Source organism: Channa argus, chromosome 16 (assembly GCF_033026475.1).
Source record: "Channa argus isolate prfri chromosome 16, Channa argus male v1.0, whole genome shotgun sequence".
NCBI classification, from domain to species: Eukaryota; Metazoa; Chordata; class Actinopteri; order Anabantiformes; family Channidae; genus Channa; species Channa argus.
In genome coordinates this window covers 9,056,400-9,306,093 of record NC_090212.1, presented here as the reverse complement: position 1 = coordinate 9,306,093, position 249,694 = coordinate 9,056,400, and the positions used below count along the sequence as shown (strand labels likewise).

At 39.6% G+C, this 249,694-nt stretch overlaps 16 protein-coding genes and 1 long non-coding RNA gene across 42 annotated transcripts; 9 read left to right on the top strand and 8 right to left on the bottom strand.

The window, feature by feature from the left end:
- Positions 1 to 6,935: 6,935 nt before the first annotated feature.
- On the bottom strand, positions 6,936 to 23,981 carry LOC137101419 (RAS guanyl-releasing protein 1-like). Of its 7 annotated transcripts, XM_067479837.1 has the most exons (17): positions 23,734 to 23,977; positions 22,935 to 23,110; positions 17,233 to 17,338; positions 15,655 to 15,717; positions 15,430 to 15,561; positions 14,656 to 14,809; positions 14,309 to 14,482; positions 13,389 to 13,505; positions 13,010 to 13,285; positions 12,509 to 12,589; positions 11,503 to 11,607; positions 11,227 to 11,336; positions 10,625 to 10,769; positions 10,430 to 10,466; positions 9,893 to 10,012; positions 8,705 to 9,030; positions 6,936 to 8,610 (listed from the first exon to the last, which is right to left on the bottom strand). In XM_067479837.1, exons 1-17 carry the CDS (start codon positions 23,868 to 23,870, stop codon positions 8,476 to 8,478), a joined length of 2,394 nt encoding a protein of 797 aa, XP_067335938.1. In that variant the 5' UTR covers positions 23,871 to 23,977; the 3' UTR covers positions 6,936 to 8,475. The 7 variants fall into 7 exon arrangements, with proteins under 7 accessions (XP_067335938.1, XP_067335940.1, XP_067335941.1 ...); XM_067479839.1 differs by lacking the exon at positions 9,893 to 10,012 and having other exon boundaries at positions 23,734 to 23,979; XM_067479840.1 differs by lacking the exon at positions 22,935 to 23,110 and having other exon boundaries at positions 23,734 to 23,875.
- A 2,143-nt stretch (positions 23,982 to 26,124) lies between these two features.
- Positions 26,125 to 30,600, top strand: exd1 (exonuclease 3'-5' domain containing 1). The gene is made up of 11 exons (XM_067479897.1): positions 26,125 to 26,583; positions 26,800 to 26,868; positions 26,965 to 26,998; positions 27,077 to 27,153; positions 27,290 to 27,360; positions 27,501 to 27,587; positions 27,703 to 27,807; positions 27,893 to 27,973; positions 28,081 to 28,224; positions 28,307 to 28,498; positions 29,412 to 30,600. Exons 1-11 carry the CDS (start codon positions 26,454 to 26,456, stop codon positions 30,141 to 30,143), a joined length of 1,722 nt encoding a protein of 573 aa, XP_067335998.1. The 5' UTR covers positions 26,125 to 26,453; the 3' UTR covers positions 30,144 to 30,600.
- Positions 30,601 to 50,307: 19,707 nt separating this feature from the next.
- LOC137101713 (delta-like protein 4) lies at positions 50,308 to 57,161 on the top strand. Its single transcript, XM_067480455.1, has 11 exons — positions 50,308 to 50,844; positions 50,929 to 51,180; positions 51,727 to 51,784; positions 52,312 to 52,575; positions 53,269 to 53,329; positions 53,695 to 53,825; positions 53,952 to 54,121; positions 54,379 to 54,598; positions 54,701 to 55,430; positions 55,528 to 55,636; positions 55,744 to 57,161. The coding sequence occupies exons 1-11, from the start codon at positions 50,791 to 50,793 to the stop codon at positions 55,747 to 55,749; spliced, it is 2,055 nt and encodes a 684-aa protein (XP_067336556.1). The 5' UTR covers positions 50,308 to 50,790; the 3' UTR covers positions 55,750 to 57,161.
- An 872-nt stretch (positions 57,162 to 58,033) lies between these two features.
- Positions 58,034 to 60,280, top strand: LOC137101928 (glutathione-specific gamma-glutamylcyclotransferase 1-like). Its single transcript, XM_067480912.1, has 3 exons — positions 58,034 to 58,400; positions 58,604 to 58,639; positions 59,037 to 60,280. The coding sequence occupies exons 1-3, from the start codon at positions 58,230 to 58,232 to the stop codon at positions 59,454 to 59,456; spliced, it is 627 nt and encodes a 208-aa protein (XP_067337013.1). The 5' UTR covers positions 58,034 to 58,229; the 3' UTR covers positions 59,457 to 60,280.
- Positions 60,281 to 70,839: 10,559 nt separating this feature from the next.
- LOC137101565 (rho-related GTP-binding protein RhoV-like) lies at positions 70,840 to 71,868 on the top strand. The gene is made up of 3 exons (XM_067480142.1): positions 70,840 to 71,030; positions 71,113 to 71,171; positions 71,255 to 71,868. Exons 1-3 carry the CDS (start codon positions 70,865 to 70,867, stop codon positions 71,702 to 71,704), a joined length of 675 nt encoding a protein of 224 aa, XP_067336243.1. The 5' UTR covers positions 70,840 to 70,864; the 3' UTR covers positions 71,705 to 71,868.
- Positions 71,869 to 72,859: 991 nt separating this feature from the next.
- Positions 72,860 to 80,975, top strand: LOC137101589 (zinc finger FYVE domain-containing protein 1-like). 3 transcript variants are annotated; one of them, XM_067480200.1, is made up of 12 exons: positions 72,860 to 74,098; positions 74,198 to 74,280; positions 74,383 to 74,887; positions 75,665 to 75,879; positions 75,985 to 76,091; positions 76,197 to 76,305; positions 76,400 to 76,497; positions 76,660 to 76,777; positions 76,909 to 77,079; positions 77,295 to 77,475; positions 77,598 to 77,699; positions 79,348 to 80,975. In XM_067480200.1, the coding sequence occupies exons 1-12, from the start codon at positions 73,786 to 73,788 to the stop codon at positions 79,578 to 79,580; spliced, it is 2,235 nt and encodes a 744-aa protein (XP_067336301.1). In that variant the 5' UTR covers positions 72,860 to 73,785; the 3' UTR covers positions 79,581 to 80,975. The 3 variants fall into 3 exon arrangements, with proteins under 3 accessions (XP_067336301.1, XP_067336300.1, XP_067336299.1); XM_067480199.1 differs by having other exon boundaries at positions 72,860 to 74,280; positions 77,601 to 77,699; XM_067480198.1 differs by having other exon boundaries at positions 72,860 to 74,280.
- A 1,420-nt stretch (positions 80,976 to 82,395) lies between these two features.
- LOC137101591 (zinc finger protein DPF3-like) lies at positions 82,396 to 99,403 on the top strand. 5 transcript variants are annotated; one of them, XM_067480211.1, is made up of 12 exons: positions 82,406 to 82,464; positions 85,644 to 85,712; positions 88,521 to 88,681; positions 89,283 to 89,390; positions 91,603 to 91,730; positions 92,287 to 92,382; positions 92,955 to 93,015; positions 93,536 to 93,577; positions 94,116 to 94,256; positions 94,673 to 94,786; positions 94,894 to 95,708; positions 97,530 to 99,403. In XM_067480211.1, exons 1-11 carry the CDS (start codon positions 82,433 to 82,435, stop codon positions 95,052 to 95,054), a joined length of 1,113 nt encoding a protein of 370 aa, XP_067336312.1. In that variant the 5' UTR covers positions 82,406 to 82,432; the 3' UTR covers positions 95,055 to 95,708; positions 97,530 to 99,403. The 5 variants fall into 5 exon arrangements, with proteins under 5 accessions (XP_067336314.1, XP_067336312.1, XP_067336310.1 ...); XM_067480213.1 differs by lacking the exon at positions 85,644 to 85,712 and having other exon boundaries at positions 82,396 to 82,464; XM_067480209.1 differs by having other exon boundaries at positions 82,444 to 82,464; positions 85,644 to 88,681.
- Positions 99,404 to 100,321: 918 nt separating this feature from the next.
- LOC137101590 (regulator of G-protein signaling 6-like) lies at positions 100,322 to 138,810 on the bottom strand. Of its 6 annotated transcripts, none has more exons than XM_067480201.1 (18): positions 138,286 to 138,808; positions 136,307 to 136,391; positions 136,108 to 136,203; positions 112,226 to 112,325; positions 111,515 to 111,565; positions 111,307 to 111,413; positions 110,210 to 110,261; positions 109,676 to 109,740; positions 108,388 to 108,464; positions 107,451 to 107,532; positions 107,066 to 107,140; positions 106,478 to 106,579; positions 106,158 to 106,330; positions 105,732 to 105,857; positions 104,738 to 104,924; positions 103,515 to 103,604; positions 102,539 to 102,598; positions 100,322 to 102,268 (listed from the first exon to the last, which is right to left on the bottom strand). In XM_067480201.1, the coding sequence occupies exons 3-18, from the start codon at positions 136,189 to 136,191 to the stop codon at positions 102,218 to 102,220; spliced, it is 1,482 nt and encodes a 493-aa protein (XP_067336302.1). In that variant the 5' UTR covers positions 136,192 to 136,203; positions 136,307 to 136,391; positions 138,286 to 138,808; the 3' UTR covers positions 100,322 to 102,217. The 6 variants fall into 6 exon arrangements, with proteins under 6 accessions (XP_067336302.1, XP_067336304.1, XP_067336305.1 ...); XM_067480203.1 differs by lacking the exon at positions 136,307 to 136,391 and having other exon boundaries at positions 138,286 to 138,370; positions 138,472 to 138,808; XM_067480204.1 differs by lacking the exon at positions 136,307 to 136,391 and having other exon boundaries at positions 138,286 to 138,370; positions 138,500 to 138,808.
- Positions 112,930 to 114,638, top strand: LOC137101699 (uncharacterized). The gene is made up of 3 exons (XR_010911099.1): positions 112,930 to 113,069; positions 113,591 to 113,677; positions 113,985 to 114,638. It is a non-coding gene; the product is annotated as an uncharacterized lncRNA (long non-coding RNA).
- A 3,493-nt stretch (positions 138,811 to 142,303) lies between the features above and the next one.
- Positions 142,304 to 176,190, bottom strand: LOC137101587 (signal-induced proliferation-associated 1-like protein 1). Of its 2 annotated transcripts, XM_067480196.1 has the most exons (21): positions 175,886 to 176,189; positions 157,263 to 158,970; positions 157,011 to 157,141; positions 155,910 to 156,098; positions 155,592 to 155,766; positions 155,037 to 155,140; positions 154,625 to 154,782; positions 151,530 to 152,109; positions 150,124 to 150,398; positions 149,753 to 150,010; positions 149,484 to 149,627; positions 149,232 to 149,383; positions 149,062 to 149,144; positions 148,479 to 148,897; positions 147,441 to 147,650; positions 146,416 to 146,578; positions 145,490 to 145,691; positions 145,046 to 145,195; positions 144,761 to 144,878; positions 144,407 to 144,485; positions 142,304 to 144,181 (listed from the first exon to the last, which is right to left on the bottom strand). In XM_067480196.1, the coding sequence occupies exons 2-21, from the start codon at positions 158,746 to 158,748 to the stop codon at positions 144,038 to 144,040; spliced, it is 5,220 nt and encodes a 1,739-aa protein (XP_067336297.1). In that variant the 5' UTR covers positions 158,749 to 158,970; positions 175,886 to 176,189; the 3' UTR covers positions 142,304 to 144,037. The 2 variants fall into 2 exon arrangements, with proteins under 2 accessions (XP_067336297.1, XP_067336298.1); XM_067480197.1 differs by lacking the exons at positions 142,304 to 144,181; positions 144,407 to 144,485; positions 144,761 to 144,878; positions 145,046 to 145,195 and having other exon boundaries at positions 145,551 to 145,691; positions 146,400 to 146,578; positions 175,886 to 176,190.
- Positions 176,191 to 177,405: 1,215 nt separating this feature from the next.
- Positions 177,406 to 179,010, bottom strand: gpx2 (glutathione peroxidase 2). Its single transcript, XM_067479794.1, has 2 exons — positions 178,763 to 179,010; positions 177,406 to 178,172 (listed from the first exon to the last, which is right to left on the bottom strand). The coding sequence occupies exons 1-2, from the start codon at positions 178,982 to 178,984 to the stop codon at positions 177,819 to 177,821; spliced, it is 576 nt and encodes a 191-aa protein (XP_067335895.1). The 5' UTR covers positions 178,985 to 179,010; the 3' UTR covers positions 177,406 to 177,818.
- A 566-nt stretch (positions 179,011 to 179,576) lies between these two features.
- LOC137101921 (ras-related protein Rab-15-like) lies at positions 179,577 to 184,162 on the bottom strand. Its single transcript, XM_067480908.1, has 7 exons — positions 183,792 to 184,162; positions 181,601 to 181,661; positions 181,440 to 181,500; positions 181,276 to 181,353; positions 180,997 to 181,086; positions 180,649 to 180,714; positions 179,577 to 180,531 (listed from the first exon to the last, which is right to left on the bottom strand). Exons 1-7 carry the CDS (start codon positions 183,913 to 183,915, stop codon positions 180,373 to 180,375), a joined length of 639 nt encoding a protein of 212 aa, XP_067337009.1. The 5' UTR covers positions 183,916 to 184,162; the 3' UTR covers positions 179,577 to 180,372.
- A 506-nt stretch (positions 184,163 to 184,668) lies between these two features.
- On the bottom strand, positions 184,669 to 188,413 carry LOC137101001 (protein max-like). 3 transcript variants are annotated; one of them, XM_067478786.1, is made up of 4 exons: positions 188,216 to 188,413; positions 186,478 to 186,585; positions 186,040 to 186,163; positions 184,669 to 185,932 (listed from the first exon to the last, which is right to left on the bottom strand). In XM_067478786.1, the coding sequence occupies exons 1-4, from the start codon at positions 188,249 to 188,251 to the stop codon at positions 185,748 to 185,750; spliced, it is 453 nt and encodes a 150-aa protein (XP_067334887.1). In that variant the 5' UTR covers positions 188,252 to 188,413; the 3' UTR covers positions 184,669 to 185,747. The 3 variants fall into 3 exon arrangements, with proteins under 3 accessions (XP_067334887.1, XP_067334886.1, XP_067334888.1); XM_067478785.1 differs by having other exon boundaries at positions 186,040 to 186,178; positions 188,216 to 188,412; XM_067478787.1 differs by lacking the exons at positions 186,478 to 186,585; positions 188,216 to 188,413 and adding an exon at positions 186,244 to 186,471.
- Positions 188,414 to 190,101: 1,688 nt separating this feature from the next.
- LOC137101000 (hepatic sodium/bile acid cotransporter-like) lies at positions 190,102 to 198,822 on the top strand. The gene is made up of 6 exons (XM_067478784.1): positions 190,102 to 190,168; positions 192,756 to 193,189; positions 193,361 to 193,565; positions 193,906 to 194,084; positions 198,097 to 198,296; positions 198,459 to 198,822. Exons 2-6 carry the CDS (start codon positions 192,801 to 192,803, stop codon positions 198,530 to 198,532), a joined length of 1,047 nt encoding a protein of 348 aa, XP_067334885.1. The 5' UTR covers positions 190,102 to 190,168; positions 192,756 to 192,800; the 3' UTR covers positions 198,533 to 198,822.
- A 110-nt stretch (positions 198,823 to 198,932) lies between these two features.
- On the bottom strand, positions 198,933 to 206,282 carry LOC137100997 (sushi domain-containing protein 4-like). Of its 3 annotated transcripts, XM_067478778.1 has the most exons (12): positions 206,142 to 206,281; positions 205,690 to 205,711; positions 205,457 to 205,601; positions 204,208 to 204,399; positions 203,847 to 204,038; positions 203,013 to 203,204; positions 202,109 to 202,303; positions 201,714 to 201,905; positions 201,081 to 201,275; positions 200,867 to 200,999; positions 200,352 to 200,746; positions 198,933 to 200,262 (listed from the first exon to the last, which is right to left on the bottom strand). In XM_067478778.1, exons 3-12 carry the CDS (start codon positions 205,578 to 205,580, stop codon positions 200,237 to 200,239), a joined length of 1,836 nt encoding a protein of 611 aa, XP_067334879.1. In that variant the 5' UTR covers positions 205,581 to 205,601; positions 205,690 to 205,711; positions 206,142 to 206,281; the 3' UTR covers positions 198,933 to 200,236. The 3 variants fall into 3 exon arrangements, with proteins under 3 accessions (XP_067334879.1, XP_067334878.1, XP_067334880.1); XM_067478777.1 differs by lacking the exon at positions 205,690 to 205,711 and having other exon boundaries at positions 206,142 to 206,282; XM_067478779.1 differs by lacking the exons at positions 205,457 to 205,601; positions 205,690 to 205,711 and having other exon boundaries at positions 206,142 to 206,278.
- A 284-nt stretch (positions 206,283 to 206,566) lies between these two features.
- Positions 206,567 to 235,111, top strand: fsip1 (fibrous sheath interacting protein 1). 4 transcript variants are annotated; one of them, XM_067478781.1, is made up of 10 exons: positions 206,567 to 206,728; positions 206,884 to 206,941; positions 207,066 to 207,205; positions 207,315 to 207,396; positions 207,473 to 207,556; positions 208,207 to 208,340; positions 208,538 to 208,657; positions 210,397 to 210,558; positions 223,412 to 223,564; positions 233,039 to 235,111. In XM_067478781.1, the coding sequence occupies exons 1-10, from the start codon at positions 206,567 to 206,569 to the stop codon at positions 233,144 to 233,146; spliced, it is 1,203 nt and encodes a 400-aa protein (XP_067334882.1). In that variant the 3' UTR covers positions 233,147 to 235,111. The 4 variants fall into 4 exon arrangements, with proteins under 4 accessions (XP_067334882.1, XP_067334883.1, XP_067334881.1 ...); XM_067478782.1 differs by having other exon boundaries at positions 207,036 to 207,205; positions 208,249 to 208,340; XM_067478780.1 differs by having other exon boundaries at positions 207,036 to 207,205; positions 233,039 to 234,992.
- Positions 235,112 to 235,166: 55 nt separating this feature from the next.
- Positions 235,167 to 244,038, bottom strand: LOC137100996 (thrombospondin-1-like). Its single transcript, XM_067478776.1, has 22 exons — positions 243,861 to 244,038; positions 243,675 to 243,759; positions 242,822 to 243,381; positions 242,625 to 242,703; positions 242,380 to 242,469; positions 242,163 to 242,272; positions 241,693 to 241,818; positions 241,143 to 241,239; positions 240,867 to 241,040; positions 240,602 to 240,778; positions 240,338 to 240,511; positions 239,969 to 240,249; positions 239,643 to 239,861; positions 239,439 to 239,546; positions 238,914 to 239,073; positions 238,695 to 238,813; positions 238,036 to 238,270; positions 237,678 to 237,905; positions 237,326 to 237,597; positions 237,118 to 237,215; positions 236,883 to 237,022; positions 235,167 to 236,787 (listed from the first exon to the last, which is right to left on the bottom strand). The coding sequence occupies exons 2-22, from the start codon at positions 243,736 to 243,738 to the stop codon at positions 236,780 to 236,782; spliced, it is 3,519 nt and encodes a 1,172-aa protein (XP_067334877.1). The 5' UTR covers positions 243,739 to 243,759; positions 243,861 to 244,038; the 3' UTR covers positions 235,167 to 236,779.
- Between the last annotated feature and the right edge of the window lie 5,656 nt (positions 244,039 to 249,694).

The window sequence follows — 249,694 nt, the reverse complement described above, 5'->3', positions numbered from 1 at the left end:
CTAATATCCTTTGTTAACAGATGCTAGAAATTTGTAGTCAGTCCTTATGGTTACTTGGCAAAATAAGAGATATATGATCAGATTTTCTACTAAAAATTAATGAAATGATATGTTATATAAGAACATAAAGAGTCTGCTTCCATGCTTGAAGCTCTGTGAAAATCATGAATGTCTGTATAAATTTTATGCCAAGCATTGTTAAAAAATTTGGATATAAGTGGAAATTATGGAAAATCAACTTTATTATGGTCGTGTTTTATAATAATTAGGTTTCACCTTCTGAGGACCTTCAACATCTGTGCAAAGACTGATGTATAAAAAAATGGAGCTAAATGATATTGCATTTAATCTTTATACAAAATGCTGCTATTAATAAGTGATTTGTACTATCCACATAAAATGCCCTGGTACTGCATGTCCTATAAAAAGATAATCATGAGTTAAACATTATGTAACTCAAATCAACATGACAATTACACTAGCTTCCTCCCACAATGTGTGTGTGTCGTGGACTATATAAGGGATGATAGTTTCTTAAAATAGGTTGACAAAGTGACACCTAAGGTAACCATAGTTACCAAGTATGTGGTAGAGGAAGGAGAGGAGGAGAGAGGGTGAACATGTAGAAAAAACATTTGGGTTATCTGGGTGAGGGCAGCTATTTCACTAGACATACTTTCACTATTATATTTGAGCATGTTTTTATATTTTCTAGAAATGTGTGTGTGCACAGGTCTATTCGAACCAATAACGTACACATTAATACATCAGAGGGTGCCACTATTAAAATTAGAGCTACTAAATGGCTCATTATCATGTACTGTAAAGGTTTTGTTTCTGTAGCCTCACTGCACTGTTGCACTGGCAAACAGGAAATCACAGTGTATTGTGTATTTGTTTTTAATTTTGATCCAGTAAACTTGGTAATTTTGTAACATTCTGGGGGCAAATTAATTGCAGAAGCAATTGAATGTTACATTTTGGTTTAGGTGGTTTTCCATGTGTGTTTTCACTCATCTAAAAAAACTTTTCAAATGGTAAAATGCTTTCAACAAAATCTAGATTTTTAGAAGAGATGATGACAAAAGATGACATTGTTTAGTAGTTGGTTAGAAAACAATAAAAATTAAAGAGTAATTTAAAAGATATACTTATACAGCAGATATAATTTGTGTATTTTTAATGAAACTATGCAGTATTGCAAACGTTTTTCAAATTACACTGTGGCAGTTACATTGTGACCTTATATTGCTCATTATTTCTGTTGGTTCTTTTTTTCCTGTCCACTTCCAGCTTCAGTTTATATTTCCAGAACTCATGCAAGAAATTGCAAGACTGCTCAGATTGCTCACGTCCAAAGTAACACATGCTAAATATAGTTTTATGTAGCTCACTGCTAAAATCTCAACAAGCAAAACCAAAAATGGACCACAGATGGGAATCTACAAGAGGGGAGAAGTGCACTTATAGCCCTGTGTACCTGCATGCATCAAAATACTTTCAACTTCTGTGTCGACATGGGCTGTCCCTGAGCTTGTGGAGAATATTACATCACTCACTGATTCCTCTGGGACGTGAGAGTTTGAGGTTTTCTGACATGCCAGGAGAGAGGATCCCAGGTGATGCGATGTATAAATGAGGAGCTGTGCCTGAGCTGTCTGCTCTCATTATCTGTGGGTCTCTACAGCTCATGCAATTGACAAGGCATGGAGAAGGTCAGAAGTCAGTCGTATTTCTAGACTTTGCGGGTCAATTGAAAGATTAGACCTTGCGAGTGGCTCCCTGACGCCTGCAGCCATTACCTCGCTGCAGTAATTTCATGTGCAGTGCAAGTCTTTGTATTTTCTGTTTAATAAATCTACTCTGGTTTTAAACATCAGAAAAGAAAAGTGGGCAATTTTTTACTTCTCATTATCTTTTTCTGAAGGAAGTGGCTACAATGCTAATGGTCATTCTCCAGGGATGCGTGCAGGGAGGAAAGCGTCACATCACATTAATCTGAACAGTTGGCTGCTCCCTGTGTGTTGGCTGCTCACAGATGGTGCAGACTTTAGTTGGATGTGCTTAACTTCTCTGAAGTTGACCCAAATTAACTTGTGCTCACAACACTGCTGACTCCAGTGATGAGCAAGGTGATGATTACAATGTAAGGTGTGGTTGGTGTGGTGTGGGTCTTTTAAAGCAGCCACAACACTGACAGTGTCCGTTCAAAAAAGTTTCTTTATTAACCTGGTAAATATTCATTAGGTTGCTTTCCTCTTGGAGCACTGTAGACATTACACCTGAATGGGTACAGCGCATGCCACTAATCCAGTGACCCCATTTTTAGTCCAGCTGGGGGACTATGTTGTTACGACATCCTCTCTCTGTCTCCACGTATTGCCTGTCCGCCTTTTTACTGTCAACGATGAAACAAAGATTTAAAATGCTCAGAAATTATTGGGTTGACCTTCAAGGCGTGGACAGTAAATAAAAAGCTGAAGCCAGGAAACAGGTAGCTTAGCTCAGCTTAACGCAAAGACTGAAAAGGGAGAAACAGTAGTTCTGTCTATGTGTGAAGGTAAAATGTCACTTTGTGGTTTTACAGACGGTGATGTGGAAGAATCTTCCTTAGCAGCAGAAGTGACGGTTGAACCACAGCTTGTAACTTTATATTTCAACTGTTGTCAGAATTAAACAAACAATTTACAGTCACAGTTACAGTGAGTCAGCTTTGACTTTTTATCCTGTTTCACGCATTAATGCTAACCTAAGCTAGCATCTTCTAGTTTAAAAAGATAACCCCAGCATGTTGAACTGCTCCTTTAACTGGTTCGTACACATTTGTCCTGAGCCCCTTATCATTTCACACAAATAGTTTGAAGTGAGTTGGAGGGGAGCGCTTCATTCATGTATTTCATCTGGAGAATTTAATTTGCTGTCAGCACCCACTAAATGCATAGACAAGTTTTTGTCTGTTTGTCTTTCCAAAGACACATTATGATAAAATCAGCTGGTTTTAAATAGAAAACATGTCTCATTACAATCGGTTTCTTTTATCATGCAGTGACTGCACAGTTTCAGCCTCTCCTTTTCCTTTCTTCTCCTTTGGGTCTGACCTTCAAAGAGAAAGCAGAAGAGACAGGGTGACGGAATGATAGAATCATCTCTACTTCTGACCTTTAAGTGATGTATTGCCACTGAGCAGTAAGTGATACGAATGGTTTTGCTGTGTTATGATGTTCCAGGTGCATATGCCACTGTAACCTCAAGGCATTTGAGGTAGACATGGCTATACTTCAGGACATGTCAATATACATGTGAATCACTGGAGAGAGCAGCAAGGGTGAACATTAGCAACTGGTAGAGTATTAAACAACCTACTGGTCCTCATTAAAGTCCTGTGGCTATTTTAGCCAGCTTAGAAGGAGAAGTGTGGGTATGAGTAAATCCACCATCTCTAACTCTCTCTGTCTTGTTTTATCGTGGCAGAAAACAATTTACCATAAAGAACATTTTTAATATCAGCAATTGTGTTTGAAAATGTGTGGGTTTGAAATTTAACCTTGATTTGGTTTGACTGAAGCAATGACACACCCTGTGCTAAGTTGAATATCACAAACAATGAGGTTTCTGCCTCACACTGTTAAATCAAAAGCCTAGAAATATTGGCCCAGTTCAAACTATAGGGCCTAACTGGGGAATTAACTCAACAGGGAGACCTAAACTGATTATGATATACAGCTCATCAGCATTGTGTATCCTTTCTATAATAATTTAGTAGTAAATGTAATTTGTATTTTCACTGCATTCAGCAGACAGGCAGTAGTTGATGCACACCAGTGCCATCACACTGGGCATGTTTTAATCTGAAAATGAAAAACTAAACATTGCTCCACTTATTAAATATTCCCTCACATTTTTTTATTATCTGTCTACTTCAGTGAAATCCACAATGAATCTGCTCGTGCTGGAACGCACATATTAGAACAAACTATGATTGTTTGGGAACACGGCTCAAATGTACTGTCTACATGCTGGTGTGCATATGCAAATGATGTGCAGCAGCTGTAAAGGTCTTGCCTTGAGGAAAACAATAACGCCCTGCAAATATAAGCAGAATATGAGAAGAGAATTAATTTAAAGTTAATATTCTCAGTGTTATTGTACATCCTGTATGACTTGGCAATAAATGTAATAGAGAGCAAGCTTGTAAATACTTGCTTTGTGACACAGAGTCACATAGACCATATTAAAACAACTCTTATACACAGTGCATCACAGATATACAGTTCACCATCATGTTATTAGCTGACTTGGTTCTATGGGGAAACCTGTTTGGTTGTGACTCATCTTAACATCTACAGCATGGTTTGAAATGAAATTAGAACATCATGACCAACAGAGGATCAATCCTCCTCATATTTCATTTTCAAAGAGGTACTTGTAAAACAAACAGCATTTTTATTAGTATCGGCTATACTTTGCATAAGACTGTGAGCTGGGGCATCTATAATAAAACATTACATTTTCTATTTCAAATTGATTGTTTTACTCAATATGCATAGAAAAAACAACAAACTGTCCACCCACATCATGGCAAGATTTGATATCAAATGTTTCCCACTGCTCTGTGGAATGAGTCGGAGAAGTTTGGAGGGTTCGGATATAGACCAGCTCAGATGAGTGCTTGGTTTCCTCTCACCTTTATAAGGAATTCTCAGTGGGGGGGAAACCCACTCACCTCCTCCTACTTCCTCCTCTATTCATCTATATCTGCTCCTTTTCTGCAGCCGTGCTCTGCTTCACTTTCCTTGATCTTGATCTTGTGTTGTTTCAGAGGGTTGTGCTGATTGTCGAAGGCACCCTGGCTGCCCCGCCACTGCAGCATCTGCTCTTCTCTCAACTGCCCCCCCCATTTTGCTTTTCTTTTTTTCCCAGCCTCCTTCCTTTTCTCATCAATAAAGCTCTCTCTTCCTCTCTTGGAGTCTGTTTTTTTGCAGTATTTGTTCTGTTAGATAGCATATAGCGTTCAGCTCTTGGCACAGGAAAGACACTTTACACCAAACATCATGCTGCAAATTGGCATCTTTATAATATCCAACTTCTTGCCACATTTAACATCAGACAACACACAGACAAGACATTCTAACAATCTGTTCTTCAGCAAGACTCGAATGTGGTCCAATACACAGCATTTAGAGCTGCTTTCCCCTTTTTCTGCCATTACTGAAGTTGGCTACACCTGCAGGAAAAAACATAGATTGGAACCTAACATTATCCTAACACAATTCTCACCACCTATTTCATTATGTGTAATAGCATGTACTCTAAAAAGCAGCATTAACAAACAATACCCTAAATAAAGAATGTGCTTTTGGCTTATACATGAACCATGCTGTTAAGGGTTGTTAAGAGTGTTGTTTCTTGTCTTCAGCCAAAATGTATGTACAGTACATGCCTGTGCCAAACATAATGTGGAGGCAATGGGGGAGTATGTTTGTATGCCAACAAGAAGCTACAGGATTTAGTTTGAATTATGAAGGCAAAATAACATAATTGTTAGAGGCACAGCTGAGAATTATGTGTCTATTGGTTGGCAAAACACCTGAACAGCCCTTTTCTCGTTACACCCCTTCGCTATCATTAAGGTTAATTAAAAAATTCACTATATCTTCACCTCCAGAATATTTTGGCTAAATGAGCATCTCCCCCTCTCTCTCTCTTTTCCCTCCTTGCTTTCACTACTGTTTCTGTTTTTGCTCTTCCACAGGGGTCCTTTGGCCATCATTAGAACTTAATGAACTCAGTTTAATAATCAAGGGAATTAGTGGAGTTGAGCGCGGCTGTGGCCTTGCTATATCCTGCAGGCATTGTGGTAGTCTTTGAAATTTAAGCAGCGCTTCTGTGTGTGTGTGTGTGTGTTAAATGTGTTGTGTTCTTTGCATCCCCCCACACTCTGGTTTCAGGGGGACATAATGGGATGTTCCACATCTTCACCTAATTAGTTTCGGAGTGTGTTCATTAGACTTAGCAGATTTAGTTAACTTATGGGTATCTCACAATGGCCCAATTCACCCAAGTACACTGATGTCTAGGTGATAAATCATCTCTGTCTGCCTGTGGTAATAAGACTGACTTTGGTAGTGTCATACTCGTAACACGTGGATTTCAGATGTTACCTACACCTAAACATGTCTTACACTCGGCCTTAGGCTTAAATACATCACAATTAATTATGCTTACACTCTCTGTTGGGATAATGCGTGTATGTATTTATATTTCTGATGACTACCCTAACATGGTGGGGTAAATGCATTTGTCTTCTCAAGCTTGTATTACAGTCTTGATGGAAAATGAAGGCTTTGCTGGGATGTTGTTCCTCAAGTTTAACACATTCTTTAACACTTTCTCTCAGCCAGCCATGATATTGAAATTATTCAGTGTGCATAAAGCCGGAGTTGTAGTGCTACTCCTCTGCAGGAGAGCATCACATTAAAATAGAAGGCTAGACATGCAAGCTCCTGCTACACCTCAGAGACATGCCTTTTTTCACTATAGGTCTCTGTTCACTGGCCAGCCAATGTAAAGCAACAAGTCATTATGGCTTTAATAAATCAAGACACACAACACAATTTGAGTCTTTGTTTGAGTTATGTATGGATTAAGAAATTGAGAAATATTCATACTGAGTTAAAATCACTTGCTGATTGCAGTATGGCTCAAAGAAATCTGTGGTCTTGGTCTCTTCTTCTCCATCAGGAGACAATTGCCCACTCATTATTATGAGGCTAGTGTTAGCTTTGGAGCTGGACTCCAAATTACCAGCAGATCCCTAGGAAAAAGGTAGATAGGGACAGTCTCCAGACAATAGGTTGTAAGTATCATATTTTAAAAGTTTATATTTGGCAAATCCATGATTCCACTGGTTTTTAGTAACTTAACAAAACATACACTGTAGACGCATAATTTTATTTGTTAAAAGCAGATATATTTTGCTTTTCTCAGTTCCAGGCTTTTTTTAAAACTAAAAGACAAGTTATCTGATTGAAACTAACATCACAATATTAGTGGAAATTATCTGATTGTTCTCCAATTTGACTGAAATCTTACTTTTCAACAAACAGACATATAATTACAAGAACAAGAACAACATAATAAAGCCTCTGTGAATCTAAAACACTAGTAAGAAGCCACAAATTAAAAAAAAAACTATGAAGCTTTAGTGACCCCCAGTGGTCAAATAGAGTAACGCAACAGTGTAGTAGTAAGAGAAGACATGAAGTTAGTTGGTGTGAGAAAAGAGGATGGAGAGGATAGGGTTAGATGGAGGCAGATAATTCACTGTGGCGACCCCTGAAAGGGAACAGCTGAAAGAAAAGGAAGAAGAAGAAGAAGAGGACATTGTTTATTGCAACAATAAAAGAACAATACTGAGAGCAGATGCACCTTAACATAACATTGGCACGGTGTCTACTTTTTATTTACATTACACACATCACAAATACATCTATTTTGACTCCTGTTCACAGTACAACACTTCTACATTGGCCCACACTACCTTTAAATGACATGTTTGCACAATAAAAATAGAAAGTCTTAACATAATGCAAAACACAGAAGCATTAATAATTTACTGAAAGTACCAATATGCTGTACAAATCTCACTCTTTATATTAACTTTTTAGTGTTTCAGACAAATATTAGCAGGTGCACTGCAATCATTGTGTGCATTGTTGTGAACAGGTTCAGTGAGAACAGAGCAACAACACTACTGTAAATCCTCCTATGTTCATTCTGCTGATACTATCAGTGAGCTTTTTGTTATTAATAACAATAAGGAGCCCATCACAAACGTCTTGTTCTTAAAAACTGTGTTGCTGCACATATTGTATTGCAGCCTTGTATATTATGTGTAACATAAATATGTAACTTCATTCATTGATCAAGAATTGATCTAGCACACAGTTATATTTGCACTCTAAAATTCTGCACTCCTTCATTCAAACTTTTTATGTTCACATATGTGTAATAGGAAACTCCATATCAACTGCAACTACTCGTAATGGTGTAATACATAAAGTGAGTAATGCATACTAAGATAATTTTGCTGTAAAATTTTAATTGCACTTAAAACATTTTCAATATACTTCTACAGTCATTTTAGCATCTTTACGCTGTAAAGTAATTGTGATGTATTTTTGGTATATTATATAGACTGTACTATGTACTGTAACTGATTTTCCTTAGCTTCATTACTGGTGACATACAGTACTGATTGGATTTTTATGGTCGGTGGTGTTTTATTAGCACAAAAACACCTCCACTCCCTATGTGCATTTTATCTACTTTATATCATCTGATGCTGGGTAGCCTGAGTCTCAATATTTTGACAAATGACTGTTCATTGCCACTCAGTTAACATCTAGATCTATATGTGCTACCATGTGGGGGCAGCAGCAGTCTCCCTGGAGGAGGTTCAGTATACGTATTAGTCTAGGAGGAGGAGTCCTCCTCCACAGGGTGGAGAGCATGCCTCTTCAGCAGTGTTTTTAGTATCTCCACCTCGCGCTCTGTCTCCTTCAGCTTCCTACGTAGTGTCTCATTGACTTTCTCCAGTCTCTCATTCTCCTGAGAAAGACACCAAAGATTTGTATGATGTGCATTCAAGTATAGTATCAGTAATACAAGTGAGGGGAAAAGGGAAGTAGGTTATGAAACTTACTAATTGCAGAGATTCGTGGGTGGGTTTGCCCTCTTCCTCTGGTTCTTTAGGCTTTTGCACAACTGAGGCTCTGTTTTCCCACTTGGCACAGTATCTCTGTTTTCTCTGGGGCACTGGGCTGGGACATGAGGTGAGGGTGGGTGTTACTGGGACTAAAAGAGAAGGCTGAAATCGGACAGCCTCTGGGGATGAAGAAGAAAGCTGTGGTCCCTCTGTCTGGGTGCCACTATGGACCCTATGGGGCCGCAGATGGAACGGGACTGGGGAATCTGGGCTCCGGTCTTTGCTGTCATCTGGTGGATATGGGAAAGGACATTCTTCTAAACCTGTAAATAAGACAAACAGAAGATGCTAACTGTTAATCATGATGCACTTGACTTTCCACTTGACGTGACTTGTCTTTTCACTTAACTTTATGCTGAATTTTAGCACGACAGTGTATGATTGAAAGAGGTATAGACTCACAAGGATTTAAACAATGACTACAATACAGAAGATTCAGATAAGCATGTGATAAACCACAAACCAAATGACATAAAGCACTTGTGACTAACTAGCTGATCAAGTCTTTGCATGTTAATGGTATTTGTCTAAGTACCGCTGGATTTATGAAATATTGAATTGTCTAGTTTAGTTCTGGACAAAAAGAAGAGCTGTGTAGCTTTTGTTACTAATTTTTCTAAAGCTAAAACTCCTAAGAATCTTAAAGAGGCTGTGGTAATGGATGCCCGGTGTTTCTTAGGTTAAGCTGAGAAAATCCATATTAAGTAAAACTGAAAGTGCTTCTGATCTGAATATAGTAGCGTCATTGCAGTAGGTGGGGAGCTTCAGTCTTACTGTAAGTGAAACAGTTCCCACTGACAGCTGGAGGGAAATCACCCAGACAATTGACCATGTGCTTTGTTTTAGCTGCTGCAACATTACATGGAATCATGTAAATTCTGACTTTTACACTTTTCTATACAGTATGACTGGCAAGGTTACAATAAATAAGATCTTTGCCACCAGGTGGCATATTTTATACGAGTTTAGGTGCATTTCATTGTCAGCATACTTTTCTTGAGTGTTAATTTGTGGGAACGACTGTTTAGAGCACAAATTGTTGTCATTGTGTAATTATGTATATAAGTCTGTGTGTATGAATGTGAATACTTAAGCTGGTAATGAACCTCAAAACCCTTTACCCACCCTCTGAGGTGGTGACAGGTGTGGAACTCGGCGTTGGACTGTCATTGGTCACTTTGGTGTTCTTCTTGCACTCAAATGCCACCTGATCTTTGCACAGCTTGTGGCAGTTCATCCCGCAGTCTGAGCAGGCCAAAAGAATGCACAACATGTCACAGCAGGAACTGACATCGGTGTAACTTCAGCAAACTGACTTCTCTTTGAACCGTATCTGTTTTGCAAATGCAACTCTCGAACCTTTGCATGCTTACTGTCAGCCAAACAAATACTTCTCAGATCTTTGGAAGGACGGGGGAGGGGAAAAACTGTGGCTCTGACTGCAAAATATTTTTTTTCATGTGTTGCACAGTTGGGCTCGCAATATGCAACTCAGAAAACCACACTACACCTTCCTAAGATAACTTCATTTTACCTGCTCCCCACAAGACAGTTTGTAACTCTCCACAGCATAAAACAACAAAGTAGCATAATATAATACTGACATTTAGCCAAATATTGTTATGCCAAAGTTTTAAGATGAAGAGAGACTGCATTAATTACCTTTGCATTTGTAGCCTTGCTTGATGACACCCCACAACTGTTAAGGGAATATGGGAAAAATGTACGTCTCAACAAGCAAAAGTAAAAGCCAAATTAAATATCATTAAGACATTTGTAGAAGGTAACATTGCTGTAAAGCAGGAAAAATGCAGCAAAGCAATGTTACTTTATGTTTTAGTTTGAGTGTTGACTTACAAATCCTGAGCAGTTGTCACAGAAGGTGGGTTTCATGTAAGTTGTCTCCTGGAAGTTGTGCACGAACCCAAGACCCAGTTTAGAGCAGATGACACTTGCTCGCATGAAATAGGCTGTGATCTCATCTCTGCTGACAAGGCCTTGCCTGAACAATCCGACACATATGTAGAATGAGACATTAGATAATAGAGCAAACAGAGCTGTAAATGATACGCTACTAAAAGAACATTTTAACAGAAATTTTCACACTTGGAATATCTGAAATATTTATATTTATCCACTTGTGTGCTCATCTGACACATGTTAAACACATATGCAGTATTGGGAGTGTGTAATGTAAAAACTAAATAAATTACGGTGGTTTGCAAGTTTTCAGTCTACTTTGGGAAACACGTTACTCTGTGGGTTGTGAACATCATGTTTCATTTAGAATGCATGAAATATAAAAGAGTATCTATTTAGTGGTAGGGGGTTATGGTTAGTTCTGCAGCTATTTCATGTTTCCTGTTGCTACACTCTTCACTACAAATACCACTTTTGCTTCCTCCCCTCTGTAGTCACAAATAAGCACGGAACAAATACATGACCTGCTAAACACTCACTTCTCTTTGTCCATGACACAGAAGGAAAAAGGAAAGCTAGCAGCGATTTTCTCAAAGTCCCCATGAGAAATGAAGCCATTCTCATCATGATCATAGTTCTTAAACACGGACTGTGAAAGACAAGAAGCAAACACCATTGTTGCTAGACTGTTGGTGAACAATAGGCTGTCAAAATGGCTGCATGCAAAAGAATGGGCCGAATACACGAAGAGGGTTATATAAGAGCATTATTGAGTAGTTTATGGGGATGTAACAGTTTGAACCGGAAGCACTTACATCCACCATTCTCTGCACATGTTTGCTGATGGTTCGGGGGTCAGGCTTAGGAGACACACCTGAAGCCCAGTCCACAACCACTGGAGGTCTAGAAGGAGTGGCTGGCTAATAAAAGAAGTGGTTAGTCATTACAAACTAGTCTGGGCAAGGAAGATAAACATAGATATCATGCGATTTTGTCTGTATAAGCCTGTTACGGTAGATAAGCTTCTGAAACAAAAGCCAAATTCTCCACTGGCTAGGACTTTAGTAAACAACTAGTATAAGTACTTTTTTCTAATATTATTTAGTAAAAATATGCTTTACACATTTTTTTTTAATGAGAGGTGTCGTCAAAGGCTTATTGCCTCATTCCTCAACGATTTATACCTGGAGGTCTGGGTGGAGCAGGCCAGGGAGATGGTGTTCTGGGCAGAGTGGATTGAATAATTATATGTCTCATGCTACTGCTAGGCAGAGGGCAGGGCCAGAAAGGGGGGGCAAGGAATGACATTGGCATTCACATTCAAAATCTGATTAGCAACCTCAAGTGGTACCAGAGTGAGAAGGTTAGAGCTACCTGCTTTAAAATATTCAACTCACCAAATTTGAAGCAGAAATATGTCATTCCCGTTATAAATAAATAAAAAGTTATGATTATATACATTTAAGCTGGTTTCATATATTAACAACAACAACAAAAAATCTAGATCTGCCCCTGCCTTTAGCTTGAGAATTGAACTCAATGTTTTACCAAAATGTCAAATAACTCTGTTTACTCTGTAAACTATTTTAGTTAGACTCTTGGCTTGTTAAAAAGCTAGATGCTTCCCCTTGGTTCCTGCCCGCCATAAACTAACTTTAAACGGCTGCTTCTGATCTAGTGTACTGACATAAGAGCCAATCTTCAAATCAACTACTCCACAACAAAACAAATGAGCATATCTCTCAAAATGTCAAACTACTGCCTTAAAGATAGCTGGTAAAGGGGTGTTAATGTAAAAGTGTCTCCATTTCCATCACTCACAGGGGCTCTACAGTTCTTGGGCTCCCTGGTATAGGACAGCTCATAGATCTCATCCTCGGTGTAGTAAAGGTCCAAGGACAGCTGAGGGGAGATAGAGTCCACATGTCAGCACAAGGGTTGTAAACAGAAAGAGAAAAAGCTCTGTGTACCACTAGATTTCTCTTTGAAACATGTTTTGATGAGGGGAAATTTCGGTCACAGGGTAACTATTCTCTCTTCGTGGGCATTCTGTTGATGAAGTACGATTAAAGCACACAAACTGCACACGCATAAGACAACAATACAGCAATCTGAACTCACTCTCATTCACACTCAGTTTGTCACCCACACACTCATAGATCATAGACTCTCATCGCACCCACGCGAGCGCAGACAATCCTCATGCTGAAACATGCTCATTTGCATCTGCGTTTGTGTCCAATACAATGCAGTGAATCACATGAATCTAAATAATGACTTAAAAACATTCTGAATACAAAGCTGCACTGAAAGGTGTAGTACCGTCAACAAATGGACCAGATCCTTGTTAGCATCCAGCCTGGGTGGGATCTGCTGAAGCTGGATCAGTTCATTAATGTGGTTGTAGAGTGCCTGGAGCTTCTGGACATTGACCTTGTTTTCCTCCACATAGTCTGACATGGCCTCATTAACTGAAATCAAGTCTTTCAGGTGGACGCCCAGGATAGGGATTTTAAAACCTGTGCACCTGTGGTAAGCTTGTCTATAGTTGTCATAGTTTCTGCAGGAGGACAGCAAGTCTGTCATCTCATTCAGCACCTGGTGAATGAATAGAGTTTTTTTTTTTTTTTTGTAATGACTAATGTGAGAATGTTTTGCTTCTAAAAAAAATTTGATTCCTGTGTGGTTAATAAGCTTTTACCTTGGTGGCCTCGCTGGGTACATGTGAGGTGGTGTCTTTCAGTCTGGAGATCGAGCTGTGACAAAGGCCTCCTACCACAGCCATTAGTGTATTGTAGTTGTGCATAAGATGTAGACTCTGGGGGACACACACATATCAGTTCATCTGTACTGCACACATACAAACAGCTGCACACAATTAAACTTGTTCCAGGTAGCACTGATTATATAATTCACAACACTGCCGTTACATAAGCCACTTGTATTGTTGGCTTTTTCTTCCTTTGCTCTGATATCTCACTCCTTTTTGAAAGTGCTTTTCCCTCTCTTTTTAGTTCCCTAATACGTGCTGTCACTGGAGCACTATGGTGTGAAATTCGTTTCCACACCCGTGGGTTTTGAGGTTGATAGCAGCGAGCAGCAGCAGACTGGTGCATTAGTGTTACAGTGCAAGAGGTCTTCCAGAGTACAAGCCTGCCTAACGGCTCCCTGAAGCCAGTGCATCAAATCTCAGCAGGCTGCATGCAGTTTCATGTTGGAGTGACTTTAACAAGCAAGGTCTGTCGAGCAACTACAATCACCAGTCATTTGTCTTTTATCCACTTCCCCAAACCCCTCAGCAAGTGTAGGTGTGTTCCACTTCACGACTACATTAGCTTGCATTCAGTTAATATTTTCCTTTTGGTAAAATCTTTGGATATGCTAAAAGCCTGCAGCAGAGCTTCTGAGAATCATTACTAGCTCTCGGTGAATATACATTGTGCCTTGGAAATTATATAGCATTGCTCTGAGTGCGGCAATAGATTGCCATCAGTTAGATAAGGTGTGTGAACAATAGCACGTAGAAGCAAGCCAAGAGAAAATGTTTCAAATGCAGTTCCCTTTTTTTGATCAACCATGAGCAAATACTGTAAGAGTAGCAGTCACTGATTTAGCTTCTACCTGTGCCACATGGATGAACTTGGTGAAAACCTCAGCTCTCAGTTGAGCAGTTGGCCGGCTTAGCACCATCAGCTGAACCCACTGGGAAATACCATTACACAGGGCGATGGAACGCTCCATCACGGGGATGTCCTTCATACAGCAGCTTCGAATGTAATTCTGATAGTCTACAAACTGGTAGAGATAGCAGAGAGAGGAGCATCAACTACTGCACGGAAACTGCAAGACATTTCCCGTGGGGAGGAAATACTAAATGGTTTTTGGTTCACAAAGAAGTATGCCAAATAAACAAATCATCACTGTGCAACCTGCACAATGTTTTTTGTGTCACGAGCAGGCATACTCACTGATATCCTGCAAAAGGACTTGAACTCCAGATAAGTGAGATGCTCAGCCAGCTCAATGGGCTCCAAGTGATCAAAAAGAAGAGAGACCTTCCTCTTTTTACTGCTGTTAGCTTTGATCTTCTGGCTGGCCTTCCATGACCATTCCCGTTCGTTTCTAGAACAAACCATGGAAAATAACATGACCACGCCAGAAAATATAAAAATACAATAGTAAGACAAAGATTTTTCATCGGATGTCAGGATGCATCTATAAATTGCAGATTGGATTGAGCTGTAATAATGAATTAACAATTTGTTGTTGTTTTTAGCATAATTCCAAGTTCTGTTAAATCCGTTTTAAAACGAAACTTGACACGGTCCAACTTTTGAATTATGAATTATGGCTGTGGATTTATAGACCACCTTTTATGGTAAATTGAATGTTTTTGGATGGATCAACTTGAGTTTAGGGAAATTAAGACAGACGCCTGGCATTTTATTGCCAATCAAGAACCCCAGTTAGAATATTTGACATTGTCAAATTGTATTGTATGTCAGGTGTGACATACAACTTAAATTTTGTACATATAATACACAGATACATTGAAATATACATACTGCACATGGGATCTAACTTTGAAGCTACTTTAACAGCCTCTGAGTTATACTGCCCATACTTCGAAGTCAGTATTCTTGATCGTGACTGATTTTAGTAGTTTCTGTGAGTTAACAAACAACTCAGAGTCATGTAGGCCTAATGTCTCAGATGCCAGCTGATCAGAGATTAACACTTACATCCATTTGGTCTCTAGAAGAGAGCAAAGATGCTCCTGTCCCTGCTCGCTGATCAGCTCCCGGAACTGGTCCAAGCTGTCTGACAAGTTGTGGTGCAACCGGAACATCATCCAGAATTCCTGGATCCAATGCCTGGTGGTCAGAAACAGTAAAGCGGGTCTCCCACAAAACAAAACATACTTTACCTCTTATTTACAATTAATCTAATTCGACTTTTAAACTGACCTGATGACGTAGCATATCCTTTGGCACTCTGTTGGCTGCTCATTGTCCAGCGCAGTTTTGAATGTAAAGACTTCAGTTAAGAAATTAAATATTGCTGACTGATCAATATTATTACCTGAAGTGTGGTTATTGTTGTCTGAAAGCCGAAGGTTGGATTCAGAGTCAGCAGCATTGCGAGTTCGGCAACACTTTTGTTCAGGTAAAAAAAAGAAATCTAGGGTAAATGTGATGATCTTCGACACAGGTGCAGTCTGTTATGAGTAAATAATGAAGTAAATAATGAGCATATGCTGTACAGTTATTTTTCCTATAAACAACTCATTAATAAAAAGCCACAGCAACTAAACTAAAAGGCAAACAGAAGTGACATTTGGTAATGTGGGAGGAGGCGACTGCATGAAGCAAAGCTCTGATGAGCATCACTTAATGAATCATTCTGGCAAACAGAAGAAAGAGAATAACAAAATGTAGAAAGAAAATAGACAATCAGTGTTGGTTACTGTGCATTGTTCAGGGGCAGGATTCTAAACAATGTCATCAAACCTTCGAATCATAATTTATTATCTTGGTCACCCTGCCGTCCATTTTGCAAATGCTGACCACAAATATGCTGGCCGGTGAGCATATATACTTCACACAAATACTAACACACTTCCCTATTATTCGAAACAGTTTTTATAAATATATTGACACTATATCTCTCAACTGGCAGAAATCAGCTTGAAGCAATGCACATAATATGGCTAATTGCGTCATGGGAGCAGAAGAACTACCCACGCAATCCCAAGGCCAGACTGTAATGAAGGCGGTTAACGGCCCCTTGTCTCTTCCCTGATCCTAACCCACACATTGAATTCATTTGATGCATCCTTTTGGGTCTTCGCCTCAAATGAGAGGGTTAAAAATAGCAGAGGGGCCATTTAGCATGGCCCACTCTGATGTGAGTTTTTGTAAGCATGGAACTCTTCAAGGAACGTAGGGTCTGTGTTTATATATAGTCGAAGAGGGCTTGTATGTGAAATAGACAGAGGTAACTAACACCTTAAACCCCAAGACTGCACACTGGTTCAAGTAAGCTCCTCTGACAGGCTTTGTGACGCCACTGCTGTTTCCTGAATGGCAGCATAGGTGACAGGCCCTCCTCTCAAGACACTGCCAAAAAGGGTTTTTTTAAGGTCTGAAGTTGGTAAAATGAAAAAGACTGTCAAATATTTTGAAAAAGACCAAATATACAATGGTAATGGGCCTGTTATTGAATCCAGAGTGATAGAAATTTACACAGTGACACTAAAAATGATTAAATGACAGAAATTTAAATGTTCTACAGTAACTGACAGCAGGAGTAAACACGAGCTGCCACTTTCCTATCAGATTTTACAGTGACAGTTATGGGCTGCCTTGTAAGCCAAGTATGAGCTTGATTGCCTGTTGCTGTTGACAACCAAACGAAGTAGCACACAGAGAGCCAGTGATCTGATCCTATGTTACATTTGCTCAAAATTGGCCAATGCATTGTTTGAACCATCTGGCTGTGTTGTGAGAGTGGTTATATCTTTATGGTGGGTTGTTGAAGGATATAGAGCGATGAGTCTGTCCAGCAGATCACTGGAGGAGATGAGGAGACGGTGCATGGTCAGGGTGATGTTCAACAGGTGGCTGCTCCTACATACACAACCATCCGAGTCTGCAAGACAAAATGACTTGACTGTACCATCGCTGGAACAAAGTGGAGTGGTATTACAATACAACATGTCATCCCGTCATAAAAAACCTTTCTCTTACAAGCCACGGGTTTTTCCCATGTTTTACTAAACCAGAATCACATCTTGCATTTGAAACATCATTTTTTTTAAAGAGGGGCTTTGATGTAGGCTATGTCCATTATCCATTACAGGGCTGACTAGGGAAAAACTAGATTAATGTGTGTGCCATGTTTTGTCTGCATGGCCTTCCAGCAAAACAAGACTTTAAACGCAAGGCTTCATATTGAATGAAATGAAATTATCTATCAAATATCACTGAGCTTTGAAATTAGACACTGTATAGGCACCATGATAAGCCACAACATTAATACCACCTGGTGGTTTTGATCTGGTTAAAAAATGGTCATAAAACTATTGAGTGAAAAACCTGTCAGCACACAAGGCTGTTAAAATCAGCTTCACATTTACGAACACTGATCTTTCACCCTTGTTTTCTATTAATTGTTGTTTTTTTTTTATAATTACCATAATCATTTTTGTTTAAAACATTGCTTTCTTGTACCATTGCACTTGTTGTTTACGTAAAATTTTTACTTGAGTAGAAGATTTGAAGTGGTACATGTAGTGGAGATGTTTTTTAGTTCACTACTTACACTTTTACTTGAGAACTGACTTTGTGTACATCTGCACACAGTGTATCACTTTCATTTCTGATCAGCCTATATCAACTATACTCATATTTGCAATGTTTTATTGCACATATTTCAATAACTTTAATTACTTCTTTTCTGACTACTACTACTTTTCAAAAAAAAAAACACTATATTTTGTAGATGGCTCGAGTAACTAAAGAATGAAAAAATTTGATTTCAAATAGTGTTTTTGTCCATGTTGCATAAGACTGAGACAAAGTAAAAAAAATGCATAACTGTGTAAACCTCTAAGTATTTATCTGAAAAAAACCACACAGATATTTCCTTCTGTGGACAACAGAGAGTTAGTTAATCTGGTGAAATACCAGCTAATGCACACACTATACTTTCTCAAACCTGGTTTATGAAGATTTTCCTTTTCCTCTGATTGTATGAACCTCTGCGGCTTGGTTGTCTCACTACCTTCTCGTTTCCTTTCTCCTCACATATATCTCACTTCCTCCCTTTGTGACCAAACCACTGCTCCTTATCTCGGTTGTCTGATTTTATGGTACATGACATCTTTTGACCCACAAATAAAAGGAAACTTTTTGTCAACCACTTTAAAACATACCTTATATTTGTAAAAACAAATATAGAAGGACATGCCAATGCCATATCTCCCCTATAGCAAATTTCCTGCCCATTTTTTAAAATAACACACACACATATCTTCTGTCACACATGAATTAGTGGTTGGCATAAAGAGGAAGCACATTTAATTCCAACTTTGAAACTATTACTTGTATAACATGTGATAATTTGGGCTATTTACTGTATCTTCCTCTGACAATCTCAATAAAATCAACACAGGGTTTTGGACGTTTGAAGAACATTCGCAAATTGTAAAGTTGAGTGTTGTTTCCCTTTAAGCTTCACCAGTATCTTGACACCATCAAGGACATCAGGCGTCTGAGGACCCACTTTTACACCATATCACCTTGGAAATACCTTGGACACCATGGCAACATGTTTTCTAATCTTTGTTATCTGTAAGCAACTCACCACTCCAGTCGCAGCTGACTAATCCAGCTCTCACATCCTGCATGGGGTGTGTTTCTGTTTGTAACACACAGAGCCACTACCAGCTAAACCCAGTTAATGTCGATGACCTCATAACTCGAGTCAATAAGAGAATAAAAGAGACAAGTGAAACATTGTCTCATACTCAGAATAGCATGGCTGGTAAAGCAGGAAAGCTTTGATGTGTATGTATACAGGCAAAAGCGAGTTCTTTTTCTGGATATCTGTGGTACATAAGCTATACATTACTTCTGCTTTATTTAAATTATGCATTTTCGCAGTCCTTCTACTTCCCTATTTGCTAACAATCGAGTGTGGATCAGTCAAAACAAGACCTATGGCAAGTGCATAACAGGAAGCCATGACTCCCTATCAGGTAAACAATTGCTCCATCCGTTTTTTCACAACTTTCAAACCACTAAGCCTCCCTGTGCAGGGTTAATTGCAGGAGGAAATCCCCGTGAATGACTTGGAAATTAGAAAAGCTGCACGATATGATGATGAACACAAGAGAGGGCATGTTATCTTAGACATTCATCAGCCACGCCAAACCTGTTACTTTTCCTTGTTTTGACAGAGGCCCAGACTGCATGGCCTCTTTGTTTTAAATGACTTTAAGTCAGATGTAAGATAATGGTTATCTCTCTCTACTCTGTGAAAACATCTCCAACTTTGTAACACTCTTTAATTCATATATTAAAGCAATACTTCACAGGCAGGGTACAGCACTTTTGTATTTTTTGCTACATGATTGCATTAATGAATAATAGAGAGAGATACCTTCAAGCCGTGGATACATTGTAGAACAGGTAAGATATAAAGGATAGCTGAAAGTAATGAATGACACTAAAACATTTGTTGACATTTGGCCTATAAACAGTTTGAATATTTAGCTATACAGTGTGTAACAGCTAAAAAGGATTGATTCTGTTAACTTAAAGCCACAGTATGTCACATTTTTACATTTTTCAAATCACTTAATGTGGAGAGGTAGGGCTTGGTGAGATGGAACAACAATGTAACACAACAGTTTGTTTTATATGGTTGACATCAATAATTATAAAGTAATCAAATAATCAAACTTGCTTAAAGATGCTGACAAACCCATCTGAACTAAAGGAGATCGTTACTGTTGGAGAACTAGCAATACCCAATTATCTCCTCCTTGAGACCAAGGCAGATACAAAAGCATTTCAGACGTGTTTTATGTCACCTCTTTTTTCATCACCTGGTGCATTTAGTAAAGCGTAATTTTCAAAGACAACTGTTTTCTGGTTTTACTTTTCCTGCCCTCTGTAGAAAATCTGGTAAAAAAAAAAAAAAAACATCTCTGATTTCTTTCTGCTGTGCCTACATTAAAATTGTGTCCAGTAAATTTCTGTCAGTCACCCTGGTGAAGGCAGTTGTCGAGCTGCTGTCTCTTTGTCCTAGTGACAGACAGACACAAAGACTGTCACTCTGATGACGGAGGACACTGAATGGAGGCTGGAGTCTTTGTGAACTGAATGGTACAGTATGTTGCCTCATACAGCTCGTACCTCAGTTTAAGTACAAACTTTCAATTACATTTTCGCTTTATGTTTGCAGTAGTGGAACAACTTCAATGTGTTTCCACCAGTGTGAGATGCCGATTTTAATGGCCCTACAGTATCCAAACACATGAGTCCGCAACTATAGTCAATATCAGATATAACATATTTTTATCATGGGGAGGAATTAAGTGATGATACTTATGACATATTACACATATGGCTTATGACAACATAATATGGCACAGCCCAAGGGAGAGGTGCTAACAGAAAGGTCTTTGACCCACTGTTGAGAAATTTCCGCTTAATATTTTAGAGTGAGGCTCGCCCTTCTAACCTTCAGAGAAAGACCAATTATTCCTACTTAAACGGAAAATTTTGAAGCATTAACTGTAATTTCATAAAACTATTACCTGGGTGAATGTGGTAGAAAAAGAAGAGGGACTGCTGGGCAGAGCAGAGTAGACTGAATTTGAGTCATTTGCTACTGTAGCCTGAATCCCAAATGTTGCATATTGCATCTTAAACGTAATCGATAAATCCACAGATTCATCTATTAAATCTACAGATACAACCCACAGGGGCATCTTTTCTAAAAGCACATGTATGGAAGCCGATCATCTAACAGTAATGATTAAATGGTTAAAACTGCCACAACTACTACTAGTGGTACTGCAGTCAGTTTTTGCATTTGTACTAACACAAGCATTGGCTGTTTAGTTGTTTAAAAAAAGATAGCAACAGCCACTTTTATATCATTAATATTTAAATAATGTCTAGTATTTTTATTTTATTTTATTTTTTTATTTTTATTTTTTTCCTTTCAGCTTATCGAATGAGTTCAGCCACAACGGATCATTGTCCGCAAGTTGATTTAATGAACACATTTGAAACGTGTAGCACTGATGAAGGTGTAGCTTATCTGATGCAATTGTTGCAAATCTGACATAAAAAGGTCGGGAAACACTACAGGAAACTCACTATATCTTTAGATATCATTTAATGACCAATTGTAAACATTTAATCTGGTTCCATTTTCTCAAATACATGAATAAAAATATATTGCGACCATTATAAAAACACCTAGCTAAAAGTGAATTACTGTAGGGCAACACTAGGCATGTTCGGAGTGTGCTGTACATCCTGTGTAGAGACTGATGATGTCAGTGACAGTTATCGATCCACATCTCACAGTGCTTTGCATTTCAAAGGCTGGTCAGCATCTGAGAACTGCTGTTGGGGGGAATGACCTTTTGGCTCAGCCAGGCTTGAAGCTGCCATCAGGTAATCCTTCAAATAGCTCTTACGTGCACTCTCACATTTGAAAAGGTGGCAGGGCCCGTGGGCTTTAGTTGTTTAGCTGTGATGTGGGCTAGGAGGAGCAGGACTGGACTCCATTTACTAGAAAACCACAGTCATAACACACTGAACGGATAGATACAGTAAACAGTATCTTGGACATGTGTGAACAGGTCTCATATTTTGCAATTTGACAGTCAATTTACTTTTTCAAGGCAAGTGTTCAGAGCACTGTTCGACACTACTGTAGGGTTCCTTAACTCATTTAATTAATTCAGTTTCCTTAGTGTTTCTGAAATGAGCAGCAGGCTGTTGTTAGTGTCTGACTGCAGATAGATGTAGTTATAAGATGTCATTTTATGTTCAGCCCATTGTAACACCTCTCCGTTGCTCTTGCTCCATTTGTGTAACCAGGCAACAGCAATTTGAAAGCTTGTCTCTTCAGAGACGCAATCACCATAACTCTAAGAGCACTCCAGACAACTTGATGAAGCCAATGATCTTTGCTTGATTGATCCAACGACGGCCTACTCAATCACTGCTGTTTTTTAGCAATTTAAAAAGCACTCTATTAATCTTGTATCCAGCGAAACACAAATCTTAATCCGCTAATTGACAAATACACCCTACAACCGCAAGAACACATACAAACAATAATAAAGGTTGTTTCACCAAGCTTATTAAAATCTTGCAAAGCAAACTAACAATATCAGTCAACAATATGTGTATTTAAATTCTTAGAATAAACAATACTACCAAAATACAAACAACTGCAGCCATTTTAGGATAGTACGTTTGCTTTCAAATGCAAACTCCCCTTTTGTGTAGAGGCTAGTCAAAACTTGTTAAAGATTTACAAGTGCCAGCAAAAGCTGTGAGGAAAACGGAGACTTCTGAGTAAGTATATGTCCACACATAGTGTTGTTTCACATTGTTTGGATTTGTAATCTTACTGCTGTGGTTGTTTGTTTTTCAGAAATGCAGAACAGCAGTGTTCCCCCTATAGTGCAAAGGCAGCCAACCAAAGGACTCACCAAAGGACTGCAGACAGGCCTGGATGAGCTCCTCCCAGCTTGCCCCCTTTGTGAGGTGTCCCAGCAACATCATGGATTTACCTGGGGTGGTCTGGGCTTGGCTGGGTTTGTGGAACCTGTGAGGCCGGACTGGAGGGGAAACTCTAGACCTGGAGATGTATCCTGCAGTCACCCTCCTTGAGAAACCGCAACACAAGAATATTGAGGGGGAGGAGGAACACAAGGGCTTGCTGTTATAAAAGTGTTTGTCTGTATGTGTGTGAGGATGTGTAATACACAGCACATGTGTTTCAAATCATACCTCTTACAAGACCATAGATTGTTGTTCATATGAAATTATTTATTATGACTTTACAATATATATATGTATATCTTTAGAGCTACTTTAGAATTTATAACTCCCCGCTGGATTTTGATATTCATTGTTCTCATTTCCTTCCTATAACTTGGGGAAATACTGGTTGTATATAATAGTCCAGTTCAAACTCGTAAACAAGAAAGAATTTGTTCTAAAGCATTGTGAGCATATCGCGTCGAAAAAAAGTATAAAAACACCCGATGTCTAAAACCTTGTTGACCTATGGCGCATTGTAGCATAAAACCACTAGACACCATCGATTCAGTTTTTACCAATCGGCAAATAAGAGCAAAAAAAATCACACTTGTTCATCTACAACACGATGCAGACAAACTCAGTTTTGTGAAATATTGACGTTAGTGTTGAATAAGAACTAAATATTTTCACCATAACCGCACCTGAAACTTCTCGGTAAAACAATGAAAACATTATGGCACTTACGCTTCGTCCTTTCCCTTTTCGTCCGATGTTATACTTTCGTTTTGATTGTTGCCTTTTGATTGACATCCCATGGCAAGGTACTGGGCGACGAGCGGCTGAACTAGACTGTCCATCTGTGTTCTCCTCGGTGGGAGCATTTCATCCTTCTGCTCGGCTCAGTGCGCCTCAGAGGTCTCAGCATTGTGCTGACTCGTCAATGAACGTTACACAATTAAGATTCCCCCAGCTTGTCTGCGAGTGGGCGGCCGTGCTGCTGGGCTTGTCACTCATGCAGGTTGGGCTCTGCCCTTCACCACTGGTTACTACTTGCGTCAAAAGTCGTGTTGTCACAGGTCTATAATTTATTCAAAGAATCGTTTTTTGGTCGTTCTAATATCTTCTAAGGGCAAGATCCAACAAAATTAGAGGCAGTCAATAAATGTTACAATATTCTTACTCATTATAAAATGTAAAGTAGACTAATCATCATAGATTTTAGTGTCCACAGCCTTATCAAATAATTAATCAAAAGACTCAATTGATTCACATGAAACCAGGGCACAGGTCTTTTAGGGGACCTACATTTTGGAAAATCTCTGGGATGTGATTCCTCTTGGAAACGTTTGTTTGCTCAGTCTGCAGGACAGGAAAGGGTGTGATTTCCCTATAGAGATAACATGCTGTAGCATCCCTTAAAGTACATAGTGGATGTTGAATAAGGGTACCACAGGCTACTGTAGGTGGTCCAGAGGAGATGTTTCCTGAGTGGTAAGTCTTATCACACTCACCCAGATGGACGACTCTGTGATAGTCTGTATAATGTTGAACACATGCCAACAAATACATTAGTTAACATTTGATTCATTGAACACCCAGAGAACATGAAAGATATTCCTTTATTTAATAAACTATTAATAATCAGCAGGACAAATTTAGTTTGATAAATACAGTTAAATGACACAGTCACACCAGAGTTTTTAAATACATTTCTAAAGAAACTAAAATCTTTTTGTTAAGTGGAGTTCCTTTAATAATCACAGTACCTAAAGGGGAATTATTATTCATTTTTAGTCACAAGTGCATGTAGACTATGCTATAATGAGCAATGTGAAAAACCCAACAACTGATATAAAACCCAGCTTTCCACTGACCATAAAAACCCAGCTTAAGTAAAATAGAATAAACTAGCTCTGAGGATTTGGGTTCTTTCTTTTTGATACACACCAGGGCAAAGAAGACAGGAAAACACACTGTTAAAAATCTGAGACACTCCCTTCTCTTCTATTCTGTCTGATTAGATACCTGCCTGTGTGTTGTCCACAAATGAACTGTAGTTTGAGTTTGTGGGTTTTTACAGGAAGTGAAGTCATGAGAACATGTGCATTAGCAGCTGGTTACGGATGATAAGATTTCTGTATGTATTTATTACTCGTATCCCTTTCTGCCCCTTTTATACCAGTCAGTGATGCATTAAGCCTGCCCCCATGTGGCTAAAAGCTCATTTAATCTGATTTCATCAGTGGTTCCTAAAAACTAAGCTCAGTATTTCCAGAAATGCACCGTTTAAATAAAAATGTCCACAATTGTATGAATTTACAAGAAATTAGAAAAGCAGCACGCACAAAATTAGTATCATTTGGGGCTTTGGGGTCTTAATGGGACCATTACCTCCTTATGTATCTCCAAAGAACTTTATCTGTCAACTAATAAAATGCTGATAAATGAAAGGTGAGTTTTTAAAAAAAGCACATGTATTTTTACTTGAGGGGAACTGCCACTGATATTATATAAGAATTGGGTGGAACCAATATTTCTACATCTTGTGATGATTATGCACTCTGACTTTGTACAAAGTTAGATGTGATTACTTGAATACATGAAAAAGTAAGTTCAGTTTTAAGATACTAGTTCAGGCCATCAGATTATCATCCCACAGTGGCTGCTCAGGCGTAGCCCTGTGGTCAGATATTGCAAAAAAAGTACAGTGTGCAGCAAGCATTCTACACAGCTGCTGCAGCCAGCATCATGGCAATTCATATTTTTTTTCAGTGCACATGCAACATTTTACAGTTGTTCTCATGTATTTGAGAACAACTGTAAATGTGGCAATATTATTTTATTTTCAATGCCAACAGATGTAGTATCTTTAAATTCTGTGGCCAAATTGCACCTTTCAGGGACTGTACTGTAAGCTAGTACAGTGCTCTGACACTTACAAATACAGACGCTGTTGGACAATAGTGACATGTACTTATATGGACATTGGTGGGATTTTCAAGACGTCAGTTCAGGTTAAAAGAGAAACAGACTCGGACAGGCTCAAAAAAAAAAAAAAAAAAGCATTTAGTTGAATATTTGAACTGTGGTCACCCCCTGGTGGATATTTAATATACCTCGCAGCATTCTGGTCAGATAAGAGTCACTGTGTGCTATATGAAAATAAATAGCATCGTCACACTAAAGATTACGGATACATGTGAAAGTAGCCAATATGTATAAAAGTCTGTATATTTTACAAATAGACGTGTGTCATAATGCCAGGATCTAAGAGCTTGAAAGTAAAATTAACGTAGAGCTTTTGAACGGAACGTTATAGGAGTTGGTCAATGCTAAGCTTGCCAGCGCGCGCTCATGACAACTAGCGAAAATAGCCTTACTTGTCTTTATCTAGTCCTTGTTGTGGCTGACTGCTCCGTCATCTCTTTTCATTAGCTCAAAACAAGGCTTTCACGGCTTTTAAGATGGTGGTGGACGACATTCACTTCATGAATATCTTCATTGGAAAACGCATCAAAGTCACTCTCCGGAGCTCATCCTACATTGGTGTCGTCAAGCGTATAAATCCAAACAGAACGTTGGTTTTGGCGGACGGTAGATCATTTTCATTGTGCAGTTTGTGTAGCTAATGTCATAAGCGTTAGTCATTAAATTAAAATACATATTTTATTTTATGTTATTGCTTATGTAACGTTAGGACAAAACATTTAACTGTTAACGCAAGCTAGTTGAAAGCGTCAACGCTGCTAGCTTAACTCTAGCTGAAGCGAATTTCACTGATTTTTTTATTTTTTTTATTTTTTTTTCCAGTTGTTAGTGGCAGTTATGGCTGCAAATATCCTGGCTCAAAAATGTTCTTTGGGCATGAGATTCTAAATGGTGAGTGAATAGTTTAGACTAAGCTGCATATTTAAAAACTGTTTTGTCATGAGAGTTTTGATGCCTGACATGACTTTTTGTATAATTACCAAACAGTGGAATTTTTCAATGAAGCAAACACTGACCGTGGGTAAGTAAGCAAAGATGTGACAACATGCTGTGTGCGCTCGGCCTTTTCTATAAGTGTAACTCTGCTTATCTTGCACAGACATATTCATGACCTCAGAGGTGAAGTCCAGCTGAATGTGCAAAGCTTTCAGCCATACAGACAGACAGTCACACTGGGTTAGTGTAACAACTCATAGTAGGCCTTCTTCTCAGTTTGCCATTGATTCCAGTAAAGTTGTTTAAAAGAACAATAGTTATATAATGTGTGGCTTTTGCGAGAGAAGTTTCACGTTTGAGAGGATCCTTTTTCTAGATGATGAAGATGAAGATGAATACATCAACTTTCTAGTTATTGATGAGTTTAATGAAAAGTTTGGACCTGCTGTAAGTTTGTTTACATTTCTTACCCGCCATTTAAATTACTTAAAATGCATATTTTGCAGTAAGTATGCAGACAAATAAAGTCATTGGTGCTGTGTGTGCTATGACTTTCTGACTCTAACGTCAAAAGTTTATTCCTTCAGTTGATGCACATCAAGAAGCAACATGTGATTGGAGTCGGAGCTGACGGAGTTGAGATGATTAAGCAAGGAAGACTGTCTTGGTTACAGGTAAGAATTCCTGAAACACACAAATAAGTTAAAGTCATTTCTTTCTTCTGACACCCCATCTTGCTTCTTCCCTTTCTGTATTCTTCAAAACAATACTAATATTTAATTTTTGTAGATTGCCACTAAAAGCAAGATATACCTATTTGATATCCTCATACTTGGAGCACGGGCATTTAAGAATGGTCTCTCTATAATTCTGGAAAATAAGAACATATTAAAGGTAAACAGTGAGGACAGATAAGTCATTCTTAACCATAATGGTGATTATTTTCATAATGTCTATTTTGAATTTACATCTGTTGCAGGTCCTTCATGACTGCAGAGACATTGCTGGATGTCTGTTTGCTCACTTTGGAGTAAAGATGAGCAATGTCTTTGACACGCAAGTAATTATATAAACAGTGGCCAACATATTTCAAATGTCAGCATGAATTGTGCGAAATGCCTCTATGGTTTTCATGTTTATATTCTGCTCTTTCCGCATGTGTTAAAGGTGGCAGATGTCATGTGTTTCTATTCAGAAACGGGAGGGTTTTTTCCTGACAGAGTCAGTACTCTCCAGGAGGTAGTGAGTTTCCATTTAAAGGTGCCTTCCTCCCAGCTCTTATCCCTTCAGGTGAAATCACAGCTTGCCAAGGTACGAGACACACACCCGCCTAAAGCTTATCATCTTGTTGTGCCTGTGGATGTGCTGTAATCACAAGTGTGTGTTTTTATAGGAAGAAATGGAAATGTTTTACAAGCGTCCATGTCCTGTGCCGCTGCTGAAAGTTATGGCTCTGTCAGTGATTCATCTGCTGCCTCTCAGACTGATGCTGATGGACAAACTCATGACTGACTACATGGCACTGGTGGATTCATACCTCAACAGCAGCCACTACAGACCTGATGAAGTGGAGCATATAAACATGGTCAGTAAAAACTGACAATTTTTAAGAGGCTATATCTCAATTAATTTCAGTTGTTTTTTTTTTTTGTTTATGTTGTTGTTGTTTTTATTCTAGGAATTTACTGAAATAGCTTTCAATAAATTAGTAACAAACACTGCTTGTTTTTCTAGCAATGGGCATTTATGTAGTACCTCTTTGTCTTTTCTGTGTGAAACTGTTTGTTTTAGCTCCTGCCTCTTTAATGCCATCACCACCTTAAATTGGGGGTGTAGATCTGTTTATGAAATGATGATGGGAAATTCAAACGACATAGTCCACTAAGCAGACAAAGACTGGAGATTTTGTTCTTATATACGTTCACCTCACGTTTAAAAATTTTTCATGTTTAATATGGACACCTATTGTCAGTTAAGTTATAACTAAAAATACAGAAAAGCATCCACAAAGTGACAGATAAATTTCCTGGTTTTATAGCTAATACCATTATATAGCAAATGTGTATGTAGGTTAAGTGGAGCCAGCATTAGTGGCAAAATCAGCATGGCTGATTTAATAGCATTTAGCTGTTTATAATAACATTTAAAAGCTTTTCCAGCCTTTTCCTATGAAATGAAAACAGCATTTGTGCACTGACCTCTGCATTGTTGCAGGTATTGGAATGAATTTAATGAATTATTAACTAGGATGTCCTGTTGGAATATGAGTTTAAAGGTTAATTAGACACCAAAACACCTAACAGGAGTTTATTATACTGTAAGTGCAAAGGGTCCAAATTTAGGAAAAAGTGATAAAGATTTTCCCTCCTTAGGTATACAACAGAAATATACACATTCACGTTACAAAGGAATTTGCTGGTTGATGCCTAATACTACACCCTTTGTTATACAATACACAGTAGTTCAGCAGTATTCCATCTACCTGTTTACATTCACAGGACAGCATGTTGGAGTTGCCCAGAGAGTTGAGGCAGCTTGAACAAATGCATTGTGAGCGGCAGCAGTGGGCTATTGACCACTATCCCATCACAGAGAAGGGTCTGCTGGCTCGCTTCAACCCCCGAAATCAGTCTCAATCCCAGACCTCACCTGCAGCAAAGGAGCAGAGCCATACGAATACCCAGAGTCGGACTCAAGCAGACTCAGTCCAGACTGTAGCTGTGGAATCACTTTACTTAACACAGATGGACTGTAAACAACCGCTTATGAGCCAGTTCAAGTCCAGCGATGTCTCATCTGAGCAGTCTGCAGATGACCATGCTTCTCACGTCCTCCCCACTCAGGCTCCAGTCCAAGGCACTGTTTCAGATTTAAGGAAAGAAATGTCCTCTGTCAATAACCTGTCTGTAGGTGAAGGCAGAGGACACAAAATGAACATAAAAGGAAGAGGAAGGCCCTTTGGTAGAGAGCAGCCAACCCTCTCTTCCTTACCAGCCATAGGAAGAGGCGTTCTACAAATACCAACGCATATCACCCAGGAGAGTGCTAGGATGGAGACCACTCCTTCATGCCCCAGCTTCACATGCTCACAGGTTGTGATGGAGCAGCCTGCCAGCAGTGTCAATGACCTCCCCAAGGATTCTTCAAGCTTGAGAGTAGACTGTTTTGCACAGACTCCCCAGTCCACATTATCTTTCCTGAGGCAGTCATTTAGATCTCTAAGATTTTAAGTCTTACAAAGCCATGTTATGACTTGCGTTCCAAAATGTGCTTTTCTGTTTTTTGTGATATCTTAGAATGACCAGTAGATGGCAGTAAATGTTCTGTTTAGTTCTATGATTAGTTTGATACCAGGACAAAATCATTTATGTTTGAAATAGGACAATAATAAAGATTTAGTTTGTACATTGCATGCAACCTTATATAAAGCTATTTGTATTGTTTAACAAAACATTTACACCAAAATTATTCACATTCTTCTTGATCTGCATTGTTTTAAAGCTGTGAATTCTCTGTTTAAAGAGTGGTAATTGCACTTTTAACAGCATATTGCCCAACATGCTGATTATTTTTAACACTGAATGTGTTCTGATACTACATCTCAGTGTCTCAAAGGGCCAAGAAATAATAGCTTTCACTGGTGGAACCGAAACTACAACCATAAAGAGCACCACATGGCCAATAAACATTAATAAGCTTGGTGTGATTAATTGCCTGTAAAGTCCAGCTACTGTGTTGCACTTAATTCATTGTGAAAAGCAGACTCAGGATGGATCTTCTGTTAATTGTGCAATAGCTAATAGCTGATACGTCTTTGATTACTGGTGACCAAAAAAACCCTGAACGAAAACAAGCACCAGCTGAACTGGTGTCATCGGTTCAGATGTTCATGTTCACAAGTGTTCAGCACCTGCCATGTCCTACAAAAGCAGATCTTATCCATGTAATTTGCTGCTTGAGGTACCATGCAGGCTTTGTTGTAAGTCATTGCTTTTCCATTTTTGCCTGGATCAACAGAGGTCAGTGCCTGGGATTAAAACAAAGCATGGACACAACAGCAGGGCAATGCTGCAGCCAGCAGCTCAAATGGGCCCCTCCATATTAATCACATTTTATTGCTTTGGTTATCTACGTGCAGAGGCTCTTTTCCCTTTCCAGAGCTTTCTAATTGAAAGCATGAAATAGATAAAGTCAGCTTTTAATTAACTGGGAGGAAGGCTGGCACAAAGCCTTACATCTCTCTTAGCAACCAGCTCTACTTAGCTTCTTCTAAACACAAGCAGGGTGGATCCTAACCATATGCCTCCTTTAACCCTTTGAAATGCAGTTGTGGCGTAGTCTGTTTGTGGGAGAGTTCAGCAGGAAACAAAAGGGTTAATACGTCTTAAAGCTTATTTATTTTATCTCCTAGCTGCTCACTTTTTTGTGGTCATTACACAAAACAGTGCTATATGGGTACAGGATAGAAGCATGTTTTATATATCTGCGTCACTCAACGCTGAAATTGTTGAGGTAGGCTGTTGTGTTGGGGGTTCGGGTCTCTGTGGGGCCATGGAGGACAGGCTCCTGTCATTGACAACCAGATTAAGGCTCTTATTTTAGAGGACCTTGCATTTCCTCTCCGTCACAATAATGCCTTATGTGCAACACTTCCTGTTTCTCAGGCCCAGGAGGAAGGAACAGGGCGCTTGTCACACGGTAGTCACCGCTTCCTCCCTCCCCCATTGCACCCTCCCCTTGCACCAAAACTTCAGACAGTGCTGTGTCCTTCAGAGGGGAAAGATGACTGCACCTTCAGCATCACTGCAGGATGTTGCTGCGCTGTTTTTAGCCTCAAGTCGGAAAGGTAGAGCACAGACATAAACACAAACTTTAGGATGTCCAGCTGTGTTGATTTAGTATGTCAAAATGGAGGTTCAAATGTGTAAGACCAATTAATGTTTTGACTAAGCAGTGGGAGCCAGGAGGCTTGCAGTTTGTTCAAGGTGTATTTTAACTTGCACAGAAACAATAATTTGCATCAAAAATGTAAACACAAAGTTTGCTTAATTACAAAAAATAATTGGGGTGGGGGGGCGGAGCTGCTGGCTAGTGGCTCAATGGGTAGACCATCAAGTTTGGATGCAGAAGGCTGCAGGCTCGAATCTCACCCCACCATGTGTGCCCCGCTACCAAGAGCCACCCTGGTGGGCGTCCCAACCCTGAACAAAATAAGAGGATTGTGGCAGGAAGGACATCCGGCGTAAAAACTGCCAAATCAACGTGCAGAACACGTTGATCTGTTTAGAAATTCATCATTCAACTACATATCAGTGGGCAGCAGAGCCACTCAGACATGTGCCAGACTGTATTATTGATCACCTGGGTTTGTGCTACTCTTGTGACAGAACCCGAAACACTACTGGGTCTCCTTTACCCCACCTCCTTCTTAACTTTCATACTGTCATCCTGCATGGGCTTCATTTACAACAACAATAACATAAAAAGGTGTTCAATGCTCCTAGCCCTCCCCCCAACTGACAAATGCAAGGCTACAGATCAATTCAGAATTAATGGACCAATGTTAATTATTAAGAATGGATGGAGACTATCAACAAAAAAAACACTCCCTTTAAATTGCACCTTGTTAGAGCTGTCATGTCATTAGCTGGTTTTCACTCCTAAGCACATCATTGAAATTCATTGTTGAGTTTGGATAATGAGCACACTGAGATCACGCTCTACATCCTTATGAATGCTGAATGCAGGGGAAAGAACGGTTTGGACCACTGGACTGTCAATAATCAGATTGTTTGTGAGTTATAATTGTGTACTTGGGATCATGTCTTGATGCATAAACATTGTCAGTTAATTAATCTGGGAGTTGTTTTAGTCTTAGGTGGCAGACTTGTCCAGAAGTGACTTCTTTGATTAGCTTGTTGAAAGAACCTGATCATTTGGTCTTACCTGAAGAGTGCCAAGAGTCAGCATTTTACAATTGTGGCACAACACATTAGATGCATGTCAAAAAATGTATCTCAATTTCATTATTCATGTAACCACATGTATTCCTTTTGTATTTAAGGGGAGGTGGAATATAATTAGCTATCAGGTTCCACTGTGACACTGCACTATATCCCTGCAGCCAATCTTCCATCTGTTAGGAAAAACCTATTGTTGAATACTGTTGACTGGCCCACCACTCCTCCCCCCCCCCCCCTTTCTTTCTCTCACATTACAAAACAACTCTCTTTCACTGATGAATATTTAACATGAGAAAGGCTGACCTATCCAGATGGCCTTTCAAGTACAGAAAAAAATTCGAACTAAAAACTGCATCAATATTTTAGCCGGCCTTACTAACAGTATGTACAGTAGGGAAACCCTACTCAGGAAAATCCCTCATATTTGGACATTCACTCAAACACATGGAGGCATGTATGTGTCTCTATGAACTGCTGTGCCATGTTTACTCAGGCAGCATGGAGCACTGGGACATTAAGGACCTCTCCAAAGGAGCCAGACATATTGTGACTTTTTGTTGGGACAGATGATGTCAGATGTGAGGATGAGCACCGGATGATGGAGCAGATGACAGTGTGTGTAATGCAGAGAGAAATGTGTTAGGAATGCCAGTCTTCGGCTGGTCTGACGGTGCATGTGTTAGTATAATGAAAAAAACTGCTAAGTCAGTTTGATCCACACTATGCATCTCAACTATCAGGAAGTTATGGCATAAACTTTTGCGCAGATTATCATGGTTCCCACAAGATGATTATTATGATGCATGTTTTTTCCTTAGATTTTCTTAAAATTCTTTAAGTTGGGTTTTGACTGAAATATTTAGAAAATGTATGAAAAGATTATCATTAAATTGCACCTAATTAATATCATTAATTAGTCCCTAATTTTCTTATCTGTCTATATAGTGTGTCATATTTTTACATCTGTATAAATACAAAATAGGTAAATGATATTTGCAAAAAAGCCAGAAAATACTTGGGGAGAGAGAAATTCTAATAGCTGCAATGGTCCAATCCTGGAGTCAAAGCAATTTACATTTCAGCTATAGTACAGATTTTTTAGTCACCATCTACTCTAGACAAAAAGTGTTTTCACATGAGAAAAGCATCTGAAAGCTTCTGAGCATTTGGCCATCACTTAACAAATCACCGAGTAAATGGCCAGTCCACAATCCCTACGGCTGAGGGACTACACTTTCATTCACGGGAGATAATGACAATATAAGCAGGATGTTAATGATTTTTGCAGTTAACACAGACATGTGTCAGTGACAAGCATGCAAAATTACAAGGCACCTACTGTGCTTCCATTCTCCAGGAATAATTTAGTTTTTACTGTAATTTTGAAACAGGTGAGGATTTAGGTTATTATGGTTATAATATATTTGGCCATATTCTGCTCATGTAGCTGTTCTTGATATTTTCTAAGCATAAATGGCTATAAAAAAACTGAAACGTTTAAGTAATATTCAGATAATGTATGATCGAGAAATGTCACTCTGATCAAACAGAAAGGTGTTCATTCACTAGAGTTTGTGGTTATTAGAGTTATTAGAATACTGGGAGGCCCCTCAGCTGCAAATGGCTTTGATTAAAAAGATGGGAGATTATCTTTTGGCCGGTTTGTGATAATTAAAGCCTGCATTGTTTAAGGTGTGCGTGTGACCGCATGGATGAGGGGTAGTTGTATCCACAGGGAGGGCCTGGAAGAAGATGGGGAGGAGAGGGCTCCCTGTGGCTGGCTGAATTAGTGCCCGCTGGTTTAGCCTGGCAGCTGCTCTCTGCGCTTGGCATGCTGACAGCCTGGCACTGTAGCGTTGTGTTGTCAGGGCCAACCAGCAGACCGTTAGGGAGGTGGCATCGCCAAGCCCACTAAACACAAACTCTTTCACCATAGCAGGCTTTGTCTTCAAACCGCCTTGCCATACTCGTGTTATTTGTTATGGCAATATCATTGGATTAGTTTGAGATTAAGTTGGGTAATTAAAAAGGGCAAATTACACTCATATCATCAAGGAAAATGTAAATGCCACACTAAGCCGGTTATGACATTTAACTCTAATGAAAAATGTGACCAATGTGCCTTGCCCATGATTGGCTGAGGTATAGTTAAATTCTTTGTCAAAACAAAAGAACTCAACAAAAGAACTAACTGGCAAATAAAAAACAAAGATTTGCCATCTGTTTTAACACCTGCTTTAAACTGCAAGAAATGAAAACCAGCCTGCCAATACGCCTTTTTTTGAATCCAAACATCGTGGCGTGACAAAGGAGAAAATCATCTATACTTTTCAAACCACAGTAATAAACTGTATTGAAAAAGATCTTAAATCTGAAGTGGCTTGCTTCTAAAATCTGCCATGGTGATATACTGTATGAAGTTAATTCTACAGTGCGACATTGAAAGTGTCATGACATATCAGCTGCACACCACCAAAGGCGTTTATTGAGTTTTGACCACCACTTCGTAATAGAGGGTATCACTACAGGGATTTGGGAAGATTTCAGGCCTTGGTGGACCTGCCAGGGCTGACTAGGCCTGTCTTGGCCCAGATGCAGCAGCTTCTGTCCAGGCATGGCACGGGGATATCTTTGGGGCCCAAGCACACCAGCTGCTATCTCCGTGTCACAGACAGCTGTATCTGAATATTCATAGAAAGTGCAGATTAATGTGTTTGTTTGGCCCCAGATCCTGTGCTGTTAAACAGGCCAAAGTGTGAAACTGCCCAGTAAAGTAGTAGTTTAATTGAAATATGTGTACCACAGCATGAATGGAAATGAACAGAGACAAGTGATAAATCTAACTTCTGCCTCAGAGGAATGAACCTCATATTGAGATTCAGGATTGGTCATAGCCAACATAATTCCCATTATGTAGAGTCCAGAAATTGATTTTAGCTGTTGCGGTATGCTAGTATATTAAATGTGTTAATAGTCTGGCCATTTTTTGTTGGGCTGTGGTAGAAGCAAAGAGTGCTGCCCAACTGTTTTTTAACCAGTTGCTACTCCTTTGGCTGCAACGCCTCAGTCCAACTTCTCCTTTGATCGACTTCATTCATCTTGGGCCAGTAAGGCATGAAGCAAAGATGCTCTAACTCACGTGTTCACATTTAAGGCAATTCCCTCCCTCCCCCAATGGCTTTCTCTGAGATGCATTTTGGAGGGAGTTTCAGTTGGTGTTTGGTCAAATAATCTGCTGGCTAACAGCAATAGAACTGGTGAATGTGTATTAGTGAGTGGTTTTTAGACTGGATTTCTATAAAATGAGCAGATGGTCCTTACATCCTGGCCTGAATAAGTGGAGTGAACCAGTGGGCACACAGAGGGAGATTTGTGGGTAAACTGTTTTACCTCCCATCTCTTTGTGTTGTATTGGGGAAAGCAAAATGGTTGCTAACTGCTGATGGACAATGGGTCAGCCCTAATGACAGCAAAGTGTTTTGGTGCTGCTGGTATAATGAGGATGGAGTGGGGAAGCTAATTATTGCAACCATCTGAAGGTGTCTGAGCCAGATGAGCCAGTGTTTTATTTCCTTTACAATACAATGCATTCAATGTTATTGCACAGTATTTTCAAATTTACCAAAACTGTACCATATTTAAATCAAAAGTAGAGAAAACTGTGTGAGCACAGATGTGCATGTTATGCAAACCGAAACAATTAGTTGTATCTTATCTGTATCACTACAATAAGCATACTACTGTATATTAATGTGGATCCCTATTTGTTGGATGTCTTAAAAAGACATCAGAGACTACTTCACCAATCGTGGATTGTTTTCTGTGTTGTCCAAAAAAAACCTTTTTTGTTTTCATTCTGTGACATATTACATATTTCCACTGTAATCACTTAATAGCTCTTATAATCAGCTCAGCTTTGTTTTCTGGATATAATTGACTACTGGTTGATTACAGAGTGGGTCATAACCATAGATACGCAGCAGCAAACACTCACTTCATCAACAAGAAGCTTGCAATGATTGCTCTAGCAGTGCCTATGCAGAGTCAAGCTGGACGGTGGTAATTGTCTTTGCAGAGTTGGTACAACACATAAAGAACACAATTATTTAAAGGGTAGACCTAATTTTAGATCTTTAATACAATGAACGTTTTTTACTAACTTTAATGCCCCAAGAAAATCTCCAAAAACAGGCAATTGTCTTGAAATGTGCCAGTAAATGTATCATTTTTCGCTGTGTGATAAGAGCAAGACATCAATAGCACAGGACAAAAATTAGCAAGGCAGTAAAAAAAATTTTTGCATGGAATTATAGAACTAGTTGAATTTAATGTGCTCCATGAGAAGTTAATACTTTGTAGACTCTAGAGGTCACTTTTTTTGTCGTCTCTGATACATAGAAAAATACTTTATATTTTGTAAATAAAGATAACAACCACATGCTGTTTCATCTTTTGAAATTTATGGATGCAGAGTGTGGGTGTAACAGAGCTCACAGATCCCTAAAAGGAGACATTTTTGCAGAGGCTTACACTTTCCCATCAAGCATGTGCCTTTGCTCTCTGTGGCAGCAGGGCCAGAGCACTTTCCCGTCATTACAAGGGCTCCAGAGGAAAACAGTGGCAAAATAATTCCCAGATTTTACTGTGATCTGAAGAAAGATGGATGACATGAGGTGGGAGACTGGCTGCAGGTAGATTGGTTAACGGTTAAGAAAAGCGGCATGTGGGGAAAAAAGGACACAGTGGTAGTGGGTCACAGTGATGTGATGCCCATGCTGCAAAAACACAACATAACAACTGAAAAACCGCAGCGATGTTCGAGGAACAAATGGATAAGAACACAGAGGCACACACGCACTGTATTTTAAAATTACTGAACATATTTACCTCTGAGATTATCGGTCATGTATCAGTCGCATGCATTATTGTCAGGTTGTCATCCAGAGGCTGCAATTAGAACAATGACCATTGTAATGTCTCACAACGACAAACCCCTGCAATTCTACTAGTTACACTGGGGGATGACACCCATATGAGGGGAAATGGGTGTAGATTAGGAAGGAAAATGACACAGTTTCCGAATTTAATTGTGTCACAGACAAAATGAAAGCACCTTACTGGGTTTGAGTAAGTTTCATGCTAGCAGCTTTGATGGCATGACATCAATACATTTAGTGTTTCACAGGGCCATTTTCTGACTTTTTTGTGTTTTCACGATAAATAAAAAGATAAAGTAATGGAGGGTATCAATCTATGGATGTAAAAGAAGTCACGCAGTTTAGATGATCGCAGAATCTTCACTTAACACTCAAAATCCTCGATTCATGAAACTCAGCAGGCAATGAGGGTCCTCCAGCAAAATTCCCACACTGTCCACAGGAGAGCCTTATTGTCTAAGGAGGAGCCATATTGTCTACAGAGGGTCCCATTCTCTTTTGTGCCCTGATAGGTTTACCAGCAACAGCATGGACTAAGAAGCCACACTCTCCCATAGGACAAACAGGAACCAGACTGAATGTGTCTGGGATGCTTATCTCTTTCTCACATGACCGTCTGTGCTTTGCAAATTAAATGACACTAATGCCATTTTGACAAGCCTTAAACTGAGCAAAGGGGTGTAGCAAAAAAAGCAAAAAATAAAAATAAAAAATAGAAGAAAAGTTTGTCATTAATATTATTATTATCGTGCTTTTCAAAGATATTAAAATCCACATTACAGCATTTCTCACTAGTTCACTAACATGTTATATCTTGTTTGTAATCTGTAAAGAATCCAGGTTACAGAGTCAACAGGCAAAATGTTTCTCCCTTTCCAGGCTTTTTGCTAAAGCCAAAAATAATCTACTGTTGGCTTTACTGTCATTTCACAACACACAGATGTACGATGGACTAAAACGTTTGTAGTGTCTACAGTTTAACAGAAAGCATATATTAGTAATTCTACACATTTACATAATATATCAAACCTGTTAAAACTGTAGAGCACACAGCCAGGCTCTCTCTGTGTCCCCTTTTTCTAGCAATAAAGCTGAACCGCACAAAAGTATCACCTCTTTCTGGATTTTGTATCTAGTGTGCTTCTAATATCTGTCCAGATCTGGGGCATACAAGACATCCACCTTATACACTTGGGGTGCCTAAAGAGGACTGAGTTGAATCAGCTGCCCTGTTCTACCTAAATCTGTTTGTCTAACAGACAAAAGGAAAAATCCCAGGGCAAAAAGGAGTCAATTCATGTTTTTTAAGATTCCTGTGTTGTCCAGCATCACACAAAACATCAACATGCTGTCATCTTGCCATCTTTCTCTGCAGAATGGTAGGTACCATGGTAACAGCTTTTAAAGGAGATTGATGTTGGGATAAAATAGGCCTGATAGGAGGGAGCAGAGGATAAGGGACATTCCAGTTTTCATAGTGAGAGCTGGGTTTGTCTAGACAACCTCTGTACTTTGTGGAAAATCAATATGTGGAGTTAGACAACTCGAGGTCAACATCACAGTTCTTAAGTTATTTTATAGCTTCTTTGGGTACTTTTTTTCCCAGCTGGCAACGGTGAGTGATAAAGATGAAACTAAAGAGATGAGTTTTTAATAATATGCATTGTTGGCTCCTAGCCAAACAGGGCAACTCTCACCAAAGATTTTGTGTTAAGTACCAAAAAAACAGCAGTGGTGGCCAAAGTAGACTAGAAAAGAGCCAAAAAAAACTGGATCCAAAATACGGTATGTCAATTGCGCTCATGATGAGCGTTAATGTGTAGTATTTTTTTCTGTCCCTGAGGCTTATTATTTGCTTATAAGGAAATCAAGAGATGCAGAGCTAAACAAATGCACACTCATTATAAATGAGGCTGCAGTATTTGCTGCTGTAGAAAACTGGAAACACTCCTGTGACACAGTGTGACATAATTTAAAGCAAACATGCTTAGCTTTGCATAAACAATCAAAGCTGGAGAACAATCCGCTCTCCTATAAGGGAGGAACTTCCTTCTGATTTCCCCTACACTTGCAGGAAAAACGTTATTTTACATTGGGGGAATTTGTTTTCGTATTGAATCACAGTCATTTTTCTTGTTACTGATGACTGCCAGGATCCCTTTCCCTCTCCCTCCAACATTTCCTTATCAAAGCAATTTTGCAAAACAGTTACATACAGTATTTGGCATTATATCAAAAGCCGTGTGAGGTTCTGCATGACTTATCTCAAGGTTGTGTGCTTAACTTAGTTGGTTCCCAGCATAGTTCAGCCTGGCATGAGGTAGCAGTGAGTGACCCAGCTGCAAACAGGGCCTCATGTGTAAGCCTCCCCTGCTGTCCAAAAGGGGATGACTTCAAGCAAAGTTTGGGGTGAGAGGTTCCCATGTCACTGCCAAGGCCATAATGATGTTGTGGGCATACTTTATAGCATTTTTTTCCTGCTCCTCAGACATGCCTCTTGACTCTTCGGAGACCTTTAATTTCTGGTCCCACTGTGCTCACTGTCAATGTCTGACTGCCAGAGGGTCATTTTCAACCATGAGAATATTGGTTGTGACAGTGTGATTCCCAAATGGGATGGTAGAGCGTAGATCACGACAAAAATTGTGAGTCCAGAAAGACATAGTTTCATCGCTAAATGCAGGCAAGTTAGTGTTACAGGCAGCTGTTTTGTAAAGGGAACAGCATTTCTATGGACAGACTGTGGATTTTCCGGGAGACTCAAGCAGTAGTAGAAGGATGTATCACCTCTCCCTAGAATAGGTCCCTGCTGCACAACCTTGATCATATAGATGAGAGCATGAAGACTGATTAAGGGCCAGGATGTGCGTGAGACATCCTCTGATGTTCAGGAATTACCTCATTAAAGACAGTCATGTTGATGTTTAATAGGAATCAGCCTACGGAATAAACAGGGGTGTTTCCTCCAACAATTTCATATAAACACGCTTCATTTACTCAGCATGGACATGAGGCTGACAAATATCTAAATTTCTTAATTTTTCTGCGGATTCTTTCTTAATTTCTGTGGATTAGGCTGAAAAAATGTACAGGATTCTTTTGTATTACCAGGACAAATACCAATTTTAAGTTAAACTTTTATTTTATATTTTATAGTAAAATATTTTATATTAGTACAACCCATATATATATATATATATATATATATATATATATATATTATAGAGAGAGAGAGAGAGAGAGGTGACCTCAAGCTTTACATCAGCTTGTTACAAAAAGTGACATTTGTAAAAAGGCCGTAAAATTGAAAAAGCGTCAGACATAGTGAGTAGAGGTAAAATCTGGTTCTGTTAGCCTATTGTTGCCCATTTTGGATAATGTTTTTCTTAAGAGCCTAAATTGCAGCAATTAGAGAGATGATTATCATATCTGTTCAATGTACAGCTCAGTGCGTGGGCCACATCAGGGTCTCGATTACTTTTTGTTGTTTTTTTCCCTTTACTGGCTCTCCCCCTCCTCTTGTCTGACAAATCGTTTCCAGCTAATTTATGGTCGAACAGTGGGAAAACAATACCCCATGGATGTACCGCAGCGCAAGCTCTACCACAGAGAAGAGCGAGGTGCTCACAGGAAACACTTGCTGAGATAACAAGATAGTAAGGAAAGCAGGGCCACTGAAAGGCCACGCAGAGGACTGCGGGGAGAAGAAGGGGGGACTGAATATAATTAACATGTCCACATTAAGGGGCAGCTCAGCATGTGCAAATATTGTCGATTCATTGATTGAGTTTTACTGAATCGCAAATCAGCTGATTGAGACATGACATTATAGATATTGTCCTTTCTTTAATGAGTCTTCGCTGACAAAGCAATTCTGTGACATCAGACCAGCTAAAGCCGTGCCAGGCAAAATAGGTCACTACTAACATAATATACCAGATGGAGTACGACCCCTAAAACCAAGCAAGGATTCACTGCCACTGATACACTCACGCAACAGACTGCTTTAAGTGTCTCTTGTGCACATGAAAATGCTCAGCTCAGCCTCCAAAGTGAGAATAAACATTTGATAAAAATGTTTAGATGCACATCTGCAGAGGTTGATTATATGTATTTAGCCCAGATAATCATTTCTGGATGTCATGTGCACTGTAATTACAGCCAGCACCTGTCCTTGGCCCACCTGCAGTCATTACTATGAATGCCAAGCAGCAATTTTACCCTAATTATATCAACAGGGTAAAAGGAAGCATACTGCAACATTGTAACTTATTAACTTTACTATTAAAAATGCTGCTGCATTTTCATCATGGGAGGAAGAACTGTCTCAGCAGGATTTGTGGAATAATGAACTACAAGAAGCCGGTGCATTAAAACATTTTTCACCCTGACTGGCCAGTTAGATCAGTGTTAGCTGGGTTAGGGTTGAGCAATACAGGTGACATGGAGGAAGCAGGATCAAGGTCGGTCACACTAATTGATGAGCCTGCTTGTTTTCACTGAGCCCGAGTATAGGCAAGAGGAGGAACAGGAAGGTAGTCTTCAAGGCTGCCATGTTTGTGTTAGGAATTGGGATTGAATTTAGCTCAATAAACTGCTCCCTCCATTTGCAAGCGAGCCTCAGGGTGATGGAGGGTGAGGTGCTGCTCTATACAGTCGTTCTGGTGGGAGAGAAGAAGGTGGGGAGTGCAAGCCCTGTTAAGATCAATGAATGTGGTGGAAAAAGGAGTGGCCCAGGGTGACCAATAGGGGCTGGGCCACAGGGAGCTGCAGGGAGATAATGTAAACAAGGAAACCACCTGATGTGAGCGGGGTCAGATAAATGCTCAACCCTCCGTACAGGCAGGTGCTTCCTGAGTCCTGCTCTCTCAATCAGTTGAGCCTTGCTGCCCTTCTCACTCACTTTACTTATTCTTTTTCTGTTTGCTCAATCACAAAGAGCTTTCCTAATAGTATCATTCATAGCATGAAAGGAAGGTTTAGGATCCCCCACAATCGTTGCCTATTTGTTCCACACTGGAGCGAAAAGCAAACACTCTGAGGGACGATAAAAAGCAGAGCAAATTGAGATTCATCAAAGTGATGACAGTCGATAGGTTGTAAAGATAAGACTGGTGTTACTAGGATACCATACAGTGACTATTTTGTCACTATTTTTTTGTCGTGGGCGACTGTGGCGCAGGAAGGTAGAGCGGTTGTCCACCAATCTCACAGTTGTTGGTTCAATCCCCGGCTCCTCCAGTCACATGTCGAAGTGTCCTTGAGCAAGACACTGAACCCCAACTTAGTTGCTCCCGGTGAGTGTTGGCCAGCTGCATAGCAGCTCCCCCATCGGTGTATGAATGTGTGTGATTGTGAGTGTGAATGGGTAAATAAGAAGCAGTGTAAAGCGCTTTGAGTGCCAATAGGTAGAAAAGCGCTATATAAGTGCAGACCATTTATTTTGCAGGGGTCTGTGTCTGCAAATAAAGGACGTTTACCACCTGAAAGAGAGAGTTAGGGGAATCCTGGATACTGCAGAAATGACAATCTGTGCCTTTCCAGCCAAAAATGCAAAAACTGCACACACTGGCTAAACTAACCTCCACTACTGCTCCTTTTCTTTCTTTTTCTTTCCTTTTTCACTTTGCACGTTGGTCTGGGATTGTTCTGCACTGTCCAATGAGGAAGGAAGTCGGTGTGAGAAAGTGCCTGTTTTTTTGGGACCAACAGGAATTGGCCTCATCACAAGCGGTTCCTTTTTTTGCTGCTGGAACAATGAACTGGCGTCACACCCCTTGACTGGACCTCGGCATTTCACATGGAAAAATGTTCCCAGAATTCCGCTCCCAGGCTTGGGGTAAGGCTGAGGATGGGGTGAGGGTGAGAGGGTGGGAGTAGGAGAGGGGAGGGTAACGGCCGTTAGCAGAGGGGATGACACAAAGTGACCAGTGGACACTTGTCACTATCACAACCCCATAAAGTAAAGTAAAGTACCACTTCCACTTTGGTGCCACATCATAGCATTTAGACTAACGTACATAAAATCTTGATGCAAACATAGCCAGTAAAGGGAGAACACATATTTGGAAATATCTATGGTCTATCCTGACAAATTGCCATACATTCTACTTTTAAGCCATTTAAAATAAATTCATTATCCCCTCACCTGCACAAATGTTTCCCTTTATTTCCCCCTTAAGATCTAACTATGTATTGTTGAGCCAGCATTTGCCCATGCAAAAGAAAGTCTTAGAGAGCAGTATGTATGTGTCACAGGTCAACTGAATGCTCCTTATTATAACACCATGTTTGTAATCAGCATGACAGGGAGCCTCTTAACGTCCAACATATCATACAGAGTGAGTTTAGTGAGCACAATACAACAATCTGCAGTGTCCAAAATACAAAGAAACTGGTGCACTGAGCAACACACGAAAGGATTGGCCAAGGAAAAGAAAAACAACTGGTCACAAATTAAAAAGTGTGGTTATTTTTAGAGGAAACATCGTGCACTGTGAATTATGTTCGGATGCTACGTAATTTTTGAAGGTAGCAGAAATATATCTAATGTGTTCAGCATCACTGTATTTTCTAGTGGGAGAAGTATTCTGATCCTATACTTAAGTAAAAGTAGTGTCAAAGTACTGTTAAGTAACGGTTTTGCCTTAAAATGTTCCCTAAGTAGAGCTACAAATCAGGAAATTATACTTTTATACACTTACTCATAAAACAAAAGTGTTGATTAAGTGACTGTTTTTTTTTAATTTAAGTATGAATGCATTATTTTGTGTACTACTTGTGTAGGTTACTGCTAAGTAGTTTGTGAATTTTCCTCCAAACTTATTATCTTATTTTAACCTATAATGATTATTTCTTGTATTTTTTATTCTTAAAGTCACTCTGCCAAGTAACTACACTGCAGCTGTAAAATTAATGTTGTGATGTAAAACTACAAAGTATCTTAAAACGGAAAAACTCAATTAAAGTAAAGTACCACAAAGGAGTACTTAAGTACGGAATTAAATAAATGTGCCTTGTTACTTTCCACTAGTGCCTCCTACAGCGTAGGGCTGCAAGATAAACGAATTACTGCTGTTAAAAGGTGCAAAATCTGCACTTGAACTATCAGTGTCATTCATCATTCTGACCTATAAATCACCATGTAGTGTGTGAGAACAAACTCTGAGTGGTAAGATTAATCTGCGTGAACATTAACTATTCATTTAAAATGTTCCTGCTTCAAAAGAAAATATAACATAGAAATCTGTCTATATGCATGTATCAAAAAGTAACACAGGCACCATCATGTCAATACAGCACTGGACAGCAATGAAGATTTGCTCCTCTCACACACACTCACACACAAGGAAAATGGGACTATTGCACCATGAAGTATTTTTAAAATGATGGAATATTAAAGTATGACATCCATGCTATGAATATGGTCTGGAGAGCAGAGTTCTTGAGAGATGTCAAATTGAACAGAGACACGAAAATTGCCTATGACAACTAAATCAGACGGGTAAGAACTGGGGCAGCTAGGGATTCATGGGGTCAAGTTGGAACAACACTCCACAGCCATTAGGCCTGGCAGCAAGGGAGCTCCTCCTGCACTACAGGGCCAACATCAGAAATTAGGCCACTGCTGCTGCTGCAGCCCACCAGTGCAACTCCTATGAGAACATATTCATCACAGTGAACATGAAGCTGATCTACACAATTGCAACAGTGAAGATCCATATTCAATGAGCCTTTACTTGACAAACAGGCTGCTTCCAGAATCCTCACCACCAGGGTCCCACTGACACAATTAATCAAACAGCACCCGCTTAGCCCCTGTTGTGTCTTTGCAAGGCTGGATAAGTATGGACAGAAGTCTGAAAGATGTCAGCGTGGCACAAAGCCCACTAACTCACTGGCCACAGGAACACAAACTGCCTGTGGATATGTATACGTCTTCCATCTGTGTAGTACATCGCTGGTAATGTCATGGCCAAAGCTTTAGTCGACTTGGTGTTCAGTCTACACAAAAGGATTTACATCTGTTGTTTGTCCTGCGGAGGGGAGGTGGGTTTGTTTGTATGTACACACTGAGCAGTTATGAGGTCAAATATAGTTCAGATAACTGAAAGGAATCCAAACAAAAGGTCACTGTGATGGCTGCTGAAAGCTTGTGACAACACTAGTGAGTCCTCACACTCCCTGAGCCTTTCACCTGTAATGACACGCATCTACCATACAATACTCTTTCTACTCTAACACTCCCATGCACAACAGCAGAGGAACAAATTCCCAAGAATCTCTGCACATGAGATCGGAAGCAAAGGTAGGAAACTGCTCATGCGTAGACCAAATGGAAAAAGGGCAAATAGGAATTTCAAATCATCGAAGGAAAAAACAACAGACCCTCCTAAAATACTTCTAGGTCCGTCTATATAAATAAACAATAATGTAGTGTAGTGTACTCTAGAGGTCATGTGCCCCCGGTCAGGAAGTGGTGGAAGAACAGCAGATAAGAGATCATTGAGACTCTGGATAATTAAATCACTATCACAGACCCTTATCAAAGTGAATCATGGCATCAAATATGTGGCATACCAAGGTGAAATTACTAGATGCTAATCAAATTGATGGTGTTCAGTGATTATGTTGAATTTCCGCCATGGTGACATTGAGACCAAAACACTTGCAACTTTAGAGATTAATATTGAAGATTACTTTGATGAGAATTTCTTCTGATTCACAAAGCCAGGCAACTCCAAATAAACACAATTAATGGGAGCTGTAAGGACAGAGGAACCCCTGGTGTGCAGCATATATAGTGAATGCACCTGTTCCCACCTCATACTGACAGGTAGATTAGTGTGTGAATTGCACGCCAATAAGGCCTCAGAATGGTCATCCTCATTGGCTAGCTGGTGTAAATTTAACAGCCCTCTTCACACCAGCACGCTCTTCCCTCTACTCCATTTATCTTGTTCCTCTTCCTGCTGTGAGGTTTTGTCTTGCGTAAAGCAATGATGCATTGACTCTGCCAAGGAAGGATTTCCTCAAGGCTACAGTAGCTTCTTACACACACACACACACACACACACACACACATAGAGACAATTAGCCTTGCGCTGGTAACCACTCACAAACTGCTCAGACACAAAAACATGTTTAGCTTTTGTGTGCTGGGCCGGGGAGTGTCCTTCACATTTTCTGTTCAAGTGCAGCACAAACAGCAGCAACAGAAGGACAATAACAGTGAGACACTCTAAAGAGGGAAATGCATCTGCTAAAATGTAGCAGGAAATGACATCATTCACCTAGAGTGACTGATGCCTATAGTCCCTGCTGAAGATCCATGTGTCAGAGGTGGAGCTGCTTTGTTAGGATCAATGTAATTGAAAGGCTAATTGTTCATGCTTTGTGGGATGGGAGCTATGTGTTGTCTCTTGTCCCACTTGTGCACAGACAGCTGTTACATCACCACAACCCAGTGTATGCACTTCAACCTGACCAGAAATCTTTAGAAAGTTCTCTGATGAGCTCTAATTTAAAATGATGGTTCTGGCGTAGTGACACGGACATGCATGATGACATGGTGCCGGTGGCCAAAGTGTGTTATTGGTTGTGTTATAAGGATAGAGAAGTGCTGACATGGCAGTGTTTTGACAACAGTATAGAAAGAGGGTATTTGGAAACTTCCTGGAAAGTTTAACAACCGCCAAGGTAGAAGATGGCCCATATAAGCCATCTGTTTTGTTTTAGGCCTAAATTTGACACATTAAATGATTAGTAATTTATGTCTCAATCTGTCTTTGTGACAGGACAGCATTCAACACTCACTGCTTTGTTTAAGCACACGAAGTATTTCTGGAAACACTTTAACATTTTCATCCGAAACAAGTCTTAAGTTAATAGAAAACAGCATGATGCTGTGAAGAAGGAAAACGCCCCTTGCCTTTCTGATTGTGGCAGCAGGTGATTCTTCTTCCTGATGGTGATATGCTTAGATCCCTCACATCCATTGGCAGCGCACATCAAAAGCCCCATTGATTGACTGGACAGATTGGGGCATAGAGATCAAATGTGCTGTAAAGAAGTGTTAAACTGCTGTGCATTAAACCGGGCAGATTTCTGGAGTAAAAGGGCCATCTGTTAACACTGTAGCTAATTTCCTATTGCATTTGCCCAGACTGTTGATACTGTTGGAACAGGGGCCTGTGTGGTTTGCTGCCCACTGAAGCATAAGGGGAAAGTGCTCTGATCACTCGTACAAACAAAAAAAAAGACTTAACAAATAATTAAAGTAGATAATCCCACAACAATTGATGTTTTCACATGTGACAGCATGTTTCTGTGAGGTGTCAATTTATACTTAAAACTGTAATCAGGGTCACTGCTTTAGTCATCTACCATCCATTGCACTTTAACAGTAAATAAATATGTGGCCTTTAGCAGAGGACACTTTAGTTTAAGTAGGTACTGATGCTTGCTATACTCATGAGGGATACAATAATCTTGATGTGTTTTGGAAATAATAAGTATCAACAGTTTGCTGGTGTGACTGTTTTGAGTAAATGTGTTTTGAGTCTGTCGCGGCTGTCTGTCGAATCTTGTTAAAACCCATAACTTATGGAGGATCTGGAGAAGACAAACCTAACCTGAGAATAGACATTAGTCTGCCAAAGAACTAAATTAGCATCATGGAGCTTCTCATAAATAGTAACTTTCCTAATAAGTCCGAGTTCAGAGGCACTTTCATAACTCTTCATTTTCCAATCAAAATGTTATTTTTTAGGGTTTGGGTGCCAGCTAAAAAGCTTTTGAATAATCACAAGTGAGCTTTACAAAACACTGTCACAAAGAAAAATTACGTCCTAAACTGCAGTGGGCCGATGTCTGTTTCCAAGGTTGTGTTTATAGAGCAACGCAGCAGAGAAGAGCCTGCTAGACTATTATTTGCATTAGACAAGTGCAAATAATAACCCGTTGGCATTAAAATAGTAGAGCTGGTTTTCTATCTATATCCAAAATCAAAATAAAGTGATTGATAAAAATCAGAAGATTAATATGTAAACATTAAGAAATGGATGAGTGCTTCAACAGAAAGATGCCTCTCCACCTCCTAGGTTCTCACCAAGAAGTTTTCATTCTGTAGCTGGTTCTTCAGTACAGTCCAGAAGCTTTACAAGGAGCTTGTAACCTGAGCTACAGTTAGGAAACCTTAACCATAGCCCATCAAATATTAAAGTGTGTAGATGTTTTGATGAGCATGAAGAGAAGGCAGGAGCCCCATAACTGCATACACTCTCTATAGAAGAGATTGATGGGGCTCTCCCATGTGCCTAATGGATATATTAGTTAAAGCAATTTTTACAGCCGAAACTAAGGAAGAATACAGTTAAACCACTGTACAAGGCCACGGTAATCCTCCACAGGATCTGTGTGATTCAGTGGTGGGAACGCCAGACTCTTTAATTCCACATAGCTGTGAGATGTCCGGGGCTCTTACTCACACTGCTCCAGTCTCAGTAGTCGATTGTTTCTGCCCTTAGGTGGAACCTCAAACCTATAAGTCAAAGACGAGGGTTTGGAGATGAAGTCATCTGGCAGGAGAGCTGTTCAGCCAGGCACCTTTGTGGCCAGGGAACAGTTCCTAAATCCTGTTCCCTCACTGTAAATCCTCCCAGACATGTTGGCCTGCTGCAAGGGTGATAAAGGTAACAATGCCTGTGCCCAGCAGGAGTTCACATGTGATAAAAAATGTGGCCTATATGCTTTTTGAATGTATTTGCCCAGGACCTTTCACATGAATTCATTTTCCTTTCTCTTCTGGAACAAACATACATACACTTGAAAGGAGAAAAAAGTTTTTTCAATTGGCAGTAATGGACATTAGTTTAACAACCATTGTTATGCTAGATGTAGGATACAATCTGGACTTTAATTTATACAAATGTCTTTCAGCTTATGTTTAATAATGTGTCCCAACAGATTGGTTCTTGCACTTGTCATTGTATTTTTCACAAGGATAATAAACAGTAACTTGAAGTACGGGCAACACAGTAGACTATGGATGTGTGTGTTTCTGTGTCTCTGTCCTTACAAACTTCCAAAATCATAACCATCTAATTATAAAAACAATAACGTCACTTCAGGGCATGTCAAACATGTAAATATTTTCCAAGAAACACAATTACATTGATGTTAATCTATGATTTTCATTTTTTCTCTCTCTCTATTTTGTAAGGCGCGGATTTCTGAGCTCATATATGTGTGACACAATGTGTTTGCAATGGAGATACATTATCATACAGCTGTGAAGTTATCGCCCTCTTCATTTCCTTCATCGAAAATAAATATAAGAAGTTCCAGCGTAAAAGGCACAGGGTGCACTCAGACGCGTAAAGGTGCAACGTCAGCGACCATTAAGAAAAAATACCTGTTGTTTGTAAGGCAGCAAATGTCTATGTAAATGAAAAGTGCATTTTTGAATTTTAGGTGAGCGAGTGCACGTCTCGTTCAAAATTATAATAAAGAAGGTGTGGAGAGAAGAGTGGGCGGTGTTTACTGACTGGTGTCCATAATGAAACTACAGTACGGTATATAAGGAGGGGACGTCAAACATCCTTCACTGGGAGTCACTATGCGCTGATGCTTCGCCACATGCTCGCATCTCTGTTGGCAACACGGGGCTCGTATCAGCACAGCAAACTCACACAGCTTCTAACCGGCACGATGGATGGGCAACATAAAGACCGCAGAATGACTCACTTGTGGATATTGACGTTACTGATATTAGTCTGATCTCTAGCACTGGATAACACGGTCTTTTCCAACTTCTTCTGGATACGGATTGTGGAGCTGGATCTTGTCCTGCAGGTTTTGGAAGAAGGATTATATTTATTGCTGATTACTCCGTTTGCGCCGCCACCTCTTGGAATAGGAGCATTTTGTGGAAGGACAAACTGATTTTTAAGGATACGCACACCAAACTCTAAAGGATGGCCGTTTGGTTAACCTCTGTCCTCGCAATAGTTATAACATTATTTACTCAGGTATTTTAACCTTTAAAATAAGAAAAAATATTGTTCCGAAAGAGGTGTATTATTCTCCTGTGCTCATTATTTGTATTCTTGTAGGTTCTGGGATCAGGTGTATTCGAGCTAGATCTCCATCACTTTCAAAATAGTAAAGGTTTGCTATCAAATGGACTTAGCTGCAGCATGACCGGCTGCAGCACTTATTTCACGGTTTGTTTGAAGAACTTCCAGGCGGTGGTTTCCCGCGGAGATTGTATATTTGGCAAAGTAACCACACCTGTTCTGGGCACCGACTCCTTCAGCATCCCACAGAACGCCAGGCTGCGTCTGCCGCTCAACTACACCTGGCCGGTAAGATCAAGGTGTAAGAAAACCAAACAAACATCCATTCACAATCTATACTGCTTATCCTGTTATGCTGGAGCCCCAAACGAACACACACCAAATTCAATAGCATTTTCACGGAATTTTGTAATAACTTATAGCTTCGATAAATCTCCAAGTAAAAAAAAAAAAAAAAAAGTTTTTGGAAACAAGTTAAGTAAATCAGAATAGCCTATTATATAAAGTTAATTGGTGATCTGCATCCAAATAACGCACTGTAATACACGTATTATAGATGGGATATATGTTTAAAGTCGATCAGTTATGACTTTCTTCACCCGTGTCTTATTGATGCTGAGCGTAAAAAAAGAATAGTATGAGATGATATTTCAATTATCATATGTTTTCTTAAAGTGTCATTATTTCATGTTTCATCTTCCTTCTCCAGTACTTAGGGGCTAGCTATGTTATTATTTTAGCGAAACAAGTCAAACTTTACCATTACACTAAAAGAGCATATTAATAGATTTTTTTTTTTTTTTGTGACATTTATTCCTTAATTTGTCCCCACAGGGTGCTTTCTCATTAGTAATTGAAGCCTGGCATTCTCCTGGAGCGGACCCAGATAGAGGTGAGGAGGTGAACAACATCTGTCCTCCACTAGAGGGAGACACGCCGTATATAAGTGTGTGTGTGTGTGTGTGTGTGTGTGTGTGTGTGTGTGTGTGTGTGTGTGTGTGTGTTTGCGTGCGTGCGTGTGTACACCCACACAAGTGCTGACAAATTCACCTGGCATCTTCAGTGTTTCATAGGATGTCTTATGAGTCACGATCACTTCTTTACAATCACATCTCTCCAACACAATTGCACTTCCTCTGCGTTATTTTTGGCGTGCATGGGAAAGTGCACAGGCTTAAGTGAGAAGGTGAAGTCTTGCCAGATATCCCATGACAGCTTTTTCCTGGATTTTACACCTTTCTGTGTGTGTGTGTGTTAGGTCCTTCATAGCACGGGAATAATGTTCACGTGTGAAGGGTAAAGGGAATTTCCAATTGTAGCTTACAGATTGTGTATAATCCAATAGATCGCAAAAGAAATGATGCTTAGCCATAAGCTGAAGTCTCTTCTTTAAACATACATTTATGTTTTTCTTAATAGATGCCACCAACCCGGACTTCTTGATTAGTTATTTTACCTTCAAAAGACAATTGGGTATAGGACCCAAGTGGGCTCAGGATAAAGCGATCGGGACGCAGACGGAGCTAAGGTACTCATACCGGTTCATCTGCAATGAAAATTACTACGGGGACACCTGTTCCAAAATATGCGCTCCGAGAGACGACCATTTTGGCCACTACACGTGCAAGTCTGACGGGCAAATATCCTGCCTGCCGGGATGGAAAGGAGAATACTGCCAAGAACGTAAGCACTAAATGGACAGTTGTCTTTGTGATACAAATTAAATCAAGCCAAGGCATTAAAGTAGCTTAAAAACTACACGGAACATTTGAAAGAGTTTGGGGTCATTTCTGTTGTATTCTTGCTGAACTAAGCTGTATGTCCCCGCCCATGAGTGTAAGAGCTTAAACTGTTCCATGGTAACAGGTGTGTGTTTGCTGACATGAACAGACAAACACAATCATAGAGTCATTAAGGTGACATTTGACGACAGACAGACAGACAGACACTAGCTACTTGGTGCACTTTCTCTCTGTGGGCGCGTGCGGTTTTTTAATCCAGGGCGGTGGTCGCCCGGCAGCACGCGCCGGGGTTAATCGCGGCATTATCCCCCGCCACGCGCCACTAAACTGCGGGCTCTATTGTTGAGGCGGTGCAGGGCAGCAGCTGCAAACGGGGCTCGAACTGCCCACCGCTAACAATAGGGCAGCTGCCCTGCTTTTAGGACAACAAGCATCTGCTCCGCACTAACCGAGCGTTTAACACTGAAAACATACAAAAGCAATGTCACAAACACAGCAGGAAAAATTATGTTTTACCAGTAAAAGTGGTGGTAACATTTGTTACTGTGCTAATAAAAAACTTAAATGCGACAAAAACATCTTATTAAATGCTTAAACACACAAATAACCCTGTGCGTGTTTTTTTTTTCTACAGCCATCTGTCTTGAGGGCTGCAATGAAAGAAATGGAAACTGCACATTACCTGGAGAGTGCAAGTGAGTGTCTTCTCATAGTAATCTCCTTTATTCTTCTATTCAGCGGCATCAGGTGAACCACAAACTGCATAAGCACAACGAATATGTACAACAACTGCTTCAATAACAATTCAGAGCTAATATAATTAGTTTACTTAGTAACATGATGTCATGCTATTTTATTTTACGATCTTTTTCTTATTTCTGTTTGAAATCAACGTTAGGTGTACTGTTAAAGCTAAGTCAAGGTGCATAGAAAGAAATCAGTGTGTAAATCGTGCATTTTTCATTGGGCTTTCTGTTTGTTGTGAGGTAAAAATGACTGTTATACTGTACTGTTGCTGTATTGTTTTATGTTGAATGCTGTATTGTTTTATGAAATACAGATGCAGAGAGGGCTGGCAGGGACAATTTTGTGATGTGTGTAAACCCCATCCGTCCTGTAAACATGGTACCTGTAAAGGGAAGTGGCAGTGCAGCTGCGAAGAAGGCTGGGGAGGAATCTATTGTGACCAAGGTGTGTAATTACAACTTTTAAGCAAAAGGGCAAAATAAGGGTCAATTGTTAGAACTGTAAATAAAGGCATCAGTATGTTGCCCATTCTTGATTCTACTAGTGATGTTTCCGCCCATTTGTTTACAGATCTGAACTACTGCACCCATCACAAACCATGTGCCAATGGGTCCACGTGTTTGAATACAGGTCACGGCAGCTACACCTGCGCCTGCCTGCCAGGCTTCACCGGCGTGAAGTGTGATTCTCAGGTCCGGGAGTGTGACAGCCAGCCCTGTCATAACGGAGGCCACTGCCTGGTGAGTCCAGAAGTTTCCCTCTCTCCTTTCCCACAACACAAGCTTTCCTGTTTTTGTTTTTGCCTCAGTCTATCTGCTAGTCCAGGAGGATGCTATCGATTGTCAAGTCAGTAGATGACCCAGTTCACAGACTGCCTACTGTAAATAGAATTCAAACTAAGGATAATAGGGTTCGTTGGGGCAGTCATGAACAGGATATGATAAGAAAACATCTGACAAATAGCTTTTAGATAAACTTTATATGATTTTCCTTGCAGGACTCTGAGAATGGCTATAGATGTGAGTGCCCACAAGGGTTTGAAGGGACACGCTGTGAACACAAGATGCTGACCTGTGCAGATACACCCTGCTTCCATGGTGGCAAGTGCAGAGAGACGGATAACGGGCATAGTTACATTTGTGAGTGTCCAGCAGGATACACTGGACTAAACTGCGAGAAGAAAGTGGATAAATGTACCTCATTGCAATGTGTCAATGGTAATACATGATTCTCTCTCTATGTTCTTTTCTAGATATTTGTGTTAGAAGTCATGTTAAATACCAAGAAGGCTTCTATAATGCTTTTTTTGTTTTGCATAGGTGGACATTGTGTGATCCAAGCTAACATCCGAATGTGCAGCTGTCGCTCGGGCTTCACTGGACCGCGCTGCGAGATCAACATCAACGAGTGTGCCAAGAGCCCCTGTGCTAATGGCTCCACCTGCATAGACCGCATCAACGACTACACATGCACCTGCCCTCCAGGGTACGCAGGTCGCCACTGTGACAAGCTCATAGACCCCTGTGCCTCTCAGCCCTGTCTGAATGGAGGCACCTGCACCACTGGATCCAAAGGCCAGCATATCTGCCTCTGCCCTGCCCATTACAGTGGTCCCCTGTGCCAGGGTAATGAATCACTGTCTGATGTGCCTGTAGACAGCCCCCCCAGTGACAAACTGAGCTTAGCAGCTATCAGCTTAGGAATAGGAATGGTGGCTGCTCTAGTGCTTTTCTGCATGGCAGTGGTGGTAGTACATCATGTTAAGAAGCAGAGGAACATGGAGCGGGACTCAGAGACAATGAACAACCTTTCCAAGGTGGACTTGCAGAAAGAGAACCTCATCTCTACTTTGGAGCTGAAAAACACCAATAAAAAAGTTGATTTAGAGGTGGACTGTCCCAGAGACAAGTCTAATCACAAACACATTAACCACTACCATCTGGACTACAAAATTTGCACGGGGTACAAGGATGATCTGTTCCTTCTGGACAAAGATGAAAACTGTGAAAAGACAATAGAAGACAAAAAACATTTGAGTAGAATGTATAGGTAAGTGCATATTTAAAGTGATATGAGAGGGAGATTCAAATACACTCATTACTAGATTTTTGTTCTCATTTATTGACTAAGCATTTTCATTTTGCAGTGAAAGGCCAGAGTGTAGAATATCAACAATATGTTCTTCCAGAGATTCAATGTACCAGTCTGTTTTTGTAGTAGCAGAAGAGAAAAATGAATGCATCATCGCAACTGAGGTAAGATTCTTTCTGTTTATTTCTTTAGAGCAGAGTCTTTATTATTCACCAGAAATAGTATTTTCTTCTTGTACTTTTTGGTCACAGAGTGTCTCTTACTCTTCCAGGTATAATAAGTGGAAGACATTGGATTCCTTGTGGACTGTTTACAAGTGTGGAGAGACTGGGATTTATTTAAATGCAAGTTGCTGCTCTTGAAAACTTGATTACTGGATGGGGCCAGTGAGCTCTCCGAATGCAATAGAATTAAAGCTAAACTTCGTGAGAATGTAAAGACTAAAACAAGACTGCAGGAAATAATGAGCAAACCTGATTTATTGATGCGCCTTTGGTGGTTTAGATACAAACTCTTGTCTGCTTTGCCCAAGTTCATCCAAGGGCAGAGACATGTATGCCCGTGTGTTGATTAGATGAAGAGGACTATCGTTATGCACTCCTCTCCAATTTATTGCAGTAGTAGTAAGCAATCAACCAGTCAACTTACTGCCAAAAGAGGTGTGGAAGGAGCCAGACGCTTCTATTCTTTGTGGCCTGCAATATGCTATGCAAACAAAATCAACATTGAGCTAAATCCAACAAGACAAAAACGACTGAAAACGGTTCATTTTTAAAGGATATTTTAGCATTATCAGTTTTGTAAATTGAATAATTTTTTATAAAGAATGTATGCAGCCTAGAACACAAAGCCTTATACTGTATGTGTTTAGAAGAATAACATTGTGCCCCGCCTTATCTCGATTCCCTTGCACAGCAACATGGAGGTAGCATTAAAGATCAATTGATACAACATGCTATAGGCCATGCAGGGAAACTCACAATAAGGCCTTGTTTTACCTTATGCAAGGTCACCCTCAAATAGAGACAAAGAAAAGTGACTATCATACCAAGGACGCCTTCTATGAAAATTACTGAACCAATAATGTTATTTTGTAAGATTAGTATTTCATTAGTTATTTAAGATTAAGAAACATTGATCTTCCTCTTTCTATGTTTTATAAGATTATTTTGTATATACTGTATATTTATATGTTAAGATTAGAAGTATGAATTGTACATGTTTTTGAGTTGATGCCCCAAAAAGGTGAATTTATTTTTAAAAGTGTTGGTATTTTATTTTGTTTTGATTTTTTTATTTTTATTTTTTGCTATAAAAAGAAACAATGAATACATATCTGGTACACTGTTTGTTTGTTGGTCTTTGATGGTTGAGTGTACATGTGCTCACACAGAGATCCTAATTTAAATGTTGGATTCATCTAAATAATTTTGTGTGTGTGTGTAAGATGGTATGAAAGTGGCTTCATTATCTATAAATACAGTCATATTTGGCCAAGTAGCATTTATAATGATTCCATGTCTATGTCCAGGGCATCTGTGTCAGTGTGATGTGAAATCAATGTGCTAGCAATCAGTCAGTGGAAAGTAATGTAATTGGCAACACTGTAAGGAAATACTCAGCCAAAAAAAATGTATATTTAAAGAGTCTGTATTGAAAATAAAGAATCCTTGTTGTCTTTCTACCTAACTGCTAAACTGAATCTCTGCATAACTGAACCTCTCTCACACAAAGCACGAAATATAATCTATGGAATGTTTTATGTATCTGAGCTGGGTTCAGGAATATCAGTCAGTGTCAGTGAGAAATCTCCATTTGCCCATTCAGTCCTGGGCAAAGCCAGTGAGGGCCCAACAGCCAAGCCACTGTCAGACTACCATGAACAAGAGGAAATGATTACAACAATCCTATAAACATCTTGAACTTTATTATTATTTACACATTTCAAATAATCTATTTAGAGATTTAGGCCTTATGATTAAAGTTGTTTCATTGAATACCACTTGAGGGCAGTATGCTTTGTGTGCAAATCAAACATGTAAAGTAAGTGACAGGCAGAGGACACATACCCCAGGTGGTGATTTACAACTATCCAGCCTGGCTAGGCACAATATGTGTAATGCTAGTCAATGAACCTAATGAGCTTAAGAGAGCACAAATAAAACAACCCCTGCTATTTATGGGTAATATGATTACCTTTGGTACTATCACTGACAATTTCATATTGAAAGATACAGTAGGTGGTCCCACAATTTAACAAAAAAAAATAGATTTGCATTAACAATACAGACGTTTGTACCTTTGGAGAGGAAAAAAGGAAAAATGTTTAAACTGGAACCTGACGGTTTATCTTGAATATGCAGCGTCTGTGTTTTTTCTCAGATTTACAGTGAAATTCACTTACCTTTAACGCTAATACTAAAATGATCCTGATTGGCTTATACATTCTCTAACCCCGCCCTTCTAAGGAGTCATTGGTCGAAAGACGTGACGTACACTGAACAACAACTACACGTGTGTAAGAAAGAAGAGAAACTTATAAATCCAAATTGTTTTGAAGGTCGATACGCTACGCTACGCTGCGTTTCTACAGAACTGTATCAAGATTTAGGATTCAATGTTTTATCTTTAGCACGTTCTAGGATTGGAATTAGAATGTACTAGAATTTGTAGGACATTATAAATTAAATAAGAGTGAGCAGCTACGTGTTGACAGAAACAACTTGGTTTGGTCTCGTCTTTGGCCAACTAGCTACGATGAAATTTCAAGATGATTTAAAGGAAAGAAGCAGCCTGTGGATATTTGGATATGGATCATTGGTGTGGAAACCCGATTTTGCTTACGAAAGGTGCAAAATCGGCTACATTAAAGGATACAAGCGACGCTTTTGGCATGGAGATGATTTTTATCGAGGTGACAAAGAAAATGTAAGATTTGTACGCACACTTGCATTCATTACATTCATTACTATCCTACTGTATTGATCTCCAGTTCATTCCAATGTTCCCTGATGGCTTTATGATGATTTTTTTGTAGTTTATTGTTTTTAGTTTCTTCCATTTATTATGCAGCCCATTAGTGTGACATATAACATTTTATGTTAATGTGTGATTTGTGATGTTTCTTACAGCCAGGCAGAGTGGTCACATTAGTGGAAGATCAGGAGGTGAGTTGTCTTTGTTCTGATGTTCTGTTTTCATCCTAGATACAGTATGTAGTAGACCACATGCCTGTTGACATTACTGTTGTGTAGGAATTAACCCAATCCACAGAACCAGTAGACAGTTTTCAAATTTTTATTTGCATCACCTACCCATGAGTCAGTCATTTGAGAAATTTGGAGGAGCAGCAAAGAAACAAAAATATCAAAATATCAAACTGTATCAAATTTATATCACTTTGTCCAGTTTTAGAAAGTTCATGAGAAATTCAATCGTTGAACTGCACTGTGTCATTTTTCTCTTTTACCGCTTGGTTGTTTTGTAAATACTAGATGAATTCAGTCAGATGAATTCCTGTATATGCTCACTATTGTTTTTTCCCTTCACCCTTTGCGCCTGCAGGCTTGCACATGGGGAGTGGCCTATGAAGTGACTGACTCCGAGACTGAAGCGTCTCTTCAGTACCTGAACATGAGGGAGGTTGTGTTAGGAGGATACATAACAGAGACAGTGGAGTTTATACCTAAGGACAAGGGTCAGCGCCCGCTGTTGGCCCTCGTCTACATCGCTACTCCTGACAACCCTATCTACCTCGGACCGGCCTCAGACATGGAGATTGCTGCACAGATTGCAAAATGCAGTGGCAAAACGGGGCATAATATTGAATACCTCGTCCGCCTGGCAGAGTTTATGAGGCTCAGCTGTCCAGAGGTGGAGGATGAGCACCTCTTCTCCATTGAGGCAGCAGTTTTGAACACCTTTCCTGAGTGTGGGGGGATAAAATCCCCTGACCAAAAAACCCTACTGCTGGGAACTGCATGAAAGACTGCACAAGACATTCCACATCATTTTTACTTGATGAAAGGGAAATGAAATCCCTACCATATGTTTAAGGGTATTTGGTGCTTAAAAAAGTGTATCCTTAATTGTTTTCAGGGAAAATATACCAGTGCTGGCATTATGAGTGACCCTATAGAGAGGTTACTGAGCACTCTACTTTTGACCTGTGAAGAAACATAATTAGAATATAGGCTATACACACTGTATGCAAACACCAGGGGCATGTGATGCCTAAAAGGTTACACTAAGAGATTACTTCTGTTTTTGAATGTTATGATGTTTTACTCCTTTGTTGTAAAAAGGTATAAGGTAATATTCTTTACTGTGTACATTTTTTACAGTTTTACTGTGCAGAAAATTACTTAAACAAAAACACTAAAATTTGGAAGAAAGAAAAGTGGTTTGATGCTTTTCAATGCCTCTCATATGACTTTAAAAAAGTCTCGGACAAACATATTTATCTTTGTGGTTAAAGACTATATCACATACAGACAGCCCTTTCCACGTGTTCCCACATCACGTGGCTGAGGAATGTACAGCTGCACAGTCCGGCTTATAGAAATGCTGACTTCTCCTCAGAGAGCTGTTCACCGCAAAGGCCGAGCAGTTTTTACGCCTTTGTACAATTTCATTCCACATCATTTCTTTGCGGCTTTAAAAACATTTTCTTTCATACTGCCAAAGATTTTCCCCTTTTCCTGTTGTGTAGCCAAGCAGTCCTCAGTCCCATGCAAATGTACATAAAAACAACTTTGGATCACAGTGTTCCCAAAGCACAGAACTGTTTCGCAGTAAATCACTTGATATAAAGTCACACACGTGTCTGTGATTATTTCATATTATTTGGATGTACTTACATTAAAACCAAGTTTTACTATTTGTAAAAGAAACCATAAAAAACAATATCATAAAGCATAAATCATAAATCAAGCATAAAATATGCATTACATGCATGTGATGCAGTGATGTCCAGAGGTGCTGTGTATTTGTGTGCACACAGTCCTCCCGAAGACCAGAAAAGACTGTCTGCTCTTACAGTATAATGTGAGGTGGGGGTGCAGACAGGGTTCTTTACATATGCGAAGTTCAATCACATTGCAATAGCATGTGCACATGCCTAAAGTCAGGCTAGCGTATGTAATTTCATTCATGGATATGCAAGTCAACATTTGAGCTGTATGGTCCAGTAGCGCACTGTTCTACTTTCCTAGAAATCAGCTCAAAACTAGGGTAAAGGTTCAAGCTGCGAAAGTAGCACAGCCAGGAATCATGCCGTTCTAGAAGAGCCCTCATAGAAAGCGGAAAAGATGGACAGGAGATGGACAAAAAAAATCATCTGATCATTCTAACCTGTCATTAAACAACAGCAGTTGTTTGTGCATTAGCTCTGCTTTTATATAATAAATATTCATTAGTACAGTATAGGAGTATGTATAAACCCATATATACAATTCAAACAGTTTACTGTTTAGGGCAAATCATGCCGATTCTCTGTGCTGTCTGACACATTGTTTTGTTTTCAGTGATACTAATGACGTATGTTTGAACAGACAAACAGACAGACAGAGAGTTGTGATTCAACAGCACCATTACCAAATGTCTCTGGCCTCCGACAACTTGACATGGTTACAAATAGTACACACAACAATTGTTGGTACAAGACACAACAACACGACATGATGACTCAGTGATGTCAGTGTATATTCTGCCTCCCAGTCCACACCTTTTAATTAACTTGTACTTCCTATTTGTTTTGTTAACTTGTTCTCCCCAAAAACACCTAATCACATCTAAGATTGTATGATCTGTCTTTTAGTCTGATATCCTTTTTCTTTTCCTCTTATTCATTATCACAACAAATCATACAGTACTGCATTTCATCATACACAAAGAAACATATTCACCTGCACTCAGCTGTTCTCACTGTATAACTAACACTTGCCCCATACATCTGCCCCTCTATAGACATTTGCATGTATTTGTTATGGCTGAAATGTAAAATTAATGTGTTTGTAAAGGCTGAAATCAGCAGTTATTTGCAGTGAAAGATCAGAAGGGTGCGTTGGAGCTGGCTAAATGTCTGTTCCTTAAAATCTCACAAAAAATGTAATTCTATTTAAATAAAATTAAAAGTACAATACATACAGTATATATGGTTACACTGAGGAGAAACTGTGGTCTGAATGCATTTTGAACCTATAATCAATACCATTACCCAAGCTGAGGTCACTTGCGTTCCAAGAATAGATTTCAATAATGTATACAAACAAGTCAAGATTGAGGTCATGTCCTCAGGATGTTCATTTAGCCTCTCAAGACCCTGAACAGTGGTCACACATCCTGAAAAACATCATTTCTACTTGTGCTTTTTGGAACCTCCACCTGCATGTTAATGGGTACCCAGCCTGAACCCTGACCCTTGACCTTGGCTTGCTCTTGGCAGTGCTAAAGGTCACTCTGGAAATGCGTTAAAGAGAAAGTGATCCTTTTTGACTCACTTCATCTTTCTCTCCTACCAATGTACATGAATGCTGTGCGGTCATGGAACTCCCGTCACCACAAGAGGAAAACTGAATTAAAAATGACTTGATAATAAACCTGTCTTTCAAACGTCAATCAACAATCAATTTATATGTTTGACTTGAAGAGCAGATTTTCTTAAGGTTAGCTCAAAACACTGAATTTGTTTTCTGCTTTGGTCATGAGCTGCTGCTCATCTTGTTTCATGACGCTGCGAAACAACACATCACAGACTTATCCATCATCATGCAAAAACAAAGATTATTCTTTAATCCATTCATCATTGCCAGCAGTTATTGTGAAAATTGTTTCTTCTCATCTAAACAGAACATGACTCACACCCTCTGGATCTCTTAATCTTATCTGTTTGGAGCAGGGCTGGGGTTTGAAACAGGCTTGACAAAATTAAAGCTCTACCCAGAGAGCGGCCTCCTGCTTAATTAGTCTGCTCCTTCAGGAATGGCACTTGTTCTGCTCTTAATTTCATTTCCCTAATCTCATTCACACGAAAACTCACCACAGCTGCCTCAGCTTTAACAAAGGATCTCAGGCCCTGAGGGTAGATCAGAGCATTTCACAATGGTCTGAAGTAAATCAGTGACATTGGTAAATATATTTTTGTTTCAGTTTTACAATATACAAGGCATATAACCAAAATACATTCACATTTACATTTAGTCATCACATTTTATTGAAAGGGGAGGAGAGGGTGAGGGAGTCCATATGCTTCCTAGTGTGCTTTGCAGAAATGCCAGGAAACATCTGAGTTCAACTCAGCTCAGAAAAGCAAACCTTTCTCAAATCCGCAGCTGCAAGTGTCCAAGTGCGTTGTTCAGTGTAGTTCTGACCCACGTTGGCAGCATATATCAACAACTAATATGACGCCAAATAAACCTCTTGTGGTCTTAACTCTATGGAAGCAGAACAATTGATGAAGCAGGTGTTTTTTTTTTCTTTGTTTGTTTCAGTTCAGTGGAATCTCATGTCAAGTGCAGAGCAGCAGTGACGTTTGGCGATCATCCAGGAACATTTTAAACCCCCTGTTAAATTTTTTATTTTGTTTTGTATCTTTAAACATTCAGTTGAAATAGATTGATCACTGCTACCCTGAGGGAGACGATGCTGGTAAGACACACAGAGAACACCAGAGCAGCATGAAGACATCAGAGAGCGACAGGTGTTTTAGTAAAAACGACACATTGTGTTTGCATAGCAGACAGTACCACAGAATGATTGGGCAACTCAACAAAGATGTTTTTGACATGTGGTCCGCTTACTTAGTGAATGACGTTAGCTTTCTGCCTTGATGTAAACAAGTGCCAAAAATAAAGTTGTTGCTAAATGACACCGCCAGAAGGCACACACCAAGACTGGTCTGAGAGGTTTTAGCTGCTAAATGTTGTCAACCTAGAAAAACCAGGAAATTACAAACATTGCCATTACCTTTTCTTTGCAACTGTGTCTCAACTACTACTCTCCTTTCGGCTTATCCCGTGTGTTCGGGGTCGCCACAGCGGATCATTGTCCGCATGTTGATTTGGCACAGTTTTAACGCCGGATGCCCTTCCTGACGCAACCCTCCCCAATTTCTACCGGGCTTGGACCGGCACTGCATCGCTGGGGGGGAAATGGGCTGTTAGGGGTTCAGGGTCTTGCCCAGGGACACTTCGACATATAGCCAGGGCCGGGGATCAAACCACTCACCCTGTGGTCCGTAAGCAACTGCCTTTACCAACTGAGCTATAGCCGCCCAACTGTGTCTCAACTCAACTTGTTAATATTTGTCAAGTATGACACAGCTGTCATCCAGGAAAGCATGATTTAAGATAAAATAATTTACTATTGCAAAACATGATTCTTTTACAATCTAATCAATTTTACTGTGATTCGCTGGTAATGACTCATACAAATCAAATTTTCCATGTTCATTGTTTCTGACCTTTCTTGTGAACATGACATCACAGAGACACCTTGAGGGAATTTTTTTAATTTTGGCACAAGCAGCCAACAGGACTCAAGGGTGAATTGATTCGAATTTGTGGGTCAAAGATCACAATTTATATTCTTATGTTCTTACCGTCTGTTTCTGTAACTTAATATCTTAGGACTCCCTTAAGGGAAACTCTTCGAAAACAAACATACACTTGGATTCAAAGAAAAACTCCTTGGGCATTGGTGGCAAAAGGTTATATCTCAAGCTCACCATAACTCTGTGTCCATCCCTTCTGCCCCTCCTATTTATGTGAACACCTAATCACACTAATACCTAATTAATACAAAGGAAATTTCTTCGAATTTGACAATTTGTCAGTTTAAACTCAAGGATGAACTTTTCAGGCTAAGGCCTCAAACCCCAATGCAGTAATTCAATTTTTTTTTTTCAGTTTGCCTCAATACTTTCACCTCCTAAAGTTCCCATAATATTGTACGTATCTAATATGTGAAACAAATTTAGCTATGACTCAAAAAAGTAGGTTCTCTTATGGCTTTAACACCACATAGTTGAAAATAATCAATCAAAAACAGTATTGAGTTTTATTCAACTTTGCAACTGTTTGTTTTACTGTAGACATTTAAAGTAATAAAATACACCAGTATGCTGTAAGTAATTTTCTTAATGATATCTCTTAAATTTGACTTTTGACTAACACAAGCTATCATAAACATATTATTATTTGCTGATATCTGCAAAAAACAAATAGTGCTGTATCTGAATTAATATACACATTGTCTTCTGTGTCTCTGTGTTTAAATATGTCCCATGCTATTTTATTACAATTGCTCTTCAGAACACATTTACGACAGTTACAAAGAATTTGTTGTTGACAACCTTCCAGCTACCATTCAAAGTACAGCAGCTAAGCAGCAATGACGGTGATCTGCTGTGAACTCAGACACACACACTCAGACACACTGACAGTGTGGAAAATTTCACAGTGCGTTTACATTTGAGTTCAAATATGTTTATATTTGCCTTGAGGTTATATTTGGACACTAGGAGATAAACACATTATGAGTCTGGACATTTTATATTACTATTCAACAAACACCAACTCAGCATCGTCCCTGACACAGTGGACATCAGAACCAATGCGTTACACCTTTGATATACATGCTGTATATCCGCTGTATATCAATACACGCTGTATATTGATATATATGCTATTAAAAATGGCTTGAGGGCATAACCAGAGAAATTTTATTTCATGTGTGTGCAACATTAGATATACATATGACTATGACTATGTATTTGCACCCACAAACTCACAAAAATATTGAAAAATCCTGTGATATATGATTTTTTTCAGGATGAAACAGAGAATTGTATGGATTCTTGTGGTTTCCAAGTCCACTGACCATTTCATGTTATGTACTGACCATTTGTTTCAAATGGGTTCCAGCCCCCTCTGTTGGCAGACACAAGCTCAGAACAACAAGTTTCAACTTAGGTTTGTTATTTGGGAAAAGGAATTTAGCAATGACAGTTTACACTTGGTCAGCATAGAACATACACCCTATGGGACTGGTGATATAAAATACTGTACAAATTCTCTCTACTTTGAATAATCCAGCTTGGTGTGCTGTATTATACCTTGAAGGGACTTTAATTATTAACAATTATTTTCTATGTTTGGATGCTTGTTGGACTTGCTTTACATTAAATATAACCCTGACATTTGGAGGACTCTAAGTTCTCAGGTACTCTGGCTCATTTTCTTACCTTGAATCAAAAGGCTCTGGAGATTTCCTGCCATTTTTCTCTGGAGGTTTTTCTGTCAAAGAACAGGAAAAGCTGCTCTGTTTCCCACACACTCACAGAGGTCCCATATCAATGCCATTTTACAGACGGCAAACAGCAGCAGAGTCATTGTGTCTCAAAAGTCTTTGTGCAGCAATATTGTATTGTTAATATTGTCGTACTGGTGTGCAGTTTCAGTGGGAATATTGTCTTTGCAGAATTATCATTACTACTCTAATGTACAGATGCAGAATAACACATTAAAGCAGAAATCTGTGTTCAAATCTCATTTGTTGTGTCATTTCCATCTTCAAAGCACGCCTTTAAAGCTTCTTCACATGTTATTTATACTAAACTCTCCTGTTAAAATCTTCTTACACTCATCTAATTAGACATTTTTGATGCAAAAACCAATTTTGTAATCTATAAATTAGCAGTGTTATCTGAACGTGTAGACTTTGCTGCTCTAAAAGTGTTAGCAAAGTTACCAAACAAACAAACTTTACACAACTATTTTTTGGGTTGTTTATTTCCAGTGTGTAATGAGAAGTAATGATGCTTTGTGTTTGTTTGGAAAGTTGAATCCCTTTGAAAGGATCGTGTTCTCATGTTAATCGGCCAATTGCGGCAGAGTTTCCTGTTTAAATAGATTCTAATCGCACTTTGCAAGAACATGTGCTGTTGTGTGGATTGATGTGGAGCCAATTGAAGCTAAAATAACAAGAAAACACAGATGCTTCAAAGGCCAAAGAGTGAGACCCCTGCTGATATTGTTATCAGCTCCCTGTAGCATTGCATCAAACATTCAGATGCTGAAGCACTGATGTGAATTTTTTTATATGGGTTGGAACTATCATGACTTCATTAGTCTCTAAAGGTGACGTTCTTCTATTTTCCTTGCAGTTAGTCTTTCCTTCAACCTATTTTGGCATTTTCAAAGTATAATCTTACTCTTGATGGTTGCCGAATGAGTTAGGAAAATGGAAATCTTTCCTGTTATACATGACACACTTGGAAATAAGCCATCAGGTGTTGCTGTGACATACATTTGGGTGTGTTTTGGCAGTGCAACATTCCTGACTAAGGTGTTTGAGTTCATAATGCACTACATTTGGTATCATACAGAGCCATTCACTGACAACCTCATAAAATACAATCAGACATGCACAAACAGGCAGAACTGGAACCAGGTAACATGCAACTAAACGTCTGTAATAATAAGAATAGGTTTTATTTCTAGAGCATCTTTCAAGTAGAAGCATCTTAAAGTGCTGTACATCAGTAACAAGCAATGAACAATTCGCACTAAAACAATAAAACACATAGTAAAAACAAAGAAATTCAAACACTACACAACCATATATACGTGTAAAAGCAAAGTAAAAACAATAAATTAATTGCATATGTTCCTGGTAGTTGTAGTAGCAGCATATAAAGTTAGTTTAGTTTGAATGAGTCCAAGGGCGGCTGACTGTCTGAAAGTGACAGAAGGATTATATCAGAGTAAAGAAGATCGATAGGAAAAGGGCCCTCTGCCCACTTGAATTTATACTGTAATATCACCAACTTGATAAAAATATAACATCTTGTACTGTGGATAGGAAGCTTAATTTGCTGTTAAAATTCAGCCATAAAAGCAAATAAATGTTTCTGATGTGAACTTAGTTTTACTGGTATTAGAGTGAAAGTTTAGGGTCTTATGAATCACATTTCCACTGAGAATTAGAGAATTTTGATTCTGTTGTCTGATCTGTACTCTAAAATGTGTCAATAATTCAAAAAGTCTTTTTTGACAGTTTTGGAGCGACACTACTGTATATCCACGAGGAACAGAGGGGCAGACCCCCTGCAATGCTCTCAGGAGGGTAAAGTGGGATTAGTTCCCTGCTTCTGGACCCCTGCCAGCATTTAATGGAGCAGGAGTAACTAAATTGACAGGGAAGCTTGCTGGCCAACAAAAGCCCCAGAACACTTGGGCTTTACTTAAAAATTGGGACAGGCTCACTTATCCTAAGCTGGTTAAGCTCCAAATGATACAATGCTGGTTATGAAATTAAGTCAGATTAACTGCAAATGCTCTGATCCAACAACAAAAAAAAAAGGCAAGGAAGTATATCCCGATTAACACGATTACAATGTATTCGAGTTGTAGTTTATGCTTTCCTGCAATAACTGGCTTCAAGTCAAGAATGTGAACAACAGGGGATGAGGAGATAGGGCAGGGGTGGGGGGAGAACCGCAGAGGTCTGAATTCCCATGAATCACTTGGAGCAGTAAAGTAGGATTCAAGTTGACCTGTTCCTATTTCCAGTAAACTGAATAGGCACAGCACATGCTATGTTGCTATGGCGTTCATCTTTGCAACGTTCCAAAACTGAAATGAAAATCACCGCAGAACCTAAATGAAACAAGGCTTCAAATTTAGCCACCACAGTTGTTGGTTATGTGTTAATGCAAGCAGTTCAAACCATTTAACTTCAGGCTGCAAACAGTATCACTGAGAAAATGATGTGACAGTCACACCTAGGAACTAAAGACGGAGAGAAAGTGTTGCCACTACATGGCGTCTCATGGTGGTAGCTCTCATCCTCCTTTAAATCCTTATCACTTAAGAGCCTAGAGGATATCTACTTAAAGAGACATTATGCAGAAAATGTTATGCAAATGGCTTGTTTATCGCATCATCTCTGTGTCAGCCACTTGTTTTGTGTCCTGTCTGCAATGAGCCATACTGATCTGTGGCTTAGGGAGATCCATAATCTTTTAACACCTATCTGGCAGATTTTTTCTATTGTTCTCCCATTTGATATATGTCAGGAAATTCAGTTAGTGAATGTTTATTTTCTAACAATCATATTGTTAGTTCAGAGTTTGTGGTAGAGTCCATCTTTGCATACATGTACAGGAGTCAGTCAACATGAGTGGAAAGCATTTTGAGGCGTCTGTGTGTGTGTGTGTGTGTGTGTGTGTGTGTGTGTGTGTGTGTGTGTGTGTGTGTGTGTGTGTGTGTGTGTGCGTGTGTGTGTGTGTGTGTGTGTGTGTGTGTGTGTGTGTGTGTGTGTGTGTGTGTGTGTGAGTATCAGGGGTTGTCCTAAGCTGCATACGCTGAGGCACCCTTACTAAGCAGATTACTTCTATAAATCTATGCCTGTCTAGTCATGCAAAGAGATGGAGCGTGAGAATGGAGACACAAAAGATGTTTACAGTATCCAACACTGACCATCTCCCAGCACTGAGCCACTGTCACCATCGGCACACTGCTGACATCTACTGCACAACGTGAAACAGATGCAAACTTTGCAAATGCATTTAGCTGTGTTTGTTTTTGTAACATTAAAGAGCTGCTTACTGGTTATTTTATGATGATAAAAAGAAGTCATTACAGGAAGAGATTCTTAGGATGGAGAGATATTAAAAGCCAGTTTCCTATGTTTGACATTTACCTTGGATTAAGGAACAGCATTGTGATTCACAGCTGTCAGAGTTGTAGCATGGGAGCCGAACTGGCAGCACGATGTGTGTTGGGCACCAGATGTTGTCCTCCTACCACAGGGAATAAAATCTATCACTCACAGTGCAGGTGGTGGGAAAAGGGGGGGAGAAAGGGAGAAGAGAATTAGTGAGTGAGAAACAACGGCAAACAGGAAGCAGAGACCTTACAACACAATACTCGCACAGTTTCCTGCAGGCTCAGACAGATAAGGAACAACACTTTGTTCAAAGCTGTATTTTCACCCCAAATGTTTCCCGCTCTCCAAAACCACATCTTACAGTGCTTGAACAATTCTTATAAGCCGCAGCTGTGATATTGTGTAGCAGAAAATGTGGACAGTGGTGTCTCCAATAGTGTAAACATGTAAGCCATAAAGCAAAATGTAATATAGAGTAAGAGAATGTTACTATTGTTACCATTATGACAATGTGAGTGTAATTCATATAATCTGGGTCCATGCACAAAAATCTGCATCATGATGAAAGGGTTGATCTTAAGGACCATGACTCATCACCTGTTCATCACATATCTTCTTAGCACCAAAGGTGGGTGTGGGTCAGCCAGGGTGACTGGCTGAGAATGACATTTACTTCACATTTAAACTCCAGTCTTATCATTTACTTCACAGAGCATGTTCGTAATTAGTATTTTTTAAAGGTTTTAGATTTATTAGTGTTTGTAATAAGGGGGTCTGTGAGAAGTTTATTATCAGTAAATAAAACATTATTTGTGTGCATTGCCAAACCGTGTCAAACGGAAAGAGAGGATAAATCATGGCACATGAAGTTTCTGCTATAAACTGCAGCTGGTGACAGTCAAACAATGGCCCCTTGGCTGTGCCTTTTGTCCTTTTACATGAGTAAGCAAAGCTGCCTTTGGGTACCTTCTGTAAATTTGATAGTAAACACACAAAAAAAATATGTTGGTAAATGCATTTTTTGTGATTGATACCTGAGCTACTGATCGTCTGAGCATGTTTAAAGAGCGTGGAAAGATATTACGAAACATCCACAAATGCCAAAGCAGCTGTGCACTTTATGAAAAGCTGATAATTTGTCTATGAATTTTTGAAAAACCAAGCAAAACCAAGAAGCTTGTAGATGAAGCACAAGGTGAGTGTGAACGTGCTGACGCTGGAGCAACGCTTCCCTCTATTGACCCTGGGTAGAACTACACCAGATACTGCGAACAGCGTTCCCAATTGATATTACTGTGTTTTAAAAGGCACGGCAGTATATTTATAGTGGAATTTTTTAAAGAAAATGACGTAATTTTTGCGCACTTCAAGGCCTCGTTTTCTAGGGTTAATGTTAAGCTTTTACAATGAGTCTGCAGAGGAAAGTTAGCATTTATTTAAGTTTTATATGCATTTGAGGTAATGAGATCTGCTGACCTTTGGCAGTGTTTTAGTGGGTGTGACTATGTAAATCTGCATCAAACAGAAACAGTCAATGTGTTGAGGATCAGTCATCTGATTGGCCGACTTTGTTCTTTCAAATCGAGGTGTCCTCCTGCTTTTATTGGAAGTAACAAGTCCCTGGGGGTGAAGAGTTTTTTTTTTTTTTTTACAGTAACGCTGTTCCCCTGCATGGACTTTCAATCTGCTTGGCTAATGGAGTAATAATAACATGAGGAAATATGGCACATGCCTCTCAGAGACATGAGAAACCACACAGACTGAGAGAAGAGTTGAGCTGCATGCTGGTTGGTGATGGAGCTGTGGGGAAGTCAAGCATGATTGTCAGCTACATCTTCAATGGGTACAACAGCGAGTACAGCCAAACAGCTTTTGATGTTTTTACGGGTAAGCAAAAGTTATTTCTTTGAAGGTCTACGGGTGTTTGCCTGAACCATAAAATGAATAGTTATTTCTACTTGACTTGCAGGTTTAGTTCATGTGAATGGAGCTCCGACTCGTATTAAACTCATAGACACTGCTGGACAGGTAACTGTCTCTTGCCACATTACAATTTCTTCAGTGGACCGGTTAATGCATTGCTTCTCATAACCCTTTGTTTGATCTGACAGGAGGAGTTTGGCCATCTCCGCTCTCTGTGCTTTGCCCATGTGGACGTCTTTATCCTTTGCTTCAGCTTGGTCAGCCCTGTCTCATTTGACAACATATCTTCCAAATGGATCCCACAGATTCGTGCTGGCAACCTGACCTCTCCCATTGTTCTGGTTGGAACTCAATCAGACCTTTGTCACAATGTGGACATCCTTATTCATCTGGACCAGCAGAAGACAAAACCAGTGAACTTTAGCCAGGCGAGAAGGATGGCACACAGGATCAGAGCTCATGACTATGTGGAGTGTTCAGCCCTGACACAACACAACCTCAAAGATGTATTTGACTATGCTATATCTGCAGCTATTAAGCACAAGCACACAGGCAGAAAATCCAAAAGTCTTAGTCTGCTTAAACGTCTAAAGACTTTTTGTGATTTTAGATGGAGGAAGATCTTCAGATTCATTTGACCTAGAATTCAAGAGTAGAGGGACTATTTTAAATGCTGTTAGTTTTCAGATTTGTATTGCAAACAATGCATTTTAGGAACTTCTGCAGGATCAGAATTGTGCACTAGGCAATTCACAATTCATGCAGAATGTATTGCATTTAGACTATGTATGTGCTTCTTGATGTTGTTGATATTTTTATGTATGTACTGTATGTGTGTATGGTAACACTTTGTAATAAAGCTGTGAAATATTCAGTTGCTTTATAATGTGTTTTCTTGCTGTGATTAACATTTAAACAAAAAAACAAAAAAAAATCCATTGTGTATATGTTGCAGTAGAAATGCTGTCAGTGAAGAAATGGAGGGAAAACACAAAGTGGCATTTGGGACCAATGGTCTCATGCTGATACTTTGAAGTGCTAGTTTACAAGACAAAGGCCTGTTAAAACTGTCCTCTGTTTGAAAGCTTATCTTGAGGCAAGTCTCTAGCAGTTACTTTTAACACCCAACCTTGTGGAACTCTATTGAATTTGTTTTTATTTTTGTTAAGGTTTGCCAAATTTTTCAAATCAAAATACAAACACAATTGGAAGAATACATTATTGATTCTCTCAAATGTGATGTTATTTTACATCTATATATTATTATTTATTTTCATTACACAGAAGAGTACAGGGACACATTACATGCCCAATGAGCTTATTAATCTTGAAGTACTTCTGCTCCTTTTTTTATCTTATAATAATGTTTCCATGGTAATGTATATGATATATAGTACAGGGAATGGACTCAAACACACTTCATGTTTTTTAATATTATATACACAATTATATGTTTTTAATATCTTTCTTTTTCTTATTTTTATCTTTACATCCAAACTACTGATCTTGTTTATAAGTCCCCAAAAATGTTAAGTTCATTATTGGTAGCAAACTACTGCAAAACTATTCATGTAACTGTGTTGACATGACAATAAAAGTTATTGTGTACTAGCATTCAGAAAATGTAATTATATTATACAATATAACTACATAATAGGTTGAAAGGCTACATTTTGGTAATAGAACTACAAAGAGGAACTTCAGAACAACGTTTCCCATCATGCAACCGCACGCTACTCTTCTCTGACCCTGTGACTGAAATAATCTGATCAGCTGATCTGACCTGGCAACAAAATATCGTAGCTACAGAAGAAATCTGCCGGGGAGGGGCTGAAGAACAAAACAATGACAGTGCTCGGAAGGGCTTTAAATACAGTAACAAAATTGAAAGACTTCTAAACGTAATCGCATTGGTTTCCCTCGGGTTTTAGTGAAAGAGTCCGCGGATATCCGAGCCTTTGACGTCGACGGGCTGATGTTTTTGTTGATATGTTACAGCCCAGTTGACAGACTGGAAGCTAGCTGCTTGTTTGGACGGCTGTGAACTGTTAGGGCTTGCTAGCTCGCTGATTGTACCTTTTCTTTGGGGAAAGAAATACTGAAGCTCCCCGTCTAAAGTGGCCAGCTGTATGCTCATTATTTCTCTTCTTGTGCCAAACCATCTACCGGCTTTGGTGGGGAGCTAATGGTCAGTGTGTTAGCTAGCCCGTTGTTAGCATCAACATTTGCACATTCATCATTTCAGGGAGAGTTCATTGTCTGGGTTGGTACTGGCTACACGTTTCTGTGCAATTGTAAAGTTTTAATCGCCCAGCATTAATATATTTAATGTCATTATAGTGAAGATTATTTATAAACTGAAAGCACGAACAAGCTGTTAGTGTTAAAATAATTATTTTGTAATCATTCTGTTTCCACTTCATTACCTCAACATTAATTGCAATAAGTTACACGATTAAAGTAGTTTTATATGTTTGAAATGTATGCTGCCCAACAACATTTGCTAAATATTATATATAATTGTTCAGACAGTTTAACATTAGTTACAGTCACTTCATCACTAGCCCTGGTAGCATGCAGCTATAGCTTTAAGTTGATTTAGTCATTGTTTTTGCTGCAAGTATCATCATATGTTCTTTTTACAATTACTGCTGCAGGAAACAGCTTGTCAAAGCTGTCTCAATAAGCACTAATTGTACTCAAGTTTACCTTGTAAACAATGAGTGGGCATGGCTCATCTTCAGAAAAGGGATTTAATACTAATCTAATATGTAAAGAAAGTTATGTCTGTGGTGGTTCTGAGGAGACTGCATTTAAGTGTGATGAATGCAGGAGCCTTCACTGTGAGCTCCACAGTCAGGAGCATCTGAAGAACTCTGGGCCAGTTCAGATAGGTCCTGGCCATGTCCCTTACTGTGACAACTGTAAAGGAGTTAATGGAGACAAGGGAAAACGCAGTAGATCTGTGGTCCGCTGTCAGAACTGCAAAGTTAACTTGTGCCAAGACTGTCAAAAACGTACACACAGTGGAGGTAATAAGAAGAAACACCAACTCACATCTTATCCCCCACCACCCAAACCTGCAGAGGTCAACTTGGTTCAAACCTCTGTTATGTCTGCTGCCCAAACAGATGATGAGACCATATTTCAGAGAGCAAAACTAATGGAGAAGATTTCTAGTTTTCTCCTGGTGGATGAGAATGAAGAAATGCAGGTGAGTTGCTCAAAATGTGTCATAGTCTTATTTCCTAGCACAATTTGTCAAATCTACAGTTTCAACTTTTTAACTTAGAAACTCTCCTCTGTTTTTCCAAAGATAAAAGATGAAGCTTCATTTGTGAAGAGTCTGAGCTGCAACCCTGACCAGCTGCTGAAGGTTGTGTCTATTTTTGGTAACACAGGAGAGGGAAAATCCCACACCCTCAACCACACTTTTTTTATGGGGAGAGAGGTCTTCAAGACTTCACCTACACAAGAGTCCTGTACAGTGGGAGTGTGGGCGGCATTTGACCCCATCCACAAAGTAGTGGTCATTGATACAGAGGGGCTGCTTGGGAACAGTTCAAAGCAGGGCCAGAGAACACGTCTCTTGCTCAAAGTGCTTGCTATCTCGGACCTCATTATTTACCGCACCCATGCTGATCGTCTTCATGATGACCTCTTCAAATTCCTTGGAGATGCCTCAGATGCCTACTTGAAGCATTTCACCAAGGAGCTGAAGGCCACAACAGCCCGCTGTGGCCTGGATGTCCCACTGTCTACCTTGGGCCCAGCAGTGGTCATCTTCCATGAGACAGTCCACACTAAGTTGCTTGGTTCAGGTAAAATATCTCAAAACTTGTGTTATGAAATACATTGTAGTGGGTACAATGTAATACTTCATCTGTTACACATTTATTAGCAAATGTAGAAAATTTAGTAGAGTAGTGCATGTTTTGTGTTTAACTATGAATCTACATTTGGATCACTCTGAGGGACAGAACATGCTATGCCTTTAAACTAAATAAAGGGTTACACATAGTAGACAATTAAAGGTTTAGCAAATATTAGCCTGCAATGTTTCTCCTTCTTTCTTTTTGCATCATAACTATAAACCCTGTAGACTGAGAAGAAGAATGTGCCCACTGTTTTAGATTGGACACTTGGATAACACAGATGTGCAAGACAGAGGCAGTTTTTGCAAGTGTTTACATGTTTTAGTCTAGTTGTTAAACCAATACTTTTCATTGTTCTTACGTGTAGAGGGAAGAGAAGTTTACCTTTGTCATATTTCATCATGACTGAATGCAGTAAATGCTGGCAAGGTGCACTGTACAGTATAAACTCTGTGCTCCATTTCTATGCAGCAATGTTGCTTCACTGTTCTCTGCAGTGCCACAAGTTGGTTTTAACATTCTGTAGAAATGTAGCGAAACAAACCACTGCTCATAGCTTCATCTAGTACCTTTTTTTTTTTTTTTTGTGAACATGACTGGTACAATAAGATTCTTGACACCTTGACTCCTGGCACAATATTTGATGAACTTTATAGGCAAATACAAATGGAATATCTACAGTATATTATGATAAGGCTAACCTCTTTGTGTGTCTTGTTTTAGACAAATCATCAGAGTCTGTTGATCGGCTGCTATTGGAGCGTTTCAGGAAGGTTACCCGTTTTCCTGAGGCTTTCAGTTCTGTTCAGTACTGGGGCACACAGACTCTTAGTCCCCCTACAGACTTTCGTGGCCTGCAAAATAAACTGGACCAGCTCCTCGATAACAACACAACACGTTCCCCACGGTCCCCTGTGGTTATTTTCAAAGCCCTTCAGGTAGTGCCTAAAGTTTAGGACTGTCTGTTTGTTGTTGTGAGTCCAAACCTGAGCTTTAATTCAATACATTTTATGGTATTATTATCTGCGGCTCCACTTGTGCAGGCTTTGAGTGAGCGCTTCAATGGGGAAATTGCAGGTGAGCTTGTAGCCCATAGCTGCTTCTTTCCTGATGAGTACTTCACCTGCTCCAGCCTCTGTCTCAGTTGTGGGTCAGTATTTTCTGCCATTTTTGAAAATGTGCCCAATATCATCTCTTCTTTATTCTCTTACTGTCTTTGAATTTTTAACATTTTGGCGTATTACTTTCCCACCAGATCTGGCTGCAAGAACAGCATGAACCACTTGAGAGAAGGAATATGCCATGAGGCAAAGCATCGCTGTCGTTATTCTGTTCAGTATGATAATCGCATTTTCACCTGTAAGGTAAAAACAGTGGCATACATGCATCACAAAAATAAATCTGACCTTTCTTCTGTACCAGTAACATGTAATACCCCTTGTTGGTACATCATCTCAGGCTTGCTATGAAGGAGGGAAAGAGGTGATAGTTATCCCTAAGACCTCAGCTTCCTCAGACTCTCCATGGATGGGCCTTGCAAAATACGCCTGGTCTGGGTAAGAGGCGGCTGAATTTTATAATTACACAACCTCATGTTAGCCTTAGTGTTCTGGACTAATATTACATCTAAATTTTCCATTCACACTAGCAAATAAAAGCAAATAATACCTCAAACATTTATATTTTCACAGAAGCTGAGCTTTTATTTGCATGCATAGGTATGTTATTGAATGTCCAAACTGTGGAGTGATTTATCGGAGCCGTCAGTACTGGTATGGAAATCAGGATCCTGTGGATACGGTTGTCCGCACTGAGATCCAGCATGTATGGCCAGGGGTAAGAGAAACGTGCTATTTAATTAATTTATCAGATTTTTAAAAAATGTGTTCAGTAATGCAGATCCACAGTTATTCCTGCATGTGACCATTTATCCACTTATTTACTAAAATACTGTCTGCTCTTTGCAGTCAAATGGGTTTTTAAAGGACAATAGCAATGCAGCACAGCGTCTTCTAGATGGAGTCAACCTTGTGGCCCAGTCAGTGTCAGAGCTCAGTGTCAAGCCTGCCAAGGCTGTCACCTCTTGGCTGACCGATCAGATCGCCCCAGCCTACTGGAAACCCAACTCCCTCGTCTTGGTGAGTGACACACAAGCTCCACCCTGTGCCAACCGGCACCGACAGCCAAGTCAACACTTTGGTGTCCAGAGGGATGTTTGATCTATGTGCTGTCCTGTACCTGTTACACAGTCTATGTTTTTAGGTCACAAGATAAAACTTGAATAAATATGTCTCTATTATTTTCTAACTCTTGAACTATAACAACTTCTGTTATTGTTTTTCCTTTGTACAAGGTGTGCCATAAATGTCACACAGTCTTCCAGGACAATGACACCAAGCATCACTGCCGTGCCTGTGGGGAGGGCTTCTGTGACGGATGCTCCTCTAAAGCTGCACCCGTCCCCGAGAGAGGCTGGGGTCTTGTCCCTGTCAGAGTCTGCGACATCTGCTTTGAGGAGAGAGCTTCATATGCGGGTACACATACTTCCTCAATAAAGTCAGATATCCTGTACTCATTTTTGCATGTTATAAAGCAATTAATGTTGGATACCTTGTGACTTCATATTTGCTCTTGAAAATACTTGAAATACTTAAAGCAGAGCTTGAGGAGGAAGACGGTGGGACCCTTGCTAGGAAGGTTGGAGAGGCCGTTACCAACACCATAGGGGTTGTGGTTACTGCCATTGATATCCCACTTGGTAAGTATAAATCCAAAACAAAGCCTAAAGTAAAATGTTTTGTCATATGTATAAATGTAAGTGTAAAGATAGAATGCCCTCTAGTGGCAGAGGCTTATTGTGTTTATGTACAGTATTATTGGATAAATAAAGTCAGACAAATGACATTGAATAATTATTTTCTCAGCTTGATTAAGGACACAAAAAAAACAGAAAGCCTTAATAAGAATTGCCTTCCTTCTTCTGAGAACAACTCACCGACTCAACTTCCTGTCACTGCAAAGTCACTGCTTAATACCTCTCTTACTGTTCCTCGAGGCAAAGAAGACATTAGATATATACATATATACATACATACATACATACACACAATTTGAGATTTGATATTTGACAGTTCACGTGGCCGTTGTAGAACAGCCAGAACATTTCAGTTATTCAAATGAGTGTGAAACCTCTACTTCCACTCTAGTTATACTAAAATTCCTAATTTTATGCTAAATGAGGCTGCTTAGCTACTTTTTTCTACTTTCCTGCAAATGTTATTACTGGGACTTAGAACTATGTTAAAAGGGTGTGTATATTTGAAAGGCTGAAAATTCTTTATGGGTTAAAGATGAAAAATGTATTATCACTATGATGTGTATGGTTTTCAGATACAGAATCTGTTTCTCTTTGTATTTTTTTTTTGTCATCAAAAGGTGTTAAAAAATTAAAACCTCTTACAGGCTTTAGTTATTCAGCCTAAAACTAACTTTGACAGTGCCTGTGTCTCCATGAAGTTTCCTAATTTAGACTTTCAGCCATTTTAGTCCAAATATAAGATCTTTAGATGTTTCTTACACAACATACGTCTGTAAACAGCTGTCAGGGATTTTTTTTCAGTACTCTGGAAGAGAGCCCAACTGAGCCCAAAAGATTTTTTTTACGTAGATTCCACTTTGATTTATCAGCCAATTTTATTATTTCTTTCATTGAAACACACAATGCAAACAAAGCTTTTTAAATCTTTGTACTAACATCTACCAGGCTTTTTATTTTCACATTAGGACTTTGTAGCATGTACCTACATTTACTTTTAACTGTTAAAAGGAACACATAAATGTGGTTTTTATAATCTGATATTCTGCTGAAAACTTAACTTAACAGCAATTACACAATTATATGTGGTATTTCCTTAAAATGTGATCATTCATCTTTAGGGTTTTATCCCAATATAACAATAAATTTGATATATTAGCCTAATCATTTTAAATCCAGATCTTTTGCAATGTTTCCATGGTTAAACCAGTTATCAAAGTTAAGAGTGATGAAGGCAAACAAATCTATGAACTGCAGCATGAATCAGTATAAGGCCATAGGATTAAATAAGGAGTAATGCAACATTTTAGGAAATAGTGGTTATGTACTGGACTATAAACCGCAGGTTGTAATTTTTCCATTTACACTTTTCTACTAAAAAGCCTTTGCATTATGAAGTGTTAATTAGTGAGCTATAGAGGGGCTATGAGTCATAAGTTGTTACATTTGGACAGACCCAGATGAGCTTTTCACCATTTCCACTTTTTATGCTAAGCTAACTGATCATATCACTAAAACATGGGAGAGGCATTGGTCTTCTCTGCAACAAATGTAATTTTATAACGTATGGTATTTTTGTTAAATGTTATAGGGCTAGTGAAAGATGCAGCCCGACCTGCCTACTGGGTGCCTGACCAGGACATCCTGTCTTGCCACAACTGCCAACGTGACTTCACTGCCAAGCTGTCGAAGCACCACTGCCGTGCCTGTGGCCAAGGAGTATGTGACGAGTGCTCCCCGGAGCGCCGGCCGGTTCCCTCGCGGGGCTGGGATCATCCTGTGCGCGTGTGTGCAAGCTGCAACCAGAAACCTGGAGAACTTTAATAAGAACGGCCTTCCTTCCTCTGAGCACGGGAGAGAACCACTTGCTGACTCAGCTTGCAGTCTCTCACTGCTTTACCTCTGTTACTCCAATGGTTCTGTCTGGTATTCAAGGCAAGGAAGATTTTAGGTATACATACATACATGCACACATATTTACACATACATACACACACAAACACATATACATACATATATACACATATATGTATGTGTATATGTGTATATACACATACATACATATACATATATATACATACATATGTGTGTGTGTATATGTATATACATACATATATATGTGTGTGTGTGTGTGTGTGTGTATATACATATATATGTATATATGTGTATATACATATATGTATATACATATATATGTGTGTGTGTGTGTATATATATGTGTGTATATATATATATATGTATATGTATATATATGTATATGTATATATATGTATATGTATATATATGTATACACACACATACAAACATACATACATGTATGTATGTATGTGTGTGTGTGTGTGTGTGTGTGTGTGTGTGTGTGTGTGTGTGTATGTATAGGACATTTAGGAATTTAGCATATTTGAGAGTTTATGTGGCCTTTGTAGAACAGCCAGAACATTTAAGTTACTTGAACCCGTGTGAAACATCTACTTTCATTTTGAGAATACTAAATATTTTGATCCTTGGCACAAATTCCTAATTTTATGTTTAATGAGGCTGTTGAGCTATTTTTCTACTATCAGAAAATATTACAAAAATGTATCATTTAAAGAGTATTACTTAGTTGCGAGCCCTGATAGGTTGGTGTGATTAGTTCCCAGCAAGTGTTATTATTGAGCATTGTTTCTCTGATGTCATACATGTAATGGCAAGGAGATGTTACCTGCAGGTTTCATTGCATGCTGTATTGCAACATTTTAGTTTTGCACTAAATCCTCCTTCAGCTTTTTATAAGCTGTTGCTTATCACGGCCATAACACAGATATCCAGATGGACAAGAAGTCTGTCCCAAAGTGAGCTGAATCCTTCAGTGGGTCTAGATTTTTGGATATCTGGTGTGCCAAAATCATTCAGGTCACTGTGTCTCTGCTGATATATTGTTTATTTTATCATGTAATTTGTAGTTGTATGAAGACTTAGAACTATGTTAGAAGAGTGTATATTTGAAACGCTAAAAATTATTTATGTATTAGATATGAAAATGTATTAGCACTATGACATGCATGACCATCCATCCATTGCCTTGTAATTGTTAGAGGACAGCGTCTGAATAGCCCTCGCTATCTCTTTTATCAACTGGCATTTTTGTGTATACATGTTATAAAATATCTGTTTTTCATGTTCAAGATTGGTTTCTTGAGATCTAGATTTAAAGTTTTATTTGTTTGTTTGTTAGTATTTTCAAGTGTTTACAGTTTATGTCTGCTTAGGTGTTTGGATATTATTTTACACAACTGAAATATATCCAGATTTGTGTTTAAACTAGTTTTACATATATTCACATATAAATGCCTCCAAAGCAACAGCCTGACAGGTATAAAGGTCCTAACAAATTAGCAATTTTTATTCAGCTCAAAACAGCTAGTTTTAATATTATTTGACATCTTTTTTTTACATGAGTTATTTTATAAATATTAATACTTTGAAGTGAACCAAACTTTTTCCCGTCTTTCAACAGAGAAACAGATGCCAATGAAGAGATATTGAAACGTATTCAGTGACTGAAACCTTTAAATGGTCTTGCATTATTATTATTTTTGTGTTGAGTAATTGAGTAATGAGACTGTTACACATAGATATTATACAAAGCACAAGGTGATGCCTTCAACACATATGCTTTTTTTTAACTGTAAAAAAATAAGGAAAAAGGGTGTTTCGATTTTAAATCCTATTAGATAAAGTTATTTTCCCATTGCTCCCAGCTTTAAACCTTTGGGTTCATATATCTAAATAGTAGGTGGTTTATCCACCTTGTCTCAAAAAAGATTTGTCTGTCTGAATTTTGCGTCACACATGCCTTACTTCTAGACCATAATATCACACAATATATTATAGGAAATACATCATGTCAGATTACTCAGTACTGGAGTTAATTCAAATGCAAACGTGCAGTCTGTTGCTTCACATATTTTTTGTGGTGTTTGAGAAATACATTTTGTGATGTGGCTGGGTGCTATCATCAACACTCCTCAGCTACACACTACAAATCAAGCAGAAATGATGAATACAGCTAAACTAACTTGAACCAAGGATGTGTGGATATTAGCATTATATTAAAGTTTTATGGGTTCCTGCCCATACAAAAACATAATCTTACATTGCCTCCATGTGCCTAGTACGTGTGTTTGTGTGTTTAAATCTCCCCATATCAAATCACTTTCTGTACTATATGTGGGAGGAATAGATCGTGTAAACGCCTGTGTATTAGGAGTCTTGCTTCCACTCTTTTACAGCACTGCATCTTCAGATGAAGTGAGGGAAAATTATTTGCTTGGTGCTTATTGATGATGATGAATGATTTATAATTATTTTAATAAATAATTAAACGCAAGCTTCCATGTTGATATTCTTTGGTGCTTGCATTGACTTGCCAAAGAGGATAATTGCTATGTTGATATGGATCCAAGCTAATGTGAGGGTCTCTTTAAAAAGTGCTCTAATTCAGTTGTGTACAATATAAATACAAGGGAAAACCCTTTAAAATAATTTTGACAGTTTACCCCATTAAGCCACGCCCCGGCTGCGTATGCTGCAAATGTATTGGTCCACGAATTCACCCTGTTCTCTGATTGGTTATTATCCGTAGGTTTCCCTCAGAACTGCAAGACGCTAATATTGCGTTACATTGTAGCAAAATGGCGGCTGTCATTCAGAATCCACTAAAAGCGTAAGTAATTTAGACATTGAGAAATCTGTGAATATTTACTTTATTGCCAACTCGTATATTAAAACTGACTGTTCCTGCATGCCATTTCCTGTCGTGTGCATATAGCAAATTAAGCTGTCTTAATCTTTTTTGTGTACTTCTTGCATTGCAAAGTAGCATCGTATAGTTCTTTTATTCCCCCAAATTTTAACATTTAGTCCAAAACATGTGCGTTTTGCTGCCTGGCATTTTGACTGCATGAGGCGAGCTTTTCCTTCACACGGCTTAGCATTCAAACACAATAGAGTGTCGTCTTTTCTGGGCTATGAATTTATTTTAAAACTGTCGACAACGTGCCTTTGCGAGGCACCGAATAATTAAAAGCCGATTTCCGTCGTGCTCGGCTAGCCTCAGCGACGGAATATCATCTGACATTCCGAAAGTCGTTTATAGTTGGTGTGAATTGTCGACATGTCAACTTTGGCTCCTCCGAGCGCAGACGTGGTCAGGACCCGGTAAAGCAAGGGAGGAGGCATTTTGTATTTGCATGCTTGCTGGCGAAATCGACAAAAGTGTCAGCGATTTGAATCCAGTGTTGAAATAGTGTGCGCATACAGACTATGCACTACTCGTTTTTATCGCTCAACTTCAAAGAAATGCTCCACCTTTTTTCCATTTCTCCTTTGTTCTTCTGTATTGTTTCCCCAATTCCACTGGTAGACGTTACTGTAGCCCAACTTAGACACAATTACCCCGCTGCTCCGTGTCTTGTTTGTTTAATAACTAGATAATAATTTATTGTGTCGCGTAAATGCACATTCTGTTGGAGGTGACATCAGCTTTCAGCTGTAGCTTGTGGTTTCTAGTGATCCTCATGCCTCCTTGGTGCTGTGGAGGTAGAGCAGGCACTCCACTGTGGCTTTAAGTGGAGGAGTGCTGGAGATTAGCTTGGTCCAGGATCCTGGGCCCATCTGTCAGAGAGATTCTCCGACAGGAAGTGTTAGGCACAACCAGGAGAACCATCTGGTCCTCCATAGAGGAACCCTGGCACCTGGGTCGACTGTAGCGCATATAGTGGACCACACAACACCTTGCTTAGCACCCACACTGCTGGTAGTACTGTTTAGTTGTTGTAACTACACTTAGGAGAAGGGTATAGCATGATGAGGTGATGCATAATTTTGGTGGTTGAATATTAACATTTTCTGTTAAGTATTATTTTGTCAAGCTTGAGGGATTACTGGCCAAAAGACTAGTTGTTTTCAATTGCAATTTAAGAATTTGCAACCCCATTGTGCCTATTTTATATTTTGGGGTTTATAAGGATGCTGAACAGTCACAGAGGGCATAAGGGCAGAGGGCCCTCTGCATACTCATTATGTGATGGAAGCAAAAGACTGTTTAAGATCACCTTTTATGTAGCCTACTAATTTCAACCACTATGGAATTGCTCAGTACAATTGCAGCCTCCTTCTGCTGAAGCAATTCATGCTAAAGTGTTCAGTGGAAATAAAAAGTATTTCAGTGTAGCTCTTTCTATGTATTTGTTTAGTATTTAGAAATTATTATTTAAGAATTTTTTTCTTTCGTGTCTCAATAAGCTTTAGTGTGTGTCTGTTGCCAAGCTGCTGTTTCATCTTAGATTTGTTTTCTCATTCTGATGTGGAATGTCTCCTTGCTATAAGCTGTACTTAATGAAGTGTTTCAATCTGCTATAATTAGCCCCTGTCTTGGGTTTCTGACTTCATTTCACACGTTTGTCAGATTATAATTAGTCAAACTTGACACTAATTGGATGCTGCTCCTGTGGACCAGTTTGACCTTTTTTTAATATTAAGATTATTCACTTTAGGGAAATGAAACACTGGTTTGACTTTGTTTTTGAGAACTGGTGGCAGATGAAGCTGCAACATGCAAGCCTCTGCACGTCTGTGTGAGGTTCATCCCTTGTTTGAACGTGGGAGGACACTAATCTTTAATATCTGCTCATTTAAAATGGAGGAATAATAAATTAATAAAGAAGCTCATAAAGCTATGCATTAAATCTTTAGCCACAGCTGGACTTCTCTGTGAGTTGGATACATCTTCCTGCCAAATCATACAATGCTTCCCCATTCGTCTGCTGCCTTGTCATTGGTGTTTAGTCGACTTGGAGTGAGTCAGGCCTGCTGTTTATTGGCACTGCAGTGTGGAGGTGTATGGTCTGGTTTTACTCCAGCCCTCACCCAGACTGTGTGGTTCTGATTGGTGTAATCAGAGGTTGTTGTGAGGATGCAGTCACTCTATAAAACCCTCCTCCTTCTCCTCCTCCCCCTCTCTTGTTATGTGGTAGCTGTAGCTTCCTGTGCAGGAACAGTGCACCTGCAAATATAAGCAAGCTCCTGAATTGTGCACAAGAGACTTGAGTTGAGTTTCTACATCACCTTTATCCCCCTACTGTGTTTTTTTAAAAAAAAAAGTGAGATCTCTTCATTGTGTGACCGTTTTAATATACACTCTGGAGTTTTCTCATGTGTGCAGATCATTTTGCCTCTTTAAACTACTCTCCTGTAAACTACAGTCATGAGATATGCAAAATTGGTGTTGACACATGCTCACATTACGGACACAGGCATGTGACACAGTGAACCGTTGGCAGGAACATGCTGATAGCGGAGGTCCCACTGGCCACAAGATTTGCTTTTGTTCCTCGGCCTCATGCACACACACCTTCTCTACTCAACTGGAAGATAATTGAGGATGTGTAGCACATACCTCTGAGGCACCTTTTTAACCCTGAAACACACACAACGTCAGACTCCCTTTCACTTTTACGTTACCAGCATTTTTGTTACTAAAATTAAAGGTATTGTGCAACATCTTTCCAATATTTATTGTAATAGAAATGTACTCTCTAACTTATCTTAATGTGGAGAGGTGCTATCAAAGCTCCACATGACAGACTCATTGAAATAGCACTGGCAGCAAGGCAGAGATGTGAACTGCTAATCTAAATTTTTCTTTTTGTATGTGAACCTGAAAGTAAACGCTCCCAAAATGTTGACAATTTTCACTGCATAGGAAAACTGTGCACACAACCTTTGTAAGTATAGCAGGTTAAAGTTGAAACAGGATGCCAATGTGTAAACTGTTATAAATGTTTACGACTAACAGCGCATGTAAGACATTTACTACTTGCCTTTACTTTCTCTTACCATTAGGTTAAAATCAAACCAAACAAGAGGGGAAAAGTCTTGGCTGCAGAGATACAGTACGGGTGGTGAGACTGTGTGAGTGTCTCTACCATCCTGTGTCATTGGATGTGTGAGTCTTATCACTCATTACAAGTGTTAGAAAGATCTCTCACCTAAGCGAGCGCACCTGCTGCTCAGGGCAGTGGGATAGAGAGCCTGTTATTGTACAGACAACCAGCACCCACCAGACAACTTTCATTACCTATTAGTTCTCTTAGTTCCTACCACCAACCCTCCCGTAAACCCTGCACATTTCCCTCAGGGCTGACCAGCAACCTCTCCAGGTCTGTTAATGACACTTCATGGTTTGTACCATTTAAACATGCATATAGTGAACTTGTAGGGAGCATCTACAGCTAGTCTGCTTCAAGTTAAATGATATGTCAGACTGCATCCCGTTAGAGCTGTGTGTTAATATCAAGGAATAGCAGTGAAGCACACAGATTAGTTTAACAGGGATTTGCTGTTGGAAACAATACATTTTAATATATGCAAACGATATCAATCTGTTGCATGGAATTTATACATTTTATTACATGTGTGTCTTTTTATTTTATAAGCCATTATTATAAAATCGAATCCTTGATGAAACTCTTACTCGAGATGTCAAACCTCTAAACTTGTCGGTTCAGCTTGTGGCTGAACTGTTTTGACTATAAGCGAAGTTCTAGAAGATTATTTGCTTTAATGAAATGGAATTAAGAGCGAGTCCCATATTTCTTTTTCTCAGGAACCTCTTATATTCTCTAGTATATTTATAGGCCAGTATATCCAGTAGATGTATACATGGTGCTCGCTCCCAAGTTAATTTCCATGAACAAACAAATCATAATGTTGTAGCATTTGCATCGCTATTTATCAGAGACAGAAAGCTTGAAGCTGGACGCTCATCTTAGTGACCAAACACTGACTCAGAACTGTCCAGAAGTGGTTTGCACTGCTCCAAGCTGGTCATTTGAGCACCAAAGATGATCCAAGAAAAGGACCTCCTATTAGAAGAGAGGTCTTTCCAAGTGCACATTGAATCACCAAGACCATCTTTTCATTGGTGCTTTTGGGATCAACTTGTTATATGTTGCACCCTGACCTGCCCACTATTGATTTCTGGCTCTTCCCGAAAATCAAGGCCATCATCAATGTAAAATGCTAAAGGATGTAGTTGAGGGTGTAAAACTTGGGGGGCGGGGGGGGGGGATGACTATTTTGAGAGGGTTCTTTGACCAAGGCTTCACAAGATGCAGAAGTGCACTGAAGTTATTTTTATTAAAGTGAATAGATTTGCAAATCCCTGTGTGATTTGCCTTGAAATATGCCAATACAACTGAAATGTATATTTTCTGCACTTTATATGAACAACCTGTAAATTATACTTATGGTAATTATTATGACAGTAAAGCGGCTGTCGTATGACTTTAACACGAGAAAGGACAAACAATCCTGCAGTTCTTAGTCACGATCAGTTTGTTATCTTTGTACCTCCTCTCATTCTTTATTTTTCTCATTCTCATTTCCCCTACACCTTCCACCTCTCCATGTTCTGGCTCTGTACCTGTGATTTTTTTTTACTTTTCTTCATCACACTGACACGAATCCTCTATTTCCAAGAAGCCTCACATACTTTTGCTTTGCCTGAACCACAAAGCTGCAGGCTTTGTGCAGGATAGGATGCTGTTTTATACACAACTGCTCATATGCTGGACAGAGGATCTGGAAGAAGATGACAAATCACCCTTCCACCTCCTTACATCACAAGTTTAACATTCCTGGCTCGACTCGCAGCCAGCAGTTCATTAGCTTCATGTCAAAATGGCCGTCTTCCAAGAGCTGAACCTAAGAAAACATGGATAAACTTCATTATGCGAAGGTGGAGATGTTCATATTAGAAGGGAACTTCTACAGTACTACTTGCCCTGCTGGCACTGTGATAAAACAGCATACTGTGAAAATCACACGTAAAGTACCTCACTATGGTTTCAGAGTTGCAGCATTTACCTCGATATTTGATACAGCCAAATTAGAACCTGCCCTGTGCTAGGCACTCTGCTGAGATTAATTAAGTAGGCTAATTACCATACCAGGCGTGTGGCAGCAATTGAGGGCTTGAATGTGAAATATCCTCCCCCCATTTCACTCTGAATATTAACATTGAAACCCCGAGGGACTGCCAGAATCTCAATGGCGCTAAGAAAAGTGGAACTAAAGTGTGAGAGTTTGCTGCATGCTAGTTGCAGAGGTGACTTATTATCAGACCCCAGATGTACAGCAGTGTTGTTGGGATAATATAACACAGTGAACATTGCCAGAGCCTATCTAGAGTCTGATCAGACAAAGAGCCCACAGCAGTAATATGTTTAACCACAGGATTTAGACTGCCATTGGTTTGTCAGTGTGGTAAATGGCTTAAAGCAATTTTCTACATACTCAAACGCAAATGGGTGATAATTCTGCTGTGTCTTTTGGCCACGTCATTCTTTTAAATAGGTGGTCAAAACATTCAAATCAACTCCGAATATGAACTCCAGTACCACCCCAACACCCACTATGACCTCAGAATATACGCATAGTTGGATTATCCCGTCTCTGACCGTTTCAATGTAAAAACAGAGAAATTATAACCTTGTAAAAATAGAATTTGTGGTAGAGCTGCTGTATTGGATTGCATTAGATTGTACAGGTGTACCTAATGAAGAGGCTAGAGAGTATATTGTTTAAGACACCTTTTTGTATCCGAAGATTTAAAGCAGTTGCAATGTCAGTGACTGAAGTACATCGTTTAAGTCACTCGGTGTCACTGACCTCTGCTGCTAAAATTATTCCATCCCCCTCCCCCACCCCCCCGGGCAGGTTGGGTGACCAGTTCTATAAGGAGGCCATTGAGCAGTGCCGCAGCTACAATGCTCGACTGTGTGCTGAACGCAGCGTCCGCCTGCCATTCCTGGACTCTCAAACTGGTGTGGCTCAGAACAACTGCTACATCTGGATGGAGCGTCACCACCGCAGCCCTGGTGGGAAAATATAATCATGCAAAGAATTCTTTTCATTGAAAATTAGATATCTTTGGCTTATTATGCTTGTAAAATTTTACATTTACATTTCTAAAGCTAAGGTTGCCAATAGAGGTTCTCATTACTGAAACTCTTTTAGTTGCTTTTCTGGTTTATCAGACAGTGGTTATAACATTTCAGAATGGTGAGCTCAAACTTGTTCTACTTGATGTGTCTTAAAAATTAATTTGATTTCAGAAACTGTAAATGATGCAAAGCAAAGTTTGTTAAATCGTCCTTTACTTCTTTACCACCATAAATTGAATGTTTTGTGGTTTCGGAAGGTTTTATAGACAAATCAAATTATTTCAACATGTCTGGACCTTTTGAAACTATTAATTTCAAAAAGAAACTGAGAGAATAGCACCAAATACACGTCATTGTTTTGGATTATTTACAATCAGCTAATTATTTAAGCAATAACTGTGTTTTGAGTACCCTCAGCAGTGTTTGAGTAAAAGAACCTTTCATTTCTCATAATATAGTAGCCACACTATAGATCTTGAACTAATCATCATAGATAAAAGGCTGAAACTGTCTTATTTTATTTGTGCTTATACAGGAGTTGCTGCTGGGCAGATGTACACATATCCTGCCCGCTGCTGGAGGAAGAAAAGACGGCTTCACAATGCTACAGATCCCCGTCTGGGCCTCTATGGTATCCAGCTCGGTAAGCTGCCACAGCCCCTTCTCCATGAGCCCTCTGCCCATCGCGCCCTCATCCTCGTTTTTTTATTTTTATTTTTTCTTCTCTCTCCCACTCAGCCATTTCTTTCCCCCTGTCTGCTATCCTCTTCCTCCACATCACTCTGGCCCTGCACAAGGAGCAGAACAGGCTGCCAGTCATTTTTCAGAGGATGAAATGTGGCTGTGTTCACCACGGCTGGTAAACTTGTTTTGTGAGAAGTAGAACATGTAATTAGATTTACCACTGCTGGGAGCAGTGAGACAGAGTTCGGCCACGGCAGACAGTATTTAATAAATGTTATGGAATGAAGTTTGGCCTTCTCGAGCTGCCACTTGAAACAGCTCACTCAACACATTTACTCACTCCTCTCTATTCTCCCTTGATCTTGTTTTCTACTTACCACCTCCCTTGTTTATTGGTTTTGCCTCATCCTCTCTGGCACCTCTTTCATCTCTCCATCTCTTTCTGTAGTTTGCCATGTGTGCGTGTGTTTCTGTGGACAGCTCAGGTAACTGGTCCATTCTTTTTCCCAAAGCTTGCATACCCACTGGGATGTTACACTATCCTAAGGAATGAATACAACAAAAGAGAGAATGGCACACAGAAACATTAGGTTAGATCTTTCACTTTGCAGTAGTTTCTATAAAAGGCTTTTAGAAATGTGAAATAAATCTTTAGGTTCAGCATGTTTTCATTTCTGTATTGCATGGTGAAAGGACAAACGTTTATAACGTTGAGATAGTAAGAGAGTGAGAGCCTGGAAAGAGAATGCAAGATGGAGAGAAAGCATATGAAGTAAGCCTTTGTTTCCCAAACACATCCTATTGTGGCCTATTGTTTTCCACTGAGCCGGTGCTCACTAAGACCCCACCACCACCACCCTGTTGTCCCTTACTTTCTCCAAAAACAGTGTATTGTATGTGCTCTCCACAATTGCCCAACAGAGGGGAAACATACCCTGATTTAACCTGGCGTCTCCTATACAGAGCATGTCATGCAGCTGGCCAGAGGTGGCCAGCACAGGGCAGCAGTGAGACTCTGTCCTTCTGCCTCAGCCTGTCTAACTGATGGCGTGTTAGAGACTGGGGCTGCATGCAGAATCAGCTCCTTGCTGCAGGCTGCTGCCGACTCTATTTTTAGCCCCCAGCTCCCATGGGTTGGGAGGGAGGTGGTGGGGTGGGGGGGTATGGTGGGGGTGGGGGGTCTGTCTCGTCGCGGAGAGTTGAAAGTCAACGTGTGCAGACACAATGGTAAAGGACTGGCATCGCATGGTATAGGGGCCCATTTTAGAAACCATGTTATATATTCTTTTCGGACCCAATTCTAAAATCTTTGTACCTATGCAGTCCTCCATGGCTCCAGCACTTATTGTTTAATATTCAGTAAAAGTCTAGCAGTGTTAACATGAAGGGCTGATTAGGTAGCTGAAGAAAGGGGAGGTTTTGAAGTGTGTCTTGTTTTCAGACATCCTCAAAACAGCTGGATGATCATAAACCTCTGTGGAGAAGAGATTTTGTGTATCTGACTGACTGTCAAAGCTTTTGTTTGCTCTGCTTTGTCTGTCCAACCTGCTTTTGCCTCCTACTCTATTTGTTTAGATCTTAAACTGTAGGAGGATATATTTCCATGATGTGTTCAGGTTAAAGCGATAAGCCACTTGACAACATTGTACCTCTGAGATTCCTGATGTCTGCATAGACCGGCATCATTGAGAGCTCACCCATGACAATACATTCTTTAAGAATGAAATTATGAACTATTTTCATAGCACTATATCCCCAGTGATATAGTGCTATGAAAATAGTTGTGATGACACATTCTGTTGCAAGCAAAATATAAGTGACAGCTACTGCAATGACGAGCAAATGTTCCAGCTATTTGCCACATGTTGGGTGTAGTGGAAGTGGAAAAGAACAGAACAGACCTAATGGAAATATGCTGATAGAAAGGTCACACAGGGTAGAGCTTGTGTTGTTAATAGATCTTGTCAAATTGCATTGCATAATGAAAAGCAACACATGCTAGAGGGTTGTACAGCTCTGGAATCATTAGCAGGATACAGGTTCAATTAGTTGAGTGATTTACCTGTTTATTACTGTACCTCAGGTAAACAATCGATAGGTGCTGTCATACTTTTGCAAAACCCTGAGCTGCTATTTTGATGGTTCATCACATGTTGTCTGTCTTTGTACAGATGGCAGCCTCATGTCCAAGGACACTTTGCCCACCCAGAGCACCACACTGGAGGCTCTGCTGCGAGGAGAGGGTCTAGACAAAAGGAACAGCTCTAAGAACGATGAGGAGAGCTTGTTGGAGATTCAGGTTGGTTCCATGTATTGTTCGGGTTAAAATCGTAAGCTAAATGCTTAAAAATGTAAATTTTCATTCAAAATGATTCAGGACCCTGGCAAATGTAGCACTCCAAATAGTTGCCAGGGCAACCAGGCCAGTTTTCCCAGCTGACCTGCAGGTCTCATTAGCTGACCGCTGTCTCACTGAGAAGCAGTTTGAATAAGTGGACTGCTTCAACTTTGACCCCCTATTTACTGTCATTTATATATATTTATAGTAATAAGTAAATGCCACACGCTAATGCATATAAACAAAGAAGTTTACATTTTCAGCCTCCCCTCAAGGCAGAAAGCTGAAAGCTCATCTTGCTCGTACAAAAAGAACCGAGTTAATAAAGATTATAAGACGTAAGCATTTTTTAGCAAACTGACATTTATACCTGTTCAAAGAAGGCTGTATCTGCCAGCAATATCAATATTAAAAACTGAAAATGATTTTGTTCCTTTTTTGTGCTGTTGAGTTTTTTTTCCCCCATCCAACTGGGACTGAGTATTGAAGTATTCTATCCTCTCGGTCTATGTTTCAGAGGGTTCTGGAGGCAGATGCAGCAGAGGATGCTTTCAATGATGACGATGACTACGAGGTGGACACTCCCAAGAGGAGACACAGGGGCAAAGGAAGAGTAAGTGACAAATAAGACATTGAACACTACCAAGCACTCCACTAAAAGATCAAGAAGAATCGCTCCTGTTAGCCAGTTTCTTAGGGGTTCTTTAAAGAGTTTACCACACTCGGGAGCAAGTATTCTTCAAAGCCCTCTGTGTATTTGGCTCTTTCCCTTCAGTTGTAACCAGTCCCAATGCTGCAGCTACTGCTGCTGAGAAGCCCCCCACAGCACCATGTTGGCACCACCATTCTTTAATTAAATTGCTTTAATTGCAGACCAGATCGTCTTCTTTTCCTCATGCTCTCAGCATCCTTTAAATGCAGTTTGGCAAACTCCAGGCATGCTGCCATATGCCTTTTACTGTTTTTATGTTATCCCTGTGCTATAAAAGTCTGAAAAACTTGATTCCTTCTTCTCTTGGGAGATTGCTTGTGGTTCAAGACTTCTGCCAGTTCACAAATGTTAAGGCCATCAGAAACTCTAAAGGCTGTAGAAATAGTTTATACCCTTGTGCTGTATGTATATGTCAGTAGGCTGTGGGCATAGATTTTATTGCATGTGCTTTATGGGACAATTTATTTTCTCAGGGTCGAGGATCAGGCCGCAGGAGGACAGATCTGGACAACGACAAGCCATATGTCTGTGACAGTAAGTAGAGAACATCAGGTTTTACCTCCATATCCTTTGTTTACAATGCTGAGTTTACAGTGTTATATAATTTCTGGATAGTTTATTGATTATTCGGATATTTATTAAACTTTTCTGTTAGACAAGACTTAAGGGATAAGGTTAGGATATGGATAAGGTCTACATTGTTGTTTTTAATAATGTGAGTTGCATATGCTGACCCTAAGGTCTGTGAATCTAGAAATATATATTCTCTATTCTAATCTGTATATAAAACTTATAGATCCCTCAATTGCACCCAAAATACTGACAGGTCAATTGGTTTCAAATCAACTCAGGGTAAATCTGTAACTTTATCGGTATAACCACAGATTATTCGAGATGAAACAAAGTGAAACAGTGTCCCTGTAGTCTCGAGTGTTCCTCTACATACAAGTAGCATGTGGGGAATAAACAAGTGGAGGGTATTGGATTGTCTGCTTTCTGTGGTGATTCGTCTTTATTATGTTTTCTCTTCTTTGCATTGTCTTTTCTGTTTCAGACAGATACAAACAAAAGCAGAACTCCAAATCTTCAACCTCAGGTACCCTGATTTGTTGTCTCTTTGAACTGTAGTTTTTCAAGATACTAGTTTTGATTGATGTTATAGTGGCAGTGTTGTAAGTGCTGTATTATTGATTTAGGCCCTATATTATCTTACTTTTCTGAAGCTGAAAAGTGCCCTTGGTGCTGTGAATCCGAGACACAGTTATTATGTTGTCTGGTTTTGTGTTTTATTTGACTGACTGTTGTAATCAGATCCTGAAGTGGTGACTGTTTTTCCCTTTGGGAGCAACAGCTATTCCCATTAAATGTCACTTTTTTCAAATTTACCTACTATTGATGAAATTGATCCAATAAAAAACTCCAATTAACTACATGTTAATATTTTTATATTTTTATTTATCTTGCATCATAACATATATGTATGTATCTATGTATCGCCAGCTTTTCACACTGTGGGTGGGTGTTTGAATGTCTCGTTATAATAAAAGCACGAGGCCTCTACGTTTAACACAAGTGATCAGAAATGGAAAAGGTCCAGTACAGCAGTACTAGTCTGAACAACCTGTTTGTTGCAGTTTGTGTGAAGCGCTACAGAAACCGTACAGGACTAAGTTACCACTACACCCATTCCCACCTGGCAGAGGAGGACAGAGCTGGAGAGAGGAGCACGGTGGTGTCCAGATCCCCCTCTGTACCACAGACTGACAGACATAAACGTAAGATGCCTGACTGGCGTTAGTATCTATATATTGTGAAAATGTTGTGTTTTGACAAGACTTTGCTTTTTTTTTTTTAATTTTGAGGGGCAGCGCAAGAATAGTTGGTGTCTGGCTGACTGTGTTTGGCATTTCCAGGCAAGCAGCCAGGACAAATTGTTAGTCCCAGTCAAGCTATAGTGTAAAGAAATTAATCACTCAATTCTATTTTTGTTCATCGAAAAAACAAATTTTAAAAGAGTTTTTCAGAAGCACAAAGTTGATATCACATAAAGCAAGGTGCTGAAGGTACTTTAAAAATGGATCTAAAAAATGTATTTCATTTGTGCCTCTACTGTATATGTTTTACATGGCCAGGTCTTCTCAAGGTTCAATCAATTAGCCCTAAAAACTTTTCCTGATTTTGTTCCTGACAGGACCAAAGGGTCCAACCAGGACCAGCATTCCTAGCAACTACTGTAATAAATGCCAGGGCTCGAACAAGAAAACGGGTAAATCTGGGTCTCCCTGCTCAGCCTGCCAATGCACAAGTGAGTTTTATATTTATTTTATTCACATGTATATAAAGCATTTTTCTTCTAACATTAAAAGATAGATGCTAAAACACTGACTGTTCCTTTCCTTGTCTGTGTTCCAGCTGACTGTGGAGAAGAGAAGGAAGATGGGACTTTTGCCGGAGCCGAGGAGCTGTTCGGCACCACCTCGGAGAGCGACACTTCCACCTTTCACGGCTTTGAAGATGACGACCTGGAAGAGCCTGCCACAAACAGCAATGGAATATCCAACCGACATAGATAGAGCAAAACCTTTTAAGATTTAAAGAGACAACTTTTTATTTTTATTTTTATTTTTAATATGGATTAACCTCTGGCAAAAATCTGCTGCTTCTTTGTCAATGTTTGCTTGCAGAAAGCACAAAGTGATTTCAGGACAGAGATGCAAGTGGTATTTTATCTACTGAACATTGTTGAATAATTTATGAACACATTTTTTTGATATATAAAAAAAATACATATATATATATATATATATAAATATATATATTTACTTTGAAGGCAGTAAATGACCGTCTCTTCGTGTCTTAACAAGGACTCGGTCACAATGCAAAAGAGTTTTTGGAGTGTGTATTTTTTTTTTTTTTTTTCCCCCTCCCTCACTGGATCAGAAGGAGCCTAAATGTTATGAACAAAAAACACTGGAAAAATGAAAAATTGAACAACTGAAAAATTGAAAGACCTAAATGACACGTCTGGGACATGATTGAATGTGATTGCAGACCTATACTTGATGTTTTTGAATCAGTAGTCCATATGACTATGAACGTCACTTCTTCTCTGGATTAACACTTTTGTGAAATATGAAGGAACTGCCAGAGGCCACTGGAAACGTTTGGATGAAGAAGCCTTTAAGCCTTTTTAGCGTTCATGATACGGTTTACTAAGTACATTGAAGGTAAGAATCATGCTGTCTTCTCTCCAAATGTAGAATGACGGCTAATCAAGAAATTGATCATTTATGTTACCGACACACTAAATCTATATATAGCACTGGTCTATGGGTCTAGAAAGGCTATTAGCACTAAATAAAGTGTGTGTGGGTGGGTGCGTATGGGGGACACATGTTATGGGGAAGAGTGGACTGGTTAATTATTATTATAACCCCAATTCCCAAAAAGTAAGCAAGATGTGAAAACAAATAAAAACTGAATACATGATTTGCAAATCTTATCAACCCATATTTTATTCACAACATACTACATAAACAACAAATCAGATGTTGAAACTGAAATTTTACACTTTCACAGAAAATATTAACTAATTTTGAATTTGATTGCAGCAACACATCTCAAAAGTTGGTACACGGGCAACAAAAGGGTGGAAATGTAATTGCTACCAGTAAAAAACAAATGGACGAGCATTTGACGACTAATTAGATTAATTGGCAACAGCTCAGTAACATGACTGAGTATAAAAGGAGCATTTCAGAGCCTCTAGAATGTAAAGATGGACAGAGGTTTACCAAACTGTGACAAAATGCACCAAACAATTGTGAAACATTTTTAGAAAAATGTTCTTCAATGTAAAACTGCAAAGACTTTGAAGATCCCACCATCTACAGTATGTAATATCATCAAAAATTCATAAGAATCAAGTGGAATCTCTGCACAAGGGACAAGGCCGGAGGTCAAAACTGGATGCTTGTGATCTTTGGGCCCCCAGGCAGCACTGCATTAAAAACAGGCTGGATTCTCTACTGGTCATCACTACATGGACTGAGGACTTATGGTGTCTTTCCATATGTGTATCATGCAAAGAAGCCATATGTGAACACGATCCAGAACGCTGCTGTGTTCCCTGGCCTGAATCTGACTTAAAATTGTCTGAGGCAAAATGGAAAACTGTTCTGTGGTCAGATGAATCAAAATACGAATTTTATTTTATTTTTTTGAAACCATGGATGCCGTGTTCTGCTGACTAAAGAGGAGGGAGACCATCCTGCTTGTTATCAGCGGACAGTTCAAACACCTTCAACTCTGATGGTATGGGGATGCATTAGTGCAGCTTACACATCTGGAACCACACCATCAATGCTGAAAAGTACATGGAGGTTTTAGAGCAACATATGCTCCCATCCAGACATCTCTTTAAGTGAAGGTCTTGCATATTTCAGTAAGGCAATGCTAAACCACATGCTGCATCCATCACAACAGCATGGCTTTGCAGAAGAAGAGTCCAGGTGTTGAACTGGGCAGCCTGCAGTCCAGACCTTTCACCAATAGAAAACATTTGGTGCATCATAAAATGAAAAATCCACCAACAAAGGCCCAGGACTGTAGAGCGGCTAGAATCCTGCATCACACAAGAATTGGACAACATTCATCACCTAAAACTCTACACACTGGTCTCCTCACTTCCCAGACATTTACAGGCAGTTGTTAAAAGAAGAGGGGATGCTACACAATAGTAAACATCACCCTGTTCCAACTTTTTTGAGATGTGTTGCTGCCATCAAATGCAAAATAAGCTCATATTTTTCATGAAATGTTAACATTTCTCAAACAACACACCAGATGTTGCAACTGTTCTATTGTGAATAAAATATGGGTTGATGAGATTTGCAAATTATTACATTCTGTTTTTATTTCTATTTTCCACATCTTCCCAACTTTTTTGGAATGTGTGTTGTATTATTATTATTATTATTATTATTATTATTATATTAATGTATTATAATTAAAATTTTTGTCTAACCGATATTGTTTGTGGTTTATAGGAGCACTTGGCATGTTGGCATGTGGCCTAAAGGTGAGAGTTACTAGTGAAGAAAAGCATTTAACCCTCTAAAACTAATGAGCCTTCATTTCCCTGCTGGTTTGGACCTAACGTAACTGACAGAAATGGATGAATAGACATCCACCTCTGCTACAGGCCATGTGACTTAATTGAAGCAACTGCTCCCTCGACGATATGTATCGATTCTTTCTAAACATTTGAAATGTGAGCAGACCCAGCTTCATTTCATCCTTTCTGCACTGTGCTGGAGCTTCACTGAACTATGGGAACACTAAAGCCCAGGCCTTTGGATTGTTTGTGCCCAACGGGTGCATTTGGGGCCCCCACAGCCCAGCCTGCCCTCTTCTGCTCTGTGACTGTGTCTGCTGCGTGATCTGATGTGACACTAAGACGTCATTATCCTCATCACTGTGCCAGCTTGCCGCTCTGCACTGGAAACCAGCTCTGACAGCCATGACCCTCCAACCGGATTGGACCAGTGACCCCCTGACCCTCAGCCATAGAGATGGTGCTTAAACCCACCACTAATACTGTACATGCAGACCTGTGGACTACTGTATTAATACTCTGATAATGACGCAAATGTTTTCTGCTTTCTGTCACCTCAACCTTCCTGAGCTCCAATTGGTTGCAGTAATTTTTCTCTTTTTTTGCATCTTTTCTCTGTTGTAATATTTCTAGGTTTTAAATGCTTCAAAGTTTGATTAGTATGACTTCTTGGGATTGTTCAGACTGTATTGATACCTCTGTCCTGATCAGGTGCACAATAGCCAGAACTACTCAGGCATCTTTCATTTCCTCTGCTGTTGATTGTTTAGCCACTCAGCCCTGATTCATGTGATTGTATTCAGCGGACATGGAGGGACAGTAACGCCACACGAGGATTCCATTATAATCGCTCATCAAGATTTGGTATGCTGCACTCTCATGCTATAGGAAAATATCGCAATAATACTTTTCTTATTTAACTTGGTGTTACACTTACCAGATTCATCTCACATTTGAAAACAGTCTTTGCAAGGGAGACATACTGTAACTCTCCTCAGATCAACATAGAAGTGAAAACTAAATCTAAGTCCAAGTGACATTTCTGTCGATTGCTTTAGAGGGTTTAATTGCTTTATGACATTTAGAAGGTGCTTGAAGTACTGTATCAAAAAAGCCTTTTAGGTCCATAGGTTGCACATGCTGTGTAAAAACTCTGTGTCCTTCATGCGATTCAGTATCTCTGCAATGTAAAAGCCACACCGTGTTTGAAGCTAAGCATTAATCCTATGTGTCTGGTATGACTTGCTTCTGCATCCAGATCATCTTTCTTCACTTCCCTCAGGGACCCTCCACACAGAAGTTTTATCTCCTCTGGATGAGGAGGATTTAAGACTTTTCAATTATCGTCTCTTGTTATGTGGCGTTTCCACAGAAAAATGGGTCATTGTATCTCTTTATCTTCCAAAGTCATACCAGTAAGTGAAAGCATGTGTCATCAATCATAACCAACTAAATGTTACCATAATACAAACAGGCCTAGTGTGGTGCAGTTTCGAACAAAAGGAGCAAAGCTCCTACATGCAAAAGTCAGTTATGTCTGCTTAAAATCAACGTATCACCAATCATCAAATAGCCTGTATACCTCGTCAAAGACACAGCAATAGGCCCTGATACTCTCTCGTCAAGCCTCCTGGGGGCGGGAAGGGAGGACCAGGGTTGGAACGGAGCCAAGAGGAGATGAAATGGACACAAATGGGCGTTTTGTTTCATCTTCAGCTGTACATACAAGTCGAAATGGAGAGAATGAAGAAGTCTTTGTTTGTTAAACTATTTTTATTGTTCTAAAAAAATAAAGAATGGATGGTATCACTCTGTGCTGTTTTTGTGAGGAAAAGGCACAGGCCGTCTTGAAAAGATGGCTGATAAGCAGAAGAATCCTGCACTGAATCGATAGGTTGAAGTGACCCTTAGACTCTGTAAGCAGACTGAGAGGAGAAACACAGCTTGAGTTTGGGAGAAAAGTGGTAGCTCAGACTCTAAATAGGGACACGACAACAAAGAGAAGCTCCAGCACAGGGATATTGATCAGCAGGTGCAGCTTGAGAAATAACATGTAAGTCTGTATGAGTAAGAGAATACCTCTATATTATATTTACTATAGAAATATATGGGCACTGTTAGCTGCACTTACAAAGTAGAAAGATTTGGAGCATTAAAGATATTTAAAGTGAGCATAGTTGATATTCTAATAAATCATTAAAAGCATAGCAATAGCATTCAATACAAATTGTGAGAGCAGTTTGTCAAATGGCTACTATGAAATGTGCAAAATCACTTTGCCACAGAGAGCCACTTGAATGGTAATAAAAGCAATGAACTGGATAAACAGATGGGTCACATTTAACTTTTTGGCAAAGAAAAACTGCAAGTATGTGCCACAGAAATTCCAAATATCCTTGAAGCTAATAATTCAGGTGATAAATTGGCTCTTCTTTTTGTACTTTAATCAGGTCTAAATTCATCCAGTACAATCATTTATGAGAAAATACCTGCAAACTAATGACTAATGAAATTCTGTACAGAGCTGATAGCACAGACTCTTGTCAATACTATTGTTCCCACTCAGTGGGCTGATTCAAGCAAGATTCATAAAGCCACCCAGCACACTAATTTTGAGTTTGACGTAGTGGACACAAGAGAAAAGATCAAAGCCAGAGACGCCATTGTCTTCCACTGTTTCATGAAGTGCAGGAGCAAATATGAATAACACAATGGCAAAGAGCAGACAGGTCCAGAGTCTTTATTTTTTGGTAATCATGAATAGATAGCAGGTGCTTGAGTGTTTAAGAGTTTAGGAGTTTATTTATTCAATTGATATATAAGCTCTTAAAGATATACTAAGAGAGTGCCAGTAGTCATCTTGCTGGTTGAGAAACTAAAAGCACAAAATGCCCTGAATATGTTACATGCATAGTAATGTGCCCATACCATAATCAAATGTGCTTTTTGGATAATGAAATGTAGCCAATTTACATCTACAACGCACTCTGTACATAGTGTCATTGTGTTCGTGCTGAGAATAACTTTTGGTGCATCGACTTGAGTTAAGCATCTTTCTCTACATTATAATCAAGAGGTTATTGGTTTATGATAACAATCAGCTGTTAATATGACCTATACAGTGCATTGCAGTGATTCTATTAGAAAATCAAATATGATACAGTCATTCAGCCACGTAGTCTGTCACTGTAGCAGTCACTGGCCTCATGGGGGAGCTGTGAGATTAAAACCTCCAAAGTTCTGTCTTTCAGAGAAGGTTGAAGCCACAGTGAAGCAGAGAGGCAATAAATGTTGTCCAAATTTGTCCAGCCCCCTCCATGGGTCAAACATTGTTCCTAGTTGCATTTCAGGGCTTTGTTGTCTGCTTACTGAGGAGTGTTGCACCTGTTCAGGACTTTTCTTGTCTGTGTGTGGTTTTCAGAGACTCAGACCGAATCCATGATGGTTCAATCACACGCACCACTTTCCCCTAATGTCATTTAAATACGTTGTTGGATGGAGAGTCACGGCATAAATAGTGTCAACAAAAATTGACAGGTTTCATTGTTTTGAGGGAACAAAAGATGAGATATTCATGCACTAAAAGAGCAACAAAACAAATGATCCAAATACAGCAGATTACTGTCTTGTAACACTGCGTTGTTAACTTAAAAACTGGGCCTTTGGAGTGAAGGAGGATCAAATTGTCAACAGGAAAAAATGAATCTCACTGCAAAACACAAGTTTTCAACAAAGACATTTGGTTGAAACATGCAGCAGAGCAGTGAGGATGCTACATTAAGCCCTTATGCCATATTTTGGAATGTAATGAAGCATGAAACACACCTTTAAAAATCAATATTGTAGACCTCAATAAATATAACATATGGGAATAATATGTTGTATTCTTGATTACTGCCAAAACTACAGCATGTTCACTGTTTAACTAACTTGTTATGTGCTTTATAAGAAACAGACATAATAGAAATTTCAAAGCTATAAAAAGAGTTGGATAAATATCTAAAAAAAAGATAAATGTGCTCTAACGTTTTATTGCTGGCTGCCTTGTGAGTACAGAGAAGTATGTAAATCTGATTTGTGTCTGTGTACTGTAGATGTGCCTCTGTCAGCTTTCATTTAACCAGATATGTCTAAGGTAGGGCTGGTCCTGGCTATGTTAGGACTGTCGATGTGTTGCAAGTGGGAAATAGCTTTTAAATGTACTATTTATCAAAGAATCTTGCTGCTTTAATATCCATAAAATATGTATATAAAACAAAATGACAACTATATAAACTGATCTGCTTAGTCGACAAACAGTCAAACAATCAGTTTGCCAACTAAGTGATGAAAAGAGTACATCTCTAGACTGGATGTGCTTAAATTGTACGCTGGATGCCAAGTGGTGTGTTGACTGAGGTTCTTTTTGTCAGCGTTTTCTTCTCCACCGTGGTTCTGTTCGGGGCGTTCACCCCATCAGGCCCAGTGCTGCATTACGAGTATGGCAGCAGTCCTCGGAGCAATGTCTGAGAGCCTCCACAGCAGCCCTGTCCAGTCCAGCTGCGGTGTCTGTGCCCCAACCCTGGTGGGGCCGTCACCCTTCCAACTGGCTCTGGCTGTGCCTCTCCAGCACAGACTGTGTCAGGATGACTGCATCAGACCTGTCAGTCGCTTTCCCGTCAATGATTTGCCCTAGAAAGTCCGTTAAAATTACATTACCTTACCAAACAGCTGAAGTTAGCAGTACTTTATAAACTCACAATCTGTGCCAATGTTATCTGAAATGCTAAGCTGCAACCACTTATATGATTAGCATATCATCTTATTCACACATACATGTAGACATTCTATAACAAGCCTAAAAATCCACAACAATGTAATATGGTCTAATTGCAAAGCCACTGATAGTGAGCCAGCCAGTGTGGTTTGTGATATGAACAGCCCCAGCTCCAAATGACTTACCACACTGCGGGTGAACTTCTCCAAGGAGGTGCGGCGGCCCTGCTCAGTGTCTGCTGGCTGCTGTTTTGGGAGGGGGAAGCAGGGTGAGTGTTTGGGTCAGGTACGGGTGTTGACGAGGATTTGGAGTGATGTTGTTAGTGAGGAATAAAAAGGGGCCAAGCATAAGCAAAAATGAGGGCCGAGGACAATGCAGGTGAAGAGGGAGGGGGGGATTGCATATATTAATTTGTTTTAGGAAATGGAGTGGGGTTAGTAACAGGCCAGCAGAAGGAGCAGTGTCCAAATGGGAAAAGGCAGAAAGGCATGAACAGCTGGGATTCGCTTGAAAAGCTCCATATTACACAGTAACAGCTAAATGCGTGTTTGTTTAGCTGTGCACATTTTATAATGACATTGATAAACTCCAGTAACAAAAAAATAACAAAATAAAAAAAAAAAACGACAAAAATCATCACCTGCTAAAACACTCATCTGCATTAGCCTGTTGTATCTGTAAATCACTTATACTTCCCTTTTCCATCACATCTGTTTACTGTATGTTGGTTAGTTTCGGTTGTTCCTCTTTTTCACACTAGATTATCTGTCTTTCACATGTGATGTCATGGTTTTCCTTGACAATTTAAATAATTTAGCAGTTTGTTTGCATCTACATTGTGGTTACAGTGGCTTTGCCTCTGTGCTGGAAAATGCAGCTACATGACATTAAACCTAACCCACCTTTGCAGCTTTGAAGTCATAAAGCACTGATAAAATACCTCAGAACTGTTGTTAGTAACAGTAAGGGTACTTCAAGTTTCACCACAAATTACTCTGCATCATCTATTATTAATACCGTATCTTTCTGATAGACATAAACACGACACTGGAATACACACATTTAAAATATAAATCATCTGACAAATATGATCAATGAAATAAGAGTTACAAAGGTTTATAAACAGAAGACACGACACTGTAGTCAGTGAGTGCAGCCCACCTTTTTTCTGGCTAACAGGAGGTCTTGGTAGATGTTGGATCGCAAAAAGCGTGCATAGCTGTCACTTTTCATTAGCTGGAAAATGTGCTCCTGCAAGGGAAAGAAAAAGTGATGAGAAAAAAATTTAAATGAGGGGAAAAAAGAAGAGAGCAGAGAAATAAAGAGAGGTTTGATTATGGTAATGCATGCATGTGGAGAGGGTGATGCAAACTGAGCGGGCTGACATGAGCGGTGGAGTCCTGTGAGACAGAGCTGAGTCATGTCCTGCCAGGGAGAGGCGTTGCACGTCACACATCACCAGCCCACTTTGAAACCATGGTGAACCGACCAAACAACCTATTCATGGCATTACTCGTCTCATTAAGACCTGGCACAAACACATTCTGTGGTTATTCTTTCCTCTCTTTCTCTCTTCCTCCGTCCCCTCTCATTCATTCACTTGTGTAACATGAGTGGGGTGGAGGGGTTTAGTGTTTCGATGGGGCAGTGGATGGAGAGGAAATACAGGGCTGTGTACAGTATGTGCTGTCCACAGTGGACAATAGTAAACTCTTCTCAACTCAAAATAGAGTTTATACTTGACTTGAAGCTGATATGAATTAATTGAAAGGGCACCTTCACTGATTTTGAACTTGCTTCATATGGTTCTAGTTTGGGTAGTGCATCTACATAAATGCCATTAAACATCCCACTTACTTCCCTAGATGAAAAATGCCTCCAGATGACATCACTTGGAGGAGCCTTCAGTTCAGATTATGTCATCTTGTAGCTCATATAGAGTTTGGAGTTTGTAATCATGGTCAACCTGCTTTTCCAGAGTTCCAAAGAGATCTGAACACCTAATAATGAAAAACACCTCCAGGTGATGTCATCTGAAGGAGTTTTTCAGCTAGAATTGGATAAATATTTTAATAAAGGAAAGTCAGTGGGAAGTTTAAAAGTATTAATGTACATTTACACCCTGAACTAAAGCCACAGAGAGCAAGTTGAAATTTGGTGAAGTCGCCCTTTAAATAAATAAATAAATAACTTTTTTAACTTATAATGACAAATGGTTTATGTACAACATCACCTCCTATGTTTAACTGTTTATTGTGTTCTTGGGGATGCACAGCCACAGGGGCTGATACTGTGTCTGGTGTTTGTTCAGACACAGTCTTAGCACTGCGTTCATGCATGCATGAACATTTAAAGCATCACAAAAAAGAAACAGCACGCTTCACCTGAGCGTCTTCATAGCTGTATCGTCCAGGGTCTTTGAGGTTCTGGCTGGTGCGTTCGTAGCTGTGAGAGTCTAAGTTGATGGAGCTTGGTGCTCCCTCTGCAAGGAACTCCTGCCAAATTTCGTGTGCTCTGGAGGCCACCTCTTGGAGAGGCCGCCTCTTCAGATCCTGCACTGCTAACCAGAACCTACAACAATGCCATATCTGGTCAGTAACAACTTCCAAAAATATGTATACAGTATATATAAATGCTGTCTAACCAACTATCTTAACTGCCTATCTTGTTAAGGATCACATGGACTGGAGCTTATCCCAGCTGTCATTGGAAAAAAGATACATCGTAAACCAGTTGCCAGTTTACCACAGGGCCACACAGAGCCACCATTCCACCGTTCAAACACATGTCCACACTTCCAGGCAATTGTTGCATTGCAAGGCTCATGAGTTAATTTGTTTGCAACTTGTGTGTAAACATAAATTTGGACAGGAAAGATTATTTTTGTTGTAGTGGGTCAAAACTAAGCAAATTTGTAACTTGTGTCTGTAACTGTCAAATTACAGTACTGTGGAGTAAATGTGGAGTAAGAGAGTAAAGTAACTTGTAATTACAAGGATAATGTAATGTAACTTAAAACTCTTAACCTCAACCAAAGATGAGGACCAATCTACAATCTTTCACAGTTCACACATCCAGATTATTTTTATTTAAATTTCAGACTTGTTTAGCGACATCACGAAAGGCAATTAATCAAATTTTGCAAAGTTCCGCTCAGAGCTTTACATAGGCCTCTCTGGTGTCAGATGCCTGGGAGGCTAAAGGTTAAGACTTTGATGTGTAACATTTGTAGGGTTTCCCTTTTGCTAAACTATCCTGCATTCTTTAGCATGCAGTATTATAAAGAGACAAAAAATCGTAAATCCTTTAATACAAAGGAAAAGGGTAAAAAGGTAAAAGTATTGATATGATATGATATGATATTAATACCAGTCTCACCGCAAGTTCTCTGAGCTGAACTCTGATTCTAGGAACTTCAAGAACTGGTCTCGTCCTGCCGGATCTTTCAGCGCCTCCTCCAGAGAAAAGCCCCATTTTTTCACACGCTGCTGGCTGGGATCACGACTGCTCAGAATAAAAAACAGCAGAATAAAACAGAATATTATAATAATAATAAAAATAAAAATAATAATAATAATAATAATAATAAAAAGACCAGCAAGTCAGAACAGAGTCAACCTTTGGGAATGACAACAGCAGGACTGTTTTTAGATGAGAAACAAGGAGCCAGATACCTCCAAATTCAGGACAACAAATGCACGTCAGCAGCAAGACCTCTGCACTCCACCTGTCCTCGAAATTGGTTTAAAGCATTATTACCCTCTCGCTGAAGGCCACATCAAAACATGCACCTTCCAACCTCACCTGGCCTCTAAGTCCCAGGAGGAAGTGTCATCACTAATCCAGGGGTTGGGGGGCTCCATGGCAGAGACAAAAGGGTCATATTCAATGAACTGCTCTGTGTAGCTCATTAGACTGTCGGCCACTTTGGACACCTTCATACAGTGTCTATCCAGCTGAATGTTTAGGAAGGTAATCTGATGAAAAGGGAGAGAGAGTGAGTAATGTGGAGGCTAAATAAGGCAACAAATCATCAGTCTGCCTTTCCGACTGTTGTTATGATGGATGGATGAGGCAGGCTGATGGTAATGACCTATATGGATCACTGCCCCCTTGTAAGTTACCTCCTTTTGCACGTCTTCTTTGGTGGGCTTCCTGGTTGGCTGGGAGCTGATGTGGACAGGACTGGGCTGGCTCTGGCCATCATCTGGTACACCATACACTGACTGGAGCGAGAGGACAAACATGTTAATTTTTGTTTTGTTTTAGTGTATTTGTTACCTAAAATTAGTATTCAATCTTATTTTTTATGTCTACAAAGATTTGACTATATAGAAAAAAATGATGCATTTATTTAGTTTACTTTTAAATTTTACATCACATATTTTTACAAAAATTACGAACTGACAAAATAAAAATATTTTTAGTTGATAGGTTGATTGATTAGTTATAATAACATTATAAGCCTATATTATACATTCTGTTTATATGATATATAAAAACTTATGTCACTGTATTTTTTGGTAAAATTATTTGTATATGACCAGATGTAAGGTCCTGGTTATAGCCTCTGTGGGATGGTTGTGGAAGTTGATAAAAGTTGAAAAAAACAAAAACAAAACAAAACAAACAAACAAAAAAACACTGCTGAGATAATGATATGAAAGTTGGAAAGCCAACTGTCACATATCCAACCAGCTTCATCTGCTTGCCTTTTTCACTCTGTGTGGGTTCCTCTCTCTTCGGCACTTGCGGATGTCCATCTCTGTGGTGTTGACACAGCCTGGCTGTGGGAGGCAGCAGGAGACAGAGCGTGTTTCTGGGTCAGATAATAGTGTTTTCTCAGCATTTATTGTCTATGCCTGTCCTCCTCACACAATATGAAGCTGTTTCTCTATTCAGCAATGCCCCACTCACAGAAGGCTTGTATGCAAATTGACAAAGTGAGAAGCTAAATCCGCAGTTTTTAGGCTTTAAATGCTAAATTTGTCAGTCCATGTAGGAGTCCTTTGGTTTTTGGTTAATTTACTGTACAGTCACAGCATCTAACCTTGTTTCATTTCCTCCTCTTCTTTCATGACTGTGGTCTTAACTCACCACTGGCCGATGGACATCCCAGAATGCCCTCTCTTGACTGTCCAGGATCTTTCTTTCTGCCTTGTCTTTCTTCCTGTCAATCCTTTGGACAGAGGAAATCTGACAGTCATACACTGACATATGCCAAACTTTGTAAATGATTTCCCCTCAGTTAGGTCACAAATAGGTCTCACACAAACACACACACACTCACACACACTAATATAATTGAGCAACAGAGCAACCTGTATGCTCACTTCACCAAGCGATTCCTGTTGACGCTGGTGAGGTAGAGCTGTTACATAACTGACATTTACTTTTCAGCCCTTGCTTTTAGCACCTTCTCACATCTGAGGAGTAAACCCAGATGTGAGAAGGTGCATATAACTGCCACTTGTACAAAAGAGCTATCACCTGTCGATGTAATCTGAATCTGAATCTAAATCTAATTTCTCTAAATATTTTGTACACACAAAAGATGAAGCTTGTGTCCTCGCCTAAAGACAGCAAGGACTGTGCTTACACATACCAGCCACCAGATGGAAGCCTTACTAAGAAAGAAAAGAGGAAATACTTGCTGTGTTCAATGCATGTAACCACCCAAGTCACAATAGAACACAAAAGCAGAGAAATGTTACTAAAAAAAACAACAACACGGGAACAACCCCTAATTAACAATACACATGAAAGCATCCTCTCATTGGGACACCTCATGCATATAGCCAGAAGTTAGTGGATGTACTGTACTTTGATCAGCCACAACATTAATACTACCTGGTCGTTTTACTGCTATGGTTGGCATTAGCACTGTGACTGGTCTGCAGCTACACAGCTAACTGTCATAAAATGTGTGACACTTGTTGATCAGCATGACATCTTCCCTATGCAAATGTGTTGCATTGGACTGATATTGATGTGAACAGGTGACGTACATTCACATGTACACGCATGTACTCACTTGACTTGAGCTTCAGCTTGCATGAAAATAAATTCCCACTTCCTAGCAAAAGCCCTCTGTAGTCGGGCAAGATTCTCCTGGAGAAACCAATCAGACAGTGTTACGAGATAAGGTTATGTTAATCCAAGGCTTTGAAAAAAGTTACTATATCAAAATGTGATGCCAAGCCAAAACTTTGGATACCTATTTTTGAGATGAGCTGACTACCATTTGCCTTACCAAGTTGTGAACTGCTGACACACTGCATTTGAATTTCACACATACATTCAGTTTTGTTTTTTAACTGAGTCACTGTACCAACTGTAACTAACAGCTGTTGGGAGTTAGTTAAAAAGTTATTCACTAAATATAAATAGTAGCTAGAAGCCATTTAGTAGTTTAGTGAAAACAAGAGAAAGCTTTTACAAGCTAGGCATCTACGGTGGGTTATTTTGAAGGGAAAACTAAATAATACTTAAGGGGTAGTTTGGCATTTTGGGAAATACACTTATTTCTGGTCAAAGTCACTAGTCACTCACTAATTAATATGTTATATCTTGTTTCCTTATCAATGAAAAACAAACTTAGAAATTATGCTGCGGCCTTACTAGGGGTTCTGTAATGTGCCCAAATAGTAGTCACCTAATCACTTCCTAGAGTCAAGACAGCTTGGTAAACATATCAGAAGTGAAACTAAAATATGGGGCGTTATTAGGACACAATTAATTCAATTTGATTTATATTAAGAGGACCACCCAAACAAGCATCTGTCAAATTTACAGTACATGACCTCATTTCATAGAGAGAAAAAAATAGCAGGCATGTAACAGGGAGAGCAATGAGACCTGGCGGCATAAAGTGACCTGAATATGAGAGAAAGGAAGTCTACTGGACAATAGTTGCAGAGTAATTTAGAATATTATAGTAGAGTGGATTGCTATTGTATAACAGCAAGAGATCAGCACTGCAGTAATGCCTCTCTTGGGACTGTATTGATTTACTGATGGAAGGTAGGCCTATAGATATTTTTGTTTACAATTTGGGGCCTGCACTAAATCCTGTCAAGTGGCGCTTTTAAAAAAAGAAAAAAACGCCTTGGACATATTTGTAGTCTGTCATTTGATAATGGCTTTTTGCTGGTAAGAGTGGATTTCATCATTTCAAGGCACTAGATGACACACTCTACTCTTTTGTTTTTCAGCAAAGTGAAACAGACAGGAACTTCATGCAGTGGTGTCATCATATCAATGATAGCGTTGAAGTGAATGCTTTCTGGGAATTACCGAAACCAAAATGACAGTGTACTTACAGCCTCATAGTCAGCTAGCTCAAGCCTTGCTTTATTCTGCATGGTCCGCTTGCACAGGTAAATGGCTAAAGGAGGGAAGAAAGAGCAAGACATGAAGAAGTATATAAAATTAGTCAATTGGTTTGTGTGCTCTGTAACAACAAAATGCAAACAGGTTACCGCCAACTGATGGTGGACTTTTTTGTGCAGTCTCTGCTGTGTGAATCAACACTAATAAATGTTATACTGGAGCAGACAGGCAAGTGTTGTGTTTTGACATAACACGCCTCTAGTAAATAACCACGCTAAAAGCCGGAGATGTGGCAATATTGTTCAATGTTCCATTATTTTGTTAGGCAAATCTTATCCTCTTGGATTCCCTCTAGTGGGGGTTCCTCAGGGCCAGATACATTACAAGGAATGGCCTGCCTGGATCGATACTCAGAACATTGCTACTGTATGAGCTGTGCTTCAGACATGGGTAAAGAGGAACAGCTGAAGGAATTAACAAGACCTTACTGGTTTGGAAATAGAGGCAAACACTGTGTGACTCACCATAGTCTGTGTTCTCAGGCTCCCAACAATTTGAAGGCCAGAAGTATGGAGACTGATAAAAACAGAAGGAAATTGTACAGATGTTTATTTATTTAAATATTCAGAGATGCATTTATTTTTCTTGCTGATTTTATTTTAAAATCTTGTTTCTCCTACCTCCCACACTCTATTTGGCAAAGGCCAATGCTGATGAATGAGCTTGTTTCAGTGTAAAGAACACAAAGGTGAACATGCTCTCATTCAGCATATTAACTGTAATTTCAGGTCTGAGAAGATCAAGTTTATCTATAAGTCTTCCACAGCACCATGTACAAAACAGCTCATTTGTGACACAAGACAGTTGTCAGAAAAACTGGGTCTTCTACATGCTTAGTATCTATTTTTAGACTAGCAAACCATTTTCCCTGTCACTATTTCGTGCAGCACATTTATTGAGGCTGGCCTATACATTTCAAATGCTGTGTGGATCTTTTTTTGGTGTTCTGATGACGTGGGCCTATTGCATCACGACAACAACAAAGAGAATATTTTTAGCCCCCACTGAATGGAGCAAGTGTGACACATGCTGCCCTCCCTGCACAGGCACAATAATGGGTTTTAATCTTGAGCAATTGAGGTAAAGATAAATGCATTCAGAGGTAGATTATGGCAGAGGGCAAAGGCTGGAGACAGTAAAAAGTGCAGAGCCAGCGTGCAGCCAGCTCAGCAGTTCCCATGGAGGAGCTTGTCTACTGTAGCAGTCTGGCTGTCTTAAGATGCCAATAGTCCGATCACAGTAATGAGTCATCTTAGAGCCCATAGCCATCTTAGAGACCTGTCAAGGTTCATGCTAAATCAGATGAAGCAAAGAAAACAAAATACACTTCTGACAAGCTGCACAGCTGGACCATGGGCCATGTTCTGTGGGCTTACGTTCAGCAGGGGTATACAGTATTGACCTTGGTGGAATGCGTAATAGGCTTAGCAAGGATTGCTCTCATTAGCATCACGTAATAAACATATCCCCCTGATAAACTAACATCATCTCATTATTCTATATTTAAAGGCCTCCTCTCACGCACAAGTCAAGGGCACTCTCATTGCAGAGCTTTCTGTACCTGAAAACGATAAAGGGTTCCATCATCTTTAAGTGTCAAGACGTGGTCAGAGATGGGGAAGATATAGCCATGGGCAGCGATCAGACTCCCAAGGTGAATGGCTTCAGCTGTTGACATGAGATAAGTTACACAGTTGGGAAGAAGAGGCGATGATTTAAAGTTGCTTCCTTTTCAGTTGAGATCTACGTGTAATGACAGATTATCATACCTGGATCCTCAGTGAAGAGGTTTTTCATTAGCCACTGAACAATTTCCGACCCTGGTATTCAGAGAAGAACACTGGTTATAAGGGACCTCATATAAGCTTTGATGAAATCTTTGTGATTTTACTCTGTTGTCGAAGCTGAGCGGAAATATAAATCTAACATAATGTTAACAGATCTGCACTCCTCTCTCTGTTCTTGGACAGCACAATTTTGGTGCACTCTTTGTGTTTGGCATAGAGATTGTGAGACCGCCAGGTTGGGGGGAGCCATGTGAAGGACTGACTCAGAAACAGTGTCTAGGAGAGGGGGAGTAACCCCTCGTCCAACAGTCATGACTCATTTCGTTTACAAGCACACACATGCACCATACAGGACTATAGTGCAAACACAGAGGGACGAAACAGAAAAGGAGAAAACTAGTGTCACACTACTGGCAGTTTCCTCGGTGGCTGAGGTATTATCAGCAAAGACATCATCTGCCTCCATTTGCAGTAGCAGCAATTTAAATGAGCCCAAAAGGTCATATTTGTTCTACTGATTCTGAGTTGTCCAATCTCACCAACCTCTCTTGCTGCGTGAGACATTAATGCACACTCACAAACACAGTTGTCATTACATCAGATAACGTAAGGCCTTAATAAGGAAGAGGAGCTGCAGCATATTGAAACATGTAATCACAGGCAGTCCTATACAGTAAACATGCACGTACTAACCTGACACCACACTGGGGATCTTGGAGAGGAAGCTTTTGACCGTACGGATGGCTACACCTCCAGCTTTCTCATCTTGTATTCGTGTAACAATGTCTTCGATCTGTGGGAAAACCAGAGGGAGGTTGTCTTTAAAGTGTAATCACATGATATATTTTTTACAGCAGCCAACATCTTTCTCTTAAAATAAAATGATGACTTAGTCATTTGTTAGTATACAGAAATACTGATTGGATCAGATTTAACTTCAAACTACTGTAGGTTTTGTTTAAATCAAAGTGTGATGGGTTGATTTTTTTATGCCGTTCAAATTATTATTGTTTGCAACAAACAATAAAACGATGTCAATTTGTCTCGCCTGCATTGTCAAATTTGATTCTACATACTGATGGATGGAAACCAGTTTAATATGCAGTGGACTCCAGGCAGGTGATACTGGACCTGTGGCAAGGCTCATTCAGATCTTGCCTTGGCAAACATACCTAAACAAAGCTGGTTTTGATAGTCATATATAGAAACCCCCTATTTCACTCTAAAAAGCTCAGACCGTAGAGATAAACTGCCATTAGGTCAAAGGTTGGGGTTATTTGTTTAGCTGTAACATGGGTCAGGAGATTTGGCCTATTGCGAAAAGCTGTCACAGCTGTTCCCTAGAGGCAGAAACAAACATCACACCTCCAACGCAGCAAGAGCTTGAAACACATCACACATCAGCCACATAAAATTAGGCCTGGCACAGCACAGCTTGTCACTGAGGCACTACACAGGGGATAGTACAGTAAACAGGGAAGAGCTAGTCATTCAAGGACATGGACACGTGCTTTGCACACACATGGACAAACAGAAAGTAAGTGTTGTCACATACACACATGAACATACAAAATATTTACTCAATTTATTTTTTTCAAATTTGTGTTTGGCTTAAATACGTGAATGCTACAAAGAATACTAGAAGGTTCTTGGTATGTTTCTTTCCCAGAGACTAAAGTCCAACAAATAGAGTGAAGAGTAAAGAGTAGTAAAGAGTAGTATAGCGTAAAAGCCCATCCACTGCATTGTAACCTGAATTTCCACATTCACAAGTGTGAAATTCTGGGTGGCATCTGAACAATTATCCACATTCAGCTCTATAGATCCTGACCTGAAACAGTGTAAAACTATCGCCCAGAGCTACATTTAGACCCTAGATCCTTCAGTGAAAATGCAGGTAGAGGTAGGTTCCTTGCTTGGTGAAACACAGGGAACTATGGTAACTATAGGTAGTGAGCTCAGGTCTTATATTAAAGTGAACAGCTGCTTGGTGGAGTCTAACTAGAACTCAATTAACATCAAAAGATTCTGATTTTGTCCACCTAAATGTATTATCAGCAGCCAACCATATGTCGTACAGTAGCTGCTGAGGTCATCGCGCTGGCTGTTTCATTCTTTATGTCTCCCTAAGCATCTGTCTAGTGGGTAAGTGCACTCAGATGCTAATCTGAGCAAACTGTACACACTGACACACATGCATGTGCACAAAAGTGCATAAACTGTATGACAAAGCTGATGAGGTGATGGGGGTCGGGTTTAAAGACATCCTTCCTGCTTTCTTTCATCTACTTCTGGATACTGCTTGCATCCGCTCATCTCTTCTTTCTACACTGTTCATTCATCATGGAAAAATGCAATGCTATATTATCATTATGTGAATAATTGCATTTCATATTGTTCTATACTTATAAGGACTTGTTTTTCTGCTTTGATCTCTGTTTCCTATAAATAGTGTGAACAAGGAAGAGCCCGGTGGAGTTGGCTGAGTTTGGGTGAAGGGTTCGGGTTCAAAAGAAGAAGAATGTCTGTCATTTCCCAAAATATCTAGCACTGTAAACAGGGCTAAATGGTGTATTTGTTGGGGGCTATTTTCAGTCACTATCTACATATTTGGTACATAGTAGGGATTTATGGCAACAGGATGGCGTGTATGAGATTGACTACAAACTACAGTGCAATCTCATGCTCAACCCAGTGATACTGTGTGTTTTGGGGCTTTAGTCTACAAAGGAGCTCTAGGCACTGAATATTTAACTTGTGGTGACATAGCCAGTTTTACCTTTTACATTCACACTCTGTATTATGCATTTCTAATGTTTTAATGAGCCAGTGGCTATTTAGGATTTGACCAACATGTTGACACGGTTTTAGAGCCCATCTGCCAACCATGCCTCCAAGTTTGAGAATATGTGTGTTTTTCTTTCTGGCTTTCTCCTCAATTTACAGCAAGCAAACCTATTTGGCAAACCTTATTTGTACACTAATAACTGTAGGAAACTTGCTGTGGTAATATAAATAAATACTATATTTGAAATATTTGATTCAGCTCATTAAATCAACACTATATTCTTTAATTCTTGTGTGTTGCCTACTACTATAACATTTGGAAAAGGGGATTCAAGGTTAAATAGAGGAAAGCACTTTTACTCAACCACATCACAATTAAAGAATCTTGCTGCCCAGAAAAGCATTAAATGGATGATTCCTACACATGCCTTTTGAATATACAACAAAACACCTAGATGTATATGGATTTAATTGCACATATAATGCAGAGCACAGAGGTAGAAACTACATGGCAGGACTATTATCTCACCATAAGGTGAAGAAAAGTGTCTTGGCATAAATCATCAATAATCCATAACTGGAGAATTAATTGCCTAACTCTGTTTGTCAATCTCTTACCGGAGCAGAGGGGAGAGAATTAAGGGAGGTACGTGTGGCCTCTGTGTTGTGAACAGAGCCTAGATATTTTAGGCCTGATTTTGCCTACACAGGAACATAAACAGTTTTACATGAGCACAATCAGGGACAGATTAGCAACAAATTAGCACCAAAACGTGACAATCTCTCCTCTGATGAAAAACCTTTCCTACACAAAAAGAGAGAAAAAGTGTTGAAATCGCTTGCATTCATTTCAACTCTGAAAGACTCCTCAAGTACCCCTGAGATGCAACAACATGGAAAAGATTAAGCCCTTTTGTTCTCGTGGAATAAAAGACCTTGGGTGGGGTTTAGCGGCACAGAATGAGGAACTCATTATCTTCCTATAGGATGACAAGAAGCACAGTACTTCACACAGCTACAGATAGTGCACATCATATCTCCTGGATGTACAGGCTAATGGTGTTTGCTGCTTGTTGTGGAGGGTTGTTAAAAGCCGAACATTGCTGCTAGCCCACGATAACAGCACTTTTCCCCTCACCACAAAGCTCTATAAATGATTATCAGGAGAACTCTTGTGAATCTTGCCCCCATATTATTGCATTTGCAGGACACACATTCAAATTTATATCAACACATGGCTGCACGTTTGTCTGCCTATGGGTGTGTGTTGCCATGAGTCATGTGTTGGTGTGTATGGCAAATGTAGAAAGACAAAGGTTTAGGGAAAATGTGAGGCACAGAGTAGAGGTGATGTACTGTAGATACGGCCACCAGTTATAAAAAGCTTTTCCTCCACATGGCAGGAGAAGCCTCTAATCTAAAAAATGCGATGTCACTTCCTCCCTTAACATGGTTTTGTAATTGGGACTTAATGAGGCGAAATAAAACCATATTAATGGGAGCATGGGCGACAAAAATAACCATCAAGGAAATGCAAAGTACTGAATTCCAGTAGGCAGGCAGCAAGTGTGGAAACAGTCACTTCACCTACTAATTGAACCCTTTTCTCCTTTTTTTTAAATGGCCAGAGATGGAGCTATTAAAAACTGCCCCAGTCTTCAGAAATGAGAGCACTGCTACCAAAAGATGGATTAGGTAGTAATAGTGCCATGAATGATTCAACAGTCATTAGCAGGCTCAGGCACATGTGTCATTGTTGACAGACATACGGGTCTGTGAGAGAAAGGATGGATGTCCAGGTGACAGGCAAAAAGACACATTAATGGCCCGGAGATGACTATGATGTATCAGTGAGAGCTGAAGGGAGATGAAATGATATGTAATAGAATGAAATAGTGATGAAGATTCGAAAGGCTTCAAAGTTGCAAAGTCATTCTTGAAAAAAAATTTTTTTTCATTCTAGTGTCTGAATACTTCCTTAATATTAATTACTCTGGTTATGATTATCAAAATGTGCTTAAAAGACACAATGTATTTGTAATTGCAACTGAAAATCCCTTACTGTTGTTTGTTATTTCTCTTTAAAAACCTCATAACACAATCGCTAAATAAAACACTATCACAACGCAAGCACATTTTTAATTCATTAGAATTTATTAGGACTGTATTATGTTATGCTTAATTCTATTATAAATTAGAGCAGATCACTGCATTTCTCTGCACAGTAGCATGTCATAATGTTCCTAATTTGATGAAAGCAAACCTGTACTCCTTCCTCCTTCTTCTGGCTTTAATGTGCAGAGAAAATAATACCCCTTAAATCGTTTTAAATAACCTTTAAAAACTGTAGTGATTTTTCATTTGTTGTTGTTATTAAAATAATCAATACCATACAGAGACTCTACAGCTGCGCTACAAATCTCTGGAGGATGAGGAAATATAAATAAACCCTTAACATTAGTAATGCTTAACATTTAATAGAAAAACTGTAATAAAGAGTCAGTTTGGCCTTAGTGCAAATAGTCTACACTATACATTCATACAGTAGCTGTGATGGGTCTTTATGACTTATGTCAGAGGTTGGGAGCTTTGTTTGTAAAGCTGAAGTTTTGTATTATAAAGTCTTCAACAAGGTGTTAAAAAAAAAACTCCTCATTGAGGCATTGACTAAACATCGCATTGTGGAGTTTAGACTCCAGATCCAGGATCCAATGTGCTTTCGTGTTAACATGTTTTTTGGTTTGGACAATAACAGAATTGTTGTTTTCACAGTTACTACTTTACCATAGACTGATCAGTTCCTTTGCTTTGCCTTTTTATTTGCTTTAGGTCAGTTGCTGTATTAATTAGCTTAGGCATAGATTAACTGTTTTTGTTTTGCCCTGGCTCATTTAAACTTATCTATAAACGTTAAAATCGTTCCTTGCCTTAAAGCACTACTAAATTGCACAGCTCTTTCTTGTATATTGTGGGGATTTCAGGCTGCTGCAGGGTGTTTGAGTACTTTAAATTTAAACTCTCCTCCAGTGTGTGGATGTGGCTGATTTGACCCCTACCCCCACCCCACCCCATCCCATCCACACACACACCCACCCCCCGTCCCTGCTGACTCATACCACAGTAGCTCTCACAATGCTTTCACCCTGCATGTGTTGTCATAAGCACTATCTTTTGTAGTATTTATGTTTGCAGACACTTGTGGGCTAGTAGGACACCACTAACCTGGCCCCTAGCTATGGTTTGTATTTCTTTTGGTGGAAACTCTGATATGATGCTTTTTGTGTGTGTTTTTGTACATGTAATTTTTGTACATGTAAAGTAGATATTTTTCACACCTGACCCAAATTGTATATAGTGACATTTTCTTTCTCTAAATTAAGTTATTTTCTTTGCTAAAACTGTGCAAAGTTTGTTTGATTTTCCTGTTTCTGCAGTTTTGTTATGTATTCATGTCATTTTACATTGTATTTAAGAAAGCTCAATAATGAAGTTAATGCTGTGTGCAAAAAATAATTGTGTTTTTAATATTCAGTGCATGATTGTTGTCTTGGCCTCTACTTTTTGGTTGATGTATTGTGAAGTAACTTTTTCAAACTACACAGCCTGTCACACCATACTTTTCAAGCACTTTTTTGACCTCTGCGTCATACTGGTTGCATAATTAATTGAATTCCAGCTGGCGTGCGGTGCCCTGGGGAACGAGGTGAGAATAATAAAGCTTCTTGGAGAGCGAAGTGCTCCCCACACACAGACCTTCCTCTCCAATCTCTCCTTCCAACTGTCTAAGCATGCCACGTTGTGATGAGGGAGCTGTGAGAGCTTCTCTGCTGGATCTGACACCCAGGGGAGAGACATTGACAGGAGCAACACAGCAGACTAGAGAAGCCCTACCAAGCAGGAGGGGTGGCTAGAAACTTCTGCTTTGGACCTACTGCTTTGGAGATGTGTGAATGAATCACATTTGCACATACTTGACCACACACTGACACATACCCATGCACAGTCATGTGTACAGCATCTGCATATGAACACAACTACAAAAACATTTCAGGACTCTTGGTGGTTCTCATCATTATCAAAAACAAATTTTCTGCCGGGTCTAATATTGCATTTCAGTCATCAACTTAGTCCTAACATTTCTGCAAGAGACAAGTTCACTCATCCATTGATTCTCCAAATTGCCATCTCCACAGGAATGCCCTCAAGAAAAAAACTTTTTTTGTATAAACAACAGTTTTCCAATCAGGTCCTACAGCTGAAAAAAGCCTTTTACTCTCCAGTGAAGCCATTTCCCTTCTGTCAATACCTTTTATATGTAATCCCTGTAATCATTACGGGCAATGGATTGAAAATGCACTAAAGTAAATTGTCTGAACGTGAAGATGAAGAATTCTCTTCACTCAAATATGGGATCTCTAGGTTACATAATTTTACCAAAAGCCTGCTAAATGTATGCTGGAGCACTGAGACAAAATAATAAAACAGAGACAATCTTGGTTTCATGTCTGCAAATGTGTTCACAAAATCACTGAAACATTTCATAGTTTACATCTATTGCTGCTAATCTGCAATTGATTCAAATTGTTTAGGAGAATTCTTGCCTCCAGTCAGGTTTTGCACTGCTGATTCATGTGTAATTTAATCACATACCAGTTGCATTCTGTCTCTTTAGCCTAACAGCAACATACTGTAAAACCCTGTCCTGACAAAAGTCCCAGAGGTACAGGGCTGTGCAAAGAGTCCAATTAGCTGCTGCTTGATTGCCCATTCAGCTGTATGCTCCTCAGGGGAAACTTTCTGAGATCCAGAAGTGTCCAACTGTGATGCTGTGCTTCACTTTGAACCAATCAGTAGCATATGTTTGGACAAGGAGTGTTGATGAGGACATTTGTCGCTTGTTTGGGCCAGTTAAGGATCCCTTATGGTAACTGACGAGAGTGCAATGTTGAGAGTTTTGGAGATGGGATGGGTCAGCCTGTCTTTGCGTCAGCTTAGATTCACATCACCATGGCAACACAGTAGCAAAAGGAGCAAAGCAATTAAAAGTTTGTCAAGTTTGGATCCAGCTTGGGCAGCATGCCAACTTGACTAAATTACAATTACAGATTGAGTTCTTTGGACAAGAGGGATAATCTTGTTGTCAGAGGGGTTTTTTTGTCCTTTTTTTAAAAAGGAGGAATTAACAAGCTGCCTTTATGCTTCTCAAAATCAAAAGAGATGCTTTCAAAGCTTTTTGCAAAATTCTTGTGAGCACAATTCAATGAAATTGCTGCTAAGCTATGTCAGGCCCTACGCAGGAGAGTATAAACGTACATATAAACCACAGTGACTCATCAGGCCACATTTCTGTTGATGACACTCAAGGAGGACAGAAAAAGATCATCTCCCCTCTTGTAAATGTCTGTTGTTAGATACTCCACGGGTTGCTAAGGGCTTGAGTGCCAGGAAAACAGGAGTCCACTGCTCCTCTGCATAGATAGTCCACTCTAAAACAAAGTGCCCTGTCCAGATACAGGGGCTCCTTTTAAAAGATGCTGTCTGAAATGAAGGGCATCAGCAGCCACACATTTGACTGTCTGCTTTTATGGGCTGGTTTTACTCTGCTCTGTGTGAGTCCATAACTGTTAGAAAGGAACCGCAGCTACAGTACAGCTACAAGCTACAAAAGGTCATTTGGCTCAGAGAAAGAGTCATGTTACCTGCAGTTCACTCCTGTGCAAGATATACCTTACAAACTATTCACCAACAGCAATTTGCATGCAGGGAGGCTACTTTCGTGGCAAACACTATTTACACCATGTGAGTGCCTGTGAGACTCTGGAAAGGTTAGGGCTTTAATAAGGTTCTGTACTTCTACAGCTACCAGTCTGCAATTAGAAAAGAAAAGAAAAGGAAGACTATTTACATGTGGTGTAAGAAATAAACAATAGAGAGCTGGTGCAGTGTGGAGAACAGACTGTACCAGGCAGAAAGCATCTGCTGCTAACTGACCGATTGTTTTTTAATCATATACCAGCTTTTTATTTCTTCCTCAAGTCACTGCTGTCTTTTTGCCTCTCAGTCCCAGGGGAAGTCTAAGTTTTCTTACTCGGTGCATTTACTTTTGTAAAGCGCTAAAATGTGAAAGTGGAAATCAAAAATGTTGTAAGAGTGTTGGGTGGGAGTTGTCCTATTGTGAGGACGTGGGTGAAGATGAAGTTTAGGGCACCCTGTGGGGGCGTCAGACTAGGCAAAAGTCTCCATAGTGTTGTAATTTAGGACCTCTTTAGGATCTCATAGAAGGTACTTTTACAGTCACTTTGTAAGTATGAATTAGTGAACACACTTTGTATGTATGTATGAATTTATGTTCAATTTCCATCTTTTTCCCATTCCTTATCAATATATCTTCATTGTGGCTACCTATCTGGGGCACTGAACCAGCTAATGATGTAATTAAATCTGCTAGAGAGTTGTTTGAGGGAAAACCTCAGGACCATCTGTCTATCTTTGATGTCCCCTGACACGCCAATACTGCCAGTCCCATTCCTTGAGGCCTGATGGTAAATGGGTTAGAGAGAGAGAGAGAGGGAGGTGTCATCAAGCCTAGATTTGCCTGTGCCCTCACTGAGGCCACAAGTCTGTTCTTGATGTCTGAGACACAGGAGACAAATTCTGTCATCACAGTGTTACTCAGAGTCTGAGTAAAGAAAGAAAGGACAGGAAAGGAAACGAAAGGAAAGAAAAGAAAAAAGAAACCAAAGGGAAGGAAAGAAAAAGGAAAATGAAAGGAAAAGAGAAACAAAGGCCTTGGGCTTTAAAATTCATCAGCATTACTTCTTCCTGGTGCCTCATTAGGTAGAGGTTCTGGCTGGAATGCAGAAGACCACAGGATCAAATCCCATCCCACACACCAGGTGTATCCTTGAGACACTCAACACTAGCTTTCTAGGTGCTCCCTGTGGCTTCCCACTGCTTACCCCAGTGGGGGTGCAGTGATGACAATAAAGCTATTTTAAGTTGTGAGAGTTGACAATACACAGTCTGAACTGCTAATTTCTACATCTTCTCAAATCAACATGTCCTTCTCTTTAATTGTTTTAATATGCATGATAACAAATAGGTCTTGTGCAACCACCAAAAGTGTTTATTCAAGTAACAGCAAAATGCAAAATTTGTGGGCAGGTCCGACTTCTCCCATCTGTGCTCAGCTTCATCCATTACAACACACTCGGACTGGTCTTTAGCCTTTCACAACTACACTGTATAGTTAATGTGTATGTATGTGTATGTAGCATGCAGAGGCACTTTACAGCTAAATGATGCATCACATCTTAATGGGCTGAGCCAAGATCTTTTATTATTTCATCACTCTATAATGCCATCTGCTCCCGAATCCTTCACTAACTTGAGCGGCAGTATGTTATATCTACTACACATGCTATACATCAGCTCAAAATTATTCTGTTCTCATCTCTGTTTCTCCTCTGTTTATATGTTCACATGCGAGGTCCTTGACCTTTCAAGATGCATGGATTTCCTGCCATGGCTACTGGTATAGGAGAGGTTTTTTATAGCACCGGTGAGTATCTTTAAGCTACATGCCTTACCTGACTGTCACCCACACACTACTGTTACCGCCGACCTGATGTCCCTATTACCTGTGTTGGTTCTCCCTGTAAGTGTGAGAATGCTGACAGGCTTTTAGGGGCAAGGAGCGTTACTGTGACAACAGAGGGACTTAGTGAAGGGCCTGTTATGAAAGAGAGAGGAGGCGTAGTGGAATACAGCAGGGAGATGTTCCTCTGGACTTTCTCAGCATAACTCACACATTTTTGCGTATAAAATCATACACCATCAGGATATTGTTCTTAAAACATCATTTAAAATCTAGCAAGATCCTATGAAAAGAGGTCTGTTCTCAGTGGGTGACAGATTTCAACTGCTGGCAATAAAGCCTTGTCACTTCCAACTCACAGGTACAGGTAATTTGAGCAGTTGGGCTGACATATGGAGGATAAATTTCATCTGTGAGTGCCACAGGGCAGCAGGCAGCACCACACACCTGTCCCATGCTTTGCTGACCTCAGTCCCTGAGGGGATGACTCATCTTCCTGATAGGGTCCTGCAGAGGAGATGCTAACATTATCCTCCCCTAATCACCTTTTAATGAAACTGAATGAGGCCTGAGGTGGCTGGGAGAAGCTGTTTAATAACAGGATATGCTGCAGGGCAATGTTACCTCAAACGCTGATTGACTGACTGGATGATAGAATTGATACAAAGTAAAACCTGAAAGCTACAGTATGATGTTTTATGGTATCTAATCCTTAATCACGGCTGATTGATTATCTATACTGTAAACAGACCACCTTCAGCGCTAGCTAATGCATTGCTAGGCAGTGACCAAAATCGCTCATAAATCTTTTATTCTTTCACCTCAGGGGAGCCAAAAATGATCCATCTATTATGTCCACAAAGCTATAAATTTGCAACCACACACATCACACCATTGAATTATTGAATAGGCTTTCTAGAAAAGGACTATCCGTGCGTTGTGATCCAATATCCTCTCAACATATTTCAAAATGAAGTGAGGTGTCCTTTTCTGTTTTCTCCACAGCTGTATCCTTCCTACATGTGACAGCTGGTTTTATTTCAGCATGGGATGGCAATCCACCCAGTCACACCTGCTTTAAGACTTTTCACATAAGAATCATCTAGTTATTTCCCCAATAACAACAACTGCTGAAAGCACTTTTCTGACCATGGCTTAAGGTATTCCTTTCACATAAAATATTAACAAAAAAAAAAAAATAACTCTTCAACAGACGATATACTCTCTCACCACAGCAGTAAAACAGCTGCAAATTTATCTCTAAACTCCAGAAAATAGCGTTGTTTTTTAAAAGGCATGCAGGGCATTGATGACCTTCTTTTATTGAGATACAACTCTCCAAACCTTTAGACATTGATTGAAAAAAGCCATTACCTGTTTTACAAAAAGATTTAACATCTGCTAATGCACCTTCTTCCTTATTTAAGCACAGGTGGGAAAATGATCTCCAGCTGGATGAAAGTGTGGGACATGCAAATAGGACGGATTAAATCCGGGAAGCTAATTATGATGTGCTTCCATGTCCCTAAATACAGATAGGGAAGGATCCAACATGCCCTTCACATTCAGGTACAGCTTGACTTCTCCACATTCTACCAGGGTATTAAACAAGCCTGTCTCAAGGGGTGATAAACCTGGAGACATAACAAAGCACTGAAGTCTCTTGCAGCAGATTAGCAATTAGCATGTGTGGAAACTTAAGTTCTGTTTGGTAAAGGCTGGCTATAAGGGTTTATTTGCAGATCACAAAGAAGAAGATTATTTTGTGTTGTGGGGTTTGGCTGGTTTGTTTGGTGGATTATATGGTTTTCCACCTGGACAGTGGAAAACCTTATAAGTAAGTTAAAGTTAATGTGGGTTAATGGTAGAAAACAGTAACAGCACAGCCCATTTCTTTAACTTTCTCATTTAGCTTTATAATTGCAGCAAAATGACCCTTTTCTTTCTCAAAGCTGAATGTCATATATTAGACAGTGGTTTATCCAGCAGCATTGGTTGGCACATCTTGTTCCCACTGCCCCCCAAAATTGATTTGCAGCTTCTCTAATATATGGATATAATCACATGTGAAGTGAGCACAAGTATCAGGTTTGATAGGATAGACTTATGAGACTGTTCTAATCTCTGTAATGTTCCAAGATTAGAGATAATCCTTGTAAATGCTGTGTCACTTTAACATTTTGGTTGGTTGACTTACTTGGTGCCTTACCTTCAGAACTTCTTATTTTGATGTTTGGGTATATGCTTTTTATCAAGCGAGGTAAAGAAATACAAAACTCTAACTTAACTCTGGTCAAACCACAGGCTAGGTTTACACCCTCAGTCCAACTCCAAACTCCCGCCCTAAGTCGATAACAAAAAAACAAAAAAACGATAAATGCACATTCTGTTCTTGCTGCCAGATATGCCTCTGAAGAATGGGAATAATCATGTTAACTTCTTGTGTTACCATTGCAACACTGTCACCACCCCTCTCTCTCTCTCCCTCTGTGGTCCAAGCTCAATCGATTTTGATGATTATTACAATCTTAAAAGCTTCACCACTCCCTTCCTACTTTCTTTTCTGTTAATGAAGACCAGCAACCATTTAAAGCAAATGCAGTGGTGTCATATTCAATGCTGGACGTTTTAGAGTGTCTTAAGTGAATTAAGCTCATGTTGCCATACACGTGTTTAGGAGGAAGGTGGGATTAATTAAGATTTCTTGTTGTGATTGTAAATTTACAAACCTTCTTTTGGGGGATTCTGTCATGTGTTGTATGTGCAGCTTTAAACATGATTATACAAAAAAGTGTAAAAGCAGTTTCAAGCTTCATCAAGCCAAGCACAAGCAGGCAACAATCCAACTTATGCATTTTGCTAAGGTTTGCCTCTCACTCAGCTGGCTGAAAGTAATCACAATATCCTTATCGATTTGCCCTCTGAGTAATTGATAGAACAATTGGAAAGGAAATGGGAGTCTGCACACAGCAAAGTCTCTTTTTTCAGGATGAAGAGGACTAAAGAGCAAAACCTGTCACTACTGCTTATCTAACTCACTGACATAATGTCAAATAGTGCAGCCTCTTGAACAGCAGATAATCAGTTTGACATCTCTGTGAGTACCAGAGGATAACACTGTCATTTCTGACAAATGGGTTGCTTAGACCTTTATGATTCTGGCTGTGACTAAACCAGACATACGCGCAACGACATTTCAGTCATTCATCCAATTAATTTCCACATGTTGAGGAGTTCCAGGCGCAGTGTGCAGCCTAACTAAGAAATAGCAATAGCCAATGTTACACAGGCAGTGTGATCTGCAGTACAAGCAAGACTGGGGATGTGCTTTCGGGGTGCAAGTTCATTCTTATGAGAGAAGACAAATCAGCTGGTCCCTCCTCCAAGGGCTGTTTAGTCAGACTAGCTGTCCAGTATGATTAACATTTAGGGCATCGGTGACTCATCCTTACTTTAATAACAGACAGTTACTGAGAGTCACACCACCCCAGCAACACACTCCATCATTACCTGCAGTTCAACAGTGCATAGGTGACACTTTGTACCTCTCTGTCTGTCTCTGGCTCATTTGAGACCTTCTATTTTAAGGAAAGCACATTTCTATCTCTTAGATGTGTCTGTTACATATGTTTTGAGTTGCTATAACACTAAGCTTTATTATCAAAACAAAACTGTCACCTGCCAAAAATAAAGTTTTCATGAAATTTTGCAATCACTCTTTTTGCATAACCTTTAGCAGTACTCATCTAGTAAGTGACAGATTTCAGATCTGATTTAAAGTCTTTGCAAAACACATTCTCACCGATAAAATGGAGTAGATGCCAACACAGACCGGTGGCACACTACAGGTAAAAACTGTACATACAGTGTCCAGCCAGTGATTTGGGTTGAATCCAATATGTAAGGATGAAAGTCTGTTCAAATGCAAGTTATATAATATATATATATGCTGAGTTGTGATTTCAGTAATTGATGGAAAAAAAGAGGAGGAAGAGAAGCACGTCTCAGAGATGGTGGACTAGGACCAACAGCAGTATGACAGGATGACGAGGAAGGCCAAGAACAAGAGCAGCCATATTGTAACTGTCAATACAAACAAATAAATTACAGTTCATAAATGTTTGTTTAATTTTTGTAAATTTTCTAGTATACATATGAAGAACAATAAACAACTCTTCATGAATACAAAAATGTGCAAAATACATGACTACATGTCAAGACCAAAATGTTTTGTGTTTTGGTTTACAGCAAAAATAAAATAGTTTTGAGTTAATTGTTTTTGCCAGATAAGTCAAAGGTTTTGTAAATGTTGGGTTTTTGTGTTTAGTGTTTTACAAAAAAGACATGAGATTTCAAGAAATAAATTTTATCAGTTACAGTAAAACTGTAATAAAACAAGTGTTGGCAGATGTGCTGTCATTACAGTAGATTTCTAAGGTTCAAGGTTGTTAATCAGCATCTTTAATTTACAGTATTTAGTGTGTGAAAAGCTGTACTTTCTGTATTATGCTCACTGTCAGATGTAATTAACAGCCATTTGAGTGCTGTGTGTGAATGTGCGATACTAAATTCTTGTTGACAACTTTCTGAGCAAAGAGCCCTCTGATGAAGCTTTCAAAGACTGTTGCTCTATCAACTCTATTCAGCTTATTGAAGACACACTTATCACTGACTGGTCTTCCAACACAAGAATAAAATATACCACCCCCAAAACTATCTGTCACAAAATACCCCTTTTCTTTGATCAGCAGTTTAGTCTGATTAAAAATGGGACAACGGGCTGTGAGGAGCATTTTTAGATTTTTAACCCAAGTTTTGAACAAGAGGCAAATTTTGAGAGTGAAAAAACAGCATAGTACGCTGCAGACATTCACTGCCCAGCGGGTTGGTTAGTCTTTAACCTAAGTTGAGTTGTTTCAGCAGTCTTCTTGTTTTGTTTTGTTTTTTGCTTGATGCAGGCCAATAATTTGTCTCTTCTGATACCAAGTTACATCTTTTCTACAACCAAGGGATATATCGTTTTTAATTAAGAAAGAAGAAGCCACTTTTTGCATCAGCTAGGGTTGAAAACCGTGTTGCCACCTGAGATGCATTAATCACAGAAGTAATTATCAAATGTTAAATCCAGGTGACAGTTTTTTTTGTTTGTTTTTGGCTGGGCAGTATGTATGTAAACATTTTCTCTAATTACTGAGTTGACAGATTCTATCAGTCATGGTGGCATGGCCAGAAACTTGGTTTTCACTTAATAAATGTTGAAACAATTAAATGATAATTGTTGTCTATGACTATAAGAGCAATGCTTTTTAATATTAATTTAAAGTTATTGTTTTTCAGGAGAAATGACCATCTGCTACTGCATCCTTAATGCTTATTACGTTTTTATCAGACCATTTGAGTAAAAGCAGACCTGTGTGCCCCTTCTGCACATATACTGCACGCACAAATGATTTGGTTAGCCACTTTAATTACCTTAAGTTTGCTCATCAGCCTTGGATGCTGCCGCACCCTTGAAAACCAGATCAGTTCACAAAGTTAATCCATCTCTGTGGCTTAATGATGCAACACCAGTTGAAAAAAGAAAGGACAGTTTAATAGAATAGAAAATCTTAATACACTATCCTATAAATATAATATATTTATATATTATATAATATTTTTTTTGCTATTTTAATTGACAAAAGAGGCTGAGCACATACAAATGTAGTCTTTCTTATTTCTACGCAAACAAAATATACATCCATCTATCCATTATCTGTAACTGCTCATCCTGTATAGGGTCGTGGGAGGGCTGGAGTCACTGCTGTCATAGGGTGAGACAAATAAAATCTGTTCAAATTTTAACAAATAATAAAAACAAATAACAACAAAATAAATCTAAAACTGGTCAAAACAAAATAAGAAAACTGGACTTAACAGAAAAGCAAAACTAAGCTGGACCCATTGCTACTGGGCCGCTACAAGATCTACCTCTGAACTGCAGCAAAACAAATTTTCTTAAGGAGCTTCTATTCCAGACCTTAAATACCTGAAGCCCCTGTTACCAAGATGAACCACAACTAATTAATACAATCATTTACAACTAATTAATACAATATATTATACAATATATAATACAATATATTACCATTTTCTATAGTCTTCAATATATTATTGTAATTTATATCACCTGGGAAGGTTAACAGTAAACGTTACTTTTAAGACTATTTTCTCATAAAATCACAAAACTCCCTCTATTTAGGTTCAGGATGGTACAGCCTAATTTCCCCCCGCTACAAAAACCTTTCAGACCTCCCACTTCCTGTTTGGCAGTGAGGACCTGTGAACTGTGAAGTGAACCAACTGGATAGTAAAACTAATACCTGTTTGAGACATGAACTCTGGACAATTTTAGGAGAATTCAGCCTCAAACATTATCCAGAGTGGCCTTTGAGACATGCAAATCACAGCAGGACATCGTCTGAGGGAGAAGTGTCCTCACCTGTGAAAATATGTTCCATTTCCTTGCATGATTGGTGAGCACAGGAGGCACAACTTGATATAAAATTTTGAACTCTGGAAACTCAGTTTAATTTACAGTACATCAGAGCAGTGCAACTCATAGAAAACGGTTCAATCATTGGACTACAGGGGCATTTGAGTGATACAAACATCATAAACATGCCCACTCAATCACTTTTAATCCTCCAAATGATTCGGCACAGAGCAGCGTGCTGCACGCACGAGCTCACATGCTTAATAGAGGCACTGCACTAGGGGCTTGAAACTATATATTCCGGATAATTTCAGGAGCGTTTTACTCTGACATTTTTGTTCACACATAAACCCACTCTTAAAAAAGTCAGGATAATGTCAGAATTCCAGTGCATGTCCAAAAGGGGCTTAATAGAATTGGTGGTACTCGTGTGCGATAACAAATTTGCACCTATTCTCTACAGGGCATGGGCTAGCCCCATGACAGGCAGCATCTGAAAAAAATGCATTCATAATTCTAAGCAGCTTGTGGAGACTACACCGCAGGGAAAACTTGAATGAATTCGGAAGCATGACTCCATAATAATTACTTAATAATTAATAGTTCCAAATAAATACTTTATGAATGAGGAATAAATAAAGATGCTGGTGTATTTAGGCAATACCTTCAGAAGCGATGGGAAAGCCCATTCACTGGCTTAATATAATGTTAAAGCTACGATTGCCTCCTTTTAGATGCAGCATCTTTCTTAGTCCTGCTCATATGAAGCTGTACAACATTATTACAGTTCATGATTATATTTTAATAGACTTCCCCACAGATCTTTTTTAGCTTAATCCTACTTTTTAAATAGAATCTTCTTAGCAGATGACACTTGTCTGGGTCCTACATGTCCTAGTGTTCAATCTGGGCAACTCCCTGACCAAGCTGGCCTCACTCTGCCCAGCTCAGTACAATCCTGACTTTTTAGAGATCCTCCGGCTATTTTCTTAGGCTAGACGCATGAGGTGTTTCTGTAGGAAGAACATATTCCACGCTGTAACACCACAGTACAATTGCAAATGAACTACCTTCCAGCGGAAGCATGTGTGCATTTTGTGCAACAACACACTGATAATCTGGATGGCTCAGCCACACAGTTAATTTAAACTAATTGCTGTGACATTGTAATTATTTCTTATATATTTTGGAGGTATACATACAATATGACTGGTCATCACATATTTTTGGGGTGGGCATACATTACTGTGAAAAGCCTTAGGCCACAACTAACTTTGCTGTTTTGGTAAAGTTGCAAGGACAATAGATATTTAGTATTCAGTAGGTCACTTTTAAGACATAACCTGAAAATACAAGAAATATGTACACGATATAAAATAAATTAATTCCGAACAAAATGGCTTCTACAGGCAAAAGTCAGTATTTAGTGTGAGCTTCCTTTGCAACAAGCACAGGGCAATGAGATTGCTCTTTGCCCTGTTGATCCATCCACAAAGGCCATTCCTGTACAAGTTTCAGACTGCGGAAGACTCAACTTGGCATCCACAAGAAGCTGCCAGATGAGTCGGGTCCCTGTTGTACTTCTCTCATAAAGAAAGTTTAAGAAACTTCTTATCAGATTTTGAAGTTTTCTACTTCTTTAACTCGTATTTCTGACCCAAGAGTGTTCAACACATGCTACAGTAAGTGCAAAGGGAGGTCAAAAAGGGAGATTAAAGAAATATGGTCCTCATAGCATTCCTTCAGCATTGCAACAACAGCACTGTATATTAATGTCATTTTTCATATTTTGTGGTCAATGTCTCTTGCGGTGACTTTACAGAAAGGCTCTTTTCACTCTCATGATAAGTGCAAAATACGTATGTAATTAAGCTGCTCTGAAAACAGTTGTAAAAATTTACCAAAACCATGTGTGACTGTAAAGGTTTGTTCTAATTTTAGATATGTATTTTACTCATTCAATGTGTCTGCAGATTTGCAAATCATTGCATTCTTTTTTTTATTTACATTCTACACATCTTCCCAACTTTTTGATTGGGGTTATAGAATCAACAGCAATACTTCAACTGAGCCACAGTTTCTTCACTGATGCTTTAATACTACACAGAAACCCAAAGACAGTTAATGGTATTTTTATCTTCTTCAAGTAAATTGCTGTAATTTTATACATATTTCCAGTATGTTCATTTAATCTGCTCTGTATGATTGCAGTAAGCTCCATGAGGGTGTAACAGTGATGCTAAAATTATTCAAGGTAAAGTATGATGTAGTTAAGGCGTACTTCATCTCTAGTGTGATTCCTAGCAGCCTTTTCAGCCTGCGAAAAAGTGGGAGATTCATAGGGGTTATGCAGGGAATTTAGAAGTGGGACACTGTGGTGCCAGGACGCCCCCCCACCAAGCTCTCTATTAAGATAGTGTAAACCTATTCATGCATGTGCAGATTTAAGCTTCTGTCCCAATAACAAGCACAGAAACAGTGGATGCATTATTAAAAGTGTTCCTTTAAGAGCACATTGTCAGCAAACAGGGAGGGAAGCCAGAAGAGGCACTGGCACAGGAAGGACTTTCCTCACTGGAGGAAAGCCTATTATTTTAGTCATAGTGATTCTCCATGGACAAGGTGAATAATCCCATTAATACTGTGTTCAGGCTGCCAGACCACTGTGAATTATTATCCAATTGTCAGTTGTTTTTTTAGTGGATTTCCAGGATTCATGTTGGTCCTTCTGCTTTACTGGAAATAAGAGATGGGCCAACACATTAAACAGAGAGGAGTTGGTTATGTAAGAGATAAAGCTTTGCACTGTTACTGTTGTTTTATCTTATTGACCCAACTAACAAAGCAACCCACACTCGCACTCAGAGCATACATGCTCACAGGCTTCAGCGTGACCCTGATGGTTCAGCCCATACCAGCGCCTCAGATAAAGGCTCCCATGGTGCAAGTGGAGACGGTGTTAAACAGTCATACAGTACATGATAAAACACTGGGACAACTTGTTCATACAGCAACAGAAGTGATATCTGGAGTATTTGGCGGGACGTTGCTATCTTAAGTGCACATAGGAACAGAGAATAGTTGCCCAATCGACGCCTCCGATGGAGGTTATCCTTAAAAGAGAGGAGATATACCCTCCATGGGCCCAGGGGAATTTCAGAGAGAGAGGATAGTGTGACTCATGAACAGCAGCAGAAAGACAGGCTTCCTTCTGACCAGCTCAACTACAGCACTTCAGTGCTCTTAGCCTTTCAATCCCAACAAGCTGTCACTCCCTGCTGGGATAGGCAAAGAAATCATGTGGGAAGTGGCAATTTATGGTAATTTAATCTTTTGCTTCTACTCAAGGGAGAGCCCATGTCTACGCGGTGGCATGGTTAGTGTAATTTTATACATTTTCCAGTATTTCCATAACTTCCGCACTAAAGGGGTGGAATAACCCTCTGTGTCATTCCTCTAAATCTTTCTACACTCAACAAGCTGACATTAACTGATGTGGATGTTGTGGGAGTTGAGTTTGATACTAACAGTAATTTCTTCTTCCCCTATTAGGTTTCTACTTCTATCCAGTAAAAGGACTGATACAGGTATCCTGCTATCATGTATCACACTGTAGAATTCTTATGAATGCAAATTTAAAGATCTGTCCAACTGACTCCCCTACCTAGATGTCTCGTTTTCATATTTAGAAGCACATACATGTATAAAAAACCAAGTAATGGTACAAAATGTGCTGACTATTAATAAATTAATAGGGGGAGATGACAGAGGATTACATATATTTCTGAAGATTGAATACTTGAAATGACCTTCAATTATTAAGTAGCAAGAAGCAGAGAAAAGGCTGGAAAAGGAAGAGGTAACAAGACTGAGACTGTACAGCATATAAGCAGCACTGTGATGCTGTGGTTTGTGCTAAATGTTGACGTCTATTAACTGTTTACAAAACGGGCCTAACGGGTGAAGGTCCAGGGGCTTGAGAGGTCAAGGAGTAACAAAGCTGGAGTCTCTGTATGAGTGCATTTTGTTTTGAAATCATGTACTCATACATAAAATGACCAAGCACTGAAGAGCACATGACAATAAGAAATAGACAAAAAAATTACACGTGATGAAAAAGACTAACAAAGCAACTGGAAAATTATCAGAAAGAGACATGTGGCAACCAATAATATGCAGAATGTGACCACATCCAGGAATATTGGAGGACAGAGAACCCAGGGAGACATAAACAACCAACAAGAAACGCAAGTAATAATAAGAACCACAAAATGACTACAAACGAATGTGACAGCTGCATTTGTAGGCTGCTGGAAAGCTTATAATGACAGTAACAAGCCTATGTTTAGTTGCTTGTATGAGATGTCTTAGTGCACCTTGTGTGTTTAGTGTATGCTTTCGTAGTGTAGCACGCAGTTGGCCAGCTGCATAAAGACTAAGCCAGATATTAAAAATGTCACACAGCTCAAAGAAGTTCAAAGAAACTCCAAGCAGCCTGAGAAGCTGGAGAAAAGAGACACCTGCTACAGTCAGAAGATGACCCAAGTTAGAAGGCTTCATCTTTTGATGATTACATACAGTATGTTGGAATAAGCTGGCAATCCAGCTACAGTAGCAGAGGTGGAATCATTTCAGTCAGGACCAAAGTGATGGACTGAGTTATCCACAGACTAGCATTGCCTTCCCTAAAGCCATGCTATAAGCCAAAATAAATATCAGATTTTCAGTTTGATTACATTACAGATGGAGTGCACAATAGATGCAAACAGTCTCTGCAAATAGGGTGCTAAAGCTTGCACATACACACATACACACACACGCACGCGTGCGCACACACACACACACACACACACACACACACACACACACACATACTAGCACCAAGTAGTGCTTTTAAAACATCGTGGAATAGCTCATTACTAATTTTTATCTACTAAAGGAACCTAAAGAGGTTTTGTGTGACTGAAAAAACACTATGCAACACAATGCTTTTAGGTATTATTTAATTGAAAAAAATGGCGAACGAGGGGACAGCTTTGAGTCCTTCTGCAACAATTGGCTTTGTTTGTCTAAAGACATCAAAGATCAGAAGAGGCTTTGCCCCCTAAGTTTCAGAGAGGGGAAAACGGGAAGAACCTCACATGCACTTAGGGGTGAGAGATGGAAATCTATTAATAGTTTGTGAGCTTTACCCCTTCAGAGAAGCAAAGTGGTCTCTCTTCCCAGCTTAATGGCATTTCCCGACACAGCAGTGCTTTAAATCATGGTTTGAGTTTCTTTTTGTCTCTTGGTGCCAGTCCTATTCATCTACCCACCACATTCTGTCTTCTAAGCAACACAGCAAGGGAGAACACAGCAACAGGGACAGGTATAGGGTTGCATTAATTGGCATAATGCATGTGTCTAAGTCCTGTGTGTGCATTTTCAGTACCTATTTCTGCTGGACCAAAATTTCACCGCAAGTTCTGGAGGCAAAAAGACATCCTGCAGTTATTGGATTGTTTTGCTTCCCTTCCTCTTCAGTGCGAGGAGAGACAGAGTAAGATAGTACTGCAGCACCTAGACTGTACGGACAAATACACCCTTCTTTCCCGCACCTAGCACTCAGCCTCCCTAATGGATAAATACATCACATTCACCATTGTCTAACTGCCTACACAGTGAATTTAATAGTTTTGTAACACATGAAAATAAAAGCAATGGTATTTTAACCTTGACTCCTATACATTTCTGCCCACACTTTGAAATATTTTTATGTCTTGCTATACAATGCTTTTGTCTTCCAGCTGACAGGGGTTCAGACCATTGGGATGGAGCTGCCAGTGTTTTCCCAGGCGACAGAGCATATTGGTGGCCATCTGCCTCTCTGCAAGCTGTGCCTTCGCGCTGCGCCAGGCTGCCCACCCACTGAGTCCTTGGGCCACGGGCACTCACAACCTCAAAGACTGAGCACCTCTATCATTTGGCCTGTTTGACATCTTTAGCTATTAAGTCACATTTAGATGAAATATGACAATTAAACACAAACACAAGACTTGAGCTTAATTATTCCTTTTTTTACATTTAGCTTAAATAGCTACATTGCATCATATTTCTGTCCTCAAATATACATATAAAAATAAAATTTCAAAGCGGAAGGGGTGAAAAAAAATCCTGTCACTCTCAAATTCATCTGTCTGTTGTCACATAAAGAAATGATGAATATTGCCATAGGCAGCAGCATGCTGACAAGCACAAGCAAGCCTCTTAAATGCATTGCCTCCAGGCATGTGTAGCATTACATAATGAAGCTCCACCATGAAGATCGGAGTATTACATGCAGCTACAATATGTTTTCTCTGCAGCATGACAGCTTCTTACAATACAGATAGGATAATTACAATACTGCATTAATAGTGAATGCATCCCCTTGCAGAACAGATACACAAACACACACCAAACAGACCCACATACAAAAATACTTTTTGACAGCCATGAGACATCTGTCATTGCATCCAAGCTTCAGAGAAGGAAGCCATTTGCCTCAACTGTCATATTTCTGTTTTGATTTTTCATCATTCCTGGATTTCTGGAAGATGCTTTAGATGACTAAAAGAGCACTGCTTCCCTAACAGGTTGAGTGTTTATAGTTGGCAAGTAAATTGTTGCTGGCAATGCACTTTCTCTCATGCTGCCAGATGCTGACATGTGGCATTCTGTTCATAGCACGCAATCCCAGTAAGATCGTTGTAAGCAGTACCATAAGAGATTTGCCAAGTCTCTGAATACAAAAGAAGTTCTAAAACGTCTTTCCAGATGAGCCACAGGCTGGAGGTGTTTATCACAAAGATCTAGGTTTACGAGAAATTGTTCAATATATCACCTAAACTTAACAGTGACACATAGTTAGCAGCATATCCAAAAAGGAAAATATGCCATCAGCAGCTGTCAACAATTATTACACATCACGTCTTCCCCATATCCCCACTAATCTGTTTTCCTCACCATGTGAATGGACAGTCATTAGGGGTACTGTGCAACAACACTTTTGTGACAGTGGGACAAAATCTGTCAAAAGCAGCTTGCTCATAAGTCACTTTTTAGTGTAATCAAGACAGCAGACTCAACAGTGCCTGTGAATCCCAGGGTTTTAGTCTAATCAAAAGAAGCTTTTTTTTGAGTGGGTTGTTACACTGCTGGAAGAACTATAACAAGCAATATGTCAATCAACGAGAAATACCAACACCCTCATTGGCTGTTCCCAAATCCTAGCCCTGGAGAATCAGTCACTTCCTCTCAGCTAAACATCCACATAATTAGCCACCAATACTGCTCACCCTCTCCAATAAAACAGCAGCTATTGAAAGTGAGGTGCCATGGGGACGAGGTAATTACCCTTGACACTGAAAGCACCTCTCATTGCTCGAGCTCTCACTGATGGGATTGAGAGCTTATTAAAACACTGGAGGGCTGAAGTTTGCCAGACTAGTCATGGATACAGTGGAACGGACCTGAAGAGAGAAAAAGACTCACAGACATAGATTCAAAATTGTTTTAAGATGGCTCAAAAAGAGACTTCCTGACGACCCCTTTGACAGAGAAACCAGTGTGTGGTTGACACACACGACACGGACCAGTAGGCTGTCAGGAAACTGTCTACGGGTCATTGTCTCTCAGTGAATGTTTCTCCTGTCATACAGCTCAGATACTGTAGCACATGCATAGAGTCAGCCTTGCCTTTCTGTAGACGATCATATTTGGGGAGTCATCCTCTGGATCAGTAGTGCCCACGCCCCCCTGGTCTCTCGACCCCTCTGCCATTTTCACTCAGTCCTGTGGAAGAAAAAGATGCACCCCTTGAAAACAGTAACCAGCATCTACCGGACAGTGAAAGAATATAAAATGATGATTTGATAAACATCAGTCGGCATTTCACCTTCCCCTGCAAAGCAAACTATGTGCAGCCTTTATCGTCATCAGCTGCTAAAATGTATGCTGCGGTCTCGACTGCTGTCTTCTATCTGTCCCCACATGACAGGAATGAAAATGTAAGATGGATATTAAGTAAAATACAAAGTCAAATCAGTTACATAAAACACAGCAATGAAACTGAGTACTTTTGTAATTGTAAGGTGCTACATGAAAGATTGTGGGGTAGCTCAACTAATTTGAAAAACTAGACATTATGATTGAGATTATGAACCACTGCAATTCAGTATGTCGGCACAGGTGAGTAAGGACGGGAGTAATTTCACTGCTCCGGTGTATGCCCACGGTGTAGTAGTAGCACACTATATGTGGGAGATGTTGATGAGTCACTAAATAAATTAATTAATTATTAATTAATAATTAATAAATTACGCTGGTAATTTAACCACTGTCAGTTCTGGTCATCACGTTTGTTCAAATGTGACGTATTAGTAACAGTTGACTTAATTACCTGAAATCACGTCCTGCCTTCACTCTTCGAATGAACGCCCTAGGTTTCATGCTTTGAGAGCTGCTGTTCAAGGATTTTTACTCCGCATAGTCCCCATCATTTTGTCTAGGCTGTCTCCCCTCTCCTTTCCCCATTCTCACTCTCAAGAGAATCAATTTTGCTTAACTAAGGATGTCTATAGCCTATGTTGACAACTGCTCTTTAGTGAGCCCCTTAGCCTCATTTACCCTTTGACATTTAGGGCTCTTGTATGTACTAAATGTGTTTAAATACTTTGTTGGTTTTTTAATCCGATGGAGGAAAGAGGGGGTGGATTACACAGTTCAACACAGTTCACAATTTTGGTACTTAAAATACAAAATGCAGGAGGATAAAGCTGCCAGAAAAAACACATATCTCACTGTGCCTCTTTATTCACTGTAGCAGCTGTTTGTTTGAAAACTGTGATGAGCTATTAACGGGAGAATAAAATAGAGGATACACACAGCAACACAGACGCACATGAGTATGAAATCTTTATACATTAGCTGAATTAGTAACACTGTATCGTGCCAGCATCTAGAAACTGATTTAAAGTAGCCAAATTATATACTGTAATGATTGCTGTACGCCGTTACAAGTTTGCACTAGCGCAGCTAATAGGCTTGAACAATTTAGAATGGTAAAATTCTGCAAGCCACCAGCCTGCACAACAGTCATGCAAGGTGGCTTTGCTACCATAGTTGAACACTTTAATCTATTGCACGACAGAGCAGGGTGATGTGCATGACTGAATAAGTAATCATCCTCTCTCGCCTCACTGTTTGTTATTGCCACCAGAAGTGCGGAGTACTGCACTCCTGATTGGCTAACACATCTGTGTTCTTTTCAGTGGGTGAGCGTTTCAGACAGCTAATCTTTGCATCCACCTCCAGGTCCGTGTAGAAAACAATAGTATGCCAATTGGTCCCTTGTGTACAGGAAGCTTTAATTCTAGATAAAAACCTCCTCTCGTTTGAGCTTTTCCAGCATGCAAATCAAAGCCCACAGAAGGCCAATCTAAGATGCTAATTGAACACTTGTGTTAAAATTAAATGGATAGAATTTACACACGGAAGGCTGCTCAAAGAAAGACAATAGGGACAAAAATGTCCCACAGTACATGTGTGATACCTCACACATACCTCAAATCCTAACACAAAGCAAGCACCAATTCATGCCACAAACAACAGGCATAGCACACACACACTCACACACACATTCATGTGGCAAAACCCCTTACAATGGACCTAGAAAAGAAGCCCACAGGCATCAAGGTAAATGAAACAAACAGAATAAACTGAGTCCACACATAAAACAAGCCATGCTCCAAATACAACCAGAACAATATTGGGGTGGTGAGTCCCAAAGCCCTGTTCACACTCAGCAGGCGAGCAGCGTAGTGCGATGCAACATCTGTGACACCTGACAGTTGCCAGTATTGAAGCATTCATTACCTTAGAAACAAATTATTGCCTGGTCTACTCTGCTCCCCTGGTTGGCTCCCCTTAGCAACAAGCAGCAGGCAGGTTCATGGTACAACTGGCAGAGGGGGAGAGAAGGGGATGAAGACAGAGTGATAAAAACAGTGAAGCAGCAAAAGAGAGAGAGAGAGAGAGAGAGAGAGAGAGAGAGAAGCTGACTGGTCACTGCAGTAGTCCTCTATTCCACCTCCTCTTTTTCTTCTCTCTTCACCAGCCCAGCCTTGCCCGGCAGTTGAGGAGATCCTCACATGTGTGCGCCTTGTTCATCCCCCCTCTCCCTCTGTCTGCATGCGCTCGAGTCTGAGTGAGAGCAAAAGAGTGAATGTGTGTGAGAGAGAAAGAGCGGGAGAGAGATAGAGAGAGAGAAAGATGGGGGGGAAGATGCTATGCAACAAAAAGGGACAGATCAAGTTGGAAAAGGAGGGTGCTGGTGGGAGGTGAAGGAATTAGAGACAGAGATAATGAGGAAAAAATAGAGGGAGGGGAAAGACGGGACAAAGGGTGTGAGTTTGTCTGTGATAGAGCGGGAGAGAGTACTGTATGCACAGAGAAGAGAAAAAGAGGACAGAGAGATGCACACTGCAGCAGCGCCCACTGATGCTGAAAATAAACATTTCAATAGGAAGATACTGAAATGCTAATATAAAACAAGTTACTGTTACTGTTACTGACACTAACAGATGCAGGCTTTAAACATATATTTTCCAGAGTTTTTGAGCAGGCAACCTTAGAGACAACGCTTTTTAAATTGAAGCTTATGCATGATAGCCTGTTCATTGCCGAATTTCTTAAAACAGCTAGTCCTCCAAACTTAGACATATTTCTGTAACTTACTGTATATTTTTGTACACCTCTAATAAATTCACGAGTTATTTCTGCTCCAGGATGGCAAACATGCACTCATTATTCTATCTGCAGCTATTCTTGCACGTCTTTGTTCTCATCTCACTTCATAGAAACTCTGAGGCTTAAATGCCAACCTTTTCCTGCAATCCCAAAAGCCCTTGAGGAAGATAGGCTACTGTAGAAATATATGGCATGGGCAATTTGTAAATATATGTATGTAGCGTGAAATCTCATAGGCACACAGGAACAGATGTTTATGTTGACATAAGCAGTTCACCGGTTATCAAAAGAACTATCTACCTTACACTGATTCCTGTGTTGTTCTCTCATTCAGGAATGTGTTATTATCTAAGCAGAGGTCCTGGCTCTGTAAAGCCTTGTTCTTTGCTTTGAAAACATCCTTGGTGGTTCAAATAGTCCTCACCGACAAAAAAGATGTTGCATGAAAACACATGAAAGCCCACTTCTCATTACTACAAATACAATTTGTTCAGTAAGTTCTTTCAGGTGAAAAGCAGTTTCAAAATATAATAAATAAAAACTGCTGATCTCAATAAATGTGGTAACCAAGGGAAACTGAGGTTGCACACGTGAAACCATTTTTTGGCCCATGGTGCTTACTACACACACTTGCTAATATGTACTTTGAAAAGAGTAGGGATATTAATTACATCTCATTATCACATTAATACAACTATACTATGTTGTATATCTGCATCTGCCTCTATTTCAGTCACGTGACATAACCACCCAGCCCCAGATTACACCAAACTACAAAAATTACCCACACAGACGAGTAGCACATCTTCCTGTCCTAAGCGCTGCACGAGCTTTAAGGCATGCTGTCAATAACAAGGTGACAGACAGAAAGACGGACATGTGGGGACTTCTCTAATCTGCTTTAAGGCAGCCAGCCATGCCATAATCTGCATTAATGCTAAATTATTGAACAGCCTGTCAAAATGTGAACAGCATGAGGAGAGAGTACTGGTTGAATACAAATTGTCATTGAACCAGAACATTTAGTGGCCAATAGTGGTTAATCACCTTGTTAGAGAACTGCATGCTATGCAATAAGTATTGACACATTGAACAGTTGGACGTGTGCATTCAAAGTTATGTTCTCCTGTAAAGGTTATAGTGCATTTTAAGTGCGGCCTTAAATTTCACCTGAAAGTCAAATAGTCTAAAATGTTTGTGAGTAGTGTTGTGTATCTGTGTTCAAAGAGGTAAAAAGCGTGTTTTTTGCTATGAAGACATAACTTTATTTTCATTTTCATTTTACAGTACGTTTTAGAAAACGTTTCCAGTAATGGTACATTTATTGTAGACCAACATATACAAAAAGGCTTTGGTTTTTGGTTTAAACCCAGAACTGTGACATTCAACATCAGAAAGGGAACAAAAGTAGCCTGCGTTTGCCTTTCTACTTGAGTCTGATTGAAACTTGCAGCTAATATGAAATGAGTGGGGGAAAGGGGACAACTGGAAAGTAAAGTTTTGCATGCAGGTTTGAGTTGACCAGTGTTGCTCAAATATGCTTTAGTAGCAATTGTTCAATTTGCGTTTTTTAGAACACGGGAATGGAGTTGTCCGAATGTCTTCGCTGTGCTCGTCTGCTGCGCGTGCGAATGATGTTGTGACAAATCCCCCTTCTGAATCCTACACCCTTCAAATGATAATAAGTTGTGGAACATTTCATGTGGACAAATAAAAATACGTACATACATACATACATACACGGTAGGCTGGTTCAGGCTGGTTCACAACGGTAACTGTTGCACAAAACGTCAGAAAGTGGTTTGCTCATACAACAAGAGTTACAGCAGGTCCTTTACGCAGCGGCAACATCGGTAGAGATCTTGTGCATCGCGGCGCGAGCTCAAAAGCGACGACTCCCCGACGTCAACGCCACGTAGCCGCTACGTCCGCATTTAGGGTGGGGGTTGGTAGTGGTGTAATTGGAGTGTGGTTACTATGGTAACCCAACCTAGCGTGTTCGCTTACAGCTGAGCCGCTCATTTGATCAAAGTTCGATCTAGTATAAATAAACAGGTAAAACCCTCGTGAGCTTAGAAAATAATTTCACATTTAAAAAAAAAAAAAAAAGAAGTTTAACAGGGTTGAATGGATACAAATATTTTGGTTTTAGATTATGACATAAATGTGACAAATACTGAATGTTGTATAATAACATTTAACATATCTTTACCATGAAGGATCAACAGAATGAGTAGGAATTTAAAATGCTAGTTAAAATTTCTTGATATCGTGTATTGTAATAATAAATATAAAATGCTACAGTAAAATGTCTTAATATTAAGGATTCTAATACTCTGCGATATCCCCCTGTTATATTTGAGTATTGTTTTCTTGAGAGTTTTCAATACTGAGGAGAGACAAAGCAGACAACCGGACAAAGATTGTGCAAGAATGATCTTTGTGCAGCTTCTTTTTCTTTCGGCTGTCAGGATGTATACTGAGGTGTGTGTGTCAGGTGTATACTGTATATACTGTATAAACAGTTTATGGTACAGACTTAGAGTCTGTAAACTCACAACATTAATTCGCAGCAGCTTTTAATGAAATACTTCTCTGTAGAATGAAAGAAGGGATATTTTTTTTACTGATGGTAAGTTTGAGCTATTTTTTTTAACATCTTGTTTTATGTCATATTGGCAGCAATGCCACATGGTATTCTCCTGGTGGTTTCACTGAATCCATATATTATCCTAACATGCATTTTCATATTCAAATGAAAAGACATGTAATGACGCTTCATATAAGGTTCCCTGTGTGGTTGTGTTGAATTACATTACCAAATCCACATTTTCATAGAGACGAAACAAATGAACTTAATGTTTAATCTTGTCAAGTACATATCTAAACACAGCTTTGCAGTCCACTCATTTCTTGTACCCAGGAAGACACTAATCATGCCTTTACTTGAAAAATAATTGCAATATAACATCCAGCAGCCCAACAACAGATCAATTTTCTCTTAATTCCACCTCAAAGGGGGCCAGCAGTTATATAATGTCCCTGTTTTTGTTGTCTTTTATCTTAAACCTGTCTTGTTAAGTTACGGTACGTGTCTAGATCCCATTGTTGCCGCCACACCAAAAGACTGCTCAGCAAGACGAAGTGTAATTCAACAAAATATCTTTAATAGATATAAACATTTTTACACATCACAGCTCAATGGAAACAGAAACACATGCTGCCACACATGTCAAGAATGAAGGTGCAGGTGAGTCTGCTAAGCTAGGGCCCTGGGACTCTTCTTATCGGAGTCGGGCTCATGGTCTTTGTCTCATCTTACCCTGTGTTCATCTTTCATATTACTCATTTCACTCTCCACTGTATCCTAGCCAATAAAGCAGAAATACATAAAAATAATTTTAAAAATAAAAATGAAGGTGCAAATTCTGATGAATATCAAATTCTCCTTATATACAGTTGCACAGTATCTGAGTACAAAAGGAATGAGTTACAGTATGAGGTTTAAATAAGGTCTTTGCCAGCCATTACTGACCAAATTCAGGTAGGGGTTACAAGCAAATTTACATAATACAGGAAACTGTGGCTGGAATTTCAGGAGTTACACAATATATTACAATGTAATCCTATGTTGAGCAGTACCGATTTATTCTATTGAATGAATTAAGGATCAGATTGAGGCCTTTATTTTCATGCTATGGATAGGGGAGGGGTCACGTCCATGTAGCATCTTACATGTTCCGAAGTTGATGGAACTGTTGACCAGTCCACTCAATCCAATGAAATAAACTGTAAGGGGTCTGTAAAACTGCAATTTCAATTTAAAGGATATTCATACATGACTTATCATTATAAGAGCATGCAGGCGTATGACTGCACTTGGCCCATTTTCTTTTCTTGGCCATAACCTTTGTCATAAATACTCTTCACATACAGTATCATTTCAAGGGAAGGTGTGAGAAAATAAATGTTCACATCATATATTTACAATAATCTGAGTGGGCGATACTGAACTGTCAATCTATATTATTATGGCACCCATATTTGTGTTTTTACAATATATATTATTTCTTTTATCAGATTGTATGCAGTAGTCCTTTACAAGTATCACTTGCTCTTCACCCTATAGAAACTACATAGGCAATGCAGACAGGCACTGGACCTTTTGTTTACAGTATGTGCTGTGCAATAGGTCCAGCTGCCTGTGTCTACCTACCAACACTACTAGCAATAAGCATAATGCCTTGTAGGGAATGACATCACTCATTATCCCATATACTGTAACTTCTTTTCTGGTTAGTAATAAAAAAAAAATAGTCAGTGCTGCAATCACTGAATTGGAAAAGTGGATAATTAATTTACAACACAGTTAATTCTTAGAAAGTGTCGGCCTCTATCAGAGCAATACGGGGCAATTTTCATCAGCGCGTGCATGGGATGAAACAATGTAAATTGGTCATCCGGGAGCTAAATTGTGACAGTAACTTCAGTTCTCTTTAGGTTAGTTTCAACATTTTGCCGTCTTTGACATGCAGGAACACCAACAATCGGTTAAATTGGATATAAAGCATCACATCAGTTTTTGAATCTTAATGAAGGGAGCGCATGCTGATCAAAACTGTCTCACAGTTAAATAGCTGCTCTTTTTTCTTAATTCAGCTGTTGTTTCTTGTAAAGATTCTTTCTCTTTATGGCAGATCCAAAAGGATGAAGAAGCATGGTATGCAAGTCCATGTTGGCAATGATTTGTAAAAGACCAAGAGAAAGAGATCACATGGTTTTTAGATCACAGAGTATTTCTGTTTGTGTGTATAGTACTAAACAGTCAAGTTTTACATCAGCTTGAGTAGTGGTCAGTCTCCTAATGTGGCAGTATGCATCAGTTCATGTCAATGGTGTTGAAAACCCACTCAGTAAACTTCTTGAGCTTTGCTGAGGCGCTGTACGACTCCTCCAGGAGACGCTGGTTGTCCTCTCGCAGGCTCTGAATCTGAGCCTGCAAGGACGCCTTGGCATCTTTTTCCTAAATGTGCAAAAGAGGAGTAGATTGTGTCAATCACATGTGCAATGTGATGTGAAGTTGTAATTTTTGTTTCTCTCCTTATCTTTATTATTCAAAATGCAAATTTAACATAATGTAAACTTTAAGCATCACCAAACTGATTTATTTGATGTTTATGGCTTCTTATAGGGGTTGCAGTGGCAGAAAAGGAGAAGAAAAGTTCTCAGTCTCATTGCCAAAACTCACCTTCTTTAGATCTTCCTGTAGTGCTTGTACCATTGACTCCAGCTGGTTGACCTTCCCCATCAGGCAAGCTGGAGTCTCTCTGTGAAAAGGGACAATAAGGACATTAGCCGGGACACAAACTGAGATTTAGTGTGCTTTGCAAAGGAAGTTTACACAGTTTATCAAACCAATTAAAAAACGACAAATGCTATTTTTTACTGACTGGTATATGGTCAAAAAGAGAGGATTGATAATGATCCCATCCACAGTAGTGTTTAACTGGATTGAAATCTGTATGGCCTTTCATGGCATAGAGCTAGACACCAGTGCATTAAAGCAAACACTGGTCCCAGGCCATGGCTTGAGGTCCCTTACCCAGGCGAGGACTGTCTCAATGGGGCTGCCTGAGGCTCAGCCTGTTGGGGGCTGGTGGCTGCTGCACTTTCAGCTATGGAGTTCTCCTCCAGGGCTGCTAGAAAGACCAGTCTCTGCTCTGAATGTAAAATAGTTAAATTATTATTGGACCTGGAGAGAGAAACATTAAAGAGTAACAGTGCCATCTGCTGGTAATAATAAAGATTACAGCTAATAGTATTTAAGTATTTAAGCTTCACATCCAATAACTTTCTAGAAGGAAATAAAGACATGGTATGTGCCTACCCTCAAAGGCCTTAGCAGCATCCACCAGGTCAGCCCAGTCCAGTGGACCATCTGTCCCACTGTCAGGCAGGGGCATGAGGACAGGCTCCTGCAGCTGCTGCCTCTTCCTCTCCAGCTCCAGCTCTGAGCTTTCTGGGGCTGACAGGTCTCCTGGGGAAACAGAGGGCAAAAAAGTAAAACACACTGGACACACTATATATTTGCTTTCTCATGGCAGTGTTTTTTTTGTTAATAAGACACATTTGGCAAGCTACAGCAAAGCTAAATTTGATTGGAGATTGTAGGTAATATTTCAGGCTTTCCCAGAATAAAAATGGCATTAATAATCTGAAACTTTACTATGCACTATAAGTCACATCTACCTACTCTAATGCTTTTATTAGAACTACAATCAAATGTCCATACTACCCCAACTACATTAAACTATAATTACCAAAAACACACCTAGGGATTTGTGTGATGCCCGTCTGCTTGGTCCGTGGCGAGCGGTGGGTGATCGTGGAATGGTGGAGCAGCTGAACAGAAGGTCAGTGGGTGTGTCCCGCTGTCCATTTGAGGACAGCTCCCTCTGCCCACTGTAAATACTCTCATCTGACAGCGTTCTCTGGAGGGAACGACGACTGGGAAGTGGACCTGGAAACAGCGGCTTCAGATATGGATGGAAAAAGCAGACAATGTAAAAAATATTGCAAATTGCATTTAAAAGGAAGACTCAGTTTTAAATAAACAAGTAAACAAGATTGTTACAATATCAGTGGTTCCCAGTCTTTATTATTTCAGTTATGCACCGGTTCCAAATATGCACTTAATAATGAATTATAAGCTATATTATGTGCATTATATAAAGGTATCACTTATCACCATTAACTATGTAAAAAAAAAAACTGGGTACTGTTAAATGGTTTTCCTAATAAATCATCATCATCATTTAGAGAATTAAAAGTTATGTTACACTGCATTAACTGGGGACAGTTTACATTTGATGACAATGATGATGAAAAGGATAAAAAAGGACCCTACCTGGAGATATACAATGGCAATAGGTAGCACAGTATTTGAAACAACTAATACAACAAAAGTTTGAATCTATTTTTGTATTGTATTTATCTAAATTCTATTAGTATTTAACCTACCAACCACAACAAGTGTTGTTAAATCATCACTTTAAGTAAACTATTACATTTGTGTATCGGTTTAAAAGATGGGTGTGAGTTACTTCTATTGAACTAACAACTTCTTACTGTACATGTTATAACTCTGTCAGGTTGATGGACTGATGGTTGAAATACTCAGCTTTCCACGTCTCCTGACTTAACTACCCCTCATCAGAAAGCACTGTACTATCAACACATACACAATTAGGCCACAACCTTCTCCTCAGCTGTAGTGGGTGGAGGGCTGTCGAGTGTTATGAGCTTCTTCAAATCTTCTTCCAAGCTTGACTTGGCCGTGTGCCTCTGAGGGGACTGGGAGCCTCTAAGATTTGCCCTGAGCTGTGGCTGGCCACCCAGCAGGCCATCACTCTGGTGGCGTCTGCAGATGAAAGAGAAACCCAATTCTGATCTATACCTCTCAAATGCACATATCAAGCATTATTTACAAAAACAAAAACAAAAAGTAAAGCTGATGGCAGGAAAGAATTAGTTCTAACATTAAGTCACCATTTTAAATTCTCAGACTGCATGAAAAACTTTTTGAACAACCTTACTGTAACCGTTCTAATGATGTGCTCTTTACATGCTCCTAACATGACACATAACCACTTCATTGCTCACAGTTCTCTTGAAAACTCTAGTTTGTTGAGCAACTGCAGGGTGTGAGAACAGTGGCTGTTATCAACAGACTGTGGCGCAGGAAGGTAGAGCGGTTGTCCACCAATCTCACAATTGTTGGTTCAATCCCCGGCTCCTCCGGTCACATGTCGAAGTGTCCTTGAGCAAGACACTGAACCCCAACTTAGTTGCTCCCGGTGAGTGCCCCCATTGGTGTATGAATGTGTGTGTGATTGTGAGTGTGAATGGGTAAATAAGAAGCAGTGTAAAGCGCTTTGAGTGCCAATAGGTAGAAAAGCGCTATATAAGTGCAGAACATTTACCACAAACTACGGGTTCAGCCTTTGGGAATGACTGTCAAAATATATTAATGGGAAAACAAGTTTTAAAATACCGTTTCTCCACATGGTGGCAGTGTTGACCAAATTAAATAAAGCAGCAACATTAGCTGAGCAGCCATAGGAACAAAATTTGACCAATTATTCATAGCCTCCCCCACTCTCCTCCACATCAAACCACGGGACACATTTTTACACCGAATGATAATCCAGTCACAGCATACAGCACAGCATGGTCCACATCTTTAAACACTTGCAGATGTTTAGTAAAAACTGCTATCTCACTTGCGAGTGCTTCCAAAGTCCACAGAGTTGACGGTTCCACCAGGTTTCCTCCAGCCAATAAGGTACTTTGAAGTTGCTCCCTGACGAGGGTAGAAGCTCTTGGTCCCTGGGGACTGGGGGTTTTGGGGTGTAGGCGAGGTGGCTGCTGCGGCTGCCTCCTCCTGTGGCAATGTGGGGCCCTGACCCATTGGGCTCCCCGAGTGGCCAGAACTGTATTTTGAAATAAAGTGGAGGGAGGTGAGACCTTAGTATAGGTTCAGAAGGACATTACATACTTAGATATTTTATTAATATTAAATTGCATAACGCACCAAGGGCAGATTAATGGGTGTCAGTACATTATCAATAATGCACTACTTTGTGGGGTTGTGTCTTTGTTTTGTTTTAATTTTATTTTGGTATAATTAGCATGACTGATGAAGAATGAGTATGAGCTGTTGCATTACAATTGCATATATTAATAGTCAGGTTAGTAACTTTGCTCCATCATTACACCTCCCCATATTTCTGCAGATAGCATCGACTGATAAATTGATAAAAAAATAGGACACAGTGTCCCTGCACTTCTTTTCCAGCACCTTCAAATAACTTTTTTCCATAGTTTGACATAAAAGTGTGAATTTTTAAACAGCAAGTTTTGCATTTGTGTGCACTTACAATAAAGCAAAGGTGCCTATGTACAGGTGTAGTGGAGCGGAGTTATTTATAGCTGAGTTAGGAAGAAGGGAGGAAAGCTTTAGTTGATTCAAAGGACACGGGATTTAGTAGAGGGGGAACAGTGCTCAGCACATTCTGCATTTTTGGCAACCTTTCTATCATGGATACAGGCAGATGCAGATACATACAAATGCAAAAGCCACACAAATCATTATTTGTTTCCCTCTTTTCCTTTTTTAATGCCAAAGTGATGGGGCTTTTGACTTTCCACCTGGGACGGTGCAGGATATATCTTGATTACTTTAATTCTCTGCCCATTTAGTGAAACATTGATTCAAGGGCAAAAATTCTTCAGGTGACTCTAAAACAACAACAGCACACCTGGAGTGGGAGGCAGCATCACTCAGACTGTAAGAGCCACTATCAGGAGGTAGTGGAAATGCTGAGGAGCACTTTGATGGGATCTCACTGCCTCCAGCGGCAACAAGAGAGTCTGGTGCTGGAGGTGAAGTATCAGTGGCTCTCTGGCTGCCTGCTGGATCATCCTGCCATGGGATTTTGTCTTTGGCCCTGAAGGCACCAGTGGAGGAAGCAGTGCTGCTTTGGGTGGCAGTGAATGAGGAGGCATCGATGCCACTGTCAGTGGAGGTGCCCTGAAGGTAACCATTGAGCTCTAGATCACTCCGCACTCCTGAGCGTGATCCGACTTCGTACCACTTCTCGTCACTATGTGCGGAACTAGAGGCGTTGCTCGAGAGAGTGTTGCTGCTTGATTGGCTGGAAGAATATGGAGCATCCACCTAAGAGATAAGAAATCAAAATAATCACTCATTGCTACAGTAGATGTTAGAAACTCTTTATTGACTTATACTGTAGCTTGATCTCAAAAGGTCATGAAAAACACAAGTAATCTGTCAATCTGGAAGCAAGGAAATTCCATAGAATATGGCCAGTTCCAGCTCACTTTAGTGCTTTTGTTAGGAGACATGCTACTGCTCTGCTCCGCCAGCTGCAATCGAGGAATCACCACTTTGGACGCCACAGTGTCTATATGAAGCAAAGACATATAGGAAATGATTTGTTTTATTCTGTGCCACCACTAATGCCAAAATTACGATTCTTAGATTTCTGTACCTGCATTAGTTTTGTCGGCCAATCTGCTTGAATCATTTTCCCCATGTCGAGACCATCCAACACTGGTGCTTGAGCATGCTTTGATCCCACTGACTGGGTCCCCTCCCCCCTGCCGCACAGATGACACAGGGGACTGGCAGTTGTTATTAAACCTGAAAGGGAGATGAAAAATGTCACTTATGCCAACAGGTAGTGCAGCAGGCCAATTTCATGAACTGTACGTAACTCACTACATGGTACAGAAAAACCTACCCTTCAGGACTAGACTTCTGCCTCCAGTGGTTGGAGCTAATGGTATCTGAGTAGGAGATGCTCGCAGGGGAGTTTGTGTTGTGCACTGGGCGACCCATCACAATAGAGCAGGCAAGAGCGTAGTTGTCATTGCCTGGGGAATATCTGTGAAGAAACATATAGATGCAACTCAAGACATTATATATATATTTTTTTATACACTGGAGCCAGACAGCTCTCAGTTTACTGTAGCTGGAAGTTTTACAACAGCTCTATATTTATTTTCTGACCTTTTCGGATTAAGTGGCTGGCCATCACTGGACACACTTCGGGGAATAGCAGCAGCATTACGGTCACTGAAATCTGAAGATGGGGCCTTGATCAGGGTTCCTCCTGTGCCAGCAGTGCGTGTTTGGGGGCTGGATGAGGTGCGTGGCCACTTGGTGTTGTTGTTGGCAGCTCGGAATGGGAACTTTAACTCATAGGGCATGCCCTCCTTGTGGTTCTTATAGTCCACTAGTGGCATGTGGTAGATCTCTGAGCAGCCTCTGTTGTCACATGAAGTGTCACTCAGTTAACAGCTTTAGCCAAAGTCACAGACAACTGCAATATGCTGAGTTTCTCTTGCATTTATATATCATCTATATCTAGAGTACTCTACCTGCGTGGTGTGGAGTCTTCGTGTGGCGGAATGATGACCACCTTTACAGTGACGGAGGTTCGGAGCAGGTCGATCATCTGCTCGTGGGACAGAGAGGCCACTGCAACCTTGCATATCTCTACCAATCGGCTGCCCTGTCTAAGCCCAGCCTGCCAGGCATAACCATAGGGCTCTACCTCTGCTACAATGCCCTCAAAGTTGACATGAAAACCCAGCTGGCCAAGGGCATTGCGACGCAGGGTCATCTCTGTGGTCTGACTGCCTTTAGTCAAAAGCTACAGACAGTGAAAAGGAGAGTGCAAATGCAAATCAGAGAACAGAAGGATAAACATAACACACAATTTTGCATTTTTCCCACAGGTAAACTAATATCTTAATTTACTAATCTCTTCAGCACAATTACATTAAGATACATCTGACACCTCACTAAAACATATCCCATACAGGCAGAGGTATACATTTCAGTCACATACACAAAACACAAGCCCTTTTCTTTGGAGCCTTTCAGCAGGCTATGATTCCTGATAACTGACACCCTGTGTAGCCCTTCCCTACCTGTGGGAAATTACCTGAAAAGTAAATAGTGGTTAGTACAGCCCTGGAGGGAATCACAACAAGAGCTGAGTTTTGGTTTGGTCCAGTTCTGATACATATCATAATGGCCACAAAAAAAAAAATTGTGAGGGAAAAAAAAATCCACCTGTTTTGAAAAGAAGGACACGTGCCAGTTCTGGCAGCAGACAACAGTATTTATTTTGCTTTCTATACTATCAACTGGGACTGCTCTCTCAGAGGAATGATTTAAATGCCCCACCAAAAGGTACTGCCATACCTACCCCACATTGCAAACCTCTGTAATTATATCATATCACCAAATAACTATGTATTATGCCTAGAATGACTTATAATTATAGAGTCAACACTACAGCTGTGGCTTACTGGTGACTGTATAATTTGAGGCTACGCCCTTATGTTGCTATAACAGCCTCAACAATACTTGTTGCTTCATATTCCTGTTGTCAGGGAAGTGGACAGTAGTGGACAGAAGTGGACGTGTCATCACACACTCAATCGTGATGCTGGAAGTCACTGTTATTGATGGATAACTTCACAAAGCCCTTTTTGCCTACAGCTGTTCCGTAGCTGACAAAGATGCACCAGCCATATTTGGTCTAAATATGTGGTTACTTTACAGTTCTTTTGGTTAGTTGTTGTAAAGGGTACTCAGGAGGATTTCCACATAACTAGCTAAAATGTTAATGTGCTGATAAAAGTTGTAAGACGTTCATGCTAGCCAGGAGGTACAATGACTTCTAGGTGTGTACTTTTGGCTCAGTGTGGCTTTGTGAGCTACAGCACATGTTGAGTGCTAATGGGAAATGGTGTCAGAGTGGTGTCCCACTGACCTCCAGTCTTTTCACAACCTCTCCAAAATCTTCTGTGTTGTTATTGATGGAGCGCAGTGACACGCTCTCACCACGCTCATAGTAAATCTTCAAGGAGGCGGGGCTCCCCGTTGACCAACCAATTACATCCCGTGTAGCGCAGTTAAAGACGACTACTTTAGCTTTCTGATCCAGCAGAATGATGAAGTCATTTGAAATGGCCAATAGGCACTCACGTTCAGCGCCAGCTACCTGGTCCTCTGCATGCACCTGCCAGGTCACTGCTCCCAGGCTCCTGAGCTCTGCCCCACTGTATGGACGCACCTTCTCCCGCCGTTTGTGTGCCAGAGATATGAAGGGGAACTTCCCAGTAGGTTCTACTGGAGTACTAGTCACATGACGCTCTGCTAAATCCCGCAGGTACTCCTGCCGTGTACGTGTTGCCATTGCACCAAACTTTTCGGACTTGTGGGCTGCGTTCTCTGCGTTGATCACTTTGGCCAACAGAAAGTCCCTGAAGACAGTGGATTTGGGGAATGTCACACCCTTGGGGATTGGGGGACCAAAGGAAGGGACGTCCTGGGAGCGGGTAACAGCCACACTGCAGAGAGAGATAAGACAAAACTTTTGAGGTCATTGTTATAGTCTGTAAATATACATCATATTTAGTATGCCAACATAAGTATATGATTGAAAAATTGTATTATACACAAAAATAGAACAGATACTATGTAAAATTGAAATGGCATAAACAAAAACAAAAAGCAAAATGGAAAATATCCAAGCACAATATCCACTCTGCTTCAAGAATTCCTTTTGTTCAGTATGACATTTGACTTATCATACACACTTAAAGCTCATCAGTATGGGCAAACCAAGAAGTGGCCTTGGATAACCTGACGTGACAGTCTTGACAAGTCTCCATCCAGTCCATTAAACAGATCACCAAGCCATTCCCTTTAGCAGTAAAGTTGCAAACCAGGCCTGTGTACCCTCTGTGTATAAATACTATACATCCCATCTCAGTTGACAGGCCAGCTCCTAGTGCTGACACCCTGTCACTCTCTGCTATGGCACTGTACAGCGAAGCAGCGCTACGGCCTGAGCCCAAATAACCTACATTTCCTAAACAAAAATCTAGTTATGCAATCTGCCTTGCTGGCCCCGTGTGACTTTGAGGCAGCAGTTGAAAGCAGCAGATTAGCACCCTGCTGGCCGGAAGCCATTTACTCGTCTAATGCTTCAGACTGGCTCAATATGACCTGAGCATTATCCAAATCTCAGCAACGGCAAACAACAAGCTATTAATAACTGGATGACTGAACAAATTGTAACATATTTTAATAATAGAAATTATAGTAGTGAAAAATAGTCTTTTGCAAGAAAAAACACGTGAGAAATTTTTGACAAAAAAAAAAAACAAAAACTTGCATACAGTAATCAACAAAAACACCTTAACTTACCCCCCTCTTCACTGAAAACCAGCCATGCTCTGCAAAATATCCTTAGTCTTTTTTTCAATAAAGGAAAAATAATAAAGATGTTTGCTGAGTCAATGCTAACTCAATTCTCTTCAGTTGCTACAATCCGATACTGATGATACACCACTCCGTTTGGTGTAGCCAGTCCTTGCAGTCTTTGTTCTTTTGCTTGGATTTGCTTGTCCATAACATCAAAGAAAGGCATCCAGGAAAAGTGAGTCACAAGTGAAGTCTTGACATATGGTACCATGAGCCACAAAATACATGAAAAAGGCAAAGGCTGGGAATGTGTGAGTAAATCTCTGTGGTATGGCTAATTTATCCTTAAGGTTTCTATGTGTTGTGCCTCTCAATGTCATCTATTAAGCAAACCAGCATTTCACCCTTACTCCTTTCTTTCATCCCTGAAAGGAAACTAAAAGATGCCCCGTTGGTCTGGCAGTTGGTGTGATGAGTAGCTGGTATGAGGAAGAAAAACAAGGGAAAAAACAAAAAACAAAACAAATGGCTAAAGATTAATTAGCCCAAATTTGACGCAGTTGTAAGCAGAGACACAGAAGGGCTTGTCTGATCCATCCACTCCTGAGGTGGACTGTGCGAGCTTCGATGGACTCTGCTCTCAAAAATCATCCCCGCTCACATGCATGTCTGGGTAAAGAAAGCACTTCGTGTGCATGGCACTAACTTCTTCAGACCACTCCAGCTCATGCTGCCCAAGGCAAAGTGGTAGGCAGGGAGCGGAGGTTGTGGGTGGTTGGGGGGGTATGAGAGTGTCAAGAGTGAAGAGTGAGCCTTTGAGTGAAGGAGCATGGAAGGGAAAAAGTGAGTGCATGTGTGTTCAACAGAGTGCAAGGGCGAATGAGAAAGAGGTAACAGTAGAAACGGCAACTGTGCGTGCATAATATCTGTGTATACAGAGAGCAGAGAGTGTGTGTGCATTGCGGTAGCTGTGAATACGTGCGAGTGTCATGGAGTTGCTCTCTGATCATCAAAAGGCAAAGAATGAACCAAAAGGGGGAAAAAGGATGAAAACTTTACCACTTTATGACCAATCACCTCTATTTTCTCAAAATCAAACAAAGTCATGCTCATGTACACATTGAAATGGGACAGTGGTCACGAAGCAGGTTTTTACATTTCACCCATACCTTGGAGTCAGTGCTTTTGTCTTAATGTTCCTGTATCTACCTGTATGGTACAAAGCAACACTGCTTGTAGCACTCAGTGTGATGCAGAGCTTTTAAGGTCCTGCAAAAAGGGTACAATTCTGCACTGTGTTATGTTCAGTTAAGTTAGCTGGCCTACTTAAAAATGTAATGACTTTCTTTTAATCTCTAGATGTGGTCATATATACAGTATATATTCATAGCTGGTGTGCTAACCTCAAGCTCAGTGTCACCCTTACAGCTTCATATTAAAAAGATTGCAAGCTAGAAACCTTTCCAAGACTTTGGAGGGCAGATTTTTTTAAAACCTGCATTTATCCAGGATGGGGTTTTGTGCTGTACACTCGCACTTTTTTCCCTTCCTTCCTTCCGTTCATTGTCAAATGCAAACCACGCAGCATGTATACATGGGTAGAGAACACTGTTACTGTAAACCTTCAAGCTCAGTGGCTCAAAAGCAAAGACCCACCTGTAGCATGTGCTATCAGAGCAGGGGTTGTGTACCCGGACAATGATGAAGACATGTTGAAAGTGAGAGCGAATGGCCTTAGGAGTGAAGGGGTGAGCTCCGGGCTCTTGGAACACGATGGTCACTATGTCGTTTCCAATGTGGCGCTTCCTCAGCAACTAGTCATTGAAAAATGACAAAGTCTTTTATGAGACAAGTATAGGACTTAAATCTAAAAGAAAATTCCTGTCAAACATATGGTGAATTCCATTTAACAATGGCATTTTGAGACAATAAAAGGTTTTTCAGAAAGAAATTTGGATAGGAATGCAATCAGATGCCTATCCTAACATGTTTCCAAACAAAGGAGCGCTCCCATTTCCTAATACACAACTAACGGTATACCACAAAAGGCTGGGCACTCCATTGTTACCTGTTGTTTGTTGTTGGGTGTGTAAGGCAGCAGAGTTGAGACATGGAACATGATCTCATAGTCCTTGTATGAAGTATACAGCGAGTGAGTGCCCGTAGAATCCGCTGCAAGAAAAATAGCAATACAGTGTTGACACTTGTCGTACAACTACTGCCATCTCCCTCTTATGTGTGTATTCTGAGAGCTCAGCATCTGTGAAAGACAGTATGCACTTTCACATTAGCCTGAACAACTAGATAATGGTGAACTGCAGATCAATTTCAATGCAGTCAAAAACAACTCTGCAAGTGGAGTCCGTTATTCTTTTCCTGTGACATTACGGTTTCCAGCACAATGGACAGTCTAAATGTCCGTTAGAGTGATGCAGTTATAGCATCACTGACCACTGTTTGGTCACACCTAGGAGAAAATATTGGAAAATATAGGAGAAGTCCTAAGTGCAAAAGAAGAAGTGTGTTGGAAGAAAAAGCACAGTAAGGGTATAAGTACAAACACTATAAAGTAGAGCAAAAGAGGAAACCCCAATCATCTATAGGTATTTTTGTGAGTTGTTACTTTTCGTGTCCAGCTGGGCTCTGTATTTGGTGAAGCCCTTGAGGCGAACCTTCTCCCCCAGCAATTGAAGAAATTCTTCTAAGGCGGGACCGGCTGTCTCATTGTTGTACATCTCCTCCTCAGTACTCTGGCCTGCACGGCAGTACATTACCCCCACCTTCACCTGAAAACTCAGCTGAGCAGCACAAAACACGCACAGTTCACATCCCATGATAGAGTACTACATAGACACAAATTTCCTACAGAAAAAATAATTTATGCAAAGAAACTGAACTGAAGAAAAGTTCTAGCTCTGTACATGAATATTTATCATCCTACCCCTTGTTCATCCAATTTCATCAGCTGCTCGGAAACTTTGGGTGTGCTGAGGGCCAGTCTGAGGCAGGATAGATCCAGTTCAGGGAGAAGGTACTCCAGTACCTCTTTGACTGGCAGTCCTCGGGTGGTGCCGTGCTTAGAGGTGGAAGGCACTGCATCCTCCAGGATAGACCCTCGCAGAGTTGTCAGCTGAATAGAAAGAAATGAAGAGGAAAAGGGAGATTACCTTGAGGAGTGTGAGAGAAGGAGGAATGTACCTCAGGAATCCTTGGTGTACTTTCTCTATCAGATTAAAACATTCAGATACCAAAACACACCCTTGTAGACAACATGAAAAAAGGCACAAGTTACTGTGTCCTTTGAAGTAATAGCAAGTTCTTACTTTACACAAGCTGACATAAAACAACAAGGTAATTATGACTCAAGGCTTTGGGTAAATAGAAAATGGAAGTGGGGAAGAAGAGGTGGGAGGCTTGTCCACACATTCTTTCTACACAAGTCTGCATTGTGCTGAGCTCTGGGAATGAACCCAATCAGTCAACTATCATAAGCAGCTGGAAAGTCTAAAATATGGAGGTGTAATCACATCCATCTGTGCAACTTCAGTCTACAACAAACAACCTCAGGCAGGTGCATTCACCCTCAGTCTGGGACTGCACATCTATATAATAAATCCCATAATCGTACATTTTAAAACCCGAATCCAAAGCCAAACGTTGCAACTAAATAGTGTCTTTTTAGTGAAACTGAGGAGTAGAGTTCCCCACACAGTGGTTTGAGGTTGTTGGACTCTGACAGGCCTTGGAGGCTAGGAGATGAGTGCATTTCCTGAAGTGTCTCCACACATTGCTGATACTGGGAGACAGTTAAACAGCCCGAGGGTGGTTGCATAATAAGAAACAAGGTCTTGCGCTGGTTTTACCTCGAGCTGGTCTTCCTAATATGGAGCACGCATAGTAATAACTGTAATACACACCTTTGATACAGATACACAGAATATATATATATAAATCTAACAAAATATAAAGTGCATTTTCCCACAAATCAGAAAAATATCATGACTGATGGGATGTAGAGGCAGGATAGGACACTATGGCTGACCTCGCTGGTTCTAAAGATGAGGCGGTAGTTGTACTGCTGACTGTGCTCCTTGTCCTCTTCTAGTTTTTCCCTGCGCAAGCTCACTGCCACGGGGCCGACCGCCTCGTCTATCCCAAAGTAGTTCCAGTGATCTGAGGAAAAGGAGTGGCAATCAAACAGGCACATTTAAAACACCTGTTGGACATATTCAACATTACTGCTTTAAACAACACATTCATGAATCTATAATGACACCAGTTAAAAGCATCTTACCTTTAAGAAAGAAGAAGTTCCTATAGTAGTATGCTCCCAGGTCAACATGCTCCACAATATATTGTTTGCCTTTTTCGCTGAGAGTGCTGGGGCCCTCCTTTGGTCCCTCGAGCACTGCTACTCCAGCATTTGTGCAATGTGAGCTCACAGATGCTTCATAAAAATGTCCTTCCCCACTCAGAGTCCCTGAGCCACTGTTACTTGTTACACCACCCACAAGCCCATGATAACCTGCAGCACAAGCCCCCAATCTGCGCCTCCCATTGCCATCAGCACCTATTTCATTACGGAAGCAGGGACAGCTTAGCAGCAATTCATTGCTCTGTTCATCTCCTGCTTCCAGACTAGGACTGTCCCTCAAACTGAGCTCTTCCTGGCTGCCACTCGGGGAGCTGTAAGGCAGGCTGTGGGTGGATGAGATGGTGGAGGTAGCCGAGGCTACAGCAGCAGCGGATGCTCCGGTAGTGGTGTTTTTTCTTTTGCCTGCAGTCTGCCGCAACTGAATAACTTCATTAAGGTCAAACAGCATGCTCTGAACATCGTAGTGGGCAAACCCTTTTTGACACATCCACTGTTTAAGAGGGGGGCCCACGTCCTCTGTTCGGCAGTCCTCTACATCAGACCCAGCTCTGGGGGAGTCCGACTCACCCCGCACACTCCGAAGTTTGCGAAATATAGACTCACCCCCTGTCTCAGACTTAGTGCGCCTCTTTGGTGGCTTATCTCTGTCCCTGCCTTTAGGAGTCTGGCTGTCTTCCTGAATATCAACCATGGCCTGCTTAGGCCCAACATTCAGCATATCTTCCAGTTTCTCTGGAGCTGGGCTGCGTTGGTCAACTTTTTCTTCTTGATAGCCTTTGAGCATTTCAAAGAAGCTCTCTCCAGATGCTCCATGTTGATCTATTGAGGAAGTGCTACCATATTCACGGTGAAGAGGGGACCATGGCTTAGCTCCTGATGATGGACCCCAGTCTTCTCCACTGTCCCCGCTGCCTTCCATCTCACTGATAGTCATGTCACTGTTGCTACGCTGGCGGATGCGTCTTTGTCGTGCACTTCTATTTGCAGGACCTCTGCACTCAACCGGGGACAAGTAAGAGGTGTCAGAGCTGTAATTGTTTGCCTGGACCTGGGTGCGATTCTTCAAAGTATTGTGGATGTTACGCAGCATTGAGGAGTCCTGAGGGCTCAATAAAGAACCTAACTTAACATGACTTTTTCCAGCAGAGGGCACACCAGAGTTCTCTGACTCTGCAGTTGAGTGCCATACAGCGCCTGCAATGTCTTTCCTAGGGGGCCAGTCAGCCACCCGAGCCCGTACACCCATTTTAGGCACTCCTGTGCTCACAGTGGCATGGACATTGTCTGTGCGGTTTGGCAAAGCTCCTCCATTGACTATACGGAGGTGGCGGGTGTAAAACTCATCAGTGGCAGGGATGGAACCCCCAACATTGCGCTCCATTGGTGGGCGCCTCAGGCTGGTCATGACACCAGTGCCAAAAGGCTAGAAGCACTCAAAAGGTAGTCATGCCTGCCTCAGGGATGGGGCAGTGCTCTCGGACTTCATGAGCAGATTACTTTTCGATTCAGACAATCAAAGAGGCAGAAAAAGTGACGAAGCACCTCTTTAGACCTCAAGCTTGCATACTGCCTCGTCAACCCCATCGACACTTTCACTTGGCATTTTTCTTAGTCCAAACACACAACCCTGGGATGAAAAATAAATCAGTCAGTACATACAGTAAGAGTCTCAGGAGGAAATAACTATAAATAAACGTTAACAAGGCTGGGTAACAGTCTTAAATAATAAAGCTGTTGAAAAAAATCCATATTATTGATAATACAGATAACTTTACACTTGGTTGGCTTTGATCAGAGCCCTGTTACATTTGCCGTGACAAAGGAAAAATAACAATGGTAACTCTATTTACAATTTTACTTCTTGAACTAAACGTGACTAAACAAATGTCTCTTTACCGCTCTGGACATTTCTGAGCTACCAGTCTAATAACTGTAGTTTTAGGACATCTTGTAAAGAATTCTGTTATCTGTTCTCAAATAAAACCTAGCTATAAAAATTTATACTTTTACACACACATACAAATGTAGATATATACATAGGTATTCCACAAAAGTGCTGGCATGTTTTACTCATCTGATGGCTTTTTAAGAGCCAATGGAAGTTACTGACATGATCGAATATCAAATAAGGGGGGCTTAGTTTTCAAACCGGAACAGAAACATGAGCACTCGTCCAAATTCAACGATGCCTATAATTTTTGTTGAAAGTCTTGATGCCTTTGCCTTAATTGTTTCTTTATCCAGTGAGAATAGTGGCAATTTATTAGACATAAATAGAATATAACCTGGCAAAACTCTAACACTCCTCTTTTAGTGACTTTGAGGTTGGGACTTTGAGACAACATTAACGAATTGCAATGTTGAGTTGCAGTTTCATGACCAAATATCCCAAGCTGCACATTATAAAGCAAAGGGGCCTTTTGAAACTCATCTGAGAAGTGAGTGATGATCCCCTGCTTGACAAAACGGGGCAATTTGGCAATAAGACACTGGGGAAGATTAAGGCTCCACTCTCAGATGGCCCTGTATGGCTGTGGCTGTGATCACATTAGCCTCGAGCAATCAGTGCACAATAACGTGCCTCAGCACAGCCACCTTTACACTGCATCATCAGGAATACTTTATGCTGACTAAGATGACCAAACTTCCCACTGGGAAAAAAAAAAAAAAACATTCACTTGTTCTTTAAACAATAACAGCAATAAAAAAATTTATATAGATTAAATACATTTAGAAAGGAGTACATAGTACAATGACCAGCAACACTGCCGCAGTGGCATAGTCAGCTGCGAGATGGGTCAAATGGTCTATACACAGTGTATTTTGTCTGACAATATCAACATCAATTCACACTTCAACAGTAAAATTTCTAGACTGTGGAGACAATTCAATATTTGGAGCACCTAAGGCAAAGCATCCCCCATCAGCTTCAAAACTGTTTTCTGACAACAAACTTACTGTGCATGTTAGGCAGCACTTTATCAATTTGCAGAGAAGACTCTTGCTCTAACATAACAGTATGTCAGAAATGTCAATGGGTTGCCATGAATTATTCCCTTATTTATTTTTTTTAAACCACAAGCAGGGAGGATACTCAAACAAGTAATTTATTGTAAATTGTGGACCCTAATATTCACATAATAATAAGATACACAATCACAAACAATCACACAAGAATCTTAAATGGAAATAACTAATGCAATTTTATAATTAAAATCCCAACATCAGGATTAGTATATGATACATACATACATTAATGACACCTCTACATCACTTGATCCAACCTTCACATATCTTTTTAAATCTTCAGCGAGAAGAGATTTTGATTTAAAAACACAACTCCACTGTAATCTTGCATCTGTCCCACAAAGGATGCTCCCTGCTACACACATTTCTCAGATGAATGTGCATCTATTCTTTAAGGCATGGCTGTGATTTAAGTGTCTGGAGCAGATTAATAAAAACTTGTTAAATAATTTGGGAAAAAAAAAGTAATTCACCTCCTACCAAGACCCTATCTCATTGACATGAATGAAAATGAAAATTGTCAGGGAATGTTAAACTGCACATCCAGTTCCAGAGTGCTGGGCCTCATTCCCTCATGCTGCAGTGTCCACAGGGACAGGCTGATGAATAGAAGCAACACACACACGCATACAAATGCATGCACACCAACACACACGCGCGTCCTAGAAAACAGGCCTCTAATCTCTTCACTGACGGACACACACACACACACAGACAGACGACTGGCTTCATGTTCTTGTCAGATTAAAAGGAACAGTGTGGCATTGAGACTGAGAGTGTGTATATTTGTGTGACAGAGAAAAGCCAGGCTAAAAGAGATACAGTCGGAGAGAAACTAGAAAGAAAACCAAGAAGAAATAATAACAATATGAAAAATAGGAGTCTTTCTTTGACCAGTAGAATTTAACAGCTACCTTTTTCATGGGTTGGGGAAACACGTCCAGACAGCTTGAGGATGTGGACTAAATGGAGGTTAACTTTCTATAACTGGGGCCCTGACCTCCCAGCTGGTCTCCAAGGCCGATCAACAGATGAGCAAACCAGCAGGACAGATATTAGGCTGTTGATACAGCACATCTCTGAAAGGCTACCGTTTTTTCTTCTGGATGTAGAAACGACACAGAAGACTAATAGGAACATCCTGCCTTGAAGAGTCAGACTGCGTGACTCAGACAGCTGATCTTCCTGTATCTTGTGACAAAACACACAGACATACAGCATGGACTTAATGGTGGAAGGCAGACAGCAATCAGTCAGAGGGACAGATGAGTAGTGAAATTAATCAAACACACGAAGCTAGGGTCTGAGTCCCTGAACCTGACTCACAAATATCAGAAGAAAAACAAAAGAACAAGAACCTCAGTCATCATTTTAAGACACAGCTCAGGGTGCTCAAAATTCTCAAACCTTGTGTCACCTGGAGGGAAAATCCCAAGTGCTGAGCTGGCTTGTCTAGCTGGTGTCCCAGAGAGAAAGGATAGCATGGTGGACTTGAAAGACTTTTCATCAAGGGTCTCCAAACAGAGAGGGAATGAAGTTTCCCAGTAGACTAAGCAAGTGTTTCCACAGCTGAGACAAAAGAGCTGTAGGATTGCGCTACAAGCTTGTAATTACTGTGCGCTTGAATGGGGCTAAGGGTTTGTTTGGCTGACACCACTGGCTCAAACAGGCACCCTACCATTTAGCCCACTGGCTCTCTGTGCCTCCTAATCTTCCCCTGCATCAAAGGGTGACTGGACTGTTGGGCAGCATGCACAAAGGTCTCTCTGTCCTGGCTTGGGCAAAACTAGCACCCTATTCCAACACAGTGAAGTCTTTGAAAATTGCCTGGCACAGGAACCTCACTATGGCTGTGTACATGAGGCCTGCCAGGAAAATCAGATGAATTAAATGCAAGTTTTACTGTAGCTGGAGAGATAGAGATGAAACAGACTGAACCACAATTTGGAAGAAAGGGAAACAAAAACGATGGGTACACAAAAGAAAGAAGATTGGCTCACCTGGAAAAGGCTTAAAACAAAAAGCAGAAAATAATTTGTGTTGACTTTGTCAGTATGAAAATATTTTAACTCTTCTGTTTTCAACTGACTTACTGCTGCAATACATAACTGAAATTTGGAGAAGTAACATGGGAAAAAAACTCTTGGGGAAGTTTGTATGAAAAGCACCCCCCCGAAAAAACCCACACTGAACACTAAAGCCAGACTGCGGTCAAACCTCAAACTCTTCCAAAAGAAGAATGCTTCCACAGAAGGTTGTGCACCAGTCAGAGAACTAAAGCTAAATAGGAGAATAAATCTGCAACACTAAATCCAGACTCCTACACAACATCATTTATTTTGAGGAGGGATATACTGCGTCTCTACATCGACTGAGGTGTAGCCAGACCACACCTACCTATAAGCACAACAGATGCACAGGAAGTAACAAAGCATCTCCCCCACTCCCCTCTCTCCATCTGTCTTGCTCTTTAGTAATTTTTTTTTTCGAGCTTGCTTCCCTTTCCTGGATATGTGCATCTGGCTGACACCCAGACACAAACCTGCCCGACTGATTGAGCAAACCTGCGAACCTGACACCTTCAGAGAAAAACCGGCAGGCCTGCTGGCAGACAAACAATACAAGGATCATCCAACCGCGAGCCGCGATCCTGGAATTCACAAAATTTCAGTGGAGGAAGTGATGAACGTCTGAGTGAGAGGGGAAAAAGAAGTAGAACATGTTCAGGCAAATTCTTTGAGAGCAATGCTACACTGACAGTCCAAGTGATAATTGTAATAAAACACTTTTTTGACTGTGTTTAAGCCTGCCAACTTGTACAAAGAGCTTTGATCTATGCCATCAGCTGTGGATGAAGTGGCGAACCACAATAACATGACACCCGGAACAACTGCTTGCTCATCTGACCACACATCCCATGCAAAAGCCACGTGTAGTTGGAGCACTTCAAAAAACCAGTGGCAGTGTATCAACATTTATCATCGCCTTTGTTCTGTGATGTGCTGCTGCTCTGCCCCAGCTCTGGGCCCCTCGCTATCATTGCAGCACAGTTCAGTGAGTAATGAGCATAGCTAACCACTGGCAAAGTGAATTTCACTCACAGCCTTACACAAGAAGACAGTTTTGGAGGAGCGCCAGACAATATTCATTGCCATTATCTCCAGGAGGGTGTTCTTGATCCTTCCTCTCTTCTTATCCAGAAAGTGCTCCACCATGGTTTCACATTTTACATGGGAGAGACAGCAGGATAAATAGACACTTGAAACACTTGACATAGTTTATAGTTAGTAATGTTAAACCCATTCTTATTTCTAGTGTCAATATCTGGGTGGTCCAGAGGCTTGTCAATGAAACCTTTTGTGAAACCATTTGCCTCTTAAAAAAAAAAAAAAAAAAAAAAAAAAAATAGCTAATTGGACTGCTAGCAGCTTAGGTGGTCTGCTTGTCCAAAATAAAGACGAATTGATGTTTCTTAAACTTGAAAAAGTTGAGTCTATAACAGACATCTGATGATAAAGTATTCACATTATGATCCATAAATTCAATAATTTACAGAGGATAAGCCTGTGTTGGTTTCAGAGTCTCATATTAGCTGGCTGGATTATAGATGACTGTCATTACTGAGGTAGCTCTAATCCTAACTTGTCAGCTCTTAAATGTGTGCACTACCAAAAGTAATGTTGAGGAAGCAGCATCCTGTAGATGAATGTGAACAATTTTAATGAGGTGGCTGGCTTCTGAACTGCAGCTGTAGGAGCTGAGTTTTAAAAGTAGAAGTCTGCTCTAGGCTGCACTTTCCCTCTCCCTGCCCTTTTTGCCCGCTCGCATCCCGAGACTCCATTAGACAGGGAGCTCCTGATGCACATGGACAGGTACACATTTGTTAAGTTGGTTCATAAGAATACACACTGGAAACTCATGAGATACTAGCTTTTTTTGAATAGGACAACCCAGACTGCTTTTTGTTCTGCAAACATGAAATACCTTTTAGAGATTGGTCTCAATCTAAGAATAACTCTTTATTGAAATCAAGTTTGAACTACAAAACAAAATGTACAGTGAAAGAAAGTAAAAATGGTGGTCATGTTTATTTTATTTTTTTACAAGTGTGTGGCTAGTGAGGGATCGTGATCCTTTCGCCTAGAGCCAGTATACTGTCATTTTTATTGTAAACTTTGTCATTCTTACACCCAAGTTCGAGTCCATCACTTAAAGTTAGCATTATTATATATTAGTCTAGCAGTAGTGCACAGTGTTATTACCACTAGTGTTGAGGAGGAAAAGTTATAAGACCCAGGTCCTGTTTAACTGCATTTGATCAAGGACTCACCCGTTATATCAGTCTGATATATGTGTATGTGTGATATATATGTATGTGTGTGTGTGTGTGTGTGTGTGTGTGTGTGTGTGTGTGTGTGTGTGTGTGTGTGTGTGTGTGTGTGTGTGTGTGCGCGCGCGCACACTGGTGGAGCTCCATAAAGATAACTGCAGGAAACCTTGCATAAGTGGTTCAACTGTAGCAAAAGCTGAAGATAAAGCACAAAGTTCACTCTGTCCACTGGCACTCCAATAAACACTCTCACCTGCAGCTGATTGATAAGCACACTCACATGGTAATCAGTGACAAGTGGGCTACTACTACAAAGTGTGACCATACAAAACTTGTAAGGGGCTTTCTTTAGACAAGATTAATTTGCTACTTAATATCTCTTTGGTTTTGTCTTTTTGTTTATAACTCAGTAACTCTGAATGTTTGTTTGCTACTGACAACAGAATGATCAGTGGAAAGGCCAGCACAATTTGATATCAGGTGGCATAACATACACAGAAGCTTAAAAACACCTTGAAAAACTTAAAAAGACAGCGTCACATCAATCCTCAACACGGTAAACATAATGACAATCACGCATTTTGCCAAACAACATGCTCATTTTCATCATCCCCTTGCACCATTTCCTCCAGGTGAAAAAGATGTTTCAGCAATATAGCACCTGTAAGGTTATCCCCATTTTACTGAATTATTTGCACTTGTTATACACTAGTAAAAATCCAGGTACTGTTTATGTTTTATACAATTTTGCCTTGCTGTAGTGAGCCACAGACCACCAATGCAAGGAGTGCACAGTAGTGTGCCTTGTTAAACCGTGTAGGCTGGGGTGGGGAGGTTTTTAAAGGAGCACTCACTTTCCTTTATTCCACCTACAAAAAGGTAAATATCCCTTAGCTTAATATCTGAAAGGCAGCAAAACCTATTTGTTACCAAACAAATACTCCCAGCTCAGCAAGAGGGCTGGCACACGCCTCTGAGTGTGCTTCAGTCTTTGTGCGCAGGCATGAAGCAGTTTCCATCAGTTGAGGATTAAAATAGAAGGGATGTGAGAGTAGCAGCAGTACAGTATAATTAACAGTGTTGATGCAAAGAGGAGGGCTGAGTGAATAGTTTGTGTGTTTGCTGTCTGTAATTCAGCCTCTCCATGTGCCAGAAGACGGGGGATTGGGCTCAGCCAGGGGGGGGGCCACTAAACACTTCCAACTTTGCTATTACTTCATTCTCAGATCACAGATGCTCATGAGCAAAACAAATCGTAGTAAGCCAGAAGAGCTACTCACACATCTTATGTATTTAGTCTGCACAGATTCATTCTGACTAATCCACAGGATCAATGTCATATTATTGCCATGAGCAGCAGTTTTGTAAAGTGGAAGGACAGTTTCAACTGGGATAAACAGAGTGGGTCACCAAACATCAATTGAAATGTCAATTAGTTCATGGTATATTGATTGGGCCAAGGCTATTGACAGTGGTGACATCCTTTCGCAGGGATCACAAACCTTTTTGAAACCGAGAGCTACTTCTTGGGTGCCGATTAATGCAAATAGCTTTGATACACACTTTTTAAATAACAAATGTGGTCAATTTACCTTTAATTATAAGTTATTATTAATAATTAATTAAATTAGAGATACTCATCTATGTGAAGACACTGATCATGTTAATTATTTCTCACAATAATTATCAACAATGATTTAACAAGGTAGGAAACCAAAAAAAAAAAAAAAAAAAAAAAAAAAAAAATCAATAAATATCAATAATTAACATTTTATTTCTATAAATCTCTGCAAATACATTTTCAAATGTTCACTTTTACAACATTTTCACTAGCCACTAACATTTTTTAACACATCATCCACTACGTTGCACCATGTTTGTACAGATTATCAATTTCTGTAACACGCATTTTTCAATAGGTGAATTTAGGCTTGCCATGGCACTGCCATGTTGCCACTGAGAACATCTGGTATCTGTTTCTTTGTCTGTTAGTGGGAAGCCTGGCATTGCCTGCTGTTCACCAGTGTACTGTAATCTGGGGTGTAACTTGACACTGCAACTCTGATTGACTCTTGCAGATGTGCATCAGTGAGGCTTGTTCTCTGTTTGTTCTTGATGAAGTTCATGTCAGAAAAGGCTGATTCACAAAGATAGCTTGAACAAAACAGGTTGGCAACCTTCATAGCTGCTGTGCATAAACCACTGTACTTTTCTGTTTCAACAAGGCACCAAAAGTTTGGTGCAGCCTGATAGGCTTTGAGTCATTTTGCAGTGTTACAATTTCGATTTCCACCTGTCCAGCATCCAAGCTGAACGTGGCACTTAGTTGCTCAACAATGCATGTCCACGTTCATGAAAGGATTGGAAATGAGCAACACTCAAGCTGATCACGATCACAAAACCTGTTTTCAAACTCTTGCCCAAGTCTGTTTATGACTTGAGAGTACTTTTCTCCAACTTTGTCAAAGGTCTCAGATGCAGAAGCATTGTCTTTCAGCACCATCTGAAAAGAGGGAAAGTGCAGCACCTTTTTTCTGTAAATGCACAGAGAAAATGTTCACCTGGGCTTTAAATGCATTTAAACCCCTTATCATGTCAGCAACAGTTTTACCTTTGCCTTGCAGCTCAGTTCAAATGGTTCAGTTTCGCAGTAATGTTCGTTAAAAATGCAAGGTCAAGTGTCCACTCAGTGTCCTCCAGCAGCGAGGTGTCCTCGCCTTTGGACTGCATGAACTCTTTGATCTCAATCAAAAGTGACAAAAAACGAAGCAAAATTCATCCCCTGCTGAGCCATCGGATTTCCGCGTGTAGTAGAACGTCACTATATTCCGCTTACAGCTCCTCCAATAGCACCTTTAATGCTCTGTGCTGTTTAGCTCTGGAGCGGATGCTGTTGATGAGCTTCACGACAGCAGTCATGATGTGCCCAAAGCTGATCACCTTTGCACATAACGCCTACTGGTGAATGATTCAGTGGTAATGCATAAAGTTTGGGAACTCTGGGTCAGCTTTACAGTGAGTGATGAATCCTGTATGTCGGCCGATCATAGCAGGAGGCCAGGAGCCCTGTCGGTATTCCCTGACACCAGCTTTTACAAGGGTACTTTTTTCTCCACGAAAAAGTCCTTCACCGCGTTATAGATGTCAACTCCCCATGTAGTTGTCTTTAGGGGCAGTAGTGTCAGAAGTTCTTCTTTTCTGGAGAAATCATCAAACACCATCCGGATAAAAACCATCAGCTGCGCTGTACTGCTGCTGTCCACAGACTTATCACACTGGATACTGAACCACCTGTACTTCACCAGATCCCGACCCAGCTGATCGGAGGTTCTCTGAGATAGACGATACTCTTTTGACCATTGTAGATGCCCCCATTTGGACATCGGAGAGAGTGGAGTTCACATCGGTTCCACATTTCTTATCTTTATGCACATTTTTTGCAATTATCAATATTGCTTCTTTGAAAACCTCCCCATCTGAAAATGGCTTCTTTTTCTAATCAAGAAATGTGCAGGTCGTCATGCTAGCAGGCTCTAATCTAATATTAAACAATTAAAGCTTTTTTTTATATTGTCATTTTCAAATTCACATCAATGCAAATGTGATTTAAAAAAGAATAGCAACAAAAAATTTGATGCAGCTCATTGGTAAGTGGCGCTATGGTGAGCTATTTTTAGAACAAGCCCGCAGGGGACTCATGTGGTCCTTGCGGGCGACCTGGTGCCCATGGGCACCATGTCGTTGACCCCTGCAAGGTTATCGTGCACCACTGGCTGCTCTGTGTTAGGGGAGCATCCAGTGGTAACAGACACTGCCTACCACAGCATCTTCTTGTGTGCATGTGCCCATCAGTGAATACTGGTCACATGCCCACCCAGCACCAGTCCTAGTTGGGTCCAGGCCAATACAGCCATATATTAAATTGGCTCCTGGCTATTAGCAGTAGAAATAAAATAGACAATCAATCCTATGCCTGAAAAACAACACGCTTAGAAACAACAAACAGGATGACACATGCACATCTTTTTGCGGGACAATTGTTACTACTGGGAACAAACCAATCAATGTTGAAATTTTACCTCTGCTTGTAAGAGCATCAGGTGATGGGGTGATAAGACAGTTTACACATTGGCTCAATCTACTCGGGTAAAAAGGAGAAACAAACAAGAAAGCAGTGAACTGTATCAGAATGTTTGAAATGAGAGAGGTGTTTGCATTTCTACACTCACTGGCAACTTTCTTGGGTACACCTGCACAATCTAATGCAATCTAATACAGCACCTTTGCCATAAATTCTATTTTACAATGTTATAATTTCTCACTTTTTAAGTTGAAACCATCAGAAAGGTGATAATTCCACTCTCTCCGTTTATTATTGAGGTCAAAGTGGTTAGTGGGGTCCTATTGTATTATAACAAGAGGTGGTTCTATGGTTTTGGCCTCATCAGTCTTTTTAAAATGAGCGGCCAAAATGGATTTCATTAGATTGTACCGGTGTACATACTAAAGTGGCCAGTGAGTAGTTTTCTGTCTCCATGACTGTATCTCAAACAGCAAACACTGAATATGATGGCTTTTTTGAGCATTGCCATGCGTGCGCAGTATGCAAATGTCAATGTGGGATGAGGACGGGGTTAAGGTTGAAAGCAGTTAGGTCTTCGTGTACGACTGTGTATTAGCAGTGAGGTCAGTCAAAAGTAGCCAGACAGATTCTCACAACAGAGGTGTCAATATGACAGATGCCTGCAATGTTTGGCATTCATCCACTTGCCTGTCCTTTCACATCCTCTGCCTTGATTACACAGGTAGCAAACAAGCTGAATCACAGAGGACTATGAAGGAAGAATCTTAATTAAACCACACTTGCCAAAATAGAACCACAAATTCAGAAATAATCAGGTGTTTGGAGAGAAATATGATGAACCTACTGGATGTGCCTGTGCAAGAACAACATTCATTCTGCTGCTAAACACACATGAACAGAAATCATCAGATCACACAGCAGCCTCACAAGAAAGCAGCCTCATAACTCTCACAGTACTCAACACCCAAAATTGGAACTCATTGTGTTGTGCCAATTTGCATTTTAAGAATGAAATACTTTGGGAATTACATGTAGGTTTGTTCTTCATTTGACAGGACTGTCTGGACAAGTTGTAGCATAGTACTGTTATAAAAGGTTTGATGAGGCAGTTTGCAAAGGGCCTGGACCCTGCTGAGTAAACACGAGAAACATGAGCTGAAGTGCAGCAGGAGGAGCATTGACCGCATGCTATTTAAAAGGCCGCTGGAGAATGCAATTAAATCTATCATAAGATGCTCTGCACATGCTTTGAAGCTCATTTTCATCAGTTAAACTGATCTTTTAATCAATCAACAGCTGCTTGGGAAACAAATAGACCTCTGCAATTAGAGCCAAGCAGAACAGCTCATTTCATTATACAGATGAATTCGGCAGCAAGTGTACATATATATTTCCCACAAAATAATATCAGTGACAGAGGATCATGCGAGTGCTACTAGGAAACAATAGGACATTTAGCTAAGCGAGAAGCCATCAAAGAAAAACACAGGCAGCTATCCTGGAAGGCCACAGTCAAGGTAAAAGCTTGATTAATATCCTTTTACATTGGCAAAATAGGGGGAGAAGCTTCAGTATGAATTGACACAAGGAGCATGTGAAGAAGGGGAGCAACAATGGAAGGGCCTATTATAGTTGCAGAAAACCTTGAGGGGATTCTCTGGCATGTCTCTGGAGAAGCCTGAGCTGACGGTGTCCCCTACTGCTTGGATTGCAGCCTGATTTCCCAACTGAGAACTCAGTGGCTCAGGTGTGCCTCAGTAATCAGTATTATTTGTCAGAAATGTAAAGTAATTTCTAAACTCACTGTTCCACCATGGGAAAGTTTTACACATAAACCGTTTGCAGTCATTGATTTTTTTTGGGCACATGTCCAGCGCATAGCCCCAGTACATATCCAGTGCAATTATAAACAGTCAGGCTGTAGAGTTAATAGATTCACACAGCTATTGGACTGTGATAAGTCAGCTAGTGTTGCATAACAGCGGTGCCCTGCTAAATGACAGGATGTGCCAACAAATCACAGTGCAAACCTGCACAGCATGCTGCTGCTGGACTGCACTGCACTGGAACACTGCAGCAAGCTCTGCATGTTTCTAAGAAAGTTCCACACATCTCATTTTGAGCCGCTGCACAGAGTGCAGTGTGTTTTCCATTAAACACAAAAACACACACTACAGCTGCAGATGCAAAAATCCAAGCAAACAATTATATCAATCAGACAACATCTCTGTTTTGGTCATGGGTCATGGATGCAGAGTAGAACAAAAATGCAATTAGAACCTCCCCCCGGGTTGGCATTGATCAGGATATACCCACATGTACATTTTAAATGGAACTCTCTGCTAGTCCCTCTGACCTGCATCATGTGTATATTTAAAAAAAACTTTTTCTGGATTCTAGGATCCAGGGTATAAAGAGTACAACAAAAAAGCAGTGTTCACCAGTAGCCATAACCCAGCCTCCTTATCAGCAATAAAGACAAGCATGAGAACCACATTCACATAGCAACGCAACCTTAACAAAAACCAAACATTAATCGAACACCGAAAGAGGCAGTTCAATATGGTCAAACGTCAGATGTACCATGCAAGTGCAAGTCTAACTGCATATTCATGAATCAGCTTCAGGTTTTAACATATTTCTTTGTGTAGAGTAGCAAAGCTGTAAGCATGGTATCCAGGAATACATAAATAAAACACACAGGAAAAAGGGCAGTGAGAAAGGAAAGGCTGGGAAAGCAGCCATGTTTGTTATTAGCCTATCTGCCCTTTGCACCTGGAGCAACAAGGGAAAAAAAGTTGTGTTTCATCAGTCAGTGTACTGTTAAAAACTGTATAACCTGAACATTGATAATGATATGAGGTTGTTTATATGGTGTATTAATAAGTCTATGGTAAAAACAATGATCTCCCTGCTTATACTACATGAAAAGAGGAAAGACATTTTACTTTTTTCTCAGTCAGTCCAGCTGAAAGTTTTGTTTGTTTAAAAAGTCATCTGAACATATCAAAGACGTCTTTGGTTTATAGCGGTCTCTTTCTTCCCTCTCAGCTTTACTGAGAGCAGTGCAGGAACTCACAGGGTGGAAATGGATTCCCTGGTTCCCAAAGCAAAGGATGTGGAATTTTGTGGAACGCGAGAAGGGATTTTTCAGTTTCAGGAGTTTCAGTTTGAGAAACAAAGCACAACACAGACTCCAGCGTGAATGCTTTCACTGATAAATTTTTCCGCACAGTGTTCCTAAAGTGCTGTTTTTAACTAGAGCGTTAAGAGAAAGGCTCACACAGTGTGATGTTGCACAAGCATTCTTGTGTTACTACATATACAGTTAAAAGTGGCTCCTGATAACAAAAACAGTCGTAATCGCAAGCAGGAATGAGGACAAGCTGAACAGACCTGTTGAAGCATTGAGATCTGTTTTGAGCTGAGCCATGACCAAGCCCTCATGCATTCCTGTCTGCGTCTCGTATTTCTGTCCACGGGAAAGACAACAGCAAAAAACCTCAGGTTCAGTATGTGGGATTATTTTCCACCACTGCCCACATAGGCTCTGAATGGGGCACGGGTCTGCGAATCTGCTCGATGTTTTGGTCTGTAATAATGCCTTCCAGAGAAACTGTGTGAGCTCTCCAAAACAGACAGTGTAGCAACTGGCATGTCGAGACAATACTGAGCACGTCATCCATGAGTGGCAGCGGAGATAGCCTGCAGCAACACCTCATCATCATCATCATCATCAGAATCCCAGATTTCATTATGGAAAGTTTTTTCCCTTCCCTCACTTCCAGGTTTTTTAAAGTGGTTGTTTGTCAAATCATTTCTTTTTTTTCTTTTTTTCCCCCCTTTTTTGCCTTCCGATCTCTGTGCCATTTCATACTATTTTGAGCATGTATGAGGTTTGATGGGAGCAGAAAAGGGGAATTACACAGCATCTGATCTGTGCATGGCATGTGGGTTTTGGTTTTTGGTTGAGAGTTGGAACCAGGATGACAGAAACCAGTCAGAGAGATTGCTTTTAGTGCATGAACAAAGAAGTAACATATGACCAAATGAGGGCCCAGCTGTCAATTAAGCACAGAACAGAGCCAATGGCTGCACTTTGCACCTGTCCCACTGGGGAACTCTCAGCGTCAGCAAGTCCTAAAGAATCCCCTTCATAGATAATTACAGTGTCCGAAGTGCTGTGCCTTTTTGCAAGGTCAAAAATCCCCAAACTTTGTGGCAGGTGGGTAAAAAGGAAGGGAATTTTCCTTTGTCTGCATGCATTTACTCGGTGACAGTGCGCTGAAAAGGGATTACATCATTGCCATTGTGGTTGGCAAGCCCTCTGCTTTCCTTTATTAGTTGGTATAGACTGGACCGTCCGTTCCAGACAAAGACTAAGCATTCCAACAGTTTAACAAGCAGGAAATACAGAACCACAGTCAAACCTCATTACAATCAAACTCATCAACCCCCTCAGTCACCAGCAAAAAGACGCTCACGCTAAAAAAAAAAAATGCCAGAGGCCATATAATCATCAAGTCATTTGACTTCTGACTATGAGCTGACTAATACTGGTCAGACACATCACTCATGTTCAAGCTGATGGGGCTTTCCTTCTTTCTATAAGGGCAACATATTTCCAGCTGTTACTGATGGCCGTGTCAAAACTCAGGAATATGTGAATCATTTTGGTGTCTGTCACAGAACAAACAAGCAGGAAGAAAATGGCCTTGCAGCTAACATAAGCCATGTTGGTACAGGAGATGATCGGAGGCCAGATCACAAGGTCTGTTCAGTGTGGCATCTTTATCATCAATACAGAAAACAATTAAAAGGTGGCGGGGCCACAGAGAGGCCAGTCAGGTGACAATGCACATTCCAAAAATGCAAGGTCAAGTGAAGGGATAAAGACAAATATACTTTGAACTTGAGAATCACAAACTGATTATTCATTATATAACGTAAACAGCTAATTTGAGCATTTTATGATGACCACTTAGTTTAATTACACTCCACGCATACCAGAGCAGCAAATTATAAAGCAGCACAATGCTGCTCTTGTTGTTGTCTTTTATCTTTGCTGGAGCTATTCCCCTCGAGCCAATGCACAAGAGACAATAGAAACATAAGCTCAACTTAGCAACAGGAAACATCCCTCTGTGAATGTGTGGGCACGTTAGAAAAAAAATAAATACTACATACAAAGCACAATAACAATTGTTATTATGAGACTTAGAATGCAAAAAGTGAAAAAAGAAACAGTAATACAACAGCGGGAGGATTTTTTTATACCAACAAGCAGTGTGAGAAGCGATGGCTTTTAACTATGAAAGAGACGTGTTTAGAGTTTGTTTTTTTCCAATTATTGCAGGGCATCTACAAGCAAACACTGATCTCGTCAACTTGGTGGACTCACACTGCTGTGGCAGCAAACTAATTGTCTCCCTGTGGTTACATGGACCAAATCTCTTTAATCAGATCTAAATCATTTTGATTAAAGATTATAACTGTTTACATGGACGCTGATCTGATGAGATGTGAATTTACAGGCTCATAGCTTTAAATGAGAATATATTTTTTCCTGTTTTTTTGTTTTGGGGGATTATTCAGTAGAAGACACAGACAGCGTCACAATGTGTCATAGAAACAATATTTGCTTTCTGCTGGTCTTTCTCATTAGGCAGCAATTTCAGGAGCACATACAGTTCCAGAAAGATTGTGGTGCAATAAGGACCTTTACAGCTTTTCAAGAATGAAAAAGTAACTCCTCATGTCTGGCAAACATGCACAGAAAGCATATATTTAGTCCAACAAGACAAAAATAATCAGAACAAGTGTTTCAATTGCTGTAGTTTACTTTTGATTAGATTAACAAAAGGGTCAACCAATCCTTTCTTTCACATTCAATTTTCATTTTGATCAGGCCAATATGCTCCAATTGACATGTTTAAATGAGACAGTTTTTTTCTGATTGGGCTCTTAGTCAGATTATCAGGAGAATATTTGTGTGAATATTTGTGAAGTCACAGCTAGTGAGTTACATTTTTCCCTCCCAAACAGCAATAATACAAATCTGCAGTATTTACATTAGGCTTAGCAGCCCGGTGTGAATAACAGGACAAAGCTGAAATTAGACTCACCAGCAAAAATGGCAGTGGAGCTGTGTGATCGGTCATGCTCACTGTGGGTCAGCTAAGCCTAACAAGAATGCTACGACTCTTTGATCCTTGCCTGAAGCTGGACTCCAAAGTGTCCTTTTTTCCGCCTGACTAGTGCCAAGTAATCCTAGTTATCAGCACTGCTACTGGAGCAGACGTTGTGATTCATTATGGTGGAAAACCCAATGATTTTTTATTTCCTACCTGGATAGTTGAGGCCAGTGTGTTAAGGCTAGTAAATACTGGACACAATACTACATGTGTGTGGCTATTATCAAAACAAATACAGTATGTCTTGCAGCCAGATCATTCCCATTTTATCAGGCTGCCACAACCATATTGATCTGCATCTAAACAGTCCCTCCATGCACGTGTTAGACAGAAAGATTGGTCTTGTGTAGCTTCTCCAAATTATGCACAAACAAATCAGCATTACTGAGCATTTACCTGAGCTTTAGGCACCCCGGTGTTCATTCAACATACAGCATGGCATGTCATCAGCTTGGCCTTATCGGTTCAACCAGATGCTGAACTAGGAATGCTTTTACCAATTGCAGAGCTCTAAGGGCCAGGCAGATATCGCACAGGGAAATCACCCGTGAAATCCCCCCTCGTGTGACAATAATACGGGGATACACCATGCCGGAAAATGCCTGGGTAGTGAGTTACACGCGGACACATAAGTCCTACGTGTAGGGGTTTAATGCGCACGATGCCACCTGTGAAGCGTCTCCGAAAAGTGGAGCTGCGAACAGTGTCCTTGACATGTAGAGGGACGCATCGGATCCATGTATGTGCTTGTCTGCCCCGGCGCTCGTCGGGGAGATCTATGAGTTAAACAACAGGGCAGAGATTGCGCACTGGCTCCACACAGCACCAAGATGTGCTCAGTCCCCACACACCCAGCAGATGTTAGTGTGTATGCACCGTGTACCGCTAGCAACAGCGCCCGACTTACCTTCACTAGTTTCTGCCTCGAGCTCCTGGTTGTCACACAACACTTAGCGGGGATTCCTCCTTTTGTTTCAACTCGTAACAATATCCCGTGAGTCCCGAGCACAAACTGCGTACCGTTTCTTCCTTACCTTTGGGGACAACGTGCTCGCTCCGGTTTAAACCGAAAACGCCTCCCTCAGGAAGACAACTTGAAAGTTTGATAGAAAGTTACGTGCTGGCCTCGCTGCGCTATGCAGCTGCTGGAGGGATGAGATCATTCCAGGCAGCTTTCCTGCTTGCTTGCTTGCTTGCGCTCTCTCTCTCTCTCTCTCTCTCTCTTGCTCTCTCTCTCTCTGTTTATTTCTGCCCCGGAGTCTCGCGAGAAGGCTTCGTGGGTCAAAGCAAACGTTACCATGGTAACAGTGCTCACCTGTGGTGGGCAGACTGGAAAGACGAAGAGCTCCCACTCTGTAACAAAAAGCAATGGTTGAAAACTATGCAAGCTAAATAAAACACTTTAAGGGAGGAGGAGGGGGGGGGGGGCTTAAACTATTTTGCCATATTGCTTTATTCAGGGCCTGGTGGTTTTGTCCCAATACATGCATTTACAGAGATGGTGTTAGAAACTTCTAGCACAAGTACATAAGATTCAATTAGTATAATCGTTCATGTGTTGATTTGGGACTACAATGAAGTGATTCCTCTTTCAAACATAAACGATCTTTAGTGGCATTTCTCTGTAAGCTGTCTTTATATGGCGATGGAGGAGACGCCCGTGTATTGATCCTCTAATATTTGCTGTCTCTAAAAAAGGCTACAACACAGACCAGTCAACGTGTGGGAGATTGACTAAGTGTCTTTCAATACACTGACAATTTTTTTTTTATCTCATATGCAAAAAAAAGCTACAACTACCAGAGCCAATTACAAGCTATCCAGCGTCAGGTGACAGTGAACGTTTCACTGTAGCAACCTGACAAAGACATTAGAGCTCTGCCTGTGGCTCTGACATCATTAGCTGATGTGAATGTGAGCTGATGTGCAGAAAATCCACAGCTAATCTGCAGACCTTGCAAACAATGCACACTGTACATATAAAACTAGAGCTGAATAAGAGCTCATTAAACAGTGGCAAGGCTCATTCTTTTTGAAAACACATGATTTAGCACTTGTCTGCCTTTGTCACTGGTAGCAAAGCATTCCTGCAGCTGTGCAGTCTACTGGTATCAGCAGATCTTTCTCGGAAATGTAGGTCTAGTGAAATAGAGAGGAAAGAAGAGCTCAACAAATTAAAAATGAAACAGCAAGATGGAGGATGCATAATGTGCACAAACAACATAAGAGTGATTTTAATGTGCAATGGTGATACACATTACAAGTCCACATTCTTCCTACTGTATTTCAAGTCTAATGTCTGTGCCTTTACAGGGTTGTTTTAAACTTGATCTATTTTGTCAGGTTTGCATTAGAGCCAAATATTATATCAGGTGATTCACAATATATATGGACCGTTTAAAAAGATAAAACAAGAAAAAATGTGGTTTAAATATTTTATTCCAGTGCAAACATTTTGTGAAAGTATGTGGTGAATGCTAATTCTTAAATGCATTACAGAAGTTCTTTAGTTTGTATAATCAATTCATTAGCACCATCTGCTGGCTATGGGCTAGCAAAGGACAAAAGAAAGTTCCCTGCTTTTGAAGTGATTCTTCTTCTAAAGTACATGTTTAAATGTATAGAGCTATACTGTAACTTTCCTATTCTTATATCAACAACATATAAACATATATCAAATTCATTTATCCACTACTGTTAAGCACTTATAAGGCCTCAGATGATATTCCATAAACTTTTTAAGAATATCATCCTCATTTAATAAGGCTTAAAGGGGTGGAGGACAAAATATCAGCTTTGTCTTTCATGAACGAGAAGTCATTATGAGGTGGAAGCTATTCTTAAGTCTTTGTTAATTTTAGCAGTCTTTGAATGTCAGGCTCGATGTCAATGGTGGGGAAGTTTTTGCTGTATCTTTTAAAGGGCTCTCCCTCAGGCCCGATCAGGAACTTCTCAAAGTTCCAAGAGATGTCGTTCCTGCTGATGGGACTCCAAACCAGAAATTTGGGGTTCTGCATGAGGGAGTTTGGGTCATCATCAGGATAGGGAAGCTTGTCTTTTAGATAGGCAAAGACTGGGTGTGTGTTGGTTCCATTGACATCACACTTCTCAAAGATGGTGAAGCGGGGCTGAAAGCCACTGCCTGGACGCACATGCCGCAATGAATTCAAGATCTCACCATTGGAGCAGTTCTCCTACAAAACAAAATTAATGGTTTTCAGAAGGGCATTGAAAAAATACTCCACGGTTTTAAAGGCTTAACGGTACAAGTTTGACTCTAATTAAGGTGATAATAAGAATTAAGCTGATTATACTGTTGCAATCCAAACCTTTTTAGTTAGAGTGTTTGGCAAATACTAAAAAACATTATTGCAATGTCCAAAATAAAGCTACACTTTGCATACTATGCAGTCAGGCTCCAGTTCCCCGTTTTATGGGTGAACTTAACAGGAATCACTCTCTGGGAGTACAACAAAAATAGGCAAATGTTTAAAGTAAAACTTTGCTTGGAAGTAGTGGGGGAGAACTAAAGCTCTAAATGACCACATTTAAATTGGTCAGATAATGGAATAAAATTGGCTTTGATGATCTGGTAGAAAGGAATTGTAGGAATCTATTTGAAAATACAAATAGAAATAATACAAATAGAACAGGAAGCAACATTATTCCGACATAGCTTTAGACATATAAAAATGTGTCTTACTATATTTCAAGCAACAGCATTCAATTTCAACAAATTGTGCGCAGGGTCTCACTGCCCAGCCTTGAGGAATACACAACTGACCTGATATCCAAACTGGTTACAGGGAAAACCCAGGACCACCAGCCGATGGGGGTACTTGCTCTGAAGCTGATTGAGCTCGCTGAAGTCCCGGGTTGTGGTGCCTCAGAGCGAGGCCACATTCTCTATGAGCACCACCCGCCCCCTGAACACATTGAAGTCCACCGTATCTCCATCCAGCGTGGTGGCCTTCAAGTCGTAGAAAGTCTTGGCGATAAACGTCATTTCAACTCTTTTGCTTCCACACTGGAGTCAGACAGCCTGTCAATATGTGATAGTATCCAACCTGTTGGTCACCTGAGCCACTTAGGGCTCCCCCTCAGGGGTGTCAAATAGCTCTGTGGAAAACTGATCCAAGCCTGACATACAATAGCCTTCCCATGTTCCAGATAGACTGATTTAAGTGATTCTAAAACCAACCAAGTACATGGGGTGGTTTTACATGGTCTAAAGTAAGAAATTATTATACCCTTCTCTGAATAGGACTTGTGAAATTGAGTATTCATCTTTTTGAGGTCAGGTAATGTGCTTTTGATAGGTGGCACTTACATTTGTATAATTAATTTTAAACATGCATGCAACTGCATATCCTCAGTTGTATGAGATGGTTGGGAAAATTGTATGCATTTTAGCACATATTCAGCTTTACAGTATCTGTATGATGAGTATCAATTTTCTCAGTCATAAAAAATTTAACATGTGATGACCTGTCTTTTACAGCACGTGTTGAAAAATGAATCAACCTACTGTCTGAACTCTAAATGGACTCATCAAGGCTCCAATACATCACTGATTATATTTAAATATAGATGTTCAATTTATTTAGTCAAAAAAAAACAACATACATTGCTTGATTTTTTACATTATATTAAAATTACTTTTCTGCGGCACACTAAAATATCTTAAGCAGCCACACTCCTTGAATACAAAACATTGTCACATTAATAATACACGCTGCACATACATTGTCAGAGTGATAAATAAACGCTCTGCATTTAGAAAAGTCACCGAACATGGCACAACACCGTCTCCCTTGAGGAAAGAAGTTCACAACGTAAACGAATCCATCTCTGCTTGGTTTGGGTTTCGAGATGTAAATAATTCAACTCTGCTCTGGCTGCCTTGTTGCAGCATCTATTCTCTTCGGAAAACAAAAGATTTCTTTGCTACGGACTCATGTAACCAGTCAGTCAATTTGTTGATACGTAGCTGGTAAATAAAAAAGAAAAGAAGAATGGAAAAGAAGAGAGCAAGTGAGATGAAATATGGCAAACTGATGAAGCAAATATTTGGTGCAAAGTTTTCTACAAAAAAAAAAAAAAAAACAAATAGAAAAGACTGTGTACTGATAAGTGAAAATGTATATAGAACGGCTGTACTCTTCACCGGCTTCAGTGTAGGGTGATCATTCAACAAAACTGGCCAGTGTGCTTTTAGCTGCAGCTCCCTAACTGCATTTAGTAACATCATGTAACTTCATTGACTAAAAAAAAAAAAAAAATTGAACCAATGAAGCACAATCCTGCACAACAGGTCACAATTTGAAGAAGACCGATAAGGACCGATAAGATCTGGGACAAATGTCTTAAAAGTATTAGCCATGGCACTTCTATTCAACAGGTACAGGCACTCTGAGTGTTGCTGTCAGCATCTTGACTCCCCTTCACTTCCTCCAGCGCTGCCTTTTCTAGATAATCATCCAGAGACCCTAACAAGTTGTCCACATCTCTCTTGTGAGCCTGCAGTACCAGCTCTGTCACACGAATGAATGACTGGAGCAAAGAGAAAACAAACAAAAGATATGGAAAACAATGTTGTAGAGTGTTCTGCAAAAAAAAGCATACATATTTATTATCTACATTTCTTTAAATAAACCCTCTCTGTCATACCTCACTGATGTTACTGCTGGTGGAAGCACTGGTTTCAAAGAACTCCATTCCAAATGTTTCTGCGAGCTGCAAGGTGCAAGTGAAAATGGTTAGAAATACTGCCTGTGTGGAATAAACATCATTATAATTCAGCCTTTGAGATACTATAAATTCATATTTTCTCACTTTTGAGGCATTATTGGTCACTTAAATCACTGACACCATCTTTAAGCACTGGAAATGATCTAAAAACTTATTACATCATAATTAACATCATCTTGTATTTTTATTTATTTATTTATTTATTTTTATACATTAAAAAAAAAATACAAAGACCCTTTAATATAGCTCAAAATTCAACTGTCAGACCTTGTTTCCTTGGTCCTTAGTCACTTGTCTCTCAAGGTCCTCATCAGACTTGTTTCCTACCAAGATCCTCTGCACCTTGTCTGGAGCATACTGTGGGAAGAAATAAACAACAAGAAATTAGTCAGATAGTAGAGAGGCAGAGAACTTCACGGTCTTGTCACTCACACTAAGCCACTCTGTGTGTGCAGCAAGCATCAATGGTTAAATAAGCTGTAATACAAACACTGGGTCTCTGTGAAGGGCATCGAGTGCACAGGAGCAAAATGCCTATTGCCTTACTTCTTCCACATCACTGGCCCACTTCGCTATGTGCTGAAAGGACGGCTTGTTTGTGATGTCGTAAACAAAGACGATACCCTGGATAAGAATCCACAAAAAGCATAAAAGGATAAATGCTAAATTAACACAGAAAAGCAACTGCAGTTTTCACAAGGAGGGATTACCTGCGCCCGCCTGTAGTACTGTTTGGTAATGGTCTGATAACGCTCTTGTCCAGCCGTGTCCCTGCACAGATGACAAAATGCACACACGCAATGCACAAGAATCACACCAAATGTATATCATTAAGCTTGCATTTGCATGCATTTATAGAAACAATACTTACCAGATCTGAACTCGCACCTTGATGCCATCTATTTCCACTGTTTTCATTTTAAAATCAACTCCTACAAACAGTAGAAAAAAAATAAAAAAAATAAAATAAAATTGCAACTGAAGCTGAAACTGCAAACACATTAAAGAAAAAAGTAAAGCTTATCTTGCCTGAGCACCACTGACAAACTAGGGAAAAATCCTGTTTTACATTGGATATTGTGAGCTTATGGGTGTTATGCAGAGACACCATTATTCCTAATGAATATGGTATTTGGTTTGTTTCCTGCTAGGTGACAGGATGAGGGAGCTAAAATATGCGACAGCAACTGCCATCATCATAAAAGCAACAAAAAGGAGATCTAATTAAATGTATCATCCTTTAGTAAGTCAAAGTCAACGATTAAAAAAAATAATAATTTAAGCTGATTTATCCTTCTATACACTAGTAAACCATATCAGAGTGCATTATACATTTTATTGTCAATAAAGGATGATATGCAGATTGTGTTCATGATACTTTGAGAAGAAAATGCAGAGAAATTCTAAACAAAAAGGGTATTTTCATAAAGCTCATGAAGTCATCTTAAATTAGCCTGTTTTGTCTTAACAGTCTCGAACCCAAAGATGATCAGTTTCCTATCATGATTCAACAAAAAGTAGCAAATTATCAGAGTTGAGAAGCTATACTAAAATGATGTTTGGCATTTCTGCTTGAAATTCAAAATTATCTAACTCATAAGATATTTTGAGCAGACCTTTAACTTCTAATAGTAGTAAAATGACTTAACACTTCGTGTCCCACTACATCATGACAGAGTGAGGGAGAGCATGTGCTCAGGTCTAAAGAAAATAGCTTCAAATGCAGTCTCCTGTTACGTAACTAATCAATTAGTTGAACCATTTCAGCTCCACTACAGTGGATTATACTTGACATCTTTGCATTTCCTTTTGCTGACACCGCGTTCTCAGTCTCAGTAACTTCGTCTCAGCCTACTCTAAACAATGTACTGGTAAAACTTCTGCCACTCACTAATGGCATCAACAGTTTGTTGATTGGCTGATTTCACTGGCAAGCAGAATATTTTGTTTGAGATGTTCTATTCAAATTTAACTCATTTGATTTAGATTTGAATGTAGGGCTTCAGGAGAATTTGAAAATGCACTTGCTGTATATAGGTGTAAAATAATGCACCCACAGAGTTCGTCAATTCACTTTCTGTGAGGCTGCTTATGCAAAGTCAACACTGCCAGTGTCTCCCGTGTCAACTTCAAATAGAGTTTTACAGTGCTAATAAAGTCATCATGCTTTTGCTGTATGTCCCTTCAAAACAGAAGGACTGTTTTAATTGGCACTCAAACCCTTATGTAGCATATAGCTTACATAAAGTGACTTTTAATTCTTGCACATAGCCTTTTAAAATACCTTTAACAAATACAGAGCTCGTGCCAAAGACACTGTAGTTATGAGCATTAAAGACACACACCTTGAGATAATTGAGGTCATCTACAATGACAATATCTGACCTGAACAAGATCTGCCAGATACTTCCCATGCAAGCTTCCCCACCCTCCAGGATTCTGTCCCCAGGCTCCCTCAGCTTCCAGGAGGCTCCACATTAGTCACAACAAACTATAAGTCTACCACCTACCATGGCCATTTTCTATTTCCATGATTTCTTTATGCAACCAATTCCCCAAGGAGCCATCATTCACACAGTCAGGAAGGGCAGCAGTGAGCCACTATCTAGTGTCTTCATCAGTCCAGAAGTTACATTTAAATAAAAAAATAACTTAAGTCTGAGAAAATTAATTTGGCTGTGGAGCTTCCTTCTCATTGTTAATGTGACACACTTGAAAGGCTGCTTTCACAGACCAACTCTATCTTTTAATACATTTCTTAGGATCAGATCTCTAATACAAAATGTGAGGTTAGTCGTTTTCAGATGGCCATGAGCAGCTTAGCTTTCTTAGTGCGGACATGTTTTTCACCCAGTTATGACCGAGGTAGTTTGTTTGTACTAATCCCACTGGCTAGAGAGGCCTGCTAGTTATACACATCCCAAATATAAGGAAAAATTAAATTGTTCTTAATTCAAATGACAAGTCGCAGCCTCGACACTAAACCACCTGTAAAAAGTGTTCACTGATGTCTGTCCCAGTCGGCCAGCAGCTGATGAGTGGAAACTTGTTGGATGGCTTACCGATGGTGGAAATGTGTGAAGGATCAAATTCACTTTCCGTGAACCTGCGCAGCATACAGGTCTTTCCTACCCCAGAGTCTCCGAGCATGAGCAACCTACACAAAATGTCGTACTGCTTAGCCATGGCTAGAAACTAAAACATAAAAGACAGCATGACTCCTCTTGTAGCTCCTGGCTGGTGTACTTATTCATAAACTCTGGTGCGGCCTTCAGGTCCCCTCGGAAAACTAATTGCTCTACTCTCCGAGTTACCGCGGTCTGCAACGTGGACTACTCGACAAAATTACACTCTTTATATAGAAATACAGAGGGCTACTTTAAGATTTAGCGGCAGAATTAGACAATATGTTGCCGACACCTAAAACGCCCTTCTTTAAAGTTATCCGACTGCACTCAATCATTTGTTTACACAATTTCCTACGGCTACGAAGGCGGCATACCGCCTGCATCCTGGCTGCCTCAGGTAGGACACCTCACCTGAACTGAGTCTAAATTCAATATTTAAACAATAAACGTAGAGCTGCTGTGAGGACGAACTTCCCCAATAAAGCCCCACCCGAGTAAAAATATCTTTGCCAACCAACAATATTCATTTTTATTAGATTTAATATTGTCATACTCCACTGCCCCCATATTGTTTAATTTAAATTGACAAATCCTTCCTTGACAACTCTATTTTTCAAAACTCAATCAAGTCTTTAACTGAGTCATTTGAATGGGAAATTAGTTCATGCCATTACTTAGCTTTTTCTCTCCCAAGTACTCAAACAAAAACCGGTTAAATATCTGGAAAACAAAGCCACTTTAGGAGGCCTTATATACAAGGGCTCATACCTTAAATAACAAGAAACATGCTGGCTCACAAATACATCCCAAAAAGGATAAAATAGTTTTATTTATGGTCTTGTAATCAAGGTGTGCCTTAACTTGCAAGACAACCACTGGCAGTATGTACAACATACCTATAATTTCCAAGGAATGGAACAAATATTGATTACACACACACTAATTCACCTCTGCAAAAAGGAAAGAGAAAAAAGATACACATTCCCAGCACAGGCAACTATTTTGAGGAAAGATTTTTTTTTTTCTCCGCAGAACTGACACCATTTAAGAGTATACAGTTTAAATACTACACACTGAAATGGACTTTCATTAGCAAAAATCAAGGCCCTTTAACTGCATTGTGTAACATTCAGTATCCCTTAGGAAATTAATGTTATACTCACACTGTAATTCTAACAAAAACAGAGGAAAATAAATAGTTGAACCAGTGAAAAATCCACCATAACATGTCAATTTCATTGTCATCCTGTGTTCACTGGAATTTCTCAAGCCCAATTTTAGAGAGATCAAACAAAAACTATGGGGGAAATACATTTTTTTTTTGTGCATCACTATAAATAGAGGGATTCATTAGACTACACAAATATGTTCAAAGACAAAAACTCCAGCCACCTACACTGAATACAGAGGGTTGCATCTTGCATAACAGACCTTTTTTACAAAGCAAATTCACATTCTTTTCTGGAAAAGTATGAATATTAAAAAGGTAAACTATGTCTAATTACCATTTTGTCAAAAGGTTATTGAGTCTCCCAACTCCTCCAACACATTGCAGAGGTTGTTACATACAACCCAAAGAAAAAAATAAGTTTGTGGAGCCTCATGCCTTTTCATCTCCACATTTGATTATGAATGGTTATCATGAGGTCTGAAAAGCATAAAGTCCTTCAAAATTGCAGAGCTGCCTCACTTTGGGGGTTTCAAGGTGGGAGCTGGAGTGACAGGATGCTCACCACTAGGAAAAGGTAAAAGCATTTTTATACATAATAGCACCTCTCTCAAACCATCTCTACATCGTCTCCTGCACTAGCTTAAGAAGGCAGGACTGAGTGCGGACACGTTGGGGCAGGTAAGAATACAGTCAGTTTGGAGAGCAGGGGGCACCCAAGTCTAGCTGGTTTCCACACGGAGCTTCTTTCGACTGGGTGGCTCATCTGGCTCCGATTCAGAGCTGGAATCAGACCCACCGTCAAAAGCGGACACAGCACTCCCTTTACGGTTTGTGTACAAGTTGGTGTCAGAAGAGTAGTTTGTCTGGAGCTGAGTGTTCCCCTTGGCCTTCTCCAGTGCGCGAACTACAAGTGGCACACAAACACAGCGAGGCAGAAAGCACATGGTCAAACTCTGCACAGAAGATGGGAACAACCATTTCACACTGCAATAAAAACCTCCCTCTACTTACCCTGCTGCTCCAGCAGTGCATTCTGCTTCTTCAAGTCGTCGATATCTTGCTGGTGGGTATGGTTTTTCCGCCTCATGAATTGGATGTACTCAGTGGCTTTGTCTAGAATCTGTGCTCGGGAAGCCTGTTTAACACAAGACTGTCAGCAGACATTTCAGAGAGGGATCAAAATACAGTGTGTATTTGTTTATGTAAAACAGGTACCAATTGTGCCCATAGTGTTGGGAGTGTGTCTCGCTCAGGGGACACACCTCCAGGTGGGTAGGCTGGGATTCGATCCAGCAGCTTCTGCATCCCATCCAGCTGCTCTACCTATTGAGCTACCAGGCCACTTATCCAGCATTATCACATTTGTCTAAACTTCATGTAGTATTTAAACATTTTTTTACTTGCTAGATGAGTCAGGGCATAAAGAAAACAAGCATGTTATCCTCTCACCTTCTCCCCTTGTAATGCGGGCACAGAATCCCGTAAACTGTGAAAGCTGTCTTTAATGTGGTCCCTGCGTTTGCGCTCCAGAGCGTTGTGATGTGCTCGCTTGTCTGCCTGCAAAGGGATGTGAAGGTTTATATGACTTCTTTATTAGGTATTTTAAAAAATCGTGCAAACACAACATGCATAAACGTAGCCGTCAAATTCTTTCACAGAAGCTATGTGTCTGCATGTGTAAATTCAGTTTTCTTGACATTATAACTCAAGAACATGTTTTGTAAGGATAATGTTTACAAGGATGTCATCTCTGTTTGCAGAATCTTAACTGAATATTAGCTGTTTGCTTTTAGTAGTTTAAAAGGGCATACATCCTAACAGAGTAATTACTTTGTTTAGCTAAAGTCAAAACGCTGAGCACTGTATTGTTAATCAACAAACACAATAAAATCCATCCTTAATCCATGTTGATAAAATAATTTCTTTAATGATCGGAAAGTATAACGGTCCTGATAGTATAAGACTCTGTCAAGTGGTATACACATTTTTCCTGAAGTTTATTGATTTAGAAAATAATTTATATTACTAACAAGGTGTATCAAACATTTCCTTTTCTGTGGCAAACGATACAGTATGGAACACTACAACCCCAACTTGTTTTGATATGAAGGTTTGAAGGATTCTGGTATCTTTGATATGTATAAAGCTTCAAAGCCATATTAAAATTGGGGGAAGAAGAGAATGACCAGATCACATATGTCGAAGTGTGCTTGAAACATCACAGCACACTTTGAGACAACTGAGCAGGTAAGTAACAATGTACAGTGGATTTGACGTTACGTTTCCAAATGCCATCAACAGCAGCAGTGCTGCATTACAGTTGTAGGAAACATTTTTACGTGGGTGGAGGGAAGCACAAAAAACACATCCGTATTTAGTGTTATGAGAAATGCAGCCGAACAACAGTGCAAAGTTAATGTGGAGCGAGGGTTGGCAGCACCGCACAGGAAAACTACTTTGTAAATGTAGCGCCGATCTGCTGCTTTGGCCTTTCAGTGAATGCCGATTAAAACTAAAGGCTCAAATTACATGATCAAGCCAACATATAATGTACCACTTGAGGCTCCTAGCTACGAACGAGCCTGCTATGTATAGTTAGGCTGACGTGCCAGAGTAAGCCATTTTACAAGAAAACACGTTTGGATTTTACATTTTAGTATAACTATACGAGATTCATTTTAACAAAATAATGGAGACCACGCTCGGTCACGTCGTAGTTCAGATCAGCTGACCTTGTTGGCAGAGACAGATTTAAAGACTGTTCATGGAAATGTGTTTTCAATGTCAGTAGCTTCGTGGTAACTGCACTTTACACGACAAATGGACACAATTGAACTACAGCAGCACAAGCGACCAGAATGAGAGCTGTCAATTTATTAAAACAAGTTGAACTTGCGTCAAGCTGCTCCACGGAAACAATCCACGTCGAAGAGTTTCAACGCAGCAAAACCACGCAACTTTTCAATCGAACTAATTTTCTAGGTTTTCATTTACAAGCCAGACAACCAACACTCCATTAAACTTTGACTTCTAGGAACTGCAAGCCTGGCTTCTCTAAATGTACTGCTAGCCAATAATCGAAGCTAGCTAGCTAGCTAATCAGATAGCGTTGGTGGTCAGGAATAGCAAAGTTGCTGTTCGGCTAAAAAACTGGCTAGCTACTTCTAGAGGAAACTAAACCACATACATCGCTGTCGACTTCGATGTCATCGTTTTCGCTCATTCTTCGGTAAAAATGTATGCGAAAAGAAAACAAGCAACCACCAAACACAATACAGCAGCAAATGAATGCAAGAAATAAAGTGTAGAACGGATATCTTCTACACGAGAAACATAACGATCAGCGCTTTCACTACACGTGATTCGCCTACACATGGACGGGAAAACACAAAGAGCGCAGGCGCAGAAAAATACGGCATTGTGGGTAATGTAGTTACACGTTAATATGAGACCTTCTGTTGAGGAATTATAAACTACCTTTCCCATAAGTCCACCATTTTTGACGCGCTCACCAAAATATACCATTGACTGTTGACTAATCTATTAGCTAATACGTTCGTTTTACATATTTGCTGTAACTATAGCAATATACTGGAAAGCTACATTTCACAAAACTGCCATAAATAAATAAAATGTAAACATATACATACTGTGTGATGTCACAAATGTTTTATGTTAAATGATGTTGATGATCTTGAATGTCCCCAACTATTCATATGATCTGTATTGACACACTTCAGTGCCATTCAGGACTAAATGTTACTGCGTTACTCTGCTGTTTGGTCATTTTTAGCAGAGCAGTCCATTGCAATAACTATGCGTTTGTCCCAGTGAGGGCAGAAGGTGGCCTACTCTAGGTCACTTGCTGCCCACCCCACACTCACTGCCCATTACTACAAATTTGCAATAACAAAGACCTTTAAATAGCTACTGCAGCACTGAAACAATTTGCTTTATTATCAGGAATTGGGATGGAAATTTTTGGCAAACTCAGGATTCCATTTGATTTCAATTCCTAGTGTCCAGATTTACTAATACTAAAAGATATGATATTTGAGGGCTTTCTTTAGTCCAACGAGCTGCAAAGGAATGTAACTGACAGCTAAATTAATTGAGTCAAATGAGACCTATTTAGAAAAGCAGAAAGAAATGTGTGAATGCGGATGCAGCACTGTAGCCTCAGTGTGTGTGGGTGAGCTGCTCATTAGTGGAAGCTACAGTTCATAGGTCTGCTTCACTGACGTAAGTCCACTTGTAATGGATTACACAGTGAAAAACCTCCACCATCACCATATAAAAGTTAATCACCCCAGTCACCAAAAAAATAAATAAATAAATAAATCCGTCAATGTTTTGATACAGTTCACCAGAAACAAAAAAGACTGTAATCTCCCTTATATTCAGTGTTTTAGAAGCCCTTCATCCACTCAGGCCTCCTGACTACATAAATTTTGTAATTTAAATTTTTACATAACTTTTTCCTTTGTCTCTGTTGTCATTGCTGCTAGAGGTCGCATAAAGAGGCTACTTACACAAATGGGCTTATTATTTAGGAGAGGAAACTCTCACAAGGCAAGCATGTTGTTCCTGTAAGAGATTCTACTGAATATCACATATATCAGAATATCATGTGAGGTTCATTGAGATTTTAAGAGGATGTCTCTTTAATTCTGGCATTAGACAGATTAGAGCAATAGCATTTGGGCCTTTTGTAACATATCTGATCAGCTGAGTAATTTGTAAATTCATGGTCTTGGTGTACAAAGCACACCAGCAGAGGGACCCTTTTTTAGAAAGACCCTTGTCAGGACACTCAATTCAGTGCAGTATTTTCCCACAGTTTGCTGAGAAAGGGATGTCTTCCAGCAAATGGCCTCCAAGACAGATCTCCTGAAAATTTGGGCAACATATGAAGTTAACCATAACTGTATACAGAGTTCCACAGAATGCTTTTGACTTCTGGTATTCATTTTAGTGTTTACACCTACCATGTTGCCATGAGCCCATAAAAGGGGGAGGGGGGGTGGGGCGGGGGGCCCACACAGAAAGAAAAGGAGGTGGACACATGAATGCAAAAAGGGATGGAAACAACTACTGAATGTGGACAGACTCAAGCTGCAGATGCTGCTCTGAAATAAAGGTAAGAAAGATATTACTTAGTCTATTGTTACAGTATCTTTTTATCATATGGGGAAGTGGACACTGTTATTGCTTAAATTAATGCTTATTTGTCTGTAGAAAAAGTAGAAAATGGCAAAGACTATTAGAGAGCCCTGTTATTAAATCATGTGAGAAATTATTTCATTACAATTAATATAGCCACTTTCCTTTTTAGTCTCTCCACTCAAAAATAGCAAATCAGTGTAAACACTGAGCATCAGTACTCAGACATTAAGAAGACACTTTTGTTTTCTAAGAAAATAATAGGTTATACCCTGCATGGGGTGTCTTAGTTCAAGCAGAAATGTAAGGGCTTTAGTTGTATTAGACATAGATCATAATTCTTTTGATACTTGATTGCAAGAATATACATCATAGATCAAACTGATCTACAAATAGCAACATTCTATTATATATTTATATATACACACAAACCATAATTTGTATTTATACACAAACCATAACAAAACATAGTAACAACATAAATAAAAACAGCTCATTCATAACAAAATCATTTTAAAAACTTAATCATGTGTCACTGAAACAAATTTACTCATGCAGATCTCATACAGTGAATGTACACCTAGACTCTCAATCATGCACACACACACACACCTCCAAGCACCATAAATACACTTGTAGGCACAATTGTGTGCACTCTGGAGAGGGCAGTACTTATAAGTTATTATCAAACATATAAGTACATAGTAACACACATTTAACATAAGAAAATGAGAATAGAGAAATTTTCAAACTTTTCTCTTTTTTTTCTCTATTTCTTTTTATGCTTCTTAAATGTTGATGACCTCATATTCAATCAATTTACACCACTGTATTTTGGATTATCTTTCTTGATTTCTGATTCTGTAGGTCATTCATTCCATTTGTAATATGATAATATTTCCATTTGTAATAAAATGCTAAAATAATGCAGTTGTAATATTTTAGCTACAGACGAACTAACAATTTTTTTAAAGGAAACCCTACAATATATCCCTGTATCCTATATACAATATTTGGCACACAGCACTGACTCTGCAGGTTGTGTAGATCTCAGTTTAAGGGTGCAACAAATTTACATTTACTAGTTCTAATGATTTACCATGTCTAGATAAAACATTTCACTGACCTGGAGCAGTGAAGGGTGACAGAATAGTCAAAAGTTAAATTCTGGCAAAATCTAAATACCAGGCAAATGATTAATTACACTCTTAAGCACAAAAAGCAAAACGAAAACAATCAAAATAATTAACATGGCAATATTGCCCCCAAATAACGATATGCAATAAAGATTGTTACATATTTATAACTGCCACTTGATGTTGGTGGCAAAAATCATTATTGTATATTGGCTTTAAAACATGAAAAACATCACAAGTCTGGTCAAATGTTGCAGTTGGACACTGATTAAACCTGTTTTCAAAAATGGGCCTTCACTTAAAAGTTAGTTTAACTATGTATGTCAGGCTATTAAGTAACATACCATGTAATATGGGAAATAGTAAAGGAAGCACTGCAAAACATTTAATTGTGAAATCCAAAGAGGCAACATGATAAGGGGTCACATGGCAGTTGGTCATGTGCAGATCATGGTGATGCTTGTAAGAATATAAGGATTGTTAGGCATGTGCTGGAGAATTAACAGTTACACTACAAAACAAAATACAAGACCCTTTATATTATATAAATATAAAATATCATTGTTAACACTGAATTTAGCAAGATTCATTTCTCATCTATTGTCACTTTGTGTTGAAATAATGGGGCTGTTTTTTAAGGATTTGTCACTTGTGTTTAAGATTCTTACGCACTCTCTTCTGCTGTCTGTCTACTCTCCACAAAATACACACAAACAAATCATGTACTGCAGAGCACCATCTGCAGATTTTGCGTGTGGTGATTGAAGGGGCAATAAGACATCACTATTTGTTTCTTACAAACATCTTTCACAGATAATTGTGTTTGATTGTGCAGCTTGACATTCCACACAGTATCAGCTGATGTTGGGCAGCATGCGTCACTAACAGTAAGAGTGATATAAAAGCCCCTGCAGTCTTCACAGGGTTATTTTTAGGTTTGGGGCTTCATTTTGCCCCTAAAACAACAGACTTGCAATTTAGTTAAACTATGAGGCATTTGGGCTATAACTTAGGCAGAAGCACTGTAGTTCAAAATCTACTCAAAATAATCCACATTGGAAAATTGATGATTTCATACATTTGAAAATAACAAAAATAATAAATATTGTGAGTCATATCCCGTAAGAAACAGTGGATAATCATATTACATTTACATTTTGATTAAAATTCTTAAATAAAGAAATGTCTAAAACACACAAATGGAATCTGCATAGTCTTTGCTTGAAGATGGTGGAAGCATTAAGCTGTTCCTTGTTTTTGCCTGAAGGTGGCTATATAAACATATGAAACATATAAAAGCTGGAGCATCTTTAACAAAAATCTGTGCAGTTTAAAATAAGTTAAATTCATTTTTAAAAAGTTAACAAATGAATCTTAAATGGTAATTCCTCTACACCACATCATGTTTTTCATTTTTCTGTGTAACAGGTGAAAGTCACTGAACAGTAATAACACAGTAATACAAAAAGTGCCATGATGAACGTAACCGGAATCTACCTGGGAATGGCTGACATCCATCATGAGGGAAATGTCTCTGTCAATGGTACCATGGGTATTGAGAATAACTCTGCTCTGAACACAGCAATCAACGTCTTCATCCTTGCAGTCCTCTTTACAAGCATGATATCCATTGGCTGCACGATGGAGGCTTACAAAATTAAGAACTATCTCTTCAATCCAAAAGGAGCAGTCATTGCAATGCTGTCCCAGTTCGGTATCATGCCCCTGACTGCTTTCGGTTTAGCCAAAATCCTAAAGTTGGATCCAATTAAGGCCTTGACTGTGCTCATCTGTGGCTGCTCTCCAGGAGGGAACTTATCAAACATTTTTTCTCTGGCCATTAACGGTGATATGAACCTCAGGTAAGCTCAGTCACATATTAATAAAAAATTACAAATGTCTATAATAATTTAATGCTTTGGCAACATTAGACAAATCTGTAATCTTAACACAGACTGTCAATAAAGAAAACTGTAGTAAAAAGTGATCTCATGCCTAAATTGCGTCTTCTCTGCTTGACCCTCCACCCCCAGCATTGTAATGACGACTTGCTCCAACATCGCTGCAATGGTCATGATGCCTTTGCTGCTCTATATCTATAGCCAAGGCTTCCCTGGTCTGGAAAGAGCTGTACCATATCTTGGCATCATTGTTACCCTCATATTAACCCTGGTGCCTTGTGCCATTGGCATTGCCATTAATCACTACAAACCACACTACTCTGCAGTCGTCAAAAAGGTGAGTTGGTCCTAGTAAGCCGACATTCACCCATTATTAGTTTTGTTCTCTCTACCTGTGCTTTCACTATTTTTTCACTAATGTCTTATGTGAAAAAGACGTATCAAAAAATTTGTGTTTACAAAAAACAATTTATCCAATAGTGGGCTGTATATTGTGATCCAAACAAAGGGAAAGATTAGTGCAACATGAAGTCAGAGTATGTACTAAGAACAGACTCTGATGATTCCACATGTTTGAAAACAGAAAAGGGAACATTCTAATGTGCTTATATTCAAATTTACGAAACATTTAAGGGGAAACAGAAAAACATCCTTTCACTAACTTTGCTTCTCAACAGGTTGGCTTTAGCATCCTGATAATCTGCTCCATCATAGTTTTCACCCTGTCTGCCATTTCTGTCAAAGATGTATTTTGGATGATCATCAAACCAGATGTTTTGTGTGCCGGTGCACTGCTCCCTCTTTTTGGATTTATACTGGGTTATGCCATATCAGCCATATGCAGACTCAGTCCTCAGTAAGTGAACACATATATTAATCAGCCACGGCCAAGCTTGATAGCAAACCTGCTGATTTTGATGCTGTGATGGACAGGGGTCAGCATGGCAAAAACTGAATGCAGGACAAGATTGACAGATGTTAAAACAGAGATTGAAGCATACAGCATACGTGGGTGTGTAACTGCAGATGGCTCACGGTGCCCATACTGACTCCTGTCCACTGTAACATCTAAAGCTACAGTATGCAACGTTTGAATTTTGTTATAATGTATAAAAATGCTCTACATAGATTGAAATATCTTATTTTGGAGAGAGACTGATGAAGGCTCCTATGACACAAACTCCTGTCTGATGCCTTGGTCACGCAGCACATAAGCAAAAACATCCTTAATATTTTTACATCATGCAAAGGTGATTTGGGACAAAAAACATAGTTTTAGAGGCCATCTTAAAAAACACAGTGTTTTATTAACAAAGGAATAAGTATAACATTAATTAAATGACCCGGTTAAACACCAATATTCCCACATTTATTAATGATGTACCTGGTTAACATGAGGTGAGGTGCTGGTCTATGATTGAACTGGATTATTGCTTAGAAGGCCTAATTTGAAATGTAATGTTTGGATATAATACACAATTAATACACAATACTTTTATTTTACATGGTGATCTTACATTTTAATATAAATTGGTTGGCCAATAGTAAGAAACAAAAGCTTAAACTCAAGTGTTTCTGAGGAATGCACTACAATGCAGATGTAATCAAGTTCGTCTAAAAATAATAGAAGAATAGCACATGTATCCTGGATAATAGTGATATTCATTAGTTTATATAAAAATCAGTATCAACAAAAATGCAAACATACAAACTTATCTTTAAAGGAATAAGAAATAACTTCAATAGCAAATTAAGAAAAACAACTTCATTCATGTAGCTGTTTGCTGGCTCCAGAGGTAATAGTTCACTTGTTTGGGAACATACCAATCTCACATTCAATCAAACGTATAACCAAATGAAATTAGATATTGTCGGAAAGGCGTCAGTGATTGACACTCGGAGCATAAAAAAATATATTAAATAAAAAATAAGATATTATCGGGAGGTGGACAGACTTTCGGCTTATCCCGTGAGTTCAGGCTCGCCACAGCGGATCATTGTCCGCATGTTGATTTGGCAGTTTTTACGCCGGATGCCCTTCCTGACGCAACCCTCCCCAATTTCTACCAGACTTGAACCGGCACTGCACAGCTGGGGAGGGGAATAGGCTGTCAGGGGTTCAGTTTCCGCGGCGCATGATTTACTGGAGATTGAACATTATTTCTTCACATTACAAAGGTCAGTCAAGACAAAATCGGTATAAGATTCATGACCTAAATAGTTAAGACACTTCTTTTAATCAAGAACACAGTGCCAATATCACATATGGTAATTCTAGATATTAAAACTGATGATTTTCCACAAACAGCTGTGGTGATTCCCAGTTTTTTAGATCTGCTGAGGCTGATGTACCTGAAGTTATGGAATTAACTTACTTCAATTGTACCAGTAATATAAAAAAAAAAAACACTTAAAGGTTATTAGTTAAAGGTTGAACAATTAATAAAGTGCCTTCTATAAAAATAACTTTTACATTCCAAACTATTTGGATTTAGACCAAAGTGTTCAGCAGAACCAGCTACATGACATGCCATTTTACAGAAACCATAAAAAGTAGTTTGGTTCAAGGTAATGTGTTTTTTAGACTTTGAAAAGATATGCTGGCAATCATAAAGTATTTATAAATGAATAAATATAACTTGTACACAGCAGTGTGTTAAAATAATAGCATGAAATCACAACTTTACAAATGTAAACTGGGGAATCCACAAGGTTAAATTGTCACACTTGTGAAGTGCAGTCGATGTTAGTGGACCCAGAAAGAGAGACAGAACCAGGTTGTTTAGGTAGAATGGTTTATTGGGGGGTAGGTAGCACGGATAGAGACAGGGAAAAGGAGAGGGCCGATGGGGAGCGATGTCCGGGGTAGGAGAGCCTGATCGGAGGAGCTTGAACCCAGTGCGGGAAAGAGGCGATAGAACAGCGAGCCGCCGGAGAAAGACGAATGGTGACCGTGGAATTAAGTGCCGTGGAGACGAGGAGTTGAAGGGAATTGTTTGGACGCAGCAGGGCGGCCGGAGGTTCTGGGAGCAGGGAGACACAGAGAGCAGGTTAGTAAAACTCTACAGATTGATTTTTAGGAGCCTAGTGCACTCGAGTACCATGGCAGTTACTGAGACGATCTGGCGACATGTGGTTTGAAGGAGACTGGTATAAGAGCTGCTGTCATTAAGGCGGATGATTGCAGGTGTGGCCGCTGCCGCAGTCCAGGTGCACTGGGGAGAAACAAACACACAAAACAGACAGAGAGAGAGAGAAGGAGGGGAGTGGAGGATGGGAGAGCGGGTGCTGTGACATAAATATCATTTGCTGGATCCTTTGCTTTTCTGCTTAAACATAAATAATATTTCTACCTGAAAGTTGTAAAGAGGCTGGCTGCCAGATGTATGCAGATGACACAATAATTTATGTATCAGCAGAAACTGCTCATCAGGGTGCAGAGCTGGTAACTATAGGGGCTGGTCAGTGTTTCCCAGTGTCTGCATAATAACTGTTTCACTTAAATTATATCAAAACAATCTCATTAAACCAAAAATATGAAGTTAAATTGTGGAAATGAATCAATTTGAATGTCTAGATGTAAACTTGGAAACTTTTTGCTATATGCCCTATATACCTACAAGGAAACGGTTGCTTATTTGTAACAATGTTAAGTTGTATTGTCCCTGGAAAAATAAATAAATATTTTTAATGCATCGCCTTTATTCATAAAGGTGTTTGTGATTGCAATTTATTAACTTTTACATAAGTTATTATATTAAATCCCCACATCTTCATCATAGTAAGATTTCAAATTAGATGTTTTATGAATTAACTAAATTGTTAATGTTCAAAAAATGAGATGCCCAGCAGGATTGGGAGAAAAGCTTTGTGTAAACCACTGCAACCTTAAAAAAAAGGCTTGTTATTGGTGGGAGAGTTGCTAAGTCAGCCTAGAGTCAAAAACTTCTCCATTGGAGTTTGTTGCTCAATGTTGGGGCAGCCTCAGTACTTGATGTTGCTTCCACTCTGACTTCTCCCTGTCAGATTTGATCAACTTATTTGTCTGTTTTCTTCTCTCCTTTAGTCAACTCTTAGCTTTTATAAACCACTTGCACGTCATCTTTCATTAAATGTGATTCTGTTAGGACTTATTATTATTAAAATGTGTGGCCAACAGTTGAAGCAGTGCCAGTGTATTAAATATCTTCACAGAAAACATACCATGTTTGATGAACCTCCAGATGCAGAAAAAAAAGTATTTATATATATATATATATATATATATATATATGTATTTTGCCATTTTGCAAGGGAAATTTTCAGGCAGCTTGCCAATCAAACAGCATTACAGCCTGTGGATCTCTGACCCACTAACAAGAAACACCTGCATTTTCTTAGTCTCCTTACTAACACACAGTGTTTCTGTTATTAAAACACTGTTTTATTGTATAACACTTCATATTTCTCTATATATCTGTCCCTCTCCCTCCTGTCCATGTGCTCTGTCATCAATTTTGTGCCCCGACAGTGTAGCTTCAGTTCTTTTTCTCTCCATTACAGTAGAGACTCTTGCCAGGACACTGTGATAAATTCTTAAATTAAAGCCCCCATGAATAACAAAAAGTCCCCATGATACTGGGAAATATGCCAGATAAAAACCATCAATGAAGTACAACATCTTTCTAACAGCTCCTTTGCTAATCTTTCTTCTTTTCAACTGTCAGCTTTCTTTATTTCTTTGAACTTCTTAATTGTATTCTTTTTTTGACTGTCTTGTTTTAACTCTTGACCTGACCTGTATTTCAGATTCTTTTCAACTTTCTGGGAAATTGGTACTTTGAGTATGAAATTCCAATATAATGTTAAAACTAAACTGACTCTTTTAGATGCAGCAGGACCATCTCCATGGAAACAGGGTGTCAAAATGTCAACCTCTGTGGTGCCATCCTGAAGGTGGCCTTTCCACCAAACGTCATTGGGGCCATGTTTCTCTTCCCTCTGGTATACATAATATTCCAGTGTAGTGAGGCCCTTTTCGTGATCTTGTGCTTCAGATGTTACCAGAAATTCAAGTCGCCACCTCAGGGTAAATGTCACAGCTGCCTATGTGTATTTTTCTGGTGGGAGCTTGGGAATGAGGGTTGGAGAGTTCCAACATACACTGTGCCTACACATTATAAGTTATTGCTATTTTAAATTAAGATTTAAAAATCCCTCTAAGTCTAAATATCACCCTTTTCTTGTGCAGGTACAAAAATATACAGCAATGAGGACATTTATCAAGATTCAGTGAAAGGTCTGCATCAGACTATTGAAGACTGAAGAGGGAAACAAAGAAGTGAATACTATATGCTGGAGATGAAGCTCTTCAACCTTACTGTTACTCCATCATCAGCTTAATCTTTGCTCAGGTCTGCGATACTGACAGAAAGCATGCACAATACTTTAACTGATTTGTATCTAATGACTGTGATGTAAATGATGGGTAGTATATGTTTAAATATGTAGCTTAAATTGTGAGATCTTGTATTCATAGGTATTAAAATTATAGGTATAAGCCTTTATTATTTTAATTTCCAAAAAAAATGTTATGTTTTTTAGACTGGACAATTATATGGTATGCTATTGAAAGCTTTAATTGAAAATACTTAGAATAAAATATATTTTAAAATACTTATGAGAATGGTCAATGGTCAGATATCACAAACATAAGATATGGACTAATGGGGGGGAAGGACAGGTGCTTTGAACACCTTAAGTATTCTTTATTCAAAGTGACCATATGGTATACAGTTAACTTAAAATGTTTACATTTAATAAAATACCATCTCTCTTTACACACACACACACACACACACACACACACACACACACACACACACACACACACACACACACACACACACACACACACACACACACACACACACACACACACACACACACACACACACACACACACACACACACACACACACACACACAAGTCCAAGCATAAATTACACAGTCAATCAACACTGAGATTACACCAAGCAGTACACCTGTTGATCTACTCAACGACTTTTAGGGTCACACAAAACATGCCTGCAGTACAATTAAAACTTAATCAGGAAAATGGGGAAAAATCTTCCAAGTTCTGTGGAATAGTTAGAAAAAAAAACATAGCTGATCAACAGCATTCTGGATACAAAGTAGTAACATACACAATTTTGCTTCTTGTTTTGACTTAAAACAGAAATTTCCAAGCAGCTTGAATAAATTAAGAAGATAATATTTTCTGGTGTTCAGGTGACAAAAGTGTCGGACGAAGTTACACATATTTTCACTACGTAGTGGAGCCATTAAACTGACATTCATTTTCTAAAATTCTTATTTTACACATTACTGATATGTGTGCATAGAAGTGAGGAGCTAAGGCCATTGGGGGAAAGGATATGAGTAAGAAAAGAATATATTTAGAGATGCAAGTACTTCAGGGAATTCAATGTGTTCAATGCAGTTCTGAAACAATGAGTGACTTAACATGTTCGTCCTCAAACCAATGACAAATGCAGCAGAGTGAACTCCTGGGGGAACCCGGCTTATACTGTATAGTGACATGTGGAATGAAATGAGTCAGTATTAATGACACATTTAAAAAATGTATAATTACAGAAATACCTGATGAACTAGATCACATGGCCTTCATGTATTTTTGCTTATGTGTCCTACACAGTGTGATATAATATGTGAATAAGAAAAATTAACAGTAAACAAGACATTGAGGACCTTTAATTACACATAAATATATTGTGAAGGAATTCCTTAAATGTAAACATATATGAAAATGTGAATCCCTTCTTTGTTTTCCTTTGGGATAGTCAGAGGAACTTTTCCGAGTGACCCACAGCTTCACTTGGAGCCTCTCCAGCTGGGCCTGTCTGTGTTGACAGCTGTGTTAACAAATCCTCAAGAGTCACCCCACTCACCCGTACACTCAGTAACTACGCTGGTTGCCTTAGAAAAGTCAAAAGGCTGCAATCTGTTTCATGCCTCCTTCAGTAATGGCATATCTGTAGACAACAGTTAAAAACCTGCATCAATAAAAAACGGGGAGATATGAAAGAAGTAAAAAGTGTAGGGTATGTGAAGAGGGCTTTACCGTCAGAGTCATCTATCTCGGAGTCCAGAGCAAGGCTGTGTTGGTCGCTGCATGCAGACGTCCTTCGTAAGGATGAAGAAACTGCAGCACCTGCATGCTCTAAAACCCAGGTAGGTGATGAAGGTGAGGGTGATGACGAAGATGAGGATGGTGGTATAGGACTGACCACAGCCATCTCTGAATGTTGTAGTTTGAGTGAATAAGCTCTAGAGGGCCCAGCCTCTGGTGTTGTGGCATGTTGACCCTCAGACAGCACTATCTGGACTCGAGACTCAGAGCTGAGACCTGAGGCTGAAGTTCCATTGCCATTCACAGCCTCCTCATACGAGGGCAGAGTCACCTGGACTCCTTCCACCATGATTGAAACAGGCTGGCCTGACACCCCCTGATCATGACTAGGTATGGGCATCAGAAAAAATTAGAGTCCGTCAAAATGATACTAATAGTTCTTAATGTAAACACACATTGTAGCCTTCGATAGTGATAATAAATGAACATGATTTTTAGAGACTCACCGATTGAGGGATTTGAGTTTTGGCTGCAGAAGTACAAACAGCACCACCAAGAGCAGGACAAGGGCCACTGAGCTGGCTGTGGATGCCACTAAAGACAAGGTGGGCATCCCCAATGGTAAAACTGGGTCATGATCTGTGAGACATATAAAACCGATTGATCTATCTGTACCAAACTTATGTAGATAAAATTTTAAATGTGGCATCTAATCTTTACCTTGCTCCATGAAGCAGCTAAGCTTCAACTGGCTGTCCCATTCTCCATACTGGCAGGTAAGATATTTATAGTCTCCCTTCAGAATATAACCTTCATTACAGAAGTATTCAATTACAGTGCCATGAGAAAGTCTTTGACATGGGGAGGGGTGGCAGGTGTATCCCCCATTCTCTGGCTCATATGGAGGCTGGCATACTGTCAACGGAAAGAAAGAAATACAATTAATATAGTAAGATTGTTATAATAATTTAACTTTTATTTTACCACCAATGTTGGACCAAGCTCCACTATTATCTATCTGTGTTTCTTTAAAATAAAAATTATATGACAGACAGGGACCACTTTATGTCAATCATAATTACGATTACAGTATGCAGTTCAGTAACAACGAGTTCTGCAATGCTTCATTCTTGGGCATGTGCACACTTCCACTAGGTCATATTATGAAATGCTACATAATACTTTATGATAATTACTCAGGCAACACAGTTATAATATAATGACACTGAAAATAACAAGATTACAGGTCTCATACAAGCATTGAGTGAATTGAACCAATCAGTGACTTGATGTAACCTAGATTTTACGCATTCTTTGAAATGCTGACAGTTCTTTGCAGGGATTTATCTTTACCGTCACTGCGTGCACACTGAGGAGGTTTAGAGGACCAGTGTCCCTCTGTATTGCAAGTGAGGATGCTGTTTCCATCTAGCAGGTAACCAGGATCACAGCTGTACTGTAGTGCTGTGCCCACTGGGAACAAGCTCCCATTAGTGTCTGTCAAGTTAGTCGAGGCATGGTGCACTATAGAGGGTCTTATACAACCTAAAAATGGGACATAAAAAATACAAAATAAAAAAATTTAATTCTGCAATTAAACTCTAATAACTTCTATTATAGACCTTTTTTTAAGGCAATAGTAATAAAATGTAAACAGGCAGAACAGAGTTTAAAAAAGCAAGTAAAACTAAAAATATTAAGTAATGGTCAAGATAATTGGTAAAATGCTTGAGTAAATACACCTTTACCTTGCTCAATGAGGCAGCTGATGGGTATTTGGTTGTCCCATTTCCCATGCTGACATGTACGGAATTTATATGCTCCTTTCATTGTATAACCTTCATTGCAAAAATATTGAATTACAGTGCCATGAAAAAGTTTTCCACATGGGGAGGGGTGGCAAATGTAGCCCCCGTTCTCTAGCTGATATGGTGGCTGGCATACTGTGGATGGAAAAAAGACATGCAATAAATACATTTCAGCTCCAGTAGTTAGTTATATCATTAAGGTGTTATGATGTCTTGTCTTGGTTTATTGGTATGAATTAAAATCTGCTTACTCTGAAGCAGTTCATATCCTCAGATATCCTACAGTGGACAGCATGTTGGCCATTTATCTAATTTCAAAGTTGTTTGATGATGGTTTAAGACAAAATGCAATGGGCTGGTTTGTTTGATCATAGGCCAAAATGATGGTATGTGTATCTTTATGCATTTAAAAGGTATGCAATACATATGATGGCACTTGAAAGTTAGTGAACCCTTTAGCATATTCTTTATTTCAGAATAAATATGACCTAAATCATAAGTTTTTTTAAGTCCAAAAGCCATCAAACTATATGAATAAAATTACTTTCTGAGTATGTGAATTTATGCTATACTGTGTTGACTGTTGGGGGACAGGTGGATACAATAGGTTAACTACAATCATTTTTAAGTGTTTGGGAAAAATATTGTTTATTATTAAGTTGTTCAAATCTGACATAGTGCCAAAAATAAATCAAATATAAAAATAAAAAACTCAACACTAGAATAAAAGAAAGAAAATTCTAAAGAGTTTACAAAATTTCAAGCACTACAATATATCATACTACCAGATATAAGTGGGGTTATGTTGTGTATGTGCAGACAGGATAATTATGTTTGCCTTTACCATCACTGCGTATACAACGAGGAGGTTCAGTAGACCAGCTTCCCAATGTGGTGCAGGTAAGGATGCTTGGTCCAGCTGGCAGGTAACTAGGGTCACAACTGTATTGCAGTACTGTGCCCACCGGGAACAAGCTCCTGTTGGTGTCTGTCAGATTAGTTGATCCATGCTGCACCATAGAAGGTCTTATGCAACCTAAAACGCAAAACAAAACAAAAAATAAAAACCCAGATATTTAAAAATCAAGCCAGTTAACCAATATAACCAAAAATTATTGAACTTCGATTTATTAAAGCAACATTGCGCTTTAATATGCAATTTCTTTCAAAGGGTCCTGTTCTGTATTACTCAGTACAAACAAGCTATAAATGATAAAAACAGAATATCATACAAACTACTCTTATGTTGGCTGTGTATATAGTACAAACACGAACACACACAGTCTAAAACATCACACAGAAAAACGTAATCATTAATTTATTTTGTTGTTAACTAAAAACTCTTTCCTATTAGCTCTCTAGTCACACCTTTATCCCACGTTAGTTGGTGATTAAAAATAAAAAACTGGAAATAACAGCTAACAACAACATGCAAATATGTCATCAAATTTCCACGTGACTAGTCTATTTCTCATCCAGACAGTTGTGTTCTCCAGAACATAGACAAACAACTGCAATATTGATTTTGAAAAGAATGTGCAAGACAGTGTTGCAGTGTTTAGCGCTGCCACCTCACAGCTAGAAGGACCCTGGTTTGAATCCCTGGCTGCAGCTTTTGTGTGTGGAGGCTTGATGTAGGATAAACTACTGACAGACATCAGTTTGAGAACTGACCAACCTTGGCTCACACAACTGATCTGCATGGGGTTGTCCCATTGTCCGTTCTGACAGGTCAGGTAGTTGTGGTCTCCATTGAGAACAAAGCCCTCATCACAGAAGAACTTAATCACAGTGCCATGGGAAAACATTCGACATGGGGATGGGTGGCAGGTGTAGCCCCCATTCTCAGGTTTGGAGAGGGGTAGACAAGCTGATGGGAAATATAGAACACATAACGTGTGTTCTCAGTGTCTTTTTTAAACTTTTAAATGGCTAAAGGATAAAAGGATGTTCACCTAAATTAGGATAGTATGTCAAACACAATGATTTATTTTTATTTTACACAGCAACAAAAGACAAAGGTAGACAGAAAATCTTACCACCACTGCGAATGCAATGAGGGGGTTCAGAGGACCAGCGTCCGAGGGTGGTGCAGATGAGTATACTGGGTCCATCTGGCAGGTATCCCGGATCACAGCTATACTGCAGAACTGTTCCCACAGGAAATGAGCCCCTGTTTGATTCTGTGAGGTTTACCCAGCTGTTCTGTACCATGTATGGCCTCACACATCCTGTGAAGAGAAAACCAAGTCAGTAAAGATTCTATGAAACTGACCTGGATTTAGGAGAATTAAAGCGACAATTATTTTCAGCCTGGTTTGAAATATGCTACCCGACGATGCCACCAATAATACAGACACAGAATGACCGAGGACAACCGCATATTCTAGTAAGGCTTACAGTGGCACTACATACACAGGAGCAAACAAAAGCCTGTTTCAGATATGAAGTCCAGACAATGTCAGGAGATTTCAGCCTCAGACCTTATCCGGAGTGGTCTTTCAGATATTGTAACACACAGCGGGAGATCGCCAGAGTCCTCAGGCGTGAAAATACTGTGCGGGATCAGCGAGCACTGGAGCCACAATTTGATTTAAAACTTAACCTGTGGTAAACTGTGATTTATTTACAGCAGATCGGAGCCGTGCATCTAATGAAAAAGGTGCTGCAGCTGCAGTCGAGTGATAGAAACATCATCGGCACGCCCATTCATTTGCTTTTAATCCTCCCGACGATTAAGCACAGAGCAGCGTGCCGCACACACAAGCTCACACGCATCATATGGACATTGCACTAGGGGGCTCAAAGGATATAATCCGAATAATTAAGGCAGAGTTTCACAAGGACATTTTCGTTCACACATACACCCCCTTCTTATCAAGTCAGGATAATGTCAGAATTCCAGTGCAATGTCCGAAACGGGCTTTAAGAACAGTTTTGCTATACTGTATACTGTTGTCCAATTCAGTGATGCCACACAGATTGTGTACAAAAGCTTTTAATGTAGTCCACACTGCTCACATTATCGAAACAATCATTAACTTAGAAAAAAAAAACTGTTGAGTTCTTGCTTTAACCACAGTCCTTTAATTAATTTTACACACATTGTTTATGTTAGGATACAGCAGAATGAAGTGGCCCTGTGCATTAGAGCAAGTCCTCCTTGACATTCCCGTTTGTTATGGAAAAGCTAACTTTATACAGCACAGAAGCTAAAGGTTATTACCACATACGCATAATGATCAAAACATTGTCCATGAGCATGCAACCATAAATTCTTGACCTTACCTGACCCTTGTGCAGTGGACACTACAGTCAGAACCAGCAGCAAGCAAAGGGACTGTTTACTGGCTGAGGTAGTGGCCCAGAAGGCTTTTGATATGGTCTCTAACGTTCTCATCCCATTGCACATCTTCACTTTCAGTCCACTCCACTTGATAGGGTCAGAAAATCATAACACAAAAGGTATAAATGTATTACAATAAAAGGCATTATTGCTTCCAAATTATGCTGACACCTGCCTGGTACAGGTAGTGCGCAGATCTTGGGCATATACCAAATGTGTGTGATTGTGAAACAGTCGTGCAGTGAAGGAGAAAAGAATACAAACAATAATCATGCAAGCATTTAGCACACTAACAGTAATAGAAAGCACTAGCAAGTAGAGAATTGTGGCGAATCACTGTTATTAGCTACTTACATCTCCCACACAACAACAACAACACTGCGGTTAACGTCACACACCCATTTTCAGTGCTTTTTAGCTAAAGGAGCTTAGTTAGATAAGCTAACGTTCTGGACAACAAGGCCAATACAACAAATACCGAGTACACAGCGGCTAACCCTGATAACTAGCTAACGTTAGGTAGCAACTGCTGTTCCACGTAAAAAATTCAATAACGTTACATGAAAGCTTGTTTTAAATGGCTACACTTTTAGCATGCTAACACTAGTTAGACATTAAAACACCTACCACACAGCACGGCCTTGAAACCTCTGTGCTCGATTTCTCACACTATATACATGTATCGACTATTACTCAGCTACATCGAAGACATGTCGCGTTACTGCGATAAACAAAAACATTATTTAATCGTAACGACACGAGCGGCAGCCCTACAGCCAATAGCCGCTTGTTAGCTTTTTGCCCGCTCCGATAGCTAGCTGCATTGATTTTAGCGTCAGATGAGCTAACTCGAGCTCTTTCGGTACCATAGTGACAAACGTCCATAGTTACAACATCCGGGGTGGCTTACGTCCATAGTTACAACAAACTTTAAGCGAAAATGTCCATAAATTGCAGGAACTATTTACAATGGCTTTTAATTAGCCAATAAGGGTAAGGGATTTTGTTGAGGTGCTTTATCTGCTTATAATACAGCTTAAGAAGACTACAATATGGAAATCATCAGAGGTAATTTAGACGACATTTCGCGACCCGCGTCGAGTGAACAAACAGGTAGCCGTGTGTCTAGCGTGTCAATGCCACATAGTGACAGAATTTGTCCTACACCTCCATTCGCCCTTGTTGTTTTGACCAATGATGCAGCTGATATTCAGGTAATTACGTCAAGACGATACCTGGGGACAAAATCCAAAATGATAATAATAATAATAATAATAATAATAATAATAATAATAATAATAATAATAATAATAATAATATAATAATAACAATAATAATTTTCAATAACTTTGAAAAAAAATCATTGCAGATCCAGAGCTGCTCAGAAGAGGCTGTAGACAAGTCCTCAACAAAAGGTCCTGACAGAGGTATGTTATCTTTTTTTATTATTATTATTGTCGTTCTCAGTTTTAGGATGGCTTTATTATACACCACTTTGTGGCCTCGTGAATTATGGTTTAGGTCACTGTAACTTTGATGTTAACGATAAAGAAAAGGAAGATTCCAAGCTACGGGGAGCCTATGAGGAAATGAGACGACTCGATAAAATGCTGTCTGCAAAGATCTCCAAAGAAAAACAAGTCAAGCGTCAAAGGAGAGAACTTCATGCAAAACTTTGGCAAGATCTCATGGTAAACACAGTCTTTGTTTTATTCCAAGTAGGCTCTTCATCATTGACTTGGCCGGTATAACCAAACACGTCTCATAGCTTCTAATGTTGTACTCTAAATATTTCTTCAGCAAAATAAGCCCAAAGGTTATTCTGAGTGTGCCCATGAAGTTGTGAACACAAGACTGTTTTTAGCTCTGGAAGCACCCGATGGTAAGCAATGACAGAAGTGAACACCAAAAGATATTTTAAAAAGTGGGAACTATCTAAACTCTGATTCATCCTAAAGGTACAGAAGACGAGAAGACCTCTGTGTCTGTGTTTGAAACTCAGATTCCTGATTGTGACAGTGAAGCCCAACCTTTCAAGCAAAGTGAGTTATGCTTAGTTCGACTATATCCCCATGTTAAGACTGAATATTAAAGTCTATGTTCTCAGATGTATTGCCTAGATTGTGCACTTGAGGGTGCCATGTGCTTAGGAAAATGACATCAGTATATAGGCCAGTTGTTATTTTCCACTTCATTTTACCTTTGTGCATATGGCACAATAAGTCAGAAATTACAGCTGTTCTCTGGAAGTGAGTGCAAAACAGTTTATCCCTATGCCACTAACAAACAATTTCCTGATCAAGATATTGTGGCTCTTTATTATTATTTATTCCGTAAGGAAAAAACAATTTTTTCCCCCACAGGAACTGTGAGGAATTCAATGAGTTGCTCTGTTCAGAGTTACACTGATTCTATGTGGGCTTGAAGTATGGTATTTCTACCCACTATGCTACTTTACAGAGCTAATATTAAAATAGTACATTTCAAAATAGATTGTAATTATTTTATTTCAAAATTATCTGGGCCACTGGAAAATGTGTGGATAATGTGTTGGAATAACTCCTGGGTGAAAAATGAATGCAGAAGTTCATAATTTCTGTAACTTTATTTAGCAACGTGTTAATGTACCTATTAGATCTCTGGGTTCTTCAAAGTTTAACTTCTGGAATTTAAAACATGGCTTGTGTGACAGGTGAAAAGAGGCCAGACAACTTAACAAAGTCATTTGAATTAGGCTATGAAAAGACTGGGGAAGAGCAATTTGAAAGCAGCCACTGTGGCTCCTCCAAAGGCAAGAAAAAGGACTTTGTCAAGAGAAACATTGAGGTATGTCAAAGTTCATGCCAGGCCAAATGCAGCATATCGCATGACTTAGTGCAAGTCTCTCAATTGTTTGTTTTTCCCAGTGAGGAAAATGTTTGCCTGTAGTTTTAAGCTTAATAAGGCACCACTGGAAAGAATTGATATGTTATGCAAATAATGATTTTAAATGCTTTTTCCCCAAATGTTGTGTAACATAATAGGCAGTAGGTGGTGAGGAGGGCCAAGTGCTTTTAACTCAGTCAGAGAAAAAACGTCTGGCCGAGCTTCTCAGAGAAATAGAAGAAGAGGAAGAGGACTGTGCCAGAGGCGGAGACAGTGAGGTAGGCTGACATAAGGCCCTACATGACAACATATGCCTTAGGATGAGTCTCTCTGTCTTAATACGTCCTCCTAATGTTCACAGGTTTTATGGTGAGCAAAAATGATCCCATTCACTTGCTTTTGTGGCCAACATTGAAATTATTTTACATAATAAATTGTTTCTTTTTCTTATTTGTCAGAAAGTGTGTCCTTACCTAACATTTGACCATCTGAATGATATTATTAAATGCATTCTTTAAAAACTAAGCCAACCTTGGCCCACAACGTAGCACACAGAGTAACACTGGTCACATGTCCATGTTTTGATTACTGCTTGGCAGCTGACAGTCTCTGGGCAGAAGATTCTGACTTATCAAACAGTTCAGATTATGCACCAGATGTGAAGAGCCATATGCAGTTCAAATGGAATGACGCACGTCATGGATTCATTTTATAATTAAAGTTTTATAACAAGTGACTCTGTGGTGCTTCTGTAATATTCAGGAGCCACTAGATTTCCTATAACCTGACCCGAAGCCACCATACAGTTGCACATGCAGTAAGGGTGACCTTCAAGGCAAGACAATAAGACCTTTTGTTTCCCTTGGATGATTCATCTTAGACCTTGTGTAACCTAAATCAGAAGACTCAGTCACTGTGAACCAACCTATAAATCCTGATTTCAAATGGTTTTACCTTCACATTTAGTTTGCTTCAGTAGTGCTTTTGGCAGCTGTGAGGCCAGTGTGAAGTCAGATGGGATGAACCCTGTTGGTAAGCGAGAAGGATCATACTCTAATACATACTTAGGACAGCTTGCCAGGAGTTTCCTTTATGTCTTGCTGCTCTTTTAATGGCATTTTTTCCAAACTGAGGGGAGTGCAGATGCTCTGTTTGGCTGCATGAATATTTCCTGTTATTGCAATACATGCTAGTTGAAGGGCTGTAATAGAGCAAGCACATTATTTATGTCACTTTGGCAGCGTTGCATCTTTAGTTCTGAGGGCTTCACCCCTGGGCTGAATCCCTCAGGACACATGAACCTCCAGCTGCTGCTCACTGTTTGCCTCACACTCTTTTTGAATGCCACTGACTCTTATCCTAACAAACTCCACAGTTTTATGTAGTTGTGGCAATAACTCAGCAGCAGTCACTAATCATGAAACATTTTATTTGCTGCAGTAGTGAAGCACTGCCATTCATATGAGCTCTGTTTAATACTATAGAAAAATGGTCTGCTACAGTAAACCTTTGGGATGGCTAAAGTAACTCGAATACAACTAATTTGTGGAAGCGAAACATTAACCAGTGTCATCGTAATCTAATTTGTCTCACTAAAGGCTTTGCTCTGCCTAATAAACAGACCATTCGTTCTTGTTGTTTTGTAACGCTAGTTTTATTAGCTCCTCCTTCACAGCGTTCAGATGTTACAGCTGTGCTCTTCATAGATATGTGATTTAGAATGATGATAGCCTTATTGCAACATCTTATCTCATCATTGAGCTGTGATGATCTCACCACCCACCCACTGTTTCCCATAGGATATAATGGGAATATGACTGTGAGGAGGAGGCAGTTGTTAGATTATATGCATTTAATGTGGTTGACATGCTGTTTGGAGGAAAGCGATCAGCTGTCACTAACCCTGAGGTACCTTTTTAGGTGTCCCGGTACAAAGTTGCAAAATAAGCAATTGATAGAAATCGCTCAGATATTTATATTGGTACAGAGTAACTTATTTCAATTAAACTTCTTTCAGGAGGACATGTGGGCTGTGTCAGTCCTGACAGGCCAGGTTTACACCCCAGAACCCTCTGACCTCGAGCAGCTCATTGATATTGACTCCAAAATGCGCCTGTTTCTTCCTACCAAAGAATTTCTCTCAACACAAAGCTCCTACACAGACTTTGCATTGACCAGGGTATGTATTCAACATTACCACAGCACTATTTGCAAAGTGTTTTGACAGAGCACCATCATACTCTATCCTTGGCCAAGGTCAAGGTCAGCTTACTTGGGGATTGATGGCAACATCTTGTAAAATCTTTTGTTACAGACCTGCAGGGAGTCAAATGAAAAACAAAATGCCCCACTTGTCCATCTCATCTCTAATCTCACTGTATTTTCCAGGCCAGATGACATGCTCTTTATTTGTGTTGTCTGTCGATGCAGACTGATGTTTCTGAAGTCAACCAAGGGTGCCATTTTTTATTATCATTACTGGATGCATACAAGGAAAAACTGCAGTACTTGAATCCCAGTGCTGGAATAAGACATGATCTTTGTCATAATGGTTGGAATATTTTTGTGGCTGGTCTAAGTGTCCTACTTTCCCACTGTAAATCTACTGAGGCATTCATCTGTAACTATATGGAAATGGCAGTAAAATGAAACTCATTCAAAGTCAGTTGTTTTGTGCCACTGAGGTATCAGTTTAGATTACAAGGATTCTCAGTATTTCCACGTTGATATTAGCCAGGCAGATATGAGGACTGATATTAGCTTATTTCGTGTTGGTATCAGTGCATACTCAGGCTAACAAGACATAAGGTGCTGTACAAATTGTGAGGACATTTAAAAAGATTATCATGGACAGTATAATCATATGGCAAGTTGATTTTGCAGCTGTGAAATTATTATGCACTATCAGGGTCACAATAAAAACAAACAAAACACATTTCAAAGGATCTGTTTGAAGATTATCCGCCAACACATGTTCCAAAAAGTGTCTGACGAAAGGATGCATCCAAATTTGTTCAGTATATAAAGGTCAAATGAGTAGTGAATTTATTAACTGGTTGATTGAAAGAAACATGCATGTAATTATTTTTTATAATCAAATCATCATTTAAGACCAAAAAAAAAAAAAAAAAAGATTCCAGGTTCTCATATGTGAACATTTACAGCTTATTTTGGTCTTTTATAAAAATATTTAAAAATAATAACTATAATTATAATAGTTGGAGAAAACACAGACTTCTAAGACTTCAGCTTGTAAAATTGTGTTTAACATTTATCAATGTTTTGTAACATTTTGGAGAGAAAATGATTGGTTGACAAATCTAAAAATAATTGGTAGATTATTCACTAAAACCAGCTGTACTTAGAAGCTTGAAACACTGCAGAGGAACACACAAGGGCAGTTCTTCAGATTTGAAAGAATATGGCATAAAGAATCTTGTAAGTGTACTTTAACTCATATGATTCAGCTTTATTTATTCCACCGAGAACAGATTGATCCCAATCAGATGTATGGGGGGAGTTTTTGAATAAAGAAATTACTACTGCAGCTTGACATTCCTAAAGTTTTATATACAAATGTTTAAATAAGCTACAGTGACCGAACTGGTGTTATGGGTAAATGAGTACAAGACTGTCATTCTTCGTTAATTGTGGCTTTTGCCTTAAGACAATCCTCTTTTGTGTAAGACTTTCCCCAGATGACGTAAAATGGACTTATGCCCAATACTACAAAACTATGATGTTACTGCACAGCTGGATGTTACTTTCTGTAACCTACTTTCCCTCCCATCCCACCCTTTAATCATCTTGTCTGATTAGGAGTTTTTAAGAAAGGAAAATTCAGCATCATTTATCCATCCATCATCTGCTCTCATTAGTACTGAGAGGCTACTTTTTCAAGTGATGTCAAATATGAGATAAACATCCCTCCATCTGTCCATATATTATCTTTAACCATTTATTAACTTTCGCTGGCTTGCTGGAGCCTATCCCGCTGTCACTGACAGAGAGGCCGGATGCACCTTGGACAAGTTCAAGTCTATCTCAGGGTTGACATATAGGTTAGGGACAGACAACCAATATCACTTACAGTCACACCCATTGAGCATTTGGAGTCACCAGTTAACCTCACCGCATGTTTTAAGAAACAAAAAGGTGGCAGCTGAACCTAGTGGCAGTGACATTAAGTTGTTGTCTTTTAGGCAAATGTTTGTACATGATTCACATGGTGTTTTGATAAAAAGAAATGGAAAGGCTGGTCAACACAGTACTTGCAGGTCTTATAAAGTAGTTTATTTTCCCAGTTGACCTCTTTCAGGTCAGTCATTTCTTCTACATCAGCTGCTATGACTCTTAAAGGTGGTCTTAAAAGTAAACATGCTTTTGTTTTGTGGTTGCCTTTCTTCTCAGCAGTAGCTTGCACCAGTCAGTTATAATTGAAGACATTTGGAAACCACTGAGGAACCTGCTTGTTAGCCTGTTCATTCCAGAGGCATCTCTAATATAAACAGAATAGATGAGCATATTTCTGTTTCAACACCACTAAAACTGTTTTTCCCAACGATATTAAATCATGGCCTGCATTTACTTGTTTCTATGTTTTACATGGAAGAAGGTGTTTTTCACCGCTCCCTAGTGAGCACTTGCTCACAAGGATTGGTCAGGGCTTGAATCTGTGACTTCAGAACTTGTCTGCATTCTTTCCCAATAAGACAAGAGTGATATTCTAATGAAAAAGCATCCTGTAATTCATGTGCATTAACCTTTGTCTCTTGCTTAAGCCTGTGGGGTGGATATAGTCAGCAAGGCCTGGCATCGAACAGCCCCCCCCTCAGAACCTAATTACAGGCCTAGTGGAGGTAGATGAGTGCCAGGTTCAGAAAAGAACAAGGCTTCTCCTTTCATGTGGCCATATAAACATAGGCAGAAAGGCAAAGTAAGACATTTTTCTATAAGTGCCATACATGGTCTGGTTTTCAGAGTTACATCTTTAGCAGTAACGCCCATCAGTGCCCTGGGATCAACTATTTTTCACTGAAGTGGAAATTTATTTTGGTGACAGATGCATATTATATTGTACTGTGTAGGGCATAGAAAAATACATGTCATAATGCTATGAACCAAGGTTGTGTGTTTGTGGAAGCATTGTATTACTTATCACATAGCCACAAAGTGAATCATGTGAAAGTCTTAATTGGAAAAAAAAGATTGTTTTCTTTGCCTTTGGTTCTTTTCCGATTTTTCTGATGATAGGAAAAAGGTCAGGTAGCTACAAACCCCTTAATGGCTTGGATTGAGTGGAATCAAAAAGGAACTTTAAACACTGTTTTTCTTGGACACTGCTCATATTGTACTTATGACAGCATTGCTCATTTTGCATTCTTCATTGTTCTCCTCTTTTCTCAGGCTTTAGCTGAAATACACTTAGTGTCATTAAAAACATCTGTTGGCACATAGAATTAATGTACAGTACACCCCTCCTGCTTTACCACTGTGTGGTAATAACTGCACCACCCAGAGCTTGATGCCAGAAGAAGGGATTCTGTCATGATATTTGTTGGTGTTGGGTGTTTGGTGACATTGATGTGTAAGTGTGCGTGCATGTGCTGTGTGTTTCACAGATTACAATTACATATGGCATTCTCCTAATTTTAGCTACAATGAAAATTAATGAATGATATTTTTGGTTTTACGTTATTGTCCTGTTGTATTTAATTGTGTCAGATTCCTCCCTAGTCAGCAGGGCTTCAGCTTCTTGTGTGTTTGCATAGTGACACCAGCTGTGTCAGCTGTGTTTTTGTTGTGTATTGGTTGTCTATATTTTGATGTAGGAGTATGAGGTCACTTTGTCTGGTTGCTGATGAGCACCCATGATTTTAACTACAGCAAAAGTTAAGTGAGAGAGCAGAGTTTTTATGTAGGAAACACCCTTTTGACCAACATAATGTGGTCAACACACAGTTTGTATATTTCTCTTATTTCATCCGGTCATATAATTAAACAGCTTTAGAATAGTTTTGATGATGTTATGTGAATTTAAAATGTAGTTTATTTTAGTTTTAAATAAGTGAATGTAGTTGAATTCATGACAAAAGGAGATGAGTGTATATTCATGAAGGTAATAAATGTGGTACAGTAGTGTACATATGCCAGGGCTTAAAAAACGCAGTAAAATCAGAAATAGTAAATAAAAAGCAATTATTAGCAGAACAATGTGTTTTCTTCAATAGTAATAGCAGAAGGAGGATAAAATAAACATTGGCTTAGTTCAGGATTTTGCACTCCCACACTAGCAATCAACTTTGCAGTGAATGGGCGTTTTATATTTTACTGGTGTGAAAACATGCAAAAAATGAAAAGTCTTAATCTTTGTAGCCTGTGTGGCTTGCTTATCGTATAGCTGGACATCTGCATGTTGAGAATTGCAATGTCAGGTTTCTCATGTGGCATACTTGGTGATTTTCACAAGGTTAACTTGGCTAAAAAGAATAGACTCCGCACCCTTCCCCACCCTGTAATTCCCATGAGACCCAGTTTATTGTCTTCTTATAAATGCCTCTCCCTCTGGTGTTATCCACAGCAGCAGTTGTGTTAAGTGGTTTCAAAAGGCTTTCCTTGTCATGGCTGAGATCTAACTTTTAACTGTTCCACTTATTATGACGTTTCATAATGGATAATTTTGCCACAAAGTCATCTGCTACCAATAAACAAACCTTAAAATATTCACTAATCTCACTCTCTGTGACTCCAATTAAATAACACTTAAAGGTTTTAAAAATATTAACACACTGACTTTGTATTATTCTAATAGTTTAATTCTATTTTAAAATAACAGTTACTTACTTTCCAATATTTAGATGGCGAGGCCATGGTTAAATTTTCTTATTATAGAGATAAGAAACCAGAGAACTTGGCACTGTCTGAAGGTGACAAAATGTAACTCTGGTAACACAGGTGCACACAAAATCAATCAAAGGATCCAGAGAGAGAGAAATATGCATAAGATGATGATTAAAATGTGTCTCCATTAGTGAAAAATGATCACTTATGTAAAGTCTTTATGAGTCTGCTTTATTAATGCAAAGACAAGTGCAAAGAAATTAAAGCAGAGAGATAAATGACTGGCACCACACACACTGATCCTATATAGACATTTGAGTGTGTCCATAATCAACTTTTGCTGGAGTATATCACCATAAACAGTCCAGTACTCCACTTCTTGCAAAAATATGAATTCATTTAAGTTTGTTGTCATGCAAAATTTAATTTGTTCACATACCCAAAAATAAATAAATAAATAAATAAATAAAAGAAAATAGAAAAGAAAAGTAAAAGCAACTTGTTGTGATTTCATACATATATTACTTTATTTCTAAACAATGAAGTTACACCACATCATTAGCAGCTGTAATGTAGGACAGATATTGTGCTTAACAATACACAGAACATGTCACCAAGGGACAAGTAGTGCACAGAGATGCCTGGATGTTTTTCCCTCCAGATGCTTTTGATAAATATTTAACATGGTTTGTTTCTACAGTTCCTTTGTTCAAATTTATTTTGTCTGTGTCATATTTTGGCAAACACATAAATTGCCTTACATTTGTGTAGTGATGCTGGGTGGGGAGGATTTTAGGAGTCTCTGTTAACCACAGTAAAATGTTTATAGTGGTTTGAAGCGATCCCAGATGCAAAACGAAAAGTTAAAACAGGTCAAACATATTTCTACCTGTGATTGCTCTTTGGATTATACTGGAGATAGTGAGAATACACAGGTGGTGTCGATATTTGAACCCACTATTACATTCAGCATGCGTTTTTGATCTGTGATTGCTCCAGACCACCCCCAGTTTTGGAAAAAAAAAAAAAAAGCCCAGATGATCTGCAACTGAATCTTCTAATACTTGTTAAGTAATTATCAATATATCTAATACCTTTGACCTACTTAGGAGAAAAAAAGACAACTTGAATATGAACAAATATTACATGTGGGGCATTAGTAAGATGGTGCTATAGAAACCTGATATTAGCTCTCATGGAGTTGTATTAGATAGATCTGAGACCTAAGTATACAATGGGGGGGGGGGGCTTTGGTATGTTAGGCCTATGCCTTTTGATTGGGATGAGTGGTTTGAGATAAAAACATAACTTTGTATTACCTTGGTACAAGTAGGTACAATACATAACATGCATAGCAAACATCTGTGTTACAGCACCTCTTCTTCAGAACTTGGGAGGGGAATACAGGTTGTAGCTGGCAAATGTCAGCCAGAGACACACAGAATGATATAGGGGGGAGAGAGGGAAGCTAAGAGACTGTCATAGCATAGCGTCCGAAGAGCTCTCTCAAGCTGTGGCTGGGAGTGCTCATAGCAAGGCATGTGGACAGGCCTTGGCAGGTAGCCTGCATCCACGTGGCACAGCTAGAGCTCCTATTATACTTCAGATTCACAGAGAAACAGAGTGCGAGAACGCAAAGAGACACTGAAAGAGAAATAGGAAAGTGTGTTATTCTGGACAGCACCAGCCGTATCTTGGTGAGTCAGCATGACTGGCTGCCTTTCATCATAACACCACTGTCCGATTAAAGCGTGTAGCTAAGGGTCAATAACAAGATCAGAGGAGGTTATAGTTCCATGTCAACAGAAATCCATTTCTAGTTAAGTAATCTGTTACAGCGAGATACCAATATTCAGGTTCACTTTTGTAATGCACACATAGAACTATGCTATGTTTGTAAAGATAAGAATCTTCATGTTTTGTAAACACAATGTCCAAGCTACAACCATACTGTATTATTGCATTGGTTGTTGTATTATTGCAGATGCTACTTGCATTTTGTTTTTTGATATAAATAGGGTGGATAAAATATTAGCAAGACATTTTCTAACCAAAGAAGTACTACAGTATATAGTAGTTTTAAATAAATACATTTGGTAAAAACTTTAAATTTTATTCCACTGCATTAGATGTGTTAATGAACTGGTGATTCAGTGCACAACAACATGCTGATTTTATTATTTCCAATGCATTTTTTTCAATAACTGACATAATGTGACCAACAGACATTTTTAATATAACAAAGGCTCCTAAAATCGAGGCCAATGAGCCATTTTGTGGCTACTGCAAGCTGAAACAGATTGCTGTTTCAAATGTTGGCCAACGTCCACATCACATAAGTGTTTTTCAAGGAAAATTCACTGAACCATTAATTTTCCTTTGTTTAGTTTGTGTAACTGTTTTCACAGGGTTTGCAAAAAAAAGAAGAAAAATTCCCAGAACTCCGTTTTCTTTCCTATGAAATGCATCTTCCTGATTACAGCTAGTTTGAAGATGGAATGAAAAACTTGGTTGAAAAGCCCACACATTACAAATTAGTTTGTTTTTCACATGCTGTTAAGTAGCTTTTATTAATGTTTATGAATTCACCATTGCTTCTTTAGGTCGGTTGCCTCAAAATATGTTGACTCTGTTTTGCTTGTCTCAAGTATGTGAACATGGGTCATTAAACCCGTTAGTCTGACTCAGAGTAGCTCTACTAAACACTTTCTGCTAGAAGAAACCTGAGACCAGTATGGGTCTGTTATACACAAAGATGCATAAGAACATTGATGGATGATGAAGACCCAATAATTGTGGTTGTTCTTCAAATCATTTTTTGTTGCTCTTGCTGTGTATGAGGTATATCGAAGAATGCATCTGCATGATACAACCCAGCTGTCATATTTGGCAAGTCACACGACAGATGCAACCCACAACAAAGCAGAGAGGATGCTCCAGGCTATTAAATGCTCAATGGCTTCCTCCACTGTCTAACAAAAACAGTATGATTGATGGGATGTAAATGTGTGTTCCTTTAATGGGAACATCAATACATATACCACTCACTATTGCTTAGTGTTAGACATCCAAAATTTGTTTTAAATTGATTTAAAGTGAAATGTTTGGCATAGAACAATCCACAGGATTTTTCCCATTTCATCACTTTGGACACCAGTGGATCATCCATTAGCCACTGCAGCTGTTTTACAGTCAAATGCCATGACAACCTCTGGATGGAATGTAATGCTATTATGTAAATACACAAGTTTGATTACACGACATGAATTAAAAATGGATGCTTGATTAAAGTTATTTTTAGTTGTACAGGTAGTATTCCAACATAGATTTTGCCCAAACATAAGTTTGGAAAGCAGAAGTACAAAAAAGAACATCTTCCCTTGAGTCGTCACATCATACATCAGGGACATTTTCTTCAGTTGTAATAACATTTGTTCATAAGTTGCACTTGGGAGCCAACTATTTCACATTTTCATTGCGGCATTTCACATCAACTGTTGACACTGATGCAAAATCTAATTCCAAAGCATTCATGTGATATTTCATCAATTGGCTGACATACGTCTCTCTTACAGCTAATTAAGTTTGCTATGTTTTCATACTTAAGGGAAACAAAGTCCAGGTCTATGAGGCCTAGCTCCGAGCAGTCTCGTGACCCAGATAGGTGATATGATTATTGGAGATCTTCCACAGAATGTCAAGTGGCTGTTTGGAGGAGAGCCAATTACCAGAATTTTGCTGATGTTCAGATAAGCAGAAGGCTTCTTCTGTTTGGACGTCACTCATTCTAACCTCATATGAAGTTCAAGCAATGTAACATTCCAACAGAAGAAGCACAAATATCACAATGTTATAGAACAATTGCTGGAGTCTATTAAGGTTAAGAAATATTATTCCATCAGTTTTCTCCAAGATGTGAGTCATTACTACACTTTCACTGGCACAGGAGCAAAGACTAATCTTGCTTGGCTTTGCCAGTGCCTTGGAAATAGATCTGAAATTTTTGCATTTCAGATGTTATTATTGCTGCTTAATCAATTATATATTTAGGACCTTGTGAACAAAGTACTGCAAATCAAAAGTTAGGTCTTTTATAAAACAGTCAACATTTATACTGATCGTCCATAACATTATGATCCCAGGCAGATGATGTGAATAACATTTATTATTATTTTTACAATGGCACCTGGAAGTGAATGGAATATATTAGGCAGCAAGTGAATATTTTGTGTCTGAAGTTGATGTGTTGGAAGCAGAAAATATGGTGAAATGTGAGGATTTGAGTGACTTTGACAAGGACTAAAATTGCAGTTCTTGTGGAATTTTCACAGTCTGTTGTGGTCACACCTTCCTATTATTGTCCAAGGAAGGAAAACTGGGGAACTGGTGACAGGGTCAAGGGTGGCCAAGGATTATTAATGCACATAGGGAGCAAAAGGCTGGTCTGTGTGAAAGAGCTACTGTAGCTTAAGTTGCTGAAAATGGTAATGGTGGTGTCAGTAGAAAGGTGTCAAAACACATAGTGGATCATAGTTTGTTTCATGGTGCGTATCTGTGTTCACAGACAAAAGCACCTTCGATAGGTATGAGCATCAAAGCAGGACCATGGAAAATGGAAGATGGCGGCCTGGTCTAATGAATCAAGTTTTAAATCATGAGACAATATATTACAGTCAACTTTTGTTAAGGCTATGGCAATGCTGATGTGTGTGTGTGTGTGTGTATATGTACTATGTTTGTATGTATATGTATATATATATATATATATATATATATATATATATATATATATATATATATATATATATATATATATATATATATATATATATATATATATATATATATATATATATATGTATATGTATATGTATATATATATATATATATATATATGTATATGGTATATATTTGGGTTCCCTTCTGAGTTACAACATTACTATTACTATGACAGAAGATCTAAGTCTATCACAGAGATAAGAACAAGGCAAATGTTAAGAAAAGTAATGCTTTTAGCTGTAATCAGGGTCAGATTGGAATGGTTCTTTTTAATCCACAGTGTTATTTTAGCCAAAGGAAATTTGTAAGAAACTAGCATACAGTAAAATTCATTCACATTTTTTTCAATGATAGCTTTACCAATTCCTTGTTGGCTTGCAGACAATTTGAAAATAGTAGATAGTTTCTGAAAAGTATTACAAGAGTCGTTTCCATATTAAATAAACTCTTTCTCCCAAAGAGCTTTGATCTTTTTTAGAAACATGCATTTAGTGGTGTAAGGATAGTGGTAAATCTAGACTTTAATTTTTATTTTTCCTGGTTGGAATGCTGTGTTTCTCACTCTTGTGCATGACAGAGACAGAGTCTGATCATGTCGCGGTCCTGCCTTTTGTAGTCTGGATGAGTGACTCTAAACTGAAGGGCTCTAATAACTACCACTTAAAAGAGGCTTCAGATAGAAGCTGTCATTATTTCCCTATAGGGAGACAGAGGGCACTTCTAGGTTAGGCCACACACACGTAGGAAAAATCTTAGGAGTTTCTTGTTTTGCCATGATTTAAATATTAAAGTTAAGTCACAGTCTAAGATCTGTGTGAATGCAATACGTGATATAAGCCCAGTAGACATGTCTGTTTTGCTAATTAACCAGAGCAGAAGCATTCATTCTTTTCTCAAAATACCGGCTCATCTTAAGCAAACTCCCCTCCTTGGGTTTAACTAAGATTACATGGCATCATAAATATGTCACAACAGATTTACTAACTCATGGTGTTCTAAGTTCATAATTTCTACTGGGTCCCACTGTCTCCAGTAACCAATTCCCTAGTGAGATGTCAACATTTTCTGAAGTGTCCATAAATTTTAACAATATTAAGTCACAAATACGCCTGCCTGGCATCAAGACCAACCAATTGAGATGGAGATTTCAACCACATGGTATTGGACTGACACTCCAAACAGTTCTGCGGTTGGCAACATCGGACCCAACAATTTCTGCAGCTTTTATAGAGTAACTGTAGTTTTAAATACACAAGTTCACTACCACAGGTCATTTATGGGCCAGTCTCTGCAGTATTATACATTTGGCTACATTGTTCCAAATTATAAAGAAATAAATGGTGAGTGGGTAAAGATGTTACCAGTTTGATCCATCCTGAGAGATGGATCAAGTGGTACATTTTTTCTTTACATTAACTGGTCATCACAGTACATCTGCGGAAGCTATTCCATCATCTTGGCATTTCAGTATCATTGCAGTACATCACACACTTAAAAATCTGGGCTAAACCTGACATTGTTCTCTGTCTGTGACGAAGCCTCAGTAAAAAAAATTATTCATCCGGTTATCGGAAAGTACAGTTTTTCACTTATCAGCTGTCCACTGATAGTCCTCCAGGCGTGACTCTCCAGTTTCCTCCTGACCCAATTTGAGAGTTTTCTTTGGATACAGCTAGTGGTTCACTGTGTCAAGCCTGTACATGTGGATGCCATAATTGTTTCATTTATGTTGGACCCCATGTACGCCATATCCCTAGCTGAAGTGTTAGACTTTGTTAGATTTTTTAATGAATAGCAGATTTATGGCAGTGCACTGTCTTCTGTATATTCTTTTCTTGTAGCAACAATATGCTTTAAAAGGATTAACTGCTGTAAAAGAGTTACTGTACTATAGCACTTTAAAGTTTGTGAGCCCTTTAGATTTTTTTCTGTTTATGAACTAAAATATGAACTAAAAAGAATGATTTTCACCAAAGTCCTGAAACTAGATAAGGACAAAAAATTACCCTTATGAATTTCTTTGTGGAAAATTATCCAAACTTAAATATTTGTGTATGAAAAAAAAGTGTGAACCTATGCCTTCAGTGTGACCTCTTTTGCAGCAATAAATTCAAATACAAGTTTGTCAGCCAGGTTTGGAGTCATTTTCCTCCACACAGAACAACTCAGCTTCAACTCAGGGAGGCTGGTGGGCTTCCTTGCACACCATCCTGGGTCCTAAAAATTTGTTGTAATGTTTTGGAGACAGTTTCTATACTAGATTTTAGTTTCTATATAAATAAACTTTTAAAGGTATGTTTACGCATGCACAGCAGTTGTTTAGGGTTGGTGAAAGATTGCTAACCTTAACCTTTAACCTTTTAAGGGCTTTTCTTGCCTGAACCTAACCACACATGACACTGTGGGGCTTTGCATGCACACCACTCACCACAAACACCTCTTTGTAACTTAATTCATTCAAAAAATATGTTTGCATATGTTTACATTCTATACAAAAACATAATAGCATTTACAGCTTAGTTTCACAGAAGCTTCAGAATAATCAACAGCATGTCTACTGGATTACAGTCAGGACTTTGGCCTTTACTAAAACACTGAAATTGTCTGTTGTTGAAATTGTCTTTTAATTATTCTGTGGTAGAAAGAATTGTGTGTCTAGGGTCAGTATTTTGCTACATTATCTACTTTTTGTTGAGTTTCAGGTCAAAGATGGAGGCCTTGACCGGTAGAATTTGCTTGGACAACTCAGAATTCTCCATTTTGGTCTAGAGGCAGCATAGCAGGCCCAAACCGCGATGCTGCCACCAACATGGCTCCTATACTAGAATGAATTGTTTAATCCTCAATAATAATAATAATGCTTTTCATTCAAAACACAAAGTTCTACTTTGATCTCATACATTCACATAATATTTTTCCTCTACTCATCTGGTTTATCTACTTGGCCTTGAGCAAGCTGTGGATGGGGCACAATGTTCATTTTGCAGGGTTTTCCTTCTTCCTTGCAGTGGAAACTATTTTTATTCTATATTATCCTGTGGATCGACTCATAACCATAGCTACTAGACACTGCAAAAGAGACCTTTAGGACGTGAAGACTGTCATTTATCCAGGCAAAGTTGTCTGAAAGTTGAGTCATGGCAGCTGTAATTTCTTTTTGTTATGCAAACAAAAAAGAGGTCCAGTGGCCGTGACTCAACTTCCACATCTTTAGCACATACCACAATAATGACAAGAAAGACATGTGTCTTGGAAAACATTTACACTAATTATTTGCAATGAACTGTTTTTATGGGTTTTATCATTATTTAAATGTTTCCAAGTGAAGGCCACAATCTGTGAGCCCACCACCACATGCAAGATAATAAGTTGTTTGCTCTCTGTGAGAACCAGTACTGTCTGTTGTGTATCAGGACTATGGCTCAGATGTTGCCTGGAAGTGTGATGGGGATGCACAGCCAGGAGAGAAGGTCCTGCAGGATATAAAAGAGAGGAGAGTGCAAGAGAAGCGTCTCCAGGAGATCCAACAGCAGCTGGAGATCCTGGGCCAGGGCCAGGACATGTCTGTAAGTTCAAAGCAGCTATGTTTGTACACGCATGCACGCCACATGCGCACACACACCCACACACACACTCAGTTACATGCACACACTGTCTGTGTGGTGTATTATAGTAACACTTCTTACAGTTTCTATCTATCTGTAGACATGTGTGTGACAAATTATTACAAGCACACAAGTCCTTCTCACAGGGGGGACACTGAAATTGCATGCTATTTTCCAGTCTCTGCAGGTCCAAATGTTTTCCTGCTTTACTTTATTTCACTTTTCTTTCTGTTTGTCCTCCACGGAGTTTGCTCTCATTGCTCTCTCGTATTCTTTGCTGAGATTTGATGTTCACAGTCCAAAGTGTTCCATGGAAACCACTAAGCTCTGTGTGGTTTTAGGAGCCTCTGCAGAGTTACAACCACAGAACTGACAGTCTTTTCCAAAACCGTGTATCTAAAGGCACAACACAAGAATGTTTTAAGAACAAAGGTAGATAGGTCTGATTTCTGGTTTCGCTGACATTTATAACTTGAAATTTTGTTGAGTAGCTTCTCTCTTGTCTTGCACAACAGACTGTTTATTTTGTCACAGTGCTGCTGTCTGTGCAACACAAATTCTCAAGTATTATCCAACACAACAGGTCTTTCACTAATGAACATAAATTAGGCATGATATATGTATGCCTTGTAGAAACATAAAAGATGCCCTTTTTCCTCACAAAGCTTATAAAACACAAAGTGGCAGCCACACCCTTACATCACACAAGGCACCATGCCATACAACCCATCTATTCCTGGCCAAATTGAGGAGAGACAAATGGATTTTTTGCTAATTAAGCCAAGCTTTGTTTGAAGAAACTATTCTTTCATTATTATTGCACATCATCAAAACCCTCAGTCTCTTGACTACTGGTGTTGTTATAGATGCTCTTTGCATTCAGCTGTGTGTCATTGTGGTTTATATACTGTCAGTAAATGATTGAAACCAGCAAGTGACTGCATTGCACACTGTTTATTCTTAGTACAGCCAGGCTTGTATTGTGGTCAGAAAAGATTTACTGTATTTGCACAGAATTTGTCTGGGAGGGCATTCTTAGACTATTTCACACAGTTCCAGTATACTCATAAAGTTGATTTGTAAAACATGTATAACTTAAATGTCTTTTCATAGTCTTTTTTGCGTGTGTGTGCCGATTATGAAGCCTTTGTGCGTTGTACTACAGTAGATAAAAAATGTGATAAGAAAGAGGAGAAAAAAATGTAACGCTTCATTTTTAATGCAGGCATCCCTCTAACACTTGTGTTAAATACCTGTTATAAGTAAAGTATTTCCTCAACATTTTAGTAAAAAATAGGTCTAATCTTTTTTGTGAGAGCCAGAGGTTAGGTTTGTATATACCGTACTGTAAGTTAGGAAAAAGCTGGCCTGACTCTCTCCTACTTGCCACCACACCTTCTTCTAGCCAACATAATTCAACATAACTCACATAATTTAAATTTGACAGTGTGCATTTTGTATTTTCAACAATTTCTTAAATTGTGTTCACAATATAGCGGCAAAACTGCTCTGTATTATTGTGTGTAGCATGTGTTGTGACACAGCACGGACGTCCATGGTGCACCACAGTGCCTCTTTATTGTAGTGCTCTACAGCTAGCAACAGGAGCACTGTAGCATATGTTGCTGTTTAGTACCAAGGTACACTGAATATAAAATCCCCAACCCAGTTGTTTTAACAATTACAACTAGTCATTTAGGAGACGGTTTTATCCAAAGCAATTTACAACTAAGCATCATACACTAGGGACAACTTGGGGGTTCAGCGTCTTGCCTAGGGACACTTCAACTTGAAGCTAGGAGGACCACGAGTCGAACCACTGACCCTGTGCTTTGTGGATGACTGCTCTACCAACTGCAGCATTTATGTTGCAGTTCTCTTCAGAAACCACTGCACCCAGCTGTTTGTAAAGATGAACAGCATGAAACACAGATTCAGTTTTTTGCTTTCTGTTTGTAGTGTTTGGACAAAACATTAGAACCACCTCTTATTATAGTGCACTTTTATAAGGCACTCCACTGTGACCTTAATAATAAAGAGAGAGCGGAATTATCTCCTTTCTGAGAATTTTAACTTAAAAACTGAGAAATTATAACATTGTAAAAATAGAATTAATGGCAGAGCTGCGGTATTGCAATGGGTTAGGGTTAGGGTTAGATAGTACCGGTGTACCTAATAAAGTGGCCAGTGAGTGTACATAGTTTAGATGACTTCATACACAAGTGAGCAAGAAAACTGTTTTTCCATGCTTCCTTACTTTATGATAAAATATTTATCTCTTGGCTCAAGCTTAATACTTTATACACAAACAGCAAAGAAACGAATAAACATGTTTTCCAAAATGTCAACAGGTACAAGTATGACATTTGCAATTATTATGCAACTGTTTAAGCAATTCCTGTAAAGAAAACCAGAACTACTGCTTACACATGTTTTTTTTTTTTTTTTTTAAATCTTTTACAAAAGTATCCATAAAAGCTGTGATGCCATCCCTTTTCATGAAGTGGTCTTATTTTGTTTACCTATAATCAGTGACAATAAAAAGGAATCTTGAATTCCACAGAAGGATAAATTGTTATATGTTTCAGCAGTGTTTGACATAAAAATGTTTTTCTGAAGAGCAATAAATTTAGAAACTTCACCCGGAATATGCTGCTGTATGTTTAGTCTGGACTGTTGCTGGAGTGTAACACCATTTTACCACTTGTCACAGGTGCCCTGAGTTACTTTAATATGAGTCATTCCAGTGTGAGACGAAGAATGTAAACGTTTCTACCAGATTATGATATTGCACTGATTTATTTATACAAAATATTTGTTATGTTCGGAGATGAGTTAATGTTGTGTGTCATCCCTACTTCTCCTTTTACTCAATCCAAACAATCTCCCTGAATTTCATTATTTGCCAAGAAATTTCTCATTAATTCCACATAACTAACTGTGGCACAGGAGGTAGAGCGGTCATCCAACAATTTCACAGTTGTTTGTTCGCTCCCCGGCTCCCCTGGTCACATGTCGAAGTGTCCTTGAGTAAGACTGAACCCCACCTTAGTCGCTTCCGGTGAGTGTAGGTCAGCCACATAGCAGCTCCCCCCATTGGTGTGTCATTGTGAGTGTGGCCATTTCCAGAAAGACAGGAAAGTCTTTTGTATCTGTTGAAGATAACTCAGTGCTGCAGTAGTCAGGTCCACAGCAAAAAGAAAGAAGAATCCTCACAATCACATTAAACCAGGACGGTACCATGATGGGACAGCTTTGCCAAAATTAGGCCAACCAGCATAATGCATCATTTGTCACTCTTTTACATCATGCCTCTATCCATCCTTTATCTGTAACCACTTTTCCTATTTAGACAAGCGCCTGTCCCAGCTGTCACTGTGAGGTGGGGTACACCCTGACAGGTCGTCTTATTTATCTTAGGGCCAACACAAAGAGACATATACAGTCAATCATACACATTCATATTCACACCCGTCTCTGGACTGTGGGAGGAAACTGGAGTACCCAGAGGAAACCTACACAAGCATGGGGAAAATATACCAAAGGCCACACAGAAAGGCTGCAGCTGACAGATATATTTAAAATAGGGGACCTTCTACTTGTAAAGTGGCAGCGCTAACCACACCACCACAGTGGAGCACGTGGAGCATGTCAAAGGAGCATGTCTGAAAAAAAAATAGCACACTACTGTGTTTTGGTCACAATTGTCATGTGGACTATTAATGAGGGCTTGCTCGTGTTCACAATTAATATACAATCTCAGAAATTGGATATTTCATCTCTTCATGGTGTGAGTGGTACTCATATGCTTTTGTGTGCAGATTTTAGAAAAATAATTTGAAACCATGTATCATTAACAAACTCTTATCAGTGTCTGAATCAAAATTGCAGATGAGTGGACAAAATTGAAATTCACAGAAGTCACAAGCATTGGTAGAATTAACATTAACTTTTGCAACTGCAACTTGCTGAATTTCTGGACATATTAGATTCAGCCAGTAACCAGTTACTGTGTTCATCTTTTTCTTCTAACCATGATAGATTTATATGATGTCAGAGGTACTGTAGCAGAAAGTATTGCCATGTAATTTGGCCTAAAACTCTGGATGTAGCGTAAAGAATCGAATTCCTCTTGGTGTTAGTGGAAAACTGCCCCCTGGGTCTGGGGGAGATAAAGCTGAGGTATGTGACTGAAGTCAGTGACCTTGAAAGCTGAGCCTGCTCCTGTGGTAAAGTGAATCTGCATACTGTGTGTACATGGTGGTGCTCCATTGCAGGCCACATACAGAGGCTATAGGGCTAAACACCTCTGGCTTTGTCAGATTCATCTTCATTTGGGAAACTGATATAGGACAATGATCGAAAATCCTGATATATCACTGTGGTTTTGTCATTGTTTGTTCAAAAAGGAACCTGATTCCCCTGCCTGAAGGGCAAACAACACATTGAACTTACCTTCATTTTTATGATAGAGGAGGGCTAAAGGCCGTGACAAATGACAGTATATGGAGTACTGTCTCTACATATGGGCAGAGTGTGGCTATAGACCAGACTGAGACAATGAGACTTCTGAGTCTGGATAGCAGGTGGAAGAGCTAGAGCACTTGAAATATGAATATATGAAAATATGAAATATCTGGGGTAGTAATGCTGGCAGGCTGACAGCAACCAGCCGACATATACTGTATGTAGGCTTTTAGTCTTTCATAAGACTCACTGGCTTACGAGACTCACAGGAGCAGGTGCTCACAGGTGCTTTTTTCCAGATCCACAGGTCATTTTAAAACAGACGTTTGATTATAGTTTTCAACCAAATGTTTTATCCTCTCCAGCTCTGTCATTGCTTTTTCTGAAGGAGTCAGTCTGATAATAAGACTGTTTACACTTTCGACCCTGCTTAACTTGTTGTTCCTGTCGTCCTGATAACCCAGTGGAAGACAAATACTCTGTAAAACTATCCTGACCTATTTTATCATGTATTTTCAATAGACACCATCCATATAATCTCAGCACGTTTTTCTGCTTTTTGCTAAAATAAACATCTGCTAAGCAGCTGAATTCCTCTACCAAGATGAGGTGAAGCGGTTGTAAAACGTCTCTTTAACTGGCTCTGCAGAGAGTAGACAGACACGAAAATATATCAGTAACCAACAGACACCCATTGGACTGCCCAGTATTTAAGGCACGTAAGTTCACCACTTTTAAAGGCCACAGCGTTTTGTAACAAGCGTAAAAAAACTCTCCTCTTTTCTTCCGTCTCTTTTCTCCTCCTTTCTGTAGGAAAGTCTGACTTCAGTTCCTATCTACAAGATGGCTAGTATTGATTAAAAGCCTTTCAGGCCATTAATCCGCCCGGCAGAGGGCCAGTTTAAATTGGCCCATTTATGACCACTCAAACACTGATATGGCTGTTATTGACCATCACTGATTTTTGCGTGTGAACATATAAGCAATTTGTTCCATTACAGATGCAATTCCCAGCTAATGTTTTTTTTTTCTGTGAACGGGCTGTCAACCAAACCTAATAAAACATAGAACAAACATAGAAATTATTCTATGCAGCTAGTGTATTTATTTTTATTTTTATGTGCATGTACAACAATGCAACATATCAACACTAGACATCTAAATTGCCATGTAGACATGAAGGTCAAGAGCACAGGTAAAGGGTCCTGCTATATGCAGGTCAAAGGACATAAACGTTGAGTGCTGCAGGGGGCATCAAGGCTGGAATGTGTTTGTGTCGCTGTCTATTGGTAAGAGATTATAATTATGAGGATCACAAATGACGGCTCAACCTGCCATGACCTAAAAGGTGTCATTACATTCTGGAGGACCTCAAACATGGACAGAATTGTCTTCTATCAGCAACTGGGATCTGGTAAGAGGAGGAATACAGATGATCAACGAGGAGTATTAGCAACAGCTAGAGGGGATAGATGAGACACAGGAATGTGGTTTTGTTTTGAGTGACTCAGCGGGATTTGGGGAGAAGGTCATAACAACTGCATATATTTTGTCTGAAATGAGTGCCTGAAATGGATGCCACTTGTGGTGCAGGCAAATTCAAATATTCGTATTATTACTATACATTTTAGTATTAATATGTAAAAATTTTGACATCTGATAAAATATGCTTTCTTCACTTCACTGTAGAAAGTTACTATAGATATGAAGGTTAAACCACTAACAGGGTAGTATGTTCTACAGCCAGCAGCCTGCCTTAGGGTAGCATAGGCATAGCATAGGGTGAAACCAGGGGAAACAGTTAGTCTAGCTGTATCTGAAAGTAACAAAATCGGAAAAAAGAAATTAGTACGTTTTGTAACATTTATTAGCATATTTATTTTATTGTAATTTTATGAAGCTAAGGTCATATTTACACTAGGCTCTGTTGCCTTGGACTGTTTGCCCCCCTTGCATTGCACCATGTAGTGTATCCCCGAGCACACTTTTGACACACCACCAAGTTGCTTTTTGTCAGGGTGAGCAAGGAACAGAGCAATAACACTGTGCAAAATATAAGCGATCGTGGGGATCTCGAATCCACTAATCAATACTAAAACCCCAATTCCAAAAAAGTTGACAAGAGGTAATAATGTAAATAAAAACAGAATGCAATAATTTGCAAATCTCCTCAACCCATATTTTATTAACAAGAGAACATAAACAACATATCAGATGTTGAAAATGAAAACCTTTTACCATTTCATGGAAAATACTAGCTCATCTTAAATTTGATGACAGCAGCACATCTCAAAAAAGTTGGAAGGGGGCAACAGTGGCCCCACTGCATGGGCTCAGGAACACTTCCAGAAATCACTGTCCACAAATGTAAGTTAAAGCTGTAACATCATGCAAAGAAGAAGCCATATGTGAACACCATCCAGAAACGCCGCCATGTTCTCTGGGCCAAAGCTCATTTAAAATGGTCTGGAAAATGGTCGGAAAACTGTTCTGTGGTCAGATGAATCAAATTTAGAAATTGTTTTTGGAAACCATGTATGCCGTGTTCTGCTGACTAAAGAGGAGAGGGACCATCCAGCTTGTTATCAGCGGACAGTTCAAATGCCTGCATCTCTGATGGTATTGGGGGCATTAGTGCCTACGTTGTGGGCAGCTTAAACATCTGGAAAGACACCATCAATGCTGAAAAGTACATGGAGGTTTTAGAGCAACATATGCTCCCATCCTGACAATGTCTCTTTAAGTGAAGGTCTTGCATATTTTGGTAAGAGAATGCTAAACCACATATTCTGCATCCATCACGACAGCATGGCTTTGCAGAAGAAGAGTCCAGGTGTTGAACTGGTCTGCCTGCAGTCCAATAGAAAACATTTGGTGCATCATAAAATGAAAAATCCAGAACCAAAGGCCCAGGACTGTAGAGCGGCTAGAATCCTGCATCACACAAGAATGGGACAACATTCCTCTCCTAAAACTCTACACACTGGTCTCTTCACTTCCCAGACATTGACAGGCAGTTGTTAAAAGAAGAGTGGATGCTACACAATAGTAAACATCACCCTGTTACAACTTTTTTGAGATGTGTTGCTGCCATCAAATTCAAAGTGAGCTCATATTTTCCATGAAATGTTAAAATTTCTCAGTTTCAACATCTGATATGTTCTATTCTGAATAAAATATGGGTTGATGAGATTTGAAAATCATTGCATTCTGTTTTTATTAAAAACATATAAATAAAAACAAGGCTGAATTCCTCACAAAATTGTAATTAGTTTATTTTTCCGGGGTAAATCCAAAAGCCAGACTTAACCCCATGGACACGATCCAAAATGCATTCGACCAAAAAAGAGACAAACATACTCTCAATTCAAACATGATGCTATATTAAATATCTAAATCAATTAACAAGCAGGTTGACAGATGGACCTAAGACAAACTGTTTAATAAAGGGGAGACATTATAAAATATTTTTTTATAATGTAACAATTTCCTCCTCTACTGTAAGAAGAAAGGCAAGATAACAGATAACCTCATGTCAGTACGCTCTAATACCTACAGGGAAGAGCAGATTCATTTCCAGACTCATGCTTCAATTTCTTTAGTCCCAAAAGTTGCATATTGTAGCGTTAACACTTTAAATCTTGCTTATTAATACTTATCATATGCTACGCATATACATACTTCTTATTTTGTTCTAAGCTAATCGTCTTAACTATCCCACATCGGGCAGCTGTTTTGCACAAATGGGCTTTAATACTAATGCCAAACACCAAACATCTGACTCAATATTAGCCATTATCTGGGGAAACTAGTGGAGCAGTTAGCAGCATAGGAGCCAGAGATAGTGGAGATTCATATGTTATTCAGAAATATGATCCCAAGTAAATGCTGTGTTGCCTCATATTTGCTGGATGTATAAAAAAGAAAACCCTTTGCAAACCCTTTAACTATATCACTTTCATAAGGTAATAATGATGTGTTTACAGCTTATTTTGCTGCCACTGGGCCAAAAAAACAAAAAAAACAAAAAAAAAACAACAAAACAATTTATGCTGCATTAGGACTTGCATTAGGATCAGAGACATAATACTGGATCAGAGCATCCCTACTTTAAGGCCAGGGACATTGTGTTCAGTGTGAAATGGCAGCAAGAAACATGGTGAGACAATGATGATAATGATTTCTAATTAACTCAGAGATTTAAGGTCTGGCTTTCCCAGGCACGTTTTTTACTTAACCCACATGTCGTGAAAGCTTATGAGTTGTTTTTATTGAAACAAATTAGCTGTCGGGATGCAGCTGCCTAAACAAAGTGCAGCATTCTCACACTAAGAGATGGCAACTGTCTATAAGCACTCATGCAGAGGTTAATTAGTCACGTCTCACTTTATCATTAGGAATTAAATGTTTACATAGCCAAAATCTTTGAAATCAGAAATTAGGCTTGCAGTTTGCCAAAAAACTAATCATTTCCATGAAAAGGGATTGACTTTTGTCCGAATTCTGAACCCTTTCCGTCATAACCTAGTTTAAGAAGGCCGCCTTTCCTTTTTGAACTCAGATGCAACCCCAGAGGGCTGCTTCTGAGGAGTCTGACTTATCAGCAGAAAAACAATAGTTATATCCAACTGGAAGTGTTTTTTCCCAGACAGCTTCCAGCTAGGCACAGGGGACAACTGCAGTGTGCTGTTCATTATTATGAGCTGCCACTGTTATCGTAGATCATGCATTAATGCAACACATCGTCTGGATTCCTCAAAAACTGCATTTTAAGACCAGCGGGGGCTGTTTGCTGAAAAATATTCTGTCATCACATTTGTAATAGTATACACATGTGATCTTGATAGTACCAGAAATTTACTGTGCATCTGTTATAAAGTAGTGGATGTCTGTGTTGGTTTACACATAGAAATCTTCCTCACCTATAGTTTTAAAAGATACATACATTGTGTTTGTGTCCTCCTGCAGGATTTGTCACCAGACCTTACTGAGGAGCAGTTACTTAGTCTGCTGGATGAATGTGAGCTGACAGAAAGCTGGAACAAGGACATTGAGCCGAATGACACAACACCATAAGACTTTTATAGACATCATCCGTCTGGAGCCCTGCTTTCAAAACATCTGTCCAAAGATGCATCGTTGCTGGGATGTCACTTTCAGGCTTTGTTGTAAGGGAAAGAAAAAAAATGTTGCAAAAATGCTGTATGTTTCAAACACATTAATTAAAAAAACTTTAAGTAAAATTGACAGTTTTTAGAGACTAAGAGAGGTAGTTTTTCTTTGTGTAGACATTTCTAACCTGTCTGATATCCAGAAACATATACTGATTATGGCCATGTTTTATACTGTGTCACTATTAAAAAAAGTGTTGTTCTAATTTTTAGTTAATTTGGGATGACAACTGTTTCGTTCTCAAAATAGCTGTCTACATTGTCCATTGGGTGGTGTTTTTCATTGAATAGCTTTTATTTGTATTTATAGGCCTGCGTGAGGAAAAAGAGCAGCAGGGCCACTATTTGTATTAACCTAAGTATCATAGATGAGAACAGAAAATTGCTGTCATTAAATCTAATAACTGGGTATGGAAGCCATGAATGTTCTACTGCACGGATAAACATTAGCTGCCTTGTGGCGCGAAGTCTGAACACTGTCATGTATTAAAGGTAAGCCCTCCACTGTGAAATAAATTATGTGTGTGTTAACAATGCGTAGTCAAACATCCAACGTGGCTTTTAATGAGGATAGAGGGGAATTGTGTGCTCTATAGGTGTGATGCCCAGATCCAGTTCCGACTTAAACATTCCTGCCATTCCTGCCTCCATAGGTGATTTAGAGGGGGTTAGATTAGTAGGATCCTTTGAAACTGGACCCTTTGTGACCTCCAACAAAATGGATCATTTTGTATTGTAGATTGGTTTGGAGATTTGTTAAACGTCTTCACATGGATTCCTATTTGCTCCTGCACAGCTTAAGTATCTAGCTGGCTACGTTCAGCCCTTAGGCTCTGCCTTTCATATCTCCTGCCACCGAATGCCTACAGGTCTGTTAGTTGAAGTCTTCACCTCAACCATACATATTGACCTTCTCTAAATGACCGAAATTATCTCACATTTTTTTGGACTGAAAAGATGTGGGTGAGCCTCCAAGCAATCCCTAGAGAGTGACCTGTTATGAGATAAACCTGCGGCACTAATTGTCAGTGAATCTCCACAAACACCTCAACAATGGTCTGACAAACACATTTCAGACTGCACTCAATTAAACTAATTTTATGTATTTGCACTCATTTTAAAGATATATTGTATGGCATATGTAACACTTTGTCCATTTTACAAATACCATCTATGTAATCAACAAAATAATTTTAGTAGGGAAGAAGTACTCCTCCTTTTGTGTAATGGAAACACAGTAAGCTCGGTATGGTAAGAATGAGGCCACTTCTAATGTAAAGAGGACTGTGGCATACTTAGGCTGTCTAGATTTTCTGGCTCAACCCTCACTGCTGTCTTAGATTACAACTCGTTCTAGCCCCGTGAAAGAGGTAAATTAGCAGGCTGAATTCTGTTTACAGACATACTGGTGCAGGGTATAGCAGTCAGTGAGCTGCAAGCCTATAGAAACATTATCTATTTTGACTTGTTTTATTCATTAGAGACTTTTATGCCTGTGGATTTGTAATACATACTCTTAAAAGAAAAGTTTAGACGATACCCATTATTTTAAGTTGACTTCCTAAAAGAGAATGGCTTTATCACGCAAGAATGTAAAATTTCTTATGTCTGCTGCTCACATGGCAAGCACATTAAAGATGCAAGGAGATTCTTGTGTACCATGTAATCATATCAGGATGGATGTGCTTTTTAAGTGGGGTATACTTCATGTTGAGTTTTCCTGCTGTTTACTCTCGAGGATACTCCCTTTCCAAGGCTTCACTAGTCTCAGCTAATGGATTCCAGTTGCTTGAATCAGCATGGATCGGCTCCCTTTGCTTTTCTTGGGAAAGGACCTCAATCAAAGTAGATATGAAGTCCAAAAATCAGAAAGAAGTTTAGCTCTTGAACTATATCCGAAAGGACACCAAGTGATCAAGACACAGTTCTCCTGAATTGTTTATTATTCATTTGACATAACAAAATAACCAGTATGAGTACAGACAGCACTTTGGGTAAAAACTATAGTAAAAAGTTTATAGAAAAGCTTTACTAAAAATTAAAAAATATGAAAAAAATGACATCCTCGTGTCAGTGTGCAAATGAGTTTATACAGACCGAAACGCTTCCATATAAGGCTACGCTTCTAGATAAATTATTTAAATAGCATATCTACACAAACGAAATTACCTCAACATAAATCAAACATAATAATTTATAAAAAAAAAAATGCAAAGAAAATACAAATAGCACAACTTAGTCATGATAACATTTCTTTAAGACTTATGTTCCTGTTTGGGCTTCTTTAGCTAAAAAAATATCTTATATACACATATAAAGTATATAAATGATACTTGCTTAAAAAAGAAGCCAACCAATTTATACTCTGGTTCTAAGACAAGTGATTCTTGTGTATTGCTGGCCTCAATACAAAAAGAATTAATGAGGTAATATTTGTACATAAAGGGTTTCCTTGTATTTTCCCTTATTAGAAATGTACACACAAGTCCAGACACACCAGTCATGCACACTGTGCAAAAGCAGAATATTTAAAGATACTGGATGCAAAACCTACCTCTTACTTGTTTACTGTTGTGGTCAGATGTGATGCCTAATAGTAATTATTCGATTTAATTAAAGTTGACAAGATGCAGTAGATAAATTTAAACAGCCATACTTACAACGGTTAACTTGTGACAGAAAATAGACTGGCCCTTGTTATTCATGTCCCTCGAAACTTTCAGTAACAATATTAACAATAATTACTGTTCCAAAGCAGCTTTATATGCGCCTGCTTTGGGGCCCTGTGTTATCCTGAATTTTGTGCTCTCCTCAATTCTTATAGTGCTCTTTCCTGAGAAGATGAAAATCCCGGGCCAGCCCTCGGCCTTGGCTAAATACAAGACCTTGTGTTTACTTGTATATACAGATTTGCATGAATTGGGGTTGAGGGGTCATCCAAAGAGTTTAAAGGAATTTTTGACTTGCTTGTCAACAAAATTACGCTTGTTAGGTGGCAAAAATGCACAAACTTACAAATACCATTCACTCGCTTAGATAGAAACCGTCAGTTCATACTGTCCATGGTCCCTCAACAGTTCCTTCAAAGGGGTACATTTACCCCAAACTAAAATATCTCCTACTGCTTTCTCCATACTGAAACAAGTTTCTTTGTGTCCACAGCAGATCTATAGTAATGCTCGAAAATAAAAAAAAATGAAAACATGGAATAGTCTCCCCTTTGGTCCCTCATCCACCAAAGAAAAGTTCAGGTGTGCAAAGCATTAAATGTGGCCCTCTCAATGCAGATCAGAGCAACAAAGTGAGATGGGCTATTTCTTCTGAGCAGAGCTGCTCTCGCAGTGGCACAATATCATCATTAGACTTTCATTTGGCTTAATGTCCTGAGGTCATTTTACCTCACGTTAGCTCACTTGCTCATTATTCCTCCAATGTGCATTTCTCAAAGGAAAATGTTAAATAGATGTCAAGTCCGATCTTGTTTTGTATATTCATATTGACACACCGATACATTCTTCTAGAGGGCTCTGTGGTCCAATTATGAGTCTGAAAGAAATAAAAGACAAAAGAAAATTTACAAATAAAGTCAAAGTCAATGACTTTGTGCCTTCTAAGCATCCAACCATCACACATGTGCTTACCTCTGCATTCGTATTTGAGGTCTGAGAAGTAAACCATCTCCTGAGAGAAGATGTACAAGCCTAGTCGCCCACCAGCATATGTCTTGTCATAGATGTTTCCAGAATCTGCCATAATTCTTTTGCCTTCATACATTACCACTCTAAAAAGTAAAATATATTCACATGAGCTTTCTGGCATTCAAATTTTTTTTCAGATTTGTAATGAAAACATATGCATCTGAAGTTTTACACTCACCTAATAAGTCCAGTCTTGGGTCTGTGGGTCAGATGCCACCTGTAGGCAGTGAAGTCCTTCCAGCCAATGTTCTTGGGATCGTGCCATAGAGTCCGCACCTGAAATGGAATAATTGCAATGGTTAAGCGTAACATTAACATTAACATTGTGCTAAACAATGTCTCAAACCTAAAGCTAATACACTCAAACCTTAAGGCAGTACACTCACCTGTCCTGGGGTGTCTCCGGTGTGCCACAGAGCGTTCCTCAGATGCTCACCAGGCCCAGTAGTGGAGTTGACCACTTTGATTGACAGGCCTGAGTAGCCTTGAGCCCTGGTGGGTGTCAGGGACCAGTAGGTCTGCGTGATCTGTTTCCACATCACTGTGTAGAAGCGTGAGCTGGATTGGTAGCCAAACACGAACCCAGCGTAGTCGTCATCCCTGTCCGTGTTGATGAAGAATGTTCCACTGAAATCCACTGCACTAAACTCATCATAACCTAACGTGAGAGAGCGGATGTTTTAGGATAACTATTTAGTTGTTGTATATTTTTGAGTTGTCTGTTTGTATATCACGTACCAACAGCAATGCCAGGATCACAGTTGACAGTCTGTACCAATTCCTTGCCCTGATGCCGGACCACCCAGTTGGGGTCAATCTGGGAGGTGCCCGTGGGGTCCAGAGGAACCATCTGGAATCTGCGGAAGTCAGTTTCGCTGATGTCAAAGTTCTCTGGGCACACGTCATAAACGTCCAGAACATTGTCTTGGTCAAAATCATCTTTGCAGGCATCACCACGGCCATCACCTGAGAGAAAGTAGAAAGTATTTAGACATTGGAATTACTGAGATGCTGCTGCTCTCAAAAAGACTAGCCCAGCTATTTTATGAAGGTTTCTAATAATTTAGGCTGTATTTAACACCATCCTTTAACTCACCATCAGAGTCCACTTGATCAGGGTTAGAGACCAGTCTGCAGTTATCTTTTTCATCTGGAATTCCATCATTATCGTCATCATGGTCACACGCGTCACCTTTTCCATCTTTGTCATGGTCTGCCTGGTTGGCATTGGGGATATAGGGGCAGTTGTCTAAGTTGTTCTGGTGACCATCCTCATCAATGTCTTGGTTGTTGTCACACTTGTCTCCTACGCGATCTGAGTCAGAGTCGATCTGTAGGAAAGCAGAATTCTTTCATGATGAGATGCTGCAACGACAGACTGCCACACTTTGTCCTCACTTCAAATAACTGTTTTTCACCAGTTCGAATGTGAGAGGTGCTACTCTGGACATGATTTATATGTAGCTCCTTGTTTTCTGGTATGCAAGCAATGTCCCTTCAGACAAATGTCCAGTTTCCTTGCACCTCAACAGAACGGCTCATTCATATTTGTTCCAAAGGTGGATGAATAGAGAAGGGAAAGATTTGCCCTATTTTTTCTCAAAGCTGTCATATCTTTCTCTTTCAATAAAGCAGGTGCAGTATGCAGCTTTGATACTGCGGCCTGAGGGAACATCTACGTAGTTACACAACTGACTAAGCTATATTACTTTGGGTAGCTGTAATGGAAAGGAGAAAGTTCAAATCTGACATTACCTGATCAGGATTGTGCTCCAGAGGACAGTTATCACATTGATCTCCCACTCCATCCCTGTCAGTATCTCTCTGGTCCACATTGTAAACATATGGGCAATTGTCATTCTCATTCAGAATGCCTGTCAAGTGGAAACATATTCATGTTAGATTACAGCACTGTGCAAATGCTTTGTATGACTAAAGTAAGGTATGAAGATGGAATCTGGAGAGATGGTTTACCGTCGCCGTCAATGTCAACAGCACAGGCATCACCCTCTCCATTGTTGTCAGTGTCGGTTTGGTCAGTGTTGGCCTCGAACACGCAGTTGTCGCAACTGTCGCCAACGTCATCCCTGTCTGTGTCATATTGAGTAGGGTTGTACTCTCTGGGGCAGTTGTCCTATATTTGAGAGAAATAACAAAAAAGTTATATTATATTATGTTTAATTTTATTGGCTTTTCAAGGCTTTTTTTTTTTTTTTTGTCTTTTTACTAGGTGAAATGTGATTTTCCATTGCGTGAGAGCTGTTCATTTTAACACAGCATTTTTCTCTCCAAACTTTACAATCCACAATGACAATTAAAGAAACTCGCCACCTCTTCCTCAAGACTGGCTTTATGCTCAAATGTTATTACAGCATTCCTATACTACTGACTGCTAACTCTGGGGAAAGCACAAAGGAAGGATGGCTACAGCTGATTGCTATGTATGGTCTCTGAGGAAAGCACACTTTGGGGCTAAAAAGAACTCCCGCTTTGACCCACCCTATCATCGGGGATCCCATCATTGTCATCATCATGGTCACATTCATCACCCAGGCCATCTTTGTCATGATCTTCCTGGCCAGAGTTGGGAAGGTTGGGGCAGTTATCCTATAAAGGAACAAAAGAGTGGTTAAGGAGGCAATCATCACAATTATAAAGGGCAGATGGGTAATAATGGCCTTTGACCGGGTGGGGTCTGTTTACCTTCTTGCAGTTGTAGGTAGCGTTCTCCACACACACCAAGTCAGAGTTGGGCCATCCGTCCAGATCGCTGTCCTCTCCACAAATGCGTCCGTCCCCAGCATACCCTGGCTTACACTCACAGCGGAACATGGACTCGGAGTAGACACCCAAGTAGACGCATCTGGCATTTTTATTGCAGTTGTGGCTACCATCCTGGCATGGGTTACGGGGCTTGCAAACCTAAAGAAAATGACACAGGGTTAGAAAACAATGACAACAACAAAAACAACAGAAGAGCAAGCTTCTAGCCTTTTATCCACAAGCACAGAGTAAGCAATGACTCAAACCTGTTTTTTAGCAGTTGCCTGTTCCACTCCTCTTCCAAAAGGCTGAGGGCCAGTGAATCGTGTGGGGCAGGGAAGACAGTTGTAACCCGGTTCTGTGTTCTCACAGCGATGGATTCCATTATGAGTATGGCAAGCATCTGGAACCGCCTTGCACTCGTCAATGTCTTTGCAGAGGATGCCATTCCCACTATAGCCAAGTGGACACCTGCCACACCTAAAGGAACCATCAGGGAAGCTGGTGCACCGTGTGCCAGGGAAGCATGGGTTGGAGAGACATCCATCTGTAGAAAGAGCAGGAGATTTAAAATGGTAATCTCTGTTCTGACTTTAGCCCTGTTTCTTTAACATTTGTGAAAGTCTAATGCTTACCAACAGGGCAGTCCTGTTTGTTGCAGACTTGAGACATGGCAGCATCTCCAACACAATCTTTTCCTCCATACTTGGGCACAGGGTCAGAGCAGAGACGTTTGCGAGTCTGGATTCCTCCACCACAGGTGACAGTACAGCTGTCCCACAGTGACCACGGTCCCCAGCCTCCATCGACTGAAAAAGAAATTTAAAAAACAATATAAATATTTTTTTTCTAAATCAGACACCCCCATCGTATAAAGTTGGTGCTGAAATTTAACTTACTTGGACAAGGTGACTTCTGACAGATATCTGTTTGACGTCCTTCACCCTGGCAGTCCCTGCCACCCATCTGGGGTGTGGGGGAGTTGCAGAGACGGATTCTGGTGATGACCCCTTCACCACAGGTCACAGAGCATGAAGACCAGGGAGACCAGTGGCTCCAACCACCATCCTGTTTGACTGTGAGCAACACATACACAATAAATGCGTCAAGCTTTCAAAATGAAAATAGTTATCATCATAATGGCAGTGTTGCTGAGTGACTTACAGCGTTTGTCACATTCCTGGGGGTAGCAGTCACGGGTCTGGACAGAGGTGCCTTCACAGTTGCTATTGATGCGGTCACAGGAGCGTCCACGCTGCTGGATGCCACGACCACAAGTCACTGAACAATGCGTCCATTCAGACCAGGGAGACCAACTATCTTCTGCAGAGTCACTCGCTGTAGACCAAATATAAAATATGGGCATTGTTGCTTTAGAGAAAAGCTATTAACACACAGAAAAAGAAAATGGAATTTAAAAATTCTGAAAACAAATCTTACGTGGTGCACAGCGAGGGCAGCACTCTCCATCAGGCACGGTGGCATTAGCACATGGGATCAGAGGGCAGGAGATTTTGCGACACACAGTAGCTGAGCTCTGGACAGAGGAAAAGTCGAAACAGTACAAGAATAATGAGTTAGCTGAACGGCTGACTGGCAACAGAAAAAAACTTTGCTGGTGCTCTTCCAAGTCTAATTGCTGTGTTTCAGAATGGTGTGATCTATATCAGAGACCTGACACTCCTGCTGTGTATAGAAAATGTAATCCTCCCTAAGACTCTTTCACTAACACCTAACTAATTACGCTCCACATGCACAACTTTCACTGGATGATGCTTATGGGGAGAAGCCCCCACGCTGTTTCGTTGATAGTCTAACAAAAGTGTTAATGGCTTTCAGACGAAGCAATGTGATTGTAAAGGCAGGTGCTAAAATAAACACTATTATCACTTCATTAAAGCAGGGATACAGGAAACACAGTAATAACTCTCCTCAGCTGAGTCCTTGCTTGTCATTACGTTGTATTTCAAGCAGGTGTGATGACACTTACCTGGCAGGTGCACTCGGTGCAACCATCCACGGTCCACTCATCTTTGTCCTTGTACTTGACGCCGTTGTGAAGGCAAATTTCACTTGATTTGTTCATTTGATTTTTTATCAACATGCTTTCTTCGGACTGGGGGAAAAGAGAGGGGAAGAAAGAGAAGGGGGTAGTTTAGGATGGAGGATGGAAAACTTTCACTTTGCCAAGGTTCCAATACAAATGAATCACCGACCAACACTGTGATTAAGACATTGCTTGACTCTAGCGAAGCAATGCAAATGCAAGCAGCAGCCAAACATATTTGTGTTTTCACATGGGTCTCATTAAGGACTTGGCCTGCTACAGCCATTACAGCGACAAGTGGCTACTCACTGGGAATGCGTTAACTGGAAGCAGAGGGAAAGATGGAAAGGAGGAGAGGAAAAGAGGGAGTGAATGATGACAAAGAGCAGGGCTCAATGGCCCTTGGAGCTTACCACTTTGCGGAGCTCATTCGACAGCTGTTTAACAACCACACCAAGTCCCTTGAGCTCCTTAAACATGCTGGCGATGTCCTCACAGGAGAAGCCACAGACAGACTGCAGATCTGAAAACACCACTCCAGTTAACTTCCCCAATTCAAACTCACCTCAACTTAAACACACTAAAACCTTTACAAATGACCACCAGAAACACACTTTTGAGAGAACTCACCTTTGGCTTTGTGGCCAGTGTAATCAGTCCTAATGGCAGGACTGGACCCGTTGACTGGGTTGTCCAGGGTCATGATGTCAGTTAAAGCAGCTACAGGGAGAAATAAGAACAGAAGTCATTTGTATTCACTGGAGCACATTTTAAAAAGTCTATTTGGATTCACTTTTTAAGACTTTGTGATGTTTCAGATCCACCAAGTTTAGTATAACATATTAACTTCATTTATTATTTATTTCCCGACTTACCTCCACTCTGGCATCCCTTATTTCTCAGAATAGTCTGCAGATTGGTCCGAAAGACAAAGCGCACATTCTGAAGCACTCCCTGAAGGAAAATAAATTCAGGTTAAACCTTTATTTTATCAGAATATCGTGCATCAAATATTTTTGTCATTAAATGGACAGTTGTTTGATTCCAGTCAGAGTCAAAAGTCAGATCTTACCATGAATTTGTCCCTCACGGCTCCTTTTGCAATCCTGAGCTTGGCAATGTCCGCCACATCCGGGGTCAGCACTTTTTGGATGGGCACATCAATCTCTGCATCGTGGATCTCCTCACAGCCGACATAGAGCTTCACACGGTCGTCTTCTACGAACAGCGTGATGTTCTTCCAGTGGCCAGTGGCCAAATCCGTCTCGTCTATGGTCACAACCTGCTTCTGGTTCATGGTGGAGTAGACCACATCCAGACTGTTCTCCCTGCCGTTGGAAATGATCTCGAAAAGTGTTCCCGATCCGTCATTCTTCTCGATGGTTAAAAGGCTGCCTCGCTGTTTCTTGAATTGCTTCAGGTTGACCAGGAGAAGGAAACCCCTCTCAGCTTGGATGGAGTCGAGCAGGTCCCTGAAGGAGCTGTCGGGGACTGGGGGAATCAGGTCCGCGTTTAGGACTTTGTATGCGGGGCTGTAGGGATCTGCGCCTTTGACCAAACTCACTCCGTTTTGTTTCTTGTTGACCCGGACCAGATCAAATAAGTCATACACACTGTTATCATCTCGACTCTCTGTGGTCAAAGAAAAGAAAAGGCACCGGTCTTTAATGACAGTGTCCGTCAAGACGCCGGAAAACAAAGAAAGCCCCAAAGGAAATATACTTTAATAAAGCTACCAGAAGGGGAAAAAAACATAAACTGTACCTACAAAACATTTATTAAGAATATGTTGTTGTTTTTTTATCATATTACAGTAATCTGCAGTAAGCGCAAAATAACTTCAATACATAGTCACGCTTCGTCCACGAATAATTATTTTTAACATGAAGGCCGAAGAATTATCATAAAGCATTTTCCATTCTCACCTGCCAATCTTGCGCTTTCACTGCCACAAAGCATCAGCAGCAGAAAGATGCCACTCAGCATCATCTTGAAATGTCAAAAGGATCCCTATTGGCAACCACAATAACAGAGTTAAAACATCCAGGCTACATCTGAGCATCAGTAAAAAAAAAAAACAGTAAACAGTCTCATCAAAACAGGCTACAAACCTTTGAAACGAAAATGGCCCGTGAAAACAGAAGAAGAAAGTCCTTGTTTGTCTGATTATTTATCCCGTTCCTCTCCCTTTAGCTCTTATAAAAGCTCACCAGATCAGTGGAAATAGCTGCAGAGTCACTATGAGCTCCTGTCCGGGATATCTGTACTTAATCTACTGACTTATTCTGCAGATGCAAGAGCTATTTAAACAGTTTAAGGACATTCCTGAGTTCCCATCTGGACCAATGGGATGGCTGCAGGAGAGAGGGACGGACTCTCTTTCTTACCTCACAGCTAGTCAGTGTAATATCCGAGACGCACACACAGAGGGGAAAAATGCATTCCTGAGCTGAATTTCCATCATCGGACAAATATTCCACGCGGCTACTGAGGCCAAGATTTGGACGTTTCCGGTCAAATAAAAATTTTAATTATTAGTCAAATAGGCATACTTCTTTTTGACAGACATTGAAAAATAATAATAATAGTTAAAAAAACATTTTTTTCAACTTGAGGCAAAAGAGGGAGGCCAGTAAATTCGTAAGACTGGTCATACCAACCCGTTTCTGAGTGCATTTAACAGCCCTAGAGCATTTAATGATGTCCTATCAAGACATATTGATTCCAGCCTATAATCATGACTTATAACAGACTTCTTACTGGTTAATGTTTTATCCTATTTTGATATTTGACCACTAGGGGTCTCAGTGAGCAATAAATAAAGGAATTATGCCAATCTAAAAATATACCCATTGTGTAAAATAGAGATAATACTCATATGTAAATTCCAGGCATTAACTAAATACTCTTTAGTAATGAAAATCAAAGGTTGATATGAACTTGGTGTATTTCTAAAACAATTATTTAGATCTGTTTAATTTCAATTTTGCATTTAATCTTTCATTTTTTTATCTGCATTGATTTTTTTTCTATGTCTTACATTTGATCAAATTATGAATCTATGAATATTAGTCTATAAATTAATTGTAATAAAAACATCCATAATTGAAATGTAGTGTAGCTGAAGTGCAAAAATATGAAATGCAAATACTATACAGTACAAGCACCTAAATAATGTACTTTACTCTGGTAAATGCCCTAAATCTCCTCAATTGCTCAGACTAGACACAATATTGTTATGAACTCAAATATTTGCTTACATTCTTTCCAAATCATATCACAGCTTGGATAGTGGTTATGCTTTATGCCTGAGCATTTCACCTATAACCTCTTTTCTCACTTTTCTTTGTCACAACACCAAAGTAAAGCCTCTTCACAGACACTTTTTTCAGTTCATGCCTGGCCAGAGATGCATTTGTCTTTTTTTTTAGAGAAAACCTGCAGTTGTTTTTTGAATCACACCAGCAGTAGATCAGTGAAGTTGTTCAAAGAGTGAGTGTGTTACAGAGATGAAAGCTATTTGCCACAAAGTGCAGAGGCGCCTACTTGCTGTGTTACCCTTTAAAATAGAATAGCGGTGAGATCAGTGAATAGATCCACAACCTCATAATTTGACTGGTGTTTTTCTGAGAAATTGAATTTTGAACACGTACTCTTCCCCGTTGTGAAACACAAGACTGCAGGAAGTGATAAGGGAGAATGTGATGTTTAACTTGTAAAAGTAATATTTGAATTAAAAATGGCTTTGTGGCTGTGACCTGGGATGTGGAAAGAATAGAAGTATCTGGTTTGCTGGGAATCGCAGGCAGGTGTGACTGGACACATTTCTGTGGGTGTGACCATGAGCTCACGTCATGTAACTAACAAGACTGTGCCGGCGGTGAATAGACTTGCCAAGCTTGGATGAATATCCCCTAAACGGAGCCAAAACTACAGCGGAAACAAGCCCATAGATAGCAAGTGTTTACTCTGAGCGTATCCCCCAGTGTTTCCTTTATACTATAGCAGAGCTTTTGAATTTTTCTGCTCTTTTCTGCAAACACACAGCATTTTGTTTATAATGTGGTTAGCATACTGGGGCTATTCAGTCAATTAGGGAAATGAAGATGTCACTGCTACATATTCTTTTTTAAAAAATTTAAGTCTTTAAAGGAGCTTGATAAGAGAACTGATGCTACTCTCATATTTGTACTGATACAACAGCCATTTGATGGTTAGCTTAGTTTAATACAAAGAAACAACAAATACATGCATTAATGTGTATTAATTTAAAATGGGCTAGACAAAACTGTTACCTTATTAGCCTAAAACCTTGACTAAAAGCTTATATTAGGAGCATTTATATATAACATTACTATGTCAAATACTTCCTTGAGTTTGTTCAGCCATGGTACATTAAAAAAATGTACAGCATGACTGCAATGAGAACAAACATCTACTGAAATATCAGCTTACTTCTGTATGAGGGGATTAGGTGCGACTTCAAACAATCCACTTGGTGTTAGCACTTGTTTATGTCTGTCAAATGCAGGACATTCAGTGCTTGATCAGTTAAGTGCTTTCAGAATACCAGCTTTGTCACTGTTAAAGGTGGAAGCTTTTATGTAATTGCTGAGCATACTATAGCTCAACTATGAAATGCCTTATTATACTTATTATACAAGTGCAAATCCACCATTAAAAAGTCGTTATGCTAAATGAGAAGAAATATGCATTATACATTTTTTAAGGATTGTGTTTTTACATGTGATTGCTCTCAGCAAATGAAACAATTTTTACACCTCTAAAATTGTCAATCACTATATGTATGAGTATATGGAAACATCATGCTGATTGGCAACAACTTCTGACTATTGACAGTTTATAGGATTAAGTAATGTGTGACGCATTAAAACTGTTGTATGGTACTGACAGGTTGAGGCTTTCTCCTGAAACCACTATCAAACACATGACTTAGTCATCAAACGCTTGTCCCCTTCAGCTGTAGTTTTAAATAATAATCTGTGTTTGTCAAAAAAAAGGAGTGTGTGAAGGACAAGCATGCATTTACAACCCTTTCTTTAGCGTAGCAAGCATGTCTTGATTGAAAGCATCATTCTTCAGTTTATAAGTCACAGAACATGCCCAGGGGGAGAAAACGTGAGTAAGACATAATTTAGTAGAAAAAACATGACAAAAGCGGGAAGGTTAAGGTGCCAAGAGTTAAACAGTCACGCACAGAACATCTCTGATCAGTTAGACAGCTAGAAAATTAGTATGATAGCAAACATTTATTCTTGCATGATGGCCAAGGACAAATAATAGCATTTAATTCTGATCAGGGTAACACAAAATATTGTGATAATTGTGGTTTTGTAGAAAAGCAGAAAAGACAGTTCGTTGCTAGACTAAACTACTTTTTAATTCTTTCAGCTGTTGCGTCTTCTGCCAGACCACTAAAATCACTTGGAGCTGTTGGTTGTTGTAAATCACTGATTGTAATCCATGCTTGGTCTCGGAGGGATAAAAAGTGGGAAATATGGATTTTACCAGTTTTTTTTTTTGATTTGGCGCAGCCTGGTAAAAAGTGATGTTCTGTGAAACAGCAATATAAGAACCTGCTCTGTCTGAGGTAAAATACAAAAGTTACAAATATTTTGGGTGTAATCGTTTCCCAGTAGTCGCTGCATTTTTAATGAATCTCGTTTGATATTTACAGCAGGCGTTTGACGACATATGCAAATATAAACTAGGTTTTAGTTTAAGGCAACCCGCTGCGTTAAACAGTGCCTCTGTAAAAAAAAACGGAGAAGGATTTAATCTTGTGGTGGCCTTAAGCTAGCTCATCCTTGGATATATGCATGGAAGAAAATGATTAATTGGTTGCAGTGAGTCTGCTCGATTCCGGCAAGTGATGTCAGAGTCTGCTTATGTTGGATGATCGCTCTGAAAGCTTGTCTTTTCTTAAAGTTTACAGAGAGACACCAAGTCATCCATGGCGCTCCTCGCCTGCTAGTTGTGCACGCACAGAATGCTTTAGGTCTGGTGAATGATGGCACTGAATGCTGCTGTGCTGTGACTTTTTCTGCTGCTAAATCCACACCTTTGAGTAATGAGCTGTCAGGCCACATGCCACTCAAATGTAAGAACAGTATGTGGACGAAAGAACTGAGGCTCATCACACAGCAGTTTGTAGTGACCGCACAAGTGGATAATAACTTGTGGAAAGTGGATGCAAATGTTTCGTAGTAGCCAGCGCGATTTCGAGGAAGGCTAAAGACAACACTAAGGCAGTGCACTAGAAACGACTAAAAAGATTTAAAAAAGCACAGTTGAGAAATGTCAGAAAAACTGAAAATGCAGCTGTATTATAACAAATCATTTAAAGACTTTGTGGCTATAATCATAGCAAAAAGTGTAGGTATACGCTTATAAAGGTATATAGCTAAGCCTGCCCTATTCACATCAAACAGACCTTTCTATGGGATTTTAATATAACGTGTCCATTTAGGTCTGTTTAGTTTGTTTTGCACAACTGAAAAGTTTCATGAGGTATAGTAACAATCCTAACTATCTAATCCAAATAAAATAAAGGATCCTACCTGTGAAAGAGAGCTCACTAATGCCAATATTTCAGGTTTATTTCTACCTGCTTCCACTCTTAGAGTAGCTTTATAAACTGAGGGTATTATTAACCAAACGTTAACAGCACATTTCCTTCACCTCACCTACACACTTAGGTGTTGCTTTTCTTGGCCTCCTTCTTTTACAATTCCATAGATTTTAGGAAGTGTGATAAAGTCACCATGCTCGCCTTGAAGGACACTATAAAGCCGGGGGAGACCTACATGTCCGTACAGTTTGCCACTCTCCGTTTTTCCCAGGATATCATAGGTTTACGATGATGCACAGGGCCTAATTCTGTCAAAATACCTCATTGGATTGTATACTCGCCCAAAAGAGACCCCTGCTGTGTGCTGCTGTGATGTAACCTTAAATACTTCCAAGGCATTTTATTTGGCTTTTTGCAGGAATAATGCATCTTGAACTTACTTTACCTACATACATTTAAACAGAGCTATTGGCTAGATATAAAGCTGTTGACCAGGCAGAAAGAAAATATTTATTACTGCAGCTTTATTGGGGGAAATAATATGGAACAGGATGGATGTTAATCAGTTTAAATGCAGCTAATGCAAATTATGCTATGTTTTGGCACCAAATTGACATGGAGGAAAGAAATAAATTTTCTCTTATTTGTTTAGGCCTACAGAAGAAAAACATCAGTGCATGTACATATATTAGCTACTGATTAAAATCTTGGCTGTCAGGAGCTGTTAGAGCTATTTTTTGAATTCCTTGCATTTTTACAGATGTTTTTTCTGAGTAGAGCCAGGTGGAGTTTTAATATCATCCAGTAGCTTTACTGCACTGAATTGCCTGTAGCTATAGGTTATACAGCTCATTATAAAGTTTCCTGTCAGCACACGACTCCATTAGAGATGTGCACAACTGAAAACTGCTATCCAAACACATGGATTTGAGGACAGTTATTTGTTTTTTACAGGCATTAAGTTGTTGTGTCCCTGTAGTCTCTGCCTAGAGATTTGCATGTGTCGGTTGATTGCAAACTGTCTTGCAATTTACTTAGAATTTCTTTCTCCTATTTGGCATCACTTTTAAGGTCTTTAGATGTGCCATGCAGTATTTAGCACTGATTCAAAACAGTTGGCTGGGTGAAGTGTCCACCGTGTTCTGGGAAGGGTGCCATGCAGAGTCATTCCACTTCTCTTCTCCTGGAAACTAATCCACGGTCTGTCAAGGTCACGGTGAAGAAGCAAACTAATGGCAGCAGTTTCTTTTATTATCTTCTTTGTGCTTGATAAAGACAGGAACCATTTTTTTATTTACTGCTGCTTGCGCTGCTTCTTCCAGTTAACAGCGAGACGTCTGCCAAGTCTCACAA

Excerpts from the sequence above, each read along its gene's own strand:
- LOC137101419 (XM_067479837.1), bottom strand. The coding sequence starts at position 23,870 with ATGCTCCCACCGAGGAGAACACAGATGGACAGTCTAGTTCAGCCGCTC. Across the intron at positions 13,286-13,388 it reads TACCCAGCGAGGCCACCAAG|GTGCTGAATGAGATGACAGA; the intron begins GTAAAAGCTTAT and ends TTCATTCACCAG. Across the intron at positions 12,590-13,009 it reads ATCTGGTCCATTTGTTGACG|CTGTCCTTGGACCTTTACTA; the intron begins GTACTACACCTT and ends ATCTCCCCTCAG.
- exd1 (XM_067479897.1), top strand. The coding sequence starts at position 26,454 with ATGGTGGTGGACGACATTCACTTCATGAATATCTTCATTGGAAAACGC. Across the intron at positions 26,584-26,799 it reads AACGTTGGTTTTGGCGGACG|TTGTTAGTGGCAGTTATGGC; the intron begins GTAGATCATTTT and ends TTTTTTTTCCAG. Across the intron at positions 27,974-28,080 it reads GCAATGTCTTTGACACGCAA|GTGGCAGATGTCATGTGTTT; the intron begins GTAATTATATAA and ends CATGTGTTAAAG.
- LOC137101713 (XM_067480455.1), top strand. The coding sequence starts at position 50,791 with ATGGCCGTTTGGTTAACCTCTGTCCTCGCAATAGTTATAACATTATTT. Across the intron at positions 51,181-51,726 it reads CGCTCAACTACACCTGGCCG|GGTGCTTTCTCATTAGTAAT; the intron begins GTAAGATCAAGG and ends TTGTCCCCACAG. Across the intron at positions 53,826-53,951 it reads AGGAATCTATTGTGACCAAG|ATCTGAACTACTGCACCCAT; the intron begins GTGTGTAATTAC and ends ATTTGTTTACAG.
- LOC137101928 (XM_067480912.1), top strand. The coding sequence starts at position 58,230 with ATGAAATTTCAAGATGATTTAAAGGAAAGAAGCAGCCTGTGGATATTT. Across the intron at positions 58,401-58,603 it reads ATCGAGGTGACAAAGAAAAT|CCAGGCAGAGTGGTCACATT; the intron begins GTAAGATTTGTA and ends TGTTTCTTACAG. Across the intron at positions 58,640-59,036 it reads CATTAGTGGAAGATCAGGAG|GCTTGCACATGGGGAGTGGC; the intron begins GTGAGTTGTCTT and ends TTGCGCCTGCAG.
- LOC137101565 (XM_067480142.1), top strand. The coding sequence starts at position 70,865 with ATGGCACATGCCTCTCAGAGACATGAGAAACCACACAGACTGAGAGAA. Across the intron at positions 71,031-71,112 it reads AGCTTTTGATGTTTTTACGG|GTTTAGTTCATGTGAATGGA; the intron begins GTAAGCAAAAGT and ends CTTGACTTGCAG. Across the intron at positions 71,172-71,254 it reads TCATAGACACTGCTGGACAG|GAGGAGTTTGGCCATCTCCG; the intron begins GTAACTGTCTCT and ends TTGATCTGACAG.
- LOC137101589 (XM_067480198.1), top strand. The coding sequence starts at position 73,786 with ATGAGTGGGCATGGCTCATCTTCAGAAAAGGGATTTAATACTAATCTA. Across the intron at positions 74,281-74,382 it reads ATGAGAATGAAGAAATGCAG|ATAAAAGATGAAGCTTCATT; the intron begins GTGAGTTGCTCA and ends GTTTTTCCAAAG. Across the intron at positions 76,306-76,399 it reads ATCGCATTTTCACCTGTAAG|GCTTGCTATGAAGGAGGGAA; the intron begins GTAAAAACAGTG and ends ACATCATCTCAG.
- LOC137101591 (XM_067480209.1), top strand. The coding sequence starts at position 88,360 with ATGAAGAGGCTAGAGAGTATATTGTTTAAGACACCTTTTTGTATCCGA. Across the intron at positions 93,016-93,535 it reads CAAGCCATATGTCTGTGACA|ACAGATACAAACAAAAGCAG; the intron begins GTAAGTAGAGAA and ends TTTCTGTTTCAG. Across the intron at positions 93,578-94,115 it reads CTCCAAATCTTCAACCTCAG|TTTGTGTGAAGCGCTACAGA; the intron begins GTACCCTGATTT and ends TGTTTGTTGCAG.
- LOC137101590 (XM_067480201.1), bottom strand. The coding sequence starts at position 136,191 with ATGGCAGAGGGGTCGAGAGACCAGGGGGGCGTGGGCACTACTGATCCA. Across the intron at positions 111,566-112,225 it reads GATCCCCAGTGTGGTGTCAG|GGTCGGAAATTGTTCAGTGG; the intron begins GTTAGTACGTGC and ends TCTGAATACCAG. Across the intron at positions 102,599-103,514 it reads TCCTGTTAGCCAGAAAAAAG|CAGCCAGCAGACACTGAGCA; the intron begins GTGGGCTGCACT and ends CTCCCAAAACAG.
- LOC137101587 (XM_067480196.1), bottom strand. The coding sequence starts at position 158,748 with ATGACCAGCCTGAGGCGCCCACCAATGGAGCGCAATGTTGGGGGTTCC. Across the intron at positions 155,141-155,591 it reads AGCCCAGCTGGACACGAAAA|CGGATTCTACGGGCACTCAC; the intron begins GTAACAACTCAC and ends TTTTTCTTGCAG. Across the intron at positions 149,384-149,483 it reads CAGAAGTCTAGTCCTGAAGG|GTTTAATAACAACTGCCAGT; the intron begins GTAGGTTTTTCT and ends TCTCCCTTTCAG.
- LOC137101921 (XM_067480908.1), bottom strand. The coding sequence starts at position 183,915 with ATGGCTAAGCAGTACGACATTTTGTGTAGGTTGCTCATGCTCGGAGAC. Across the intron at positions 181,662-183,791 it reads TTCACACATTTCCACCATCG|GAGTTGATTTTAAAATGAAA; the intron begins GTAAGCCATCCA and ends TACTGTTTGTAG. Across the intron at positions 181,354-181,439 it reads AGTACTACAGGCGGGCGCAG|GGTATCGTCTTTGTTTACGA; the intron begins GTAATCCCTCCT and ends ATTCTTATCCAG.
- LOC137101001 (XM_067478785.1), bottom strand. The coding sequence starts at position 188,251 with ATGAGCGAAAACGATGACATCGAAGTCGACAGCGAT. Across the intron at positions 186,586-188,215 it reads ACATCGAAGTCGACAGCGAT|GCAGACAAGCGAGCACATCA; the intron begins GTATGTGGTTTA and ends ATCCCTTTGCAG. Across the intron at positions 186,179-186,477 it reads CCGCATTACAAGGGGAGAAG|TCTTGTGTTAAACAGGCTTC; the intron begins GTGAGAGGATAA and ends GTCTGCTGACAG.
- LOC137101000 (XM_067478784.1), top strand. The coding sequence starts at position 192,801 with ATGATGAACGTAACCGGAATCTACCTGGGAATGGCTGACATCCATCAT. Across the intron at positions 193,190-193,360 it reads AACGGTGATATGAACCTCAG|CATTGTAATGACGACTTGCT; the intron begins GTAAGCTCAGTC and ends CTCCACCCCCAG. Across the intron at positions 193,566-193,905 it reads ACTCTGCAGTCGTCAAAAAG|GTTGGCTTTAGCATCCTGAT; the intron begins GTGAGTTGGTCC and ends GCTTCTCAACAG.
- LOC137100997 (XM_067478777.1), bottom strand. The coding sequence starts at position 205,580 with ATGTGCAATGGGATGAGAACGTTAGAGACCATATCAAAAGCCTTCTGG. Across the intron at positions 202,304-203,012 it reads TCGTTGTATACGCAGTGATG|TATGCCAGCCACCATATCAG; the intron begins GTAAAGGCAAAC and ends TTCCATCCACAG. Across the intron at positions 201,276-201,713 it reads TCAGTGTGCACGCAGTGACG|TATGCCAGCCTCCATATGAG; the intron begins GTAAAGATAAAT and ends TTCCGTTGACAG.
- fsip1 (XM_067478780.1), top strand. The coding sequence starts at position 206,567 with ATGGAAATCATCAGAGGTAATTTAGACGACATTTCGCGACCCGCGTCG. Across the intron at positions 210,559-223,411 it reads CAGACTTTGCATTGACCAGG|GACTATGGCTCAGATGTTGC; the intron begins GTATGTATTCAA and ends GTTGTGTATCAG. Across the intron at positions 223,565-233,038 it reads GCCAGGGCCAGGACATGTCT|GATTTGTCACCAGACCTTAC; the intron begins GTAAGTTCAAAG and ends GTCCTCCTGCAG.
- LOC137100996 (XM_067478776.1), bottom strand. The coding sequence starts at position 243,738 with ATGATGCTGAGTGGCATCTTTCTGCTGCTGATGCTTTGTGGCAGTGAA. Across the intron at positions 239,862-239,968 it reads AGGCAACTGCTAAAAAACAG|GTTTGCAAGCCCCGTAACCC; the intron begins GTTTGAGTCATT and ends CATTTTCTTTAG. Across the intron at positions 238,271-238,694 it reads TGGAGCACAATCCTGATCAG|ATCGACTCTGACTCAGATCG; the intron begins GTAATGTCAGAT and ends GCTTTCCTACAG.